General features: G+C 45.4%; 15 protein-coding genes and 1 long non-coding RNA gene across 45 annotated transcripts; 5 read left to right on the plus strand and 11 right to left on the minus strand.

Moving 5' to 3' along the window:
- Positions 1–269: 269 nt before the first annotated feature.
- On the minus strand, positions 270–17345 carry TMEM253 (transmembrane protein 253). Of its 7 annotated transcripts, none has more exons than XM_082385080.1 (11): positions 16989–17345; positions 15294–15387; positions 15031–15174; positions 14587–14697; positions 14438–14494; positions 14046–14156; positions 13784–13930; positions 13359–13435; positions 12662–12804; positions 4211–4319; positions 270–3529 (listed from the first exon to the last, which is right to left on the minus strand). In XM_082385080.1, exons 3-9 carry the CDS (start codon positions 15136–15138, stop codon positions 12750–12752), a joined length of 666 nt encoding a protein of 221 aa, XP_082241206.1. In that variant the 5' UTR covers positions 15139–15174; positions 15294–15387; positions 16989–17345; the 3' UTR covers positions 270–3529; positions 4211–4319; positions 12662–12749. The 7 variants fall into 7 exon arrangements, with proteins under 7 accessions (XP_082241206.1, XP_082241207.1, XP_082241208.1 ...); XM_082385081.1 differs by adding an exon at positions 4931–5151 and having other exon boundaries at positions 15294–17345; XM_082385082.1 differs by adding an exon at positions 4931–5151 and having other exon boundaries at positions 12645–12804; positions 15294–17345.
- A 130-nt stretch (positions 17346–17475) lies between these two features.
- On the plus strand, positions 17476–26153 carry ZNF219 (zinc finger protein 219). 3 transcript variants are annotated; one of them, XM_082384956.1, is made up of 5 exons: positions 17476–17902; positions 22959–24111; positions 24181–24366; positions 24680–24811; positions 25075–26153. In XM_082384956.1, the coding sequence occupies exons 1-5, from the start codon at positions 17684–17686 to the stop codon at positions 25677–25679; spliced, it is 2295 nt and encodes a 764-aa protein (XP_082241082.1). In that variant the 5' UTR covers positions 17476–17683; the 3' UTR covers positions 25680–26153. The 3 variants fall into 3 exon arrangements, with proteins under 3 accessions (XP_082241082.1, XP_082241081.1, XP_082241083.1); XM_082384957.1 differs by adding an exon at positions 22569–22660 and having other exon boundaries at positions 17870–17902; positions 22959–24366; XM_082384955.1 differs by having other exon boundaries at positions 17477–17902; positions 22959–24366.
- Positions 25993–47626, minus strand: ARHGEF40 (Rho guanine nucleotide exchange factor 40). Of its 4 annotated transcripts, none has more exons than XM_082384932.1 (24): positions 47356–47626; positions 44577–44774; positions 42704–43955; positions 42390–42506; positions 42136–42256; positions 41464–41560; positions 41273–41353; positions 41024–41140; positions 36981–37076; positions 36760–36875; positions 36258–36384; positions 34480–34602; positions 34235–34378; positions 33124–33734; positions 32763–32997; positions 32315–32401; positions 31497–31712; positions 30606–30776; positions 29619–29796; positions 28780–28884; positions 28405–28548; positions 27767–27897; positions 27305–27350; positions 25993–27184 (listed from the first exon to the last, which is right to left on the minus strand). In XM_082384932.1, exons 1-23 carry the CDS (start codon positions 47356–47358, stop codon positions 27309–27311), a joined length of 4512 nt encoding a protein of 1503 aa, XP_082241058.1. In that variant the 5' UTR covers positions 47359–47626; the 3' UTR covers positions 25993–27184; positions 27305–27308. The 4 variants fall into 4 exon arrangements, with proteins under 4 accessions (XP_082241058.1, XP_082241057.1, XP_082241056.1 ...); XM_082384931.1 differs by having other exon boundaries at positions 25993–27066; positions 42390–42557; positions 47356–47625; XM_082384930.1 differs by having other exon boundaries at positions 42390–42557; positions 47356–47624.
- A 16269-nt stretch (positions 47627–63895) lies between these two features.
- On the minus strand, positions 63896–86227 carry LOC309625488 (ribonuclease 8-like). The gene is made up of 2 exons (XM_082385098.1): positions 86142–86227; positions 63896–76284 (listed from the first exon to the last, which is right to left on the minus strand). Exon 2 carries the CDS (start codon positions 72096–72098, stop codon positions 71628–71630), a length of 471 nt encoding a protein of 156 aa, XP_082241224.1. The 5' UTR covers positions 72099–76284; positions 86142–86227; the 3' UTR covers positions 63896–71627.
- On the plus strand, positions 76292–84393 carry RNASE13 (ribonuclease A family member 13 (inactive)). Its single transcript, XM_082385099.1, has 2 exons — positions 76292–77139; positions 82216–84393. The coding sequence occupies exon 2, from the start codon at positions 82928–82930 to the stop codon at positions 83387–83389; it is 462 nt and encodes a 153-aa protein (XP_082241225.1). The 5' UTR covers positions 76292–77139; positions 82216–82927; the 3' UTR covers positions 83390–84393.
- TPPP2 (tubulin polymerization promoting protein family member 2) lies at positions 85064–92202 on the minus strand. 2 transcript variants are annotated; one of them, XM_082385096.1, is made up of 4 exons: positions 92185–92202; positions 86546–86724; positions 86142–86295; positions 85064–85342 (listed from the first exon to the last, which is right to left on the minus strand). In XM_082385096.1, exons 2-4 carry the CDS (start codon positions 86716–86718, stop codon positions 85154–85156), a joined length of 516 nt encoding a protein of 171 aa, XP_082241222.1. In that variant the 5' UTR covers positions 86719–86724; positions 92185–92202; the 3' UTR covers positions 85064–85153. The 2 variants fall into 2 exon arrangements, with proteins under 2 accessions (XP_082241222.1, XP_082241221.1); XM_082385095.1 differs by lacking the exon at positions 92185–92202 and adding an exon at positions 92047–92168 and having other exon boundaries at positions 86546–86786.
- NDRG2 (NDRG family member 2) lies at positions 91824–100643 on the plus strand (the record flags this gene model as incomplete). 7 transcript variants are annotated; one of them, XM_082385026.1, is made up of 17 exons in its annotated part: positions 91824–91954; positions 93616–93682; positions 94406–94486; positions 94826–94867; positions 95258–95363; positions 95595–95715; positions 95898–95960; positions 96892–96952; positions 97155–97241; positions 97435–97491; positions 97667–97770; positions 98241–98285; positions 98585–98636; positions 98877–98924; positions 99178–99213; positions 99367–99418; positions 99649–100643. In XM_082385026.1, 15 exons carry the CDS (start codon positions 94412–94414, stop codon positions 99813–99815), a joined length of 1116 nt encoding a protein of 371 aa, XP_082241152.1. In that variant the 3' UTR covers positions 99816–100643. The 7 variants fall into 7 exon arrangements, with proteins under 7 accessions (XP_082241152.1, XP_082241155.1, XP_082241157.1 ...); XM_082385028.1 differs by lacking the exon at positions 91824–91954 and adding an exon at positions 92065–92203; XM_082385027.1 differs by lacking the exon at positions 91824–91954 and adding an exon at positions 92505–92595.
- Positions 100644–106625: 5982 nt separating this feature from the next.
- SLC39A2 (solute carrier family 39 member 2) lies at positions 106626–109851 on the minus strand. 2 transcript variants are annotated; one of them, XM_082385043.1, is made up of 5 exons: positions 108630–109851; positions 108311–108441; positions 108017–108064; positions 107442–107568; positions 106626–107327 (listed from the first exon to the last, which is right to left on the minus strand). In XM_082385043.1, exons 1-5 carry the CDS (start codon positions 108742–108744, stop codon positions 106936–106938), a joined length of 813 nt encoding a protein of 270 aa, XP_082241169.1. In that variant the 5' UTR covers positions 108745–109851; the 3' UTR covers positions 106626–106935. The 2 variants fall into 2 exon arrangements, with proteins under 2 accessions (XP_082241169.1, XP_082241168.1); XM_082385042.1 differs by having other exon boundaries at positions 106626–107568.
- A 123-nt stretch (positions 109852–109974) lies between these two features.
- METTL17 (methyltransferase like 17) lies at positions 109975–116291 on the minus strand. The gene is given in 15 exon segments (XM_082385008.1): positions 109975–110672; positions 110674–110764; positions 110840–111024; positions 111249–111341; positions 111598–111648; positions 112349–112417; positions 112689–112796; positions 112987–113057; positions 113426–113520; positions 113983–114056; positions 114356–114437; positions 114674–114752; positions 115638–115772; positions 115861–116014; positions 116166–116291. Coding segments are annotated over 15 exon segments (1395 nt in total). The 5' UTR covers positions 116247–116291; the 3' UTR covers positions 109975–110645.
- A 126-nt stretch (positions 116292–116417) lies between these two features.
- LOC309625504 lies at positions 116418–192956 on the plus strand. Of its 7 annotated transcripts, none has more exons than XR_014242536.1 (7): positions 116418–116515; positions 116617–116728; positions 121043–121218; positions 148213–148311; positions 149579–149679; positions 149777–150458; positions 166684–171700. It is a non-coding gene; the product is annotated as an uncharacterized lncRNA (long non-coding RNA). The 7 variants fall into 7 exon arrangements; XR_014242537.1 differs by having other exon boundaries at positions 150306–150458; XR_014242532.1 differs by adding an exon at positions 176558–192956 and having other exon boundaries at positions 148213–150458; positions 166684–167883.
- On the minus strand, positions 160398–166686 carry LOC309625487 (non-secretory ribonuclease-like). Its single transcript, XM_082385097.1, has 2 exons — positions 161291–166686; positions 160398–161070 (listed from the first exon to the last, which is right to left on the minus strand). Exon 2 carries the CDS (start codon positions 161063–161065, stop codon positions 160565–160567), a length of 501 nt encoding a protein of 166 aa, XP_082241223.1. The 5' UTR covers positions 161066–161070; positions 161291–166686; the 3' UTR covers positions 160398–160564.
- A 29771-nt stretch (positions 192957–222727) lies between the features above and the next one.
- On the plus strand, positions 222728–224416 carry RNASE1 (ribonuclease A family member 1, pancreatic). The gene is made up of 2 exons (XM_082386904.1): positions 222728–222846; positions 223579–224416. The coding sequence occupies exon 2, from the start codon at positions 223604–223606 to the stop codon at positions 224057–224059; it is 456 nt and encodes a 151-aa protein (XP_082243030.1). The 5' UTR covers positions 222728–222846; positions 223579–223603; the 3' UTR covers positions 224060–224416.
- Positions 224417–236572: 12156 nt separating this feature from the next.
- RNASE6 (ribonuclease A family member 6) lies at positions 236573–240786 on the minus strand. Of its 2 annotated transcripts, XM_082386903.1 has the most exons (3): positions 238002–240786; positions 237742–237872; positions 236573–237356 (listed from the first exon to the last, which is right to left on the minus strand). In XM_082386903.1, the coding sequence occupies exon 3, from the start codon at positions 237349–237351 to the stop codon at positions 236887–236889; it is 465 nt and encodes a 154-aa protein (XP_082243029.1). In that variant the 5' UTR covers positions 237352–237356; positions 237742–237872; positions 238002–240786; the 3' UTR covers positions 236573–236886. The 2 variants fall into 2 exon arrangements, with proteins under 2 accessions (XP_082243029.1, XP_082243028.1); XM_082386902.1 differs by having other exon boundaries at positions 237742–240786.
- Positions 240787–240790: 4 nt separating this feature from the next.
- On the minus strand, positions 240791–247026 carry EDDM3B (epididymal protein 3B). The gene has a single exon (XM_082386907.1). The coding sequence runs from the start codon at positions 246856–246858 to the stop codon at positions 246418–246420; it is 441 nt and encodes a 146-aa protein (XP_082243033.1). The 5' UTR covers positions 246859–247026; the 3' UTR covers positions 240791–246417.
- A 5009-nt stretch (positions 247027–252035) lies between these two features.
- RNASE4 (ribonuclease A family member 4) lies at positions 252036–267980 on the minus strand. Of its 3 annotated transcripts, none has more exons than XM_082386901.1 (2): positions 267899–267980; positions 252036–253329 (listed from the first exon to the last, which is right to left on the minus strand). In XM_082386901.1, exon 2 carries the CDS (start codon positions 253310–253312, stop codon positions 252869–252871), a length of 444 nt encoding a protein of 147 aa, XP_082243027.1. In that variant the 5' UTR covers positions 253313–253329; positions 267899–267980; the 3' UTR covers positions 252036–252868. The 3 variants fall into 3 exon arrangements, with proteins under 3 accessions (XP_082243027.1, XP_082243026.1, XP_082243025.1); XM_082386900.1 differs by having other exon boundaries at positions 267834–267972; XM_082386899.1 differs by lacking the exon at positions 267899–267980 and adding an exon at positions 262122–262234.
- ANG (angiogenin) lies at positions 256784–267981 on the minus strand. 2 transcript variants are annotated; one of them, XM_082386906.1, is made up of 2 exons: positions 267899–267981; positions 256784–257393 (listed from the first exon to the last, which is right to left on the minus strand). In XM_082386906.1, exon 2 carries the CDS (start codon positions 257367–257369, stop codon positions 256929–256931), a length of 441 nt encoding a protein of 146 aa, XP_082243032.1. In that variant the 5' UTR covers positions 257370–257393; positions 267899–267981; the 3' UTR covers positions 256784–256928. The 2 variants fall into 2 exon arrangements, with proteins under 2 accessions (XP_082243032.1, XP_082243031.1); XM_082386905.1 differs by having other exon boundaries at positions 267834–267949.
- Positions 267982–282177: the final 14196 nt, after the last annotated feature.

Consider the following 282177-nt stretch of genomic DNA (forward strand, 5'->3'; position numbering starts at 1 on the left):
TATTTATTTGTTTTCTTGGCCACACCACCCGGCATGTGGGATCTTAGTTCTGTGACCAGGGATCGAACCCATGTCCCCTGCATTGGAAGGTGGAGTCTTAACCATTGGACCACCAGGGAAGCCCCTGTTCATTGATTTTATTCCTGAGCTCATTGAGCTGCCTTTTTGTGTTTTCTTGCTGAATTTCTTCATGACAGCTATTTTTGAATTCTCTAATAGTTAGATTAAAATCTTCTGTGACTTTAAGTTTGATTTCTGTAGACTTGTCATTTTCTTTTTTTTTTTTTGATACTGTGTTAGCATGTTTTCTTTTATGGTGCTTGAAGAATTGGTCCTCTGCCAGCATATCTGAAGTAGTGAACACCTTTCTTCTTTAGGTAGTTTTGTTTACTTTGATTTTAACAATTTAACAGATTGGTCACTAAAAGGCCTTTCTTTTGTTTTTCAGTAGGTGGCGCTATAGCACAAGTTTTTGGTTTCTCTTACCTGAGCTGTTCTGTCTATATTTGAGAATCGGCACTTTCCATCTTCCACTGCCTCTGCCAGAGGTGTCACTGGTGCCCTTGTCATAGCTGCTTGTGCCTCTGGCGTTGCTGGCGTCACCACCAGGGACACTGGGATGGCGGGTACCTTTGCCTTGTCCAGGGTTGACTGGGTTGCAGGCATTGCCACCACAGTGAGGGGAGAGGATTGGTGAGGGATCCAGGGTCATGGGCACCTCCACCATGTCTGGGGTTGTTTGGTTTGCAGGTGTCGCTGCAGTGGGCGAGGGCGGGGGAGTGGGGGGAGAGTTGTGGGCGTCACCACGGTTGGAGGGACTGAGTCTTGGCCTCACCAGTGCTGCTGCCCAGTTTCCTGTGCCCATAGGCACTGGTGCAGCCAGGAGGCTGAAGTTGTGTCTGCTGCCCCTCCTCCTGCCACAGGGTTCTCTGGGGCTCCGGGTTCAGCTGCTGTGGCCAGGGGGCTGGGATCATGGGCACTGCCTCCGCTGTTCCCCCAGCTTCTACCTCCTCTATGTGTTCCAATGCACCCACCTTCACATGCACAGATGTGTGGATCTCTCTAGCATTCTGCTGTGTTGGGTAGGGAAATTTTCTTGAGTTAGGGATGTTTTACTAGTTGTAAATTGAAGGGGTGAGAAAAAGGGAGCTTCTCACACTACCACGATGCTCATGTATCCTCCAGGAAAACTTTAAAATAATATTTAAAACCCAGATTGTGGAGGTAATATATATACATATTCACTGGAAGAATTTTGAAAATGTATTTTTGAAAAGTAAATAAAATTCACCTATAATCACCCCCTGAAATATAACCATTAATATATTGGCATATATACTTCCAGTAGGTTTTTGTTCTATGCAATATGTGTGTTTTTACAATAAAGTTGGTTTCGTTCAAATATACTGGTTTGGATGCACCCCAATGCAGCATTATTCACAGTTGCCAAGAGGTGGAAGCAACCTAAGTGTCTATCAACAGATGAACAAATAAGAAGAAATGGTATAAATATTCAGTGGAATACTACTCAGCCTTAAAAAAAGAATGAAATTTTGCATTTGCAGCAACATGAATGGACTTGGAGGGCATTATATGATGAACGCTCCTCTCTTTCCTTAAATATTATTCTACAGCATGTTTTAAAACGGAGTCAAGTAATCGAGGATTATTGTAGAAAAGTTAGAACATTAGTCCTAAATGACAACCATGGATGACCATAGTAGTTTGATATTTATCCTTCTACACTTTTTTTTTCCTATGCATATACTTCTAGAAAAACAAAACCAACTATACCTACTGTTTTGTAATGCACTTTTTGTATTGTGGTGAAATTCACATAATATAAATTTCACCATTTTAACGATTTTAAAATATACAATCTGGTGGCATTTCGTACATTTACAGTGCTGTGCAATCATTACCACTATCTAGTTCCAGAACACTTTTAGCATCACAAAAGGAAACCTCATAGCCATTAAGCAGTCATGCCCCATTCTCTCCTTCTCCCAGCCCCTGGCAACCACTAAAATGCTTTTTGTTTCTATGGATTTGCCTATTCTGGATATTTCAAAACTTTTTTTTTTTAAAATAAATTTATTTATTTATTTATTTATTTTTGGCTGTGTTGGGTCTTCGTTTCTGTGTGAGGGCTTTCTCCAGTTGCGGCGAGCGGGGGCCACTCTTCATCGCGGTGTGCAGGCCTCTCACTGTCGCGGCCTCTCCCGTTGCGGAGCACAGTCTCCAGACGCGCAGGCTCAGTAGTTGTGGCTCACGGAATTAGTTGCTCCACAGCATGTGGGATCTTCCCAGACCAGGGCCCGAACCCGTGTCCCCTGCATTGGCAGGCAGACTTTCAACCACTGCGCCACCAGGGAAGCCCTATTCTGGATATTTCAGATAAATGGAATCACACAATATGTGACATTTTGTGTCTGGCTTCTTTCACTTAGCATAGTTGGTAGGTTCATCCATGTTGTACATAGTGGAATAAGAAGTGTTCCATTATATGGATATATACCACATTTTGTTTATCCATTTATCAGGTGATGGACATTTGAGTTGTTTCCATCTTTTCGCTATGAACATTTATGTGTAACTTTTTGTTTAAACACCTATTTAGTATATACCTAGGAGCGGAATTGCTGACTCATATGGCAATTCTATGTTTCACCTATTGAGGAATCGCCAAGTTGTTTTCCACAGCAGCATTTACGTTCCTACCAGCAATACATGAGAGTTCTAATTTCTCCACATCCTTGCCAACACCTGTCATTTTCCATTTGTTGCCGTTGTTTTTATAGCTCTCCTAGTAGCTGTGAAGTGGTAAAGTAGTATCTTGTTGTGGTTTTGAATTGTATTTCCCTAATGACTAATGATGCGCAACATCATTTTCATGTGTTTTTTGGTCATTTGCAAATTTTTTGGAGAAATGTCTATTCAAGACTTTTGCCATTTTTTAACTGGATGCAATGATGCAATGTTTTTTTTGTTTTTGTTTTTCCACTTAGGAATATACCATGCACATCTTTTAGTCTTTTTTATGCCAGTATAATATAGTATAATATTTCAATCTCTACATTTATTATACTTTAAAAATCAACTACCTTATTGTTAGACATTTAGAACTGCTTGCACTTGAAAAATTAATGCTGTACTGAACATTTCAATAGGTAACTCCTTATACACGTCCAAAAGTATTCCTGCAGAAAATTCCTAGATGCAGAATTGCTGGGCCAAGGGTAGGTAATTTTTAACCTGTATATACAAGATGTTAAATTGCTTTCCATTACTGTTGTACCAATTTACAGTCCTATCAGAGGTATAAGAAAGTGCCTATTTCCTTGCACACTCACCAGTGATGGGTTTTACGCATTTAAAAATAACAATGTGATTGGCACAAAATGGCATCGTACTGTTTTAAATTGCATTTATTTAGGTACTTCCCTGGTGGTCCAGTAGTTAAGATTCTGCGCTTCCACTGCAGGGGGCACAGGTTCGATCTCTGGTTGGGGAACTAAGATCCCTCATGCTGCAAGGTGCAGCCAAAAAAAATAAATAAATTGTATTTATTTAACTACTATGAATACAAATCATCTTTCATAGATTTACTGGCCATTTAAATTTCTTTATTTGGTAAATTGGCTGTTTTGCCTTTATCAGTTTTTCTATAAGAAAAGATTCAATATTAATACTAACAATCTTTTAGCTATATGTTACTCTCAGTCATCCTTTCTTAACTTTACATTTGAACTTTATCTTTATTGTGATTTTTTTGATAGAAAGCCTAAAATTTTTAATGTAAAATCAATCTTTTTTTTTAGTTTCTGCTATTAGTGTTATATCTAAAAGCTCTCATCTGCCCCAGGTTATATAAATAATTACTATATTCCTTCTCACATTTTTATGGTTTTGATTTTTTCCATTTAAGTCTAGAATTTATTTTGGTGCATGGAGTATGATAGAAGTGTAACTTAGTGCAAATAGTTATGCAGTTATTCCAACATCACTTATTGAAAAAAATTAGTTTATGATTAACTGACTGATAAGAAATAGTCCTACTAAAATATGTTAAATCTTTGTATATACTTGAGCTCTTTTTTTGACTCTATTCTATTCCATTCATCTATCTGTCTATTCTGATGTCAATACCATAATGTTTTAATTTTTCATCTTTATAATATACATTAATAGCTGATAGACCAAGTCTCACCTTATTACTCTTCTTGTTAGAAGCCCTTTCTTCGTTCTTTCTCCCTTCCTTCCTTCCCTTTCTTTCATTTTCATTTGTTTATTCTTCCAGATGCACTTTAGAATAACTACTGAAAACAAAACAAAACAAAACAATACAAAAAACTTGAAGCAGAAGCTGTGGACATTTAGAACTGCCAATAGTAGTATTATGGGGTTGCCTTTAGGATCTAGTTGCAGTTTGAGATCATGAATTTTTTGTGGCACCAGCTGCCATTTTTGAGTGATTTTCTCTAGTAGCACCATTACTGTTAATGTTTTAGCAGAGAATGAATGACTATCAGAATGTTGCACAGGAGTTTCTGTGTTGAGTAGAATGCCTTCTAAGACTCCTTCTGATTTAATTTATTCATTCATTCAGTAAACATGTATTGAATGTCTCCTTATGCCATTCACTTAGCTAGGTTCTGGGGTTATAAAGATGAATAAAACGCGGTTCTCTCTTCAAAGGTGGGCACATAAATGATAATTTCAATTGTAGGGGAAGGAAAAACTTTTCTCTACCCTACCCTCTTTGGTTTAGTAGCTGGAGCTTGCAAATTAAATTGACAAAAGGCAAATTAACAGGAGAAAAGGCATACACATTTCACTTGATGTTAATAGTTCAATTTTTATGTATACAGAGGATCTTTACAGAAAAGAAATGAAGGCTCAGGGCGATTAGACACAGGGTATTATATACCTTTTTTTTTTTTGCATTGGGTCTTCATTGCTGAGCGGGGGCTACTCTTCATTGCAGTGTGTGGGCTTCTCATTGCAGTGGCTTCTCTTGTTGAAGAGCACGGGCTCTAGGTGCATGAGCTTCAGTAGTTGTGGCACGCAGGCTCAGTAGTTGTGGCTCACGGGCTTAGTTGCTCCACGGCATGTGGTATCTTCCTGGACCAGGGCTCAAACCCATGTCCCCTGCATTGGCAGGCGGAGTCTTAACCACTGTGCTACTAGCAAAGTCCTATATACCATTTTAACAAAGGGTGAGGAATTGTGGAGAAGTGACAAGACAAAGGAAAAGCATTTTGGGCTTCTAGGGGTCGTAGATTGCAGGAAAGTAAGTATATAGGGAAAACTGATGGAAGATAAGTGTGATTTTAGTAAGGTTTGTTTGTATGGACCCATTCATGGTGCTGACTCTCTGTCTGCAGTGTAATGGTTGTTTTTCTTCCTCCTGAGAAGGAGGAGAGAGGGTGGGGAAGACCCTCACAAAGGGAAATTTACAGCCCATTTTTATTGAGATAGGGGGAGGGCAGAGAGCATTTTCTGAGTTTGCTGCTTCTTATTTGTCTTCCAATAAAAACAATCCCCATGCCAATGTGGCACATTTTGGGGTGGTGCATTCTGATCCTCTTCACAATACATATAGAACTATGTGTAGAGCACTGTAAGAGTATAGTCTTGGTGGTGATGGGAGAGGTCAGGGAAGCTTCCCAAAGTAGGTGAAGACTAAGCTGGGTCTTAAAGAAACAGTACCAGTTAGCAATATGGGGTTGGACTAGTTACAACAGCTTGAATAAGGCATGGAAGTAAGAAACATATGTGCCATTGACCCAAGAATTCTACTTCTAGGAATTTAACCTGCTGATAATATTATGAATGTGTGAAAAGATGCATGTATAGGAATGTTCAATGCAACATTATTTGTAATTGCAATAATAAAAATTACTAAAGGTCCAAAAAAAAAAAAAGAAAGAAACATATGTGCCAAAGTGAGATGTTTTGACTTAGCTATTTTGACATGACATGGCTTTGACTTATCACTGATGTTTTAATTGTTCTGACTTCCTATTAATGTGCGCAACAAACAGCCCTGACCCCCACCCCGCCCATCACTGAGTCATTGCTGTCATCATCATCATCCTTGGGCTAATCAAAAAGAAAAAAAAAGAGGGAGAGGGTAAAGCTCAAAGATGGGGTGGAAGTGTTTCTCATACATATTAATTAATAATTAAAACAAAATTTTAAGGCTGCACGCCAATGCCACCTTCTTCAGACTGCTGTCACTGAAGAGTGTAGTGCAAGGGAGGGGATGTGAGAGACGGCACTGCAAAGGCGGGGGCCAGATCACAGGGATCATTGCATCATTTAAAAAAGCTTGGAGCTGATCTTATAGGACGGAGATGACTGAAGAGCTTTTAAGCAGGGAAGCTATGTGGTCACGTTTATGTGGCTATGTGAAAGATAGAAACTATTTAGGAAGCTTTTTCTGTAGTAGGTGAGAAGTGGTGGGGGCCTGAACTAGGGCAGGGGTGGTGGTGATGAGGAGAAGACTGATTCAAGAGCAGGAAGAAAATCTATAGAGTGTGGTGAGCATTTGGCTACAGGAAGTGAGGGAGAGGAGTTTAGCATTCAGCTTATGTGACCAAGTGATCACACCAGTTAAGATGGAAAATTCAGGGGCTTCCCTGGTAGCGCAGCGGTTAAGAATCCGCCTACCAATGCAGGAGACAGGGGTTTGATCCCTGGTCCAGGAAGATCCCACATGCTGTGGGGAAACTAAGCCCGTGCACCACAACTACCGAGCCTGCGCTCTAGAGCCCGCGCTCTGCAACAAGAGAAGCCACCTCCATAAGGAGCCCGCGCACCGCAACAAAGAGTAGCCCCCTGCTCTCAGCAACTAGAGAAAGCCCGTGCGCAGCAATGAAGACCCAGCGCAGCCAAAAATAAATAAACAAAAAATAAATAAATTTATTTAAAAAAAAAAAGAAAAAAAAATGACGGAAAATTCAGAAGGGAGAATGGGGGCACAAAGAGAAGATTTAAGGTTTTGAGTGTGCAGTATGGTTCTTGCAGGTCTTTGTAGGTTCTTTTTAAATATAAGAATCTTGGAGAAGTTAAACACTAAGTTCTTGAAATCTTTCTGATCATATCTCTCTAGGGCATTGGTTTTCATGCCCTATGAGGGGGCAATTTTGCTCCCCAAGGGATACTTGGCAATGTCTGGAGAGATTTTTAGTTGTCACATTTAGGGGGAGGAGTGCTACTGGTATTTAGTGGTTAGAAGCCAGGGATGCTGCTAAACATCCTACAATGCAAGGGACAGCCTTCCACAACAAAGAATTATCTGGCCCAAATGTCAGTAGTGCCACAGTTGATAAACTCTGTTCTAGGGACTAGAGGAATACTTTACACTTTCGCCCAGCGCCGGTCATTCAGATGAGAGAGTATGGATGGGTCTACTAAAAAAACACCACCACTGCTGAGAAACCAAATCTTAGTGTCGGAGGAGAAATTAAAGGTTATGTATTCCAACCATTCAGTTGATATTTGAAAACTTGCTTCAACAACCTATCTGTGCAGAAGTGCATTGCACAAAACACCTCAAACATACCCAGAGGTTGACAGCCTAACTTCAAAGCAGCGCATCTTTTGAAAGGTGTTCAGTTTCTCTTTTTTGGTCTAAAACTGGCCTCTCTATAATACGTAACCATTGGACCCAGCTTCACTTCTTAGGTTCACAAAGAACAGTTTCTCTTCCTCATAATTATCTTTGAGATTCACAAAGACATCCATCCCGTTTCTCTTATGCCATGACTTTGAGTCCTCTCACTTTACCTAAAGCTTAAGAGTGGGTGCAAAGCATTTTCCTTATAAAGCGAGCATCTTCCTTATAAAGTGAGCACATAATTATAAAGAAGCAAAACAAATTAAATCATATCTGGGGAGCTTGGACTTGTGGAAAAATATTATAAACAAGAAAACTTTACAAAGGCAACGAAAAACAAACAAGAATCAACAAAGATGACTCATTCCCTCTGGACAGAACACAGGAAAAGTTTCTAATAAGAAAAATAAACCAAAGATTCAGATGATAAGTAGAATCAAGAATAACGTGCAACACAAAATATAAATATGGCTGAAAAAAATGTAGGCAAAGAAGGAAAAACAAGAGAAACAGAAGACAACTCTCATTAAGTAAGCGGCACCTGAATTTTAAAGAGCGGCAGTGCACACCAGTTTTAGTAGCCTAGGAAATGGCGGAGGCCATACAAGGAGGCCTTTCCCCCCTGAATTTTTATACAGGGAAAAGCAGATTAAAACAAACACTAAAGGCAGCGGTTTCTCCTCCCCACCTCCTCCTCCTTTTGCTCCTCCTCCTCTCTTCCTTCCTCTTCCTCTTCCTCCTCCAATTCTGGGGTTAGGGATAAGGGGGGCCTGGTAGAGTCAGGGCTCTCCAGAAGAAGCCGAACATGTGTAAAGCATACAGGTGGGGCTAACAACTAAGGGACAGTTCTACACATTTACTTTAACAACTGGAAGGTTTTAAACACATTATTATAATGAAAAAAAATTAGCACCAAATAAGATTTTCCTGCCTTTCCTCCTGCATGAGTCACTCACTGCTCAGTCACCAGTAACCCAGCTACTAGGGCAGTCTAGTCTCCTAGATTCCCTGTGCCCTGGAGATGGACCTCTGATCACTACAGTGCTCAGATCCTGTCATATTTATAGGAGACACTGCCTAACAGTGACACACTGCCACTGTCCTGCTCAATCCAGCAATCAAACATCGAAATTGAGGCAGCACCGCTGGGCAAGTCAAGAATGAAGCGCGTGTACACAAAGCAACCCAAAATGGGCCTAGACAAGAAAACGAAATCCAGAAACCTGACGGGGTAATCATCTCTTTTCACTAAGATAAAGAATATCCCAGCCCCGGCTGGCGAGTGGCGAGAGGCCGCGGGGCATTCATCAGGCCAAGCAGGCGAGGTCAGCTCCGATTACTCCTGGGTAGTTGAGTTTACTGATTTCGTGGCTCGAGTCCAGGATTGCATAACACATAGAGGCCCAAGGGGCTGAGAATGACCCGGAAGGGCCCTGCGCCTCCAGCCTACTCGCGACGCACCAAGCGGCATGTGTGTCTGCCCAGGTGGACTCACAGCAGGGGAGGGATTTGGGAGCACGCCCCACAGTGAGCAGAGACTCCTTCTCCAACTAAGCCGCTGACACACGCCATTACCTTGCGGGAAGGCCCTTTGTGAGACCTCGACCGGGGCAGCAAAGAGGCCACGAGATGGCAGCAGAGGACGCAGCCCAGGACACAAAACCTGAACCATCTGCAAAAGCAGATATTTCACTGGGGAAAGGTCACTTGTCTATAATCATGTATTCGAGGCCAGAATACATTACTGAATTTCAAAGAAATGAGGGTAAAATTCATCAACATGGAGAATTTCCCAACCACCACAGAATTCAGCTGCATATGAAGCCACATATTTCTCCAATGCTTAAAGCACGGATAGGGGTCAAGGCCTTTAAAAACTGACGTCAGCAGGAACCTTGTCACAGTCACTTCTTTTTGTGAAGTTCCAATGGGCAGCAATTCAAGTAAAATACGAGTGACTTTCACAGAGGCTGCCAAACTGATGAAGGGGCAGATACAGAAGTTGCTGGGCAGCATTGCAGCAAAGCAGAATGCTTTCATGGAGCAGCTGGGGACTCTGGCAATAGGCAGCGCTGGGTGGGAGGGGGGGGGTGGGCATAATGAGGCCCACAGGCCAAGTCTCACACAGTCTTCACTTGCAGTTGGCAGAGGATAATGCACAGGAAAGGGGGATCAGTAGCACTGGGAGTAAATCTCTGATCTTCCAACTTATCACCTAATGCCCCTTTGGTTATATATGCCTCCTCCCCCCAAAGCTGTCACTACCAAAAACTGCCAAATAACCCCTGGGGGCAAAATGCCCCCTCCCTGAGAACCAATATGAGAGGGATATGATAAAAAAAGGTTTTAAGAACCTAATGTTAAATCTCTCCAAGACTCTCGAATTTCAGAACAGGCCTCAAGGGCCTACAAGAACCATACTGCATATCTAAAACCTGAATTTCTACCGTATGTTTGTATAATGGAGAGACAATAACTGAAGGACTATGGGCCAAATCTGGTCCTCAGTTTTTAAAAAATCAGTTATCAACATTTTAAAAGCAGAAGGTTTCACATTTAAAAAGTCAGAATTTCTGACTTTTATAGGAAAACTGGAACAATGGCAATACCAAGCCCACAGTCCCACATGGCAATTGGGTAGAGATGAGTGCGGTTAGTCTTTAAACAGAATGTGGGCTCTCTAGTTTGCCATAGTTCCCACCACTCCCTATTAACTCATACCTAATCTGCTTCACTCATTTACACCACTCCTCGTCCCTATAGGCAATTTATTTTCAACCTCTGAAGTGCTTTTTAGTTTTAAAGTATTTTTTCATGTGTGATTTTATTTGAGCCTTGGTACTCCAGTAAGGTAGAGAGGGTAAATATTATAATCTCCATTTAAGCAAAATGTAGTTCAGAGAGGTCTGACTTGCCCAAACTTACACATCAAAACCAGAGTCTAGATTTCCTGACTCCCAGTATTATTCTGGGAGGAAAATTTCTATTAAGAACTTCATTTTAGGGGCTTCCCTGGTGGCGCAGTGGTTAAGAATGTGCCTGCCAATGCAGGGGACACGGGTTCGAGCCCTGGTCCGGGAAGATCCCACATGCTGTGGAGCAACTAAGCCCGTGCGCCACAACTACTGAGCCTGCGCTCTAGAGCCCACGTGCCACAACTACTGAAGCCCGTGCGCCTAGAGCCCATGCACTGCAACGAGAAGCCACTGCAATGAGAAGCCCATGCACCACAACAGAGTAGCCCCCGCTCACCCCAGCTAGAGAAAGCCCCCCGCATAGCAACGAAGACCCAACGCAAACAAAAATAAATAAATAAAATAAATAAATTTTTAAAAAAGAACTTCATTTTAGTGGTTCATGGAACAAAACCAAAGAAGTAGATATGGGCATAACTGCTAGAATGGATGAATTCCAACTGCTAAGCTGTTCAAGAATCATTGCAAATTACTACCTCCCCTTCTTTTAATGAAGTATTTCTACTCCCCTTCCAGGCATATGAAGAGATTGCCCTTCTAACCATCCTGAAATTGGGTGTGGCTATATGACTTGCTTTGGCCCATGAAATGTGTGTGGAAGTGATATGTAACCCTTTGAGGCAGAAGCATTTAAGAGCCCATGAACAATTCTTCATGCTTACTTCACAACTGGGGAAGGGGGTGGAGATAGGCGGGATTAGTCTCATGGTTACAAGATAGGATCTCAAAATGGTGGCGCTCCATGGGCTTGGTTACCTGAATCACTTACAAGGAGCAGAGCACCCTGCCAGACTACCCTAGACATGTAGTGTGAGAGATAAACCTTTGCAGTTTTAGGCCACTGAGATTTTGGCATTGTTACCACAGCATAACCTAGCCTAACCTGATACAAGGTTCATCTGCGTGGGGACTGAACTTCTCCAAGAACTAAAATGCAATTTCTAGACATCTGATCATATCACTAAAAGCTGTTGCTCCTAAGTGGAAGACAGTGAGAATGAATTGATTTTTACCCCCAGCTTCCTCAGCTACCACCACCTTCTGATTTTGAAGAAAGCATTTTGAGTCCTTCACAGATGAGCTCTCCATTATTCTGGCATTTAGACTTGGAGGAGGAGAAGGGGGAGGCCCAGATCTTGTTTTCACCATTCCAGAGCCTAATCCCAGAACTGTCCCCACCCACTAAGAGTCACACAATCTTGTCATAGGGCGACTATTACCACTCCCAAGGTGTCACAAACAGAAAGGAGCTGCCGCTGGCGCCACTGCAATGTCAGGGCAACGCAGCCAGGCTGCGCTCTTTCCTCACTGGTGCCTGGGCTTGGCTAAGCCCGGAGAAGCAGCATTCTCTAGGGAAAGAAGCCTTCTCAAGTGGGAACAAAAATGAGTGTGAGGCGCACACCCATCCTGGGCACTATGTGAATTTGGGGTGAGTTCTCTTAGTACTGCAGCTCTGGTCAACTTCGTTTTTCTAGCCGCTAGTAAGCTGTGGGGCTGGTGCTACAGGGTGCCCCCGTTTTCCTGGGCTTTTCTCAAGCCCACCTGAGCCTGCCATCCTTGCACACTTGCAAAGATCATAAACGGTGGGGATTGAGCAAAACCAGAACTTCAGCAACCGCCCCGCAGCTGGGATCAAAGGTCGGCTGGGCTGCCGAGAGGCTGAGCCTGCGCAGTCCCGCTCCCACCTTGGAGAGAAAGGGTGGCGGCAACGCGGGCTCCTTACACCGGCGTGCTCGCAAGAGGCGGGAAACCTTAGGTCGGGTCGCCGTGTCCCTCCCTCTTCCTGCCCGGTCCACCCGTCTGCCCAGCCAGTCCGTCCTCCTCAGGCGCGTAGGCCCCGGGGGAGGGGGATGAGAAGTGCCCTGGCCTTCTGACTCATCATCTCCAACCCCTTTCTCGCGCGCGCTCCAAGTCTCAGGACTTTGCACCTGGGCACTGTGGGAGGGGGCACGGCGACAGCATCTGGGAAACCCTAGCTCTGCCGACGGCCAGCCCTCAGCCCCTGCCCGTCTCCGAAGCTGCCGGATGTAGGAATGTAGACCCACAATCAGCTCTCCGTTACCGAGGTTGGGGTGGTGGCGCCCCCGCGCAGAATAGCCCGTCCGGCTCCTCCCTGCACGCTGGGCCAGTGGTCGCGTCCGAAGAAACTCTCAGCCAAGCCCCGACTTCCAGGGTTTCGCGTCACTTAGCAGATGCACAGCGCCCCTACCGCGGAGGGAAGGTTCTTTATTTCCCAGCGGGCCACAGGGTAGCGGGGCATCCTGGGATTTGTAGTCTCCGCTAGAGTAGAAAGGAACCGGATCGAAGCGAGAGAACGAAAGCACCCGTTGTGAATTGATTTCAGAGAGTGGGCGTGTACGGGTTTTTAGTGGATGGGATTGTGAAAGGTGGAAATCTTGGAAATAGTGAGATGAGGCACATGTGAAGCAGGATGGGGAGGCAGTGGGGAAGGAGGGTGAGGATAGAAGGGAGAAAAATGGGTCTAGCTGAAAGTTGGTTTAAGGATATCCTGCAGGCGGGCAGATTTTCAGGGCGGTGAGGTGGTTTAAGACTCGGTCTAGGTATTGCTTTCCGCAGCAGGGAAGGAAACAGAAAGGGGCCTAGTCTGAGTGAAGATTGAAGGCACTCCACCAGACTTCAAGTAGGTCTCAGGGGACTCCATCTAGTTTGAGTTCGGTGGGATGGGGTGCAGGAGGGTCTGGAGAACGCTCCCGCCGGGTAGGAAAGCAACACCTGTCTGCTTCCCCTTGCCAGCTCACTCATTTGTTCTGTTTGCTCTGCTAGCCACCGTGGGACCAGTCTCCAAATCAGGAACTTCCTCTAATTCTGAGAGACCCTGAAAACCAGACAGGTGTGAGGCAAGCAAACTGTAAGGGTGAGAAATGAGGAATCCCAGACAGATGCAGCTTCCTCCTCTCCCATTTTTTTTCTCGTGTTCCCATAGCCCTTCCAATATTTACGCAGATTTCTAATGCTCTCCCACATTTTTAGCCCCATTTAGATACTCAATTCACTCTTACCCACCACTAGGGGAGAAATGTCCAAAGCCAGAAAACCAGTCAGTTTCAGTTTAGGACCCCTTCCTTTCCCTGCTGCCCCATTGTTTTCCCTTAAGTACCATCGACCAGGATAGCCAGTGAAAAAATGAAGTGCTAGCTAGCTGCTTCCTCCCTGCCCTCAATACCTCCTGCAGCTCCTGGTAGTGCAGACTCTGGCTCTGGCAGCATCCTGGCTTCCTCTGGCTCAGCAGGAACAGGGAGTATGCTGAGACCAGCACTCCCCCTAGGGTGAAGGCCTCAGCACTGAGCTCCAGCACCAGCAAGCCGGCTAGCTGTAGGTAGATAGGGCTGAGGGTGTGCTGCAGGGGACCCTGCACCTATTTGCCCCTGCCCTTTCCCCTCCTCTTGCCTCCTCATCCTCCCCCATTCTCCTTTATTCACTTGTACCTGGGAGGGGACAGTTGGGGCAGACATCAAGGCTGTCTTCACCACTTCGACCACGAACGCAATGAAGCCCAAGATCAGATTGAAGGTGTTGAATAGCATCATGGCGTGCACCTGCCAGTGAGTTAGTTCAGCCCTGCCCAGCCTAGGGGACTCACTGCAACCCCAAGCCCCACCTGTAGCCTAGCTGAAAACAAAACTCAGCTCCTATTCTTCCACCTCCAAACGGGACCATCAGCCCTCCAACTTCCTTGTTTCCCTCCTCAGTCTTTTAGACCAGTCACGGGCAGATAACTAACACAATTAGTCAACAGTTAGAAATCCACTTCCTGGGCTGAGGTGTGTGTGTGTTTTAGGGGGTGGGAAAATAGTACTGCATTCTCTTCCCCTCTCACCTTCCAGAGACGGGGTGCTCTGCGCAGCTCAAGGGTTACAATCCCAGTGAGGAGACCCTGAATGATGAGAAAGGCAAGTGGTGAGCTCTGGCCCATTAGGGAGGGGCCCCCAGGACCTTCCTTCCACCCTCCCGTATGGTAGTTCTTACCAGTACGCCAGGCCCAAGTGGCAGTGCTGTGGCCATGTGACAAGCAGAGTTCAGGCAGGCAACTGAGATAGCAAAGGGCACCACAGCCACTGCCAGCCATAGCTGGCTCACCTGGAGGCCGGATGCAGGGTAGTTGAAGGAGAACTGTTAGGGATTCCCTTCCTTCCTCCCAAGTGGTGGAGAGTAGTCAACCAAGAGCCATAAAAGAAGGGGATATCATTTAATTTTTTCTGCCTCATGTCATAGTTCAGTTACTTAACTATGTGTTTTCCCCACATGATGGAAGCTACTTGGAGATGTAGGGTCTTGCATTGTTTATTCTATGTTTCCTCCACCCTCCTCCCACTCAGAGCCTAGCACAGTTTCAGGCAGATGATAGGTGCTCACTAAACATGGGTGGAATTGAATTGGGGTACAAGTTGGGGTGGGGCAGCCTGGCCTCACCGCCAGCACCAAGAGGTGCCCACTCTGCCTGTGCCTGGCCCAGTGCTGTAGCTTTTCCAGACGAAGGCTGGGTCTGTCTTGCTCTCGCTGACCGGCTCTCTCCTCCATGGCTCCCTTGACCACTAGAGCTCAGTGCTTCCTAGCCTGGGAAAAATTCATTATGGCACCTATCAGGAGACAGGACATGCAGCAACATCTCTTTCAGCTGCCCCTCTGCCTGCTTCCAATATCCAGGGACTTGAGGCTCGGGGCCTCACACTTACCTAGTCTGAAGCGGCTGCTCCAAAGGGATGGGTCCCAGCTGGCCCTGGAGCTCCTGGTAGGGCCCGGTAGCTCAGAGCAGAAGACAAACTTGTCCTGGCAGAGACAGGCTATCAGGGCTGGGGTGTGGTGGGGCAAAGGTCCCTATGAGGGCCTCAGGATCCAGGGAGTGGTGCTGGGTAGACACCAGCCTCAGTTCACTCCACAAGACACCCAGCCCTAACTCATTCTGTTCCTGTTTCCTACTGACCCCATCTCTGCCCATTCTGGGTTCCTCTTCTGATCACTCACCTTATCCACTCACCTTATACATGGACACTACCACCCTGGGCCCCAATTTCCCCCCATTTCCATCTAATCTTTCTCCTTTTTTTAGGGGGCTTCCTCCTCAAATTACTTGCTGTTCCCTAGGGAAATCCCACATTACTCTCTGAATTAGTCCCGTCATTACTGCTTGAAGATTTGTCCCAAGACCAGCCAAGACCTGGCTTCCTGTCTCTCACTTTCTGGACAGTTTCTCCTCTCTCATTCCTTTCTTGAAGGATTTACTCTGGATCGGACACTGACTAAGTGGATGGAGAGCTCTATTTATAGTAGGGATTGCTTTTGACTCAGTGATAACCTGCAGCTAGACATGTATAGAAGATGGTCCTTAAATGGTCAGTCTCGGGAAGGACACTATTGCAACAATTAATATTTTTGAGGGACAGAAGTTGCCTTGCAGCCGGGCAAACTCTGCACTTTCCGAGCTGTGTGGCCTTGGATACATTATTCTACCAATTGAACCTCAGTTTGTTGAAACTGAGTGATTAAAAGGGGGATAATAATATGACTGTGAAGGGTTGCTGACTCAGGGTAGGTGCATAATAACCATTAATGGTGCTGATGAGGTCATACTGATGTACCTCATATACTACAGGGCTTATTCAGAAGCTAAGCTAGGGTCATTTATTCATACAATAAGAAGCAGAATCACATGGGCCCAAATATATATTCTGTACATCAAAAATAGGAAAAGTCCATCTTGGTGCAGAGTCTGAGGTCTGGGGGCAATCAGACCTATGTTCAAAGCCCAGATCTACGTGGGTGACCTTGGGCAAGGTACTTAATCTCGCTGTTTCCTTATCAATAAAGGGAATACCAATCTCAAGAGATTGCCTTAAGTATTAAAAGAGAAAATGCATATGAACCAACTCAGTCCAGCACCTGGCACATACATGCTCAGTAAATGTTAGTGGCTATTATTATTATTATTGATTACAGAAGACGACTGAGCCAGAAGACCCCCAGGAGTTAGTACCAGGAGGCAGGGTCCTGGGAGGCAAGTGGCCTTTGTAAGCCACTTCTGCCCTGCTCAGTGCTGGGCCAACACTCACTGGAACACTGTGCCCACTCTTCTTTCCTGGGGAGTGGAAATCACATTTAAAGGGATCCTGAGAACTGTTGTGTGTCTACCCCCTCCTCGATCCTTATGTACATTAATTTTATTTTGTGGCAATGGCCTGATAGAATGTGAGATGTTGGGCTGAGCATCCCTGAGCTGGTAGGCCAGTGGAAAGCGACTCTTTTAGCCTCATTTCCCTTACCTGTAAATGCAGACCAATTATATTTCACAGTGTTATTGGAAGGATTATATACTATTAAATATGTGAACAGGCATTCGGTAAATATTGATTAAATCTAAGTATCCTACTTACAAATTTGCAGTCCCTGTCTGGATTACAATCTCCTCCAGGGAGGGTACTACATTCCCCTCATGTGTTCATCCCCCACGGCGCTGAGCATAGGTGCCTGGTACTTAGTAAACACTCAGTAAATATTTGTTGTGTTGAAGAGCCATTAAAGTGACTTAAGGAATGGAAAAACAGAATTCGAGAGGAAGGAGCAGGAATTGTTTATCAAGAAGGGTAAAGGACCGGAGAGTAACTTTAATAATGTTTCTTATACGGCAGACATTAACTATCTCTATAATCGCCCCTCCTCCTCCCCCAAAAGAGAGGCAGAAATTGTAAGGGAGAGGCTTTGAGATAAAACCCCAGGAAGAACTTCCCGAGTCTGTGCATGTTGGGGCAGAAAGAGCGGCAGAGCCAGCTCCTTCCCTGGTATGTCCGGGTTTAGGGTGGGAGGGGCAGTCCGCTTGGAGGCTGGGGGAAGGACGAGATGACCTTTCAAAATCTCTTCCAGTCTCCTGTTGGAATCATCCGTGCGCCCCACCCCCGCTCCCTCCCTCCTTCCCTCCGACAGCGCCCCCAGTCTCCAAACGGCCCGCACCCCGCCCCTGGCGGCCGCCTCTCGCGGCTCCCGGGGTCCCCAGCTCCCTGTCCCCGGAGCCAGAGCCCCGCTCCCGCTCTCGCTCCCGCGCGGCTCCCAGCCCCGCCGCGCCGCCCCCCGCATGCTAATGGCCGGGCCGCCTCCCGCCGCACACAATGCGGGCCAGGGCCGGGGGCGGGGGACCGGGGAGGGGGCGGGGGCCGGGCCGGGGGCGGGGGGGCCGGGGCCCGGCGCATCTCCCCCGGCCCCACGTAACGCTGACGCCCGCGCCGCCGGCCCGCCGCCCGCCGCCGCCGCCGCCGCCGCCGCCGCCCGCTCCGCCGCCGCCCGCCCGGGGCTCGTGAGTAGCCGCTCCCCCCACTCCCGGCCCCCCCTCCGCCACCCGGCCCCCGCCCCCGGCCCCCGCCCCCCCTCCCGGAGCGGGGGGCCGTTACGCGCTCCCGGCTCGGAGCAGGTGCAGGGGGCGGGGGCGGGGGAGGGGCGCCGGCTCGGCCCCAAGCAAACTTCGCCCAGAGCTCCTGGGGGGGCGGGGTGGGGGCGGCGGCCACGGAAGCCTGGAGAGCTAGGGGGGCCTCGAGGGGGGGGGGGCAGGTGGGGGAGCCGGGAAAGCGGACACCAAAGGGGAAAGGCCAGCGGGGGTGGGGGGGCGGGCGTCTTTGTAGGGGCCCGAATGCAGGGCGCGAGGGGCCTGGGGTGCGGGGCGGCAAAGCTGGGAGCCAGAGTGGATGAGTGCCCCCCGGCCCAGGTAGGGATGATGGAGGAGGGGGAAGGGACCCAAACTCTCCGGGAGCGGGGGGTGGGGGAGGGGAGAGGATGGGGGGTGCTTCCCTCTCTGCGTCCCAAACAAAGTGTCACAAAGAGCTCGGCCGGCGGCAGCGGCGGAGGCGGCTGCAACTCAGCTTTTGTTCTCCCGGCCCGGGTAGCTGAGCCCTGGCCTCCCAGTCTCCCAGCCCTGTCCCCCATCATCCTTCTGGTTTATCTTCCCCGGGAGGGGTCTGGGGTGCTGCTGGAAGAACCTCTTGTGCAGGATGAAAGGTCTTGCCCTACTTGCCAATCTACTTCTGGGAGGGAGATTTTCCCAGAGGCTCTCCTACCCACTCCCCACCCCCTAATCTGAGAACTGAGGTTCCTATGGGTGCCAAGACTCTGACCTTTCTAGGGTCAGCTCCAGCTAAAGGGGCTTAGGGCTGGCTACATGCCCCCTCCCCCAAATCCAGGTGTTCCAGAACTTTCAGAAGAGGGGTCAAGTTGGGACATGCCCCTGGGATAAGATTCTCCATGGTGGGGTGGCAGTAGGTGAGCAGGTGTACCTTCCTCTCACCTCAGGCTGTACATTTGAAACCCATGACTGAGGTCTGTAACCCCAACTCAGGGCAGTGAGGATGGAGGGAAGGAGGCTTTCCCAAGAACTGGATCTAAAAGGTGGGCAAGCTATGCTGTGGGGTCAGTTTGGGGGAGCCACCTGAGCAATGAGGTTCAGAGGGCCATGGAGAGGAGACCATAAAAGTGAACTACTGACATGTCTGTGTGATAAAAGTGGTCTTGACTCTAGACCACCTAAGGAGTTCCCTTTCCTTTTAACTCCATCTAGTGCAGCGTTAATCAATTGTTAGGGGACTTGGAAGGTATAAGGATTTTCAGAGGGAAAAACATCAAGTACAATATTAGAAATGACCAGAGGCAGAGACCTAGTCACAAATATACTTCAAGTCCTGAACACTTGCCCCTTACACTTTGACCCTAAAAACTTTTGAATCACAAAGCTTGAGGGACAATCTTCATGGTCCTCCAGTCAGCAGATGCTTCTATGTACTTGTCCCAGTTGTTTCTAAGAGTCTTCTCACCAACCCTTCCATCCTTCCCTACTCAGTAAGGTATGATGGTCCACACCAGCTCTCCTAGCACATAAAAGGAATTGGCCTGTTGCTTTGGAAAGATTTTAGATCCCTATCCCTGGCCCTGCATCCCTATAGAACCCAAATAAGGGTAAGGTAACCCTTGATTCCCAGTGGGGGTGGAAAGTAGGTCAGTGCTACTGTCTGGCTAAGTCTCATGGCTGGTGTTTAGGGCCTGACTATAGAAAACTCTGACTATTGCCCACAGGCAGTACATGCATGATCTAGGTCCCAGGTCAGTTCATAAAATCTGGGGCTCTGTCAGTGCTTTTTCCTATTGAGAAAAACTCATGGGATCAGGTTCTTGGGACCCCATTTGGTGAGGAGATGATTCAGGAGATCTTGACTGGGCCTAGGAGGGTCTCTCAGTGGTTTTGTTGATTTGAGGCCACCCTCTGGGGAAACTTTCCCTTCTTGGGAATTCAGCTTCAATTTGGGCCTTCTTGTATATCACTGGATTTCCATCCTGGAAACTGCTATGTGCAAAGCAGGTTTTTTGTTTTTGTTTTGTTTGGGGGAGGAAGCTTTTGCCCAATTCCTACTCTACTTGCCTTGGATATGAGGTCAGCCTCCCGTGAGGTATTTTGTTTACTATCCTATAGGCAGTTTTAGGGGCTCTAGAATCTTCTCAGAATCAGAGTATGTGCCCATAGGTTAGTCAGCTATGACCATGCAGTATTCCCAGCCTCCCCCCTCCTCCCCCACCATCTGCTTCCTCTGAATATACCAGATTGGCTGTACACCAGGATGTTCCGGGAATCCCCAGGAGAGCAACAGAATGTGATGGACCCACATACGATGCCTCAGTAACTCATTCCAGGATGTACAAACTGTAACTGTCAGAACACTCCTTATAGCTAATTAAAATTCTTCTAGTTACATCTATTTTCTATTATATCTGTCTATTTTCAGTGACATCCAAAAGGCCAAAATAATCCCTCTGGTACCACTATTTTTTTTCCCCCTCTATGGTTTCCAGATAGGAATTTTTACAAATCCTCTGGCTTTTCTCAGTGCCTTATCTGTGGTGCTAAAATGGCAAATGTGGCCCCTCTAGTACTTCATTGCTCTATGGTACGGAGGTGGCCAAAGTGGCTCCTCTGGTAGCCCACTGCACTCTCCATGGTACTGAAGGAATGACCATTTGTTTCAGCATCTTTCTGGGGTCCAGAAGAGTCCTGTGACTCAGAACCACAAAACTTCTGAACTGGAAGGGACCATCAGTATAAATCAGTCCAACCCTCTTATTTTACAGATGAGTAAACCAGGAGGTTAAGTGATTTACTGAGGACTGCAGGGCTATTAATGGTCTGACTGGGCCCACAATAGTCTTGCACCCCTCAGTTGTACTCTAATTCACCTTTCATTATACTACTCAGCGAACTTGGCTAGGCTCTTGGTCTCAGGAAAGGGGCTTATTTCGAGGATCCAGAAAATGAGGGTGGATGCCTTAATTTGGAGCTACAGAAATACAGATATTAAAAGTGGTGCTGGAGGTTGTTTACTGATCCTTGGACAAAGACATTTTGTTAATTAATCTCCTCTTAATAAAATTCCCATAACACAGATTCCACATGTAACAGGTACCTGCCCCTTCATAGAGTCTTATCCTATCTACTAAATGTCAAAAATTAAAGAAGCCTTGGATCTCCAGAGCCTTTTCTCGTTGCAGGGCTGACTCCTGGCTCAGTTCTCTTCTATTAAAGATCCTTAAGCAAAGTAATGCTGAGTCCTTTTCTTTCTCAGTAACCGATTTCAGTTTCACAATGCCTATTATAAGGAAGTTCTTTATATCTCAAATATTCTTTCTATCTCAGGCAAAAAAAAAAAAAAAAAAAAAAAGGTTAGGCCCACATTTGTCTAGCCTTGACCAGATACAATTCTATATGTAAGTAAGAAAGATAGACTGGATGAGTTCTGGTCCATTCTCCTAGGCCTATCTCCATGAATCTTAATTCTGGGGTTGCTTCTAAGTCCTAATGCTAACCTCCTCTGCAGCTTAGAATCAGGAGGTTCCACCCCCGACCCCCCCCCCCCCCTTCTCCAGCCACCAAGTCCTCTTCCTCTCACTGCTCTTCATCCTCAGAACTGGAGCTCTGCACATCCCAGGCCCAGAGAATTTTAGCCTGGAGAACTTTAACCCTTTCCAGCTCACAGTATGTGCTGAGCCCCTATCTGTGCAGATGGCCCAGCCCCGCCCCCCGTCCCTCACTCCAGCCTCTTGAGCTCAGAGCCTGTGTAATCCTCCTCTTGTGTGAGGGAGCCTCTCCCCTGCAGAGAGGAGGAAAGCCTGCTTTGGAACAGCCCTGGACAAAGGGGCTGAGATGCCCCATCAAACTGCAGGCTCCAAGGTTTGAAACAAGGGGATGAATCCAATCCGGTATTTGCAGTTTTTAACCCCTTCCCAAAGCCAGCAGCGCCCCTTAACTTCCACTCCTCCCCCAACTCTCTCTTCATTCCCTCTCCCTCTGGCTCTCTCCCCCTTCATGCCCCTCCCCCTCTGTCTGTCTCCAGACTCTCTGCTGCTGGGAGGTGTTTCTCTCCCATGCATGAATGAGTCTCTGTAATGAATGGAAATGAATGGATCAGGAATCCAGGCGGAGGGAGGAAGAAAGAGGGGGAAAGACAGAAAGACAGGGTAAAGGCAGAAGGAAGAACTATGGAGCCTGGAAGAATGTTTGGCTGGCTGGTCAGTTAGCGGTCTGAGAGCAACTGGTCCCACTTGGATAACTGGGGAGCATGGCAAGCCCACCCCATTTGCTCTTCAAGCTGCACAGCCCAACCTAAATGAGAGAAGGGTATACTGTGATGGTCTCCTCCACCACGAGGGTTGAGAGGAAGTGGGCGGGGGGGCTTGGTGGTGGTAGTGGTTGTTCTGGACAAGGCATTTCATACGAATAATTTGGGGGAAGAAATCTGGGTTATCAGGGAGACTTGTGGGCAAATAAAGGAGTACAAGTTTTGAAGACAGCAGCCCCCTCCTGTCTCAGGATGTAAGGAAGGAGAAGGGATAGGTTTCAGGGTGCTAAGAGTCTGGGGTTTGGGGTGACTCTTCCCACTGCTGAAAACCAGGGCTCACCTCTTCCTCCAAATCTGTCTCTCTTGCTTTAGCTCTTCAGCACCTGTTGCCTTCACTAGCAGCTTTTCCTCCTCCTCTTCCCTGCACTCCTCAGAACCAAAGAATGTGAAGGGGGTCCATGGAGGTGAGTGAAGCTCTGGCCTGAACCTATGAGTACCTGCAACTATACTTCCTCCCCTCCCTACCTCTCTCTCTTTCTCTCTCTGTTTGGCCTCCCATTACCAGAAGTTGTTTTCGTGGCCCTAACAGCTCAATTCCCATTCATCCCCGAGCCTCCCCAAGGTGAGTGGGAGGGGCACCCAGTGTTCGTGGTTCAGGCCCTGACCCACCCTCCCTCGGGTTCCTCTGGCTCTCCATGCCCTTGCTTTCCCCACAGCTCTCCCTTCTCCACCTTTTTGCTCTACTCACATCTTTCTCCACAGGGCTCACGTCCCCGCGCCCCGGGCGGCCACCTAGCGCCGTCGCCACCGGCCTTCGACGGCGAACTGGATCTGCAGCGCTACTCCAACGGGCCAGGCGTAAGCGCCGGGTCTCCGGGGATGGGAGCAGTGGGCTGGTCTGAGAGTCGCACAGGCGAACGGCGCTTCCCCTGCCCTGTATGCGGGAAGCGCTTCCGCTTCAACTCTATCCTGGCTTTGCACCTACGGGCGCACCCAGGCGCCCAGGCCTTCCAGTGCCCGCACTGCGGCCACCGTGCTGCGCAGCGGGCGCTGCTGCGCTCGCACCTGCGCACGCACCAGCCTGAGCGCCCGCGAAGCCCCGCCGCGCGCCTGTTGCTGGAGTTGGAGGAGCGCGCGCTACTGCGGGAAGCGCGGCTGGGGAGACCCCGAAGCTCAGCGGGCCTGCAGGCCACCCCTGCCACTGAGGGCCTGGCGCGGTCCCAGGCTCCTTCGTCGTCCGCCTTCCGTTGCCCTTTCTGCAAAGGCAAGTTTCGCACCGCGGCGGAGCGCGAACGCCACCTGCACATTCTGCACAGGCCCTGGAAGTGCGGCCTGTGCAGTTTCGGCTCCAGCCAGGAGGAGGAGCTGCTGCACCACAGCCTGACGGCCCACGGAGCTCCTGAGCGCCCCCTGGCGGCCACCTCGGCTGCACCCCAGCCTCAGCCTCCACCCCAGCCTGAACCCAGATCCGTCCCTGAGCCCGAGCCGGAGCCTGAACGTGAGGCAACCCCCGTCTCCGCTCCTGCTGCTCCCGAGGAGACCCCCGCGCCTCCGGAGTTCCGCTGTCAAGTGTGTGGCCAGAGCTTTACGCAGTCCTGGTTTCTCAAGGGCCACATGCGCAAGCACAAGGCCTCCTTCGATCATGCATGTCCTGTTTGTGGCCGCTGCTTCAAGGAGCCCTGGTTCCTTAAGAACCACATGAAGGTGCACGCCAGCAAGCTGGGCCCGCTGCGTGCCCCGGGGCCTGGTTCTGGGCCTGCCCGGGCACCCCAGCCTCCTGACCTGGGCCTGCTGGCCTATGAGCCTCTGGGTCCCGCGCTCCTCTTGGCCCCGGCGCCCACCCCGGCTGAGCGCCGTGAGCCTCCGAGCCTCCTGGGATACCTGAGCCTGCGAGCCGGCGAGGCCCGGCCCAATGGTGAGGGCGCTGAGCCTGGGGCTGGCCGCAGCTTTGGAGGCTTCCGCCCACTGCCCTCTGCTCTCCCAGGCCGGGCTCGCCGGCACCGCGCGGAGGAGCCAGACGAGGAAGAGGAGGTGGTGGAGGCAGAGGAAGAAACCTGGGCCCGCAGCAGGGCGGTGGGCCCTCTGGCTTCACTGCCCCCGCGCTCAGGCGAGGGCCCAGGGCACTCTGCGACTGCTGCGGGGGCCCCGGCGAGGTCCACCGCCACGCAGGGTACGTAAGGGTCTCCTTTCTCTGAGGATTTCGGCATCCTGGGCGCACTCTGACGCCACCACTGCCCTCCTGTCCCCTCCTTTTTAAAAAGGACCTGTTTCTTATTTCCCAATTTTCCTCCTCTGGAGGCTTTACAACCTTTTGAGGGTACATTTCCACTCACAGCAAATCAGACCCCTCAGGTTCCCGCAAACATGCTGTTTCCTTCTGGGCTGGGAGGGGAAGCAATACTGTGGGTGGGTATGGGGACACAAGGCCCTAATAGGGTTAGGGCACAGGGTCCCTCTGACTTCTTTTAATGTGTGTATTGCAGAAGAGAATGGGCTCCTAGTTGGAGGGACCCGGCCTGAAGGGGGCCGGGGGGCCACCGGCAAGGATTGCCCCTTTTGTGGAAAATCCTTCCGCTCAGCGCATCACCTCAAAGTGCACCTGCGAGTGCACACAGGTGAGGGGGGCAGCCTCCGGGGTGGGGAGGGGACTGGAGGGCAGGAAGGGGGGTGAGAGGTTCTATGGGAAACGCCGGGAGATGACATTCGGCTGCCTTCGGATTGTCCAGATGAGATCGTTAGGAAACGCCTCTTAATTAAATCGGAGGGGTGGGAGAGGCGCGGTTTTCTTCCTGGCCCGGAGGTCTGTACGTGGAGTGAATTGCGGGTTAGGGCTGGCAGTGATGGTGACTCGGGCCCTATCGCACCCCCCTCCCTCCAGGAGAGCGCCCCTACAAGTGTCCGCACTGCGACTACGCGGGCACCCAGTCCGGGTCGCTCAAGTATCACCTGCAGCGCCACCACCGGGAGCAGAAGAGCGGGGCAGGCCCCGGGCCTCCTCCAGAGCCGCCACCCCCTTCCCAGCGGGGTGCAACCCAGTCGTCGGGAGCCAAGCCGGCTGCGCAGCCTGCGACCTGGGTGGAGGGCACAGCGAGCTCTCGGCCTCCCTCGAGCGGCGCCGCGTCGGGGTCCCGTCGGAAGCCCGCCAGCCCCGGGAGGACCCTGCGCAACGGGCGAGGCGGTGAGGCCGAACCCCTCGACCTGTCCCTGCGGGCAGGGCCGGGAGGCGAGGCTGGGCCGGGGGGTGCCCTCCACCGATGCCTCTTCTGTCCCTTCGCCACTGGAGCCCCCGAGCTCATGGCCTTGCACCTGCAAGTGCACCACAGCCGCAGGGCTCGGGGCCGCAGGCCGCCCCAGGCCGATGCATCCCCGCCCTATGCCCGGGCACCGTCCGGAGAGACCCCTCCCAGTCCTCCGCAGGAAGGGGAGGAGGGCCCCGGGCTGTTGCGTTCAGGAGAGGCTGGGCTGGGGGGGCAAGAAAGGTAGGGAGCCCTCTTACGGGCTGTTAGCTTAGTGAGTTTACCCCGCAGGAGCGGGGCCGCGCTAGAGGTAGTTGGGTAGAGCAGCCAGCAGGGGGCAGCGTGGGACCCATATCCCAGCCCCGGGCGGACCAGAGGTGGAGGGGGCAGAGGGCGTTAGGAGGGTGGGTGGGCGATACCCACCCAGCCCAAGAGAGAGTCACAGTGCCTTAGAAGTGGCAGGGGTGAGGATCAAAGAACGGGGTCCCAGGGCTGGCAGAGAGGAGTGTTCCTGGTGAGGGGCAGCTTTGCCAGTCTTTGCTGGTCCATAGGCGTGAGAGTTTATTTTTGTACAATGGGTGGGGGTGGGGGCACTGTACCCTTCTAGCCCCTCCAGGGGCCCTGTAGACGTTGCTATTTTTGGTACGATTCCTGTCATCCCTGTCGCAGAGTTGTGTCCCCAATAAACAGGTGTCTTGAGGCACAGGGCACTGTGTCTGCCTGCCTATGTCCTGTCCTCCTTGGGCCACTGTGTCCAGAAAATAGTCATCTCTTCAGGCACTTTTTATCACCCAAAGAGCTTGGTAAGAAACTTGGGCTTTACCCTCAGGCTTTGGCTTAAGTAGCTCAGGGGTGGGGCCCAGGAACGAGCATTTAACAAGTAGCCTAGGGGGTTCTCATGTACTGTGATCTGAGGACCTCATTTTGAGAACTGCTGAATGGTGCTGGACCCCAGCTTGACTGTAACCAGCTCAGCCTCAAGAAGTGGGTGCAGCATGAGAGCAGGAACTTCAAAGGGTGCATTGAGCCTCTGGGGGCCACTCCTCTGGGAGGGCGCACATTCACCCAGGCACGGGCCCAGCTTTGGCCCAGTAAAGGGTACAGGGTACCTTGCAGCCTTGGTTTTATCTTCTGTGTTCTAGTTAATGGTTGGGTGAGCGGAAGTGCTCAAGTTAGTGGTATCACCCCAACCCTGAGGTCTGCTCTAGCTCTTCGGAGACAAAGTGTGAGTAAATATATTTAATATAACAATAGTATTAAAATAACAGTTATTACATATATAAAGTTTGCAGTTCCCTAGCCCACCCTTCTATAATGGTTTGCATAGCTCCGTTTCCTATGACACCCCAGAATGGAGTCACCAGGAACTGGCAGAGATGAGTCTTCTCAAGGAGAGTCAGGGGGCAGGACGAAGGGGCGAACACAGGCTGTCGGGGAAGGGCTGACACGGAGCGGTGTCTTGGGAGTATGCAGTGGCCCCGGATGGGGAAGGACTGGACGAGGGATAATTTCCCCACCTCCAGGGTATGAAGGCAAGCAAGTGTGGACACTTTGGTTCCTGCAGGAAGGCACCTGGCTGGGGAGAGCTAGAGACAGCAGTAGCAGGGAAACACACTGGTCCTTTGACCTTCTTTCTGTCCAAGAAGCAGAGGGAAGGAATTCAATGCTCTTCCAGTCCTCCACTATGTCCCCCCAGCATCCCAGCCCAAAGCGTGCTGAGAGGAGGGGCTGTAGCCAAGTTCTGGATCTTCTCTAGATGCCAGGAAAGAAGAGGGAAGATGGGTTGGGAGAGAGAAGAAGCTGACTCCCAAGCAGCTGGGGAAGGGAAGAGGAAAGGCTGTAGGATGTGGTAGAAAGCGGGTACCAACTCACCCAGTCACAGAGGTGTGGTGGGGTCACTCAGAGCTCGGGCATGACTCTGAGGGAAGAGAAACTGCGGTGAATTTAAAGGATAAGAAACGACCTCTTATACAGAGAGGTTATATAACCTTTCTCTCTCTCCCAAGCCTGTCAATTAGTTCACCCCTCTTTCCTCCCCAGCGTTCCTGAATTTTGCTGATATAATCCAAGTCCAGGCTGTTGGAATTCTCCCCTTTCTATCACTCCTGCCCTCCACTCCTTATTAAAGATTCACTTCTGACCTTGAGCCCTTTCAACCAGGCCTGGGGAAGAGGAGAAAGGCAGACTGGACAATACATCCATCCAACCTGTAGCCTTGCTGGGAGCACAGGCTCACTGGTCCCCCTGCCCCTCATGGGTTGAATGATCAGAAGAGCCCACCCAGAAAGTGTGCGAAGAGACTACCCCGTTCTCAGCCCTATTGCAAGGACCTACCTGTCGGGATAGCCCTAAGATCCCTCCACTGGCCAAGATGGGAGTGCTGCTCCCAGGGTGTGGGCGTTGCAGGCTGGGGCTGTTTCTTGGTCCTGGGGACACATCTCCAGAAGAGGCAAGTGTTTCTGGGGCTGGAGGGGAAGCTAGGGTGAGAGCAGTGTATAGAACCCCTCTAGATTACCTTAAGTAACCAAGCTGCTCCATCAGGGAAGAAAAAGCTCCAGAGCAACAGGAAGCTGTAAGTCACCATAGCAATCCAGTTGCAAGAGAACCCCCCTACCAAGAGGCAGGAAACTGTCAGCAGCATCATTAGAGCAACCAGAGAGGAAGCGACAGGAAACTATAAGGATTGCCGTGGTGCACCAGGAGGGTACAACAGGAAGCTGAAGCAGTTTCCATAGAAACCCAAGGAGAGCTAGAGAGAGAGAGGTACAGAGGAAGTGCTTCTTAGCAACAGGCTGCTGTAAGCATTACCCTAGCAACCAGATGGAAGGCTCTTTTAGCAATGGGGAAGCTGTACATAGTTGTCATGGCAGCTGGGCCCCTCGGCTAGAGAAAGGAATTGCTCCGCAGCAAGCAGCCTGAACTTCACCATGATGACCCAGCTGTTGGGAGCCACCCCTTGAGAGGTGCCTCACCCAGGGAAATTTGCTTGACGTCCAGATCCCAGGCCTCCTCCTCGACGCGGGCAGGCAGGGAACAGGCTCCCGGGGAAAGACCGGGAAGGGAGGGGCCGGCATGCTCAAAAGATGACACGGCCACCGAGGCCCGGGTGCGGGCGGCTGCAGAGAGTGGGGGGTGGAGGGGTGGGGTGCTGGCGTGGGAAAGCCCTCCTGGCTCCCTGAAATGGCCCTCAGCTCATAGAGGGCCTCCCAGTCAGTCCCACAGTTTCTGGGAAGACATATCCACTCATGACCTTTCCTCATTTTCCACCATGCCTCCTCACTGTGCTTTCGCTCTCAAGGTCTTGACTGCTGGAGGCCACCCCCGCCCCCCAGCACTCTGGCCCTCACCTCTTCCAGTGAGCAGGGCACTCAGCGTCCGCTCCCCAAGGGCCTTGATGTCCAGGAAGGGTTTATTCCCAATGCCCATGGAGACCATCTGCTGCACTCGGAGCTCTAGGGAACAGAGACCCTGTTACCAACCTCTTTGCTCCTTCCCAACTCTCGTTCCTCCCTCTTATTCCTCTGGTATCTCTTGTCACTCTTCCTGTTGACTGTTATGACATGGATGGTGATCGTGGTCCTCGACTTCCCCCTCAGACATCTGTCTCTTCTCTCCTATATGCTGCATCCTGCCCACTTGTCATTCCGGCTTCCCAGCTTCTCTTCTAATACCTTCTTCCCTTTATCTTGGGCATTAAGGGCAAAACTCACGTTTTTACATACCTTTACAGTTTATCAAGTGCTTCCATATATATCACCTTATTTAATCCTTCCTATCATACCGAGATGTAGAAGTTACTTTCCATTTTTCAGATGAGTGGAATGAGGTTCAGAGAATCAAAAACCAAAAACAAAAACTAGCAAAAGACCCCCCAAAACAAAACAAACAAACTAGTCCTGGTAACACCGCAATTAAGTTCTGGAAGGCAGGTCCGGTGAGCAAGCTCTCACTCTCTTTTGCCCAGCCATTTGCGCTTGCCTCCCTGAAATTTGCTAGCTTCCTCTTTCCTTTTGGTGCACCTTAGATTAAGTTCTATGTCAGCAATCTCTCTCATGTCAGATCTTCAATCTTCTCATACGTCATTCTCCATCCTACATCCTCTTTCCCCTGGGCACTCTCCACACTCTCCAGCTAACCTGCCATAACCTTGATCCCAAGCACACCCTCTCCCGGCTCTGCCTGGTACCCTTGTTGTGGGCCGCCTGTCTCCACAGCAGCTGGGCAATAGAACTTGTCCACTTGAGTTTGATCTCTGGTGAGGCTGCTTGCAGAGTGTACGCCTCTCGTGCACGCCGCCGCCGAAACCACAGCTCAAAGCAGAGCCCACTGTCCCCGATGTTTTCTGTTAGCCCCATGTCAGCAGTCTGAGAAAAAGCGGAGGAGAGTGGGTGAAGACGGAGTGCATTCTGGCTAGATGGTACCACGTGGAAAAGCACTATACTTAGCCTGGCATCTGGTAGATGCTTAGTAAATGTTTGCTCAACACCTACCATGCGCCAAGTGCTCTGCATTTAGTCTTCATAACAAGCACGATTTACAGAAGGGGGTGTGCCCAGACACACAAAGCAACTTGTCCAAGGGCTTATCATAGCTTATTGGAGAAAGAGTTCAAACTCATGGCTATGTTATTCCAAACTGAGGCTTTTTTCTCTATACGGGACTCTGCTGGAACTAGTGTAGGGGGACAAAGTCAGAAACTATTAGGAGTCATGCCATAACGCCTGATCTGGGACTAGGCCGCTATTGATGTTTATCTGGATATCAAGGCTGTTTCCCTAAAGCAAGGCCTCCCTCCTCTTGGGTTCTTCAGTTCCGTCAAGTTAAGCGATATTTATAGTGTCCTTTCTCTTCCTCCCCCAGGGACCATCCCTAACTCAGAAAGCATGTGTGTTCTTAATGGGAAAGGTCCTCCCCGCTTCTGGTTTGGAATGCCTCATGAATCTCCTGCATGAATAAGGAGAACCCCATGGAGTAGACCAATGACAGGGACTTCTGTCACCTCGACACCCTAACCTGATGTTTGATTACAGGCCAAAGCCTTTTCTAGATGATACAGATTCTGAACCTGGGTTGGGATTGAATTTCCAGAACATCCTGCGTTCCCAAGAAGAGCATGACTTCCTGTCCCATCCCCATGGTTTCCCACCCCCACCCCACCCCCCAGGCATTGTACCTTAAAGGCCTGCTTATAAACAAAGGTCTCTGACCCCCCCTCAGGGCCCTTGAGCTTGCTGAACAGGAGGAGATGCTCAAAGAGAAAGACGTGGCGAAGGCACTTTTTCCGGCCACAGATGACTGTGAAAGGGTCCCGGTGCAGGAGTTGTCCCTGCTCCTTCAGATCTATCTGGGGAAAGCAAAAGGAAAGGTCATTGGCCCTGGAGCCCTTTGTATATATTATACAGGGAGTAAAAATGGGATTTATAGGGCCAGGGGCCGAATGCACTGGTTCTCAGGCAGAGTCAGGAAATCAGGGAAGCCCTTGGCCTAGAATCCATCCACTGGTCACCATGCACAGCACACCTGGCCCAGCAGCACAGCCCTGCCTCTGAAGATAGAAGGTACATCACACAGTAGGGTTTATAGCCTCCAATGGGTAAGCCTTTGCATGTTGGGGACCAAAGCACCATTTTGCCCCAGGAAGAGAATCAAATCAGCAAAGAACTGAAGGGAAAAGAGGTCTATCCTAGAGGAGGTAGGTTTCCAACCTGTTCTGGAACCTCAGGACTGGAAAGAGACTAAGGAGAGGAGAATAAGGTATATGCTGAATGTTGAGATACAGGATGAAGTGCAGGGTAGACAGAGATAAGAATTAGGAAAGGAATAGGAAAGCACAGGCACATATAGGGTCACAGGATGTCGGGCAGGACATAGCTTCTTTATTTATAGACGAGGAAATGGAGCCCCAGTGAAGTTCAGTGACTAGACCAAAGCTATCCAGCTGGTTAGAAATTACAGCCTGGAGCCCTCTGACCTCGAGTCTAGTTTTCTGGTCACCAGCCCACACTGCTTCTGAGGCTACGAGGCTAGGCAGCCCGAGCTGGAGCGTCTGGAGCCATGGCCTCACCTCGCAGCCACGCACCGCCTCCACAGCCAGCAGGTCTTTGCCGCGGGTCTCTTGTTCCCGGAGCAGCTGCATGGCAGCCCCAAGGGCCTGGCGCTCAGAACTTGGTTCAGGCCCAGCTTCCCTTAGGAGCTCCTCCAGGAGCCGCCCATACCTGGCCAGCTGCTTCAGGGGCTGCTGCAGGGCCCGGGGCAGATGAGGGCCCCCCTCCATTGTGCCCTAGTTTGGGGCGGAAACAGATAGGAATGAGGGGAGGGGCTGGAGCTGTTCGGGTCTGAGCCCTTCGGGGAAGATGCGTGGTACTCCGGGTTTTTAGGGGTAGGTCAAGCCCAGATACACCCAAAGGTAAGGCAAAAAACCTTCCCCCCAGAAAGAAAGGAGGCAGGAGGGCTGCAGGAGATTCAGCTGTCCTCTATATCTTGAAGGAGAGTGGAAGAGGAATACAAGTAATCCCTTATATTCTCTGGCTTTTAACTTTTGAAATCACTTTCACATCTTTTGATGTGAGGCCTTTTGACCCTCAGAGCACTCTCTTAGTTAGCTATAGTGAATACTGCCACCATTTACTGGATGAAGAAACAGCGGCCCAGAGGAATCAAGACTGTTGCCCAAAGTCCTCAGGTGGGCTGGATAAGAACCCGGGTTCACCTGGCTCCCAGTCCAGTGCTCGTCCCACCCTCAGCAATTCTGGGAGATTATTGGTAGGTGACGTTCCTGGGCACATCCAGGAAAGCTTTTCTTCCCTGAGAGATTTTGAGGTTGGGTGGATTTTAGGTCTTCCTGGCCCCTCCCCTTCTCATGAGGGTTGGAGAAAAAGTTACCTTGGTTGGGGGACTGAGGGCAGCCAGACCATTCTCCAGTTTGTGCCGGTGCTTCACGTACTGGGCGTAAAGGCTGAACTGGTCCCCCTGTGCCGGTAGGGAAGCGGTAAGTCATCTCCAGCGAGGCCCTGCAGACAAGCCTCTCCCTTTCCTCCTCCGCATCCTGTAGAGCCCGAAGGAGGGACAGGCCACCAGGGGACGCTCAGTCTGCCTGGGGAGTGACAGGCTCCCGTGGAGAGAGCGAAGGCCAGGCGGCACTGGACGTCAGGGACACATGAGCTGAGTGGATCCAGGAGCCCAGCAAACAGCAGTAGGCGCCGGCGTTTGGGGCCACACGTTCTGGTGGTGGGTGGGGTCGGGGGGCCGATACTGAGAAGGAGGGACAAGCAGATGGGGCTGGGACGTGTGAAGGGAGAAGCCCTGGAAGGAGTTTCAGAGGCTGACTCACATGGCGAAGGAAGCAGGCCCCAATGCGCAGGGGGTGGGTGGTGCAGCCCTGAAGCTCCCGCAGAAAGTGTGTCCGGTGGAAACTGCGGAGCCTCTCCCGGGCACTCAGGGCCGCGGCCCAGGTGCCCCGCAATTCAGGGGTCAGCTCAGGCCCGGCGGGTGGCACTGGCTCACTCAAGGTGGCCACGTACTCCTGCTCACAGGCAATCAGCTCAGACACCAGACGCTGCTGGGCGCTGCAGGTACAACGAGGAGTGACAGGGGAGGTTGTGGCATGGGAGGAGCATGCCAACAGTATCATGTTCTTTTCCTGCGGGCCAGCTGGGCCTGCCTCTCGGGCACCAGCTGGGCTGGGCTCTCACCTGATGCTTCGCTTGCGCTCCATCCGGGGGGTGCCTACTCCCCAGGGCCCTTCTGGGCCCCCGGCCCGGCCCAGCAGCACGTGTTCCCGGGGTGAGCACGTCCTGTCTACCACCTCCGTACTGGTGACCTCCAGGCCTCGGATCAGCACGGTCCTCGGCGGTCTGCCCTCTGCTTCCGGAGCCAGCTCGGGGCCCTCCTCCTCACAGTCCTCCCCACAGGGGGCCAGGGAGCAGTGGGACGGGGCTGCCCGCGGCCCGGGACTGCTGGGGAGCAGCAGGGAACGGAGGCTGGGTGAGGGGCTGTGGGAGCCCCGCTGGGCCCCTCCGCTGCCGGCACTGTCTGCCCGTCGTCGCCGGTGGCCCCGTGGACTCGCCTCCGCTCCCAGCTGTTGCTGAACCCTCTTCTCCAGCTCTTGGCAGCGGGCCCGGCAGCGGCCCCACTCTCGCAGGGCCGCCGGGCTGCCCAGGTCCAGGGCCAGGGCCCGCATCTCCTGGAAGGTGCCGGCGCTGGGCTCCGGGGTGCGCCGCAGGGCCAGGGCTGCCAGCACTGCTTCCCGCCCCGGCCCAGCTCCTGCTAGCCTCGTGGAACCTTCGTCCACCCATTCATGTGCCTACAAGGCCAAAGGGGTGGGGAGTGGCGAGGGGAAGGAGTGAGGTCCTGTGCCCCTCCCACACGCTGCCCGGTGACAGCTCCTGTCCTCCTTCGCTGGTGGCTTCCCAAGGCCCACCACACCCCAGTCCTCTTAGAACACCTCCCCTCACTGTCCCAGCATCACGGCCTAGCGTGTCACTCTGAGCTGGTATGGAGACAGCGGGGCCTAGATGAAAGGATGGCCGATACTTACACAGAATTTACAAGTGGCAGACTCTGTGCTAAGTACCTGTTACATACTGCTTACGTAATCCTCACTCAGCCCTGTAAGGGAGGTGCCACGAGGCACACTCAGGTTTAGTATCCTGTCCCAGGTCATTCATCAAGTAGGCGGCAGAGCCAAGAGTCAAAGCCCAGGAGACGGCCTCCTAAGTCCCTGCTTCTAACAACTGCCCGATCAGCTTCTCCAGGCAGAAGAAAGGCAGTGGTGGGCATAGAAGGAAGAGGCTCAGCACATACCTGCTGGAAGAAGCGCTGTAGCCGCAGAGCCCGGTGGAGGCCACTCTCAACCTGCTCCAGGCGCTGTTCAAAGATATCCAGAACCTTCTGGGAGGCAGGGTCCTCCTCCAGGGCCAGGGCCTCCCTCGCCTGAGCCAAGCGCTCCTGGAGAAGGGAGGCTGCTCTCAGACCTGGCCCTCAGTCCAGTCAGTCTCCCCTTCCCTCCCCGCGTGTTTCCCCTCACCTGCCCCTCTCCCGCTTCTCACCTGAACCTCAGCACTGAAAGCCCGGAATCGTAGCTCTGTCTCCTGCAGGGCAGACAGGGAGTCCCCGGGCACAGCAAAGCTCACCAGCTGCTCCTCCCCCGGGCCCGAGAGCCACTGCAGCACCTGGGGCAGACAGGGTGGGAGAGCGGGGCCGTGAGGGAGAAGGGGCCGTGCAGTGGAAAGGAAAGCTGAGATCCAGCTCTGACCCCACCGCCCCACCCTGTAGAACCTTGGGGGAAACCATTTCATCTCAGCTGTAAAGTGGAAATGATAACAGGGAATGGTGCTAGTTTCCACAAGGGTCAAGTAAAGTGAGTAAGCCATCTTTGTAAAGCACCAGTTGAAGGGGAGGCTGGGCTGGAGGAAGCACTGAGAGACGCATGCTAGGGTTCCAGGGCTATGCCTCCGGGTGAAATAGATAAAATTGGTGTGAGCCAGAGGCACGAGGGCCAGGAGAAATTTCACATTCATAGAGCCTAGTGACAGGGACCAGGCTTGGAGATACAACCCAGGCGTGTGTGTGTGTGTGTGTGTGTGTGTGTGTGTGTGTGTGTGTGTGTGTGTGTGTGTGTGTAGCTCCAGTTGCCTATTATGGGGCTCTAGGTACTCTCGTGTTGGTTCTGGGATATCTGACCAAAAAGGGATGGTAATTCTTCCCTCTGAAGAAAGGTTGGAATCTGGGGCGAGACAGCCTGAGGACGGGAAGTTTGAGAATGTTCCCAATAACCTGTGCCAACAATAAACACTTTTACAGTCCTTTGCTGAAATCATTTAATCACCCGAACACCCTTGTGAGGTAAGCCTTACTATCACCCCCATTCTGCATATGAGGACTTGGGAACTCAGGGATGCTTCCAGACTTGTCCAATATCTCACTCCTAGCAGAGAAGAACTCAAGCTGAACACTTTAGACTCCAAATCCTGTGCGCTAATAGTTTTTACACAGGAGGAAAACAGCTAATAAGCAAACAAACAAACAGTAGGAGATACAAACCTTTGGATGCTGGGATGGAGGAAGCTAAATAATATGCAGAAATCTCAGGAACAGAGAGCCCTGCCCCCCCACCCCCTTTACCACTGACCCTGAGAAGACCTTTCCCCTAAGGCCACATGCAGGTCCATGAGGTGTTCACTCACCACACTTAGGAGCTATGGAGGAGCAATCAGATTTCAGTGCCCCTGCTACCCCACAAGGTAGGGTGGAGAGCAAATCCCTATGGAGTTCTTAACCCCAGGAGAAAAGAATCAGGGCTCAGAGAAGCCAGCTTTATTCCTGAATCTTTCCCACAAAGAGGCCTTGGTTTCCAAGGTCTTTAGCAGTTTCCATTGTCCTCTCCTTCCAAGGTGGAGGGAGGTGGGACCTTTCCATCCTCAGGTTTGGGGATGACATTGCATAACAGGTGGAGGGAGCTGGTATCAATAGACATTTGTTGCTTTTAAGCTAAGGAAGTAGGCACTCAGAGTCAATCGGCCCTTCCCAGAATCCCCTAGGGCACCTAAGCATCTCTCACAATCTCTAAGGATCCTTGATCAAACATCAACAGTGGGAGGGCGAGATCTGGCTTCTCTTCTTTGCGGGTGCTGAGATGCTATCTCCCTCTTGTTGAATCTCACACTGACCATGATCAACTTCCAGGGGAGATGAGGAGAGAGGGAGGGCCGTTCGACCAAGCCAGGTTAGGAGAACACCATCAACTGTAAGTATCAGTGGGAAAGGGTGCTGGAGGCCAGGCCCCCAGGTGGAGTTAAGAAGCATGGGGGAGGAGGTCCTGGCTCACCTGCTGAAGTCGGTGCAAGCGTTGCCGCTGCTCCTGCTGTTGCACATGTAGGTTGGAAAGGCGCACGAGCTGGTGAATGGCTTCGTCCACCTCCTGATACAGTGTAGCTGGGCCTGGGCCCTCCAGCCTGGGTAGGGAGGGGGGCAGAATGAACCACTGCCTTTGTCAAGCCTCCCCCGCAACCCCATCCCATCCTTGCATCCCAGCGTGAGGGGTGGCACAGCATCCTGGGTCAGAGTATGGGCCTGGATCTGAATCCTTACTCTTCCATTTACTGACCAACCTTGGCCAAGACATTAAACATTTCTAATCCTCCAAATCCCCATTGATAATCATAACTAGCACCTAGGGATGTTGTGAGAGTTATGAGATAAGTGGTGAAGCATATCTTGTCCAGATACATGCTTAGTAAGAATTATCTGGCAGCTAAGGTGAATTGGCAGCCCTCTGCTGTGTCTCCATCCTCCATGTCCACCTGCACCCACACACCCATCCCTCGTACTTGCTGCTGTGGGTGGAGCGCAGCCTCATCAGGATGGCTCCCCCATCCCTCTGCAGCTCCGTCAGCCGGGGATCTGCCAGTACCTTCTGTAGGGGCTCAGGCATTCCTGCCGCCTCCTGAGGGGCGGGGAGAAGTTGACAGTTGGGGTTCCACCAGGAGGTCCTCAGCTCAGCCCAGACCCATCCCCACCTCATCCCCTTTTGTCCCATCTCATTTCCTACCTCTCCCTCTGGCTCTGCTGCTCTCTCTAGCTCCTCAATGGCTCGCCGTACAGAGCCCAGCACACCTCGGCACAGGCGGCACAACCTTTCCACTTCCTGAGACAAACACACAGGAATGGAGTCCAGGGACAGAGTTCAGGATAAGGGGCCTAAGCCCTAGGGTGGAGGAGGGGCAACCCCAGAGACTTTTATGGGGGCAATGCTGGGTTCAGTTCCTGACTTTGTCGCTTACTAATTGTATGACCTTAGGCAGGTCCAGAAACCTTCCTGAACATCAGTTTCCTCAACTGTAAAGTCATGATAAGACACACTGGATTTAAAGGTTTAAAGAGATGATGCTAGGTAAGCAGCTCTCATGGGCCTGGCACATTTTACAGCTTAGTAAACATGAATCTCCTTTCCCTCATCTGCACTGGCCCTTGACCCTATAAAACCCTCTTCTCTGCCTCTTCAGATGCACTTCCCCTTTGATCCACAGCTTAGAGACCATGTTACAGACCCCCTTTAATACTTGGCTCAGATCATGCTCATACCTCTTTTCTTGAATACTCACAGAATTTAGATTCATAGAATCAGAGATTATGTCACAGTTGCTGGACTGTGAGGGCAATGATCTTGAGGCTGGAATGCTGGTGCAGGGAGCAGGTACAGAAAGGCACCATCTCCGGAAGTAAGGTACATTAGCTTGCTCAAGGTCACATGGAACCAGAACCAGCCTCTCTGACTCTCCGCTCTTTCTAGAACCCCAGTGATACTATTTTGCACTCTTCTCCAGTTGTTTCTGACTTATCATCCACCAAAAATGATATGCTGTTTAATGTCATATTAAGAATCGCAAAAAGAGAAAATTACAGGCCAATATCACTGATAAACATAGATGCAAAAACACTCAACAAAATACCAGCAAACCAAATCCAACAGTATATTAAAAGAATCATACAGCATGATCAAATGGAATTTATTCCAGATATGCAAGGATGGTTCAACATCTGCAAACTGATCAACGTGATACACCATGTTAACAAAATGTAGGATAAAAATCACGTGATCATCTTGATAGATGTGGAGAAAACTTTTCACAATATTCAGCATCCACTTATGATAAAAACTCTCAACAAGGTGGGTAAAGAGGGAACATACCTCAACATAATAAAGGTCACTTACGACAAACCCACAGCTAACATTATACTCAATGATGAAAAGCTGAAAGCATTTCCTTTAAGATCAGGAATAAGACAAGGATGCCCACTCTCGCCACTTTGATTCAACATAGTTTTGGAAGGCCTAGCCACAGCAATCAGAGAAGAAAAAGAAATAAAAGGCATCCAAATTGAAAAGGAAGAAGTAAAATGGTTACTGTTTGCAGATGATATGATACTATACATAAAAAATCCTAGAGACACCACCAAAAAACTACTAGATCTCACCAATGAATTCAGTAAAGTTGCAGGATACAAAATCAATATATAGAAATCTGTTGCATTTTTATACACTAATACTGGACTATCAGAAAGAGAAATTAAGAAAACAATTCCATTTACAATTGCATCAAAAAGAATAAAATACCTAGGAATAAACGTTAACTAAGGAGGTAAAAGACCTGTACTTGGAAAACTATAACACAGTGATGAAAGAAATTGAAGATGACACAAACAGATGGAAAGATATACCGTGCTCATGGATTGGAAGAATTATTATTGTTAAAATGTCCATACTACCCAAGACAATTACAGATTCAAGGCAATCCCTATCAAAATATCAATGGCATTTTTCACAGAACTAGAACAAATAATTCTAAAATTTGTATGGAAATACAAAAGACCCTGAATAGCCAAAACAATCTTGACAAAGAACAAAGTCAAGGGAGGTATCATGCTCCCTGATTTCAAACTATACTACAAAGCTACAGTAATCAAAACAGTATGATACTGGCACAAAAACAGACACATAGATCAGTGGAACAGAATAGGGAACCCAGAAATGAATCCACACACATATGGTCAATTAATCTATGACAAAGGAGGCAAGAATATACAATGGGAAAAGACCACCTCGGCAATAAATGGTATTGGGAATACTGGACAGCTACATGCAAAAGAATCAAACTGGACTACTCTTTCACACCATGCACAAAGATAAATTCTAAATGGATTAAAGACTTGAATGTAAGACCTGAAAGCATAAAACTTCTAGAAGAAAACATAGGCAATACACTGTTTGACATCTGTCTTAGTAATATGTTTTTTGATACTTCTCTTTATGCGAGGGAAACAAAAGCAAAAATAAGCAAATGGGACTACGTATAACTAAAATGCTTTTGCACACCGAAGGAACCATCAACAAAATGAAAAGACTGCCTACTGAATGGGAAAAGATATTTGCAAATGATATATCTTATCAGGGGTTAATATCCAAAATATACAAAGAACTCACACAACTCAACATCGAAAAAACAAACAACCCAATTAAAAAATGGGCCAAGGATCTGAATATACATTTTTCCAAAGAAGACATACAGATGGCCAACAGGCACATGAAAAGATGCTCAGCATTACTAATCATCAGGAAAATGCAAATGAAAACCGCAATGAGATATCACCTCACACCTGTCAGAATAACAAGTGTAGGTGAGGATGTGCAGAAAAGGGAACCCTCATGCACTGTTGGTGGGAATGTAAATTGGTGCAGCCACTATGGACAACAGTATGGATATTCCTCAAAAAATTAAAAATAGAACTACCATACAATCCAGCAATTCCACTCCTGGGTATTTATCCCAAGAAAGTGAAAACACTAATTAGAAAAGATATATGCATCTCTGTGTTAATTGCAGCATTATCTACAATAGCCAAGATACGGAAGCAACTTAAGTTCCCATCAATAGATGAATGGCTAAAGAATATGTGGTATATACATACAATGGAATATTACTCAGCCATAAAAAAAGAATGAAATCTTGTCATTTGTGACAACATGGATGGACTAGAGGGTATTATGCTAAGTGAAATAAGTCAGACAGAGAAAGACAAATACTGTATGATTTCACTTATATGTGGAATCTTAAAAACAAGTGAACAAACATAACAAAACAGAAGTAGAGTTATAGATACGGAGAGCAAACGGATGGTTGCCAGAGGGGAGGGGGGTGAGGAGAGGAGAGAAATAGGTAAGGGAGATCAAGGCATACAAACTTCCAGTTGCAAAATAAATGAGCGACGGCTATAAAATGTACAATGTGGGGAATAGAGTCAATAATTACGTGATATCTTTGTATGGTGACAGATGACAACTAGACATTATGGAGAAATGCATAGAAATATTGAATCACTATGTTGTGTACCAAGAACTAACATAGTGTGGTAGGTCAATTATACCTCAAAAACAAATAAACAAAACAAACTCATAGAAAAAGAGATCAGATTTGTGGTTACCAGAGGCAGGAGATGAGAGGGAGGGGGAATTGGATGAAGACAGTCAAATTTCCAGTTATAAGACAGGTAAGCACTAGGGATGTGATGTACAACATGATAAATACTAATATAATTAACTCTGCTGTATGTTATATATGAAAGTTGTTAAGAGTAAATCCTAAGAGTTCCCATCACAAGGAAAAAAATTTTTTTCCTATTTCTTTAATTTTGTATCTATAGGAGATGATGGCTGTTCACTAAACTAGTGGTAACCACTTCATGGTTGTATGTAAGTCAAATCATTATGTTGTACACCTCAAACTTGTTCAGTGCTTGTTCAATTATATCTCAAAACTAGAAGGAAAAAGAGAATTTATTTAACATACTCGTCCCATCTCTCCAGTAGCCCAGGGCACATGCACAGTCTTTTGCTCATAAATACTTGTTGAATTGAATTTGCTCATAAACACTTGTTGAATTGTGAACCATAAATATTTATTGAACTAAATGGAAGGGAAACCACTTTTCCTCAACCCCTTGGTCATATCTCAGATCTGTCCTCTCTCTCCTAGAATGTCCTCTGCTGGGTCACTCCTGGCTCCCAGTGTCCTGAGTGGGGGAGGTGAAGCTTACCTTGTGTGTCTCTACCCAGTGGCTGGGAGAGGGGTCCCTGTGACCTCCCAAGTCCCACTGCAGCTCCTCTGGCTTGGCCACTCTTTTCAGATCACTCTCTGACAGCAACTCAGCACCCTGTAGACATGTGAAGGCAGGGGGTTTCTGGCCTAGGCACCTAGGGACTCAGGGACTGGCCTGGGGCTCCAGCCAGCCTCTTCTTTTCTCTCCACTACTGATGGGGACTAGGTGGGAGTGAGGGGCTCAAACCTGAAATCCATGGAGTTCAGTTGGAGGGTCATCATGAGTGAGAAGCAGCAGCCGCTGAATGAGGGGAGGGTCTCCTGAGTCCTGAAGGCAGAGAAGAATAACCCTAAATTGTGAGCAACGGGGTGGCCTGGAATGACCACTAGGGAAGAGTCAGGACCCAGAAGAAGTACTTGTCTCAAGGGGTTGCTTACCTGAAGTTGACTCAGGACAGGAATGAGTGCTGGAGGCAGTGCGGGTGCCTTGCGAAGGTCCAGCAGGACTGACAGCCCCAGTACCTGTAAGTCAGGCCTGTGGGGGCAGAAGATCCAAGTAGGCTGTGTGTGTGTGTGTGTGTGTATGTGTGTGTGTGTGTGTGTGTGTGTGTGTGTGTGTGTGTGTTAATGTTACTCATCCTCAGGAAAAGTTAGTTCCTGGCGATGGGCAAAGTGTCAAAGTCTCGGACATGTGTCCAAGAGGTAGTGACCTAGCAATTAGGATTCTATATTCGCGTGGCTACTGGGTCATGGGATCAGGGATTAAAAAGTTAGGAATTCTGTGCTCTGGAAGGGTATGACTTCAATGCCAGCACCTAGCATACTGCCTAATAGGCTCTGGTGCTCAAGAAAGAGTTGTTGAATGAGTTAATCAAGGTTCTGATAAACTAGGTTTTGTCTCAGGATACTGAAAGTCAGCAGTGTTGATTTTGAGGATTGATGAAGATATGCTGCAAGTCAGGGGTCGGTAAGGTCAGAGAGCAATGACTTGAAAATCTGAGGGTTGAAGAAGTAGGTATCCTAGAGGTCAATGTCTTGAGGAGAGAGGAGAGCAGGGTCCTCACAACCCAGGAGGTTAGTGTGCAAGCTGCCAGCCTGGGCCTCAGTTACCTGAGCAGTGAGTGGAGGTAATGAAGAGCAGCGCTCAGCACGTCTTGGGAGGGTGGAGGCTCCTCAGTAGGGCACGGTGGGGTAATGGTCAGCAGAGCTCGCCCACTCTGATCCACCCCTCCTGAAGACACAAAATGGTCCTGGCTGGGGGCAGGCCTTGCCTACCTCCCATCCACCCTGCCTCCCTCCCCAGCCCACCCAGGAGGCTTCTCCTTCCTCGACCCCTTTCCCTTCAGCCACTGCTGCCCACTGACCAGTCAGGACGAGACATCCAGACGACATTAAGTCCCAAGCTACACCAGGGTCATCAGAGCTGGAGACTGGAGTGGCCTCTTCCGGGATGCTGTCCCCTTTCACTTCCTGCACAGTCTCTGGGGATGGTGCCAGGGGGTCAGACAGGAGCCCTTCTGGATTGCTGGGCCCTGCAGGCACAGGCAGAGCTATGGGCCTGAAGTGAGGACAGGTCTGGCTACTCTGCTCCCACCCTCACCTCCGCTCTTCCTGCAGCCCCGTTCCCTAGGCCGCACCTACCCTGGCCATTGTCCCACTGGCCTCGGTGTCATCTCACCTGCCACGCGCACCAGCCTCGGCCCCTCCTGCTCTCTTTCTCTGGCCCTCTCTTCTACAGGCCCACAGGCTTCTGGGGGCCGAGGCTCTTTTTCGTCTGCTGGTTTGAGCTCCTCTCTCAGCTCAGGGTCTGGCTTCCCCGAGCCTTCATGCTCCTCCTTAACTGGGCCGCATCCTGGAAGCTCGTGTTCACTTGTGGGGGGCAGACTGACAAGGGCTTCCTGGTGGCTGGTCTCTTCCTTGTCCCCAGGGCTCAGTGGGGCACTGTCTCCTCCTCGGTTAAGAGCCCCTCTGCCTGCAGCTCGCTTCTTTCTCCTGTTTCCTTTGCCTGCTCTCCGAGGGGTACCGGGCGGCCCTTCAGCCCCCTGGCCTGCTCCTCCTCCGACCTCCCCTGGCCTCAGGGGGCAAAACTCAGAGGCTTCCCCCAGCGCCTCTGCTGGGGGCTCAGATACTTCCAGGGCTGCTGCCTCAGGGAGAGCCTCAGCCTCGGCTCCCGGGGGAGACCCAGGGGAGGCTCCAGCGCTGCTCCCCTCACCGGGCGGGCGGGCTCCATCCTGGTCCCGAGGCCCCAGGCCCTTCTGGTGCATCCACGCCCGGTGTCTCCGATGCCGGCCCTTCCCCCCAGCACCCTTGCGGGTGGGTACCGTCCGGGTCCTGGAGAGGCCCGAGGAGCCGTCAGCATCCGTGGGGCTCCCCCTCACAGGCAGCGTCACCTCCAGCAGCTCCACGTACTCGCCCTCAGGTCCTTCAGCAGGGGCATTGTGCCCATCGCCGGGACTCCGAGTGCCCAGGGCCTCCTCGGGGAGTGGAGGGCTGGGGAGCCCTTGGGGTCCGGAGGGCACTTCTGGGGGTAGTGTGCTTGGCTGATGTCCAACCATGAGGGCCCCTTTGTGTACAAATCGAGGGCAGATGAGCTCGGCCCAGGGCAGTCGCTGAATCCCAGAGGGTGCGGACAGAAGGCAGGTGCTGAGGCGACCTGTTGGCCTGTCCTTATTGACGCCTTGTAGCCACTCAGGTGTGAACAGGTAAGCACAAGCCTCATTGGGCACAGGCAGTTCCTGCACTCGCCCACCCCCTGGGGCCAGGCACTTGAGTGCCAGGCGGGGCGCTTGGGCTGCTGAGGGCACCACTTGCAGGTAGAAGTCTCCTGGGCGCAGCAGCTGCCAGGGGAGTGCTGCTAGCTGCACCACTACCTGCTCGTGCAGGCAGAGGGGCCAGCCCTCGTGGAAGAAGAGGAAACCGCTGTACTGGGCCTGGGGAGAGAGGTGGCAGGCTGTGCTCAGGCGTCTGCTGATGAAACCAGCAGGAGGGGGCAGTTAGAATGGGGCTACCCTAGGCAGGAGTGGCCTTATGCCTGGTGGGTTATAACCCCAGGGGAGCCGGAGGAGATATCTTGGGGTGTGCATGTGACAGAGGAAAGGATTGGGACTGATCAGTTTTCTGGTGGTAGGAAGCTTCTCTAGGAAGCTAGTTCCATGAGTGGGAGGGTAAGAACTGAGTCATTATAAAGACATGGTCAGCAGATGCCATTGTCTTGGAGGAGCCAGAGACTCCTAGGAGTTCTTTATATCTGTAGAAGTGACTCTGTTGAGTCATTTCTGGGGGAGTTGGTATCTTGAAAAATTGATATGAGGAGGGAAATGTCTGGAATTGGGTCTGGAGGGTCAGGGTCTTTGGGAGCTGATGTTTCTTAGGGGTCAGTATTTGGGGAAGATGAATGTCTATGTGTTAGCATGAGAATGGCAAGTGCCTCTGGGGGGATCAGTATCAGGGGAGGCGATGTCTCTGGGTGAGGGGAAATTAGTCAGTCTGACTGGTGTCTCGGGTGAGGCAGTGGCTCTTAGGGGAGATAGAACAGGGGTGCATTCACTCACACAGGCTTCCTGCTGGACCTTGGCAAGCAGGTGCTTGGCGGGCACCAGGAAGTCCAGCGTGTACCTCAGCGCATCCTCCCGATAAGTCCTCTCCACCACCTGGAACACTTGGCCCAACAGTGTAGGGGCTGTTGCCTCGAAAGGTGGGTACAGGGCGGCCAAAGTACTCTGCACACAGTCCTCTACTGGTTCAGGCTCCTGGGAGAGACAAGACCAGGCTGCAGATCCCTAGAGATCACCCGAGCATGGCTCCTTGGAGGCTGGCTGTGTCCCCCAGGGGCCCCATCATGTACAGAGTGTGTGCAGAGAGACGACAGGAAATGCTGGCTGAATGAGATGGGAGTGGGGCTGGCCCAGTCAGAGTGCACAGTGTACTCTGAGACCTTGGCTTTGGAGATCTGAGGAGACTTTTTTGTGAAGGACTTTGATTAGGGCTGCGCCTAGTTCTTGTAAATTGCAAGGATTGCATAGGCCCTCCTCAGGAAGAGATGGGCCCCTGGGCCATCAGGGAAGTCACTGATGGCTGAGAGCTCTGGAGGGTGGAGCCCTTTTACACAGCCCTCCTGCCAGTCCCTCTTCTCAGGGCCTCCCACAGAGACCCCCATCTTAAGTAGAGGTGCCACCAGCCATGAACAATCATATGCTAGAGATGATCGTTGGGTGGGAAGAAGGAGGACTGAAGGGCTATCTGTCTTGAGTCTTTCGAGCACCCCTCATCCTCTCCCAGAGTGGCTCTAAAGCAATCACCCATTCCCGGAGCATGTGGGATTGGGTTACAAAGACTTGGGTGGGGACAGTTGAAAGAGGAAAAAGTCACAAAAGGAACTTGTAGGGAAGGGAGGAGGAGGCCTTGCTGGTATGTATTGGAGCTGAAATATTTTCTGATTCCTGTAGGGCCTCTCCACCAACCTCCACCGGGAGCCACTATCTCAAAAGTCTCAGCCCTGCTTCCTCCAGACTCGTGTCCCTAAGTGAATCAGCTGGATATCTTTCTCCATCTCATACCCTAAACAGCCACCCCTCAGGCTATTCCTCTGCAAACCTATTTGTCTTTCAAGGTGGCTGTGAAATTCCTTTTATCAGATTTCTTTGTTGTAACGGGGCAAGGGGGATGCTCGCTGAAGTGTTTATCTAGTTCTCTACTCCCCATTGCAACCCGCCCCCACCCCATCCCCCGCCTTCGCCCTGAGGACAATACTGCATATTTCACTTTAAGTCCTCTCAGCCTGAGCGTTGCCTGCCTGTCCGGACCGTCTGAGAAGCGAGGCAGCCACTCCGGAGGCCGACAGTCAGTGCGTCAGCATAGAGACCCGGCCCCAAGGTGTGTGGGCGAGCAGACAGACCCCCCAGTGTTCCGGGGACCCGGCCAGCGCCGGGAGCGTGGGTGGGGGGAGGGTGGAGATGGGCGGGCGGGAGGCAGAGTGAGCCGTCCGCTCCGAGGCCTGCAAGGGGGAGCTAGAGTTGGAGCTGCGAGGCAGCTGCAACCCATTAGGGGCGGTGAGCTCATGGCTGAGTGAGAGTCCCAGCCACAGGAAACGGCAGCGGCAGGAGGGGAGGAGGGGTCTGGGGTGGGAGGGGGCGGGCAGGAGCTCAGAGACCGGCCTCCAGCCGGCCCGGACCAAAGAGGAGACCAGAGAGACTGAGTCAGCTCTCCCTGGCCCAGTTCCTCTTTCTTCTTGTTCCAGCCTCCCTGCCAGGGGGTGCCCTTCCTTCTGTAGAGGAGCAGCCCCGGTGGTGCTCCTCCCCCTCCTCCCCCCTGCGGTGAGCGCCCCCTGGCAGGGCCTCTCCCCCTCCTCCGTTCCCTGCGGTGAGCGCCCCCTTGGCCGTGCCCCCCCCACCCATCCCTCCCGCAGTGGGCGCTCTCCCTGGCAGTGCGCACACCTGCAATTACTCTTCAGAGAGTACTTTTGGAGCGAGAGTTCACAGGATAGTGTCCACTCCTGTTGGCATGGACGTCCCTTAATAGCGCCCTCCTGCTTCCTGTGCCCTGAGTTGCTGCTGCCAGGGTCCCCAACCCGCGGCAGGGAGCTTGTGCCAGTGTCCCCTCCCCTCTGCAGCGGGAATGCTCTGGGACAGTGTTTCTGTTCCCTGCAGCGTGAGCTCGGGGGCACTCCTCTCCCCCCGCACCGCATCTCGTGTCGCCTCTGGCAGCGTCACGCCCCCGGGCACTGTGAGCCCCCTCCCCACTCTGTCCACCACTCTGAGGCAGCCTCTCTTTCTCCGCGGGAATTTCCCTTTTTGGCCAGGTCCCTGGCCCCAGCCCAGCCACAGCTGTGGCCGGTCCCCCAGGGCCGGATGGGTGGGCCCGGCTCACCGGGCTGGGGACTGGGGTGGAAAATGGTGGTGCCAGGCAGGTCAGTTCTCATGACCCGAGCCCGGGCCCCTGCCAGGGCCGCTGCAGCCCAATCCCGCAGGGGTCTCCTGCGGGTAAGGAGCTGGGACCGGGAGGGGGAGGGAGGATCCTGCAAAGGAAGGCACAGGTCGGGACAGAGGAGGGCGACGGGAGGTGTGTGGATTAGAGGGAGAGAGCTAAGGGAGGTTGGGGGAAGGGGCGGAGAAGAGGATGAAGAAAGGAGTGAGGGCAATACCCAGTGGGGACAGAGCCAGACAGCGGGGCAGACAGACAGATCAAAGAAAAGAAGGGGGGATGGGAGGGAGGAGAGTCCCAGGAGCGCTCAAGAGTTCCAAGCAGGAGCAAGAGACACCCAGCTAGGGGCTGGCGATCCACAGCGGGCTGCGGGAAGGCGGAGGGGACACCGGGTTGCGACGCGGGACTCACCATGGCTCGGCTCGGGGCCGCGTCCGACGCTCGGGCGGGCGGGCGGGGCCGGGCGCGCCGCCGCCTCCCTCCCGCCGCTCGCGTCTCGCCGGGTCTGGCTAGGGGACAGCTCCGGCCGCGGTGGCGGCTCGGCCAGCTCGGGCTCCCAGGCCGCGGGGCCCCACCAGGGAGGGTCGAGACGGCCGCCCCTCCCCGCCCCGCCCTTCAGTGCCCGCCTCCGCCTCCGCGTCTGACCCCCAGCCGGGACTCCCTCTCCCGCGCCTTGCCTCTGGCCGCTCCCCCTACGCCCCCACCCGATCTGCCCAGCTCTCCCGCAACCCTCTTCTTCCTTCTCCCCGCCCTCCAGCCGGTAGCCCCGACCCTGACCCTCGGAGGCCCGTCCCGCCGAGGACGCCCCTCTTTTCCCGCCACCGCCTAGCTCCCTACGGGATCAGTTTAGTCTCCGCAAGGGACAGTTCAGAGGCTGGGGCGTGCGTGAAATCCGTGGGGTCCCCAGCCTAGGACTGGAGTCGTCTGATGGCCGGAAGCCTCCTGACTCTAACTCGCCTGGGAACCTCTTCACCCCTCCATTGCCAGACTTCGGCAGCACCTGGGGCTCAGAAGAGACCTCCCCCCAAAACCCCTGCCCGCTTCCCGTGGAGCCGAGGGCAGGAAAATCGGGGGATTCCTCCCACTCTCCAGGGCCTTGCCCGCCTTCCTCCTTCCCCTCCCATCTCCTCGGGCCTCGAGCCTTCGGGCTCCGACAATGGGCTCCTCTGTGCGGCCTGGGGAGGGCGGAGGCGTGGGGGAATTAGGGAGCGGTGAAGGCCTGGGGAGGGGGGTGGGTGTCGAGGCTGAATGCGCGCAGGGTCCCGGGATCAGGATCCTCCTGCAGGGGCGTGCGCTTCGGCGGACGTTTTCTGAGTTCTTTCCTCGCTGCCCCTTCCCCTCCGCATCCCCTATCTCTCCCTGAGCTAGCGGAGGGAAGGCACCAGACCCCCGTTCAGCCCCACGATCCGGTACTGGATACCAGACCCTTCCTTCTTATGGGGTGGCGAAAGAGAGTCTCCCAGGGCCGCTAGGGCTCTTGGCAGCGGGGATGGCTCTGACGCAGTAGACAAAGGGGGTAGGCTAGTTAAGAAAGTTCTATTCTCACCCATCCTCCACCGCGTCTGGATGGGAAATGAAGCCCTGGCGAGGGTCCCCCAGGAGGGCTGGGGGAGGCTTAGGCATAGCAGGGAGATGTCTTGCCCCTCCTCTGAGCAGGCACCGGGAAGCCCTGCAGGGGTGGCGGGCGTGGGGAGGGGCGCTTCTAAAGGGTGGGCATTTGAGAAGATAGGAAAGCCAAATAGACTCCAGAGACGGACGTGAAGGCAAGTACCACTGCGACTGGGGGGTGGCGTTTGGAAAACGTCCTGCCCGTGGATGCAGCTTCTACGAAGCCAGGAGGCCGGAGCCTCAGGGAAGTCTTTGGCACAGAGGCGGGCGGAGGGGGAAGGGCGGGGGGGCGCGGCGTCGCCTAGGTGATGGGCTCTTCTCTCACCTCCTCAGAACGCTAATCTCCGTCCTTTCTCCACTCCTCCGGGTCTGGAAAAGAGGAGAGAGAAAATGTTCATCTTTCTTGGAGGCAAGAAGATCCCTCTGCCCATAGCATCAAAAAACAAACAAACAAACAAACAAAAAAAACACCCAAACATAATCTAGGGCATCAAACCTCAGTGACCATCTTCCCAGCAGAGTTAGAGGCAGGGAGCTGGAGCTCTTTTCCATCAATGGGTTATGGGCCCATCCAGACTCTCCAGCTTCCTTATAATTAGTGCCGAGAACTGGGAGAGTGAGATTTTGCTACCCCCTGGTGTCCACTCTGTAAATGCTGCCCAGTGGTTGGTTACAGAGACCAGAATTTAGGAAACTTTCTTAGGGGGTGTATTATGAACCTTATTCACTTGTTTCAAACCCAACTCGCCCATTCCTAGTGTTGACAGAGTCTGAACCTTCCCTTACCAGGTCTTACATTCTTTATACTCAAGCAAATTGGGGAAGAGTTGGTAGAATCCAAGGTTCCCACAATTAGGCAGTGGCATACAAATTAAACTGGCTCTTGGAGTCTGTGGACTCCTGGGGAAAAAATGAGTGGATCATTTTTTTCCCCTTGGAAAAAAGGGAGTTATTGAAAGTTTTTGAGCCTATGGGGTGAGGGATTTTGGATGCAGCGTCTGGGATCCAGTTATTCCTTTCCAGGAGTTTTAATCTGTGCTAAATTAGAAAGGTTTATTTTATTAAATAAGGTGACAGACATGCTTACAGTGGTTAAATATCACTTTCTCCAAGAATGCAGGCTCTTACCTAATAGTGAGTGTATGTGTGTGGTGCCTGTGTGTCTGTGCAACAGAGTGTGTGTTGATGTGTATGTTTTGGGGGAGATGTGAAGTGGAAAGATTAAAATGAAGGAAATAGAGGCTGGGAATAGACCAGATTTAGAAGCTCTCTCCAGTGTTCACAAACAGTTCTCACTATATTTCACCAATTTCAGAGTCTTTGGAGCTTATCAAACTCCCATTTTACAGATGAAATTCTGGCTTATTGAAATTAAAAAACTAGCTGTAAGCTACACAGTAAGTGGAGAAGCCAGGATTTGAACCCCAGCAGTCTGACACCAGAGGCTTCATTCTCAACCACTAAGTTATAGGGTTTCATCTAAGCTGTCAAGAGTCCATAAAAGAAGCATTTTGAACACTATATCACTTTTTCCACCACCTAACCATCATGTTAAAAAGTGTTAACTTTATAGCTGATTCACTTTGTTATAAAGCAGAAACTAACACACCATTGTAAAGCAATTATACTCCAATAAAGCTGTTTAAAAAAAAAAAGTGTTTATTTTTGTAGTAGCCAGTGCTGAAAGAGTTTCTAAAAGTGATAAATATGTCACTGTGGGTCAGAAATTGAAACCATTTCCCCCCTAGTCTTGTTCTAGAGTAAGTAATACTTAAAATAATCCCCAAGAAATTTCCAATATGGTTCTTATGGGGAAGTGGTGTTATGCAAACATGAGAGATGGTGAAAGAAACATTTGTGTTTTTAATGTTTATTACCTGGCTTATGTGCACCAAGAGATGTAATGGCCATTCTACCTAGGGTTGGGACTTTAGGCTGCTCACCGCTTGTCCACTTGGAGAGTAGCAGTGACTAGGGCTCTGCTTGAGCTGCATGCCTCAAGTTAAGGGAGAATTAATGAAGGACCACAAAGGGGAATTTGGGGGACAGGAAGGGACAGACTTGAGGGAACATGTTCTTGTTACTCATGCCTTCCAAGGAAACTAGGGGCCAAACCTTAGCTATTGCAGGATAAGAGATCTGTGTAGTATACATACGTTGATTCTATTTTTTGTTTAATTTCCCCTTAGTTTTGGTTTTATTTTAGAGCTAATATTCCTTTAAATATTTATATTTAACTTGTCTGCTCTGAACTGGGTGTCGCCAAAGCCCACACCACCACCGTCTTGCCTGCACTAGCGCATTAGTTTCCATACTGGTCTACATGCTCCACTCTCGCCGCCTGAGAAGGCGTTCCCTGCACCCTCACTAGAGTGATCTTCTGAAAACCTCAATCATATCACATCAACCCTTTCTAACGGCCTCCCATTTGCATCATGACTCCTTTTGTCCTCTCTCTCCAGCCTCATCTCTTACCACGACCCTGTTGTGGGAAGCCACTAGTGACCCTGCAGCCGTGGTGGCCTTCCAGTTCTTCACACAGGTCTTGCTTATTCCTAATTTGCGGCCTTCTTACTCTCTTTTCCTTCTGTTTGGAGGCTTCTTTTCACAATTCTAAGGGCTGGCTCTCATCCTTCAGGTCCTAACTGAAGTTTTACATCCTCAAATGTCTTCCCTGACCTAAAGTGGACTAAACTGGTCTCTCACCTGTTGTCCCTCCCAATAATGTATGTTTTTGTTTTGTTTTCCTCACAGCATTTATCTCAATTTGATTATGTATTCATTTCTTTGGATATTTCTTGTCTCTCATAATAGGCCCACCTCTGCCACCACATGTCATTTGAAAACAAGCTTTGTGAAGTCAAGGACCTTGTCTGTTTTGTCACTGCTGTATACTAGATAGTGTCTGACAAGTTTCCAAAAGATGTCACCAATCCAGGTGAGGACTGTAAGGGGAGCAGAAATCCCCATATAATAAGAATTGTGGTGGGAACAGGTGAGAGATAGAAACCAGGAGCAAGTGGGGAGGCCAAGGCATGGAGTCTGCTGCTTAGGCTTTCCTTTCTTCCTGGCCTTAGCTCTCACAAGTTCTCTGTCTGTTGGTTGATATTTGCAAGTGGAAAATACACAGGACAGAATTAAAAAGAAATGTGGGGTGCAGCCCTTATGGAAAACAGTATGGAGTTTCTTCAAAAAATTCAAACTAGAACTACCATATGATCTAGCAATTCCACTTCTGGGTATTTGTCCAAAGAAAATGAAAACACTAGCTTGAGGAATTCCCTGGCGGTCCAATGGTTGGGACGTGTTGCTTTCACTGCCGAGGGCCCTGGTTCAATCCCTGGTCAGGGAACTAGGATTCCCACAAGCTGCTCAGTGTGGCCAAAAAAAAAAAAGAAATGAAAACACGAACTTGAAAAGATATATGCACCTCCATGTTCATTGCAGCATTATTTATAATAGCCAAGATATGGAATCAGCCCAAGTGTCCACTGGTAGATGAATGGACAACGAAAATATGGTATGTATATACAATGGAATATTATTCAACTGTAAAAAAAGAATTAAATCTTGCCGTTTGCAACAGTTTGGATGGACCTGGAGGGCATTATGCTAGGTAAAATAAGTCAGAGAAAGACAAATACTATGTGATCTCATTTACATGTGAAATTTTTAAAAAAAACTCATAGATACAGGGAACAGATTGCTGGTTGCCTTGCCAGAGACATGAGTGGGGGGGGGGGGTGAAATGGGTGAAAGGGATCAAAAGATACAAACTTCCACGTATAAAATAAGTCATGAGATGCAAAGTACAGCATAGTGACGATAATTAATAATACTGTATTGTGTATTTGAAAGTTGCCAAGAGATTAGATCTTAAAAGTTCTCATCGTAAGAAAAAAAGTTTTTGTAACTATGTATGGTGATGGATGTTAAGTAGACTTATTGCAGTGATCATTTTGCAGTATATACAAATATTGAATCATTATGTTGTATACCTGAAACTGGTATAATGTTATATGTCAATTATACTTTAATTAAAAGAAAAACAAAGCACATGTGGAATGTCTTCTGGGTCAGATGTAGGTTCACTGGGCTAGATGAATCTGGAGGAAGCATTGGTTTGGAGATGGAATTCTGGAAAGGTTCCAAATTCACTTATGGACTTTATTGGTGTACAAAACCAGGGATTCTTTTACATAGTTGTAATCCATTTGAAAATATGGGTTTTTTTTGTTTTGTTTTGGCCACGAAGCATGCAGGATCTTAATTCCCTGACCAGGCATTGAACCCGTGCCCCCTGTAGTGGTAGGGCGGAGTATTAACCACTGGACTGCCAGGGAAGTCCCCTGGAAATACAGTTCTTTTTTTTTTTTTAATTAATTTATTTATTTATTTTTGGCTGCATTGGGTCTTAGTTTCTGTGCGAGGGCTTTCTCCAGTTGCGGCCAGCGGGGGCCACTCTTCATCACGGTGCGCGGGCCTCTCACTGTCGCGTCCTCTCTTGTTACGGAGCACAGGCTCAGTAGTTGTGGCTCACGGGCCTAGTTGCTCCGCGGCATGCGGGATCTTCCCAGACCAGGGCTCGAACCTGTGTCCCCTGCATTGGCAGGTGGATTCTCAACCACTGCACCACCAGGGAAGCCCGAAATACAGTTTTATGTTCTCTTTTCTTCATGTAGCATTGCCCACACACATTTCCATGCATCAATGTAATTTCTGTGTATTTGTCTTCAGTTAAAGTGATGACTTGACACTTCAGTTAAAGCACTATAAGTAGTTGCCCCATCATTTGTTTAGTCACTCTCAATTTTGGGGAATTTGTATTATTTCTAAGCTTTTTTTTGGTTACAAAAAGAAAAGTATAAACGGGTTGCACAAGTTTACTCCTCCTCACTTTGAGTTAGTTCCATTTAGCATATTTTACCAGGTAGAATTATTGGATAAAACGTTAGAGGCCATTTTATAGCTTGTGTTGTTGTCTGATGAGGCAATTTTGGAGGGCAAGGAGCATGAAACACTCTTGAAAATATTTAAAAAGCTGAGTGTGGGGCTTCCCTGGTGGCGCAGTGGTTGAGAATCTGCCTGCTAATGCAGGGGACACGGGTTCGAGCCCTGGTCTGGGAAGATCCCACATGCCGCGGAGCAACTAGGCCCGTGAGCCACAACTACTGAGCCTGCGCGTCTGGAGCCTATGCTCCGCAATAAGAGAGCCCGTGATAGTGAGAGGCCCGCGCACCGCGATGAAGAGTGGCCCCCGCTTGCCACAACTAGAGGAAGCCCTCTCACAGAAACGAAGACCCAACACAGCCAAAAAAAAAAAAAAAAAAAAAAAACTGAGTGTGATGAGGAATTGGATTTATTCTGAATGGCTCAAAGTGATAGGGCATCAGTAAATTGCTGTAGTGACGGAGATATAGATTAGGTTCTCTATAGGATAATTTTTAATATTTAGAGCTGCCAAAAAATGGCACAGGCTGTCTCCATAGGTAGTAAATTCCCCCCCTCTGGAAATTTTAAAGCATAATGAGAGAATTTTAAAATAAATTGTTTTATAAACTTTCCAGAGTTGTGATTTGTATATTTTCCTAGCCCCATTCCTTTGCTCTGAAAACAAATTGTGTTCAATGAACATTTATTAAGATCTAAATGTGCTAGGTATATCCAGTGGCAGCTGAAGCTCTCATTGGCAGACTCCCAGCTGAGCCTCCAGGGGCCGGCAACCTGGGAATTACAACAGCATGAAGTCATACCTCCATCCCCACTCCCAACCCCCCAGTCTTCAGAACTGCTAAGCAGGTGGGTGCAAATTTGTCTCCAGTTCCTTGACATCTCGTTTTCTGTGCTCATTTTCTACTTCCATGTCTCTGCCCATATTCCACCTATTTTTAAGACATTTGTTACAAAACTTTCAATACACTATGCAATGCATCCAAATGCTCCCAAGCCAAATGCACCAGTACCTAAGTGATTGATTCCAAGTAATTGTTACAGTATCTTGTTTTTTATTTCTGCCAAAAGATATTTGTACTTCAAATGAGGAGTTTTGGTCCCCAAAGAATCTGTAATTTGTGGAATATAGCACTCCTAATTCCACTAACATAACTTCTCCCCACCATGAACACGTGTGTTTACACACACACACACACACACACACACACACCCTTCCAGGCAAGCAGCCTGATTTATTGAAGGAACCAGTTGCTTAACAATCTGTTGTTTTTTTGTTTTTGTTTCTTTAAAGCCACCTTACTTGGAAATATGTAGTCTCAAACCTCCAATTTTGGCCAGGGAGGAGAAGTCCCTATTGAGGATGGAGACTCAATTATATAGTCTCTGAGTTTTACTTTTTCTTAGAGTATATTTAGCTGAACTCCTCTGCAACGACCACACCGGCCTCAGGGGGAGCCCTGCTCCCCTTTCTCAGTTCCTCCACAATGCAGTGGGAGACCCTCTTCAAGTCAGCAGAATGATCCACCTGGAGGCGGCACAATGCAGAGAAAGGAGGGCGCTGGGGAGAGACAGTTCCGGGTTCAGTTCCAGTGCCACCACTGCCAGCACTGTGCCCGAGCCTGGCTTCAGCTATTGCATCATCAGAGGCCACTCTCTCTTCTGAAGGCTTAATAAAACCAGCAAACATGGGAACACCAGGAAATACAATCAATGAAACTACTCTGCACTGTGTAGATGAAAACAGTCCAGAAAATGAACTGGTCTCGCAGTGTCAATACGAATTTTTAAAATGTTCTTTTGTGCCCAGGAAAGAACATTTAGGGGGCTACTTTGGCTTTTTCAAATGTATGTTCCCTATGTTAAAGATGCAAATCAGAAGCTCAGTTCTTCCTTAAGCTTTTATGTTTAACTTACAAACAAGTATATTTTAATAATCACTTTAAATGGTTGTATTTGAGGACTATTTGGTACCATTTATAAATGTAGTTTAAAAGACTCCTTTAAACATTTAAAAATATACTTTATAAGTTTAACATATTCCATGTCCTTACAAAGTAATTCAGTTATCTGAGCTAACCAACTACACATTCCTGAATACCTAAAAAAATTCTTAGAAATCTGACAATTTATGAATATGGTGATTAAACTCCTGTTTTCTTAAATGTTCCAAAACTAATTTTAAAGGAAAATTCTGTTTCAAACCACACATCTAAACTAATTAAACGTTTAAAATTAGAATGGCGGACTTCCCTGGTGGTGCAGTGGTTAAGAATCCACCTGCCAGTGCAGGGGACACGGGTTCGAGCCCTGGTCCGGGAAGATTCCACATGCCGTGGAGCAACTAAGCCCGTGCGCCACAACTACTGAGCCTGCACTGTAGAGCCCGCGAGCCACAACTACTGAAGCCCGCGCGCCTAGAGCCCCTGCTCTGCAACAAGAGAAGCCACTGCAACGAGAAGCCACTGCAACGAGAAGCCACGCACCGCAACGAACAGTAGCCCCCGCTCGCCGCAACTAGAGAAAGCCCATGTGCAGCAACGAAGACCCATGCAGCCAAAAATAAATAAATAAATAAATAAATAAATGTATTAAAAAAAAAAGTTAAAAAAATTAGAATGGCAAGACCAATTTCTTACTGTAACAGGCTAAATTCTCTTACACACTGCAAATACCTAAAATACCAAATATGCACAAAGTCCTTAATACAGACACATTAATGCCATGTATTTGATTCACGTAAATATTTTTATCCTTAATTTAAAAATTTCTGGATATTAAAAAAAACTTACCCACTAGGTAATAATTATGTCATCCTAAATATCTGGGAAGTTCCTTCCTGAGTGACTTTTTTGGAAACACATTCTCAGTGGCTCAGAGAGTATAACCAGCAGAGATTTAGTCCCAAGGCTTTTGGGTAGCTCTTCTCAGGCCCCAGCTTCCCCACTGGGCCCTGCTTTATGGATGCTGTGTCATTAGTCTCCGAATGGGCCAGTTTCACAGTCCATGGCCCCTAGATTCAAGTTACACTCCATCTAATTCTTCAACCTACACACGGAAGTCAGAAACTCCTACCCAGGCTGCTACACCATTTGTTTGGATATAATTAATCTATTTAAGGATCCATTCTATTCTGGATTCTTTCCACACTCCTGCCAGCTTCTGGAGCCACAACTCTTACAGATATTGAGTGGTTTAATTTCTCTGGTGTTGCCTGACTCTGGTTACAGACCTAACGTTATGTCAGAGACATGTATCAGGAATATTAACATTTAACAGGGAACAAACTTTAGGTTAGGATGAATGAAACCCTGGGAGAGGTGGGAGAAAAATGTTACAGAATCCATTTGATTCATTTTACTCTTCTGTTATTGTTTGATAGTGTTTTAAAGGTATTATTTTTTCTTGCCTCCTAAGCTAGACGGTAAATCCTTGATTGCAACCACCTAGGTGTCTTTGCTTAGCTTCAATTCACAGCCCCCTCCAAAATCATAATGTGTGTTGGACCCATGTTAGGAACCCAGTGATATATGGAAAAAAGAAAATCCAAGAACTTTTGTGCCCTCCGAAGGTAGTATCTGGGATAGATGGGGAATTACTGGAAAAGGAAGCAAACAAAAAAGAATGAGTAGACACAGGTGCCTCTTAGATTAGGGTCTTGAATGATTGGCTCTGCTGTTTCCCCTAACCAAGACTGAGAGATGGCAGGAGGAGGGGCGAGTTTGGCAGCCAGGCAGATTTGAGCCCAGTTCTGAGTGTTTTTGTTGAGATGTCTGCAGGATGCTGAGGCAGGTAGTAACAGTAGGGAGATGGATATATGTGCCTGGAACTTGGGAGACTGGAGCTGGGGAGGTGCTTTTGGGAGCAGGTAAGTGGCACTTGAAGCCATGGAACTTTATCAAGTCACTCAAGAGAGTACAGTGTGAGAAGAAAAGAGAGCTAAGAATAGGACCCTAAGAAACACCATCATTTAAGGTGCAGACAGAGAAAGTGGAGTCTGCCCACGACACTGGGGCGAAGCCAGAGGAGTAGAAGAATGTTGTTTTCCTCTCATCTGCAGTACGTCTTCCTTGGTCAGAAGCACAGGGTGGGCGCAATAGTGATAGTGATGGGCAGAGTGTGGTATGGCAGGGCCACCTAGATGCTGTTGGGGAAGCTATATTTGGGATAGGATAGTGTGGGTGTGGTAGGTAGCAAGGAGCTCTACCTTAGATCTCTTTCTAGAAAGCAGGGAAGCGGGCTGGGAGTCAGAATTTTTGGATTCTCTGCTTTTCCTGCCATTTCCCGTTTCACCAATCATCCTTTCCTTATTCTGAGCCCTAGTCTGTGTAGGAAAATCGCTTTCTAAATATGGGAAGGGAAGTGTATGGGGGAGGCAGAGTCAGAAGAAGGAAGGACAGTGGGTGCCTTATGGTTGAGTGTGTGTACTTGTATACGTGTGTTTGTATTGTGTACACACGTGCACGTATGTGAGTATGTGCCCCTGTGTATGTATGTGTATGGGCGTGTATGTCTTATGTTGGTGTTTAATTTATATGTGTACATGTATATATTTTTCGCTGTGTATCTATCATGGTAAGTCTAGAAATTGAGAGGAAGCACTGAGAAACTTTTATGCCAATCTGTTACGCTGATTTTATGTTAATTGAATCTAATAATAAAAAAATTGGCCTTGTGTTTTCTATATCTGTATGTTCTGTTTCATTTTTCCAGCAATTCATTTTATTGTATTTTATGAAAGTGCTGGTCTGTGGCAGATTGCATATAAAACTGCTCCTTCACCACAGTTAGTTGGAGAAGCACTAATTAGAACCAGATCAAGATTTTTAGAAGGTCCTGATTCTGAAATTTCCAAGGGGGGGAGATTCACTTCAGAAGTCTGAGGTTCCTGCTCTGGGTCATACCAATGAGGCATGAGGTCAGGTCTTGAGCATAAACAAGGGGGTCCAGCCTCAGGTCTGACTGGCATCCCAGGGCTCCGCCTGCCCTTCCTCGCCTTCCTCCCCTTCATATGACGTGGGACCACCAGGCAATTTTCAAGGGGGTGGAAGGCAGAGCCCAGGCTGTTCCTCCAAGCCCAAGCCTGCTCAGGGAGCTGCCCTCCCTTCTGCCTGCAGGGCATGTGATACTGAAGCTTCACAGAGATAAGGAGGGGTTTCCAAACCTCCATACTTTCACTTGGATAGTAATACACACAATCAGGAAAAGCAGGGTCTTATATTGCAGCAAAATCAGACACATTCCTTTGCCCAACACAGGGAACCCGGCACAGATTCTCTGGCCCTCCTTCCTTAGATAATCTCCCCCTCCCCCAACGGGGTTCCCTCTGAACTGTCCAACCACAGCTCTTCTAAGGTCCTGACTGTATTCTTCTTCTTTAAGATGGTCTCCAAAACTGCATATGCCATAAGCCCCACAAAACCTGGATCCACCTCTGCTAAGAGCCTTAGTGCTTGAAGGGCCACATGGTATCCACACTCAGACAACAATGTAAGCAACAGTGAAGGGCTAAGAAGAATCACCTCTCTTCCCTCACCATTTGGAGCATCCACAAAACCCTGTAAGTAATTAAGACTATGTGAAGTTGGCTGCGTGGGAGAGAAGTGGTCTTTGCAAAAAGGGTAAGGATTAGTGAAGAACTCAAGGGAGGAAATGCAGCTGTAGCATCGGGAGTCTGTAGAGCTTGGGGTGAGGGAACACCTGGCCTTAGACAACATTATCCAAAAGCACAGGACCAGCTGGTACCTTAGGCCATCCTTCTGTTGTGGAGGATCCCAGGCCATGATGAAGAATGCATCCAGTTGCTTCTCCTTGTACCTGCAGTCTGAGCACCCCCCTGAGATGAGCTTATACGTGGTCAGGCGTACAGGCTTCTGGCTCCGGTGGCAGTTTTTACAGCCATTCTTGCAGGTTATGATGGGAGTCTCCATGCTGGAGAAGGATTCATGCAGGAAGGTGTTGAGGCCTTTGCAGCTTTTGGAGTACTTGCTGATGTTGCCATTGCAGCATTGCATCCCTGAGGCCTGGGCTGCACGTGCTGAGTTTCAAACCACCGAGCTGAGGTCATGTTTCTGGGCTTGGCACCGACTGGGTCCTCGGCCATCCACAGTCCCAGCAGCAGAAGCAGCAGCAGAGGGCCGAATCCTGCTCTGGCTGGTGCCATCTCTCCCAAGGGGCACAGTGGCACCGAAGAAGTGGGAGGTATGTGACCGGGTCACCATGGGTGGTGCCCTGCTAGCCCTTCTAAGAATTCCATACTGTAAGTCAATTATTGCAGGGCTCCTATAGCCTCAGATATTTAAGAACACTACTGGCTGTTTATCGTTCAGTCCCAGCAGATAATGTACATTTTTATGCCCCCAATAAACACTTAGACTGTTTTTCCCTCATAAGAGTTTTATGAGGTATGATTTCTTTCTTTCTTTCTTTCTTTTTTTTTAATATATGAGCAAACTGAGACTCAGAAAAGTTAAGGAAATTGCCCATCATCACACAGCTAGGGAGTGTCAAACACAGGATTTGAATCAATGCTTCTTGGCTTCCAAAACCCCTGTTCTTTCCATATTCCCATGTTTCTTGTTTGAAACTCTGAGAAGTCAGACCACAAAAGGAAACTAATCTTGGAAGAAAAGTAGGCCAAGCGTCCGTACCTCACTCTCCCAGGCTAGCTCAGTCATTCCTGAAAGTCAGTATTAAGATTGTGGAGTCAGGCTAATTCCTCTCTGCTCTGTGGTCCAATTTCTCTCTGAAGCTAGAAAAAGTCATTCTCACTGCTCTAGCCAGCAAAGCAGTACGGTGAGTTGGGTTCTTCCCATGGCTGACATATTGCTCTATTGGAGAAAGTCGTGGAATGATAGAGAATCAGAGCAGAAGAGTTTTTCAAGATCATCTCAATCAACTCTATTTTACAGATGAAAGGGCTGGAGGGCCTGAAAGAGCAACTGCCCTTCCGAAGGCCACCAGGTGAGTGGCAGAGCTGGGACCGGAGCTTCTTGACTTTCAGCCCATCCCTTTGGTCTAGTGCCAGGCTGAAAAGGGAAGGAGAAAAGTCTTTCCCATAGAAACAGAGCACAGTGAGTGTGTCTGTTTGTGGTTTAAATGAAACATGAACATTGCCTTCGATAATTCTCTTCTAATCCTTCTGATGACATTTAGAAGAAGGTCTCCTATTACAGCAAGAAGGTAAGCCTTTGTTTCTCCCCACTTTTCAGTACAGATGACAGACCCCAGGCTGAGCCTGCAGCTGAAAGCAATATCTGGAGAGAATTTTTAAAAATTGGATGGCATTCATTATATTTATTTTTACTTCTATTTATTAAGTGACCCTAGTATTCTTTGAAATATGATGTTACACAGTTTCATTTTCAAATAACTATTTGAGCTAAATGCATACATACATATTTAGTAAATATTATACTGGCAGTATTGAAGCAATTATCAAGGGAGGAAGCAAATGACTGAAGTGAGGGATCTCGCTTTGGCTATAGCCTCTCAGGTTTTTGCTGGTGTGTTGAGCCCTACCCAGCATCTTGACCTCCATGTGACTTCACTGCCTTTGAGATAAAATGCTTTGCAAAGTGACAAAAATCACTTAGGCTCCTATGATCTGCATTGCCAGATGGGAAACTTCTGAGATGTTTGCCTTTCTGTCTCCAAGGTGGAGCTAGGTTCATCAACAGAGCTCACCGTTTTCATAGTGGGGAATCCCTTCCTGCATTCCTCCCCACAAAGCTAACAAAACATTGATTTTTCACCCCAGGAGAACATTATCCAGCAAGTAGTTGACTTGGGCCTCAGAGAGCAAATATATATATATATTTATTCAGGAAGTCATTTCTCTTTTGCAGGCCCTCAGCTGAGCCTTTCCCATGGGGATGGAAGGATTACCATGTGATTATTCATTTACAGTTGGAGACCCAAGCCTCTGGGCTTTTGTGCAAGAGGGTAGGGATGGCAGCAGGAGCCAAGGGTTGGCACGAACATTTCGTGCCGACCAAGATGACTGACCACAGACTTTGCAAGCTCTGAATCCAGTTAAGTTGCAAGCATGCTTTTCCTCAAGTAGGTGCTGACCCTGCAGCTGGCCAGCCCCACTCAGGGAGGCCTGAAGAAGGGGTTCCTTTGATTGTGTATTTGATCCTAGTTATTCATCACATGTCTTCCCAACTGCTACAGTCTCAGGGCTGTTTTATCCATTAAGCACTGGAGGCCCAGTGACTAGGGTCTGGGAGGTTTTCAAGGGCCTACAATATTTGAGACTAGGGAAAAAAAAAAGATTGGCTCCAATATAGGAAAAGTCAACTATAAAATCAAATTTAAAATATTTACTTATGTGCTACTGCAGTAACATGGTGGTAGCAGGTAAGTTGATTTCACTTATTTTGGAATTTGGCACCCATAAGAAGTTTATTATGTTGGAAAACAATCTTAGGTTAGATTTTTTTTCTCCTTTTATGGGAATTCTTAATACCACAATTGCAGAAGGAGCAGTGCCAATCCCAAATTACTTGGAGTCAAACAATTTCAGAAGTAAAACTTTAAAAATAATTTCAGGTACACATCTGCAAGAATGATACTGAATGAGGAACATACATTTTATATATTCTATATGGCGTGATAAAATGTTAAAATGCCTAGTGTGGTACGGGCGTATTAAACATAGCCCTTGACATTCTAGGGCCAGTTGCCTTGAGTGTATCACTTACTACTCTCCTAAAGTCGGCCAGGAGAATACACGCCACCTTACTTTAGGGTCAGGTCAGCACAGGGCTGTACCACAGCTGCAGGAAGAAAGGAATACTGCTGACCATCATTTAGTGAACATGTGATGTGCGCTTGGCACGGTGCTAGGTACTTGGTTACGGAAAATAGCTTTCATTTAAAAAGTGCCTTCTGTGTGCCAAGGCCTTGTGCTTTATGTGTAATGCTATATGCAAAACAATATTGTGTGTTCCATGTTATTATCTCCATTTTAGAGAAAAGGAAACTGAGGCTTGGAGAGGCTAAGGTCACAGATGTGTTAAGTGGCAGGCCCAGGATTGAAAATGAGGGAGGTCTGCCTCCAAAGCTGTTGTTCTCTTCCTGCCACACTGCTTCCCTGTTTACTGATAGTTACCTTATGGGCTGACAGTCACTCTGTGACTATTCTAATAGATAGGGCTCCTTTTTGTCTCCTGGACAGGTTTTGCTCTCTTCAACTTTACTTCTGTTTTTCTTTCTCTTCCCTAAGGGCTCTCCCTCAACTATTACCATCCTTCAGATCTCCGCTTGGTCCTATGAGCTTGTGCATAGCCGCCTGCATGAATCTTCCTGTACAACTCTACCTCGGGTGAATCCTTCCTGAACGTAACCTCCTTCGGCATTAACTCCTGGTACCACTCATTTGGGTGCTCCATCATGTACTACCTTGTCTTGTTATTTGACTCTTACGTGTGTATCAGGTCTTCCCAACTAGACGGTAAACTCGTGGGAAAGAAATCAGGCCCTTTCACGCTTCTGTATCTCCATAGTGCCAGGCATATGGATAGCTCAGAGGGCTACTCAGTAAGTGTGTGTTGAACTGAATCGCCACTCTGGTCCTCTTAGTCTCCTCATCATTTGTAACCCAAAGAGTTTCAGCTGAATAATTTCTAAAAAGCTCCCCCGCCCTGCCCGCTTCTAAGATTCTATGAGACAAGATGAAACATCAAAATGCTAGTAGCCAGACTAGAATGTGAAGAGAGGCCCTTCAGGAAGACCCCAAAGGTAGCTTAGAAGAGGGGGAGTAGAGAGTACGCAATGATCCTGTAGAGACTAGTTTTTTCAGGATAGCCTAGAGGCATGGGTGAGGGGGCCAGAAAAGTCTGTCTGGGTTGCTGGCCTGAGGTAGTCTTTGAACTCCAAATGCCACCTCCAGGATGGTTGTCAGGCTTCACCCTGGAGGTGAGAGGTAGCTTCTTCAGGAAGAAGGGCGTTCTGGAAGAGCGGGGCTGGTATAGGAGGAGCCGGGGCCACTACAAATGACCAGCAGTGGCTAAGGGGAGAATGGGCTGTGCATTTTCTGATCCTCTGCTTGGGTCCTGTGTGAGATTGTCCAGAACTGATTCCTGGCCCCTCAGTAGAGGACACTGGTGGGATCTTTTCATAGAGGTTGTGTCCGAGGACAGGGTCAACTGTGAGTAACCAGCTGGAAGCTTCGCTGCTCCGCTAAGTCACTCCTGACAGCCTGTGAAAAGAGCTGTCGCTGACGCCGTTTTCCGCTTTCCGTAGGTGCCAAGGCTGAGCCGGGCTGGGGTGCAGATACCCTGAAGTGAAATCCACCGGAGAGACAAGCTGAATGAAGGTGTAACTTTAGCTTCAGGAGGCAGGTGGCTGCTGATAGTCTTCTGTTTCTCTGAGCACTATGAGGCTGAATGTCCTCCTTGCTCTGCTTGCTGAGACCTGTGCTCTTGGCAATGAGTCAACAGCCAGGCCAGAGGAGTTGGGTTGGTCTCAGATTGCCAGAAGCTTTCACAGGGTATCTCTCCAAGAAGGAGTCTCCTCCAAGAGGGGTCCCTGACTCTGAAGGCCCATGGCCATGAGATGTCCTGCATCCTGGTTTCTAAACTCCGAGCCTCAGCACAGGAAATCTGGTTGCTGCACTCCTACTGGGAAGCCTCCTTCCGTACCCAGTGGCTGACCCTCTCTCTTACCAGGTCCATTTTTCTTTACTGTGTCGCTCTTTGGGGCCTGCTCAGGGAGCCCAGTGCCACCATGATCTTGCTTCAGTGAGTGGAATGCCCCCCTTAGTTCCTGACTGTAGGATCTGTCCTCAAGAAGGAGAGGATGTAGTCTTCAGTCCAGCCAGAGTGGAGGCATGTGGCTCCCCTCGCGTGTGTTTTGTTGCCTTTGACTTATTTCAAGCCCGTGTTCAGTGTTTGGACCTCCCAGGGATGATGATGACGATGATAAAAACAGAGCAAACACTTACTGAGGGGTTTCCAGGTCCCAGTCACTGTTGCAAGTGCTCGATGTCTATTTTCTCATTTTTGTAGCATATGAGGAACCTTCCTATTGCCCTGGCTCCATGGCTACCTTATCTTCCTCATTCAGTTCCTAAAGAGAAATACTGGTCAGAGGCATAGCCCATAGCGAGCAAGTTAAGGAAAACCTCATTAAGGCCAGTATACTCCTATCCTAGGTTGAATGCAGATATGCACAAAGTACACACAAAGCCACAGGATAAATGTCTTCTATCCCAATTTTACCAAAACTATTTTTTTGGGGAAAGGAAGTAATTTAAAACATTGTTTTTATATAAAATAAAACTTTGATGGAGTATATTGAAAAATTCAAATCAACTACTTTAAAAAAATAATTTTAAATGGTTCTGATTTGAAATAATTTCAAATTTATATATGTTTCAGAAATAGTACACAGAGCTCCCCTATCTACTTCACCCAAATTCCCTAATTATTAACATTTCTGAGCTATATGAGACTAAGTTACAGACAAAATGCTCCATTACCCCTTTATACAGCAATGAATATTTCCTAATTACAAGTACTCTTGCCTACATAACCACAGTACAGCCATCAAAACCAGGAAATTAATGTTGATCCATTATTACCACAAATGATGTTTGAAGATAACATATAAAACATCTTTGGGGGAATTCCCTGGTGGTCCAGTTGTTAGGACTCTGCACTCTCCCTACCGAGGGCCCGGGTTTGATCCCTGGCTGGGGAACTAAAAATCCCACAAGCCTCGCAGTACGGGGGGAAAAAAAAATCTGTGCACTTGGTTATTTTATAAATATTAGTTAAGTAAAAGAAAGAGGCTTCAGAGAAAGCTCATTCCTGCTGGGCATGACTTTAGGTGCTTAATTCCCCTCGGCCATTACTAGCACTTTGGGGAAAAGTGTGAGAAACATTGCTCTGTGGGCTCTAGTTGACCATGAAGACCCAGCCCTGGATGTGCCAACTTTGAGGGTAAAGAATATTGATCCTACCTAGAAAAATGGTACAGATGAACCGGTTTGCAGGGCAGAAATAGAGACACAGATGTAGAGAACAAACGTATGGACACCAAGGGGGGAAAGTGGCCGGGGGTTGGTGGTGGTGGTGTGATGAATTGGGAGATTGGGGTTGACATATATACACTAATATGTATTAAATGGATAACTAATAAGAACCTGCTGTATAAAAAATTAATAAAATAAAATTCAAAAAAAAAAAAAGAATGATGATACTTACCAAAGAGAAAATATTTCGGATGTTTCAGGCCCATCTGGAGGTCCACCAAATGGGAACTCTGCAATGTTTTCACCCTGGCCCCAAATAGCAGATGGGAAGTGAAGACTTTTGTTCTTGCTGCATGCCCTTATTTATGTCTCCAACAGCCAATGTCATGGTCCAGGGACATGCTTGACTAGTTTACCATCAAGTTTTTGGGTGCTACTTTTTTTCCATCTCACTGATACAATGTGAGCATTCAGGTGAAGGGGATGTGGTCCACAAGTGAGAGGCAGAAATGTAAACACCTCAGGATCATGGGCACTGAACACTCTCTTTTGAATGAACATGCTTTTGTCTCAATCTGGGAACCTGCCCATTTGCTGATTGATTTGCCAGTCCAGGTATGGTGAGTTTGACCTTGGAAGATGTCTGAGATCCATTCGGGACCATTAACTAGAATGACACTTTGGGAACATCACTGGACTGGTTCAAGAAACCTGAATTCTCACTTAAACTAATCATGTGATCTTGGGTCCCCTCGGTCTTATTTTTCTCATTTGCAAAATGCGGAGGGGAGGACTAGATGATCTCTGAGGTCACTGGATACAATCTCTTAAGACATGATTTTACGAATATCTACTGAAAGAGCCTAAAGCTATGCAGATGTGAAGTTCTGTCTTGTGCTAAATGCCATGGCCCAAGCAGGAATTTGTATTGATTCTCACCAGGTCAGTTTGTTTGCTTGTTTGTTGGTTTTGTTTGTTTGTTTATAATGGAAATATAGTTGATTTACAATGTTGTATTAATTTCAGGTGTACAGTTTATGTTTTAAATGTGTAACTTCAACTAAGTTTCTATGTGAAGACCATAGAAAGTAACAAGTGTGATGTTTTCCCATTGTAACCAATCCATTGGAAAGCAGTGGACCACCATTGGTGGTAGTCTTGTGTAATGGAAGACAAACTAGGAAATGGAGCTGAATCAGAGGGTGGGAAAAATACAGGTGATCTTCCACAAGGGAGGTGAAGGGACAGTAAGCTTACCTAAGGACTAGTTTAAATGACTCAGGAGGGGAAGTTGGAAATGTCACTAGAGCCTTCTCTCCATCAACTGCCGTGATAATTGAACCCTTTGGAGAGGAGCTGGTAAGGAGGACACCCTCAAAAGTTAGTGGCCCTAAATCTTCTGCCTTCTTTCCATATCTTTGGATTCATGGAAGGTAGAGATGAGAAAAAACCCCTTAAGTAGTCTTAATATAAATACTCAATAGCCTTTTTTTTCCCCTCTAATTGAAAGCATTGCCCCCACCCTCCCCACTCCAAATTATCTTACCTAGAGAAATTAATACATATTTTCCTTTTTGTCTAACCTTGAACCCTACCTTATATGCTCTTGGCTAGGAAGTTTTTTTTGGCAAGAGGAGGCTGAGGAGGAGTTTGGCCTCCTTTGTTTAAGTCCTTTGTTCTTCTGTCATGGAAGTCAGGCCTGCTCCATCCATCACAGGTTTGGCCTCTCAACATTTGACATCACAGTAATAAATATAAATGATTACATCTCTCAAACTTTTCCTACACACCAGCCACTGTACTAAGCCCTTTATATATGTTGTCACATTAATCTGCATAATACTCTATGAAGTAGGTGACCTTTGCATAGATGAGGAAATTCCAATCTCTCTAAATCAAGAGGACTTTTCATCATGGGTGTATTTCCATTATGGGTAGACATCTTTCCTTATCTCACCGCTTGTGAACTTCCTACAAGGCCTCACTAGCAATGTTTTCCCATGCCCCCATGGCTTCATAGATTCTCCCAAGCTTACTGGCCTTGGAGTCCTGCACAGGAACACATCCTGGTAAGAGCTGTGACTGCGCTTTCTATCTCTCCATGGTAGAATGCGGGGATGGGATTGGGCGGGTGGTGTAGGAGGAGGACTTTAAAATGAAGATCTGAAGTCTTCGAAGCCCTTTTGGAGGCCCAGTTGTGCAGGAGCGTAGGAGGAATGTGGTGAAATGGGCCAGGGTTCTCACAGAGAAGTCTCCCTGGACGCTGTTGCTGTGTTGGTCTGTTTTCTGCTGCTGTAGCTCTAAGGTCATCCCCTAGGGCCAGAGACACTATGAAGAGGGCTGTCTGAATCAATGTGAGCAAAAGGGTCCCAGTCTCAAGGGCATTTCCTCTTCCTACACCCTGCCCTTGAGATCAGGACCCTTCTCTCTCTGTTGACTCAGCTGGCCCTCTTCATAGTGTCTATGGGTCATTTTCTTCAGAGTGTGGAGACTTTGGGGAACTAGGGTCACGTAGAAAAGTATCCTACCTAGGCTATCTCAGATGGTCTCACTCCTAGAAAGCTAGTTCACACTAGCTCCAGTTCTTGGCTTACATTCTTTACAGGACTCTGTTTCTGCTCCTTAGATCCAGGTCAAAACAATTTTCTTTAGAGCCATCTACACAAGGCTGGGCAATACTCCCCTAGACACCCTCCTCCCCCCTCCAAGCTCCCATCCCCAGCAACAGAAATCTCATAACCAATCAGTCTCCTTTTCCCATTTTTCAGTCTTTAAGTAGGAATGTATCAAGATGCAGCCTTGGTAACTGGCGCAAACCTGTTATTCGTTTTGGACCTCAGCTTCAGCCTTTGAAAGGCTGAATAGCCAAATGCTTATTTCAACATAATTCCTGGCATCCCTGAACTTGGCTGTGATCAGGATCATGTGAAGGAAAGGGTGACTGTCAAATCTAATCTGTTAAAGCATCGGTATGAAAACAAGGCAGGTCATTTGGGTTCATTGTTAATATCTGAATAATCTCTTTCAGATACTGGTGAGTACACTGAATGTGACCGGAAGTGAAATTTTCCTTATGAACTTTAAAAATGTTGAAAGGTCATTACCTCTATCAGTCAGGGGAAATATAAATGCATATTTATTATTTTAAGAAAAATGTTGTAATAATGAATGGTTGTAAAAGCTTGTACTACATATAAATTTTATTAAGAATTTTCACATAGTTAAATAGGAAAATTAGCTGACAGTTATATAAGTAATAGAAGAGCATGGATTAGCTGGATAACTTTAGGAAAAAACCTCATATACTTTTTGAACCAAAAATATTTACAACAATTTAATAATTAGCACAACTACTATTTAATTTAACAAATAGTACAAAGCAGAACAATAGAAATTAGATTAGATCATGAGTCTATGATTTCATTATATTATAATCTTTGTGAATTGATATATTAGCATTTGTCATGTTAAATAAACTAATCCTTAAAAACTATACTTTTTAGGAAGATTTTTAAATTGAGGTATAATTTGCTTACAGTAAAGTACACAAATCTTAAGTGTACAGCTCAATGAGTTTTCACAAAGTAAGCATAACCAGAGCAAGAATAGAACATTTCCAGCCTACCTCCTACACCTTCCCATTTAGCACTCCCCAAGGTTACCACTATTCTGACCACTATCACCACACTATAGATTGCTTTAGAATTATGTTTAATGTTTAGTTATTTAATACTATTTAGATCATGAGTATTTCAAGAAAAAGCCATATTTGGAAATTCTTCTTATTTCAAGAGGATACATTAAAAGCATAATTTTAGCCACTTAAAAAGTTTGTGAGGAGGATGTCTCCAAAACCATAACACCCATAAGAAAAATCATCAATAAAGAGTAAAAAAAAGAGTCGTGAAGAAAGAATAAAGTGAAAAGAAAAATCAGCTACCCCTAAAGAGACTTGGTTTTCTATGCACCTCAGTTGAAAATCATGTATTTAGAATGATAAATGTCTAGTACAGTGACCACAGTATATATAGATTTTACATTCAGTCATTTGGCATTTGGCTATAAAGTGTATTTATTGCCCCTCTGCTTTCAAGACTCATCAACGTATTGGCCCCTCACTCTACTTGAATTGAATTGTTCAATGTTCTGCTCCCCTTTCGTTTCATCATCCCTTCCCTACCTTCTCTCCTCACCATCTCAAACCACCCAGCCCACCTAGCAGGACTCTGCCTGCAGACTTATTCTCTAGCCTACTCATAAACATCATTCTAGCAGAAGAAAGACCTCAAGGAGAATTGAATGGGGTATTTGCCAAAGGGGTATCTGCGTGTTTGCCAAAGGTGAATATGACTGGACAGGGCTATTGCTACCATTACCTACAGCTAGCTATCATTACTGAATGCTTACCAGTGCCTGGGGTTGACTAAGGCCTCATAAATGTCATTTCTAAATCTTCCTGAAATCCTGTTGGGTAGGTAGTATTACTCCCATATATGGAAACATAGTTGCAAAGAGGTGCAGTTTTCTTGAGGTCATGTAGCCACAAAGGACTGAGCCAAGATTTACACCCAATTGTGTCTGGCTCCAAAGCTTACTCTGACTCTGGCAAGGCATAAGGGAGCACTGGAGCGTGGGAGAGGGATAGGTAGAGAGTAGACTCCACAGCTGGGAAGGCAAGGTCGAACAAGGTAGTATTTGGGTGCTCAAGTAGGGTGGGTGTGGGGCGGGCATGGGGCTTAGTGCAGTTTGTCTGGGACTGAGATTAAGGAAGAGAGAAGGGGCTGGTGATGGTCAAGGCTGCAGGCAATGCTGGCTGTGGGCTAGGAGTGGGAAGCTATCAGGACCGAGCCTACGTAAAGCCATAGCTTCTCCAGTTCTGCTCACCAGGAAGGGAGAAGCGGTGTCTGCAGCCGGGGTTTGGAGGGGTGGGGGGAGGATGGGGAGATGGCATTTCCACATCTCAACCCCTCTGGCCTGGGCGGACTGCCAGAGCAGAGAGCCAGGGAAGCACCAAGGCAGGAGAGATCATTATCGGGAGGAAGGAAGCTCTGGCAGCTCCCACCAGCTTGTTTGTGACAAGCAGGCACTGGGCCACGGAAGTCCCTTGAGGTCAAGGGAAATGTGATCCCGGAGCAGGGGGATGAAGCTGGGACACTCCCCTGACACTGTGCCGTCAGGGCCATAGGCGATCAAGCTAGAGCCAGGCCCAGGGCCCAGGAAGAAAGAGCAGTGGACAAGAGAAGGGGGAGGGCAGAGAGGTGTGGTGGGGCAGAGAGAGAGAGAGAGAATTAAGATCCTTGGAGCACCTCGTAAACAGTCCCTTGGCTAGAGAGGTAATGACCTTTACTGCAGCCAACATGGGGTAACTGGCTCTTCAGAGCTCTCGGGACATTGTTTCACAGGTGAAATCTTAGCTGGTTCCCCTGTGGTCCCTGCAGAGGTCTCTCCTTTTCGGCCCAGTGGTAAAGTAGAAAGTGCGCTGTATTTAGAGTCAGGAGACCTAGTTTCAAGTCCAGCTTCTGCTACTAACCAACCTGACAAGCTCTTTAATTAACAAATCTTTCTGAAATCTCAACGTCCTCATCCCTAAAGAAGGTCAGTTATCCTAGTCAGGTCTATCTCACAAGGGACTCACGTGGATACACTGTGAAAAGCATGAAATGCTATGTAACTATGAAGTGGTGCTGCTTTGTCTTCTTCCCTTCAGGCCACCTCCCTGCCCACAAGCCACCTCACTATCACATCAGAGCTGGGGAAGTGGCCTCGTTTAGGAATAGGAGTGGCTCTCGCCATAAATCCCCTACACTCCTTTTCCATTTCTTTCCTCCTCTCGTCATGCTGCCGTGAGAAGATGGGGTAGGGGAAAGATGTAGGAGGCACAGACCAAGGAACCCACACCCCTAAGCTTCTCCGGGATAAGCTTCTGGAAAAACAGCAACGAAAAGCTGAGAGATCACCATCTCTTCTGGAGCTTAGCCTACTAATGTATCACCTCAACTCCCCACAGCCCCACCCGCTCAGAGGAGCCTGAGCTAGGAAGGGCCCCAAGAGATGTGAGAAGAGAAGCTTCTGGGCTGAGGAGGAGTGGTCCAGAGGCCTGCAGAGGGATTGAAGGCGCGGCCCAAGCACGCAGCTGGCTGGAAACCTACAGGACATCGTCCAGGTGGACAGGAACCAGCTTGAATTTCCTGGGGTCCCCTTTCTGGGGAGGGTCACAGGCCACTATGTAAGCAGCGTGCAGTTGCTCCTCCTTGTACCTGCAGTCTGGGTACCTCCCTGAGGTGAGGTTACACACGGTCAGGGATACAGGCTTCTGGCTCCGGTGGCAGTTTTTACGGCCTCTCTTGCAGGTTATGCTGGGAGTCTGACAAGTGGCGGCCACACCAGAGAAGGATTCATGCACGAAGGTGTTGAGGCCTTTGCAGCGACTGGAGTACTTGTTGATGTTTTGCATCGCCGTGTTGCATCTCTGAGGCCTGGGCTGCACGTGCTGAGTTTCAAACCACTGAGCTGAGGTCATGTTTCTGGGCTTGGCACCGACTGGGTCCTCGGCCAGCCACAGCCCCAGCAGCAGGAGCAGCGGCAGAGGGCACAATCCTGCTCTGGCTGGCGCCATCTCTCTTAGGGGGAACAGTCAGAAGCGGGGGCTGGGGTCTCTGGGGACAGAGGAGGTGGAAATTAGCCTTCCTAAACCTGCTCCTTCTAGCTAATTGCCATCTCCCTCCCCTACTGTCTCCTTCCTGCCTCACCCTGTGTCTTTCCCCTCCCTTCCCCTCTGTGTGCCCCAAACCACTAAGACCCCACCCCCTAACCCTAGGGCTCCATCCCCCTCACCTTGAATCCCTATCCTCCTTCATTCTGTCCCTCATGCCTCCCACTCCTTGCTCTATCTCCTCTCCCTCAGGTCCATCCCTCTGTGTCCCCATGTCCCTACGTCCTTATTCCTTTCTCTGTGTCTCACGCCCTCCATGACCCCATCCCCATCTCCTCCATAGCCCCATTTTGTGCCTCCATCCCTCAGCATCTCTCTCCTCTCTCCCCTGTGTGTGTCCTCATCCCCTCCACATTGGGTCCCTCCTTTGTCCACTTTGTCACTCACCTGAGTATACCGCTCTCTGGCCAGAACCCATCCCTTCCCTGTCCTCTCTCCTCACTCATGTCCCGCCACAGGCCTTACCTCCTCACCAAATCCTCGTGTTGTGGCCCCTGCTCACTGGGAAGCACCTGCCTTCCGCTGGGCCTCAGATCTCTGAGGGCCTCTTCTCACCACCGAACTCCTTAAGAGCTGGCCTGGCTTGTGGTGCTTCTGTTTGAGGGCAGGCTGGGGAGTAGCCGTGGATCAGGAAATGAATCAGGTTCATGCCTCTTCACTTACGTGTCCCAGGTAAGTGGATACCTGTGGAGCTAGTACACCTGCTTAAACACCTTCAGCAGTGAGGAAGCCTGAATCCTCACGCTCAAAGACTAGCCTGGCCCCTAGCCACATGGTTCTAATGACTCTAATAATGCACCTGACTCAGGTGTCAACCCCAAGTGAGAGCTGTCATTTATCATCTCCTATATACACCTCTGGCTCTGATTCTGGGAAGAGCCAATCACTGTGGTGGTAAGGATTGCTTTTTCTGATCCGAGATAAAGATGGAATAGCCTAGAAAGTTACTTCCTGTCATCAGGACTTACTGCTTATCTTTTGGAGGAGATGGAGGAGACAGGGAAGTGGACCAATCAATCACCAGAGTCACAAGTCGCAGCACCATCCCACCTCAGCTATTCTACAATGATTCATCCCTCTGGGTCCCTCCCATTCCAGGGTCAAGCAAGGTCATCTGGCTTTACCTAGAGATGGCACCCAACACCTCTCACCCTTCACTCTTTCCCTTACTACTTTATTAAAATTTGCAACGCTTAGTGTCCTAATTTGAAAATACTATTGGTGGTGGTGCTGCTCCACAGCCAGCCTAGACCTTCCTCTACCGTGTATTCCCTGTTCCTTGCGGCAGTTACACTTGTGTGGAGAGCTTGGGTCCGTGCTGTTCCAGCGGCTCCAGTGAGCTTGGCATGGGAGACTCAGAAGAACTGAGAAACTGAGGAAGAGAAGCATCACTATCTGTGGATGGGAAGGCCTGGAAAACTGAGATGAACAGTGTTCTTGTTTTCAGGTTTCACCTGTAAGTAGTAGGTGGTCTCAGAATAGTGGGTTCAGGTTCATTCACGTAGTCAATATTTATTGAGCATCTACTATGTGCCAAGGTGCTTGGGATATATTAGTGAATAAAAGAGACAAAAATCCCTACATTTGGAATCCTTACATTTCATTGGGGGAATAGAATCCTTACATTCCATTGGAGGAAAGGCAGTAAAAAATACACCATTGCTAAGGAAAAAAGAACAAATGGAGATTGGTAGGCAGTGATTTTGATTTTTATTTATTTTTTATTGGAGTATAGTTGCTTTACAATATTGTGTTAGTTTCTACTGTACAGCAAAGTGAACCAGCTATACTTATACATATAACCCCTCTTTTTTGGATTTCCTTCCCATTTAGGTCACCACAGAGCACTGAGTAGAGTTCCCTGTGCTATACAGTCGGTTCTCATTAGTTCTCTATTTTATACATAGTAGTGTATATATGTCAATCCCAGTCTCCCAATTCATCCCACCCCTCCCTTCCTCCCTTGGTATCCATATGTTTGTTCTCTACAACTGTGTCTCTATTTCTGCTTTGCAAATAGGTTCATCTATACCATTTTTCTAGATTCCACATATATGCATTAATATACAATATTTGTTTTTCTCTTTCTGACTTACTTCGTTGTGTATGACAGTCTCTAGATCCATCCATGTCTTTGCAAATGGCACAGTTTTGCTCCTTTTTATGGCTGAGTAATATTCTATTGTACATGTGTACCACATCATCTTTATCCATTCCTCTGTTGATGGATGTTTAGGTTGCTTCCATGTCCTGGCTATTGTAAACAGTGCTGCAATGAACATTAGGGTGCATGTATCTTTTTGAATTATGGTCTTCTCCAGGTATATGCCCAGGAGTTGGACTGTTGGATCATATGGTAATGCTATTTTTAGTTTTTTAAGGAACCTCCATACTGTTCTCCACAGTGGCTATATCAATCTACAGTCCCACCAACAGTGTAAGAGGGTTCCCTTTTCTCCACACCTTCTCCAGCATTTACTGTTTGTGATTTTTTGATGATGGCCATTCTGACCAGTGTGAGGTGATACCTCATTGTAGTTTTGATTTGCATTTCTCTAATAATTAGTGATGTTGAGCATATTTTCATGTGTTTGTTGGCCATCTGTATGTCTTCTTTGGAGAAATGTCTATTTAGGTCTTCCTCCCAGTTTTTGATTGGGTTGTTTGTTTTTTTGATATTGAGCTGCATGAGCTGTTTGTATATTTTGGAGATTAGTCCCTGGTCAGTTGCTTCATTTGCAAATATTTTCTCCCATTCTGAGGATTTTTTCGTCTTGTTTATGGTTTCCTTTGCTGTGCAAAAGCTTTTAAGTTTCATTAGGTCCCATTTGTTTATTTTTGTTTTTATTTTCATTACTCTAGGAGTTGGGTAAAAAAGATCTTGCTGCGATTTATGTCAAAGAGTGTTCAGGCAGTGATTTTTAAATAGGGTCATTGAAGTAGGTGACTCTGGGACAAAGATTTCAAGGTGAGAGTGAACTTATGCTTGTCTGGGGAAGAATGCTCCAAGCATAGAGGACAGCACTGTAAAGGCCCTAAAGCAGATGGATGCCTGGGGAGTTGGAGGAACAGTGAGGAGTCCAGTGTGGCTGGAGCGGATGAGTGATGGGGTCAGAGAGGGACCAGAGGCCAGATCACGGGACGCCTCAGAGACCATTAGGAGTTTTGCTGTGCACACAGTGGGGAGCCCTAGGAGGGTTCTAAGCAGAGGAATAAAGGGAGTTCCCTGGTGGTCTAGTGGTTAGGATTCCAGGCTTTCACTGCCATGGCCCGGGTTCAATCCCTGGTTGGGGAACTGGGATCCTGCAAGATCCCACAAGCCGTGCGGCATGGCCAAAAGAAAAAAAAAAAAAAAGTAGCAGAGGAGTAAAAGCCCTATCTGTTTAAAAATCCCCTGGCTGTTGTGTGGATGTGACTGCAGAAAGGCCCACGCAAACCATGTGGGTCATACAGTTTGTGTTCTGGTCCAGAAGTTAGGATTTTGAGTCAGGAAGATGGGTGTTTGTTTTGAGGTCAGGGGACATCATTTTAGCAGATAGAGAGCATAGCTGTGGGTCAGGATGAAGTATCTTTGGAATAAAAAATGGTGCTGGAGGGAGAAACACCACTAGGTGGCAGCAGAGAAGCGGGAGCCAGTTCCCCCAGGCCTCTTGCTCCTCCGGTTCCCCCTCTGTGAGGCCTTGGCTGGGCAGCAGCATTCACTGCTTTGTTCAGGTGCCTGAATCTTTGTAGTTGGAACTTCTGGGTAGAGAATTATGCTTCTGCTGCTGTAGAAATGCAAATGTTTGGAGATAAAATCCATGGTTTAAAGCAGACTGTGGACAGAATGTGGATCAGGCCAGCCCTGGACCGGAGGCTGGGGTCAGAGGAGGGGGTGGGAGGCCAGGAGCTCATTTGGATTCCTCGCCTGCCCGGACTCCTCCTCACTTCTCATTATTCTAGGGTGAGATGTTTCCAAACCATGGCTTGCACTGCTCTCTGCTCTTGTATTTTCCTGTCATTATAATTATCCCAGTTTGCCCTTTAACTTCATCACGTGGGGTTCTCCAGAAGGCTTCCTTAGCGCTCTGTGAAAGTAAACACAGCCGTGCTGTCCCAGTTCAAAGGGAAGAGGGAGTAAAGGGTTAGGTTTGCGTGTGAAAACTGAAAAGTCGAACCTACTATTTGCACAGTTCAAGCTGAAACCCTTATTTCACCTCCATTATTTGGATAAGGCAGGTGATTTTGTTTACTTTTTTCGTCGGAACTATCCAGCTTCCAAGATCCGTTTCACTTTGCACTCGGTAGGATAATTTTGCCATGTTTCCTTCACTACATTCATAGGGTGAGAGGAAAGGATGGAGGAAGGGGAACAGGGTTAGGGAGAACAAAAGGAGTCAGGCATCAGGCCAAGGACTGGGCAGGGAGTCTGGCAGAAGAGAGAAGAGAAAAATTAAAGAAGGGAGAGCAGAAGACAAAATGGTGGGAGAGAAGATGGGAGGGAAGAAGGCCCCTCACGTGGCAGCCTCTATCCAGGGATGTGAGGTAGCTCCCCCGCCTCCTTCTCCTTCTAGCGGCATAGTCACTGCTCTTGGCCTAACCTCTCCCCAGGCTGCTGCTGTGTGTGTGTGTGTGTGTGTGTGTGTGTGTGTGTGTGTGTGTGTGTGTGTGTGTGTGTGTTTAAAGTTGTTCGGGTGGGTGTTGTGAAAATGCCAATAGTGCCAGGTGCACCTCTGCCTGTCTTCCCCACAGGACCACAGCTGCTACTTCCTCTAGCCTGCACTGGGAGGGGGTGTGGGGGGCTGGGAGAGAGGAGGGCCAAGCCTGGATTGGTGCCCACCCTTCAGAGGCCAGCCTCTCTCTCTTCCGGAGTTCCACACAGCCTCTGGATACCGATGGAAAGCCCGTGAGAGTTTCCCTCCAAGCAGGAGCAGATCCAAGTTCTGTTATCCCAGGATAAATAAAGGTAGTGGACTCATTTTTGTAGACGGGGAAAGTGAAAAAAACAGCAAGTCGGGGTCAGATGTGGGATTCACTTTAGGTCTTTGAATTCTCATGACCTTTCCTGGAACAGCTGTGGATCTGGAGGAGGCAGCAGGGACAGAAGGTTGGAATCTTTGGCTCCCAGACCAATGCCTTTAGACAAGCCAGGATGTAGGAGTGGAGGACCCGGTCTGGGGTTGAGAGGCCTCACCAGGTCACTCTGTCTCATAAGCCATTGCCAGTTCCTCATTTATCTATAGAATAAAATATAAATTCCTTAGCCTGATATTCAAGGTCTGCCGTAATCTGGCAAACCCGTCTTTCTAACTTTATCTCTGACTTTTCTCCCACTGATTGCCTCAACCCAGCCAGGCCGGTTTTCTCTCTTTCCTCAAACATACCTTTCATAATTCTCTTTATCTCCACTTAACTCAACTGTTCCTTGAGACTCACCCCGAGGTCCCAGGTGACTCCCTCTCTCCCCAGAAAACTTTCTCTGACCCTCCTAATTCAGAGGGATCTCTCTCACCTCTAAATTCCTACAACATTTACTATCTTCAAGATGTATAATTTTCTGCCTTGAGTCATTGGTTATTTCTTCATATATATTTATTGCTTTCCTCCAGTTTAGACTGTCAATTCCCAGAAGACAAGGACCATCTGTTATACTACTTCTGTACCTCCCACAGGATGTAGCATAGTGCCTTGCAAATAAGGGACCCTAAATGATTCAAATTCTACATTAGAAGGCATTCATTCAGCCCTTGAATGATCCCAGTCCCAGGTGGTATCACCTGAATCATCCCAGTCCCAGCTGAGGAACTGACAAGGCAGCTCCTGAACTTTCACCCTGGGGTGGAGGTGAACCTATGACAAGAAGGTTGAAATGGCTGAAGCAATCCTTTGGGTTCAAGGACAACCCAGGACACGGTTTGCTATTTGAACAATATGAGTTGGACAGGGCAAAAGTGATGCCACTGAGATTGTAGTGAGCTCACTTGGGGCAAAATCTTGGGGCTCCCCCTCAATCATAGGGAATCACCCCTGCACTTGTCACTCTAGCCAGTGGTTCTAGAAATCCTACCATTGGGGAGGGGAGGAGGGAAAGAATGTGTAGATGGCTCTATGCAGAAAGTCACTTTTACGGGAAAAATAACGAAAAGTTGTTTCAATGATGAACTATCAATAATCCTTTTGCTGGTAGAAGAACCAGCAGCATCACAAGCAAAGTCTAACAAAAATATTTCTAAGTCTTGGATATTTACCAATCCTTTTCAATATATAAAGTATAAATAAGTCTGCTTTTGTTAGGAAATCTGATTCTCTCATTAGACCAGAATTTCTCAACCTCAGCACAATCTACATTTTTGTCTAGATACTTCTTTGCTGTGGGAGCTGTCTTGTGCAATGTAGGATGTTTAGTAGCATCTCTGGCCTCTACCCACTAGATGCCAGTAGCACCTCCCAGTTGTGACAACCAAAAAAGGTCTCCAGATGTGATCCAATTGCTCCCCATTGAGAACTACTGAATTAGACATATGACCTCAAGCAAGCTACTATCCCTCTCTAAAACTTAGTTTCTTCATCTCTAGGATGATTCTTGCATATATAAAGTCCAGTGTAATGGGGTAACAATTCCACAAATCTCAGGCTTTGTCAGAATGGATGAAGCAATCTTATGGATCAGCTCCTCTGGGATAGGATTTTAAAGACCAGACCAGTAGGACTGTAGGTTGGAACGTGAAGGCCCATCGCACACTCAGCACTTTTCCTGGTCCCGTGTTCATGCCTTTTTAACATATGTTCATACGTGTGTTGTTCCTACTGAATTGTAAATTTAATCTGGACTGGAACTGTCTTATTTACCTTTCTATTTTCTTAGTATTCAACAATTTAAAGTATTTAAAAGTAATCAACGTGGGGCATGACTAATAGAAATCTTGGTGAAGATGAATTTAAGTCAGGTGTTAAATAGGGCTCTAGATTGGCAGAGTGGAGATGTGGGGAGGTCACTTGGCTCATTTGGGGAATATAAGACTTTGCAGGGCTTCCCTGGTGGCACAGTGGTTAAGAATCCACCTGCCAACGCAGGGGACACTGGTTTGAGCCCTGGTCCGGGAAGATCCCACATGCCGCGGAGCAACTAAGCCCATGAACCACAACTACTGAGCCTGCACTCTAGAGCCCACGAGCCACAACTACTGAGCCCACGTGCCACAACTACTGAAGCCCATGCGCCTAGAGCCCGTGCTCTGCAATAAGAGAAGCCACCGCAACGAGAAGCCTGCACACCGCAAGGAAGGATATTCCCCGCTCGCCACAACCAGAGAAAGCCCGCGCACAGCAACAAAGACCCAACGCAGCCAAAAATAAATAAATAAAATAAATACATTAAAAAAAAAAAAAAAGGCAGAAGGCTTTGCAGATGTTAAGTGAGTTGGGGAAAAAAGTGAGTTGGTATAAGACCTAGGAGACCGTATCCAGTTATCCATTTATATATTGTTTAATGGCTAAAAGTCACCTCCATATTGACCATCTCATTTTATTCTTGCAGCCTCATGAGGTAAGGAAGACTTTCATTTTATAGAAGAGGAAACAGAAGCTCAGTAGGTTATCTGAGATCAAGGCCTAAACTCTTTCCTCTACTATGTGCTGTTCCATCTCTGTAACACTGTGTGCAGAGGTGAGCGGTGGTGGGTGGGTAGGAATGAAGAAAGAAGAAGACCAAGAGGCATGAAAAGCCCCTTTCTCTTCCAAGGGAAGCTGCAGCCTTGAGCAAATAAGGAAGAGGTGGCACACGCTGAGGCTGGGGCCTTGTACAAAGTGCTAGTTTCCTCAAAACAAAGACCTGAGTCAGCCAGGCTCTGGCCCCACCCTGCATGGATTCCCACTGGGTGTTGGCTGATACACCAGCCTGAAGGATACAGATGAGCCACCTGCCTATGTGGGCTTTATCCTCACTCACTTGGCTGTGCACACTTCCCTGGGGAGGTGCTCCAAGCAGACGCTTCTTAAACAGGACATCCGGGCTGATCTTCACATGAGCTGGCTCAGCGGAACCGACGGGGGTGAGAGCGGGAGGAGAGAGCAGCATGCTGGGTAGAGGAGATAACGTGAGCGAGAGGCGGGGTGGGCACCAATGGGGGAAGCAGGCAGAGATGGAGATGCAGTTGGAGACACGGTGGCGGCCAGATCATGGAGGTCTTCTGTCCTGTGAGGTGTAGAGTCCTCCTGGAGTTGGAGAGCGTGTGGCGTCCTGGAGAGGGGAAAGCCTGAGCAGGGGAAGAAATAGGAATGGAAGAGACTGGTCCGGGAAAAGTTTTAGTTAAGACTGTCAGGGCTGGGACCTCGCTGGTGGTCCAGTGGTTAAGACTCCACGCTCCCAATGCAGCGGGCATAGGTTCAATCCCTGGTCAGGGAACTAGATCCTGCAAGCCACAACTAAGAGCCGCATGCCACAACGAAGATCGCATACACCGCAACTAAGACCTGGTGCAGCCAAACAAACAAATAAATAAATAAATAATTTTAAAGAATTAATTAGGGCTTCCCTGGTGGCACAGTGGTTAAGAATCCGCCTGCCAATGAAGGGGACACGGGTTCAGGCCCTGGTCCGGGAAGATCCCACATGCCACGGAGCAACTAAGCCTGTGCGCCACAACTAATGAGCCTGTGCTCTAGAGCCCGTGAGCCACAACTACTGAGCCGTGTGCCACAACTACTGAAGCCCGCGTGCCTAGAGCCTGTGCTCTGCAACAAGTGAAGCCACCACAATGAGAAGCCCGTGCACTGCAATGAAGAGTAGCCCCTGCTCGCCACAACTAGAGAAAGTCCGTGCGCAGCAACGAAGACCCAATGCAGCCAAAAATAAATAAATTAATTTAAAAAAAAAAAGAATTAATAAAAAAAAAAGATTGTCGGAGCTGCGTGACTGATGGACTCATGCTCGGATTGAGTACTCACCATGTGCCAGGCCCTGGGCTAAGAGCTCTTGATATAAATCTTAACGAATCCTAAGACTGCCATGAGGTACAGAATGTTATCCTCATTAACTGATGAAGAAACTGAAGCTTACACTGGTTTAGTGAACTTAGACTGATGGTGTACAGCCTGGAAGCAGTAGAGCCAGGATGCAATTCCTGGTCTGTTTTACTCAAAAGCTTTGCTCTTAACCACCATGCTGTACCGCCTCCTAACAGGTGGGATTAAGGAGAGGGCGGGGTCGAGGACCACTCTCAGACTTCTTGCATAAGTAACTGAGGAAAGGGACTAGGCAGGAGGGAAAGCGAGTTGGCGAAGGATGGGTTCAGTTCTGGACTCTGCTTTGTGCTGCCAGAAAGAGCAAGTTCAAGGGGGCTGTGAACGAGGAACACCCATGCGTCTCTCTCATGCGCCCCCCACCCTTCCTGAACTACACACTGGCCTCGGGACACTCAGGCTTCTCTGTTCTGACTCCCTTCTCCCGCTCTCCAGGGAGACAATGGTAAGCTGTCCTAAGCCCACAACCTGGACAACAGGTGCGTGGAGGCAGGGCTGAGAGGCCTGTGGGCATCAAGGACGGTGGCTGGCAGGCTCTAGGGAGCTAGCTCTTTGGTTCTGATGAAGGGGCAGGTGTTGATGAAAAAGAGTTAGGAGACTGGCCCTTTTTTCCAACATGACAAACTACAGCAAGAATCTGATCTGCTGGACACAGGCGGTCCACACCCCCTCAAGTCCAGGCTATGCTGTCTAATCCCACCTGACAAATTTGAGGCTTCGGGGTCAGCATGCATAGATTTCCAGGAGTGCTGTGACTCTGAGAGGGCCTGAGGTTACAGGTGAGAGTGTCCGTGTGATCACGATTGGAGTGAAGTTGATGGTGGGGATGGTGGGGGGGTCCACACCGAGGTCTTTGATTCTCAGGCCAGCACTCGGGCGGGAGGCCCTTGCGTACGTGGCCTCCGGGGATCCAGTGAGTGGGATGAGAGAGCGGAAAACCCTCTGTTCTCTGAGGGTCAGGAATAAGCAGCACCTTGTTCCTCAAGAACATGACGGTGCTTTCCTTGTCACCTTTCCACAGGAGCATGGCCTATGAACCAGAGACAGACATCAAAGGAAACCCAAGAACTTCGGGACTTCTCGCAAGGAGGCTGGAACTAAGTGTTCTGATGACACCAGAGAGGAGGAGACCAGAAAGCAATGTCTCTTTCCTCCCCCTCATCCACCCCCCTCAGCACAGGGGCTCCTCAAACCCAGGGGACACTCCTTCCTCCCAGACTGGTCTTCATCCAGAAACCTTTCTAGCCTCTTCTTACCTTTGGGCTGTCCTTGGCCTCAGGAAGGAAGAATCCCACCCCTGCCCTGCTGCCCTCCAGCTCCTGTCCTTCCACTTCAGTCAGAGAAGTGTAGCTGAGCCTGTCCCTTCTGGACCCTCTGCATTTTTACCAGAAGGATTAACTGGGCCAGGGATAGAGGGGAAGCATCTCTCACCCAAGGACCAGTTGGACCTCGTATTTCGTAAGTGTTACAGCTCCCGGACTGGGTGAGGCTGAGACCCTAAGGTAGACCAAGCTAGAGGTGGCTGACCAGATGGGTGACCTTGGGCAAACGTCTCCTCTCTCTGAGGCATGAGGACTTGGGCCGGATGATCTCTGAAGGACAGTCCGGCTTTGAGGGCATAGGGGAAGGCACATGGGGAAGGCTGGGGGCACACTGGAAGCTCTGGGAAGGGGCGGACAGCCACTCGAGACCCACCTCTGCTTCCAACCACCTTAACTCTGCCAGCAGGAAGAATGGCACCACCTGTGGTCCAGCTCCTGTTCCTCCAGCTTGTTCTAGGGCCAGCTTTGGTCGAAAACATCCAGCTACAGCTTGCCATCAAGAACTTCCGTACCTTACATATCGACTATCCCAAGGTTAACTACGCAAAGGGTTTCCGGGGCTACTGTAATGGTCTGATGTCCTATGTACGGGGCAGACAACAAAGCTGGTATTGCCCAAAGATCCATTATGTCTTACATGCCCCGTGGACAGCCATCAAGAAGTTCTGCAAGTACAGTGAGAGCTTCTGTGAGAATTACAATGAATATTGTACAGTCACCCAGGACTCCTTCCCCCTCACAATCTGCTCCCTGAGCTCCAAGCAGCCACCCACCAGCTGCCACTACACCAGCACCCTAACCAACCAAAGGCTCTATCTGCTCTGCTCCCAAAAGTATGATGCTGAACCGATAGATATCATTGGCCTCTACTAGGGATGGGAGGTGTTAAGTCTGAACCAGCCCCCCTACTGCTGCTACGGACCAGCCTGTCCCCACTCCTGAAGCTCTGATCCCTGGTACAAGGCTTCCTTCCTGGCTTCAAAGGTAGGCAGGATCCCCTCCCAAGAGACCAGGGAGATAGGAAATATGTCCAGAGCTTTGGTCACCATGCAAAGTTGTACTGTCTTCTAGGCTCTTTCTAACTTGTTTATCTCCCCCCATCACTCCTGCCACATCCTCCCTCTCCCACAGACAGTTTCGCCCACCCAAGAAGCTGACTGTGTCCAGTTGGCAGTGACTGTTCATCTACTGGGCCAGATCCTGTATCGTGGCTGGAGGCCCAGAGCCTCAGCTCACACCATGGTACCAGTTCCGAGTCTCAAATCCCCATCCCTGCCACCCTTCCCTTCTCAGTCTTCCCCATTTCCCTTATGATTCCCTCTACTCACTCACCCACATGGTAGGTATCTCTAGCTATAGGGACCTCCCTGAGAGTCTTAGACTCATAGTAGCTTCATTTCTCCAGGCCACGCCCCCTCTCCCAAGCTCTCAGTCTGCTCCTCTCTATGGAATCACTGATTTCCTCTTCATGTAACCTGTCCTTTCCATCCTCCTTCCACCATGGAGCCCAGTGCAGTTTCTCCCCTACACACCCAACCTCTTTAGTCACCCTTTATTCTTCTCTGACCTCTTTTCCTTCCATCCGTCTCAGCTTGGCTCACTGGAGTTCCAAGTTATCTTCTCTGACCTATTCCCCCCAGATTCCTGCATCCTTTTACTTCCCAACCTCCTCCTAACATCCCCCAAACTCCAGAATCTGCCTCTGACAAGGCAGGGGTGAAGTGGGCTCAGCTGTAGTCACAGAAGGTTTTAAAACCATATCTGAATTATGTAAGATATAACCATTGGATGAAACTGGGTGAAGGGTACATGGGACCTCTCTGTACTTTTTGCATCTGCCTGTGAATCACTGCAAAATAAAAAGATAAAAAAACACATCTGAATTAGTTCTGATTTCATTCCTTTTTCCTCAGTGCACCAGAACTCCTATTCTCAGAGTCCTGGAGGCCACCCACCTCTGGCCATCTTACTGGGCTACCCTTGGCAGTCAGTAGGATCTTCCATTCCATGTCTACCATGATGGAGGTGGGGTGGGGTAAAACTCAGTTCCAGGCTGGGTGTTGAAAATGGATTCTCCCTCCCCGTCAGCTCTAGAATAAACTCATTAACAGCAGTTAGGCTAAGTAGATCTTTGGCCCACCCTCTCTGGTTTCTATTTCTCCTCAACAAAACATGGATTGCAACAGATGAGGAAGGTGGAGGGACCGGGAAGGGTCTAGTTGCTAATATCTGGGTCCTACTAGCTCAAATCAGGAATTTCTACTCCCCTTTGGCAGGTCGAAAGGGATGGATATCAGTATTATGTGAACACAAGTAGCAAATACTTTTGCCTCCACATCTAGCTTCTCTCTTATCTCCAAATATATTCCTCAGCCGTGTTCTTAGAAGCAGCTGTTGAAGGCGTTGCTACCTAATGGCGGGGAGGCCAAGTAGAGTAAAGGGTGTGGTGCTGAGAACCCCCATCCTTGGGTTTCTCGGCTCCTCTCTCCGTCTCTGCACCAAGGGGTCCCTCTTCCCTCACCCTGGTGGAAGACAGAGCCCATGAGCTGCTGCACACACAGATGTTTATTGGCCCCCAAGCTCCCCGGTGTTAAAGATGCAGGGTCGAGGGCCGGCAGGCTAAGTTGAGGCTACCCCCTAGTTGCTGCCCTTCTTATCATAGGTGCCAGCACCCTTGTAGCCACTCACGTAGCCTGAGTTGTCAGTCATGTCCTCCCGTCCCGCGATGCCTTTACCCTTGCCACTCTGGTCAAAGCGCTCCTTGTGGGTGCCCGTGTACTTGCTGGTGTCCGTCAGCCGGCTCACCCCTCCCACCGTCATTGCTTTCTGCAAGCCAGAGGATGAGGCGTCTGAGCCCTCTCCCTTCCCCTCCACCATCACGCCCCTTCTCTAGAGATGGCCTTCTAGTAGTTCGACTAGTTCTCAGAGCTCTTGTTCAACCCTTGGCATGGTGCTGCTTGCTTAGGGCCCAGGTGCAGCTGTAGGCAGGAACTATAATAAGAACCATCCACTTGTGAGGAAGAAATCTGGTGTATGGGAATGAGTGGGGGGGTGTGTGTGCGTGTGTATTTTTCTGCTTCCAGAGGAGCTATTTTGACTAGGCTGCAGCCAGAGGACTTCAACCCCAGACCTAAAACACAAAGTCTGTCCTGTTGGGAAGGTCCTATTTGAAACCTAGAATAGGAAGAGCTTTTAGTAGAGAGGGGACAAGTAGGGAACAGAGGGCGGGTGAGAGGGAGGAAGTCAGATATTTCACCTTACATAAGAGCGGGAAGAGGAGAGAGGCCCAGGTACCAAGTCGTCCGCGCTCAGTGTCCCCCAAAAGCCAGCAGGCCCTAGTTGCCTGGCCCAGATCCTGGACGCTTGGGAATGAGTCTAAGTTTTACTATTAACATAGCTGTGGACCTTGGGTAAGTCATTTCCTCTCACAGTTTCCTCACCTCTGAAATGACTGGATGATCTCTAAAGTCTGTTTCAATACCAACAGTGCCCAGAGGCCTCCGCCCTGTCTCCCTGCAGTGCTGCTATTGGCAGGGGTTAGGGACATCGGCATGGAGGAAGGGACACAGGAGCAGCAGGGACTCAGGGAAGTAGGGTCAGGGGTCAGGAATGAAGACTCACTCACAGTAACACCGGTGGTAGCTGGGTCTTTGCCTTCCATGAGTCTATAAATGTTCTCCAGGGCTTCATCTGGGCTTTTCCCCTTGAACTGCTTCTGGCCCAGTTCTTTCATTGCTTCCTGGAACTGTTGGAAAGTGATGGTTCGGGCATTCTTGGCCCTGATCAGTCAGACAGAAATCCAGGAACTCAGGAACATGAACTCATCACCTTCCCAGGTCCAACCCTCCCCTTACTCAGACAGGGCCTCTACACACTGAGCGCCTTGACGACAGGGACTAGCACAGTGCCAGGCACCCAGCAGGTGCTCAGGAGACACATTACAAATGTTCCACCACAGAAACCCTCCCACATCCCACCACCTTGTTAGTTCTACTCACCAGCCCCCCCCTCCCGCCTCTGGTCTCTTACTTGACTTTGCTGAACACGATGTCCACGTCAGTGGAGGTGACCGTCTTGTCATCCATTATGCCACAGTCTTTGCACAGCTTGGAGAAGTTCTTGTTGTTCATTTCAGTGCCACTGCTTGACGATTCTCCAAAGACAGCAAACCGCTGGAATGTTCTTTCTGCTTCTGATGCCATGGTCAACTGGAGATGGGGGAGGACAGTATGGGGGAGACTTGCGGGTGAGGGAGGAGGGGAAGGGAGGGCTGAGGAGTAATAATGATGAAGGTTAAAGTAAAATCAGAATCAGCAACAGGAACAAACCCCCTTTTCCCTCTCCCTCTCTCCCCCCTTCCCTCTGATTCCCATCTGACCTACTGTTCCCAGTACGAGGGATACTAGTGTGGATCCTACATACTGAATAATCACCACCACCACCCACTGCCCCATCACTTCTGTGTACCTGAGAGTACCCAGATGGTGTCTGACCCTTCCCAGCCTTTGTAAGTAAGTGTGTGCAGATCTGTGGGAGCCAGCTGGCTGGTGAGACTGTGTGGCAGTGGGAAGACTGGGGAGAAGAGGGAAGCTTCTATGACCTCAGCAGTGTTTATGTGACATCATTTTCAGCCCTTGTTACAGCCTTAATCTTTGGGGGTGGGGTCCTTAGGTCCCTACCTTGCACGCTGCTTTGAGCATGTTGCCAACCTCCTGATCTCTGCAGGTGATCAAGCTTCCCTCATGGTTTCAGCCCTGCTTGACCCAGTCTTCTGGGTCTTTATCAAATTGCCTTATGCTCTGTCCCTCAACAAAAGCTGAGGAGAGGGCTTCCCTGGTGGCGCAGTGGTTGAGAATCTGCCTGCCAATGCAGGGGACACGGGTTCTAGCCCTGGTCTGGGAGGATCCCACATGCCGCGGAGCAACTAGGCCCGTGAGCCACAATTACTGAGCCTGTGCGTCTGGAGCCTGTGCTCCGCAACAAGAGGGGCCGCGATAGTGAGAGGCCCACGCACCGTGATGAAGAGTGGCCCCCACTTGCCGCAACTAGAGAAAGCCCTCGCACAGAAACGAAGACTTAACACAGCCACAAATAAATAAATAAATAAATAAAATTAAAAAAAAAAAAGGTGAGGAGAGCTCAGGGAAGGAGTTAATGGAAACAGGTTGACATCAGTCCAACATTGTCCTTTTTTCTAGTCTCCAGGCCCAGGTTCATAACCAACATGGAAAATCCCACTGGCTTTGGCAGACCAGGTGTAATAGGAGCTTTAAATGGCTTCCAAAGTTGGGCCCCATGTGGAAAGAGCATGGGCCTTGGAGGGTCGCACATCTGGGTGGGTCAGGGTGAGGTTGAGCCTCAGACTCTAGATAATTTTCTGTGCAGGTCAAGGATTTTCTTTGTTTGTTTGTTTGTTTGTTGTTTGGGGCTGCACCGTGTGGCTTGTGGGAACTTAGTTCCCGGACCAGGGATTGAACCTGGCCCCGGCAGTGAAGGCACTGAGTAACCACTGGACCGCCAGTGAATTCCACCCCCCCGCCCCTTTTTTTTAAAAGTAAAGCTATAATTTTATTCAGTTTTTTCTAAATGTGTTGTTTCTTCTTTCAGAAGGGGTTTCTCTTTGGCCTTTTCTCTGGCTAGAAACCATACAGATGAATGAACTTCAGGGCCCCTAAAAGAGAGCAACTAGGTTGGTGACTTTCCTCTCCTTCCCATCTAATCAGTCACCAATTCCTATAATTTCCCTTGTCTTACAAATCCACTCCTTTCTTTCCATTGCTATTACTCCCACACTTTATTCAAGTCCCTGTCATCTCATATCCAGTTGATTATCCTGACTTCTAAACGACCTCTTTCCTAAGTCAAATGCTTCACCCCTATCCACCCCATAATCCATCTCTTTTAAACCCCCCATCAGATTAATTTTCACAGAACAATTATTTATCCATTGCTGCTACTCAAGAACACTCTATGGATCTTCAAACCTTTCTGAAATGCCAAACCTTTTTGCCTGTCATTCAAGGACCTTCACACTTGGCTCCAATCTACCTTACCAAACATCACCTACCTTTCATCAACATTACTCTTCATCCGGGGCCATAATGGCCTAATCATTATATGCTTCAGAAGCTACCTGAAGCCTAGTGGAGAGAGAATAACCTTGGAGTGGAATGAATCTGGGGATTTCAGTCTTAGATAAGTCATCTACTAGCTGAGTGGCCTTGGGCAAGTCACTGAACATCTCTGAGCTTTAATTTCTTCATCTGTATAGTGAGGACAATAGTACTTACCTTACATAGTATTAGGGGATAATATATGGGAATTACCTTGCACATAGTAGCTACTATTCAATTCATCAAAGTAACTTGTGTATTTCTGTCCCAAAACTTTCCTTCATGATCTCTCTCTGCCTGGATAGAATGCCCCTCCTTACCACTCAAGTACTCCATTGTTGTACTCTTCATAGGGTTTACCCTAGGAACAAAACCCTTTTCCTGGGACTTCCCTGGTGGCACAGCGGTTAAGAATCTGCTTGCCATCGCAGGGGACACAGGTTCGAGCCCTGGTCTGGGAAACAAAACCCTTTTCCTGGGACTTCCCTGGTGGCACAGCGGTTAAGAATCTGCTTGCCATTGCAGGGGACACAGGTTCGAGCCCTGGTCTGGGAAAATCCCACATGCCGCAGAACAGCTAAGCCCTCGCGCCACAACTACTAAGCCTGTGCTCTGGTGCCCGTGAGCCACAACTATTGAGTTCGCGAGCCACAACTACTGAAGCCCGCACGCCTAGAGCCCGTGCTCTGCAACAAGAGAAGCCACCACAATGATAAGCCCGTGCACGGCAAGAAAGAGTAGCCCCCACTCGCCACAACTAGAGAAAGCCCGTGCGCAGCAACAAAGACCCAACGCAACCAAAAATAAATAAGTAAAAAATAAATTCATAAAAAAAGCCCAAAATGAAACAGCTTGAGCACTAGTTGCTTTAAAAGAAAACCAACCCTTTTCCTCCTCTGAATTATACTAAGATAATGGTTCCTAGCCTGTGGGCTGCAGCCTCCTGGGGCAAGGGTTTCTGAGTTATTGCAAGGGCCTCTGCAATCTGTATGTACACAGAAGACTGGTCGTTGAGTAAATAATAAGCTTTGCACATGTAGGTGCATAGATGCATAGATGTTGCGATTATCAGAAGACTGAACAAATTTATTTGAAAGTATTGCTGAATTCACGGTTTGTCCCCATCAGGGGATTCTAAAACCATCATTTGGAAATGGAAATCTCTGATCTCCCATTTGAAAAGGGTGGGAAACTATTGCTATAGGACTTATTGTCTAAACAATTAATTTATATATACATCACTTCTTAATTTTTTCTATCTTTATACCTTCACTCAACTACTGGATCCTACGCTCTAGAGAGGGTATGACTAGACATCACACTTCTTTGAATTCCATCTATACAGTGGCTTGTATGGAGCAGGTACTTAAAACTGTGGCTTAGGGGCTTCCCTGGTGGCGCAGTGGTTAAGAATCTGCCTGCCAATGCAGGGAACACGGGTTCGAGCCCTGGTCTGGGAAGATCCCACATGCTGCGGAGCGACTAAGCCCGTGAGCCACAACTACTGAGCCTGCGCGTCTGGAGCCTGTGCTCCGCAACGGGAGAGGCCGCGACGGGGAGAGGCCCGCGCACTGCGATGAAGAGTGGCCCCCGTTCGCCGCAACTGGAGAAAGCCCTCGCACAGAAACGAAGACCCAACACAGCCAAAAATAAATATAAATTTAAAAAAAAAACCAAAAAAAACACAAAAAACAAAAAAGTGTGGCTTACTGGAAGGTATAGTTTGAAGCTGCTTCTGGCCCAAGAGAAGAAAATTAGAGACAGAAAGTATTCTTGTTGGGCCACTGACACTGGGCCAGGCTGAGACCTGCCCTGACAAGGAGGAACCCCATCTTAGATCAGAAGCAGCCTCATTACTGCCTGCGGCAGGCTGAGACCCCAAGCCTAGGAAGCAAACAGATCCCAGTGGAAATTTCCCAACTCCTGTCTGCCCTACGCCCCTGCGTCGGCCCCTTATCAGGTTCCCCCTGAGTCATCCTGACCCAGAGACGAATTTAGATGCTGGAACCTCCAGGTCCTTCCCTCCCCCACTCCAAGTAAGACTACTTTAGACACATCAGAGGAGGCTGCCGGCAGAAGCTCTCACCCTAGGCTCTCTTTCTCCCCCAGTTGCAGTCAGGCTGGGGAAATCTCTCTTCTGTCTTATGCATCTTTATCTACAGTCCCAATTCCAGCAGGCTTTCCCTTGTCCGGGAGAGTGTTAAAATGACATCAGAGGGGAGAGGGGACTAGGAGAGGAGCCAGGGTGCCCACCTGCTGTGCCAGTTTCTGGGTAAATAGTTATGAAGGGAGTGGGGGAAGGGAATGGAGGAAAACTTGGGTGCTCCAAATTGGGGGATCTAGGGAGATCCTTTAGATGTGGGGCTGCTGAAAGCTGGGCTTGATCCTGACCGGTTCTACTGTGGGTCACCTCCTCCCTCTTGGGCCCTCCTTTCCAATAGACCCTGCCAAGTGGGGATGAAAGGGGCATTGATGTTCCTTGGATGGGATTGGGTTGTGAGTGGTGAGGGTGGTGGTGGTGGGCAGTTCCCAGGCAGGAGGGGGCAGGCACTTTGGGGGTCTTGGGGGGGCAGTCTGAGCTGGTGTTGCAGTTGGCAGCTCCAGTTCCATTGGCCATTGTTCCCAACTGGCCTGGTGCCCAGCCCCCGAAATGGCAACTCGGGAGCCAGGCTGAAGGAGGATAGGGTGGGGACCTCAGCGGGGGAGGGGGCCTGGAAGGGGTGCAGGTGGGGAGAAATTCAGTCTGGTGTCCTTTTGTCTAAGACAGCTTTGAATCCCTTTAGCCACATAACGATCCCCTTCTGGGTGGCATTCCTCTTAGGGGCACAGGGAGGGTGCATGTAAGTGGGGGGAGGGCAGGGCGAGTGAGGGGTCCAGGACATCAAACCCAGCCAGGCCCTGAGAGACGCAGCAGTGCCTGAGAAACCAGCGTCTGGGCAATGCGATTTTGCCGGGCCGAGCTGGCCTCACCGTCCTTCTCTGGGCCAGACTAGAAGGGGTTAGCACTGAAGCCACAGGGTCTCTTGGGTCCCAGCCCAGGACACTGCGTCCTCCCCAAGCCCCCACTCCACCTCCACAGAGTTAACTCCACCCCTGCGCCTGTTTACCCAAGAGTCAGAACCCCTGGGGGTCCCTGGCCCCTCCTCCGCCCCCCCTTGGGGCCTTGACCCGGGAGTCCCCGTTGGCCATCCTCTCCCCCCCCTCCCGCGATCTCCCTCTATTTATAGCGGCCCCCGCAATCCCCGTCCCCCCTCCCCGCCTTGTTTTCCAACTCCTCAGGGAGCGGCCGGAGAGCAGGCGTCGGGACACTGCGGAGAGAGAGGAGGTACCAAGGACCCTGGGAGCCCCGGAGCTGGAACTCCTGCGCCCTCGACGCTCCCACCTCCAGCCCCCACCGCCCAGTCCGCGCAGGCACACCTTCCCCTCCCAGCGGGCGAGACCCCCGCCTCCTCAGCAGCGATCCTCCCTTAACCTAGTACTCTGTTTCCGGGCGGGTGGAGTCAAATTCGTGGGATGCCAGCGCCCTGGATTCGCCTCCCTTTTATCCGTCCCCACCTCGGAGTCTGGGGGTGAAGTAAGGAGCCTGAGTGCGACAGGCAGAGCCAGGTCACGGGTGGCGGCAGTGCTGCGGCCGGGCGTGGGGATCCCCCGCGGGACTAAGGGATCCCCGCGTACCCCACAGCCGCCCCGTTGCGGGTAGCCGGGGCCGGAGCCTGGAAGCACCCAGCAGTTTGTTTTCCTTAGAGCTCCCTTCGGGCCCCCAGCACAGCCCCTCCCAGAGCGGCAGGCAGCCTGGGGCGGGGGGAAGGGGGGCGTGTTTACAGGGGGTCTGGGGCGGATCTGCGGGGATCCGGCGGCCCGTGGGCGGGCGGGGGCGGGCCGGGGGCGGGTCTGTGGGGAGCCTGAGCCGGGGCGGGCCGGGGAGTCAAAGGCAAGTGAAGGTGGAAGTGGCCGCGGCGGCAGCAGGTAGGGGGAAGGGCGGGCGAGGGGCCGCGGGGTCTGGCTGGCGCCGGCGGGGCCGGGGTGGGGGCGGGGCCGGTTTGATCCCGATCCCTCGGAGTTGACGGCTCGCGGGAAGGGGCCCGCCGGGAGGGCCGCTGGGCCGCCGCGCACAAAGGCGGAGGCTCCGCGGGCTGCAGGGCGTGTTTGGGGCGTGCGCGAGGTTGTGCCCGGGGTCCAGGGCGCTCCGCGCCAGCCGCGCGAGCGTGTCAGTCCCCACGCGGACGCGCAGCGAAGGGACTCGTAGGGACAGGTCCCGGGGGCTGGGCCCAGTCAGTCCCTTCTGTCCTACTCATCCCTTCCCAGCCGGCGCTCGGCCTTTGCAGGTCGTCGGGGCAGGCTGGGAAGAGATTGTGGGACCGCCCCTCACTCCCCGCTCCACCCCGCCCCCTTCTCCACTCGCGGGACCCACACCGAGACTGGGTGGAGGAGAGAAGAGATGGCACGAGGCTTAAAAAAAAATTTTTTTTTAATAGTGGAGAGAAACAGTCGTGCTCTGCTACCCCGTCTCACTCGAGAGCTGTCAAAAATCTTGGGGATCCCCTAGTCCCCACTTGTAGTTTGCAAATGAGAAATTGAGGGCAAGAGTAGTGACAGGCTGAGCCAAGGTCGCACTGGTAGCAGCAGAACCCCGGACGAGAATCCAGAGGTTCTGATACAAGCCACGCTCTCTCCTCCACATCAGCACTTCCTTCTCTCCTCTCCCCGCCCCGCCACCCCCGCCCGCCCCCCCCACCCCCCCCACCCCCCCGCCTGGACTGATACCTGCTCTCTGTGTTGCCCCGCAGACCCCTCCAGCCTGTACTGATTCTAGTTGAGGCCTAGAGAAGACTTGTTCACTGGACTCGGGGGTACAAATTGGGGAGAGTTAGTGACCTGGCAAGGGTTGGTGACCCAGGTAGTCCAGGTCTTGGCTTAGGCTTTCTGTCCCTAAAAGACCCAGGGTCTGTCTCCCATGTCATTCACCTCATTGCCTTGTTTTCTCAGACCCCAGAGCCAGGAGGAGTGAGAACCCTGACCCTTAACCCCACTGCATCCAGCCAATAGGAGCCCAGTAAGTGACCCCACCCCCGGGCTGGGGGCCCTTTACTGCGCTGGTCTGCACAGGTGCTCTGCTCCTCGCCCCCGTTTCAAAGATTGAATATATGCTAATTTATTCACAGTCAGGAGGAAGAGTCTTGAGAGGAAGGGAGGCACTGAGTCAGTTGGACACAGATGTCCCTTGTGCTTCTTTTTCTTGTTTCCCCCTCCCCCTCTTGGTCATGTTACTCAGGTCATTTTTAGCCCCTTTCCCTTTGGCTGCTGACCTTGGGGCTTTAGTTGAAGGTCACAGTCCACGGTGAACTCTCATTACCCATCCTTAGTATCCTTAGAGTACCCAGTCACTGAGCCACGAGTTTCACCCCCTACCTAACTAGGAGTGTGGGGTGGCCCATAAGTATAGCCTGGGACACCCGAGCTGCACTGCTGCCCCACCCTGGTATTTCCATCCAGGACAGGGGAGAGGGGTCCGGAGGTGTGGGTGTTGAGGGGTGCTGGGGATGGCCAGGCTAAAAGGAAGTGGTGTCCTGAGCCCTCCTCCACAAGCCCTCCTCCCCCGCTGCCTGGATCTGGAGCTGGGGGCAGGAAAGGCCCTCTCTGTGTCCCGGAGTAGTCCTCAGCTCCTGGGGCCCTCTGCGCCCTATTGTCCAGGGCTGAGGGAGGAAGCCAGCTGTTCGAGGAGGTGCGGGGGTATGGAACCAGCCTCCCCAGTCTCCGTGTTTCCTCACCCTGCCAGGCCACCATGGCGGAGCTGCAGGAGGTGCAGATCACGGAGGAGAAGCCGCTGTTGCCAGGGCAGACACCTGAGGTGGCCAAGGTTATCAGACCCTCTGACTCCCAGGCCCGAATTCCAGACCTTCAGGCAACCCCCTCACTCCTTACCTTCCCAAATTCATGATCTCCGTCTAACCACACCCCTGCTTTCTCCATGTCTACCCGCGTTTCTCTCCCCATACACCACAACTGAGAGTCCAGGCTTCTGTCCTGTAACTACGCTAACCTTCATCCTCTCCGTGTCTCTTTTTGTCAATCTCTTTCTGTCTTTGGTCTCTGTTGGTCTCTTTACCTACCTTTCTTTATCTGTATCTGTCTCTCCATCTGACTCTGCGTGGCTGTGTGTTTCCGTGTGTATCTGTCCGTGTGTGTCTTTCTCCAGGAGGCTGAGTTAGCTGCCCGAATCCTCCTGGACCAGGGACAGGTAACAGCTTGGGGCAGCCGCAGGTGGGAGGAGGGGCTGTCCTCTCCCCAGGAAGGAAAGGGCTGCTACCTGGCTCTCTCTCCTCTCTGCTTCCTCTCCTTCTATTCCAGTCCTTTCCTGTCCCCATTTCTCCTCTTTCGTTCCTTCTCCTCCCTTCTCAGAGTTCCCTGATGCTCTGCGACCTTTCATTATTCTTTTCCACCCTCAAAATCATCTTGCAGTGTCATTTTTACATAAACTGAATTCTTGCCGATCCCGTTTCTATTTTTTGGTTCCCGTCTCCTCTCTTTGCCCCTCTCCCCTCAACTCCTTGACTTTTGTGGAGATTCCTCTCCTGCCTCTTTTCCTCTTAGCCTAACTCCTACCTGATGGTGACCTGTTTTCCTGCAGACTCACTCTGTGGAGACACCTTATGGCTCCGTCACTTTTACTGTCTATGGCACCCCCAAACCCAAACGCCCAGCGATACTCACCTACCACGATGTGGGACTCAACTGTAAGGACCTTCACTTCCCCTCCCGTTTCTTTCTGGGAAGAGGCTGCGGGGGAAGGGTAAAACCCCGGTCAGTGTGAGGGGAGGGGTCAGTATGGGAAGGGAGCCATGTGGCATGTCAAGGAAAAGTTCTCTCCTAGCCTGACTGTGGCATGAAAGAAAGAGGGTGGGTTGTGACTTGGGGACATTTTCCCTGTCTAATTCTACTATTGGGGTGATGGGGATTCTCTTTAGATAAATCCTGCTTCAAGCCGCTGTTTCAATTTGCGGATATGCAGGAAATCATTCAGAACTTCGTGCGGGTTCATGTGGATGCCCCTGGAATGGAAGAGGGGGCTCCCGTGTTCCCTTTGGGGTGAGAATTAGCTCCTTCCCTCCTCATCAGACTGTGAGGCACGTGGCAGGTATGGAGAAGATTGGACCGGGGAAGAAGGAAGGGAGGGCGAGTGGTGATTCTGGGAGAGGAAGAGTAGGACACTTGAGGTGGGGGCCATAAGGGCAGGTTGCTGTTTTCCTCAACATTCCTTTCTTCCCCAGATATCAGTACCCATCTCTGGACCAGCTTGCGGACATGATCCCTTGCATCCTGCAGTACTTAAAGTGAGAGGCCTGGGGACCCCTACAAGCCAGAGTTCTCTTTCCAGCATAAGGTGGCCCTTAGAACGCCTGTGTCCACGGCTTCTGGGCGAGTTCTGTCTGGACTAGAAGTATCCTCCCTTCTCCATGCTCCAATCTGATTGCCGAGAGGAAGCGGGTGGGTGTGGAAAACTGGCTTGAGTCAGCAGAGTAGCCCTAAGGGATAGAGGAGAAGAAAAGGAAACTGTGTGCCTGGCCCTGCCTCAGGCTGAGGAGGGGCTTCTCTGATCTGGAAGCTAGAGAAGAAAGAGGAGGGGGTGACACAGTCCCCGAGGAACCAGACAGACCTGTCTTTCCCTCCCACCCCCTCTGCCTCCTCCAGACACACACCTGGTGCCCTGGGCACCGTGTGTGTGAGGGGAGTGGGAGAAGGAAAAGAAAGCCGGGCAAGGCCTCCTTGATGCTCTGTCCTTGGCTTGGCTTTTCCTGGGCACCAGGGCCCTGGGCAGCTCTGGTTCACCCTTTGGCTCTCTTTCTCCCCATTCTTCCTGTTGTTCACTAAAGTTGTATCTTTTTTTTTAACATCTTGCTTCAAGTTCCCTTCTTCCCAGTTCCTCTAGAGGAACCAGGAACTAAAACAGAACAAGTTGAACTAGCTCCTGAAAGTTGAGAATGGACAAACAGCTACATAGGAAACAGTGTCTGGTTGGTTGGCGAACAGGTGTTTCTTTTCAAGACACTCACTCTCCCAGAGGGAGCTGGGGGAGGACTTCAGGGACTGACGCTGACCACCAGTGTCCATTTTTAGCTCCTTGGCACCTTCTTTTTCAGCATCCCCCAAAGGAAGGTCCCTTTCTGTCCTTTGCGCCCGTGGCCTTGGGAAGGAGGGTGAGGAGTTTGGAGAGTCAAAGTTTTGGACACCAGGACCCATTAGACCTACATTTCCCTTTCACAGTTTCTCCACGATAATTGGAGTCGGTGTTGGAGCTGGGGCCTACGTCCTGTCGCGATATGCCGTAAGAAATAAAAAACCCCAGACGAGGGAAAGGCAGGTCCAAGGCTCAGGCAGAGTATTGTTTATTAGTGTGTGCTTAGGGGGAGGACGTGGGTAAGAGGGTGGGGAGACAGGCCCTGTGGAGCCTGGGGTGGATGGAGCTCACTGGGGAGGGGGTAAGGCCATGTATGCCTCTGATTTCCGTTCCTTCTACTGCCCCTCAGCTTACCCACCCGGATACTGTCGAGGGTCTTGTCCTCATCAACATCGATCCCAATGCCAAGGGCTGGATGGATTGGGCAGCCCACAAGGTTTGGAGGGGCCTGTGCGCTGAGATCTAGGGCGGGCTTCCCCCGTATGGGTCCATTCAGGCTCTAACAACATAACTGATTGGCCTGTGAGCTTCAAGGAGGGAGGATGGAGCAGGAAAGAAGCCATGTCACTTTGCCTAGGTCTCTTCTCCACCTAATGTCCTGAGCTTTCTTACCTGCCCTTTCCACGTAGCTAACAGGCCTCACCTCTTCCATTCCGGAGATGATCCTTGGACATCTTTTCAGCCAGGTAAGCGGTTGTGGAAGTTGGAAGAAGTAGAGGGGACCAGCAGGGACTGGAATGCTTGGGGTGACTTCCTTACTTGGAATAGGATCTGGGGAGGGAAGAGGGCTTGCCTCTTCGCATCCAGTAACTGTTGACTTCCCTTCCCACCCCTAATTATTCTCCCTCTTCTTTCCTTCAGGAAGAGCTGTCTGGAAATTCTGAGTTGATACAAAAGTATAGAAATATCATTACACATGCCCCCAACCTGGAGAACATTGAACTGTACTGGAACAGCTACAACAAGTGAGTGGGCATGTAAGAGAAATGTAGAAGCAGTAACAGGGGTCATGGGAGGCACAGAGAAGGGGAGGGGAGACTGGGAAGTAGGCCATGCAAGGCGGGCAGGGTTTGGTGGTCAGCTGGGGGCAGCTGGGGCAGCTGCAGGACAGACCCAAGGGGGAGAATTATGAGAGCCGGCCCCCTCTCTCCTGTTACTTCCTTAGATTTTTGGATTCCCAGAAGTTAGATGATCTCGTATCCTTGTGCCCTTCATCCCCCTCACTGCCCTCTGACCAGGGACCTTGGGCACAAATGACCACAGGGCTCATGCTTGAGGCCTGTCTGCCACCTTCTCCTTCAGTTCCCACCTGTAATCACCAATATTTGACTCTAATCTTGGGGAGGAAGATAACTTCCTCACGGGGCAGCTGGCTTATCTGGATGGATAGCACTACTTGCCTAAAATTCCTACTCTTCTTTTGCACCCTCTTCAGTCGCCGAGACCTGAACTTTGAGCGTGGAAGCGATATCACCCTCAAGTAAGACTTTAAGGGATAAAGCTTTGCCTCTCTCCCGGGATCTTCCCTAGGTGCCTCCATCCTTTAGAAGGAGAGTCTTCTGCCAGGGAATTTTCTTGTCACCTGCCCCCCCAACCCCATCCTGTTTAGCAAATCACGTCCCTCTAGGTCTTACCACTTTGAACCCTGTTAGTGGGGTCAGCAAGGTTCAGAAGGATGTTTCCTCTTTGGAGCCAACATCTTCCAGCTGCTCTTCTGGGAAAAGACGGGGGAAGGAGTGCCAGGGGCTCACTGCCTACTCCCCGACACTATGCCTCTAGGTGCCCTGTGATGCTGGTGGTAGGAGACCAAGCACCCCATGAAGATGCAGTGGTCAGTAGGGAATCTTGGTGTGGGTGAGGGAGGGTGGCAGTCAGAGGGCTGTCTTGCCAAGAGGCAAGCTCTGTTTGGGACAGGGAGAGCAACTTTGGGGCGTAAGAATTTGATTCCTGGTAAGAAGGAAATGGGTAGGGGGCTGATAAGAAAGAAACTGGGTCTGGGTCCCTGGGTCCCTTGGTTGGGAGGGGCCACAGGGAGTGTGACCTCATTCATTCAGCCTCTTCCTTACTCCAGGTGGAATGTAACTCGAAACTGGACCCCACCCAGACTTCTTTCCTCAAGGTCAGTAACCGTACCCCGCGCCCAGCCTGACTCCTGGCCCCCTGTCCAGAGCCATAGCTCCTCTCTAGATTCAGCTGCTAGGCTCCCAGGGTCCTCCATGGGAGCAAGTGGGTGGGTGGAGTAAAAAAAAAATAAAAAACACCCTAAAGGCTTGGAGCGGGGAACCTGGGGAAGAGAGACCCTCTTCTACCTCTCGGCATGGCTTTTTATTTATGTGTGTATCACTTTTTCTGGATGGCTCTCTCCTGAACAGATGGCTGACTCCGGAGGTCAGCCCCAGCTGACTCAGGTGAGTACCCCTGCCATCTGTGGGGTGGGATATTAGTGGCCCTGAACTATACCCTTCGCCACACACCCCATCTCTAACGTGCCACGGCCGTGAGCTCTAGCTCAGCTTCTAACCTCCTCTCCCTGTCTCCCTCTCCTCGTTTTACCTTTACAGCCAGGCAAGCTGACCGAGGCCTTCAAGTACTTCCTGCAAGGCATGGGCTATAGTGAGTATGTGGGTCAGAGGCTGTCATGAGGACAGGGGGTGTTGGCACAGGAGGAGGGAGGGGCACTGAGGGGAGCAACCCTTTCAGGCTAATTCCTGGATTTACCACCATCTGCCAAATCAAGCTCATTGACCCCCCGGCCCCATCTGTAACTCTCGTCTCCAGCCAAGCATCCCAGCCTCTCTTCCCCTCTCCTCTCTGACTGCCTGCTTCTCCTTCTGTCTCCACAGTGGCCTCGTCCTGCATGACTCGCCTGTCCCGGTCTCGCACAGCCTCCCTGACCAGTGCCGCATCCCTGGATGGCAACCGATCCCGCTCTCGCACCGTGTCCCAGAGCAGCGAGTCTGGGCATCTCCCTTCAGGGCCCCCAGGGCACACCATGGAGGTCTCCTGTTGAATGACCCCTGTTGCCCTGGTGTGGGACCCAGCCCTCATCTCCCCCAGCACTAACCTGGGAGGTGCGTAGGGCACTGGGCCAGAGTGAGCAAGGGAAGCGGGGCAGATCGTGTGCGGAGAGGAACTTGATCTTTGATTGCTACCCTAACCTTGACCTCTAACCTGTGATTCCCCTCAGCTCCTGGGAGAGATGTCCTAATATCTCTTAGGGACCCAGACCCCTAAATGACCCCCCTCCTTCATCATGGTGTTAAGGCAGAGAAGGCACGTATCCCCCCCTCCCCACTCTGGGTGTCTGTAGCTAAGGGATAAGAGGTTGTTGTAGTTGTCCGTGGTGCCTCCTCCGGATTCTGCCTCCTTATGCCATATTGCAAGAGTCGGGGGCTCGGGGCTGGGGCACCACACTCACCAAAGCTGATATGGCTTCTCATGAACCCTTCAGACTGCTGAAGGGTATGGGCCTAAATGAATGTGTGTCGGGAGAACTGCTGGTAGGTTAGTGGTCCTCAGGATGTGACAGAAACATTCAGTGTGGAAATGGAAGCTGGAATGGGAAGTGGTGGGCAGTGAACAAGTGTGACAGAAGGATTGGAGCTGGGCAATAGGAAGGGGGCTGGGGCCATTGGCTGCTCTAACTTTGGTAGCTGTCTAGACAGTGTGTGTCTAGAGTGGGAGGGGGGAGGGAGCCAAGCTGGGCAGGGCTGCTTGGGGCTTGGCATTGCGGTGGGAAGGGTTGCCTTGGGGCTCTGACCACGGTGCGTTATGTGTGGGGGGCACCCTCCTGTCTCCCACAACTTCTGCTGTAACAATAAACTGTAGAGGAATCCGAGTTCCATTATTCTTCCTTGTCTGAGTATGCCTGCCTCATGCCCCTTTCCTGCCCTCTCCCTGCCCAGCTCTCACATTCTCTTCTCAAAGTGACAAAAACCATGGGAGAGGGCTTATATAGCATAGACATGCCACAAAATGTGACCTCATAGTTACTGGTCCCTATTCCAATAGAATGGTATTGTCCTCAATATTGATAGTATTTTCAAGTTTGGGGTGGGAGGAGCTACTCAGATCTTAGGATACTTCATATCTGTGGAATGGACCATTGAGAAATGCCACAGGATTTCAGAGACGTCACCAACATCGTGATCTTAAAGAAGGAAGCGTAGAAAGCTGACTGAAGTGTTCAAGGACATCTTGTGACTCATTTTCCAGCAGGATCGGATCCTCCCTAGGGTCACGTAGATTCTATTTTAGATGGTTCGATACAATCAGTAGACCAGGCCTCATGTCATGCAGTTGCTAGAGGGGTTGGGTTGCTCATAGTTGATCCCAATAGGAAGACTCCTTCAGGAGAGTCACAGCAAAAAAGACTTCCTCTCAGAAATCTCTCCTTTGAATCAGGGAGCTAATTAGACTATGTTTGTGATTCTCTGAGAAGCTTTTCAAGTATGAACAATCATCAAGAGGACTTCAGATATTCTGTGGCTGATGCAAGCTGATTCTTGGGCTCTTGGGGCACAAGAAGTAAAAATGAGGGCTTCCCTTGTGGTGCAGTGGTTAAGAATCCACCTGCCAATGCAGGGGACACGGGTTCGAGCCTTGGTCCGGGAAGATCCCACATGCCGCGGAGCAACTAAGCCCGTGAACCACAACTACTGAGCCCACGTGCCACAACTACTGAAGCCCGCGTGCCTAGAGCCCGTGCTCCACAACAAGAGAAGCCACCGCAATGAGAAGCCTGTGCACTACAACGAAGAGTAGCCCCCGCTCGCCACAACTAGAGAAAGCCCGTGCACAGCAACGAACACCCAACACAGCCAAAAATAAATAAAAATGAAGATAAACTTAAAAAAATAATGAAGTAAAAATGAGAAGGAACCATATAGCATTATTGGCAAGAGGATTGTGGATAGACTATTACAAGGTCATTTGCCAGATTACCTTATAGAAACTCCACAGGCAATTACAGTTTCCTCAGCGGAACCAAGCTGAGGACTAATGCAGCTTGGTGTCTGGTGCCAACACACTGGCATAAAAGTGGAGCATGGAATATGTTCTTGAATCTTGAGCTTTTCCTCACTCTCTCTCACAGGACCAAGTCTATTTTAAATACAGTAGGCCAGGACTAGAAGGGGGCAGTATTAGGTGACCAGCAGAGTTATACAAGTTATAGAGCTAGTTATTGATGGTGAGGGTGTTGGCTAACCACGCAGAGGGCAGGCAGCAAGCAGTGCTTAAATGCCACACTAAAGAAAAGAAACAGCATAATTGGAGTCAGTGGACCAACCAGCTCCTAGATAAACATGAGGAAAAGGCAAAGAACTCACAGCCTTGACTGGCAATAGCTGCTGTTGCTTGTTATGGAAGGGAAGGCAGGTCTTCTCAGTACATTTGCCTAAAAAGATAACACTGTTAGCAGGGTAATCTTCGGAAGAGGGAGTAAATTACAGTTGTGTGTACATAGGAGAGAGCGTGTGTGTGTATGTATTTGTCATGGAGGTGGTGTGTGAAATGGGTGGTGACTCTGTGTGTCTCTCTCCTACAGATGCCTCTGCATCTGTAAGGAACCCAAGAGTTAGGTAGAGGGAGAGATGCTGTCTGCTGGGAGCAAGGGAGAAGGGCTTTGCTGTCCTTGACTGACCTCTCTGCTTTGTGGGCCCTGCACACTCCAGGCTAGCCCATGGGGATTCAGTGCCCCCCTGTGGTTGGCATGGTTCTTCCTAACTTTCCCCAGCTCCCAGGTCCCTTCCTGAGTCCCCCACTGTTCTTTGTGATTCTAGCAGTAGCTATGGTGGGAGGGCCTGATACCGTGGTCAGCAGTGGTCTGTGGCTCCTGCCCATTCTCAAGATCGGCGCTCAGAGGCTCAGAGGAGAGGTGGGGCGACTTCACAGATGTTGAACCGCAAACTACCGCCCTTTTGTCTCGGCTTCAGGCTTAGGACTCTGTTTCTCCCTTCCTCTCATTTTCAAGGAATGTTTCCCTGACTTTAGGAACAGAAGCCCAAGATAGCTAAGCAAGGGTGCTATGGGAAGGAGATTAAAACTAGAAGAACACGGTCATGAGAGCCTTGGGTTGTCAGCTTGAAAATTCTGGAACTCATAAAGAGATATTAAAGGGTGATTCTCTAAAGGAACACACAAAGCAGTGAAACTACAGCAGGAGGGATAGATGTTAAGCTTTAAAGAGTACTCCTCTAATAGGGAAAAGCCAGAGAGGGAGACGTGACCTTTCTAGAGAGATTTTAGGACTAACTGGAAAGTGAGAGTCTATTCTGACCAGAGGCCAGGGGTGTGGTCAGGGTAAACCATGCCCAGAACAAAGTAGTCGTTTGCACACTCTCTCCTCACCAACATCAGAATTTTTGGCCAGTTGGATAAATATACAGTAAAAGTAGAATGCTTTCTGTTTTTGACATTCAATGAGTCTAAAGACAGTAACTCAGAATAAAACTGAAATAAAAAGGAAAGCATTGACAACTGGTGTCTTTAGATTTAGTCCTTAAGCATCCCCACAGACTGGGGGTGGGCATAACCCCTGTCTGCACCCCTTTGGCTTCACCTTTGCTAGTAACCATGGGCTCTTCCTCAGGTCAGCGGGGGGAATGTGAGGGTATCTGGCCAGTCGGCACACTCACATGTACCAACCCACTCCAAATCTGGCAGCTGTTTCTTGTACTCTGTCACCCAGAGCCAGGAGCAAGGGACCGTTTCCTCTGGTGAGGGAGGCAAGACACTGGAAAGCTGTCCTTCAGGGGAGGGCGAAGTGGCATGAATTGTCTCCTAAGAATTAGTCTGGAGCTCTTTGGTTTTTGTTCCTGGGTGTATCTTGTTGACGTGTGTTCTCTAACTGGCCTCCCTCCTGGCTCTGGGGTATTCACAAAACTCTGGTTTCCCTTTGATGCTGTTCCCCGGCTCCCTTTCTTCACAAATTCTTATCTTACAACAGCAATATCCAAGCCCGATTCTCAACTTGTAAGCAAGGGAAAGGTGGAAAGCTCCAGGGGGTTGCTTCAGAAAATCATTTATTGGTGCAAAAATGGAAAGCTGGCTCAAAGCGGGAGGGCAATTGGAGGTCTCATTCTTTTGTTTTTGTTTCTGTTTAAATATATAAAAATAGATGGGGTGGAGAACGAGGGGTGGGGAAGGGACACAGGAGTTGAGAAGACTTGAAAACTGATTCACATAAACTCTCTTGTGACTATTCCAACTAGCTTCTCCTCTTATCTACTTTCCTAACCTGTATATCTTCACTCCTATTTTTATCTTTCAACTCTCATGATTCTAATTTTCTTCAGTTACAACCTATCTCTCAAGGCTGAGAGAATCAAGGTTCACTCCTGAATCTGGCTTCTAGTCACCATGCCCCAGCTAACTCAGTTGTCCCTCCTGTCCTATGGTTCTCATGCCTGTTCTTATTCCATTCTTCCTCATTTCCAGCTCATTCAGAAATCACGTTCATCTTCTGCTCCCTTAGAGCCCTCTCTGGCTCCTTGCTGGGGATTCAGAGCTTTTGAAAATGATCACGATTGTTCCTTTTCCTGATCCCAATGTTCTCTCTCTGCAGCATTCCCTAGCTCTATTCTAGCTCTTGATACAATAGGGTTCAAACTAAAGATGATTCCAGTCCTGGTTGGTAAGGATCTTGGGAAAGGAAAAGGAAATGGTCATTGGAAGGATGGCTGAAAGCAGAGGAGGCTAAAGGGGAATCTAAAGTCTCCTGGGATGGGAGGAGGCAAGAAAATGCATGACCCACCCATGCTTGAAATCTCCAGCCTCTGTTCATTGACCTCAAATGCTGAGAGCATCAGTGACACAGAAACATGTGAAGAGCCTCGGAATCTAATGTGCTTCTCCTCAAGCCTCCTTTCTATAGCCATACAAATCCTCTGTACCAGAAATAGCTCTCTAACTTCCATATAATCATGTCCTTTCCAATTTCTCCTTCCAAAGTCTGGGCAAGATCACTGGAGCTGAAAGCAGCAGAGAATCAATGGTGTGTGGGACGTCTTCTGTTTGCCTCTCCAGACTTCTTTAGGACCTGTACCTCACAAGGCTGACCTATCTGCAGTGCATCAACAGACATTTTCGTCCTTGGCTTCTTTGGTTTGGCTTCTTTCGTTCTTCGTTTGGGTATGGCCAACAGGAGACATTGGCAGTAGGTCAAAGAGTAGAAGGAGAGTGAGGGTATTCCTCTGGTTTCCTCCTGGTCGAGTCCCTGCAGGTTGGTTGCATCCCTGCACCGAGGCCACACCTCTTATTGGATGGCCCTCTAGTTTTTGGTAACTGCTCCCTCTGTTCAGCCTAGGTAACAGCATTGTTATTATTCAGCCCCAGGGAATTACACCATCCCTTGTTGCTCTGTCTAAACCCTGCCCACACCTTTCTATATACTCCCTTTATTAAACTTGCCTCACTTATCCAATGTGTTCTCTGCTTTCTTATGAGACCCTAACAAAGAAGATGGGGAGGGAAAGGTAAGGAAGAAGAGAATCTACATCTTGAGCTTTTCTTAGAATCACAGAAACACGGGTTTGAACCCCAGCTAGCTATCAAGTTATTTCACTTTTCTAAATGCACTTCCCTAGACTTAACATAGGGATAAGATCTACCTGGCAGGGTTGGGAAGGGGAGATAATGTATGTGAAAGCAATAGCACAGTGCCAGGTGCTCAATGTAGAAATTCTATTATTACTACCTGTGAGTGTATTCCACGTGAGAACATTTAATACTGAAGGGAAAACGGAATAGGATGGTGCTTCAGGGAGATTATTTCCCATGTCAGACATTTTAATTTAGCTTTGCCTGAAGCTTGCCTTCTCGCTGACCCCTGTGTGTGTAAGCTGGGCTGCTGAGGAGGTGTGTGTATCTTAATTTATGGGGAGGGGGATGGGACGGACAGAGGACAGACTGAGACAAGAATGAAACTCGGGAGACCTGGTCCATGTTAAAGCCACTTGGGCTTCCACACCGAAAATATGAGAAGGGGCAAAGTGGTAAGCTGTTGAGCTCAAAGGGCACACCTTCTCTTTCCCAGTTTCTCCACTAAGTCTGATATATTCCTCCATCTCGTGGGTCAGGGGCTGGGCAACAGCCATCCTGCTCCTCCTCAGTTGCACATAATGTACATGTCCTTAGCAGCTTCTAAGAGAAGCAACACATTGTGGGAGTCGCTCAAACTGAAGGGCAAATTGTCCAGCAGGGAGGGGCTGGAGCCCTAGCGGCAGGTCAGGCATGCAGAAGGAAAACCGCTAAGTCGTGGCAGAGCCAAGTAATCACCCCAGGCATTTCTCTGGTGCCTTTCTCCCTCTCCAAACACACTGCTTCTTAATCCCTCAGCACAAGGCAGCTGGAGGGAGACGGAGACTCAAAGAAGAGCAAGAGTGGCCCTGAAGCCACACAGGGCTCAGCGTGAAACATAGCAACCAGAAGGAAATAGGCTCCATTTAGCCTTATCTCAAGAGTCTGTTGGACACTTTGTGGGAGACTGATAATAGGCACTGGGAGTGGGGTGGGTGTGGTTAGCATAGGAAAAAAATCTAGATCCCTGTGGTTTCTGTTTTTAAACCTCTTCTCTCTAAATTCTGGGAACTCTGGCTCAGTTTCTCAACACCTGTGCATAAGGTGGTAGTAGGTCGTTGGAATTTCAGCAATGCTCCCATGTCTCGAGAGGCATGGCCTGCAACTGACAGAATGGCTGGGGGCCCAAATCCAGAAAATAAGACTGCATCCCACACTCACCCTTCCCGCTCTCCACTCCACCACACCTCCTGTACCAGGTGCCTCCTAGGCAACCCGGAGAAATGAAGTATAGCATGGCTGAAGGGGAAGGATAAAATGGACATTTTATTACACAACAGTAGGATAAACGGGACAAGAGTCAGATCTGGAGTGATGGTCTTTATATCAATCCTCCAGTTTATAGGCACTCAACTGAAACATCCTTTTCTCAGTTCTGCATAAGAAATGGCATCTCGCGTAGCGAAAAGCTGGGGTCCAGGTTACGGAATGATGCCTAGTGAATGTCACTTTGTCTCAGTGAAGAAATGTCAGAGGGCTAAGGTCATTTGGGAGGCATCTCTTGGGGGTAGGGAGGTCATCTTAGATCCATCAGAAAAGTCAGGTATCTCTCAGGCCCACAAGGCAATAAAGGCCATGAAAGCAAAACCGGCGGCTACACAGCCCCACTTGGCCAGAGGGGCTTCAGGACCTGCGAGCTCCCGGGGCAGAATTTCCAGGAAGGTGACATACAGGAAGGTGCCAGCTGCCATGCCTTCTAACACAGCCTGGGCCAAGCCTTGTCGCCCTTCAGAGACTCCCTGAGGCACAGCCAGCCCTAGGGCTAGGCCCACGGGGGACATGAGAGCTAACGACAGTATGGAGAGCATGGCCCAACGTGATCCAGTGCCTACCTGCACCAGCCGCAGTCCTACACCAAACACTACGAGCCCCTTGTGAGCCAGGATGGCAAGACAGAGCTGCACGGTAGCTGCGACTGTTGGCTGCAGTCCCACAGCTAGACCTTCAAACACGGAGTGAAAGGAGAGAGAGAGCAAGAGGACGAGGGCTCGCAGGGGACCTCGTGATGGTGAGGGTAGAGGTCCATGGCTATGGGGTTCAAGGACATTAGCCATACCCCATTCTTGCTCCTGCACTTTTGATCTTCCAGCAGCCCCAGGACAGCACTGCAATGCCAGCGACTCCAAAAGGAAGACAAAGAAGAAGCCCAGGGAGATGATGAGCTCTCCATAGGGATACTCCATCTAGGAACAGAAAGAAGGGTTGTGAGATGGGAAAGGAAGGCAAGAAATTGCATTGGATGGACATGGGATTGGGAGACTGAAGAGAATGGGAAGTGTGGTAATAGAATGAAAATAAGGGAAATGAAGCCAAGAGTAGACACGGACGTTCGACAACAAGAATACCAGAGGAACTAAGGGAAACGGTATCAACAGGTTTAAAAAATGGGAAAATGATATGAAGCATGTCAAAGGGTCCAGAGAAAGAATGGAAGGCTAAACAAGAGTTCTTTCTGGGGTTTCATAAGCCCAAAAGGATTGGGGGGCTCCTCTTTTCCTCCGCAATGCCAGAGCTGAGGAGCAGAAGGAATTCTTGGAATTCCACACATAAATCCTCTCCAAAAGGTCTGGGCATGAAAGGCATCTCTGGTTCTCCTCACTCTCCAGGTAGGGGCTGGTGGGAGATACTTACATAAGCTGAATCAGCATCATCAGAATTCCCCTCACTGTTTGTGCTGTTCTAGGGAGAAAAAAAGCACAAATTAGACGAGGGAAAGAGCAGCTCAGCTTCCTGTCCTGTGCCTTCGGCTCCATCACTTTCCTTAAAGGCCAGTCTGACCTGTTTCCATCATTCCGCGCAAGAGCTGTCATCTTCCCTGCTGTTCCTCCTGTGTCCTTGGCTTCATTACTTTCCCCCCTTTCTACTCCTGGTTCTGTTCATCATTCTGGCCTCACAGCCCTGCAGCTCAGCAACTCTGCTGCTCACCTGTATCACCAACTTCTGGATCTCTGATTCAATTCCCTCCAAGGCTTCAGCAGTCATGTGCATGAAACCCGCTCCCAGGAAAATGCCAGCAGAAGTGCAACTCAGGAGGCTGAGGACCCGGCGATGACGACCTAATAAAAAGCAGGAGTTACAATCCAGCTGGCAAAGAGGAGATAGACAACGATGACTGAAGAGCCACAGGCAGCACCCCATGTCCCAAGCTTGGGGATGATGAGAGAATCAGAGCAAGATATCAGGATAGGGTGACAAGGCTGAGTCAGACTTAGGTTATGGGGACAAAGACGTGGTCGGGCTGTACCTGTGGCTGTAGCAGTCTGGAACCATTTGAAGTGGACGGGGAAAAGGCCACAGACCAGAGTGAGAACCAGCAGGGAAAACAGGCAGCCAATTTTTACTCCTAGTAGTGGCTCCATCCTTGTGGTACAGGGTAAGTAGAGGCCTCAGAATAACAAATGGAGTTACAATCTTGGCAGCAGGAGTGGTGTCTCAGGTGGTCAAAGCTGGAGCGTCCACTCTTCTGAGTTTCAGAAGGCTATTGGGTCTTCTTTCTGGTCTGTGCGGCCTCTTCTTGCGCAGCCTTGCATAGAAAACTTGCCCAGCCCCAGCTTCCCGCCCTTCCCCTACATGGAGGCCCCTCCCCTGGCTGACGCCTTCCTGAATTTAGAAATCAGAAACTCCAGACTCCCTGCCAGGCACAGCCTGGTGCTGTGTCTTCTCCTCCTCTTCAATGCTCCAACTAACCCAAGGGCTGTGCAGTCTTAGTTCTAGCCTGGGACTGTTCTAATCCAAAATGGGAGTCTATGGTAGCTCTCCCCAGCTGTTTTGTGTTGGGGACAATCTGGTCCTGCCTCACTCAGGACATTTGATCTAAGCCTTCTATACCCTCTCTACCCCACCTCAAGTCTTATAGGTTGCTATGCTGATACCTGAACTGCACCCTTTCAGAGGGGATTTGGGGCCACTTGGGGTAAGGAGGAGGGCCTGGGAAGTGGAGCTGCCACCACTCTGTGGGAACTAGCAGAGGAGGGGGACTCCCCTATCTTGTAACCCCAGAAAAACAGCTCCAGGCATGGAAATGTCTAGAAGGAAGATTTCTAGTACTACAACATCAATACTGCTATAACTTTTGACTATGCTTGTTTCCTGATATAAATTATAGGAGAGGGACTGAGAGTTTTAAGACAAAGAAAGTTGCTCTAGCTCTGAAACAGCAAGGCCTAAGGGAAAACTGAAGGCTCCTGCCTGGATATATGAGGGTGGAGATAGATTCAGGCCTGAGGGGAATCAACTCTTGAGAGAACTGTATGAAGTGAACTCTGAGGGGGCTGAGAAAGTTGAAAGGGAAGGAGGAAGAAAAAAATAGAAGCCAAGCAGCTGCTGATTCCCCTATTCAGGTGGCCTGCCTAACAACCCTGAGACCTGTTGAGCCAGTTCTCAGGGAGTTGGGGGTGGCTTTCCCCACTACTCCAGATTATCTCAGGACTCCCTGGGAAGTCCTGGAATCTGGTGGAAGCAGCAGGGTTCTTCCAGGACAGGGTGAGCTGGAGATTTGTGTGGGAAGCATTGAAAATCTGAGGATTCTCTTCATTATAGGACAGGCCATGACAACAGACTTCTACACCTTTTAAGAATCACAAGATCCATTTCCATTCTTTGAAAACTTTTAATTATTATTAAAACCTAAGCGAACACAGCTATATAGGGGTACTGTTGCTGAAACTCAGCCTCTGTTCACCGGTGCTGAACAGAGACGCAGAGATAGTTTTCGGTGAAGTATAAAAGAGTAGCTTTTATTGCTTTGCCAGGCAAAGGAGGCCACAGCAGGCTAATGCCCTAAAGACTGTGCCCTCCCTTAAGAGAGAATAGCAAGGGGTCTTATAGTTTGGAAGTGGAAAATAGGGCCATAGATAAGGATCAGGGTAGATGCAAGCTTGCATTCTTCACTTCTGGAAAATTTCAAAGCTCGTGTTAGCTGCTCTCCAGACTGGTTCTGGTGGTCCTTGAGATTACTGCACGGTGACCTTCTTTCTGGAATGAACAATGCTCACAAGGGAAGGGAGTGTTAGGGAGTGTTTCCTTGGAGGAGTAAACACCAGGTGCATAGTACAATTCTAGCTAGAAGGCAATCATCTGCAAAGTGCAATTAAACAAGAAAGAAAAGCATCTGTGAGAGGATGGCCGAGTGAGCTAAAAGAATAAGGCCTACTATAATGGAGGCTATTTTAACTAGTTTTTTGCTGTAAAAGTACCAGCACTCCCATCCTGGATACCAGGTAGCTTCAGCCTTGGCAGTCATGATAGAAGAAAACACTCGTTACACATCCTTGTCAAGTCTCAGGGGGATCTTGAGCAGGTGATGGAGGAAGCTCAGATGGCGTGATCACAGGTAAACGATCTCCCCAGGAGCTGACACGGGCACAGCGATACAAATCCCTATATAAAACAGAGGGTCAATGTGGGCTGCAGGTTCTTGCTACCTTCCACTAATTTTGGTCACACCCTCTATACCTGCCATGTCTGCGGGCTGTGATCACAGCATGCTGCATATGCCCATCTGGACAGCACAGGTGACAATGCACATGGCGCGGCCGTTTAAGAACAGGCTGAGTGATTCGGGGCCAGCGATTAGCCTCCTCCAGAGACCCTCGGGCAAGGATTACCATCGAGAACTTTTCCTCCTTTGGCTTCTTGTTCTAAGTTAAGGATATAGAGATGGCTTAGAGGTAAAAGACAAGGGAAAAAAAAATTTTGAACCCCATTCCTGCAGCCCTTTTCATATTCTATAAGTCATGCACATTCAGGGCCTAAAATCTCCAAGCTATTCTCTGAATTTTCCAAATCCTCCCGCCTCTGAGTCTTTTTCACTGTACTCTCCCAGGCTATTTTCTCCCTACCACAGCATTCCCAGAGTACATACCCAGCTGAAGGGGATGGCATGGTAGGCCTGGGAAAAGCTACAGGCCAGGGGCTTAGAGGCTGTCAACTGGGGACACGGAAGTTCATGGGGACACTGTGAACACAAACAAAAGACATGAGGTAAGACAAAAGAACAGATCATAAAACTGAAAACCTAAGAGTGAGAGTCAAGAAGGGCTAGGGATAGGGGAGCACAGGAGCAGAGGGTAGGAAAGCCAGAGGAATCACTAAGAAAGAAACTGGATAGGGACACAAAGTAGTGGAGGTGGCTTAGCTTTACTCTCTTACTTTTCCTGGCCACAGCTGAGTTCAGATCTTTGCGCGCTGGGAAAGGGAGAAGTAATACTCACCGGGGCAAAGACAAAACCAGGTCGAGGGTCCAAAGGTGACTTCTCTTTTCCCTGAAATCAAAGGAAATCAAAAAAATTAGGTTGGGCCTGAGGGGTCTATTCTCATAACTCAATCTCTGCACTCAGTAAATTGAGGACTCCTCTAACATTCAATTCTGGTAATTATTAACTATGTTCTTTGAATTAAGCTGGCTGCTTCTTTAATCCTCCAAACAAAGAACTTTCTCTTTGCAGCAGGAGAAAGGCAGAAACTTGGCACATAGTATGGTGCTCTCCCTTGTCAGCAACCTCCACTCTCAAAAAGATCCCACTCTAAGACAATTAAATTTATGATTATACACTGGCTCATACTGTCCCAAAGAGATAAGGTTCTTGGCTCAGAAATGCCCTGGATCAGGGGTCGGCAAACATGTTTTTTATAAAAGGCCCAGAGAGTAGGCAAAATCTGTTTCTTTCCTAACTATTCAACTGCTGTTTGTACTGTGAAAACAGCCACAGACAACAGACATACAGCCACAGACACACAAACAAGCACGGCTCTTATAAAAACAGGTGGCAGGCCGGATCTGACCCACAGGCCCAAGTTTGCCAACCACTACCCCATATCATAATGACTTCATATGCCTACTATCTTGAGAGTCATCCTCACCATTGTATGACAGCGTCCCTTCAGTTTTCACAGGCGTGCCAGTAACTGGTGAGAATAGGTGGGGTATGGAGGGTAAGGTGAAAAAAGGAGAAAGAACCTTACGTTAAGGACCAGGTCCCTGGCGTCCATGAGAAGGGAGTGTCCAGCTTTTGTTCCATTCTCCACCAATACCTGATTACAAAAGGGGAAAATAAGAAGCCCCAAATTACACGAAAACATAAATGTCAGTAGCTCTGTAAGAACATTCCCAGATGGAATAGGGATCCTAAAAGAAATGGGCATTATATATAAGATGTGGATGGAGACCCTAAAAGAAGGACAAAGGGATCTATGTAAGAGAAAAATGGTCAAGAATGAAGACAAGCTCCAACGGGGAGAAGGAAAGGCATGAAACCCATGAAGCTGCTTTAAAACTTGAAGGGAAAAAGGGGTTTCTACTCACCAGAAAATGACCTGTCTTGCGCCACAAGGTTTGGACTACATCAGTCCGGTGGGCCTTGCTGGGCAGTTCACTGAGAGAAAAGGCTGATACCACCACATCGAATTGTACCTGGTGCACAGGACAAGGAACATGACAGACCTGACATCTCCCTCTTCTAAGAGTACAACAAACGTCTATCCCACTAAATTTCTTCTGCTTTCTTTTATTTTCTAACACTTAATGCTAGGTTGCAAAGCCAAGGCCACAGTTTTCCATGTGCACACTCCACATTTAGCATACTTTAAACATCGCCACTTGCCTTGGGTGATACAGGTAGAAACTGTCTGAAAAAGACACCTGGCACATAAGGCATCCCAGATCCTGAACCACCTGTACAGGAAAGTAGAGATGTGGCAACTATGAGTGTACAGGTGTAAACTGAAGTGACATTCCGATAAGAAACATGGCCCCGAGAACAAAGAAAAACGCTAGCTGAGGGTGAGATGCAATAGAGTAAGCAACTATAAAAAAGGGCAGAGAGAATACTGGGTCACCTGTCCTGTTATTCTTACCCTACCCATTCACAGTCCAACAAAGGTCTCCAGCATCTTCTGCTGGACTATTGTATTGGAAGATGAGACTCATTTTTAACTTTTAGCCCTCTCCTCTACTCCCCAATAAAAGACCCTCTCTTGTACTCCTTTGCTTTTTTAACTCCTTCAACTTTGGAAAAGCCCTTCCTTATACTTTGTCCTCACCTTTCAGTAGCTTTTCTGCCAATTCCAACATGGCTGCTGAGCTGTCCACGCACATATATTCACGTAGGCTCTGGCCCCAAGTACTATGAGCAGCCCTAAAATGGCAAAAAGTAAATCGCCAGTTCTCATGACAGAGTCATCCCTACAAGAGACCCCTCTGTTCCCGACCCACCCTTGGAGGAACAGAGTGCTATGTTAAAATAGTTGGAAAAACTAATAGTGTTATTTTCTTATTTCATTTACAACTCCTTAAAAAAAGGCAGACTCAAAAACTATTTGTGCACAAAACAATCCTGATAATATGTAACACCTCTACCCTAGACTAAATTCCTTTCCTTTTTTATCCTTCTAATCATGGATCTTTTTTTCACTTGACATTTCTTTATGTTCTGGCCCTAATCCATATACCTTCTCATGCCTTGTCTAACCTGAGGGAAGAAACATTCCAGTCCCCAACTTTCCTATTCTCCCTCTGGTTCTGCAGTCTCTTGATATTGACGTGGTGTAAGCATGGCTCTCTAGAGCTAGAATTGACAGAGAAAGAGAAAGATACTCACCAGGTGACAGAGCCAGTACCTGTGCCAAAGTCCATCAAGGTTTGTGGCTGGAACTCTGGAAGTCGAGCTTGGATCTAAAGAAATATACAACACCCCACAGTGGGGAAAGTAGACGCTTGGTCAACATGAATTAGGGGACCACAACAGAGAAAATGAGATATGAATGCCTTTTAAGATTCAATGTAAATGCTTTATAGAATAGAAAGCTCTTAAAACAGTGCTTCTAAACCTTTCTTGGGTCAAAAATTCCTTTCAGAGAATAGAGAACCTCCTAAAAAAAAAAAATATGCACATGCAACGTCCCAAGTATCCTACCCCAGAAGACTACTTTATGAATAAGGGAACTGACGGTAGGAAACTGAGCGAATTTCACCTCATGGAATGCCCTGGAGACTGCTGCAAAGCCACCATCCAGTCTTGCTGCCATATACACCAGGCTCAGTCCCTCATTGTAGCTGCCAGAAAAACCAGAGAGTCATACCACTGGGAAATAACCTCTATCCCGTAGCTACCCTCTAGACTTTTAGGAAATGAAATCTTTGGAAAGGGCTCTTCCAGCTCAACACTTTCACTTCTCAACACAGAAGAGTCCTAGGGAGGCTTACAAGCCAGGTCGCTTTTTCAAACACAAAATTGTGTAACTGTACTTCCCCAAGTCTCCTTCTTCTGCAGCCCTTCTAGTCTCCCTTACCTCAACTCTTGCCAATGATAGGTAGTTCTACGCAGAGCATGCAGCACTTCTCCACAAAGTTTTTCCATCTGACATGAGTCTGGGGTGAGAACAAGGACTGGAAGTGAGGACCTAGGAAGAACAGGGCTCAGATCCAATATCTGAATAGACTGCCTGCCCATTCATCCCCAATTCCCACCTGGGAAAAGCCTCAAAGCTTAAGAGAGAAGTCAAACCTAGAGAAAAGTTTCAGGTAAGAATAACAATGACCACCACCACCACCAAAGTGTAACAGATAGTATATTTCCTCTAACAGCAGTTCATTCAACTCAACCAACTCTATCCCACAGGTGTGTTCTATATTAAAAGGAGGTGTAACAAAAATTTAAAGGCTAGGATAAACACAGTATTTTGTGGATTTCTTCACTTCCCCAAAACTTAATATTGTGACGTCTCCAATGCTCCTATAGAGAGGAAAGGGGCTTGAAAAACTAAAGTCTCATGATTGTGTTTTGTTCAGTACTATCTTATCTACCGAGCACCTACTATGAACCAGATGCTATAAGAAGTTCGGGGAATACAAGATGAATAAAAGACAGGTTTCTTAATAAGAGACAACTCATAACCATAAAAATAACCCGATAAATTATTCTCCTTTCCCTGTAGTGGGTTTTAGTACTGGAGACGAACTTTATTTTACTTGAACAAAAACTTAGATGGTCTTAATCCAGTGGACTTGGAGGACAAAACCAAAGATCTAAGTTTTGACAGGATACTGAAGCACTCACTGACCTTTACTCAAGCCCCAAGCGCAATCTCTGAAATAATCTGTCTTCTCTTAGTAAGGCATCATTGTAATAACTGCTCTCGTGAGAAAGTCAAATAAGAAATTGCAGTATCTATTTAAGAGACTGCGAAATTATTTCTTGCTCTTCATTTCCCTCTGTTTTTTCAATTTGGCCTACTCTTTATTCTTAAGCCCTACCTGCGTTTTCCAGGAATTTTTTCTCAAGATGGACAGCCCGTCTTTGCAACTCCTCTGGCTCTACAGGTAAATGCCGGCTCCAGAGATAATTGGTCAGTGCTTGCACCTTCTTCTCCATATTGGGCATCGAGCTCTCTAAGGACCAAAAATGAAAAGTGGCATCACTTGCACGCAGGCCCAGTTTCCGCTTCTTCTCGAGCCTCCATTTCTCACCGTTACTCACCCAGCAGCAGTAACTGCGCGGCGTCAACCAATACTTGCGGCAGCCGCACGCGCGACAGCTGCAGGATGCCGGGGTGCCGGCGATGGGGCCTCTTCCCCAGGAAATCAGACTTGTTATCCACCTGGGATACGCCGGGCACGAGGGCAGCGAGAGCCTGCAGACCGGGAAAGAAAAGCTGATTGGGGGGCAGAAAGCATGGCTGCGGACGGTGGCTAAGGAAGGGGCGGCCGAGAGCGCTCCTCCTCGGAGCGGAGCTGTTTCTGAGATCCACAGCCTCTTCGACAGCAGGGAAAGTAAGCACTCACTCGGGACTGGGGAGCTATTCCAAGGCCGCGGCGCCATCTGCCTAATGTCAGCAGATACCCTGGTCCTCTAGCGGTCGCCATGGAGCCAGAGGTGAACCGGAACCGGAAATTTAGGTGCAGTGACCCTCTCACTCGCCGCGGCGAACATCCTCCGCGGAACGTCGGCGCGGGGCAGAATCAGCCAATGAGGAGAAGGAGTGCTTGCTAGTAGCCAATAAGCAATCGATATGTAAGTCTCCTTGAAGACCGTACGTGCGCCTCAGTTCCGACGGAGCGAGCCGGAAGCGAGGTGGCCTCGACTCTGTGTTGGGATTTGTCTCCGCCTCCAGAAATCGAGAGGGCGGGAGGAGGTAGGAGCGGGCCCTGTGCTGCGGTCTCTAGAAACGCGTCAGAGACAGGCAGCGTTTCTGTTTGTATTAACTACCCGTGTTCTTTTTTTTCTCTTCTGGAGAACGCTGAAGTCTTGGGATTTTTACCTCCTGTGTGAAACGGAGAGAATGCAGTATCGGAAAGGTGAAATAAGGAAAGCCAGATTTAGGCGTCCGAATTTAACAGAATAATAGGTAATACTAGGTTTAATGGTTTTTTTTTTAAACATCTTTATTGAAGAACAATTGCTTTACAATGGTTTGCTAGCTTCTGACCCATAACAAAGTGAATCAGTTATACATATGTTCCCATATCTCTTCCCTCTTGCATCTCCCTCCCTCCCACCCCTCTAGGTGGTCACAAAGCACCGAGCTGATCTCCCTGTGCCATGCGGCTGCTTCCCACTAGCTATCCATTTTACATTTGGTAGTGTATATATGTCCATGACACTCTCTCACCCTGTCACATCTCACCCCTCCCCCTCCCCATATCCTCAAGTCCATTCTCCAGTAGGTCTGTGTCTTTATTCCCGTCTTGCCACTAGGTTCTTCATGGCCTTTTTTTTTTTTTCCCTTAGATTCCATATATATGTGTTAGCATACGGTATTTGTTTTTCTCTTTCTGACTTACTTCACTCTGTATGACAGACTCTAACTCCATCCACCTCATTACAAATACTTCCATTTCATTTCTTTTTATGAGATTTAATGTTTTTTGCATGTTAGTTTCTCTTAATATTAAACCAGTACTCTTAGGTAAATAGCCACCATGAGAACATTATGTGCCAGATAGTGTGGCAAGCACTTTTATATGGTACTACCTCATTTAGTCCCCACAATTCTATATGGTAGGTTACTTTAACCCCATTTTGCACCCAAGGAAAGTGAGTGTTCAGGTGGCTATTACGCCCAAGATCACAGAGCTTGTTAGGTGAAAACAAGATTTAAACCTTGGCAGTCTAAGTCTGATCGTCACCTTTAAACATATGCTCTACTGCATAATGTTGGCACTTAGAATGCAAGTTACCAAGTGCCAACTACAAATTAGCACTTGCCATCTACCTCTACAAGGATTAAATCATGAGCTGCTGCAGGTGCTGAACTTTAACACTCTCTGAAAGGAGTTAAGGGTGGAGATCAAGAATGAGGCACTCTGTGCTCTGGGAGGAACTGGCGGAGAAGACCTTCAGAGAGTTAGATATTTTCAGGAGATGATTTTTATGAGCCCAATTCTTGCATCTCCGCATATCTAGAAAAGCACTAAAATCTTTCATGGTGAAGTCTGCTCCTCATGACTAGAAGTAACCTTCACGAGAGTAGCAGCAACCTTCTGCAAAACTGTGTGCTTGGGACCTCCCTGGCGGTCCAGTGGTTAAGACTCTGCACTTCCACTGTAGGTGACACAGGTTCGATCCCTGGTTGGGGAACTAAGATCCCACATGCCATGTGGCTTGGCCAAAAAAATGAATAAATAAAAAAAAATTTTTAAATGTGTGCTTGATTGCAGGTATCCCCCACACCCCTCACCAAAATCACATATATACTGACCTAACCCCCTGCCTCTTTGGAGCAGAGCTATCTGAAATGCTGTCTCCCGGGCTATAGTCCTCATTTTGCCCCTAAATAAAACTTAATTCACAACACTCACATTGTGCGTTTTTTTTCAGTTGACACAAGTTAACTAAGAACAATAAGCTAAATGTTCTGAAGTATTAAATTAACATGTAGCATTAAAAAGAACTTACCCACTCTAACCTCTTGATTCCTATAGCAAACACATTAGTTAGCTATGGTGTATTTTAACCTTTTGGGATAGAAATCTGGTGGCTGGATGGGTAGCAGTATTGTCTTTGGTGTAACTGCAAGCGTCCAAATATGAAAATTATGTGATAAAGTATGGGGAACTATATCAGTTGGAGAGTTAAATGTCTGGTTTGCATTTGGGTTATTAAACTTTGCTTCTAATAAAGGAGGCCTTTTCATAATCTGAATGCTACGGAAGGAGACTTAGGGGCGCTTAAGACCGCTGTTGTAAATGCCCCACTCACTGCTCTTCTCCCTTTCAGGTTCACCTTCTCTCCTCACCTCCCCACCACTTTGATTCATGCTGCCACACTTAGTCTCATTTCTTGTGACACTTTGTTTTACTTTATATTGCTGGCTCAAGTGTTAGCAAGATAAACTATATAACTGTAGGTTAGCTATAGCATAAGATTGGCTATGTTATTTTTTGACGTAAGGAGGTAGCAGAACATAGGGATAAAGTGCTTGGCATCTGGAGTCTGGCAGTCTGAATTTGAATTCTAGAGCAGCAAGACAATAATAGTTGCTACCTCACAGGGTTATTGGAGTGAGGATTTAATAAGATAATGTCTAGCCCAAAGTAAATGCTCAATGTGTTTATGCTATTATTATCATATGTATTTTGGGAACTTAAAGGGACATGATCACATTTTAATTTTTATTATGAATTCATGTCTTATTTCCAAGACAGACTTGAAAATGGGGATATTTGGGACCAAGTAAGACAAAGCACTGGAGACTGAGAAGTAATGAGCAGGAGAGCTTGGTGGTGCCTCTGAATGTCCCTCCTGCTTTTCCTTTAGAACTACCAACATAGATGTGGCTTCATGTATTTTGACACTGGCCTAATTAGGATTGTTCCCTTCCTTCGATAATACAACATCTCAAAAGCTGACATAGTTCTGAATTTATGTGTCTTTGTTCTTAAGCCAAAGTGTTGTTCATAAAAACAAAACAAAACAGAAACCTCCACATGAGCCTCCTCAGGGATCAAGGATGTCCTTAACACATCTAAAACAGTGCACATAATTTTTTGTACATTGATAATGCTTAATCAATATTTGTTGATGATGTTAATAAAGTGACATATTTGTTTCCATGCTTGGAAAATCTCAGCAGGATAGACTAGGTTGAGGAGCTGAGTCTAGTCATTTAACCAGGTCACAATCCCATAAAGCATAGATGAGCCCATTTCATACCTAATCCATGAATTCTACCAACTTAACACTGATCATACTTTGACCTGGGTAATATTTCCAATTAGTGGCTCTACATTTAAAAAGCAGATAAAAGTGTGGAGAAACTAGACAATATTAAAGAGAAATACCACCCCCCCCCCCCAATTAAGTAAAGGAAAATAAGAAAGATTCTTTGAGGAAGGTTTGGATAAGTTGGTTAGAGATGGATAATGACCAATGGAAAGAGCTAATAATTAGATCTAGAGAAAGTCTCAGTAATGAAGATGTGAAGCAACTGGAATAATATCTTGGGAAGTTAAAGAAATTCTACCATCAAAGATCCCAAGTAGTACCCTTTTTATCACTTTCTTCATTTCTTTTTGTTGTTTTCCTTTTTAAAATCTTCTCTTAAGGCATTATTTGTTGAGTTTATTTGCATTTGTGTGTCTTCTAGATTAGTCTTTATCTTTTAAACAATTTTCACTTTTATTTGTAACTTTCCTGAATATGTCACCCTTTTTTCTGAATTTTTTCTAATTTTGATACATGTTCTTTCATGTCTTGTATTATTTTCTTAGCTTGTTTTGAAATCATGGATTACAGTTTTAATCTGTTTTGTGGGCAGGTCTATGTTGGTTTACGTTCTTAAAGAAGCAGACATTAAGATGGAATTAGATTTATGTGAGATTTATTGGGAGAATGCCTGTGAGGGAAAGAGAGAGGAAGCCAGAAGAGGCAGGAGGAGCTGTCAGACTGTGATGCAGGTCTGACCTCTGTGAAAGAGGGAGGGAAGGAAAACAGGTTGGATAGGCACAGTTCTAAAAGTTTCAGCTAGGTTACTGGATGTTAAGGTGGCCATCAGAGGAGTCTTGCATCCTGAGAAATGGATCTGACTTAGTATCCCTGCTACACTCAGTCATTGTCTGAGACAGCCCACGGGAAGCGTAGCAGATTCAGAGGGTGGCAGTTGGGGCCATCGGTTAATTATGATCCCCACAGCAGGAGATCTGAGTAGTTCATTTCCACAGCTGCCCTACAGCCACACAGATCTAGTCCTCCAGATAGGTTCAAGAGACAATTCCTTCAAGCTTTGTATGGGACTCTGTTTTGGAAGAGAAACTTGGAAGATGGAGGTTAGTGGGGAAAATTATAGTCACTGTTACTGCAGTTGATCTCAGGGCTGCAACTGGCACCCATCCTCTCCCTCCTTTACTATCCATTCTCATTTCCCTTCGCCTTCAGCTATTATGTCTTATTGGCTTGTCTGGTGTTATGACCCAAACCCTTGTTCCTGAGTGGTCCAAACTCTTGATAGTCATATCTTTCTCTGGCTGACGTTGCTGCACATATACACTCACAGCTACAGTGGAGCATGGGAATGCTGGGAAGCACCCAAGTAGAACACTTGGGTTCCATATGAATTCTTCTCTACTCCCATTGTGTAAAAACAGCCCTACCTCTTCCTGCTAATTAGGGTTATTTAGTCCTGATAGTATGGTAACTCCTCTTCTCATCTGCTGCTCCCTAGACCCAAGAAATCCAAAGTGTCGTGGCAGCAGCTGTAGCTTGCAGTTCAGTTAGACTCTTGATATATCCCCTGGCAAGAGTGCATCCTCTTTGGGGACCTAGACCTTCGACCCTGCAGAGCCCAGAGTTACAGAGATGAAAGCAGCATGAAATTTCTGTGGGTCAGTAGGAGTGATGGTAAGTGAAGCCATTCCTGCTTCTACTTCTTGATTACCAGATCTGTGTATTCTTCCTTTTAGGGACACAGTATCATTTAGAGGTTTCTGGTTCAATAAATACAATGCATCCTGAAGGACCGTACCCCATCCTTTCAGAATGTTGCCTCCAAACTGTTGCTTCAGCTGTGCCTTTAGAAAGCCAGCCTGTTACCCTCCCCTCTCCTCCCCTTCCTTTCCCTTCCTTCCCCTTTTCTTCCTCTCCCTTCCTCCCTCCTTTCCTCCTTTTTTCTTATCTATCTATCTATCTTTTTTGGACCTGGAGTGACCTTCACTTTCTCTTTTGTTTTGAAGTAAATACCAATTAACTCTTCCCATTAGTCCCTTACTTTCCTCTAGAGGTAAGTGATATTGTTGAAGTAACTTCAACAGAAGTTAGGGGAGCTCTTATGAACTGTGATTAAATAGAATGTGGTAGTTTAGCTAATTCTCCTTGGTTATAGCCCTCTGTATCTTTGATTTTACTTATCAAGCCAGCAGAGCCACCTGGTGATGACTGCACTACCTTTTCCTCTTATGATATTTGACTTCTATCTTTCCCAGATTGGATAAATAATTTATCCTCACCCGATTCACTGATGCAGGCCACATAGGAGGTCCCAAGCAATAGTCTTGATGCCAAAGGCAGGGTCATTCTTCCCCTTGCAGTGTCTGTGGTTATGATGGTAATGAAAGTGGGCTCTCACTGCGGGTATTTAATTGCTGCAACAGAAGGACTTTCTCTTCTTAGTTCAAATATACCCCACTGAACTAGTTTGAGAAATATCCAAGGTATGTGGGTGAAACCAAGCGATGCCCTGTGGGGCTCCTGGGCACTGAGGCCTTTTTTTTTTTTTTTTTTTTTAAATTTATTTTTGGCTGTGTTGGGTCTTCGTTGCTGCGCGTGGGCTTTCTCTAGTTGTGGCGAGTGGGGGCTACTTTTTGTTGCAGTGTGAGGGCTTCTCATTGCGGTGGCTTCTCTTGTTGTGGAGTACGGGCCCTAGGCTTGCGGGCTCAGTAGTCGTGGCACACGGGCTTAGTTACTCTGCGGCATGTGGGATCTTCCCGGACCAGGGCTTGAACCCGTGTCCCCTGCATTGGCAGGCGGATTCTTAACCGCTGCGCCACCAGAGAAGTCCCATGGAGGCCTTTTTTGTCCCCTATTTCTTGTAGGCAAGACTCCAGCCTCCAGTTCTGAGTTCCCTCAGTTCCAAAGGGCAGATTCGAACAGTTGCTAATCAAGGGAGGAGCAGCCAAGAAACCACCTGAAGCCAGATTAAAGGGACCAGAGGAGCTCATCCAGATTAGGGGACCGACCACCTGAGACGAGATGAAGGGAGCACAGGCCCTGCTCACCCCTGACCTTGTCAGAGACCCCGCCCTTGAACCGTTGCTATAAAACTTCTCCTCCAATCCTCCCGGGTTGGGACACATAGTTTTCAAGGACAGGAGCCCACTGTGTCCCCCTTTGCCTGGCAAAGTGATAAAGCTATCCTTTTCTACTTCACCCAAAACTCTGTCTCCAAGATTTGATTCGGCACCAGCGTACAGAGCCGTTGAGCTTTTGGCATCATGGGGACAAAATTTCTAAAATGCAGGCACCTATCTGTTTTGCTCACTATACGCACAGCACTTAGAATAGTGTTTGTCACATCAAAGACCCTCAGAAAGAAATGTCAGGGGCTTCCCTGGTGGTGCAGTGGTTAAGAATCCGCCTGCCAATGCAGCGGACAAGGGTTCAAGCCCTGGTTTGGGAAGATCCCGCATGCCGCGGAGCAACTAAGCCCGTGTGCCACAACTACTGAGCCTGTGCTCTAGAGCCTGCAAACCTAGAGCCCATGCTCCGCAACAAGAAAAGCCACCGCAGTGAGAAGCCCATGCATCGCAACGAAGAGCAGCCCCTGCTCACCGCAACTAGAGAAAGCCCGCATGCAGCAAGGAAGATCCAACGCAGCCAAAAATAGATAAATTAAAAAAAAAAAAGAAATGTCAGTTAAATAAATGTTAGTAATCTAAGAATGACTCTCTGTTGTCTTCACATAAGAATACATAGTTAACTAAAGTATCCTTTGTTTCTTGGTGTCCACATGGTAGTTTTTATTTTTTCAGTGGAATGCCATGGATTATTATTATCTGTATTGCTCTGTTAGTGGTCTGCTTTTCCTACTTAGCAACTTTCAGAGAGTCTTTCTTTTGTTATGTTTTAGACATTCTTTTTAAAGGCAATGGTATTGTGTTGCTTCTGCCTGTGGTGGGAATCTATGAGGTCTACCTATTTCTAAAACCAGATCCCTACCTCCCGCCAAAGAATATTTCTTCTATCTTTGATTATTGATTCTGTGTCTTGTGTTTTATGTTCATTTTTGGAATCTCAGTATATTTTAAGTTAGCTCTCTGGGAATCAAGTGAGATGCATTATCATTTTTCTCCCCCCCTGTGGTTAAGGACAGTATCAATATCAACTGAATTAGCACCTCATTCTAATGTTTAGATGTTTAGGTTTCTGGCATTTGACTGAGATTTGTAAACTGTACTTTCTACAGCATGGGAAGGGGGAGTTATAGAAAAAAATTAAAATACATATTTTAAAGTAGAGATTTGGGACCCTTTCAGGTTAGTAGGTCCTGTTAATAGATTTGGGACGCAAGTTAGGTATTCAACAAGTAGGCATGGTACATTTCTACTGGTTCGACTTCTGTGTTGCTGGAATGCAATTTAAACATGACTCTGTGCTCAGAGTGACAGTTGTCCCGGGGAGGGAAGGTAAGGCCAGGAAAATTCTCTTGCAGTGATAAAGTCTCACTGGATCGACCAAGTTGAGTCAGAATGGGTGGCTATACATCTCTCTTATGGCTTTCAAGAATTCAGCAGGCCAAGAACTACAAGAAGAAAGGATATGTGTTTTATTTTGAGTAATAAGGTTAAATGTGAAGCCCCTAGGTTCAGGATTTCAAAGTATAGGCAATCCTGAGAGAAAATATTTATGACACATACACACTCACTTGATTAATGCAGCATTTACATTTATTTCTGTCAATTAGCTAAGCAAGCAAATGTGTAGTGTAGGAAAATAGGGACAGACACACATACCAACTTGGAAACCATTAGTGTCTCCATGCCAAGCTGCTGCTGCTGCCTAGTGACTGCTGCCCATCAGTGACCTCCATCTGCAAGATTTTCTCCACAAGGAGACTGGAGTCCCTTCAAAGACTGGTGGTAACGGTCTGCAGGAAACCTGATTCAACCTTCTCCATTAGAAGTGCAGGGATATTGGTGCTCGGTGCTCAATGTTCAGAGATGGTGTGGCTGCCCAAGCTTTTGTGCTAAAACTCACACCAGGGATTGAGGGTTACTGCAGGCAGCCAGGAACCTGACCCCAGGTCCTCACCAGTTCTTCCACAAAAACAAACAAGATGGTTACATTACTTATTTCAGACACAAACACATTTTCTGCTTTAAAAAATTTCTCTCGAAAACAGGTTTAAAAGTAAGATTTACACAAACATGTTTATGAAATTTTAAAATAACAATATGTTTATAATTTGACAAAGTGAAGTGAAAACCCTTTGTCAAAACAATTCACTTCAGTGGGAAGTGAGGCATCCTTTTAAAAATACCTAAACAAATCGCACAAATCACCATCTGTGTCCAGTATTAGTTGGCTGGCTTCTGTCTGATTTGTCCCATGTGCTGTAGAGCTATAAGCAGTCTCCTATTGCTACTCAATCTTTCCACCAACTTAGGACCACAGCCGGGGCTGGCCGGATTCATTCAAGGGAACTGAGTGACCATCCCCTGCTCCCTGTCATCAACCTAAAGGAAAACTTTTTTTTGTTTGTTTTGTTTCTAAATACTGTATTTTTAAAAAAATTTCTTTAAAATTATTATGACAGTAAAGATCGTACTATGTGAAAGGGGACAGGTGTGAGTGGCTTAGAGCAGAGCCTCACCAATAGGAGAAAAATAGTGCAAGGAGTGTTTCCTTCCTATGTGGGGGGATGGGGGAGAGCTGCAACATCTCTACACTGGGGGACACCACTCACTGAGTCAAGCTGTGCTGTCATCTCTGAAATCTGGCAGAAAGTGGAAAAAAATGACCGTTTTTATAAAATAGGTAAAGAAAAATTCTGGAACAGTACATTCATTTTGGTTTTTGCTCACCTCGAGAAAAGTTTTAGTAGAATGAAACTGTAAGTAGGTGAAGTCAAGCAAGCACATGGTAAGTCTGGGGTTGCTTTGGTCCATCCATCCTGAATTTTCAGTGTTTCATCTGTGAAATACCAACAGCCATTGAGGCTGGCCCAGATATCCCTTTTGTTTCACCAGCACTGAGGTATGTTGTTAACACTCTAAACTGAAACAAAAACCAAGGACTTTAAGGAGAACAAGTCCCCACCCTGGTGATCATGAGCACTTGAAAGAGCTCATGAGGAAAGGCCACCACCACTGAGGGCCACATTTCAGTTATCAGCTCTCAGGCTGCTGTCCTGAGTAGGGAAAATAACTGAAATACTCAGCAATAGGAGAAAGGTTAAACAAGTGATGGCACCAACGTAGGATGGCGAACTAAGCTGCCATAAATTCCTCCCTAGGAGAAAGTTTATGGGAGTGGAAAAACATTCCTTTTATATTGCTGAGCAAAAAAGCAGAACATGACACGTGCCGCAACTACTGAAGCCCGTAAGCCTAGAGCCTGTGCTCCGCAACAGAAGAAGCCTGCGCCCTGCAACGAAGAGTAACCCCCGCTCACTGCAGCTAGAGAAAGTCCGCGAGCAGCAACGAAGACCCAAAGCAGCCAAAAAAAAATTAAAAATAAAATAAAAAAGCAGAACATGAAATAATATGTATCATATCACACATTTTAGTTTTGAATATAATCAGAAAAAAATACTGGTTGGAAATTTGCAAATACAGAGAGTGTTTGGTTGGTGAGATTACAGCTGACTAGGTTTTTTTTTTTTTTTTTAAGATTTGTAACTTTTCCAAATTTCCTAACAATTCTTTATTGAATACGTGTTACTTCTCTAATTAGAAACATTTTTAAAAATGTTATTTAAAATATTTGCCCCTTAAATCAGACATTCTGAGGTCTTTTCCAGCCTCACAAGATCCTCTTCTTGCTGCAGTGGGGACTGCACATTTGTCTAGAATTTTGTACTCTTCCTCCCAGTAAGTGATATTGATAGAGGGATGTTTAAAATCCCAGGGCTGCTCAGAGAATTTCTGACTACTTTTGAGGGGGTCAGTCCACTTCTTTTCCTGAGGCGCCCCTCAGAATAAATGCTTTAGTCTCTTCATAATTGAAATTTTCTCTTTGTTGTCTTTCAGAAGGCTGATTGGGAACACATGCCATCCAAAGACCCTCTCCTCTTTTTTTTTTTTTTTCTGTGATGAGGACTTTTAAGATCTACTCTCTTAGAAACTTTCAATTATGCAATACAGCATTAACTATAGTCACCATGCTGTCATTACTTATTCATTTCATTGAATACGTAATGAAGTTTGTACCTTTTGACCCCCTGCACCCATTTTGCCCACCCCACCCCCTGAAACCTCTACTTTTGATCCAAGAATATTTTTTCCAAGATGAATCATCATTCACTTCTCCCTTGGTCTCCTGCCATTCTATCTTATGAGGCAAAGCTTGGTGTCAGGAAGAACATACAAGCTTAGTATGAGCACAGACAGAGTACCATTAAAAGCCCTGATATTTTTAAGCTGTGGTAGAACATGAAGAAAAGGCAAAGAACTCCAACCAGCAGCAGCCTTGACTGGCAACAGCTGTTATTGGGGTAATCTTCCGAAGAGGGAGTAAATTACAGCTATGTGTATATATGTGAGGGTGTTATCAGGCCCTTTCCATATTTTTGGACAGCAATACCACAGAAATGAATAATTGCTTCCACAAGACTCTTAGGCAACCAACAAGGACCTACTGTATAGCACAGGGAACTATACTCAATACTCTGTAATAACTATAAGGGAAACGAATCTGAACCTAACATGATATTATAAATCAACTATGCTTCAATTAAAAACATAGGACTTCCCTGGTGGCGCAGTGGTTAAGAATCCGCCTGACAATGCAGGGGACACAGGCTTGAGCCCTGGTCTGGGAAGATCCCACATTCCGCAGAGCAACGAAACCCGTGCGCCACAACTACTGAGCCTGCGCTTCAGAGCCGGTGAGCCACAACTACTGAGCCCGCGTGCCGCAACTACCGAAGCCAGTGTGCCTAGAGCCCGTGCTCCACAACAAAAGAAGCCACCGCAATGAGAAGCCCGCACACCGCAACAAAGAGTAGCCCCTGCTCGCCACAACTAGAGAAAGCCCGAGTGCAGCAACGAAGACCCCACGCAGCCAAAAATAAATAAAATAAATAAATTTATATATATATAAAAATAGATAGCTTGTGCACAAGGGAGAAGATGGGGGAAAAAGTGCTAGCTCCCTGAGTAGAAGGGGCAAGTTGCTTTTATAACAAAAAGGAGGGTTTGTCTCATGATTACCAATAATTTCCAGAAATCATCAAACTTCTTTGATCAACAGCAGGTGGCTCCATGATGGCCAGGAATGGGGAGGCTAACGACGCACAGGGCAGGCAGCAAGCAGTGCTTAAATGCCACACTAAAGAAAAGAAACAGCATAATTGGAGTCAGTGGACCAACCAGCTCCTAGATAAACATGAGGAAAAGGCAAAGAACTCACAGCCTTGACTGGCAATAGCTGCTGTTGCTCGTTATGGAAGGGAAGGCAGGTCTTCTCAGTACATTTGCCTAAAAAGATAACACTGTTAGCAGGGTAATCTTCGGAAGAGGGAGTAAATTACAGTTGTGTGTACATAGGAGAGAGCGTGTGTGTGTATGTATCTGTCATGGAGGTGGTGTGTGAAATGGGTGGTGACTCTGTGTGTCTCTCTCCTACAGATGCCTCTGCATCTGTAAGGAACCCAAGAGTTAGGTAGAGGGAGAGATGCTGCCTGCTGGGAGCAAGGGAGAAGGGCTTTGCTGTCCTTGACTGACCTCTCTGCTTTGTGGGTCCTGCACACTCCAGGCTAGCCCATGGGGATTCAGTGCCCCCCTGTGGTTGGCATGGTTCTTCCTAACTTTCCCCAGCTCCCAGGTCCCTTCCTAAGTCAATCCTGAATTTGGTTTCTAGTTACCACGCCCCAACTAACTCAGCTCTCCCTCCTGTCCTATGGTTCTTATTCCATTCTTCCTCATTTCCAGCTCATTCAGAAATCACTTCTGTTCATCTTCTGTTTCCTTAGAGCCCTCTCTGGCTCCTTCCTGGGGATTCAGAGCTTTCGAAAATGATCAAGATTGTTCCTTTTTCTGATCCTGATGTTCTTTCTATGAAGCATTCTCTAGCTCTGCTCCAGCTCTTGATACAATATGGTTCAAACTAAAGATGATTCCAGTCCTGGTTGGTAAGGATCTTGGGAAAGGAAAAGGAAATGGTCATTGAAAGTATGGCTGAAAGCAGAGGAGGCTAAAGGGGAATCTACAGGCCGCTGGGATGGGAGGGGGCAAAAAATGCATGACCCACCCATGCTTGAAATCTCCAGCCTCTGCTCACTGACCTCAAATGCTGAGAGCATCAGTGACCCAGAAACATGTGAAGAGCCTCGGAATCTAACGTGCTTCTCCTCAAGCCTCCTTTCTATAGTCACACAAATCCTCTGTACCAGAAATAGCTCTCTAACTTCCATATAATCATGTCCCTTCCAATTTCTCCTTCCAAAGTCTGGGCAAGATCACTGGAGTTGAAAGCAGCAGAGAATTGATGGTGTGTGGGACGTCTTCTGTTTAAAGGAAGCAGGGCAGACAGATCGACCTTCTAAAGGCACAGCTGAAAAATTTTTTTGGCCCTCATTTCAGCAAAATCACTGTGTTGTTCCAGTCCAGATTTCTACATAATTTATGTTCTTTGGACAGCAATTGATGTCAAATTAGCCAGTCTTTCTTGAATCATTGTAGTTATTAGTTTTTAAAAATTAATGTAATTTGAAAATATTTTGTTCTGTTAAGTCCATAGCAACTGGTATTGTTAATACAGTTCTTAAAGCAATACTTAGATTTGGAAATGAATTGGTAGTTTTATATACCGTGTTCTCACACTGTAATGGGGTTGCATATGTTAAATTAACATGATCACATTAAATGTTAAGGACTATTTTATTATATAAAGTACTATAACTTACATTGTGATTTTTACCATTTCTTAAAGCATTATCTAGATACATAGATAGTTGCAAAGAATTTGTATCAAGTTCACACATATTGTCCAAGCCTACATATACAAATTTAAGAGTAAAGACATTGTTGTCTATTGCAAACTGTGCCTCAGCTGCTAAGTACAACTATTGGGGATATTGTGCTAATTTTTGAGTACCTTCAGAACTGTGCATTGGAACATGAAGGGAAAAAAGAAATAGGTGCTTTGTACCATGTTACATCATAACATAAAAATGCACTACAGTCATGCTCTCTGAGAGGAAGAATTTGACAAATTTGTCTTTTTTTTTGCTATATGCTTCTGCTGCCTAGTCCTTCCTGTATTTGGAAGCAGTGCCTGTCTCCTATCCTGGAAGAGGCACAATCTATAAGGAGTCTTGTCACTCGACATAGTCACCTTTAAGGATTTGGGCAAGAGATGTGGAAAAGTGTTTCCCCTGGATTAGAGCCATGTCAGTCCGAAAGCAGAAGTTTAGGATGATAGGTTGCACTGGATCCCAAGTAATAGAGGCACATCTGTTGGTTAGTAAATTTATTATTTATATGTCTACATTAGTTACTTGTGGGGCTTCCTCAAATGTGAGGCCCAGGGAAGGGGGCTCTCCTTTCTTGGGCCTAAGGGTAGTTCTGGCTATATCTTCAGCACTTAGGCAAAGTCAGGCATATAGTCAGAGCAGATTCCTAATAAGCATCTGATCAAAAAAATTTTTGAGTGAGTTGGATGAGTTCCTGAAAGAGATGGTTGCTGGCTCTCTGGATGCTCTATAGTTGGTGAACTTTTAAACAAGAAGAGAATGTTTTCAGGGCAGGAAAAGGTTAGAATTGTCGGCCAGGAAGAGACTAGTTTAGAAATGTTCTCTAAACAGAATACAGATGAGCTCTCAAGTTGACTTTGTATGGACCTAAGGAGGGTAGTTTCTACTTGAGCCGTGAAGGCTGGACCCAGAGTTCAGACTGAAAGAACCCTGCTTCTTCAGAGAGCAAGGGATAAAGAGCTCTGGCCTAAAATGGGGACTAGCTGTACATGTGAACTTTGAAGTGCACTGCAGCAGGCTTCACAGCCTGAATGGTGGCTGAGAGTGTGGCAAGCACGTTGTGTGGCTTGAGACAGTACCCAGAAATTTTCCCTAATGCTCTCTAGTTAGCATGTACTGTGAAAAGCCATTGTCACCATGGTGACAACGCGCTTTACGTAACTATCTATCAGAGGAAACGGGAGAGGCCTCCCTCATGCCGGAGAGGTATAGGGATAGAATAGGATCTCTCAGGCCACACTTTTTGGAGAAAAAGACTTTGTCTTTCAAATTTATATCGCAACAACTTAACCAGCTGACTGCAAAGCTGGCTAAGAAGTTTTCAGTGTGGGCATGTCCTTGACCTGTGCTCTGGCAAAACCACATGCTGCCTACTCCTGCTTTCCCTCTCCATCGAGAGGTTTAAGGGAAGAAGTTCTAGAGAACAGACTTGACAAATTTCAAGGGATAGATGGGATAGATCTTTTTTTCTGCAGACTTGCACGTTTCCATAAATTTTAGGCATCTGCTGAAAACTGTCAGACTGTATTTCTTATCTGTAGCTCCCACCAAGAAAATAAAGTCTGTAACGTGGAGAATCTTACCTGTGTTGGGCCTTGTAGCAAACTTAGGTTGTACGCTGCCCTTATGGGGCATGTTGATATGGATCTACAGAGCTTAGGAAACAAGTCCTTCATTCAACTGCAAGGTTGGGCCTGTGGCTCCTTGCTTAAGGGGAGAAAGAAATTTGGCTGTAGCCTTGGCAAGCTGTCAGAAAATGATTACTAAGATATAAAGAGACAGTTCACAGTAGAGGATTATGATTAGTGAAATAAAAATTGGGGAAACTATTTAACCTCACTAGTAAAGAAATACATGTTAAAACATTAGGATAGGGACTTCCCTGGTGGGCCAGTGGTTAAGACTCCACACTTCCACTGCAGGGGGCACGGGTCTGATCCCTGGTCAGGGAGCTAAGATCCCCGCACGCCGCGTGGCACAGCCAAAAATACACCCCCCCCACCCCCAAAAAAAGCATTAGGACACAGTTTCTCCCATTAAAATAGCAAGGTTGCAGTGAAACTTATATTCCACAGCAGATGGCATTATAAATAGGTGTTAACGTTTTGGAGGGCAGTTTTGCAATATATCAAGAGCCGAAAGGATTGTTTGTGTTCTTTGATCCATTGATCCCAATTTTGTTATTCTGTGAACATTTATAGGGTCCCTTCCAAATGACAGATAACATTCTAGGCAGAGACATCAGAGACTGGTGTTGCATACTGTGCCCTTCAGGAACTGATGGACGGCTGGGGGAAAACATACCAATAATCAGATAATAATAATACAGACGTGAATGGGGAAGATGGGGGCCTACCTGCAGGTCTGGTGAGGGTGCGGCAGGGGACAGGGAAGGTTTCCTGCAGGAGATGACACCACACTGAATCTGGGAGGATAAATAATTACCCTGGAAAACCACGTGGGGAAGGATGTTCCAGGCAGAGCCAGAATAAGACCTGGAGGTGGCTGTCCATGGTTCAGCTTGGCTGGAGGAGAGGCCTGGAAGTGATTTCAGCAAGTTAGTCAACCATTCTCAAGGCTGACATTAGAAAAACTTTTTACACGTTTAGTTTCTTTCCCTTGACTCTGGTTTTTTTTTTTTTTAATTTATTTTAATTTATTTATTTTTGGCTGTGTTGGGTCTTCGTTTCTGTGCGAGGGCTTTCTGTAGTTGCGGCGAGCGGGGGCCACTCTTCATCGCGGTGCGCGGGCCTCTCACTATCGCAGACTCTCTCGTTGCGGAGCACAGGCTCCAGACGCGCAGGCTCAGTAATTGCGGCTCACGGGCCTAGTTGCTCCGCGGCACGTGGGATCCTCCCAGACCAGGGCTCGAACCCGTGTTCCCTGCATTAGCAGGCAGATTCTCAACCACTGCGCCACCAGGGAAGCCCGACTCTGGTTTTTATTTTCTGCCTAGAGGTACATATTCATCCCTTCACTTCCCTGGGACAGACATAGGCAAATCATGCCACCTTGGCTACAAACTCCCGTGTAGTAGCAGCTGGCAAGCATGAGCTGCATTCCCTGGGTCTCTTTAACACAATGCAGGACTTCAGTGATCCCTGAGCCCCTAATAAGAAGCAGAGATGACTTCTTGGGTAGGAGAGACTGGCAGCTGGAGCCACAGGGCACAAGACAGGCAAGACCTACATGATCCTTTCCCTTTCCCATGGCAGCTCCATCTGGCATGGGGCCCCTGGTGCCTTGGCAGAGCAGAGAGTCAGGCTACAGTATAGGAGAAAGTGATGGGAACATACACTAACTGTCTCCAGAGAAGAATGGACTTAATCCTGCTCACCAGCATTGCCAAGAGTGAGATGGGAAGATTGAAAGCCTGAGAATTATAACCTAAAGGAAAAGTTAAAGGAGAGGGCCTGGGGAAGAAAAAGTTTTGCAACACTAAGAAGGGTCAACATGTAGTTTGTTTTTATATTCCATCTCCTCCAAAACAAGAACAAGCTGAATGGGGTCACAATTGCAGTACATTGGTCCCAAAGGCATTTAGACATATGAGAAAGCACTCTCTAGCAGTGATCATGTAGATGCCAGCATAGGGATCTGGGAGACCCTGGAGAGCTCTATGGATAGGAGAAGCCCTGTTATCACCCCACCATGCTGTGAATGGCTAGATGGCTGAGATGCCGGGTTCAGGGACTCAGGCACTCTCCTTTTGCCTAGGGGGTGGCTCCCTTTCATTCGGTAAAGATCTGCTTAGCAAGTGCTATGGACCATGCATCATAAGTGAACGTGTATCTATCTTTTACTTCAATTTTCCAGATGAGGGGTAATGATTCTTGTCTAAGGGCCTGTGGCAGATCAGAATAGGGTCTGAAGCACAGGGCAAGCCCTGAATCCAGGAGGAAGAAGGCCAATCAGGGCTGAGTGGTCAGGCTGAAAGAACCAACTAATAGAAAAGCAAAGACTTGGCTGAGCAAGAGGGTGACCCAGTCTGCAGTGCATGAAGTTGATGAGGCATTTAGAGAGCTGTCCCCAAGTGTGGACTGTGACCAAAAAAGTCTTGAGACCAAAGTTCTGGCTCTCATGATGGAAGGAGGAGAGGACTAGGGGGTTAGGATTTTTCTTCATGGAACCTGGGAGGGCATTAGAGGAGCAGCGTTACTTACACAGTCAGCACCAATTCTTTTCCTCAGATCTCAGCTCCTGTTCTTCCTGCCTTCCGTCCTCAGGTCCTCTTCCCTTCCTTCCAGCTGACTCTGAGGGACCCTTCTTCACTGGGAACCTATGAATATTCTCTTCCCCAGGCCCTTTGATTTCCTGGCTTCAAATGAGAGAGCCCCAGGGCTACTTAGGGGAGAGGACAGTCAGGGTGGAGGCTGGCTTGTTGCTCAGACTGGGTTGCATTTGGTGAAAGGATTTACGCTTTCTAGTTAGACTCTCTTCTTCCTTACCACTGCTCTTCCAGATGAAATGGAACAATTGGATTCCTTCCCCTTACAACCTGTGGCAAAAAAAGAGGCTCAAGGAGAGGAGACAATTATCTGGGGAGTCCGGGAGTTGGGGCTGCCTTCTATTTGCTTCTTTTCACCCTCCAGGCCATGCCGGGGTCTGATTTCCCCAAGGACCACTGGGCTCCTGCTATGCAGTCTCGTCACACATTGCTTGAGGTCCTATTTGAGTGTCAAGACTGAAAGTCTCAACTTTCATCCCTGGAAGATAATGGGACAGTACTCCTTACTCAGCCCCACCACATGCAGTCCCTCCCTCCCTGGGCAATAGAACAATACACCTTGGGAGGGAAAGACCCTCAACACTTCTCCAGCCACAGAATCCTCAACTCTAACTCTGCGAGATCCTCAGCCCCAGGGCCTATTAAAGGGGGCTGGGCACATGAGATCAAGACTGTGGGAGTGAGGATTCTCACTGGAGGGGTAGCAATAGCTGTGGCGACCCTTCTGTGGTCCTGGGCAGAAGAGTGGGTAAGGGGCTGAGTGAGGTAGTTATAAATAAGGCAAAGTGAGCATGAGAGGAAGAGGAGGCTGGGGAGGCTTTCTTAGTTTGCAGCATGAGGCAGGTTTCTAATGGTGGAGAACTTTGTTTTTATTGAATTTGAAGGGCTCACCATTATTCTAGCCTCCCTCTCACTTTTTAGCTGTCTGACTTCGGGCAGGTCGCTGAAACTTTCTGAGAGTCAGTTATCTCTTTATAAAATGGGATTGTAAAAATGCTTGCCTTAACTCATAAGGTTGTGGTGAGGATCAGATGGGAAGAAAAAAGAAAAAAAAAAAAAAAGCTCTGTAATCCCTAAACCACTTCACAAATGTAAGTTATGGCAATTACTGAGGAGCGATTAGGTGAGGATCATAGATCCTTTGGGATAAGATGGGATCTCTGCACCACGTTTAGAAGGAGGTGAGATGTGGCCTCTTCTTGTGTGACAGCTCCCTCTACCTCAGTTCCTTGAAGAAATCTAGACCCCAGCACTGTGATTAGGAATGTGCTGGGCCAGTGCAGAGGGATGGGGAATAAAGGAAGGGGAAGCCCTAGAGAAGAAAAAGAAGGAGATGCGTCAAGTAGAAGAGGGTGTGGCCAAGTGAGTGTCCGAAACTGGTGCAGAAGAGGGAGTGTCAGAAAATTCCAACAGAGTGGCGAGAACTTGCAGTACTACATTTCCTGACTAGGAGGGGGGAAGATACTGCGTCTCGGGGAAGAGACATTCTCACTGCGTGCCTTTCACAGAAAACACGGTTATGACGTGGACCCTCCTCCAGTTTCTGCTGCTAGATCAGACTGTTTTTCTCCCAGGCCCAGGACTGCCACAGCGTCATCATGACTACCCCAGGTCCAGGATCCCGCGTGGGTCCAGTCAGTACCACCACGTGATGACGCAGCACAGGGGAAGGGTCTCTAGGGTCTGCAAGTCCCTCAATACCTTCCTTCGCCAGAGCTTGCAAAGGGTAAATGACGTGCAGCGCCATACCTACCAGGTGCCGGAATGAATGAGTTTTCCGCCTCTGAAAACTCACCACCAAGTGGTATCTCTGGGGTCCTAGCCCTCTGACTGTCCTTACAGGTCGAGGATCTGGTCCTGGCACATCCGAGTGGCCTGTGTGCGGAATCAGCAGGTTGATCTGGAGGGCTGGACTCCCAGGTCACCGGGTCCTCCGTGGGCCGTCTGAGGATCTCAGCGCCCCAGCGCCTTAATTGGACCGCCTTTTGTGGTGCTTCCCCCTCGTTAGACTTCTTCCCCGAATCTGCACAGCTCACTGACCCCAGCCCACCATCTCTCTCAGGGCGCCTCAAGTGACAGGGAGTGGGGTGAGGAGACATGGGTGTACGACGGGAGAATGGCTATGCTGTCTCCTCCGCGTGTGATTGCCCTTCCTGCCAGATGAGTGCAGGGCCCCCGTGACATCCTAGGCTGAGACTTGCCACTTGGCCGGCTTTTCCCTGGTCACCCTTTCGCCTGGGGAATCTTCGCAGGGTTCGCAGTGCGTGGGGTGGGAGCGGGGCAGCATCTACTTCGGGAAGCCTTGATCCCGCCCTAGGGTTATGCTCTCTGAGTCATGGAGGCAATTTGCTCACGAGCTGTTCTCATAAAACTGATTCTGGCTGACAGCGTTTCCTCTGGCGGCTCTACCCTCTTCTCTGGCGGAGGCGCCGCGCACCGCACCGGCAGGCAGGGGGCGCTATGCTGCTGGCTCCCCACGAGCCGAGAGCAACAGGTCGAAATTTCCCTCTTGGCTCTGCTTAGCAAGGCTGAGACCGGCTTTATCTTTTAAAAGCCTTTTTGAGCCGTGAGAGAAATAGACACATAGGTTTAAATATCCTAAAACAGATCAGCTGCCAAAGTACAAGATTTTTACCCTTCCGCGGCGAACTGGCCCCCTGCCTTATTCTACCTGCTGCCTTGGGATAGTCACACTTTTTCAAAGACAGAAGAGCAGCAGCAGACACATCTACTGAGCATCCATTGTGTACCATGAGCCGCCAACAGTAGAGTGAAGATGGAGGAGGACCAGGGGAGGAGGGAGAGAGTATCAGCAGAGCGCTTCTCTTTTCTGCTCCAAGAGCAGGCGCTCTCTGTGAGCGTGTCTCTCTCTCTCTGTCTCTCTCACTATCATCATTTGTATCTCTGTCTCTGATAGTACGGGCATATGGTAAAAATATAACCTCAAACATTAGCGATGTGTATCCAGTGAAAAGAATATCTTCCTTTAATATTTGTCTTTTAGGCCCCAGTTTCTTTTCTAAAAGCAACAGATATTTAGTTTCTTTGTATCTTTTCACAGTCGATACATAATATATATGCCTATACACCTATATATATTTATTGGTACGTATAGAGGTTTGTGTGTGTTTGTGTGTATCTCTTCCATTTACCCCACGCATAGTAGTGTCATATACAGTGTTCCACACCTTATTTTGTAACTACTATGTTTTGGCGAAGGATGTACCTCACTCTAGTTAATGGCTGCATGGTATTCTCATCTGTGGCTATTTAATCATAGATACAATCATACAGTTTGTTCCAGTCTTTTACTGCTAGAAACAAGATAGAATGTATATCCTGGAACAAAATAGCAACATCAAACCCTTTGTATTCAGCTGTTGACCAGCTCACTCCCATACATGATTAACGTTCCCAAGACCCCAGCACTGAAGCTCCTGCAAGCTGTGAGGTGGAGGGGAGTTGTGAGTTGGCAGCACCAAGTCTTCCAGATGCACCCAGTATCGTTGACCCCAAGGAAGCCTGGGAGACTATTATTTTTCAGAACATAACAACACGACCAGGGGACGTTTCCTTGTTGTGAGAGCCCAGTGACATATCTGCACATGGAAGTCAGCATTATAGTTTCAAAGTTCTGGTCTTTTAATACGAGAGAAAGCAAATACCTATTTATATGTGTTAGATAAACTAGATACAGGTAAGAACAGCTAATTTAGTTTCATATAGAGAGAATTTTAGAGCAAATTGCAAGCTCTCATTTTCAAGCAACTTCTGTGGGGTAAGCACTTTACATAAATTGACTCATTTAACCCTCATGACAACCCATGAGGTAGATACCATTAGTCTCATTTCTTTTTTTAAATTTATTTATTTTTATTTTTGGCTGCCTTGGGTCTTTGTTGCTGCGCACGGGCTTTCTCTAGTTGCGGTGAGCGGGGGCTACTCTTCATTGCGGTTCGCAGGCTTCTCATTGGGTGGCTTCTCTTGTTGCGGAGCACGGGCTCTAGGCTCACGGGCTCAGTAGTTGTGGCTCGCGGGCTCTAGAGCGCAGGATCAGCAGTTGTGGCGCACGGGCTTAGTTGCTCCGCGGCATGTGGGATCTTCCCGGACCAGGGCTCGAACCCTTGTCCCCTGCACTGGCAGGCGGATTCTCAACCACTGTGCCACCAGGGAAGTCCCCATTAGTCTCATTTTAAAGGTGATCAAACAGAGGCCCACACAGTTAACAGACAATAGCGCAGAACCAGGAGTGTCTCCCTCAAAAGCCAAGTGTTCCCATTTATTCCGGGCTGCCTCTGAAGAGGGAGCTGGGGTGCACCGTATGTTTAGGGTATCTCCTTTGGCAAAAACCTATGTTGAAGAGAGCAAGCTGGTTCCAGAGGGCTCATACATTTAAAAAAAACTGGTTGGGTAGACCCTGCCAGGGCTCCCTACAGATATAGGACAGGGGAGTAGGGGAACTCCAGTCCACATAGTGTCACAGAGCAGTGCTCCCCTCTGCATGGGATGGCATGAATGGATCCCTGACATCCTCAGAACATGAGTCTTGCTCATATAGGAGCTTCTCTAGAGGTACAAAAGATTGGACACCCACTGGGAATCTCCCGTATCTCTCCTAAGGACCTGGGACTTCGACATGGGCACCAGAGTGGCCATGGCAGTGAGAGGATGTAGAAGTCTTCCTGCTCTCAGTTCATGACTCTCTGAAGGAAACCTTAAAATTATCCCAAATGTAGTCATCTGGGCCAGGGGCCTCCACTGTTCAACAACTTACTTATTTAGCAGTTTCTATTCCAGTCTCCAGAGAGGAATCCCAAGGAAACTTGGGTTCCTCATTAACTTCTCCATGCCTTCTAGAAATACCATTTCTAATATACTGCCCTGCAGCAGGAACTAATTCAAGAGAGAATTCTGGAAGGATCTGTCAGTGTTTTTGAGAACCAACATGGGCAACCTAGCTACTCAGCCCAGGAGGTTGTCTAGAAAATGAAGAAGAAATGTGAGAAGAAAGGGGTGGAAAAAGAGAGAGAAAAGAGAGAGGAGAGAAAGGTATATAATGAGAAAATATATTTATTTATGATATGGAAATTATTTTTCATTTCTGAATTAGTGGAATCCTTTACTGACTGCATTATATGTGCCAAGTCTTGTTTTAAGGGCTAAAACCAGGAGAGGAGTGGAATGTGTTATGGGAGGTGCTACCTTCTTTTTCTTGTACAAACCTTGCTCCAAATTTACATTTTTATTTTTTAAAAAGGGACATTTATTTATTTATTTATTGGCTGCATTGGGTCTTCGTTGCTGTGCGCTGGCTTTCTCTAGTTGCAGTGAGCGGGGGCTACTCTTCGTTGCGGTGCGCGGGCTTCTCATTGCGGTGGCTTCTCTTGTTGTGGAGCACGGGCTCTAGGCGCGCGGGCTTCAGTAGTTGTGGCACGTGGGCTCAGTGGTTGTGGCTCACAGGCTCTAGAGTGCAGGGTCAGTAGTTAGTTGCTCCGTGGCATGTGGAATCTGCCTGGACCCGGGCTCGAACCCGCGTGCCCTGCATTGGCAGGCGGATTCTTAACCATTGCGCCACCAGGGAAGCCCCCAAATTTCCATTTGGAACTCAGTAGGGTGCCTTTATCCAAGCTCTGAAAGTACTATGGCATCAGATATCAATAAAATCTCCTAAGATTCTACAGGCCAGTTCAGTCTTCCCCCAACCCCCTTCAACTCTTTAATCCTACTCCAGCCCACTAAAGAGCCATGTTATGTAAAAAGAGGCCCGGAATTCCCTGGTGGTCCAGTGGTTAGGACTCCGTGTTTTCACTGCTGAAGCCCCGGATTCAATCCCTGGTTGGGGAACTAAGATCCCGCAAGCCCCACGGCACGGCCAACAAAAAAAGAGTCCTAATAGTTGGAACAAATAGAGCCAGGGAAGGCTGTTTGCAAAGGAGAAACCCAGGTTCCTTTTTGTTTTTAGCATTGCCCCTTGTTTTCTCTTCACACAAACATTCTGCATCTCATCACCTCCTGATGCTGCAAACTGAGTCTTTGATTTTTTTGCTGTTCAGTTTTGCAAAGTGTTAGAACAGTTTGTTAAGTACTTCTTGAGTTTTCTTCCTCTGTTTCACTTGCATTGGATTTACTTTCTCTAATTTTCAGTCTGGACCTGATCATTGCTTCTACTCTATGTCAACTAACAACCTGAAAAAACACAAAAGTCTTTCTGTAAAATCTGTACAAGAATGAACATCTGGTGTTGTATAAAGGACTGCAGTCTAGGTTTCTAGAATCTTGGATTTATTCACATATGTGCTGTTTTCTACACAATTGTCATGTACATTCTTAGTGCTTGTATTTCACTATGTAAATTGGGAATTTTATCTTTTTTTGTAAACCACCCATTTATGGACAGTGTACTCTATTCCTGAAACTGTGTTACCCACAAGGTATATCAAGATACATGAAGTGTAGTCTAGATCCCCAAGTGGCCTGTGGAAAGTAGAGAAACTGATTTTGTGATAGAAGTAATATCACTTATATAAACATGCCTTAGTGGGAGTTCAAGGGGTGGAGGAAGTTACTTCCCCTGATGGGTCCAGGAAGGCTTCCAGGAGTAGACTCCATCAGAGCAGGGCCGTGAGGATAAGCAGGGGTTTGCTCAGCATTAGGGAAAGGCTGGGCATTCTAGGTGAAGGAATTGGTGTGGAACAATGCACAAAGGTGGAGAAGGACTGAGTCCTAAGAGATAGAGGTTAAATCACTGGTCCAGCTTCTAGGTGAGAAAAATTGGAATTAGACTCTTGAACTGGCATACTATAATCCTTCAACAAAATTAATCCACATAATTTTTACTACCTTTCTATATTCTCATCTGAAAATGTGATCCTGTTACCACTGTTGTCCTTATATAAATATGGACACAAATGTTGACCTAGACAGGACTGAAGGCCAAGCTAACAGCACTCTATTTTGTCATATTGTTTTGTGGAATTCCTTAATTCCTTTGACTATTAAGCACGTTTTTTTTTCATATATATTGTGTGTGAAGCGTTTTTATAGGTGATGAGGGTATAAAAGTGAATTAGGTATATTGTACCCCTTCTGTGATGCTTTAGTGTCTCAGTGGGCAGCAAGGCTGTACTCAAGTGTTTATAATATGAGGCAAAACCCGTATACTCCAGTCATAGTCTACCTGGCTCAAGAGCTGATCTGATTGGCCTAGTCAGTGGGTTTTGTTGTTGTTGTTAACAATTTAAAATAATTTAAAAATAATTTTTGGAGTTGATGATAACCTTTCCAAACAGGGATTTTCACATAGAAAATATGGATCCCTGGTTTGCCTTAAAATAGCCTGCCAAAATGTGGCCATGTAACCATCAGCTAGAGCAGAGTAGCAACTGCCACTTCTAAAAAGCTCAAGAACTCTTCCCTGATTCCACTCCTCCCTCCTGACTCCCATCCTGTCTGTTCACTCAATGATGATACCTATCTGGCTCCTGTAGACATTTGTGTTTATGAGCCATCAGACTTGTTAAGTGTCCTGAGAGAAGTCTAGATGATACTCTACCCTATCCTTGACCATTCTCCTTTAGACTGTATTCAGAGAACATCCCCAAACACATTTTCTGATAGTTTTTTCTATAGATTCCCTCTGCACATTTTTAATTGCCCTCCATTGCCTTCAAATTAAATCCAAATGACCTAGTTGACAGGAAAGACCTTGGGCTGAGGATCTGTTTATTTGAAAAGAAATTAATACAAACCCATACTGAAAGTATACTGGATTCTCAGCATGATATTGTCTTTAGTATCAAAACGCTGCTAAATGTGAGCTTGTTCTGTTATTTCATTAGTTTAATCACCACATCAGCAGCCACTGAATTATCAGCCAATGTCATTATGCCATTATTTGTAATCCAGGGACATTGTAAGATATAGTCTTGGGAAACAGTCTTCTGCATTGTAGTAAAAACAACTGTTGAGGACATTGGCCACAGGGTTTCTCAAAGTCATCTGATGTCTAGCGCTTGCAATTTCTTCAGCCCCAGGGTACTCTTGCGATGTGTGCCCTTAACCTGCTGAAAGGGAGATGCCAACTGTCAATACCTTTCTGCACACGGCTTTCCTAATGCAGTGATAATAACATTTTATAATTATAAACACTGCTTGTTTAACACTGCTTGGTTTAGCCTCTCTTTTGAACAGAGTTGAGTGAATATGACCAAATCTTTGATTTGGGGCTTCATTTTTTCTAGTGTCCTTGGGTTTTTTATTCTTCTGTGAAAGCATTTTTCCAGGTAGAATTTTTCAACTTAAAACTCGAGATACAGCTGTTTATGAAAGTATGAAACGTGTATAACTGCTGAGAAGTGAGCTGACTGATGTTAAGGAGTACACAGAGAAATATTTAAGGTATTAATTGTTATGGGTTTATTTTAACGTGATGAATAATCAGTGTGTCAAATCTGTTGTTTCATATATATTATTGCTTAGAACAAAACTGTGTGAAAAACTGAGCTGCTAAAAAGGAAATATTAATAATACAGATGGAATGGAGCTATGGTGCAGGATATCTGATGTCTGGGAAATCCTGAGATGAACAGTCAGGCTTACCTGGGTCTATGCCCTAATTGTCTTGTTTCTCAGTTTGAGCTATTCCACTTGTTTCTCAACAATCGTCATTACTGCTGATAATTTTTAGTAGTTAAGGCTTTCCTTTTGATGCCATTCAGGCTAATTTTGGGCCTCTTAATTGTTAAGGTATGTTCTTTCTCCAAAGCCAGGATATTTTCCTGTGTGGAACGTTATCTCCTACTTCACCTCAGTCTCACGTGAGAGGAACAAGCTTGTTTGTCTGTTAAAGTGCATGGGCTTTAAAAAAAAAAGATCAGAGTTTGACTCACAGCTCTGCTATTCACCAACCATGTGACCTCACTCAAGGAGTCTGCCTTCCCTTTTCTACCAGGGAAACAGTAAAATTCTTTCTGGACACACAGACATCCTAAGTCTGATGGTGGGTCATGCTGGATGTTGAGCACAGGTGAAAACACTAGAAAGTGTAGGGAGTGTTACCAACTGGACAGCATTATTGTGAGGCTTAATCCCAATTGCCTTGTATGAAATAGGTGCATCAAAGAGGTGGTGGCTTTCTTGTTATTTTCAACCCTTTTTGCATTTATTTTCAACACTCCATGAGGTATAAATATCGTGAATGATGCTGAGATATTTTAGGCTGTATAGCACCCATCAAAGCTTTCTCTTAGGTTTAATAAGTTTTAGGCCTTCTGTTTTCCTATTAGACCAGAGGTTGGTGAGCCTCACTGGAGAGTGCCAAGAACGGAACTACTCCATGAATGTTTGCTGACTGACAGGTTTCCCCAAGTGCATTAGCCAGTTAGCCAGTCTTCACATCTAGACAGCCTCAGAGGCCTAAGATCACCCTGTAGTCTTCTGTGATGATCTTTTATCTTGCTCAATTAAACAACAGTTCTGAGGGGTAGGGATTTGCATGCTGCCTGCAATATAATAGTTAAATGTTTTTCTTGATAAGAGTAAAGCAACAATAACAATAATAAATATACATGCTCCATTAGTCAGGTTTCTCCAGAGAAACAGAACCAATGTTATTAAATATATATAAAGAGATTTGTAGTAAGGAATTGGTTCATGCAATTATGGAGGCTGGCAAGTTCTAAGCTCTCCAGGGTGAGTCAGCAAGCTAGAGACCCAGGAGAGCTGTTGGTGGAGTTCTAATCCAAACGCAGGCAGGCAGGCTGTAGACCCATGAAGAGCTGATGTTTCAGTTTGAGTCAAAAGGCAGGAAAAAGCCGATGTCCCAGTTTGAAGGCCATCAGGCAGGAGAATTCTGTCTTATTTGGGGGAAGGGTCAGCCTTTTTGTTCTATTCAGGCCTTCAACTGACCGGATGAGGCCCACCCACATTAGGGAGACAATCTGTTTTACTCAGTCTACCAATTTCAATATTAATGTCATCTAAAACCACCCTCACAGAAATACCCAAGATAGTGTTTGACTGAACATCTGGGCACCCCATGGCCCAGTCAAGATGACACAAAATTAACCATCACATATACATACATATATTTTATTTCAGGTAATCGAGCTATTTCTTCTGGATTTAGGTATAATCTTTAAAAAAAAATAAGATTTACATAGTAGAAAAATTCAGAAATGAGGATTGCATTTTCTGTAGACATTCTACTACACACACACACACACACACACACACACACACACCCCTACTCCTTTATCAGGAATTCAGAGAATTACAAGAGTCTGAGTTGGAAGGAACTTGGACATTTGTTCCAAGTCCTTCATTTAACATCTGAGGACCAGAATGGTGGAGTGATTTATCTAGCTGACACAGAAAAGTAGAGATAGAACTGGGAAAGAAACACATGGCTCCTTGAAACAAGGATTCCATAAGTACTACGTGGCTATTTAAAAAACAAGGTGGGTCTATGTACAACCTGCAGAGATCTCCAGGAGAACGTGCAGAGTCAAGGTAGTGGGACAGAGAGAAGTAAGGAGGGAGGAGCTGGAACTCGATACAGAAGAGGAAGGAAAGTATGACAAAGTGAGCTTCTCAAATGAGTACTTAGACGAGTGAGGAAGAGGAGAAAGGGAGAGTCCTGAGGGCCTGGAGTCTGGAGGAGGAGGGACTGGTAACTAAGGGAAGTGAGACAGAGATGCCCTACTCTCTATCTCTCCATTCCCTCTTCTAGGACAGAGAACATGACTCAGATGCGTATCCTCTTCCTACTCACTCCTGGACAAGACAGTCTTCTTCTAGGCCAAGAACTTTGTAAATTTCCTCAATTAACTCCTCAGCATCATTAGTAAGGGTTAGGGGGCACTCCTTGCATTTGAAGTAAGACCTCCCCACCGCAATCGGGTTGATTCTCCAGGCTCAGCAGCATCAGGCATGGTTGATAACTCCCTCCTCCTTGATGAGGCTGACCTGGCAATGGGGCTTCTTGTGACACAAACAAGGGTGAAAAGCATTGTGAGATCAGTCCCAATGCCCTCAAGACAGATAGTTGTGTCAATCTGCATGTTGGGTGTGGGACACCACTGTCTCCTGGCTCTTTCATGACCCCTAATTTAAAATGCTGCAGGTAGAGAATTCCCTGGTGGTCCAGTGGTTAGGACTCTGCACTCTGGCTGCCGAGGGCGGCTGGGTTCAATCCCTGGTAGGGGAACTAAAATCCCACAAGCTGCCCTGGCAAATAAAAATAAATGAAATGCTACCCGTAGTTTCCCCACCCCTCCATTCTCCTTCCTGCTCTATTTCCCCCATAGAGCTCATCACCCTGTCTATATAACTTACATATTTATTATTTTTATTGTCTCCTTTTTGTCTGCTGTATTCTCTGAAGAATCCCACATACCTCTAACGGTGTCTCACACATAGGTACTCAAGAAATGTTTGCTGAATAAGCCTCCTCAAATCAGTTGCCATGACACAATATTCCTGAGATGTCAAGGTCCCTGACTGATTTAGGCTCCATGCCAGCCCTTACCAGCTGCTTTTGCAACTGAAGCTCCACACTGATCACCCACGAGGCCTAATAGGGGTCTGGTGTAGACACCTCCTTTCCTAGTAGGACAAGTGCTGGTGATCCAATCCCCTTTTGTTTGGTGAACCTCAGTCTTTCCTTCTAACGCTTCCGGTCCGGAATCCGCACCCCTCGCTGAACCCAGCCGGCTGCCTCTCTCACAGCCTCTCCGGTGGCTGAGGGCCTTTGACCGCAACGCGGAGCCATCTGTAAATGCGCCTTCCCGCCAGCAGAGGGCAGGTGCTGCTGCGAAATTCCGTGCTGGGCTCGCGCCTTGCTCCAGCCTTGCCGGTTTTCTTGGCTAGTTCTCCCCTCTTCCCTCCTCGCCCTCTTCTTGGGCAGGATTGAAGGAAACCGGGCCCGGAGAGTCAGCAAGTTCTTGCGTGCGCGCGACTGTGGTGATGGGACGGTGGGCATCTGCTCGGGAAAGCCATGCTCCCACCATGGGATGATGCTCTCCAGGCTCACTGACCGATCTGCGCACGGCCGCTCTAATAAAACTCCGATGGTGCTGACCCTGAGCCCCGAGTGACCGGGTCCACAGCGTTTTCCTTCGAGTCTCTTCACCCCCAAAGCCTCTGCCACCGCGCGGGCAGATCACAGGCTTCTGAGAGGGGTCTGGAGGCTCTACCCCGAGGGTCTCCGCTTCCTTCATAGAAACAAACCCCAGACTTGCAAGCACAGCCCGAGGACAAGGCGCTGCCAGGAGAGGAGGGGCCGCGGAGTAGGGGCGACCCCACCTCTCCCCTCGCCTTTGCTCTAGCAGGCGGGTTCCCACGGCCGCCACCTTGGCCGGCAGGGGGCGCTGCGCCGCCTGGACCCCGCGGGCCGAGAGGGACCAGAACTTTTACCTCCGGGTTCTTAGAGATGGCTTCGAACTTTCAAAAGCCTCCTTCAATCACTGAGGAAAACCGCAGGATAATAAGTAAGTAGGCTTCAGATAATGAGCGCCTACTGTGTACCACGAACTCTCCATCACGAAGGTGGTGATGTGCGGAAGGAGGGCCGGGCGAGGAAGGAGGGATATCTGCGGCGCTCTGCTTCTCCGCCTCGAGGGGAGAGGTGGGAGTTTCGAGGTCAGCTCTATGCTGCATCACCAAGGCAATTTACGTTTTATTTCATCACTTCATTGTTTGAACTTTCTATGACCAGGGACCTTTCCTTACTCGACTGAGAAAGGGCTACACTGAGGTAGCCTATTTGACTTTTTCCGTTCAAAATACAGATGCGTTGTACCTGCAAATGGCAGACGTAAATTCAAACGTTGAGAGCAAATCTAGTAAAAAGGATGTCTTCCTCTGGTCCTTGTCTAATAGGCCCAAATTTTATTTTCCAGACGCAATAATTTTTCAGTTTTTTTTTTTTTTGGTATACTTTTACAGTCTTTATATAATCTACACATGTTAAACACATTTATAAGTTTGTTGACATGAGTATAGATGCGAGTGTTTCTCTCCTCTTCCCCCCCGCCCCCCACAAATAGTAACACTTTATATTCAGTGTTCTACACCATTACCTCTTTCCCAGCAACAATATATTTTGGACATATTCCATGCCCGCAGCAAGAGTGTACCTTATACTATTTAGTGGCTGTATAGTATTCTTCTGTAAGGATATACCATTGTTTTTTATCCAGTCCCATATTCAGGATATTCTGTTTGTTTCCAAACTTTTACTAGTATAAACAAGTTGGAATGATTATAGTGGAACAAAGCAGCAACATTAAGCACCATGTGTTTACGTCAGTGCATGTGCTATTGGCAAGTCACCCCATGTACTTGTCATGGGCTTCCTAGGGCCTTTGCTGAAGCTCCTGCATGGGTGGACGGTGGGGAATGCTGTGGTCTGACAACAGAAAAGCCTTCCAGATGCACATGGTGTCACTGGATCTAATGAAGCCTAGGGAAAGTGAACATTTTCAGCACAACTCAGTTATTTTTTCTTGTAACGGGAATCTGAGGAGTCAGTATCAATTGGATCAAACTTTGGTCTTTTAATACCGGAGAGGGTTAAAATAATAAACATGTTTATATATGGAGGACAAACTAAGATGCCAAGAGAGATAACTAACTTATTTTTATATTCACACTGAACATATTCTAGAGCAAATTCAAAGTTCTCATTTGTAAAACAATTTCTTTATTTAAACTGACCCTCACAATAGCCCATAAGGCAGGTATTACTATCCCCATTTTAGAGGTTATACTGAGGCCCAAAGAGTGACGTAATAGCAGGTAGAAGCAGAGCCACAAGCGACTCCTTCAAAGCGTGATGTTATCCTTCATTGTGGGCTGCTTCTTAGAAGGAGGCAGGATGCATAGTAGGTTTAAGGTAAGTTTCATCCATTCAGGTGGCCTCTGAGTCTCTTGTCTAAGATGGGCATATCATCCAGGCTGAAATACCTGCTTCATCAGGTATGTCAGGGTTTTGTTTCCTAGGTAATAATGTTTCCTTAATAAAATGTATTTATAGAATGTGAGTCTCCATTCTAATGGTTCTCTCACCTTTCATACCCCCAAGGACCCTTGTTATTTTCCCTTCATGCAGAAGCTATGTTTATATACACAAGTAATAAAATTATTTTTTGCCATTTTAATTGATCACATATAATATATATATATATATTATATGTATAATTGTTATGTGATACTTTTGAGTACCTGAGTTAAATGGTTTTACCATGGCATAGGTACTTTCTGTTCAGTTGTTTCATTAGCCTCTGCTATTCCTCCTTAATATAGGTAAACGTGTGTTTCTTTTTGGATATTTGCAATAACATATAGTATAATACTTGCACTCTAGTAAAGCAGTAGTCAAAATGTGGTCCAAGGACCCTGATGGCTGCAAGGAAATAAATTCTTCCAATAATCTGAATGAATTTGGGAATAGATTCTCCATTAATCAACCCTTTAGATGAGAATGCGGCCTGGCCAACGCTTTGATTGCAGCCTTGTGAGACCCTGAGTGGAGGACCCAGAAAAACTGTGCCTGGATTCCTGATCCACAAAAACCGTGAGATAATAATTATATGTTGTTTTTAAGCTGCTAAGTTTTCATTAATTTATTATGCAAAAATGAAAAATTGATACAATCTATGTGTCTTCATTCATTCAAAAACTTTACTTAACATCTGATTGGTACCAGGTACTGTTCTAGGCACAAGGGATGTAGCAATGTACTGAGGCCTTTTATTCCATGTAATGGGTCTCAGCCAAAACCTTTGATCATTTCTCCCTTCATTCAACGGGAAAATGTCACAATGACAGGTAGGTCAGTTGTGTGCACTCAGGTGATGATTGGGTCAAGTTAACACAGGTTTTTCCTAGGATATAGGTGCATGATTAGAAGTATTTGTAGCTGGAGTTGTCTTGGGCTCCCAAGGCAAATGGTACCTCCACTTCCTCTCACCTTGGAATAGCCCCAATATCGAGACACTATCAATTTCCATCATAGGCTTCTGAAGTCAGGATCAGTTAAAGTGAGTCCCAAATGCCAGGCTGGGGACAGGTTACAACAGAAACATCTGAAGAAAGATTTGGAAGTGCTCACTCCTGAGCTCCCAAACTCTGCAGTTTTCTAAATGAACAAGGGCATAGGCAAGATTCACTTTGTGACCGAGTGGAACACAAAGATGAGGTATCGGTGATCACCACAGTGCCTTAGTTTCTTCTAAGGCGTCTTAATAAAGACCATGGAAAGTGCCCACTGAATTCAACCTCATTTGACCTCTCAGTAAAACAACCCCCATTCTGAGACTCTGCGGAGGTCATGATGAGTGACCAAATACGATGTTGTATATGTTGGTTGACTACGACCAATATCCGCTGCCTAGAATAATAGCTTGATACCAGAAAAACCATGGTTGGATTTCTGGCCTCACAGAATGTCAAAGGAGAGCAGCAGGGTGGGTATGAACCCAGGTTTCAGTATGGGACAACCTCACCTCGACCACACACCCCGACCTCTGCCCAATATTCCGTAGCAGCAAGACTAAAAGTTTTTGCTCTCAGTATCACTTTACACTCTAAAAGTTACTGAGAACAGCAAAGAGCTTTTGTTTATGTTGATTATACCTATTTATATTTACCTTATTAGAAATTTGAACCAAGAAATTTTAGAATGCTTAGTAATTAATTCAAAAATCATTTAATAACAATATCGAATCATTAAATGTTGATATAATATTTTTTTTAAAAACTTATTTTCTAAAACAAAAAATAGTAATAAGAAGAATGCCGTTGTTTCACATTTTCTTTAATGGCTGACTCTATATTGACAGCTGGATTCTCACATCTGCTTTTGCATTCATCCATTGTGCTATGTTGTTTTGCTAAACTATGTAAAGAGAACCTGGCCTCACATAGATATGTGGTTTGAAAGGTAAGAACCTAATAGATACTGTGAAAGGGTTTGTGGGACCACCAGTTTCCTTGAACCATACTTGACCTGATCAGTGCATGCATCTCTCATTTCTCAGGTCACAGTGGTTGATTCTGAGATCAACCCTAAACACAATCAGATACGTTTGATGGGAATGTTGGCGTATGAAGACATGGCCCTCCTCTGCTGGACTTATTCCTGAGAGGGTATATGGTTTGGCGTTGTTGCAGTCACCTTACAAAAATGTGAGAGAAATTTGCCTGAAATGAGCACCAAGGTCTAGGAGAGATGGAAATGGAGAAAGAGAGAGAAACTTTGGTTCTCTTTTCATCATCTGAGTTCTGATAAGCTGCACATTAAGCCATAACAGCCCGTTATTTCTCAGGGCAGTTTAACTGTTCTTGCAGATTGTTAGGACATCATCAGCAAGGCCAAGTACTTGTGGAGGGAAGGGGTTTCGGCACACCGTTGTGGCCGGAGGAGCTCCTGAAACAATCAGAGCTGTGGAGGACCCAGTGGGTCACAAGCTGGTCAAAATCCACGGGAAAGTGTAGAGGATATTAAAATAGATGAATAAATGAATTAATTTAATCCTCCACTTGGTTTTGAATCTCTTTGTTTTTTAGATAACTGCTCATGATGAAAGGATTGTGGCAAATGGCTCTCGCATTTTGTTAGAAAGCAAATGAAGAATTTGTTGTTTCTCATTATTAGCTGTGTCCTAGGTTCCTGACTCCCCTCCAGACAAATTTCACCTCATAGGCGAGACTGAATTTCTGGTAAGTTCAGAAGTGCACTGACCTAATATAGGTGGGTCCTGATGTCTTTTGCCAGATTTGGTAATGTCCAGATGGTGCACCATGGGTCGTATTTTCTAACTCAGTGGGTATGTGTGAACGATTTGATCTACTTGGTGTTCCTGTTAGCCACTGTAATCACCCTGCTACTCCCATTCACTAATGTCTCTCATGTCACCAATTCTGAATCCAACATACCTTTGAAATACTGAGAATTTTGAAGTAGGCATTGTTCTCTTTTTTTTTTAATTTTTAAATTTAATTTAATTTATTTTTTTATACAGCAGGTTCTTATTAGTCATCAATTTTATACACATCAGTGTATACATGTCAATCCCAATCGCCCAATTCATCCCACCCCCACCCCCCCGCTGCTTTCCCCCCCTTGGTGTCCATACGTTTGTTCTCTACATCTGTGTCTCTATTTCTGCCCTGCAAGCCGATTCATCTGTACCATTTTGCTGGGTTCCACATATATGCGTTAATATACAATGTTTGTTTTTCTCTTTCTGACTTACTTCACTCTGTATGACAGTCTCTAGATCCATCCATGTCTCAACAAATGACCCAATTTCGTTCCTTTTTATGGCTGAGTAATATTCCATTGTGTATATGTACCACATCTTCTTCATCCATTCGTCTGTCGATGGGCATTTAGGCTGCTTCCATGACATGGCTATTGTAAATAGTGCTGCAATGAACATTGGGGTGCATGTGTCTTTTTGAAATATGGTTTCCTCTGGGTATATGCCCAGTATATACCCAGATTGTATATACCCAATGCCCAGGGATTGCTGGATCATATGGTAATTCTATTTTTAGTTTTCTAAGGAACCTCCATACTGTCCTCCATAGTGGCTATATCAATTTACATTCCCACCAACAGTGCAGGAGGGTTCCCTTTTCACCACACCCTCTCCAGCATTTGTTGTTTGTAGATTTTCTGATGATGCCCATTCTTACTGGTGTGAGGTGATACCTCATTGTAGTTTTGATTTACATTTCCCTAATAATTAGTGATGTGGAGCAGCTTTTCATGTGCTTCTTGGCCATCTATATGTCTTCTTTGGAGAAATGTCTATTTAGGTCTTCTGCCCATTTTAGGATTGGGTTGTTTGTTTTTTTTAATATTGAGCTGCATGAGCTGTTTATATATTTTGGAGATTAATCTGTTGTCCGTTGATTCGTTTGCAAATATTTTCTCCCATTCTGAGGGTTGTCTTTTCATTTTGTTTATGGTTTCCTTTGCTGTGCAAAAGCTTTGAAGTTTCATTAGGTCCCATTTGTTTATTTTTGTTTTTATTTCCATTACTCTAGCAGGTGGATCAAAAAAGATCTTGCTGTGATTTATGTCAAAGAGTGTTCTTCCTATGTTTTCCTCTAAGAGTTTTATAGTGTCCGGTCTTACATTTAGGTCTCGAATCCATTTTGAGTTTATTTTTGTGTATGATGTTAAGGAGTGTCTAATTTCATTCTTTTACATGTAGCTGTCCAGTTTTCCCAGCACCACTTATTGAAGAGGCTGTCTTTTCTCCATTGTATATCCTTGCCTCCTTTGTCATAGATTAGTTGACCATAGGTGCGTGGGTTTATCTCTGGGCTTTCTATCCTGTTCCATTGATCTATGTTTCTGTTTTTGTGCCAGTACCATATTGTCTTGATTACTGTAGCTTTATAGTATAGTCTGAAATCACGGAGTCTGATTCCTCCAGCTCCGTTTTTCTCCCTCAAGACTGCTTTGGCTATTCGGGGTCTTTTGTGTCTCCATACAAATTTTAAGATTTTTTGTTCTAGTTCCGTAAAAAATGCCATTGGTAATTTGATAGGGATTGCATTGAATCTGTAGATTGCTTTGGGTAGTATACTCATTTTCACAATGTTGATTCTTCCAATCCAAGAACATGGTATATCTCTCCATCTGTTGGTATCATCTTTAATTTCTTTCATCAGTGTCTTATAGTTTTCTGCATACAGGTCTTTTGTCTCCCTAGGTAGGTTTATTCCTAGGTATTTTATTCTTTTTGTTGCAATGGTAAATGGGAGTGTTTCCTTAATTTCTCTTTCAGATTTTTCATCATTAGTGTGTAGGAATGCAAGAGATTTCTGTGCATTAATTTTGTATCCTGCAACTTTACCAAATTCATTGATTAGCTCTTGCAGTTTTCTGGTGGCATCTTTAGGATTCTCTATGTATAGTATCATGTCATCTGCAAACAGTGACAGTTTTACTTCTTCTTTTCCAATTTGTATTCCTTTTCTTTTTCTTCTCTGATTGCAGTGGCTAGGACTTCCAAAACTATGTTGAATAATAGTGGCGAGAGTGGACAACCTTGTCTTGTTCCCGATCTTAAGGAAATGTTTTCAGTCTTTCACCATTGAGAATGATGTTTGCTGTGGGTTTGTCATATATGGCCTTTATTATGTTGAGGTAGGTTCCCTCTATGCCCACTTTCTGGGGAGTTTTTATCATAAAAGGGTGTTGAATTTTGTCAAAAGTTTTTCTGCATCTATTGAGATGATCATATGGTTTTTATTCTTCAATTTGTTAATATGGTGTATCACATTGATTGATTTGCGTATATTGAAGAATCCTTGCATCCCTGGGATAAATCCCACTTGATCATGGTGTATGATCCTTTTAATGTGTTGTTGGATTCTGTTTTCTAGTATTTTGTTGAGGATTTTTGCATCTATATTCATCAGTGATATTGGTCTGTAATTTTCTTTTTTTGTAGTATCTTTGTCTGGTTTTGGTATCAGGGTGATGGTGGCCTCATAGAATGAGTTTGGGAGTGTTCCTTCCTCCGCAATTTTTGGGAAGAGTTTCAGAAGGATGGGTGTTAGATCTTCTCTAAATGTTTGAGAAGAATTCACCTGTGAAGCCATCTGATAGAATTCACCTGTGAAGCCATCTGGTCCTGGACTTTTGTTTGTTGGAAGATTTTAAATCACAGTTTCAATTTCATTACTTGTGATTGGTCTGTTCATATTTTCTATTTCTTCCTGGTTCAGTCTTGGAAGGTTATACCTTTCTAAGAGTTTGTCCATTTCTTCCAAGTTATCCATTTTATTGGCAGAGAGTTGCTTGTAGTAGTCTCTTAGGATGGTTTGTATTTCTGCGGTGTCTGTTGTAACTTCTCCTTTTTCATTTCTAATTTTATTGATTTGAGTCCTCTCCGTCTTTTTCTTGATGAGTCTGGCTAATGGTTTATCAATTTTGTTTATCTTCTCAAAGAACCAGCTTTTAGTTTTATTGATCTTTGCTATTGTTTTCTTTATTTCTATTTCATTTATTTCTTCTCTGATCTTTGTGATTTCCTTCCTTCTGCTAACTTTGGGTTTTGTTTGTTCTTCTTTCTCTAGTTCCTTTAGGTGTAAGGTTAGATTGTTTATTTGAGATTTTTCTTGTTTCTTGAGGTAGGCTTGTATAGCTATAAACTTCCCTCTTAGAACTGCTTTTGCTGTATCCCATAGGTTTTGGATCGTCATGTTTTCATTCATTTGTCTCTAGGTATTTTTTGATTTTCTCTTTGATTTCTTCAGTGATCTCTTGGTTATTTAGTAACATATTGTTTAGCCTCCATGTGTCTGTGTTTTTTTTTTATGTTTTTTCCCCTGTAATTCATTTCTAATCTCACAGTTTTGTTATCGGAAAAGACGCTTGACATGATTTCAATTTTCTTAAATTTACTGAGGATTGATTTGTGACCCAAGGTGTGATCTATCCTGGAGAATGTTCCGTGCGCACTTGGGAAGAAAGTGTAATTTGCTGTTTTTGGATGAAATGCCCTATAAATATCCATTAAATCTATCTGGTCTATTGTGTCATTTAAAGCTTGTTTTTCCTTATTTATTTTCATTTTGGATGATCTGTCCATTGGTGTAAGTGAGGTGTTAAAGTCCCCCACTATGATTGTGTTACTGTCGATTTCCTCTTTTATAGCTGTTAGCAGATGCCTTATGTATTGAGGTGCTCCTATGTTGGGTGCATATATATTTATAATTGCTATATCTCCTTCTTGGATTGATCCCTTGATCATTATGTAGTGTCCTTCCTTGTCTCTTGTAACATTCTCTATTTTAAAGTTTATTTTATCTGATATGAGTATTGCTACTCCAGCTTTCTTATGATTTCCATTTGCATGGAATATCTTTTTCCATCCCCTCACTTTCAGTCTGAATGTGTCCCTAGGTCTGAAGTGGGTCTCTTGTAGACAGCATATATATGGGTCTTGTTTTTGTATCCATTCAGCAAGCCTGTGTCTTTTGGTTGGAGCATTTAATCCATTCACGTTTAAGGTAATTATCTATATGTATGTTCCTATGACCGTTTTCTTCATTGTTTTGGGTTTGTTTTTGTAGGTCCTTTTCTTCTCTTGTGCTTCCCACTTAGAGAAGTCCCTTTAGCATTTGGTGGTGGTTTGGTGGTGCTGAATTCTCTTAGCTTTTTCTTGTTTGTAAAGCTTTTGATTTCTCCATCGAATCTGAATGAGATCCTTGCTGGGTAGAGTAATCTTGGTTGCAGGTTCTTCCCTTTCATCACTTTAAGTATATCATGCCACTCCCTTCTGGCTTGTAGAGTTTCTGCTGAGAAATCCACTGTTAACCTTATGGGAGTTCCCTTGTATGTTATTTGTCGTTTTTCCCTTGCTGCTTTCAATAATTTTTCTTAGTCTTTAATTTTTGCCAGTTTGATTACTATGTGTCTCGGCATGTTTCTCCTTGGGTTTATCCTGTATGGGACTCGCTGCTCTTCCTGGACTTGGGTGGCTATTTCGTTTCCCATGTTAGGGAAATTTTAGACTATAATCTCTTCAAAGATTTTCTCGGGTCCTTTCTCTCTGTCTTCTCCTTCTGGGACCCCTATAATGCGAATGTTGTTGCGGTTAATGTTGTCCCAGAGGTCTCTTAGGCTGTCTTCATTTCTTTTCATTCTTTTTTCTTTGTTCTGTTCTGCAGCAGTGAATTCCACCCTTCTGTCTTCCAGGTCACTTATCCGTTCTTCTGCCTCAGTTATTCTGCTATTGATTCCTTCTCGTGTAGTTTTCATTTCAGTTATTGTATTCTTCATCTCTGTTTGTTTGTTCTTTAATTCTTCTAGGTCTTTGTTAAACATTTCTTGTATCTTCTCGATCTTTGCCTCCATTTTTTAAAAAAAATAAATGTATTTATTTATTCGTTTGTTCTTATTTTCGGCTGCGTTGGGTCTTCCTTGCTGTGCGCGGGCTTTCTCTAGTTGTGAGCGGGGCCTACTCTTCGTTGTGGTGCGTGGGCTCCTCATTGTTGTGGCTTCTCTTGTTGCGGAGCACAGGCTCTAGGCACGCAGGCTTCAGTAGTTGTGGTGCGTGGGCTCAGTAGTTGTGGCTTGCGGGCTCTTGCGGCACATGGGCTTAGTTGCTCCGCGGCATGTGGGATCTTCCCAGACCAGGGCCTGAACCCGTGTCCCTTGCATTGGCAGGCGGATTCTTAACCACTGCGCTGGCAGGGAAGCCCTGCCTCCATGCCTTTCCCGAGGTCCTGGATCATCTTCACTATCGTTATTCTGAATTGTTTTTCTGGAAGGTTGCCTATCTCCACTTCATTTAGTTGTTTTTCTGGGGTTTTATCTTGTTCCTTCATCTGGTACATAGCCCCCTGCCTTTTCATCTTGTCTATCTTTTTTGTGAATGTGGTTTTTGTTCCATAGACTGCAGGATTGTAGTTCTTCTTGCTTCTGCTGTCTGCCCTCTGGTGAGGCTATCTAAGAGGCTTATGCAAGTTTCCTGATGGGAGCTACCTAGGCATTGTTCTTATGTTATTATTATAACTCATACTTGAGACATGAATAACAGTTAACAGTGCCACTTTTCTATGTGCGTTTTAGGAAGCAAATTTAATAACATAAGTAAAGTTTTAGTTTCAAAAAAAGGCTATTTTTCATAGGTAATTTGAATTGGGGATGGGAACAGAATTTCTGTGCTCCCTTCCCTACTCATTGCCTCACTCTCTTTTTTTTCTTCCAGTTTTACTGAGATATAATTGACATACAGCACTGTATAAGTTTAAGGTGTACAGCATAACGATTTGACTTACAAACATAATGAAGTAATTAGCACCATAAATTTAGTGAACCTTCATCATCTCATATAGATACAAAATTAAAGAATTGGAAAATATTTTTTTTCCTTGTGATGAGAGCTCTTTGGATTTATTCTCTTAACAACTTTCATATATAACATACAGCAATGTTAATTGCATTTATCATGTTGTATATCACATCCCTAGTGCTTATTTATCTTATAACTGGAAGTTTGACTCTCTTTATCCAAATCCCCCTCCCTCTCATCCCCCACCTCTGGTAACCACAAATCTGATCTCTTTTTCTATGAGTTTGTTTTGTTTGTTTGTTTGTTTGTTTTTGAAGTATAATTGACCTACAGCACTATGTTAGTTCCTGGTACGTAGCAGAGTGATTCAGTATTTCTATACATTTCAAAATGAACACCATGACATCTGCTTATCATCTGTTACCAAAGATATGACATAATTATTGACTATATTCCCCCACACTGTAAATGTATACCTGTGACTCATTTGTTTTATAACTGGAAGTTTTTACATCTTAATCTCCCTCACCTATTTCTTTCATTCCCTTATCCTGCTCCCCTCTGGCAAACACCTGTTTGTTATCTGTACCAATGACTCTGTTTCTGTTTTGTTATGCTTGTTCATTTGTTTTGTTCTGTAGGTTCCACATATAAGTGAAATCATACAGTATTTGTCTTTCTCTGTCTGACTTATTTCACCAAGCATGATCCCCTCTAGGTCCGTCCATGTTGTCACAGTCTCACTCCCTTATGTGATTCAAATGGAAACAGTGCCTAAAATCTCAATATCAGACAAAAACAAATCAGAAGATTTAGATCAGATTGCTCTCCTCTCACATCTCCTGGCCTGACCCTGGGGCCTTCTCTCCCTGATCTGAGGGTCACTTGAGACAATCTGCTTCGTACCCACACAGAGGAATCTGCTCCTGATGTTAAAACATAAACTAGAAACAATAACAATGTGAACGGCCCTTTCACTTCATGCTGTACCTTACAAAGTGTGTTACAACCACTAACTGCTTTCACTCTTCCAAGACTTCCTTGAGATTTGGTACTATTACGAGCATTTTACAAAGTTAGAAATGGAGGCTTAGGGAAGAGAAGTGGACTCCAAGGAACGTGTCCTTGGAACATGCTGACGTGAACAATTAACTTCTCTAATAGTGGCCACTGTAGTGCTGGCCTCAGGTTCAGTGCAGTCAGATCTTGAGTGTCTATCACAGAGGGCGGTGGGAGCCAAGCCACGGCTTTGTCGTCACAGAGCACAGAATCCTCCTTGCTCTGCTTTGAATCCTCCTGCCTCCCGGGAGGGAGAAGCTACTTCTAAGCTTCAGGGCCACCAGCTCCCTCTGACCCCAGCCCAATCTTCAGCACAGGGACCGGGGAAGATGAGGAACAGAGGAAAAGCAGGAAGAGAGTGGGGAAGCATGGCCTCAGGGAGGGGGAACAGCATGGTGCTGCGGAGTGAGAGGATGAAGGTGCATTTTACTGACATGAGGAAATCTCTTCTGTTCCCCTCTCCCTCCGCTTCCAATCCTTCACTAAAGCCTGATAATTCGAACTTGGAAACATAATCCTAAACCTGCACTTTTTCTTCTGCCCTATTGCTATTACCTTATCCCATGCCTCTGGGATTTGGCCTGGATACCACGAGTTTCTGACTGTCCCCGCAGTCCCTGCACAGCTGCCAGACTGATCTTCAGGTCACAGTATTATCTAACATGCTCCATTTGTACCCCATAGGAAATTTACTCTTTATTTTCATCTCCATAGGTATGAAGCATCTGAGCCTCAATAACCTCTATCACTAATGCTCATGGTTAAAATGCTCTTGTCCTGCTAGACTAACTTTTATTTTTCTAACATGACTAATCTACATTCATGTTGGGCCCTTTGAATGCTCTCTCTCTGTCTCTCTGTCTCTGTCTCTGTCTCTCTCAGGAAGACTATCCCCTTAGTTTCTGCATGACCAGCTGCTTCTGATATTGTTCAGAATTCATTCCTTCATTGGGCCCCTACCAACCACACTGCAGATTCACTTCTATGGACTCATTGAGACCCACTACAGATGGCCCTCTGTGTGGATGTGAAAGCCACGGATGTGGAGGGCCAACGGTATGACCCCCTTTTATATAAGGGACTTGAGCATCTGTGGATTTTGATATCTGCAGAGTCTCCTGGAACCAATCCCCTGAAGATACTGAGAGATGACTGTACATTGTTTTCCTCAGTGCAGTTTTCCTCCTGACACTTATCACCTGGAAAAATAATTTTGTAAGTTCATTTTCTTCCCAGTAGAATAGGCACCCTAGGACAGAAATGTGTCTTTGTTTACATTGCATCCTCACGAGCTTAGAAATCTGCCTAGAGCACATCTGCACATGGGTTAACTACTGCATTAATGAATGATGAGTGAATGATGGGAGAGGGGATGACGACACAAGGCAGAGAGAGATGGGGCAGCTGAGTTGGCTGATCCCTCTACCATACGGTGTTAGAGAGGCTGTGTCCATGGCTGGGAAGTGACATATGATCTGCTGAGACAAGGAAGGTTCACTGCATCATGGCAAATGTGACTCCAGCCTTGCGGTATCCCACCTTCTCCTTCTGTTACTCCAAGCCTGTTGGAAGGGTAAGCTCATTTCATGCCACTCTGTATTAACCTAAAGTCAGTGGATTCTGTTGAGCCCTGGAATTGTCCAAACCTAGTATCTCCACGCAATAGCTTGAGTCAACAGACCCGCCTGGAGGAACAAATCCTCCAGTGGCTTCTCCAGAGAAGATGCTCAAGTGCAGATGCCGTATGTAGTACTACCAAGAGCAAGAATGACTGCCCATATGGAGGGTGGGAGGAATGGAAATTGCTGTATATCTGGGCCTGAAAGAGGAGCTGAAAAATAGGAGGTCAGGAATCCCAGACTCAAGGACGGAGGTACAGATTTAATGACATGCTACCTGCGTTCTATTCTGAGTCAGGTGCTGCAAAAGACCCAACATGTCCCCCGAACAGTCACTTGAATGCTGCATCTGACCACAGTTTGCAAAGAGCTTTCCCTTCCTGTTCCTCATTGATTCCTGAGTGCAGCCTTGTGATGGAGGCAGAGTAGGGGCTTTCATTATCTGCTCCCTTTTCTGTCTGTCTACATTTCTGTAATCCTGGAGCCTGTGCCCCTACCTGACCTGAATGTGAACAAGCCACTGATCCTCTCCTTGGGAGAGAGCCCAATTCCATGTCTCCTTCTTTACCTTCTGCTACCAGATGACCAGCTGTTCCCTTCTCCAGGACACAGAAATCGCCAGGAAAGAGTTTCACCTCTTCTCCAGGTAGTACTGGAATCTGTCCATATACTACCTGAACAATTTGTCTCATTCCACATTAGACTCAAACTCTGGATCCACCCCTAGGATAACCATTAATATCTGAAGATTTGATACACTTATTTAAAAACAAATCTCTGGGGCTAAAATTTGCTTTTTTCTTTTGGTCTTATCACAATTATGGCATTTCCCCCTTTCTTTTTGTTTTTACACCGTATCGTTCTCTTTTATCATAAAATGTATGGTTCTTAAATCAGAATCAAATACATTTGTTTCTACTTACTGGGGGCTCTTTGCCTCCTGGTATTGAAATAGGCAGCTATGAGAGGAAGCCTCAGCTTCCTGGCCTAAAGCAGAGAGAAGGAAAAGTCTGCACAACTTCATGACACAAGGAGCCTCTTATCCTCACATCTATTTATTTCCCACAAATCTCAGATTAGAAGAAGGGGAAAAGCCTCTAGACCAGAATGTAACTACATGATAGAAGAGCACAGACAGACACACGGAGCCTTGTAGGTAATTCTGTAAAGTTTATTGTGCGTGCACAAGGAGCTTCAGCTGAGCAAAGCTTAAAGGGACCTGGAGGCTGGTGAGATGAGGACTGATGCTGATATCTGGGGTGGATGGTGGGACAGGACTGTGGCGCTTGGCAGATGAGCACGGCCCAAAGTGCTGGCCCAGAGTTTAGATGATCACATCCAAGTGAACTGGAACCACGGGGTATGTGGCATTGTCCTGTGGTGATCTGTTGTCACACGCAATGATGAAGCTCTTCTGTGCCTGTGTCGGTGTATAACGGCAGTCCATATAATGTCGTGCATTTCTTGTGAGGTTGCAGTGGGTTACAGGCACTTGAACTGAGCTAATATGACAATTCTTCCTGCATGATGAAGGGCAGCATACATTTCTGGTGGTACAAACACGAGCTACTTCAGCAAACGTTGTGTGGAGAAAAGTATTTTGATTTTTGCATACCATTCTGGGACGGTTAGGCATCTCCATTCTGTAACGGTTAACCACCCGCATTGCATCATTGCATTGAGGGTGGGCCATATTTATGTGCTGAATCTCAAACCACTGAGCCCGGGTTAAATTAGGAGGTTGGACATGGAGTGAGATCACCATTCCCAAGAGCCCCAGCAGCAAAAAGAGAGGAAGCCGGGCATTCTGCTGTATTGGAACCATGTTTCCTGTGAAAAGAAGGGTATCTTCTGCATCCCGGCCCACAAATAACGCACTCCCTCCTCACTCACCCTGCAGACACCCTGCTGTCACTGTGGTTCTAGCTCCTCTCCCCTCTGCTCCCCGAAGTCTGTCATGTGTCCTGGGCACTAACTTCAGCTCACCGCTCCCCCTGTTGCTGCTTCATTGCTGTCTCTCCTGTTCCAGGTCTGGGGCTCATTGTCTTACCCAGTATCTCTACTGTGGCTCCTGTGAGAACAGATCCAGCTGGTGGTCCTGGCGCTCAGGGGCAGCTGGTTTCCCCCCAGTTCTTGGGACTGGAGATATAGAGCAGCCCCTGTGGGTGGGGCGAGCAGAACAAGGAGGGCTCTGAATCTAGGACATGAAGAAACGCACAGATTAGGACATGGTCCACTTATGCAATGAGCCCTTTGTTTTATCATTTGCTGATCAATGCGTACCCAGGGATGAACCACTGCTGCTTCTGTTGTAACAAATCTAATTCCAGGCATCCTGTGCAGGGCAGAGCTCTGCCACTGGGTCTGGATTTCCTAAATGAAAAATATCACTGGCTGCAGAATGGCCATAGATTTTTTATTTTTATTTATTTATTTGGCTGCGTTGGGTCATTGTTGCTGCGCATGGGCTTTCTCTAGTTGCAGCGAGTGGGGGCTACTCTTCGTTGCGGTGCACGGGCTTCTCATTGCGGTGGCTTCTTTTGTTGCGGAGCATGGGCTCTAGGCACGTGGGCTTCAGTCGTTGTGGCACAAGGGCTCAAGAGTTGTGGCTCACGGGCTCTAGAGCTCAGGCTTAGTAGTTGTGGCACATGGGCTTAGTTGCTCTGCAGCATGTGGGATCTTCCCGGACCAGGGCTCCAACCGGTGTCCCCTGCATTGGCAGGCGGATTCTTAACCACTGCGCCACTAGGGAAGTCCCAGAATGGCTATAGATTTTATAACTCAACTTGGGGGCAACACATTGAAAGACTGAAGTACATGAAGGCAGGCCTGGTACTCAGAACAAATAGAGCCAGGAGGCTTGTTTGCACCAGAGGAACCCAGGCACCCCTTTCATTTTAGTAATCACCCTGGTTCCTTCTCACCCAAATGTTCTTTATCTCCTCACTTCCCTGTGGTGGAAACTTGAGCTCTGAATTTCTCACTGCTCAAAATCCTATAAGTAATTAGTTTGTGACAAATCTATGACTTTTTGTTATTGTTGTTGTCATTTTTTTTTTTCTGCTTCCTATGCATTGAATTCACTTTCTCTTGTTTTTACCCTGGCGCAGTTTTTGCCTTCACTTCCTGTGAAGTAGCATGACCTAAAAACACCCAGAAGAAAGTCTGTAAAATCTGCCAGAGAATGAACATTTGGTGTCATGTAAGGGATTCCAAGCTAGAGCTTGAATTCCTGTGTTCTTTTCAATCTGTGCTATTTTCTAAAAAACAGTCTGTCCTAGAGTTGTCATTTATCTTACTAGTACATTTCATTTCTTGATGTTAACAGGAAAAAAATTTTTTAATTTATAAAATGAGCATCAATGGATAGGACACTGTATTCCTGAAATTATGGAAGTCATAGTATGTAACTTGATGCATGAAACATACTCTTGGTTCTCAGAGAAGCAGAGGAAAATAATTGTAGACCTATAATAATTTTATTACTATGTGATAGAGGTAATAACACTGTGTGAAGATGGTTTTATGGGGACCCTGAGAATGAAGGGTCTTACTTGGCCTCATGGGATAAGAAAGGCTTCCAGAAGAAATGTCCATTTGAGCTGGCCCATAAAGGATAAGCAGAGTTTAGGGACTTTAGGGAATAAATGAGCATTCTAGGCTAAGAAGATGGTGTGGGACATTGTACAGACAGGGAAAGTGCATCAAGGTAGGAAAGGCCTCCAGATAAGAGATATTAAATCCCTGGTCTAACCTCTTAGTTAGAAAACTGGGGCTTCCCTGATGGCGCAGTGGCGCACTCTGGCTGCAACTAGAGAAAGCCCGTGCACAGCAACGAAGACCTGACGCAGCCAATAAACAAACAAACAAACAAATAAATAAATAAAATTTAAAAAAAGGAAACTGGATTAGGTCCTCAAATGGCACTGTACAACCTTCCAAGAAAATTAATCCACATTTTTTTAAACTACCTTTTTATATTTCTGTCATGTGGAAATGCAATTATTTTACCACTGATGTCGTTATGTAAACATGGACATAATGGTGACCTGGATAGGACTCAGTGCAGTGCTAATAGGATTCTGCCTGAAATCTTGTTCTGCCTAAAAGGCATTAATATCTTTTACCATGAAGTAAGTTTTTTTTTTTTCATGTATATTTTGTGGAAAGCATTTTCATGAGAGATGAGGATGTAAAAATGAATTAGGTGTAGTTTAGCCCTTCTGTGATACCGACAACCACCCTGGGTAGAAGGACCTGTACTGAAGTGTCTATAATATGAACTAAAAATCATACACTGCAGTCACAGGGAGTGCATCTGGCTCAAAACCTGTTCTTGATCAGCATATAGTTTTAATAGTGGGTTTTGGAATATTAACACTTCAAGTTGGGATAGTTCACATAAAAATTTGCATTCCTGTCTTACCTTTAAAAATCGGGAGATGTTGTCGGTGCACTGAGTCTCCATTACCACAAGGGATCAACTAGAGCTGAGTAGTTCCCACCTCTGTTGAAGGTGGCAATAGTTCAGGGGTTTTCACTCACTCTACTCCTACCTACTGATCACATCCTGTCTGTTCACTCAGATACTGCCCATCACGCTTATCACAAGCGTCCTGAGAAGAGACTCACCCAATATCATGCCCAATCTGCAACCACGGTCCACCTTTAAAATTGTATTCGGAGCACACCTTCTATGCTTTTCCTGATTGGTTCGTCCATAGCTTTCCTCTATGCATATTTACCTTACACTAAATCTCTTCATAGAAATTTTTGTTGGCTAATCTACATATCATTCAGTAACTGCCACTAATCACAACTAATAATTTTAGGTAATGCGCTTTTTCCTCTTGGTTGTTTTCAGACGACTAGGTTAGTCTCTCACTACAAAGGTAATTTTTCCCTCAATATAAAGACAAGTTTTTTTTCATGTTGAATGAATTTCTAAATCTTTGCTTGTCCTGCGGCCTGCCACATACCCTCTTCAAAAAGTTAAGGTCAGGTAAAAACCTTGATTTGAATCCGAGCTCTACTAATTCTGAGAAATGAGACCCTATATGTACCACTTGGCCAAAGGGTTGGATTCTTTAAGCCCAATGGCCAGTTATGCAGAGCCATGAACACACGAAATTGTGAAACCTGTAAATAATAACACATACTTGTTAGAACTATGGTGTGAATTAAACAAGAATAGCTAAGCATAGTGAAGTTCCAAAAAAGGCAGTTCCTCTTTTCTTGGCCAATTATAAAGGATATTGAGATCTAGTTATTAGATCTCAACTCAGTTTCCTGCCAGCTGTCAGTCAGCTTTTGCTCTGTTGCCTAATCAGACAAAAGGCTTCTGAGGCCTATCTGCCAGGGAGACCTATCAAGATAAGACCTATGAAATCTACTTATATTACAACTTGTTGATTGACTGTATGTGCCCCTGCCACCACCTTCATTAGCAGGTCCCCTAACATAACTGATTTTGGAGCTCTGGACAGGCGTATGTACTATTTCTTCCCTTACCTTACTGAAATGCAGACCTACGTCTCAGGCAGCTTCTCCCATAATAAGAACATTCACAGTTTAAATTGTGAAGACAAAAAGAATGTAATCTTTACATAAAAGAGATGGATTTTTTTTTTTTGCCTAAATTCATTAACAACTGTTTTTAAGAAAAATTAGATTTAATTGGATTCACAGTTCTCAAATGGAAACCCAACTTGCAAACAAAATATTTCTGCTTACCTGAACATGTACAAAACAATATGTACACACAGAAAATCACACATGGACTCATACACACAAGTAATGCTTAGTTAGGGAGTGAAAGACAGAGAATGATTGAGGTGAAAAAGATCTTTAGTCTATAACCTTCACTTTAGAGTATAAGGATGAGGTGATTTGCCCACCTCCAATAATAGCAAGCTAGCGACAGTCACCAAACTGCAGGTATTTTTCTTCATATGTGCGGTGGTGTCATAGGTACTCTGTGTGATGCTGGTAAAGACTGTGGGTGTGAAATAGTAAACATGAAATTAGTCCTACTAGGCAATCTGTTTAAGATCATTGACAGGGGCTTCCCTGGTGGCGCAGTGGTTGAGAATCTGCCTGCCAATGCTGGGGACATAGGTTCGAGCCCTGGTCTGGGAAGATCCCACATGCCACGGAGCAACTGGGCCCATGAGCCACAACTACTGAGCCTGTGCATCTGGAGCTGGTGCTCCGCTACAAGAGGGGCCGTGACAGTGAGAGGCCCGCGCACCGCGATGAAGAGTGGCCCCCGCTCTCAGCAACTAGAGAAAGCCCCCGCACAGAAACGAAGACCCAACACAGCCAAAAATAAATAAATAAATAAAATAATTAAAAAAAAAAAAAAAGATCATTGACAGACCTGAGAGTTTTCCATATGGCCTTCCCTTTAAGGTCTGGGAAGAAAATATCCACAATGTAATTCCTATAGGATTAGAGGAAGGAGGGAAGGCAACGGAGGTTCCATTTCTGCTAGGAGTATCCACCACTGACAGGGACATATCTATCTCTGTGGTTGTCATCTGCTCTGCAAAAACCCTGCCCTGGGACTCCCAGGTATTCAGTAAAAGAGTCAGAATATACACTCAGTCTTTACTCAGACTCCCTGGGCACTCGTTGGGAAGTTTCATGATGACAGGCCCTATACATAGAAGAGCCAGGAATTTTTTAAAGAATATTTATTTATAAGTAAGATGCTGGGTCTTACTGCAGCATGCAGGCTCCTTAGTTGTGGCATGTGGGATCTAGTTCCCTGACCAGGGATCGAACCTGGGCCCCCTGCTTTGGGAGCACAGTGTCTTCACCACTGCGCCAGCAGGGAAGCCCTGAGGAGCCAGGAATTTTTATTCTGAGGCAGAGGAATCTGTGGGGAAAACATAAGTCTACTCTCTTAGAACTGAAATGCTTCCATTTTCTTTTTAACAGCATTTAAAACAGGCATATGTATTTAAGGAAGTGGAAATATTTTCTAAGATGCGAGGCATATGGATTAGTAGTGAGCTCACCTACTGTAGAAAAGGTTTGGCAGGGACACCTGCTTCATTCATAGGCTGGGGAATCAGGTGGCTGATAGATGCAAACACTTTTTTAGGTTAACTACTCAAGTGAGGAGCAAAAATCACTTCGGAGTTTGAAAATACCTTTGTATGTCAGGCCTATAAAGGGGTGAGTGGGTGGTAGGCACCTCCTTTCTTCACAAGTCCTTCTCTTCTCTTCTCACTTCTTACCCAGAGAAAAGAAGGGGTGTGAGGTGGAAGGAGAATGTGAGAACAGTAGTTGCTGTGAGTACAAGAAGAGGTGTAGATAGGGGCCAGCGGGGACATGAAGTGTTTGGGCTGAGAGTTCTTAGAAATACAATAGGTATCTTGGGGGCAAGGGACCACAGCCTGCTCCCTGACCCCACTCTTCCTCGACCTGCTTTCACAGGGAACATGAATCTGATGTGGACCCTTCTTCTCCTCCTCCTCCTGGGGCCAATTGTCTTCACTCCAGGCCTGCCCTTCTCAAGAAGGTGTACAGACAACCCCAGGTCATGAGTCCCTGGAGGACACCACCGGTACTGTGACGTGATGATGAGGCGAGGGTGGCTGATCTGGAGGGGTAGGTGCAAGCAGATCAACACCCTCATTCACGAGGATTTGGCCACCAGAGCAGATTTCTGAGAACTCCATCTGTGCCCTGTACCAGCAGAGCAGCTCCTTGCAAAGCTGCCACAACGGTGCTCACGATGTCAGCGTCACCGACTGCTTTGCCAAAGCAGGCAGCCGGCCCCCGCACTGCCACTGCTGTAAGAAGGACTCCACCAGGCCCATCCGCGTGGGCTGTGAGGAGGGGGGCCCTGTTCACCTGGACGGCCAGTCTGCCCCCAGCCCTGACGTGGGAAGCCCAGTGACTTGCACCCTACACCTCCAGATCTTTGAAGCCCTGCCAAAGTCTTCCCTGTAAACGCTTCTTCTCTCGCATCTGGATCCCTCATTGTTCCCAGTCACGAGCATCCCTCTCACAGCCTCTCCCCCGACCCTGACTCCACGCTCCACCCCACACTCCTGCCACGGAGTCGGTGTTTTGGGTGTAGGACAAGATGCGGCTGGGGAGCTGGGGAGAAAGCCCTGCTACCTCGCAAAGGGAATCTACCTCTGGAAAAGCCTTGCTCCCCTGGAGCGGCTACACAAGCCGGGCTGGCTGGGCTGATTTGCCCACGAGCTGCTCTAATAAGAACTCCCGATGGCGCTGGCCCTGGGCAGCCCCGAGTGGCCCGCCTCGCAGGGTCCTCCTGCGGGTCCTTCGGCTCCCTTCTCCCCTGCGGGCTCCTGCGGAGGGGATTTGGGACGACTCCCGTGAGGGAAACCCGCTTCCTTTATAGAAACAGACCCCTGATGCGGGGGACACAGCACGGGAAGGAGCCGCTACCTGGAGGAGAGGTGGCACGGAGCCGGGCGACTCCCACACCAAGCGGTCCCTTCGGCGTCTCTCGCCGGCGCCGCCTCAACTGGTCCGCAGGGGGCGCTGCGCCACCTGAGACCCCGGGCCAAACAGAGACCAGAGCTGCTTTCCGGGTTCCTCTCAAGACAGGGAGAGATGGGTTGGAAGCTTCTTGGTTACCGACACGGCAATGGAGGATAACAGGTGATTAAACAGAACATTCAGCCAGCATAAATACAGCCTAACTTTCAAAAAAACAGATTTCTGAGTTTACCATAACTTTCACGCTCTCGTACTCTTTAGTATTTAACTTGCCTACAGATTTACATTCTAGCACCGCAGATATAGAGGAAGTAAGATCTGTACAGAGCACCTACTTGTGTTATAAGCTTTGCAGTTTGGCTGCACTGGAAAAAAAAGAGCCTATTTCTTTCTTGGAATCCATTATATACATATATATACATATATATGTGTGTGTGTATATATATATATACATATATATATATATGTATGTATATATATATATATATATACAATCCTCTTCTGAAGGAAGTTTTTCTACCCACAAGAAGGAGCAGCCATAGATGACCATGTTCTCTGAGACTCCATCAAAATGGTGACAGGGCTTTGAATCAAAGGAGGGCACCTGACTCTAGGGCAGCCATCCATGGACTGATTGGCTAGGTGCTCATGGAGTAGACTGGGGATTTTACCCTCCTGGAATAATGGTGACAAAACTGGATACTCTTATTTTCATCTTCTCCCCTGAAGCCAGGAGCTGTAGTTGTGTTACAGTCGTTTGTGACCTTCCACACTTAATGCTTGCTATAAAAATGTTTTCAATAAAATGTTAAAGGGCCATTGTGGTAGATGCTTTTGGTGCTGTGGATATCCGTAGACTTTCACTTTCAGGTTGGGAAAGTTTCCTTCCCTTCTACTCCTAGTTTCCACTCTTGAATGCATTGTGAATTTTATTGAAGATTTGTCTTCATCTAATGATAAAATCGTATAGTATTTCTCTCCTAATCAGTGAATGGGGTGAATTGCATTAATTGATTTTAGAATATTAAACCAACTTTGGGATAAACTCATATTGGTTATGCTAAATTTTCTTTTTTTAATCACTGTATTTAGCTTGCTAATATTTAAGGGGTTTTTTTGTCTTTTTTTGTTCTTGTTTTTTGCATTTATGTTCATGAATGAAATTGGTCTGAAAATTTTTTTTGGAACTATCTTGTTTGATTTTGGTATCCAGATTCTATGTTAGCCTTCAGAAATGAGTTGAGGAATATTCCCTCTTTCTCTATTTTCTGTAATTGGAATTATATGTTATTTTATTATTTACAGAACTCATCTGTAAGGCTGTTTGGCCCTGATACTTTCTTTGAGACTATTTTTAACTTCTATTTCAATTTCTTTAATGGTTATAGACATGCTGAGTTTTCTAGTCCTTTTTTTTTTTTTTTAAACTGGAGTTCCTTTATTTATTCTTTTTTTTTTTTTTAGCAGATATTCATTTTTAATTATTATGTATTTATTTATTTATTTTTGGCTGTGTTGGGTCTTCGTTTCTGTGCGAGGGCTTTCTCCAGTTGCAGCAAGCGGGGGCCACTCTTCATCGCGGTGCGCGGCCCTCTTACTATCGTGGCTTCTCTTGTTGCGGAGCACAGGCTCCAGACGCGCAGGCTCAGTAGCTGTGGCTCACGGGCCTAGTTGCTCCGCGGCATGTGGGATCTTCCCAGACCAGGGCTCGAACCCGTGTCCCCTGCATTGGCAGGCAGATTCTCAACCACTGCGCCACCACGGAAGCCCTAGTCCTTTTTTTAAAAATTGAAGTATAGTTGATTTACAATATTATATTAGTTTCAGGTGTACAACATAGTGATTCAGTATTTTTGCAGATTATACTCCATTATAGGTTATTACAAGATAATGGCTATAATTCCCTGTGCTATTGCTTACCTATTTTATACATAGTAGTTGGTATCTGTTAATCCCATACCCCTAATTTGTCCTTACTCCCTTCCCTTTCACCTTTAGTAACCACAAATTGTTTTCTATATCTGTGAGTCTGTTTCTATTTTGCATATACATTCATTCATATTATTTTTTTGGATTCCACATATAAGTGATATCCCTAGTTCTTCCGGAGATCATTTTGGCAAGTTTTTTTTTCCCCCTAGGAATTTATCCATTTCATCTAAAGTGCTTAAATATATTGGCACAAAGTTGTTCATATTCTTTTGTTAATATTTACAGCATCTCTTTTTACATCTTATTTCTGACATTTTATTTATACCTTTTAAAATTGATAAAGCTTATGAGAGCTGTCGTTTTATTAGACTTATTAAACAAAGACTTTTTCAGACATACAAGAGCTAAAAGAGTTCATTGCCTGAAGGAAGTCCTTAAGGCAGAGGAAAAATGACACCAAGTAGAAATAGAAACCTACACAGAAATGAAGGACATTGGAAACTGTAATTACATGACAGTATGTGAAACTCCTGGGAATAGTGCATGGAAATAGCTTTGGAAGTTTTGAGTTATAACTCGAAAATACTGGGTTTTGTTCTCCATGAAGTAGTATGTTTATTTTCTAAAGCAGAAGCTTTAGAAAGCAGATATCCCTGAACCAAGGAAATACAAAGGGTGCGGCTCCTACTTGGAACTAGGGGAATGAGGAACGTACAGAAAAAGAAAGAAAAATTCACGTCTCAGCAAAATATCCTGTTTGCGTATATTCTTTAATTTTCTAACTGGAAAATTTCTGTGCTCTTCCCACCCCAGGAACCAGAATAGGGAGAACAGGAAGTTATTATTATATCCTGAAGGCTGTAATATTAGATTCACCTTGAATCCCAATGTTAGATCCTGCAGTTTCTGCAAAGATAGAGGGGTCCATGCATTGGGACCCTCAGCTGTTTTCTCCTGGTCTAAATTAAAGGAGGTCTTTAGTGTGTGTGTGTGTGTGTGTGTGTGTGTGTGTGTGTGTGTGTGTTACGGGGAGCAGGGGAAGGTGAACTGAGAAAAAGGGCTGGTTTGTATGATGACTGAGCATCTTTTCCTCAGTCTCAAAGAAGTGGGAATGGGGAAGTTTCTACCAAGTGGCAACACTCCTGAGAGCCATTCTGTTGACAAAAATTAGAAGTGACTGTGCTACAGATCTTTGTTAGCAGTTGGAAAGTAAGCTAATTATATAAAATTACAGAATATTTCTATGAAAGTTGGGAATCATTTTGAAAGTAAGCACCCTTAGGATGCATCTCTTTGCTCTCACTAATTGTGGGTGATGATGAATTCAGATGCTCCTGCATTTCTCTAAAAGAGAGGTCTAGAAACTCTAATAAAAATCTGGATCTCCAGGATTAACATTCTCTAATAGTCTGGAAGTCTATTAAGCAAAAGCACAAACATGTGTGAAGGTCCACTAACAATACCCAATTACGGGGACTTCCCTGGTGGTGCAGTGGTTAAGAATCCACCTGCCAATGCAGGGTACACGGGTTCGAGCCCTGGTCCGGGAAGATTCCCACATGCCACGGAGCAACTGAGCCCGTGCGCCACAACTACTGAGCCTGCGTGCCACAACTACTGAAGCCCATGTGCCTAGAGCCCATGCTCCACAACAAAGAGTAGTCCCCGCTCACCACAACTGGAGATAGCCCACATGCAGCAACGAAGACCCAATGCAGCCAAAAAGAAAAAAGAAAAAACCAATACCCAATTACCCCCAGGTAATTGTCTCTAGGATGTTCTAGGTCAGCATGTATTGTTGCAGACGGACACACGTGCTGTAATAAAGTGTGCTAAAATAGACCAGCAGGTATGGAACATCTGAAAGGAAGAAAAGAAGAAAGAGAAGGAGGAGGGAAGGGAGGGTATAAGGGAACGCGAATGAAGACTTCATGAGAAGGTGAATCTTCCAGAAGCTTCCTCATGCCTCGCCAGGCATGGAGGCAGATGAGTGGCCACATCTAGTGAGTTAAGTCCACAGGACTGGGGGCTCCCTGGGACTGGGTGTGTCTTTGAATCCCTTTTACCTGGCACAGAGTCCATGCTCAGAAATGTTTGATTGATGAATGGAGGGACATACTGTACATCTGACACAGCACATCGAGTCCGCTAAAAGTCATTAAATGTATAAATCAGAATATTCTACCAATTATATGTTATCCTACTTTCTGTTCTATGTCTCAGTGATCATCTGTCTGTTTTCTGCTTTGAACTCTAGTTGTCCTCTAGGACTGGAGCCATGACTGGAACCCCAGAGATTCAAATGTCTCACCAGCGCTCTCCCATTGAGAGCTGGCTCCTGTTGCCCAGACCCTCCAGCTGTGGAGAGGATCCTTCTCTCCACTGTTCACTGCACACATTACCATGGCTCCCACCTCACTTATAAAGCCAGTAGTACCAGCCTTCCCACTGGCTTGGTTCTTCTGGAATTTTGACATCAGCCTGAGTCAACCGGGCATCTTATTCTGGACTCCTGGCCCCTCTCCTTGGGAACTAGCTCTTTAGCCAGCCCAGCATATCCTGACAAAAACTGGTTTCTTCTTTTACTCAGTGGCCTGTCTCAGGGGTTTCTCTGTGACCAACAGTCAAATAGGGGCATGACAGAGCAAAAGCTGGCAAATGAGTTTGTATTTTAGGTATCCTAACAAATCCTCTGAAAACTGGGGCTGGGATGGAACGTTTGATTCTAACCCACATTGGAGCTCGGCTCCTATGGTTAACAAGGCTTTATAGAGGGCTATCTAAAAAGTCAGTAGAACCAACCAGGGGAGTTAAAACGGAACCATCACATCCATTTGGTTTGCATTTCTTTTCTTCCCCTGAATAGTGCATCTCAAAGGTCTTTAATTCCCCATTATCTTAGATGATCAGTATTGTAGGAACGAAGTTTCCACAAGGTGCCTTAAGGGACCAAACATGTTTACTGATTCACATTAGTCAGTGGTTACAGGTTAAGGCTTTGAAAAGAATAATTAAAACCATTGTTAAGGCCATTCAGAGGAGGTAAAAGTAAATAAAGCCATTTCTCCCTTTGACCTTCATTTCTTTTCCTTTTTGTTCTTCTGATAGTGACTTTTAAGGATCTCTAATCTCCTTGGATCTTAGAAGACCAGTACTGCAGAAACGCTAGCCTTACTGGATGCTTTGCTGGGGAGAAAGAGTAGTTCCTGTGGGTTGAGGAGAGTTTAAGCAATCTGCTTATCGTAGTTGGTTCTAAGATATTTACAATGCATGTTAGAAATATGAAAAGTTCTGTTATAATTCTATTTAACTTTATTTTGTTCTTTATCCCCAAATGTTTGGGCCCTGGAACCCCTTTTCCCCATGACTCCTGATACATTTTGGAGAATGCTCTTGAAATATTTTATGATCTCCTTTGGGTGCTGGGAATCTTTACCTTCTCATGTTTACTCTTGTCACTGTAATTTTCATGTCCCACTAGGCAGTGAACCTGAAAAGAGGGAGGACACACAGTTCTGAACAGAACTGATGGTGCCCATAGGTCACAGAGCCTTGCCAGATAGAAGCTTTCAAATACTGATGGAAATGTCACGCCATTTACCTTGAGGACACAAGGACCTACAAAGAAAAAAAAAAAAAAACATGAAACTTCCTGTAGCCTTCCTTCTCCAGGGTAAACATGAAAGCTGATTCCCACTCTTTTCCTGATAAAACTCTCATGTTTCTTCTGGGATGCAGATTGTTGGAACGATGGGAAGAGTCTGAACTGAGGGGGCTTGTGAATGAAGATGCAGAAGGAAGAAGTTAGCCCATGTGAAAATTTGTGAAAACCTTCTTCTGTGATGTGCATCTGTTCCCTGATGCCAGTGAGCATTCCGAGTCCAGAAAGCCTCTCCTTAAGGTTCCATAGCCATAAGGGCCTCTATATGCAGACACCAGCAATCCAGGGGAGGACAGTCAAAGGGATGGCTTTCTGTAAATAGTGGTGCTTGATGCATACAAATTGTAAAACAGTGGAACCTAAAATATGATACAAATGAACTTATTTACAAAACAGATACAGACTCACAGACATAGAAAACAAACTTATGGTTACCAAAGGTGAAAGGGGGCAGGGGAGGGATAAATTAGGAGTTTGGGATTAGCAGATACAAACTACAATAAATAAAATAAACTACAAGGTCCTACTGTATAGCACAGGAAACTACATTCAATATCCTGTAATAAACCGTAATGGAAAAGAATATGAAAACGAATATATATATACATATATATATTATATATATATGAATCACTTTGCTGTACACCAGAAACTAGCACAACATTGTAAATCAACTGTACTTCAATTAAAAAAATCGTAAAACAAATATGATTTTTAAAGTTTGGTCGTTACTTAGAAACCAACTATTTAAAATATAATTCTAATCTAATAACATTTTAAGCATATTTATTATTAGAGGTATAAAAGAATCACTTCTCTGAAAAAATTCTTCCAGGTTTAATCAAATCAAGCTTGAGACCCATGAACTCTGCTGCAGGTTTTCATTAACTTCTGTCTCATTTTCTCTCTCCCACGTTAACGCCCACAGACCCCAGTGTGGATGGAAAATCCATTTGGCATTTTGGGAATTATCTTTACTAACAAAAGGGAAACAAAGACCTAAATTAAATGTAGCAAACACAAAGGTACATGCCAAACGCACATGTTACATGCCATGCAGCATAGCGCCGGTGTCCTGAGCTCACTGCCCCTGAGATATCTGGTGCGAGAAGCAACTTCTCAGGCATTGAACCCAGGCATCCTTCCTTTCTTTTTTTGTTTTGGCCATGCCACGCGGCATGCAGTATCTTAATTCCCCCGACAAGGTATGGAACCCCATGCCCTCTGCAGTGGAAGCACAGAGACCTAACCACTGGACTGCCAGGGAAGTCCAGGGGCCCTTTCTTTTCATCAAACTCTCTTATGGGAACCCCCAACAGATATCCACTCATTCTTCCCTTTAGCATTTCCCTTCCAAGGAAACTTCTAGAATAAGACACTTGCCCCAGATCCAGTCTTAGGTAAAGAGTGAGTGTATAATCTTCACTTCTCTGGTCAGAATTTCTGTGTCTTCCTCTTCTTCTGAACAAAAAAAGATAAGAATATTTTCCCCCTAGAAAACTAACTTCTTTTAGGGTAAGGAATGAATCAGCACATTAAAGTATGTGTGTGGCAGGGATGGGGTAGCAGAGGGAGATCATAAGAATATAAGGAAAACTCAGAAAGGCTTCTGAGGTCACCATGCCTAGTGAAGCCTACTAATAATTAAAAAAAACTCTGTTAGTTCCACCTATTAGTGAATGGTTTGAATCATTATAATTGTGGGATTCATGTATGCTATTATGATTATGTGAATTAGATATGATTCCTGACTTTCAGGCACCTGCCTCTAGTTTCGCAAGAGAATATCGTAAGTAGTTATTCTTGTCCTATATAATCGGAAACCTTGATGGAGTTATAATAAAGGATTACACTGATTCTATAAGACTGATAAAAAATTAACTGCAAAATAGCTTGCCAGAGAGTGAGTGGAGGGTAATTTTCACTATTTATTAGTTTATTCATTCATCAACTATTAGTTAAATGCCTATTATTTGCCAAGAAATGTGGGAAATGTGCTAAGCACTGGAACTCAGTTGTGAAAGAGACAGACAAGGGCCCTACTCTTTTGAACATACATTGGAGTGGAGGCAGAGAAATGTTAAATAAGTAACAAATAAATAATTGAAGATTATAATAAGAGCTATGAAGGGAAAAGTAAGGTGATATGATAGAAGAACTGGTGGGTGAAAAGAAGAGAATTGCTATAGACTGAATGTTTTCATCCTCCCCAATTTCCTACGTTGAAATCCTAACCCCAAATGGGATGATGTTAGGAGGTGGGGTCTTGAGAGTGGAGCCCTCATGGATGAGATTAGTGTCCTTTTAAAAGAGATTCCAGGGACTTCCCTGGAGACGCAGTGGTTAAGGGGACACAGGTTCGAGCCCTGGTCTGGGAAGATTCCCACATGCCGTGGAGCAGCTAAGCCTGTGCACCACAACTACTGAGCCTGCGCTCTAGAGCCCGGGAGCCACAACTACTGAGCCCAAGTGCCACAACTACTGAAGCCCACGTGCCGCTACTACTGAAGCTCGTGTGCCTAGAGCCCGTGCTCCGCAACAAGAGAAGCCACCGCAATGAGACGCCTGCACACCACAATGAAGAGTAGCCCCTGCTCGCCACAACTAGAGAAAGCCTGCGTGCAGCAACAAAGACCCAACGCAGCCAAAAAATTAACTAATTAATTAATAATTAAAAATAAATAAATAAAAGAGATTTCAGAGAGCTCCCTGGCCCTTTCTACTATGTGAGGACAAAGAGAGACATCTATGAACCAGGAAGTGGCTCTCACCAGACACCAAATGTGCTGGTGCCTTGATCTCGGACTTCCCAACCTTCAGAACTGTGAGAAATGAATTTCTGTTGTTTGTAAGCCACTCAGTCTTTGGAAGTTTGTTGTAGCAACCTGAAGGGACTAAGACAAGGACTATAGACAGGGTGGTCAGGAAAGAATCACTGATGAAGGGAAATTTAAACTGAAACCTGATGTCATATAAAAGAACATTTCAGGCAGAAAGAACAGAACGTGCAAAAGTCCAGAGGCAGGCAAAGGCTTGGCATCTTTTAGGTGCCTACAGAGGCCAGTGCGGCTGAGGTGAAGTGAGTGTGTGTGAGATGCTGATGAAGAGATAGAAAGAGAAGACATACATAATAGAAGAGTCAGCCGAAGGGTCAACAGGGGATTCTCCAGGGAATAGATCTCCCGTCCTAGAATTGGCGTGGCCTCAGGAAAATGCTAAAGAGAAACCCCCAATTTCTTACAGAAAGAGACATCACTGACTGCAGACCATCACTGGAATGAAATGTGGATCAGCTCACCACAAGGAGTTGTGCAAGATCTAACCCAAGCAGGGGCAGCAGCAGCAAAATCTCAGGTGACAAACTCTCTCTCCACAGCAAATCTTTAAGTGAGGAGGGTGTCTCTGAGGTTCTGAGGTCCTCCTGCAGAGGAAAGAGTGATGTAATGAGCCTCATCACTAGACAAAGAGAAGTTGCATGATGCTCTCCCTGGAGGAGACATGCTAACAGTTCTAACATCAGCAGCCACGCAACAAACTGTGTTAAGTAATGACAAATTCTGAACAGATGTTAATTTAGCATAAGTAGTAAGAATAGAGGGAACTCCCTGGCAGTCCAGTGGTTAGGACTCTGTGCTTTCATTGCTGAGGGTGTGTGGGATCGATTCCTGGGTGGGGAGCTAAGGTCTCACAAGCCATGAGGTGCAGCCAAAAAAAAAACAAACAAAAAGAAAACAATAGAGAAGAACTGAATGCATTCAAAATGCAAACACAGAGATTCAGAGTCATTATTATAGAGCTGCAGAGAAGGGCTGTGAGCTGATCTACTGGATTACTAAGGATAAATGTTGACTCTCCCTTCATTAGTTCTCTACGTATAGTTTCCTTTTGCCAAAAAAGAGGAAGAGATGGACTAATCTCTAAATTAATCAATTATCCCATGCGTTAATGGTAATGAAAGATCACTGATAGAATAAAGAACTTCTGTTTGATTTCTCCCTTCTTTCTCAGTGGCCTAATTTCCTCCTTTATTGGCATCATCTATCGTGGTCTAATCAACCTGTCCCTGCAGAAATCACCCAGCGCCTCCTCTCTGAGTGCATAGCCATTGTGTACAGGCTGCCCAAGTGCCTGACGGCTTGTTCTCAGGCTGGGTTCATTGAACCCCATCAATCTCACAGACCTCTACATGTTCCTGATTAATATCAAGGCTTCCTTCTCATTTCTCTGTCTGTGGCAATCCCCAAAACTGTCCCTGTCCCACTGTAGCTCCTCCAGTCTCCAGCAATGGCTTCAGTCTCCTGAGGTCACCCATCTGCTCCTCCCTTTCATGAGCATTTCAGCCGTAGGGATGGTATAGCCTGAGGCTTGTGGCAATCATGCAAAAGGCTAGGGGCACAGACCTGGAGGTTATGCAGATGCCTTTCCCGGGTCATCTACCCTCTCTCAGCCGTGTACCATATTGGGACCTGTCCACCTGTGAACGCCTACACCCATTTCAAGTCTCAATTTAAGTGTCAACTACTCCGTGGAGCCTTCCTTGGAACAATTCCTATTCCTTTCTTTATGTTCCTTGCACATTTAAAACTTTTTTTTAAATAGTTTGGCTCCCCCTATAGAACTCTTAAGTCCCTTGAGGGCAGGCACTGTGTCTCATCTATCTGCGTGTTAATAAGGATTAGTGCATAGTAGATGCTTGATAAATAATTGTCAAATAAGTTAATGATAGTGAACATCTATCATAAGAGAGGTCAGTGAGGTAAAAGGAAGCATAATGAAACCAAGCGATGCCCTGTGGGGCTCCTGGGCACGGAGGTCTTTTTGTCCCCCGTCTCTTGTAGGCAAGACTCCAGCCTCCAGGACCTTCCCTGAGTTCCGAAGGGCAGATTTGAACGGTTGCTAATCAAGGGAGGAGCAGCCAAGAAACCACCTGAGGCCAGATTAAAGGGGCCAGAGGAGCTCATCCAGATTAGGGGACCGACCACCTGAGACGAGATGAAGGGAGCGCAGGCCCTGCTCACCCCTGACCTTGTCAGAGACCCCACCCTTGAACCGTTGCTATAAAACTTCTCCTCCAATCCTCCCGGGTTGGGACACATAGTTTTTTGAGGCAGGAGCCTGCTGTGCCCCGCTTTGCCTGGCAAAGTGATAAAGCTATCCTTTTCTACTTCACCCAGAACTCTGTCTCCAAGATTCGATTCGGCACCAGTGTAGAGAGAGGCCGAGCTTTCAGTAACAATAACTCAACATCCCTATATATGTTTGCTTCCCGTTTAGATGGAAACTAAATTTATATAGGGAGACAACCAAAACTTCAAGGCCACAAAGCACAGTATAAGCAGTGCAGAAAAAGGTTCTGTGAGTTCACAGGAAGATTAGATCACTCAGGGCTGAAATAGTAAGACAAGTCTATCAAGGGTCATGGGGTAGTTAGTTGGAGTTTGGAGCTGAATAGTATGCGAATGGATGGGCAAAAGCACCCTAGGCAGCAGGAATGGCAAATGATTCAAAAGGAAAATTCAGAAAATGGTAAATAAACAACTTCACCTGGAGCAGTAAATTTAACCCTGATGGAATAGTTTTTTTCAAATCTGTTTTGTATACAAATTTGTCAGTTGGCCCAATAATATCCTCGATAACATATTTCCACTACTACAGATTCCAGCCTGGTGTGACGTGTCACATTTATTTGTATGACTCTTTAGCCATTTTTAATCTGTCATATTTCCAGTCTTTCTTTGTCATTTAGGTCTTCGAAATTTTTGAAGAAATCAACATCCCCCTTTAAAATTTTTCCTTTTAAATAGACTTCATATTTTAGAGCAGTTTTAGATTCATAGCAAAATTTAGCAGAAAGTACTGAGAGTACCCATGTACCCCCTACTCCCACCCCTGCCACATGCCTAGCGTGCCCCACTATCAACATCCCCCAACAGAGGGGGACATTTGTTACAACTGATGAATCTTCATTGACCCATCATAATCACTCAAAGTCCATTACGGTTCACTCTTGGTGTTGTACATATGTCTGCAATTAAATTTGCTTTGTTTTCTTGTAGTCTATCTTTTGTTTGTTTTGTAGGTCCTCAGTCACTGAACCTTAATGGACAGAGGAAAATGTTTCTTTCTCCCCTGCATTACCTTCCCCCCATTAGGTACTCACATGTCCCTTCTTCCAACACACAACATTAACCCTTGTACTCATCTGCGCACTCTTGTAATACATCTAAAATAGTCTGAGAATTATTTGCCCTACCACTATAATAAACAAGACTACTAAAAAGGTTTAGGATATGTTTGCAACTTTCCCCCCACCCCTACTATACCTTGCTTAATACGTAAGGGTTACAATTAAACCATAAAATCAGAAGAGAGAATTAAAATATTGTTGTTTAGTAAGTGTGATGTGCAGCAACAGGTAACCAAGACAATGTTATTAGCCTTAGGTGGCATTGGGCTCAAATTCATGTCTTTGTACCCCCCAGAGCCCATGCTTTTCTTCACTACATTATGTTCCACGAAGTCACAGATGAAGAGTTAAGTGGGCCTGGAATCAGGAAGAGGAAGTGGTTCAGAGGCAGATGATAACAGACAGATAAGCAGGCCGACATGGGAAGAGCGCCCCCTTTCTTTCCTCAAGCTTAACCACTAGACAGGATGGACAGGATACAAGGAGCACGCCCTTTCAATGAAAGGTCAGTGATAGTTCAGAGCAAACTTTCCCAAGCTCCCCCCACCACCCCCCACTCTCCACTCCCAATCTAATTTTAAATGCTTTTCTCTGGAAGAGGACACTCTCTGGAACTTGAGCAATCAGCAGCATCTCAGAAATGTTAAACAAACATTCCATTGTCCCCTGAGAACTTAATAATGATTTCATTATTCCGGTGAATAAGGGCTGCAACTCCAGTCATCAGAGCTGGCTGACCAGCTTTCAGCTCTGAAATGCTATTTGCAACTGTCTGAGTTGAAGCTGCTACAAGGCAGCTTCCCCCCAGGAGCTTAACAGGGATTAAGGGCTCTGGAGAGGGAGTTCAGGAGAAAGGGCAGGACAGGGGACGCAGGCATGCTACTGCTCTGGGTCTGCTCCCTGCCTCTTCCTGGCTACTCTTCTGTCTACCACACAGAACGGAGTGTCCAAAGGCACCTTCAGGTGCATTGTTTAGACACCTCTTGCTCCAGCCTTCATCCACTTCCTTCGTTTCCTTTTTTCTTTCCATCCCATTCCCCCACCCCCCAGACTCAGGCATTGCCATGGCTCCCACCATCACGCCTCTAGAATTATGCTCGGTTGATACACAGTGTACCAATTTTCTCTCAGAGACATTGCTTTGAACGTCTCACTACCTGCTGCATGTTCCTCTGACATTAATCTCAGTGTGTCTACAATGACTCATGACCTTCACAGGTGCCCCAAGCCTGGATCTGCCTGCCCTGCATTCCCCGACATGTGCCCTCCATTTGTGCTGCTCCCCAATTCTATATAAAGATAAAATTTAGAGAACTGTCAGACCATCCCTCCCTCCCAATCAAAAACTTTAATCACTGTCACTCCTATTTTTTTTTAATTTATTTTATTTTATTTTTTTGGCCGCGTTTTGGTCTTCTTTGCTGCGCACAGGCTTTCTCTAGTTGTGGCGAGCAGGGGCTACTCTTTGTTGAGGTGCGCAGGTTTCTCATTGAGGTGGCTTCTCTTGTTGCAGAGCACAGGCTCAGTAGTTGTGGTGCACGGACTTAGTTGCTCCGCGGCATGTGGGATCTTCCTGGACCAGGGCTCGAACCCGTGTCCCCTGCATTGGCAGGCGGATTCTTAACCACTGTGCCACCAGGGAAGCCTTAGGGTAAGGCTTTAATATATGAATTTTGAGGGGACACAAACATTCAGTAAGGTACTTTAATTATCCCCAATTTACAGATAAGAAAACAAACTATAGAAGCTGAAAAATGACTGATCTTTAAAATAGTAAATCAGGACTTTTGTGCATAAGTCTGCACTCACCCAGAAAAATGCCAATCAGTTTTGCAGGAATCATTAAAAAGGTGAACTGACTCCACACCCCAAATCCACCCCAATACACACACACACACACACACACACACACACACACACACACACACACACATACATTTAAATTATCTTTTATTATTGCTTGCCAATTATCCAGCCTATCTGTTTTACAGATGATGAAACTGAGATCCAGAGAGGTGAAATAATTTTCCCTGAACACAGCAAACCAGTCATGTAGCTGCAACAAATATATTTGGTCTCTTCATTCTACTAGCTCTATTCAAATTCTCCAGAGTAATTTGTGGAGATAAGTATCACATTTTATGAATATAAAGAAACTGAAATGGACCAGGACCCTATGGTCCTTCCCCCACATGTCCTCAGCCTGCCTTTTGTCTGTGGAAAAACTTTAGCCAAAGATTAAGTTTCATCAGAGAAATGAGAAAATGCAGAAGCGAAGAAAAACAGTCCAACAAGACTAAATAATAATAGTTTAGTCATTAAGCATAGTGAAGGACCTTTAGTTCCTTCTCAAGGGCTAGAGATAATATGCTGAGCCATGTCCTGTGAACTGTCTTGTAGAGACTGAAACGCCCACCAGGTGGAAGAAGTTAGCTACATGATGACCAGATTGTAGCCATGACATAAGCTGCCACAATTCTGAGAATTTGCCTCAAGGAAATGGGAACAAACTGACTCTGGAACTGAAGATTAACTGTACTTAAAACAATCAAGATGACTCTGGTCAGATCACCGATGACCAATTTCAAGATGACTGTCAGAGCTGACTGTGCTGTTTCTACATGTAGCCCCTCCCTCCTATAAAAGCTCTTGCCCTCTGATTGTCAGTTGGCGGAGGAGTCAGCCTTTGGACAGAAGTCCACCGCCCACCCCCATCCCCCATTACTGGCATCCAAAATAAAACAAACTTTCCTTTCCACCAACCTTGCCTCTCTGGGCTTTTGAGCGGTGAGCAGCCAGACCCCACTTTCAGTTACAAAACTAAAGTTGTGATATATGTCAAATTACTTGAGAAAAATACCTAGAGATTAATATTGTCTTTTAATACGTGTGATGGCAGTAAAACCTGTAGCTATGATTTAATGCAGTGGAAATGAACCCCTTCAGTAATGCATCACAGACTCAGACCGTACTAGATAACTTGCCCCATGACCTAGAGGACAACAGAGGTGATGCAGACTTTCTCAGAACCCTGTTTCAAAACAGAGGTTTGAGCCACAGGGGAGAAGGGACTCAAGTTCCACTTGTAGAAGCAGTTTCCATTGCTGAAAAGGACATTTCTGTTTTGCTCGTATTCTAGGTCAACTTCACTGTTTCTCAGTTGCATCCCTTTCCTTATCTGGTACGCACCTCACCCCTGTGCACCATTCTCACATACAGGACAGCTGTTCCTTTACCTGCAAGCTGGATCCTGTCTCTGCCCAATTCTTGGGGCAATGCTCTATCTCTGTGCTGTATTTTCAGTGTCTTCTCCTGTACGGACTCTTTCCTCAGGATATGCACACCTCTCCCCAGCCTACCCTCATCAAGCTAGTGCACTAATAGCACCTTCCTGTCATTGTCAGGTTCTTTGTTAACTCCATTCTTCATCTCTGACTTTCTTTTCAACTTTCTGGAATAAGGATGCTCTGAAACTACTCCAGCAAATAATCCATCAAACTCCTAATTTTCATATCTAATTGCCTAATAAACGATTTCCTTCTAAAGCAGTTTTTAAAATTGTAAGCTACATCATATATATATCAGAGATATCATCAGATATATATCAGATAAATGTGTACATATATATGTGTATGTGTGTGTATATATACATATATATATATATATATATATATATATATATATATATATATATATCAGAGTGCCAAAAACATTCATGTTTGGAAAGTTTAAAAAATATCTATGAGGCAAACACTCTTATAACTTCAGCCAAGGTCAGAAATAGAACACTGCCAGCACTTCAAAGGCCCCAACCATGTGCTTTTCCCTAACCACAGCTCCCTCTTTCCCTCTAGAAGAAACCATTATATTTATGTTTGAAATAGCAATTTCCTTCCTTCTTCTGCTACTTTTATTTCCTATATACGTATCTCTAAACAGTACAGTTTAATTTTGCCTGTTCTTGAATTTTATCTAAATAGAATCACATTGAGGGCTTCCCTGGTGGCGCAGTGGTTAAGAATCCGCTTGCCAATGCAGGGGACGTGGGTTTGAGCCCTGGTCCTGGAAGATCCCACATGCCACGGCAACTAAGTCTGTGTGCCACAACTACTGAACCTGCGCTCTAGAGGCCGTGAGCCACAACTACTGAGCCTGCGCGCCTAGAGCCCGTGTTCCACAGCAAGTAGCCACTGCAATGAGAAGCCTGCGCACCGCAAGAAGAGTAGCCCCAGCTCGCCACAACTAGAGAAAAAAAAAAGCCCGTGCGCAGCAACGAAGACCCAACGCAGCCAAAAATAAATAAATAAAATAAATAAGTTTTTTTAAAAAGAGTCACATTGAACATATTTTTTATAACTTAACTAACATCACGTTTACGAAATCCATTCATGTTGCTACAAGTAGATATGCATATTTTTCATTTTCATTCCTCTTTAGGATTCTAATGCACAAATGTGCCACAATTTGTATAGCATACTTTTTTATTTTTTATTCTCAAGCTTTATGAATTCCTATGTTTTTGAAGCGTCTCTTGTGAATAGCATAGAGTTAGATTTTTTCCCCATCTCTCAATCTTGTCTTTTAACTGAACCATTTAGCCCATTTTTATTTGTTGTAATTATTCATCTTCATCTTCTTTAGTGTATATCTACCATCTTATTTTGTCTTTTCTATTTGTCTCATTTGTCTGGTATTTCTATTACCTCTCCTTTCTTTCCTTCTTTTGGATTAGTTGTGTACCTGTCAGTCATTCTATGAGAACCATTAAGGCTATTCACAAATGTTTAGTTCTCTTGTTCCAGGTACCTAAAAGGATTCTACCTCTCTGTCCCTTGTACTTAGATGTGACCATGTGACTTTCTCTGGTCAACGAAGTGTAAGTAGAGTGACAAGTGTCCTTTCTGCCAGAAGGGTTAAGAGCTGACCTGCGGGTTACCATGTTCTCTTTCCTCTCCCTCTGTGATTGTGAAAGTGTATGTCAAGTTGAAGCCTGTGTCAACCTGTGTTCCCAAGTGACTACAGTGGGCAGAACCCCTTGGCTGGACCAGGATGAACATATAGCAGGAATGAAAAATAAACTTTAAACTACTTAATTTTTGAGGTTGTTTGTTACTGCAGCACAACCTAGCCTATCCTAACTGGTCCACATTCCACTTGTTCTCTCTGCTAGTTTGGAATTCATACACTGTGTTTCTGTTCTTTTCCTTATTTACATTAGAAGTTCCAAAATGCATGCTAAACATATAAAAGTCTAAACTTAATCAATACCTTTTAGTCATCTGTTGAACACCTGACAATTTATAACACTTCCAAATTATGTTATTGATGTTGTGCATTTTAATTCTATCTTCTTAATTGGACAAGACATTGTTTTATATGGTGATTTTTAAATATTTGCATACATATTTATCATGCTCTTTGTTTTTTATTCCTTCCTGAATTTCAGAATTCTACTTAGTAGCTTTTTTCTTCAATCTAAAATACATGCTTTGAAATTTCCTTTAGTGAAGGGTTGCTAGTTATAAACTCTATGAAGTTTTATTTTTTTGTCTGAAAATGCTTTATTTTACTTTCTTTTTAAAGTGACAGGTAAATAATTCTAGATTGGCATGATTTTCTTTCAGTACTTTCAACATTATAATCCTCTGTTTTCTGGCTTCCATAGTCTCTACTAAGTCAGCTAACAGCCTGTCATTCCTCTGAAGACAATCTTAGAAAACTCATAGTCTATCTTTCTCATAATACTGGGTATTCCATCTGTGTTCTTTGTCTCGTAAATGAGTAATCTAAGCCAGAATTCCTAGAGTCATCACTTCCGAGGAGTTCTGCACTCCTCTGCTGTTGGACATTCCATTAGTAACAAAGGAGGACCTAGAAGATGTTTTATTTTATGATCCTTGTTGCTATGATCGGACATTCAAATGTCAACACTTTTGGACATCTATGAACATCTATGGACAAAAAGTTGAAACTCAGAAAATAGAGTAGAGTCATAAACTTTTAAGGTTAAATAGAAATTGACATTAAATTTTCTTTTATTTCTTATTTATGTCTTATACCTGATATGTGAAAAATAAATGCCCAGTCTGTTGTGTTTTCGTTAATCTGAGTTTGAATATATCAAATCTATTACTTTCTAACCTTAACTCTGGCAAGTTATTTAACTTCAAGTTTGCTCATCTGTAGATATAATAATAATAGCATCTATCTTGTAAGATCAGGCCACCCAAGATGGCTATTCTCTTGCCCTCTGTACATCCTCTGCTCAACCAGTCCCTGCCTCACCTACACCCCTACTCACCTGACTGACCTTCCCTCTTCATCACAGAGCTTACATACTTCCCCCTGGCCCCAACTAGTCATATTCTAATCTTTAGATCAGAACTATCTCCACTCTGATAGTTTGTCAAAGTGGTGTGCTCCTCTGTTGGTTTCCCTGGTAACTGATGAGCAAACCTGACATCAATTCCCCCTACAAGTGGTAACTTTCCTCCTCCGAGACTGCTGCCCTGTCCTCCCCATTGTCTGCTGCACACGGTGGGGTGTCGCTCCAGGGCCTTGCTTCAGAGATGTAAGATCCCCCTATCCATTAAACCATTGATGTCTCTGTTATCAGCTCTTTCTTGGATCTTGAGGCTGGGCAAGTACAGGGCTTGCAGGTCTGTGGGGTGTAGCCCAACAATCTCTTAGTGTTATTGAAAGTATTAAACGAAAAATTAAATTGCTACACAGGACAGTATAATCCTGGCGTTCTACTTGATGCCTTCCTTTCTCTCATTGCCCTAAACCAATCAATCACCAAGTTCTGCATATTTCATCTCTTTCATATCTTTAACTGTTTACTTACTGCTTTTTGTTCCCACGGCTTATTTCAGGCCATCATCATTTCCTTTAGACTCTTTACTATAATTGCCTCTGGTCCTTCCCTGATGTCTTCTCCAGCTCCTCTAGCCTCCAACTGCAGCCACAGAGGCACCTCCAGGGTTTTCAAGGTGCAGTGAGCCATGCCCTCCCTCATCTGCAGATCTTTGACTTGCTGCTGCATTTGCCTGGAAAATTCTTTCCCTCAAAATTACTTTGTTTCTACTCATCTTTTGGGTCTCCACTCAGCTGTGATTTACTCCGGGAAATATTTCCAAATTCCACAAGAGCTGAATTTCACTGCTTTGCCTCCTCTGTGCTCTTTAGCACTAATAGTCATTGTCATGTAGCATTTTTTAAAAAAATAAATTTATTTATTTATTCTTGGCTGTGCTGGGTCTTCGTTGCTGCACGCAGGCTTTCTCTAGTTGCGGCGAGCGGGGGCTACTCTTCTTGCGGTGCGCAGGCTTCTCATTGCGGTGGCTACTCATCGTGGAACACGGGCTCTAGGCGCGCAGGCTTCAGTAGTTGTGGCTCACGGGCTCTAGAGCGCAGGTTCAGTAGTTGTGGCACACAGGCTTAGTTGCTCTCTGGCATGTGGGATCTTCCCGGACCAGGGCTCAAACCCGTGTCCCCTGCATTGGCAGGCGGATTCTTTTTTTTTATAAATTTTATTTATTTATTTATTTATGGCTGTGTTGGGTCTTCGCCTCTGTGCAAGGGCTTTCTCTTGTTGCGGCAAGTGGGGGCCACTCTTCATCGCGGTACGCGGGCCTCTCACTATCGCGGCCTCTCTTGTTGCGGAGCACATGCTCCAGACGCGCAGGCTCAGTAGTTGTGGCTCACGGGCCTAGTTGCTCCGCGGCATGTGGGATCTTCCCAGACCAGGGCTCGAACCCGTGTCCCCTGCATTGGCAGGCAGATTCTCAACCACTGCACCACCAGGGAAGCCCCCAGCAGGCGGATTCTTAACCACTGTGCCACCAGGGAAGTCCGTCATGTAGTGTTTTAATTTCCTGTTTACTTGTTTACATCTCCCACTAGACTGCAAGGTCGCTGAGGGCAGGATCTCTGTCTAATTCACTCTTGGGCAAGCACTCAATGAATGTAGCATGAACAAAGGTAATGCCGATAAGCTGCTCATCACCACCCCACCTCCATCCTGTATTTAAGCAATTGGTGTTCTGTTCCCCAAAGCAAAAAATTCATACCTGTGAAATTTCATCCTTTTTCTTATTGGATATAATCCACTGCTTCAGCCTGGCAAGAGCTTTTCTATCATCCATATTATTTTCTCTCTCTGTCTGTCATCTGTCCGTCATGCCATCTACTGTGATGAGATTTTGCATCTTCATCTAAGTCGTTTGTAACAGTGAACAAGACAGGCCTGAGGAGACAGCTCTGTCACAGCATCACCAGATCTGCTTTAACCAGTTGGGAAGGCAGCCATTGTATTGAGAGACTTTATCAAATGCTTTGCTGAAGTAAAGATGCAAAATATTCCCTGCATTTCCTAATTCTACCTTGTCGAGGCAGGAGATGAGATTAGACTCGTGATTTTCATATGACTCCATGCTGAGTGCTATTTATCATCCCTTTACTTTCAAGTCAAAACAGTAAATCAGAGCTTTAACAGACCTGCTTGGAATGCTTCTTAGAATTAGTGTGTTGTTTCTGGACTACATCTACCCCTCTCTTCTGTTTTCACTTCCTCTGGCCCTTTAACAGCCAGATCACCCAGGTATCATAGCCTAGCCTGTCCTCACAAGTATCTTAAGTGATTACTCGAGACCATCTCACTCATACCCTTTTGTCCCAGACTTTCTTGTGTTCATTCTCATGTCTGGTGTTTTTTTTTTTAACATCTTTATTGGAGTATAATTGCTTTACAATATTGTGTTAGTTTCTGCTGTATAACAAAGTGAATCAGCTAAAAGTATACATATATACCCATATCCCCTCCCTCTTGCCTCTCCCTCCCACCCTCCCTATCCCACCCCTCTAGGTGGTCACAAAGCACCGAGCTGATCTCCCTGTGCTATGCGGCTGCTTCCCACTAGCTATATATTTTACATTTGGTAGTGTATATATGTCCATGCTACTCTCTCACTTCGTCCCAGCTTACCCTTCCCCCTCCCCGTGTCCTCAAGTCCATTCTCTACATCTGCGCCTTTCTTCCTGTCCTGCCCCTAGGTTCATTAGAACCTTTTTTTTTTTTTTAGATTCCATATATGTGTGTTAGCATACGGTATTTGTTTTTCTCTTTCTGACTTACTTCACTCTGTATGACAGACTCTAGGTCCATCCACCTCACTACAAATAACTCAATTTCGTTTCTTTTTATGGCTGAGTAATATTCCATTGTATATATGTGCCACATCTTCTTTATCCATTCGTCTGTCTGGTTTTGAATATTTTGCAGCATGCTTGCATTAGAAATTTTGACTCAGGTCCTCTTAGATTTAGAAGTCCTCTGTCTGGACTTTCCCACTGTGACATATTTATTATTATTATTTTTTTAATTTTGAAAACAATTTTCAAATTTACATAAAAGTTGCAAGTAGTTCCAAGAGCTTTCTTTTTCTTGAACCAATTGAGACATAAACCAAATTGAAGACATGATGCCCATCACTTCTGCCACCCTCCCACACTTGCCAATACACCACTGTGTATTTCATACAAAGGAGGACAGTCTCCTACTTAATCATGATCATCAATAGCCACCCAAATCAGGAAATGAATATTGGTACATGATTACCATCTGCTGCTTTTAGTTGTCATGTCTCTTTTTCTTCAAGTCGGAATAATTCCTCAGCATTTTCTTGACTTTCATGACTTTTACAGTTACTTTGTAGCATACCTCTCTATTTGGGTTTGCCTGGTGTTTCCTCATGATTAAATTCAAGTTTTGTGCATCTTTGATAGGAATATCAGGGAAGTGGTGCTGTTTTCTTCTTGTTGTACCTTATTAGGTGGCACGTCACATTTAGACTATTGCCCTATTAACTTATGTTATTCACTTTGACCGCTTATTAAGGTAGTGTCTGCCAGGCTTCTCTGGTACAGTTACTGTTTTCTCCTTTGTGATTAATAAATGTTGGGGGAGATTGTACTTTGAAATTGTGTCAATATCTTGTTCCTCATCAAACTTCCAATTTATTCATTTATTTATTGTATCAGTGTAGCCTCATGGTTTCTCATTTTTTAGTAGGTTATATAATCTGTTATTTTCATTGTTTATCTTCATGCTCAAATTGTCACAGATTTGGCCATTGGGAGCCCCTTAAAGTGACTTCTGTGGCCTTTTGACATGTCCCTATCATTCTTTGGGTACTTCCTTGCTTTCTGGCACAAGATATTCTAGTCTCATCTCCTATGCTCCCCGTCTTAGCCCTGGGATCAGTCAGTTCTTCAAGGAGCTATTTCTCCAAGGTTCTTTTTAAGGGTAGTACATGATATTTAAAAGCCATGTTCTGGCTAAAATCTACGTGTGCTTGTCACTGTTGGGGTGTTGCTATTCTCAGCCTCTTTGAGTGAACAGATCGAGGAACTATATGAATGTAAATTCACGCACACAGATTTACATCTCCATTTTATATCAATATCAAAACCCATGACTAGGCACTGTTCCCTCAAGTTTCACTCCAACATCACAAGGTTCCTTCTAGTTTCTTGTCTTCCACGTTTGGAACTCTCATCTCCTAAATGGCAAACGTGGATCTGATCTTTCTTAAAATAATTATGTATTTGATAAATCCCTAAAGAGTTCTAGAATGTGTTACAATGGCATGAGGATTATTTTGAGCTGAAGACATTTGGGAATTGACAAACACAGGATGATGCTTTCTCTGAACTTCACTTATCTGTGAATATACTGGAGACATTTAATTTTTTCATAGGAAGATAGGAATTTGTGTATTGTGTGAAAATATTCAAAACCCGTTTCTTGCTGGTCTTTGACAGGGATTCAGTTGGGGGAGGATGGCGGGTATAGGTGAGAACTTTCTTCTCCCTTTCTGTGTATCTGTGTTTCTGGACTAAGGTGTGTGAATGAGTTGTTCTTCAGTTAGACCGAAGGCAATTGGTGAATAGATCCATAAAAGCAACTTCGGCTCTGTGAAAAACATAAAAGTTTTAAGAAAATAGATCTGATATTGAGATCTTACATTGCCTTTCTTCCTGGGAAATATTGAGCAGAAGATCTTTAGAAGAAGAAAATACTTTTAAAGAAACAAAACAATGTTTTAACTCAGGGTGATCTTAGAGATCATCTTTCTTCACTCTTTCGTTTCTCAGAAAACAATACTAAGGCCCAGAGAGATCACATGACTTGGCCACAGTCACTGCACAGTACAGTGACAGAAGTCCACTGACCCAGCTGGTGGAGGGGGATGGACTCTCTGGCACCCACACTTTTCCTCACACACGTGTGTACTGAGTGTGGGATACCCTCTCCTGCTCATAGAAAATAACCATAGCCCTGCTGAGGTCTGCTTTGCTAGCTTCTTTATGAGAGATAAAATGACTTAAAAAGAAAAAATAAAAAAGTTGAGTTTGGGGCAGAACCAGGAAAGCAGAGAGGGATTAAGGATTAACCTTTCTGGAGAAACGAAACCCATATTCAGGGAGTGGGAACTCAGGCCAGATCAGTTCGCAATGAGGGAAGGCATCAGGACTGTTTAATTCAAAGCTCAAAGCAGATCAGCCAGTAGGTCAAGAGGCTGAACTTAGTGACCCCATAAAAGACTCCACTTATGTAGATGTGAGACTTTTCCCCTAAACTCGATAAAGCTGACTCTTTTCACTTGATATTCCGGAATCGACTTCCCCATCCACGTGGTTTGTCTTTAACATCCCCCGCCTGTGGGTAAAGAAGCACCATTGTGCTGGTTGTAACCGTCCAGATGATTAATACCAGGAGGAAAGCAGGAGACGGAAGATGTGTGACCCAAGAAATTTCTAAGCAAATGACTTTTCTCAAGACCTTGCCTCCTTGGTGGAACCAGCATGCGCTGCCTCTTAAAGAAAGGGAGGGGTACTGTTTGGAGTAGCTGTTTTCCTGGGGGGGCCTCTTCCCCCTAAACAGGCTCCCCTGCCTCCTGTCCCCTTACTCCAGCTGCTCCAGTGGAAGTGCCCCTGATTGTACCCCAGTATGAGTCCCCAGGCCCCTAACTCCACAGGTAGGGGGAGCAGCAAAGCTACCTCTGTCTTCTCCCACCACAGGATGCAGCAGGAAGAGCTAGAAGGGGGAAATCCAAGGCTAGAAGAAGAAGGGGATTATTTCACAATGAGAAATTGCAGCCCTTTGGGTGTCCAGCCCGAGGGCGGGTTCCCTGCCCCACGGCACACCAGACAGCCCAGTTTAGTGAGAATGCTGCCCTGGAAGTTGGGGACCTGACACTGGTTTCTGCTTCTGCTGCCAAGACGCAGCTCTCTGACCTTGGGTCCACTTGGGCCCTCAGTCTCCTCGGGTGTATAATGGGACGCCTGGAGGAAGGCCTCTTGCATTGCTTGTGTCCGGTCCATCCTTGAGTTCAAGGGAACTGTATCTTTTACAAATTGAAGTGTTCTGCATGACATTCAAGATACTTCTCCCCTGAAAACAAATATCGTATACTAATGCATATATGTGGAACCTAGAAAAATGGTACAGATGAACCGGTTTGCAGGGCAGAAATAGAGACACAGATGTAGAGAACAAACGTATGGACACCAAGGTGGAAAGCTGAGGGGGGGGGGTGGGATGAACTGGGAGATTGGGATTGACATGTATACACTAATATGTATAAAATGGATAACTAATTAGAACCCGCCGTATAAAAAATAAATAAAATTAAATTTAAAAAAAGGATATTAAACTTTGATTTTATCATGAAAAAAAAAAAAAAGATACTCCTCCCCTGGTCTAAATTTTATTTCTGTGCCATCCCCTGCCTCCTCCCAGCCACATGGAGAAACTCGCTAGTTTCTAAACACACAGTACTCCGCCATATGTGTCTAACGTCACTTTCTGGCCTTTTTTCTGTCTGAATTACTTTTCCCCTCCCCCTAATGGGGAAAACAAAACAAAACAAAACTCTGTATCCTTAAAAGTCTTCCCTAATGTAATCTCTGCTCTGAAACCTTCCCTGATTCCCCCTCACTCCACCCCTTTCCTCTTGTTGCTTCCAAATAACTCCATCCTCATGTCTACTGGAGCTCTTCTCAAGGTCTGATTTATGTTACAACTCTAGAGGCTGCTTCTGTTGGAGAGTATTCTCAGCACTTGGATCTTAAACACAGTCCTTGATTTAGTTGTTTAGCTCTTCTCAGGAGAAGAAAAGGTATGTAGCTCTGGTAGAGGCTGCGGTTTTGAGGTCCCCACATCCCTCGGGTGCCCTGCCCTCCTCTCTTTTCAGCTGTTTTCTTTCACACAGGAGTCCTGGTCAACAATTAACGCCACTGTGATAAGCCACCAGAAGAGCTGGCACAAGCAGGCTATCCCTTATGTAAGGGATGAGGGCACTGGGGCTTACTCTAGAATGGAAGCAGGGGGTGCAGGGACTCTCCTAAAATGGTTGAAACCAAGAGACCACTGACCAACTCAGGCTAAAAGGTAATTAGGTAATTAGGTCTTCTCCAATCAGGAACCCCAGACACCCAAGTCTCTGTCTTTCCTCAGACACCCTGGGCAGTATCTGGCCTCAATTTAAGAAGACCCAGGGCTGGTAATTGGGGTGGGAAAGGACATATGGAGAAGGCGCTCTGTCCTTGGGGCTGAGGAACCCTGTGATAGTGTGGGAAGGCTGGGAGGTGGAGGTGGGAGACTGGGGCCTGTCTCTGTGTGTTCTGGAGTCCAGACTTGACTGCACCTGGCGGGCTCACACGCAAGTCAGAGCCACCCTCTGGGAAAGGGCAGCCTGTGCTCAAGATGTTGGAGCCCCTTTCTTTCCCAGTGTGTGCTGTTGGGTGTACGTGGGTGGGATGGACAGAAGGAGAAATGGGAAGTGTTATAAAATAGTGATAATCAGCAGGAACCTGTACAGCCTTGAAAGCTTTTTGCCCTTTTGTAGTTGATTTGTCATGTGAGGTGAAGTGTTGTGGTGTGGGTGTTGCCGAAATCTCGGCTTCTCTGTGCACCGATGCCGAACAGAAATTCGGAGACAGAGATTTTGGAGGAAGAGATGGCTTTATTTTTCTGCCAGGCAGAAGGGAAGACACAGCAGGCTAGCGCCTCAAGAACAGTGCCCCCCCTCCTTCGGGAATCAGAAAGGATTTTGTATGTGGGGCTCACAGGGTATATGATAAGGATCAAAATAGTGAAGTTCTTGCATTCTTCTTCCTGCATTATCTCAAAGCAGTCACAGCTGGCATCAGGCAGCCTGGTAATTGGGTCCTTTTGTCTCTGGGTTATTGGCCTGTGACTTTTTCTTCTGAGATGCAAATGCTACAAGGGGTGATTTGCTACAAGGGGGTGCAGGATGTAATCCACATAGTGTTAAAGAGTAATAGGTTAGCTTTGTGAAGTACAAATCTAGTTACAGACACTACAGGTTAGTAACAGTTAAAAAACAAACAAAAAAACTAGGAATGATTAACTCTTTCAGGCCAGTTTATGTTTCTTCTCTAGCCTGCTCCCTTTATTTTCCTTGTTCTCAGGAGAGGGAAAACTTCATTTCTATTTTTGCTGCAAACTAATTCCCCACTGCTAGTTCATTCCCTCCATATCAAGGGAGGAAGGGAAACAGGCATCGTTCTTGTCTGGCTGAGGACAAAACTTCAGTTTTGCTCCACTTGACAAACACCAGCTGTCCGGCCCAGGGGCCCATCTATCTCCTATTTTAAATTGCCCCCCCCAAGAGCCATGAACCCCAAGAAATCTTTATTGGGAGGATGAGGGATGACGGCCTGTCTTCTGTAGCTTCTTCAGGCTGGCAAGGGGCTCGTAGACCCAACCTAGTTGGGGTTATGGAGCTCTCGCCCTGTCTTATTAAGGGCCCTAGGGTGGGTGACTTCTGTTGTTGTTTTGGCAGGATCTGTTCTGAGAAATGGCTGGAATCTTTGCATCATCATTATCTTGATGTGAACCTATTGTAATCTGGTAGAGACAGAATTTAACAAGTAGTTTAAAAAAACAGAGGCCAAAGACTAGTAAAAGAATTATTGTAGCCGGGAGCCCAAGCAGGATTAAGAGCCATGTTACGTTTGGTAGTAGTTGATCCTGGTCCAGACAGAGTCAGTGCTTGGGTTACCCTGTCTAAAGGAATCGAGCCATTTGGTCATATATATAATTTTATGTCCTCTTCTATTAGCCCAGTGTGATTGATGTAGGTGTAACAGACTCTGTTAGAAGTATTTGGAGGAGTGACAACCTAAACGTTAATAGACAAAACAGATCTCATTTCTTTTTAGGAGAATAAGCCTGAAACCCAGTCTAGGCGTGGCACTTTGGGGAGACTTGTAGTCAGGTAGCTGGTTATCTAGTTTCATCAAAGTAGGTTTTAACCTTTGATGTGGTATTAACATATAAATAACGGGAGCTGTTGGTCACTACATATGTATTTTCTCTTTTTGTTAACATATGATCTAAAGCAATGTTATCATCTAAAAGTGTAATAGTTACAAGAGGAGACCTTTAAGAAGTAAGGTTGCAGGTACCAGCTGCCAGTAGACATTGTTTTGAGAATGGCTGGTGGCATCCCAAATCTAACACAGCTCAGAAAACTCAAGTTCTTAGCAATAAAAGGACTTGCCTAAAATCACACCATAGTGTCACTGTTAATGATGTCAGCGTTTCTCTAGGTATGAGAAGATGCAAGAATTGGGGCTCATAAAATCTTCTCCTGAAAGTATTTAACTATTTGAAGGCCTGTCCTGTCAGTTTTTCCCAGAGCACAGAGTGCGTCATTTAAGATCTCCACCCTGAACTCCTTGTAGGGGGTGTTGAAAGTCAACAGCTACAGTAGCTCATGGTTTAATCCTTGTAGAAGTAGATGGCAAGTGTCAGTTTTCAGTCAGCAGGGCCCCTTTATGGTCAAAATTTCAACCATGGTTTGGGACATTTCATGACCATTTTGTCCCACGGAGTTAGGAATGCTCATTCCCAGGTCTGGCGAAGATTTTGCTGATAGGCCACTCCATGTGCTATTACTGGACTAGGCCTTTACTAGTATGTGGAAGTCTCTGGACCACCTGTCTTCCTAATCTTGTATGGTCCAGGACAATATTCCCTCTTGTTGCCGCTTCTCACACCTAGAGTTAAGACTATTGCAATCATTGATCTCATATGGAACTATATATCATCATTTTATCAGAGGTTCAGTCACACATTTGGTAATGTAAGAAACAATAATTTTTTTGAAATAGGCAAAATACAAATAGCATAGCTGGCAGTATTAATAAAGTCATAAGTAAGAATTAAGCCAAGAACTTCCATTAGGTGTAGCCCAGTATATCCCAGGTCATCTGACTTAGTCTGCTCTGTACCAGTCCCTATTCTTCAGGGAAACTATATATTGGCATTGTCCATAAGGTGCTCAGCCCAGTTTCCTAGTGTTACTAGACTGATTATCTTTAGTATGATTTAATTGTTCCCAGCATAGAGGAGCCTTTAACTTTAAATTACCATAGCCTGGTGTTAACTACATAAATCCATCCCATAATTGTGGGAAGTTTTATTCCTTGGCTGAAATTTTGCTTGTTGCTCTGATTGAACTTTGAGTAATAGAGGAAAATTCATATTTATGGTCAGGGTCAGAGCAGGTATTATTAATTGGTCAGGTGAGGGGATCTCATCTAGTAATATCAATAGTGGCCTGAACATGACTATAATTTTCCTTTTAAGATAAATTTCCTAAGAGTCAACCAATTAGAGCCTTGGACTGGAGAAATCCACTCAGGTAACCCAGAAGTACTAGACATAGGTAACTGACCACAAACCCAACAATTGGACTGATTTTTAAAACTAGCATAGGATCGTGCCTATGATAGAAAAACATCTGATTCATATGTAAAGGTCCAAGAAGTCAAGAAAACATTCTAAATGAGAATATGAGTCAGGTCCAGGATCTTGGATAAGCTATTTCTGATGTTGTCTTTTTCTCATCTTGGTGTGAGTGTAGTTTCTCCCATGTTTGAGCGTTAAGGTGATTTTGAGGTCAGCTGTCCTCTCTATAGGCCAGTCCAGTGCAGGGGCCCTTTGTGAGTGGAAATCAATCCAAGAGTTAATTCCCATTAGTTTTACTGTGTATGAGCCAGTTAAGAGTACCTGATAAGAGTCCTTCCATCCAGTTTGGAGATAGTCCTTTAAATTATGTCTTTTCCAGTATGTATAATCCCCTGGTTGTAGGTCGTGGGGCATCTGATCTTCATCCAAAGACAGATTACTGAGATAAGCTTTAGAAACAAACTTAGAGTGTCCTTTAATAATTCAATTAAACTTTTTAGCAATATAACATAATAGCAAGGAACTATCTGGGAAGTGAGTCTTGGTAAACACAGACCTTAATTAACAAAACTAGAATTTAACATTCAGTAAAACATAATTTTTTTTCTTTCTTGTGAGGGCATTAACCCTGCAGCCAGGGAAGGCTTTATCCCATCAAATAAAAAATGAGGTTTGTCAGGGAACCGGAAAAAGCCAAGCAGCTGTCTTGGATTTCCCATAACCCTGTTTGATTGACAGCTGTTGTTTACCCATTTTAAATTCCCTGATTTAGGAGTAGACTGTTGTTATGTTTTAAGGACATCAGGATGGCAAAAGTCTGGCAATGAGGGTTTAATTTTTGTAGAAGCAGAATGAACTTTATCTACATGCGCCATAATCTTCATAGATCATTGTGAAATACTACTTACTTTACCAAAGTAACAAAAGATTTTAAAAGCAAATGAAAATCACTTAAAGCCAAGGAAATATACATAGTCTGTTATTAAAGCAGCATTCCAAGAAAACTTTGTTCTCTTAACAGAGAGGAGAACCAAATTTCAGTCTGGTCTCAATAAACTTGGCCTGATAATTTATATAACTATAATTGATCATATAGGCTTTTTGCTTGCTGAAACTTTTTTAAGGAGTCTCAGACTGAACTTTTAAAAGACCTCTCAGGAAAGTCACACCAAGGGCTTGTCACAGATTTCACTTACCAGATCTAGGTGAATTCCTCCCTTTTAAAGTTCCTGAAAATACCTTGAGATTTCTGTACCTGTTAGTGAGGTAGCCTTCTTAATTTATCTGTTAAAGCTGCTGGGGACCCAAGAGTTTCCAGTCTCTGGAGGGAGCAGAGAGAGAGAAAAGATAAATGTTTTAATTTTACCCATAAGGGTAAATTACCAAATTGTTGTAAACCATAAGTAGCTTGAGGAGAAGAGCTTCTTCTTTTTTTTAAAATAAATTTATTTATTTATTTATTTTTTGGCTGCATTGGGTCTTCAAGTTGCGTGCAGGCTTTCTCTAGTTGCAACGAGCAGGGGCTACTCTTCGTTGAGGTGCACGGGCTTCTCATTGTGGTGGCTTCTCTTGTTTCAGAGCACAGGCTCTAAGCACACAGCCTTCAGTAGTTGTGGCACGTGGGCTCAGTAGTTGTGGCTCGCAGGCTCTACAGCGCAGGCTCAGTAGTTGTGGTGCACAGGCTTAGTTGTGGGATCTTCCCAGACCAGGGCTCGAACCCACGTCCCCTGCCTGGGCAGGCAGATTCTTAACCACCGCACCACCCGGGCAGTCCTGAGAAGAGCTTCTTTATATCCAGTTTAGCATTATGGTCTGAAAGTCAGAAACTTGTATTTATCTAAAAGTCCTTTTTATAAAACTTCTTGAAGAGGAAGCATTTTTGCAAAGGCATCAGAGTGAAACCATGTCTATAATGACAAAAGACTTAAGGAAGTTTAAAATCTGATTACAATGTAATTAACAAGGTAACTTGGTTACTGTTGTAACATATGGCACTTAAGATAATAACTAGAATTATGACTGATAACATTTTACCAGGACATATCAGAATTTTTTTGAAACTCCATACAATTTCTAGAATATCTATATTAGTAACAATCACCATATAACCTAAGAAGATTTATTACACGTTTGACAATACTTCCCACGTGCTTTTAACATATGAAATGAACCTAATTAGTGTAATATCTCTCTTTGGGATGTTTCAGGGGCCCTTTGAAGCACCCCAAAGTTAGCTAGAGGTCAGAGAAACTTCATTACAGTTTGATTTGGGAAGTTTTATCAAAAAAATCAAAAGAGTTTAGAACACTCAGTCAGATAAGATCATATGTCACTGTGAAATAATAGTTATTCCCTTAGCAAAGTAACAAGAAAAGATTTTAAACGCAAATATTGAACTGATCACTTACAAGGTAAAGAAGCTTAAAATCTGTCATCCAAGGCAGTTCAACATCTTAAGAAAACTTGTACCATGTATAAAACTCATTTCTCAGGGTCCACTTTCCACAAACCTTTTTCATCACTTTCTGTGTCCATCACTTTATTTTCCCATTCAGAAACTGCCACCTGTTAAGTCAGACTTACTTCCTTTTCTCTTAATAAAATGCAATTCCATTCCTCATACCTTCTTTACTAAAAACACACGTCCTACTTTCCTTAAGCAACCATGAACTGTCCTTTATATCAGCACTCTGTAGACTGGTAAACATACATACAAATAATAATTTTTGAAGAACGTGCTTTCTTATAGAAAATATCTCAGTGTGGCACCAAACACATTTTTTAATAGTTCTAAACCTTTTGTTTCTCTGTAAAAGGAAGCCAATGTTCAGTAATTAATGTTTCAGTACCTTATTTTTTTTGGAAATGGCCTAGTTATTTAATAAGCTTTCATCCTTTAACTTAATTTAGCACACTCTAAATTTTCAAGTTGTCGAATATTTGGAGAGATCATTCTTAAGCAAATATTCCTAAAACATAATTATTCCTAAAAAGTTCACCCAAAGCTCTTATCTCACTTGCAATTTTTTTTCCTTAAAAGTTTCTTCACATCAAGTTATTTTCATTGCTGACAAATTTGTAACATATAATAAGATCTTATTTAGTTTATATTAAACCTAGGCACAATAAAAGCATTATACTTAATGTTGATGGCTCTAAAGACATGTCTATATTAATTAGATCAACAGACTTAAACATTAATACCAAGTATTAATTTAGTATTGAATATTTCCCAGTCCACGTGAACCTGAAATTTATTTAATTTTTCTTGTATTTAGAATCATTTGATTGTAAGTGCTTACTTTTCATTTAAGCCAATTAAATAGAGCTCATTTACAAATTAACCTCAGCAATATTATCCAAAGACAAAAACACATACTGAGACATATACATATATCCAGACAGAGATCTCATAGTCTCCACTTGGGATTTAAATGTCTCTTTGCCTCTTTTTTTTTTTTCCTCTTGGCTTGAAATTCTACTAGTTAACCCAAGGCTGAAGTCTCAGGCAAAGTGGACTGTGTTTGTAGCTCAAGGACATGATAAGAGTTAACTTCAAGCTTTGTCCTAGGCATATTTTTGCTCTCTCAGGGTCAGAATTTTGAAGAAAAGTATTTTAACAAGCAAGCTTTTTCTAACTGCACATGCAAAAAGAACTGGTTTTGCAATTTTAAGAAAAGTTTTATTTTAACCAAATTTCTCCAGAGTCTAAAGAATATTGTGACCATATTGTTAAAAATCACCTTTCTCTTTTTGTGGTCATGGTTTCATAGCTAAAATTTAAACCAGGTAGTGCTCAAATGGGCTCTGATAACAGGGGCAGACTGGCTGATAAAATGTTGTCCCAGCAGGGACTGTCCCTCTGGGGAGGTGGGGTCTTAGTTTGATCAGAAGAATCTAAAAGAGTAAGGGAACTTGCAGGAGTGGGGTTAGCTCGGTCCACCCCCGCCCCCCAAGAGCCGGGAGAAGTTAGAAGAGGATTATTTAGAATGTCAGGAGAGGCCCCCGTTTCTCGCGCTTCCGCGAGGCCCGCACTTTTCCCGCATCACCTCAGGGAGCGCTAGCCTCGTGAAGAAGCTCAGGGTAAAGTCATGGCTGCCAAAGCAGGAGTGAGAGTGACTTGACACCAGGAGGGAGACCCCAAAGAGGCCACAGCCGCAGGAGTCCAGAGTCCGGCCGCTGTCGGCCTTCCCCAAGGGCTTCGACCAGGTCCCTCAGGCTGCGCACCGGGTGAGCGCTACCTGCCTCACAGACCCCATCCTGCCTCGTGTCACTGACCCAGTCGCCCTGTTGCCAGAATGAGCTGAAGTCTGAAAATTGCTCAGCAGGACCAGGCATAGCACGGGCCTCTTCTCTTGTGGTTTCACTTGCTAATGTCCAGTATCTTGATAATTCTGTGTGGCTGACAGGGTCTTGGTGCTCCAGCCTGGTGTCAGGCCTGTGCCTCTGAGGTGGGAGAGTGGGGTGCAGGACATTGGTCCACCAGAGACCTCCCAGCCCCATGTAATCTCATTCGGCGAGAGCTCTCCCAGAGATCTCCATCTCAACGCTAAGATCCAGCTCCACCCAAAGGCCAGCAAGCTCCAGTGCTGGATGCCCCATGCCAAACAACTAGCAAGACAGGAACACAAATCCACCCATTAGCAGAGAAGCTGCCCAAAATCATACTAAGTTCACAGACACCCCAAAACACACCACCAGATGTGACCCTGCCCACCAGAAAGACAAGATCTAGCTCCACCCACCAGAACACAGACACCAGTCCCCTCCACCAGGAAGCTTACACAAGCCACAGAAGCAACCTCACCCACTGGGGGCAGACACCAAAAACAATGGGAACTATGAACCTGAAGCCTGCAAAAAGGAGACCCCAAGCACAGTAAGTTAAGCAAAATGAGAAGACAGAGAAATACACAGCAGATGAAGGAGCAATGTAAAAACCCACCAGACCAAACAAATGACGAGGAAATAGGCAGTCTACCTGAAAAAGAATTCAGAGTAATGATAATAAAGATGATCCAAAATCTTGGAAATAGAGTGGAGAAAATACAAGAAATGTTTAACAAGGACCTAGAAGAACTAAAGGGTAGACAAACAATGATGAACAACACAATAAATGAAATAAAAAATTCTCTAGAAGGAATCAATAGCAGAATAACTGAGGCAGAAGAATGGATAAGTGACCTGGAAGATAAAATAGCAGAATAAAGAAAAAAGAATGAAAATAAATGAGGACAGTCTCAAAGACCTCTGGGACAACATTAAACACACCAACATTCAAATTATAGGGGTCCCAGAAGAAGAAGAGAAAAGAAAAGGGTCTGAGAAAATATTTGAAGAGATTATAGTTGAAAACTTCCCTAAAATGGGAAAGGAAATAGCCAATCAAGTCCAAGAAGCACAAAGAGTCCCATACAGGATAAATCCAAGGAAAAACATGCTAAGATACATATTAGTCAAACTGTCAAAAATTAAATACAAAGAAAAAATATTAAAAGCATCAAGGGAGGGGCTTCCTTGGTGGCGCAGTGGTTGAGAATCTGCCTGCCAATGCAGGGGACACGGGTTCGTGCCCCGGTCTGGGAAGATCCCACATGCCGCGGAGCAACTAGGCCCGTGAGCCACAACTACTGAGCCTGCGCGTCTGGAGCCTGTGCTCCGCAACAAGAGAGGCCGCGACAGTGAGAGGCCCGTGCACCGCGATGAAGAGTGGTCCCCACTTGCCGCAACTGGAGAAAGCCCTCGCACAGAAACGAAGACCCAACACAGCCAAATAAAAAAAAAAAAAAAAAAAAAAAAAAAAAAAAAAAAGCATCAAGGGAAAAGCAACAAATAACATACAAGGGAATCCCCATAAGGTTAACAGCTGATCTTTCAGCAGAAACTCTACAAGCCAGAAAGGAGTGGCAGGACATATTTAAAGTGATGAAAGGGAAAAACCTAAAACCTACAACAATCTTATTCAGATTCAACAGAGAAATTAAAACCTTTACAGACAAGCAAAAGTTAAGAGAATTCAGCTCCACCAAACCAGCTTTACAACAAATGCTAAAGGAACTTCTCTAGGCAGGAAACACAAGAGAAGGAAAACCTACAAAAAGAAACCCAAAACAATTAAGAAAATGGTAATAGGAACATACATATCGATAATTACCTTAAATGTAAATGGATTAAATGCTCCAGCCAAAAGACATAGACTGGCTGAATGGATACAAAAACAAGACATGTATATATGCTGTCTACAAGAGACCCACTTCAGACCTAGGGACACATACAGACTGAAAGTGAGGGGATGGAAAAAGATTTTTCATACAAAAGGAAATTAAAAAAAAAAAGCTGGAGTAGCAATTCTCACATCAGACAAAATAGAGTTTAAAATAAAGACTATTACAAGAGGACACTACATAATGATCAAGGGATCAATCCAAGAAGAAGATTTAACAATTGTAAATGTTTATGCACCCAACATAGGAGCACCACAATACATAAGGCAAATGCTAACAGCCATAAAAGGGGAAATCGACAGTAACACAATAATAGTGGGGGACTTTAACACCCCACTTTCACCAATGGACAGATCATCCAAAATGAAAATAAATAAGGAAACACAAGCTTTAAATGACACATTAGACAAGATGGACTTAATTGATATCTATAGGACATTCCATCCAAAAACAACAGAATACACTTTCTTCTCAAGTGCTCATGGAACATACTCCAGGATAGATCATATCTTGGGTCACAAATCAAGCCTTGGTAAATTTAAGAAAATTGAAATCGTATCAAGTATTTTTCTGACCAGAACATTACGAGACTAGATATCAATTTCAGGAAAAAAAAAACTGGAAAAAATGCAAGCACATGGAGGCTAAACAGTACGCTACTAAATAACCAAGAGGTCACTGAAGAAATCAAAGAGGAAATTAAAAAATACCTAGAAACAAATGACAATGAAAACACGACGATGCAAAATCTGTGGGATGCAGCAAAAGCAGTTCTAAGAGGGAAGTTTATAGCAATACAATCCTACCTCAAGAAAGAAGAAACATCTCAAATAAACAACCTAAACTTACACCTAAAGCAATTAGAGAAAGAAGAACAAAACCCAAAGTTAGCATAAGGAAAGAAATCATAAAGATCAGATTAGAAATAAATGAAAAAGAAATGAAGGAAACAATAGCAAAGATCAATAAAACTAAAAGCTGGTTCTTTGAGAAGATAAACAAAATTGATAAACCATTAGCCAGACTCATCAAACAAAAAAGGGAGACGACTCAAAGCAACAGAATTAGAAATGAAAAAGGAGAAGTAACCACTGACACTGCAGAAATACAAACAATCATGAGAGATTACTACAAGCAACTCTATGCCAATAAAATGGACAACCTGGAAGAAATGGACAGATTCTTAGAAAAGCACAACCTTCCGAGACTGAACCAGAAAGAAATAGAAAATATAAAGAGACCAATCACAAGCACTGAAATTGAAACTGTGATTAAAAATCTTCTAACAAACAAAAGCCCAGGAGCAGATAGCTTCACAGGTGAATTCTATCAAACATTTAGAGAAAAGCTAACACCTATCCTTCTCAAATGCTTCCAAAATATAGCAGAGGGAGGAACACTCCCAAACTCATTCTATGAGGCCACCATCACCCTGATACCAAAACCAGACAAAGATGCCACACAAAAAGAAAACTACAGGGCAATATCACTGATGAACATAGATGCAAAAATCCTCAACAAAATACTAGCAAACACAATCCAACAGCACATTAAAAGGATCATACACTGTGATTAAGTGGGGTTTATCCCAGGAATGCAAGGCTTTTTCAATATATGCAAATCAATCAATGTGATACACCACATTAACAAATTGAAGGATAAAAACCATGTGATAATCTCAATAGATGCAGAAAAAGCTTTTGACAAAATTCAACACCGATTTATGATAAAAACTCTCCAGAAAGTAGGCATAGAGGAAACTTACCTCAACATAATAAAGGCCATATATGACAAATCCACAGCCCACATTGTTCTCAGTGGTGAAAAACTGAAACCATTTCCTCTAAGGTAAGGAACAAGGGAAGGTTGCCCACTCTCACCACTACTATTCAACATAGTTCTGGAAGTTTTAGCCACAGCAATCAAAGAAGAAAAATAAATAAAAGGAGTCCAAATCAGAAAAGAAGAAGTAAAACTGTCACTGTTTGCAGATGACATGAGAGTATACATAGAAAATCCTAAGGATGCCACCAGGAAACTATTAGAGCTAATCAATAAATTTGGTAGAGTAGCAGGATACAATTTTTTTTTTTTTTTAGGATACAAAATTAATGCACAGAAATCTCTTGCATTCCTATACACTAATGATGAAAAATCTGAAAGAGAAATTAAGGAAGCACTCCCATTACCATTGCAACAAAAAGAATAAAATACCTAGGAATAAACCTACCTAAGGAGACAAAATACCTGTATGCAGAAAACTATAAGAGGCTGATGAAAAAAATTAAAGATGATACAAACAGATGGAGAGATATACCATGTTCCTGGATTGGAAGAATCAACACTGTGTAAATGACTATACTACTCAAAGCAATCTATAGATTAAATGCAATCCCTATCAAACTACCAATGGCATTTTTCACAGAACTAGAACATAAAATTTCACAATTTGTATGGAAACACAAAAGACCCCGAATAGCCAAAGCAATCTTGAGAAAGAAAAACAGAGCTGGAGGAATCAGGCTCCCAGACTTCAGACTATACTACAAAGCTACAGTAATCAAGACAGTATGGTAATGGCACAAAAACAGAAATATAGATCAATGGAACAGGATAGAAAGCCCAGAGATAAACCCACGCACATATGGTCACCTTATTTTTGATAAAGGAGGCAACAATATACAATGGAGAAAAGACAGCCTCTTCAATAAGTGGTGCTGGGAAAACTGGACAGCTACATGTAAAAGAATGAAATTAGAACACTTCCTAACACCATACACAAAAATAACTCAAAATGGATTAGAGACCTAAATGTAAGGCCAGACACTATAAAACTCTTAGAGGAAAACATAGGAAGAACACTCTTTGACATAAATCACAGCAAGATCCTTTTTGACCCACCTCCTGGAGAAATGGAAATGAAAACCAAAAATAAACAAATGGGACCTAATGAAACTTAAAAGCTTCTGCACAGCAAAGGAAACCATAAACAAGAAGAAAAGACAACCCTCAGAATGGGAGAAAATATTTGCAAACGAAGCAACTGACAAAGGATTAATCTCCAAAGTATACAAGCAGCTCATGCAGCTCAATATCAAAAAAACAAACGACCCAATCCAAACATGGGCAGAAGACCTAAATAGACATTTTTCCAAAGAAGATATACAGATTGCCAACAAACACATGAAAGGATGCTCAACATCACTAATCATTAGAGAAATGCAAATCAAAACTATAGTGAGGTATCACCTCACACAGGTCAGAATGGCCATCATCAAAATATCAACAAACAATAAATGCTGGAGAGGGTGTGGAGAAAAGGGAACCCTCTTGCACTGTTGGTGGGAATGTAAATTGATACAGCCACTATGGAGAACAGTATGGAGGTTCCTTAAAAAACTAAAAATAGAACTACCATATGATGCAGCAGTCACACTACTGGGCATATACCCTGATAAAAATATAATTCAAAAAGAGTCATGTAGCACAATGTTCATTGCAGCACTATTTACAATAGCCAGGACATTGAAGCAACCTAAGTGTCCATTGACAGATGAATGGCTAAAGAAGATGTGGCACACATATACAATGGAATATTACTCAGCCATAAAAAGAAAAGAAATTGAGTTATTTGTAGTGAGGTGGATGGACCTAGAGTCTGTCATGCAGAGTGAAGTAAGTCAGAAAGAGAAAAACAAATACCATATGCTAACACATATATATGGAATCTAAAAAAAAAAAAAAAAAGGTTCTGATGAACCTAGGGGCAGGACAGGAATAAAGACGCAGACATAGAGAATGGACTTGAGGACATGGGGAGGGAGAAGGGTAAGCTGGGACGAAGTGAGAGAGTAACATTGACATATATACAGTACCAAATATAAAATAGCTAGTGGGAAGTAGCTGCATAGCACAGGGAGATCAGCTCGGTGCTTTGTGACCTCCTAGAGCGGTGGGATAGGGACGTTGGGAGAGAGATGCAAGAGGGAGGGGATATGGGGATATATGTATACATATAGCTGATTCACTTTGTTATACAACAGAAACTAACACAACATTGTAAAGCAATTATACTCCAGTAAAGATGTTAAATAAATTTAAAAAAAAAGAATGTCAGGAGAGTTTTTTGTTTTTGTGGGGGTTTTTTGTTTGTCTTTCTGATTCCTTAGGCTTTTTTAAATTAATTAATTAATTAATTAATTTGGCTGCATTGGGTCTTGGTTGCTGCACGTGGGCTTTCACTAGTTGCAGCGAGCGGGGGCTACTCTTCGTTGCAGTGCACGGGTTTCTCATTGCAGTGGCTTCTCTTGCTGTGGCGCACGGGCTCTAGGTGCGCAGGCTTCAGTAGCTGTGGCACGCGGGCTTAGTAGTTGTAGCTCGTGGGCTCTAGAGCGCAGGCTCAGTAGTTGTGGCGAACGGGCTTATTTGCTCCGCGGCATGTGGGATCTTTCCGGACCAACCCGGGTCCCCTGCACTGGCAGGCAGATTCTTAACCGCTGGGCCACCAGGGAAGCCCCTGATTCCTCAGGCTTTTGATTATGGAGCCACCTAGAGCCGGATTATAATAAAAGGGGCATAAAGTCCTGAACATAAGGGAACCTCAGTCCATTTTCCCCATCCTGTGGCAATAAAGATCTAATTGTAGGAGACTCATTTCAGGCCATTTTTCTCTGTCTTTGGATCATAGCTATAGGTCGACCAGTCATTTAAAATTTTCCCTAAGGGTTCCCAGGTTGGGGTGGAACCTTAGAGGAAGCGTTTCCCATTTTGGCTTGAGCAGTTGGTAACAGACGTTAAATGTTAGCCTGCTCAAGTCAAAACATAAACCTTCACCTCATCAGCTGGAAGTCACACATAAAATATAAACCGTAAAAGGAAACAGCAAAGGGATGCTCAAAAAGGAAAACGAGAAACATATGGCGGACGTGACTTCCGAGTCCCACTCGACCTGCACCGTTGCTCCAAAGCGACGCCTTACATCAGAATCTCCCTTTGCAGGGAGAATTCCACATCAGAATTTCCCTTTGTAGGGAGAATTCCACATCAGAATTTTCCCTTGTAGGGAGAATTCCACATCAGAATTTTCCCTTGTAGGGAGAATTCCACATCAGGATTTCCCTTTGCAGGGAAATCCCCAAATTGGAACCGAAGTTCCCATAAGGGGACGGTCAAAGGTCACGGAGTGCACTCCGGGAGACTTACCGTAGATGCTGACGGGTGCGTCGCGACTTCCGTATGCCCTCTTTCTGATCCTCCAATATTTAGTATTTTCTCGGAGTGGAAGTCCAGGCCGGCGCGGGCAAGAGATGTCCTCAAGGCAAAAGAAGCCTCGGCGGCTGCTGGGTCAGCTTCTCCCCCGTTCTCCACCGCAGGCTCGGAGTTCCGCAGCCAAGTCGGCGGGCCGGGTGCGATCCGGGCACAGCCCTGTGGCAGGGAGTCAGAGGCGATCTGGACTCAGAGATATCCTCCGACCCTCTGCTCTCCTGAAGGAGGCTGGCATGGAGAGAGATTCCCGAGCTTCCGATCAAGCCAAGGGGCCCTGCGGGGCCGCCTGCCCGTGAGCAGATTTCTGTTCGGCATCGGTGCACAGAGAAGCCGAGATTTCGGCAACATGGGCAGGAGGAAATTGGGAGAAGATTGTACAATAGGTTTCTCAATTAAGGCTGATAAATGCATAGCTTTGTGACAGGCTTGAGGGGCCACGCTGTTGGGCTTCTAAGGGACTCCCAAGTTACTGCCATCCACAGTAACCTCTGTCTCCGTGGAGCTGGCTCCAGACAGTCCAGAGTCCAGAGCCTCGCTCCTGAAAAGGAGCCAGGAAAACTGCGTAACCTGGGAGAGGGGCAGATGCCCCACCTGAGAAAAGTGTGCAGGAGGTGTGGGTGGGCTTTGCCGCAGTCTCTCTAAGGAGGCTCCCCAGGGCCTGGAGCCCACAGGTGAGGTATAGTTCTAAACTTCCTGGGCTGCCTTTGAATTTAAGGGGATTTCAGAGGTTAATTTCCAAGCCCCCCTCCACCCCCCGCCACCAGGCTTGGGATCAAGCCAGTCACTGATACATCTTCACGATGTGATGTAGTCTTGGGAGCCTGCCTTGAACACTCAAGTTGGTCCTCCCACCACCCCTCACGAGGATGCAGACTGGGGACCTGGATAGCCTAGCCATGCTTGGGGGCAGGAAGAGCAGGGGGACGTTGCAAAGAGTCTTATGAAGCCTGACGCTGCACAGTCCCTCCTCTAGGAGGACAAGCTCAGGATCCCAAGGGCCTGGGTATGTCAGTCGCATTCATACCTTCCAGAGCTCAGGACACCATCCCCTTGTTTCTCACTTGCCTGCACCTGGATGTCCTCTCCACACACAATTCCCCTTCACACTCGGGCTTATCACAGTCTCTTCGGTGAGATTTCGGGGTGTCAGGTACTGCATTCCCCTATTCCAAAAAAACGCATCCATATCCACCCTTGTCACATGAAGTTCTTTAATAAGAAGATAAAAATTTTATTCTATGTTTGGAAATAAGGCTTAAAGTATATATTCAATTTAACTGGGTTCTAAATGATTTTGGATTCTTAAGGAGGTAGATGAAAGGAGAGAAGAAGCAAGGAGCTTCTGCACAGATGTGTGGAGGAGATGAGCAGGGGAAGAAGCTCAGAAAGGGAGGCTGAGACCTGGAGACAGAAGACAGCTTTGTCGAAGTTGCCTCGTTGCCTCTCATGTGCCCCCAAATATTCTCAGACCCAGCATACTTCCTCAGGCATGATTGTTTGAGAATCAGCTCTGAAGTGTTTATCTCCAAACACTTTCAGTGTCTGAGGCCAAAGGGAAGGACGGGAGAGGAAGAGTCCCCAGACGAAGGGACCTGAAGATGGAGATCCCTGATTCTGCCTCCCTCCCTGCAGTTTCTTGCCCAGTTCTGCTCTAAGACCTGTCATAAGTCATTGTTAGACAGGGAGTGGCCTAAATGCAGAGAGTCGGGGAAGAGGCCCCTGTAGCCAGGATGGAGCTCTCTACAAGACAGGAAGGGCTAGAGGTGGGAGAAGTGCTGGTCATTAACTCAGCTTAGCCTCCACCGCTGTCCTTTCCATTCTCCATATAATCAGTCATTAAAAACGAATCTTAGACTAGGGGCAGGACAGGAATAAAGACACAGACTTAGAGAATGGACTTGAGGATATGGGGAGGGGGAAGGGTAAGCTGGGACAAAGTGAGAGAGTGGCATGGACATATATACACTACCAAACGTAAAATAGATAGCCAGTGGGAAGCAGCCGCATAGCACAGGGAGATCAGCTCAGTGCTTTGTGACCACCTTGGGGGGTGGGATAGGGAGGGTGGGAGGGAGACGCAAGAGGGAGGGGATATGGGGATATGTCTATATGTATCGCTGATTCACTTTGTTATACAGCAGAAACTAACACAACACTGTAAACAATTATACTCCAATAAAGATGTTAAAAAAAAAATTCTTACATCTTAGGTTTAGAATCACATGTGGGATTTCTGGATGGAAAAAGGTGAGTTGAAGGATGTCATCTTGGCGGTGACCCTATTTCCCCTCTGTGGGCAGCTGGGTTGCAGGGAACCAGGGTGGGGGCAGGGCGGAGCCAGTGCAGGGGCAGCACTGGCTTCAGATGTCTCTTTGGGTATTTCCTCCATCCTTTCTGCTCGTTGCCCTCCCCTTCCAATCACTAGTCACCTCTTTGCCTGCCTCCACTTTTCCATCTTTTTCCTTCTAATTTTTCTCTGCTTTGTTACTTGCTGAGTTTGACAAGGAACTCTGGAATATTTGTGTGTGTGTGTGTGTGTGTGTGTGTGTGTGTGTGTGTGTATTTGGGGGGCTGTGCTGAGCCTTTGGAGCCAGCCTAATGGCAAAACATCCTTGAGATTTTCTGAACCTTCCCTGTAAAAAAACATCCTCACCCTCTACGTACCCCCTTCCTTGCTCTTTTAAAGATCATGTGGAAATGAACAAAACCACTCAAATGGGAACAAGAAGAGTCTATTTATTCAGAGTTTACTGTAGAAGGAAGTCAACCACTATCACTTGTGTTTGGCAAAGACTCAAAAGCAGGGAAGTGGGAAAGATTTATGGTGGAAAAAAGGGCAGTTTTCAGATGTGCCCTAATTGGAGGCTGTTGGCATGGAGCTGGAGGTGGGCTAACTAGAAGCAGGACAACCTACAGCTAGAGGCACATATCTGGCTTTCTCCAGTTGGTCCTAATTTGGGGAAGTGGGGACAAAAATTAGGGAAATCTCAGTTATTAATCAAGTCACAGCTGTTTTCAGCAAACAGCCAACGTGTTTTGCTACTGGGGTTGTTTTTTGGTTTCCTGGACTGGTTGGCTATGTATAGTGCGTTGGCTTCCTGGATTTATTGCTACAGATTTGGGGTCAGAAGTTTATCTTTATTTATAGTCTGGCTGCTGTCTGTTTGTATATTTGGTGTCTCAGTCCCTCTTCTTGTTCATTCTCTCACTTCCAAAAGGTTGACCAACTTAAGGAAAACTAGAATTCCAGATCTTCATTGCTCAAAAACAGTTCAGTTATCTTCATGGTCAACTGTATCGCAAGATCTTCTTGATGTTTCTGTTGTATCGTCATGGTGATCATCTGATGAGAGAGAGGCTGCACAGAAGCATTTAAGGTTCTGCAACAGACCAGCATAATGCCCACTATCACTAAAACAAGAGCAATAGTCTCTCTGAGGTGCTTCGAAACCACAAAGCCCAGCTGGCCAACCCAGGCCCAGAGAACAAATCCCATAGGCCGTGAAGCTCAACCTTAGACATCCAAATAGCTTCTCCTTTAAGGCAATGGATAGCTTGTTAAACTTGCCTATTTCATTGACAAGTACAACAAGAAGTATGAGCACTGGCACAGGCATTACCGTGACTAGTCAACAAGAAATCTAAAGCAATATGATTGTCCATCACTACTCATGCTGTTGAGTTGAGACTCATCAGTATTCCATCTAGGGCAGAGGTGGTATCATTAACAACTTCTGCCAGAGTTAGTAATAGGTTTCTTTTTTAAAAAATTTATTTATTTATTTATTTTATTTTTGGCTGTGTTGGGTCTTCGTTGCTGTGTGTGGGCTTTCTCTAGTTGCGGTGAGCGGGGGCTGCTCTTCGTTGTGCTGCACAGGATTCTCATCGCGGTGGCTTCTGCTGTTGTGGAGCACAGGCTCTAGGCACGTGGGCTTCAGTAGCTGTGGCACGTGGGCTCAGCAGTTGTGGCGCATGGGCTTAGTTGCTCCACAGCATGTGGCATCTTCCTGGACCAGGGCTCGAACCCATGTCCCCTGCATTGGCAGGCAGATTCTTTTTTTTTAAATAAATAAATTTATTTATTTATGTATTTATTTTTGGCTGTGTTGGGTCTTCGTTGCTGCACGTGGGCTTTGCCTAGTTGCGGTGAGCGGGGGCTACTCTTTGTTGCAGCGCGCGGGCTTCTCACTGAGGTGGCTTCTCTTGTTGTGGAGTACAGGCTCTAGGTGCGCGGGCTTCAGTAGTTGTGGCACGTGGGCTCAGGAGTTGTGGCTCACGAGCTCTAGAGCGCAGGTTTAGTAGTTGTGGCGCACGGGCTTAGCTGCTCCGCGGCATGTGGGATCTTCCCGGACCAGGGCTTGAACCTGTGTCCCCTGCATTGGCAGACGGATTCTTAACCACTGCACCACCAGGGAATTCCCAGTTTCTTTTTTTTAAATTTTTATTTTATATTATTTTATATTAAAGTATAGTTGGTTTACAATGTTGTGTTAGTTTCAGGTGTACAGCAAAGTGATTCTGTTAATGCATATGCATACATCTATTCTTTTTCAGATTCTTTTCCCATATAGGTTATTACAGAGTATTGAGTATAGTTCCCAATGCTATGCAGTAAGTACTGGTTGATTATCTATTTTATATATGCTAGTGTGTATATGTTAATGCCAACCTCCTAATTTATCCTTCCCCCCAGTAGTAGGTTTCTTAAAGTCTTTTCTGTTTGTATGATTCCCACTGATGGGAACACTGCTCTGATTATTCAAATAAAAATTGAGCCAGTAATTCTTCCAAGCAGTGCACCTAAATAATTCAGAATGGCCTCATCTGGACTTCATATCTAAGTTGGAATTCCAGCCTTGGTGATTTATGGAATTAGAGTCAATTACAGACAAGTCTTGGAATACTATTCCTAATGTTCCTGAGGTGTTAGTCTGAGGCTAACAAGACCAGGCATCCTGATCGCAAAGGAAGTAGTATCCAGGAGAGATACACGGAGATCCAACGAAAAAAGAGTTGTTTATGACATGAGGTTGGAACCAAGGTCTTACATGTTTGGATCTCTACTAGTCTCTTTCAGGTGCTAAGAATTTGGCTCATCACCCTACAAAGATTGCTGAGTTCAAATTTAGAATTATCTAGGGTCTGAACAATAGATTTTTGTAAATTTTTTTTTTTTCCCTGGGAGAGAGGGACTCTAGCAAAATCACCAGTTGACGTCTTTGGAGTCAATTTTCCATGTAGGTACGGGTAGAAATGCCATTGGCTGTGATTGCCTGTGGTCACATTTGATGAAATCAGAATTGCCCAGAGGGTTTTATCATGGGGATCTGGTGATGGTTGGTATATTCGGCAGTCAGTAAGATTGGGAACAGTGGCTAAGATTTGGGATAACCTAAAAATGGCATTAGAATGGGTATTTTTTTTCCTTTTTAACTTCATTGAGGTATAATTGACAAATAAAATTGTAAGATATTTAACGTTTACAAAGTGACAATTTGATATACGCAGGCATTGTGAAAGAATTCCTTCCATAGAGTTAATTAACATGCATCACATCACATATTTACCTTTTTAGAATGAGTATGTTCTGACCTAACAACTGTAATAAGGAGGGAAGAAATGAGAAAAATGTTCATTATGGGTGAATGACACCAAGAGGTCTATAGAAAATAATAAGAAGAAGAATTATAAGCAAGCAGATTAAAAAAACAAACAAGAAATGGATAGGAGTTTTGGTCCAACATCTTGGATAGAAGCAGTCCACTATCTGTGATCATCTGCTTGTTCCACAGGTCTTAGGCTAGCTCTCTCCTTCTGAAGATCAGCGGTTTCTGAAGGATCTCTGAGAATCCTCAGTTTGAGATCTTGTATTGAAATAGCCTTCCAATTACATGGAATTCTGAATTGCTTCTTCAGTTGTAAACTATGAGCCCAATGATTGATTTCCTGGAGTTTTACTGCTGTATTTGTTGTTAACAGTATTTTGATAAGGTCCCTTCCAATGAGGTTCAAGAACAGTTTTTCTCTGATGTCTCTTCCAATAGATAAAATCCCCTGGTTGACAATAATGAAGAAATTGTTTAGAAAGATGTTGTGGGAAGATGGCCTTAACCTGTTGGTGATAGGGCTGGGTATAGCACATGAGTCCCTCGCAGTATTTTATCTTGTCTGTGTGTGGTCGGGACGAGTCTAGAATTGGAGGTGAAATTCCAAATGCACGTGCCTCCCAGTTATCAATTCATAGGGGGATAACCTATGTATTCCTGAGAGAGTGGCCTGTAGAGCCATAGGATGGTGGGTGGGAGCAGCTGTGACAAGAGAGCTCAAGCGTTTCTGAAAATATTGCTAATTTTTTTTGTTTTTGGCTGCACCACACTGCTTGCGGGATCTCAGTTCCCCAATCAGGGATTGAACAAGTTCCACCACAGTGAAAGCGCTGAATCCTAACCCCTAGATCGCCAGGGAATTCCCAATATTGTTGATTTTATTTATTTTTTTTAAAAAAATTTTTATTGAAGTAGAGCTGATTTACAACGTTGTGTTAGTTTCAGGTGTACAGCAAAGTGAATCAGTTATACATATCCACTCTTTTTTAGATTCTTTTCCCATATAGGCCATTACAGAATATTGAGTAGAGTTCCTTGTGTTATACAGTAGGTCCTTATTAGTTATCTATTTTGTATAGAGTAGTGTGTATATGTCATCCCAATCTTCCAATTTATCCGTCCCCCACCTTACTCCCTAATAACCATAAGTTTGTTTATTAAGTCTGTAAGTCTGTTACTGTTTTGTAAATAAGTTCTTTTTTTTTTGGCTGCATCGTGTCTTGTTGCGACATGGGGGATCTTTCGTTGTGCCGCGCGGGCTTCTCTCTAGTTGGGGCGCGCAGGCTGCAGAGAGCATGGGCTCTGTAGTTTGCCGCACACAGGCTCTCTAGTTGAGACACATGGGTGGCCCGAGGGCTTAGTTGCCCTGTGGCATGTGGGATCTTAGTTCCCTGACCAGGGATCAAACCCGTGTTCCCTGCATTGGAAGGCGAATTCTTAACCACTGGACCACCAGGGAAGTCCCTGTACCCTTTTTTAGATTCCACATATAAGCGATATCATATGATATTTGTCTTTTGCTGTCTGACTTATTTCACTCAGTATGACAATCTCTAGGTCCATCCAACAATATTGCTAATTTTAATTTAAGGATGCAATGAGTCCTTTCAGCATTTCCAGAGGATTGTGAGTGGAAAGGACAGCTTTCCTTTGTTTTTTTGAGGGTTTTTTTTTCTTTTGCTGTTGTTATTTGTTTGTTTGCTTTAATTGCCTGCAGTTTTTGAGTAAGAAGTAACGCTATAGAGAGTTCTTTTATAATGGCTACCATAAAGCTTGTGCCTCAATCACTTGATATAAAAGTTGGGATGCCCCAGGTGGAAGACACTAAATCAGCAGCTTTTTAGTGACTGTAAAGGCTGTAGCTCTTTGGCAAAGAAATGCTACAACTCATCCTGAAAGTTGATATACAATAACTAAAACATATTTAAATTCCATGGAGGGTGGAAGCTAGGTAAGTGTCTAAAGGTATCCAAGAGGTTCTTGAGGCTTTGGTTCATGGCCATGTCCCACCTTTACAATTTTTCCAGAATTGTGTTGTTGACGCATAATAGGTGACCCTGTTAGGGCTCAGGGCAGGCCGGAGCAAAATAGGCCGAAGTGGCATACTGAGTATTTTGAATTAAATTTACTTAAGAAACAGCCAGTGCAAAAAGGACACTCTGATCCTGCCCTTTGTCTCCCTGAAAGCAGTAAATAAATCTCCCTTGTGAAAGGTACCCTCTCTGTACTAGGAGGTAGAAAGAGACACCCTTATCACCAGAGTTAAGGAAATCAGGGCCAAGAAGGCTGTATAAACTAACCTTGTTATTTCTTTACTAATTTACTACCCCAACCCCAAACTCTGTTTAGGTTCTTCACCGATTAAGCACCCAAGACTAAGTTTCTTTGCTCTGACAATTCCTCAGCAATTTATCGTTTCTTTGTCTAAAAAGTATAAAAGCTACCTGCCTTGGACACTTCTTAGGTCCCACTTCTATGAGACCTCTGTATATACGAATTAAATTTGTTTTTCCCCTCCTGTTAAGGATGTCCCCATCCCTGACATCCCTAACAGTTGGCATAGTTAGCATGATGCTGCCTGGACCCCTCTTTCCCCCAAGGCTGCTGCAGCTGAGAGATCCTGGGACATCTGATAGGCTGGCAGAAGGTGAGCTTTCTTACCACATCAGCCTCCTGGATATCTGCCGGCAGGATTCAGTGGAAGGGAAATTTGTGAGTCCCTTTTCTCTCTTTCTAAATTTAAATTAGAAGGAAAAAGTATTTTCAGAATTCGTTTCCTGGACTTAGTGACTCTGGTATTGCTCCTTTTCCTCTCAGAGATGGTCACTGTATTTCTTTGTCTTTGTCATTTGTCATAAGGAGGAAAACCCATGGGGCAGAACAGAGGCATAGACCCTATAAGCCTGCTGTTCAAGCTGGCCTCACAGACTGGTGAGTTAATGGTTCTCACCAGAATGGCATCTGTTTGGGCAAACTTTGCCGTGGGTCCCCTATGTAAAGACAAGATGCGGTTTTTCCTTTTGTCTTGTTCTATATCCTGATAGCTTGGCTTTGTAACCAACGAGAATATTCACTTTGGTCTCCGCTATCCAGAGGGTGCACTTACCCAGGTGCAACTTGGTGGCCAGTCTAATAACCAGCTCTCAGGGTAATTTGTCAGAAGGAGTCTCAGTTCCTAAGAGGGGCCTTTGTCATCTCAATTTTTGTTGCTTTTTCAGTGTTCAAAAAATTCCATTCCAGTAGCACCTACCTGGTGTCACAGATTAGCGGGTCTGTAACTGGAGGCATCCCACGTTCTCCTGGGAAACTGGAGACACCATTTTCACTACACCATTCTTACCGCCTATAACAATGAAGGCTTTTACTTTCTTAGACTAACACTAGGTGTGAACTTTCTGGATCTTGTGAAGGCTGCATACTCTTTTTTGAGATGACTCATGTCTTTGGTAAGCCATGGAAAGACTTATTGGTTTGAGTCGCTATTTGAGATGAATATAAGATCCTATTCACTGATGGCCAGATGATGGATCCTTTGAATTGGCTATATTTAAGAGAAAAAATTTTTAGCAAACTCTTATTCTAAAACCAAATTTAAAAAGTAGATGAAGCAAACAAACAAAAAAATGTATACAGGCATATCTTGAAGATATTATGGCTTTGGCTCCACATTACTGCAATAAAGTGAACATCGCAATAAACCCAGTCACATGAATTTTTTTTGTTTCCCAGTGCACGTAAGAGTTATGTTTACACTATACTGTAGTCTACTAAGTGTGTGAAGCATTATTTCTAAAAAAATGTATATACATTAATAAAAATACTTTATTGCTAAAAGATGCTAACCATCATTTGAGCCTTTAGCAAGTCATAATCTTCTTGCTGGTGGAGTGCCTTGCCTTGATGTTGATAGCTGATTAGGGTGGTGGTTGCTGAAGTTGGGGTGGCTGTGGCAGTTTGTTAAAATAAGACAACAGTGAAGTCTGCTGCATCAGTTAACTCGTCCTTTTACGAACAATTTCTCTAGCATGCAATGCTGTTTGATAGCACTTTACCCACAGTAGAACTTCTTTCAAAATTGGAGTCAATCCTCTCAAACTGCTACTTTATCAACTAAGTTTATGTCATAGTCTAAATCCTTTGTTGTCATTTCAATAATCTTCACAGTACCTTCACCAGGAGTAGATTCCGTCTCAAGAAACCACTTCCTTTGCTCACCCATCAGAAGTAACTCCTCATTTGTTAAAGTTTTCTCATGAGACTGCAACAATTAAATTACATCTTCAGGCTCTACTTCTAATTCTGGTTCTGCTCTCAAGTGGCCTCAGCCGGCAGCAGCTTGAAGCAAGATCTCAGTTCCCTCACCAGAGTTGGAAGCCAGGCCACAGCAGTGAGAGCACTGAATCCTAACCATTAGACCACGAGGGTCAGTGGCTAGTGATGAGGCCCTGGCTTGTCTGCTTTGTAGAAATGAATTTCAACAAAGAGACAGAAAGTAGTGAAACAAGTAAAGTGTTTATTAGAAGGGGAAAAAGAAATTACTAGTGAATAGACACACAGGGGCGGGCTCAGAGAGAGAGTCGCGCCCTAGTGGTAGCTTGAATCACTTATATGGGGCATTTCTCCCAGGTTCTCTCTGGCCAATCATCTTGCTTTGCCTGGCTCTGAGTCTGTATTTGTTATAACTCAGAGTCTCCCCTGTGTGTGCACGCATCTCTTAGCCAAGATGGATTCCAGCGAAGAGGACTGTGGGAAGGTTGACACCACCTATTATGGGGTGGTGCCCCCTTCCTTTTTGGCCCCTGAGGAGCCTTTCTGCACATGCGTAGTTGGGAAGGTCTCCTTGACCTCAAGAATGAGAAATATGTGGTCTCTTTATCTCTTATCTGGGCAGGACTCAGCTCCTCCTTGTTCCTGCCATTATCTTTATCTTGGAGTATCTGTCCACAGGGGACAGATTTCAGCTGCTTAGCCTGGGGCCCATCTATCTCCTGCCTCAGTTATTTTGCTATTTCCACCACATCTGCAGTGACATACTCCACTGAAGTCTTGATTCCCCTAAAGTCATCCATGAAGATTGGAATCAACTTCCAAACTCCAATTAATTTGATATTTTGACCTCTTTCCATGAATCATAAATGTTCTTAATGGCACCTAGAATGGTGACTCATTTCCAGAAGGTTTTCAATTTACTTTGCCCGGATCCATCAGAGGAATCACTATCTATGGCAGTTATAGCCTTACAAAATGTATTTCTTGAATAATGAGACTTGAAATTAAAAATTACTCCTTGATCCATAGGCTGCAGAATGGATGTTGTGTTAGCAGGCATGAGAACAACATGAGTCTCATTGTACATCTCCATTAGAGCTCTTGGGTGACCAGGTACATTGTCAAAGACCAGTAATATTTTGAAAGGAATCTTCTTTTCTGAGAAGTTGATCTCAACAGTGGACTTAAAATATTTAGTAAACCATGTTGTAAGCCGATGTGCTTACAACAGGGTTTGTTGCTCCATTTATAGAGCACAGGCAAAGTAGATTTAGCATAATTCTTAGAGGCCTTAGGATTTTCAGAATGGGAATGAGCACTGGCTTCAACTTAAAGTCACCAGCTGCATTAACCTCTTAACAAGAGTCAGCCTGTCCTTTGACAGGTATTGACTTCTCCTCTCTAGCTATGAAAGTCACCAAGCAGCTGTCTTGAGAACATCAGGGATTATTTAAGTGAAGAGTACAACCAGAATTTTTTCATTCTTCTTTTTCAAAAATCAGGGGCTAAATTTTGATATTTTATTAGAACCTTGCTGAATCCTTCCAGAGATTTATTCTTTGAGGGTTTAGATAAAATCATAATCTTGGTTAAAGCAGCTTCTTTGGCATAATGATCTGCTAGAGCAATCCTTTACCTTCCATATCATCTCTTTTAATGTGGGCCTCAATCTTTAGAATAACTACTCTCTAGGAAGTAGGAATGCATCTAAAATTTCCTTAACTTGTTGTCCATTTTGGTGCTTGTTTCTAAAGCATCCCCAAATCATATACTACTCCAAAAGCATACCTGCTATCTGTATGTTTACTCGCTGGCCTTTGGCTAGTTGACAAGCTCTATTTTGAAGAGTTTAGGTTAGTGATAGTATATACTGCTTGATAACCTCCAGTTTCAGTTTTGAGGTATGATCCATCAACAAATAAAATTAGGTCAGGGCTCTCAATAGGAGTCTATAATAAATCTGAGTGAGATACAGAAAGTTCCCTACCAACGTAAGATGATCATGAGGCTCCCCTTCTTCTGGTAGCAGCAGGAGAATGGCAGGATTCAGGGTGCTTCCGTGGTGAACAGTACGTGAGACGGAGAGAGTAATAGAATCTTACAAGGAGTCAGTGGACTGGCTGGAAAGTGTTGTGTGTTCTCAGTCAGTAGTAATGTCTTACTGCATGAGGAACCATGAATCAAGCAGGGAGCCTAGAGCTAGTTTAGCAGAAGCATCAACTTTTTTTTTTTTTTTAATTAATTAATTTTTTAATTTATTTTATTTATGGCTGTGTTGGGTCTTTGTTTCTGTGCTAGGGCTTTCTCTAGTTGCGGCAAGTGGAAGCCACTCTTCATCGCGGTGCGCGGGCCTCTCACTATCGCGGCCTCTCTTGTTGCGGAGCACAGGCTCCAGACGCGCAGGCTCAGTAGTTGTGGCTCACGGGCCTAGTTGCTCCGCGGCATGTGGGATCCTCCCAGACCAGGGCTCGAACCCGTGTCCCCTGCATTGGCAGGCAGATTCTCAACCACTGTGCCACCAGGGAAGCCCAAAGCATCAACTTTTGCAACTGTAGCTCTTGCCCTAAGGCAAGAAGGCCAAGGGTAAGGCTATAGCAAGGATGGGTTTTTGATTGTTTCCATGAAGTTGAATTAAAACCCCAAGGGTGGGAATTCCCTGGCAGTTCAGTGGTTAGGACTTGACGCTTTCACTGCGGGGAGGCCCAGGTGTGAGCTTGGGGAACTGGGATCCCCCAAGCCACACGGCACAGCCCAAACAAACAAACAAAAACAACCCCATGGGTTTGTCCAGATTGCCATGCACAAACAGGCAAAATGACTTCTTATAGTTTGGGATGCTCTGGGGTAGACTATTGAGGAAACTTATTTGGGTTACAGAAAACTTATTCATATTTGAACTGTGACTCTGAAATCTTCTTGTTGGACCAACTCCCTGAAATTCTTCTGGCACTGGAAAGGTGCCAAGTAAATGACTGTTTTCATGCAGCCATGCCCAACACCTTGGTGGGACTCACCTGATGAATACAAACTATCCTATCAGGTACCTTTAGGGCAGGCCCTGTAACTTATTTCTGTATTCCCACTGTTGAATGAATAAATGAACAAATTCTAAATTTGTTACTGTGGATACCGTCTCAGATCTGCAGAGTTAATATGAAGGTTGTTTTAAACTGAAGATATTTGAAACCCAGCAGATGCAGAAAGAAGCTTTTTTGGAGCTTCCCTCATCTGAACAAAGGCAGAGTCTTCTGAGAGTAAAGCTGCTATAAATCCCCTTAGGGGAGTTTTACAGCCAGGAAGAAGACACACTACTCACACTTGCAAAGACAAACATTATCACAAATTATTTTATGTCCCATTTATTCCCCCAAAAGCTCATTTATCTTTCCTTTAAAAAAACCCATTTATTTCCTTAAGAGTCCCTATTTGCCCCCCCCCTTCCCATTAAGTTGTCGTATAAACCTTTATCCCTAGCTGTTCAGGGAACTACTTCTTTTGTGCTCCTCCATATGCAGATGAATAAACTTGGTCAATTCTTCTGTTAATCTGTCTTTTGTCAGTTAATTCACAGGCCTCCAGAGAAGAACATAAATGGGTAGAGGAAAAGTTTTCCTTCTAACAACACCACTCAAGATGGTATGAGTATGATCCAAAGACTAAGAGGCAAAGAAAACCTGGGTGGTAGGTAAACTACAAAAACATGAAACTAAAAGCTCATGCCTCACCACGTTCTCCTTGACCCCACTGCCACTTCCAAATTTATACACACTAGAAAATAATGCTGACTTTACCAGAAATTTCTTGGATTTCATGTGGCAAAACAATTTAAAAACTTCCCCTTAAAGAATTCTGTTCTTCCCGTCAAGTTCCCGTCAAGTTTCCTCTCCTCTCTCTTCCCCCCTCCCTTTCGCTCCCCAGGGCTTTGAAACTGCCTGCTATTTTCAGCTCTGGATTTTAGCAAAACAAAAGTTTTGCCAGGCAGTTACTTGACTCCGCCTCCTGTGGAAAGCAAATCCGAGATCACCCAGTATTATTTAAACAGACTCCTTGTGGGAGGTCTTAACCCCACCCCATGTGAACCATCATTGGCTTTCTAAGCACTGTTCTAAACCCTCTGTATCTTATTTTATTTTGTCTTAATAACAAATCTAAAAGGAACATGTTATTATCATCCCCATTTTAGAGATGAGGAAACTTGCCCAGGGCTTAAGGTGCTAAACCAGAATTTGGACTGAGATAGTGTAAACCTAGAGCATGGAGAGATATTTTGATAATTCTCACTCCAAAGGGATTAAAATTGTCCTCCATTTTATCTGGCTGAATCAATTTGCTGTACATCTAAAACTAACACAATACTGCAAATCAACTATATTTTAAAAATAAATAAATAAAAATAAAATTGTCTTCCAGCAAATACACGTCTCTTTCTAGGATGAAATTTTACTGCTAAGAAATATGATGTTCTCTATTTCTTCTCTAAAGGGGATTTTGCATTTTGGCTTATCCCTAGTTCCTCTCCTCCACTCTGGCCTACGGGATGAGAGGTCACTATAGATAGGAATGGCCACACACCCTCCTTCAACAGCCCAGGAGTGTTGATGTGGCCAGAACTGGGTGAGGTCACGCCGAAGCTGCTTTCTACTCCTCCGTGTTCAGGTACTCTGCCCCTTCTTCTCCAGATCCGGGAAGCCTTCCAGCTGGGGGCAGCTGGCGACCTCTCCCTGCTCCCCCAGCAGAGGAGCTGGTGGGAGATGTGGAATTCTGGCCAAAGCAGCTCCAGGACACCCAGGGCAAGAGAGGACCTCCCTTTCTCTCCCCTTCCCGTGATCACATGTTATGTGCATTTTGCTAACCTCCAAGGGCTATTTGGTGAAAATAGCTTGCAAAGAGATAACAAGGACTTGGTTGGGGTTCGAGCATCAGTGCTATAGTGGCTTTCTCTGCTGCTTATAGAAAGGTTCTTATAGACAAAGGCTCACTCTCCCCAGCAACCCCGAAAAAAGGGTGGCTTGGGCAATTCCCCACCCCTTCCTCACATGACCTTGTTTTCCTATGGACCGAGACCAAGATGCTCCTCCCACCTGTCTCCTCCTGGAAGCCAAGCCCCCTTTTAATCTGTATAAGGTCCACTCCCCTGGGATACAGTGATTGCAGAAACTGCCTTTTCTCTCTCAGAGACCAAGCTAGAGACCCAGGTAAGCAGCCCAAGAGGCACACAGGAGCTGTTTTTGCTTAAGGGTTGGAGAGGGGCGAGCCAGGGTGGGTGAGGCTAGCCTGAGAATCGGGCCAGGCAGACGTGGGCAGGGGTCAGAGCTGGAGTCAGGAATGGAGCACATAGGCTGCAGAGAGCCCATGGGGCTGGAGAAGGAGCAGCCCCCAGGTTGGGGGAGGAGAGCATCTCTCTTTGGAATACAATGGCATCTCTTTATGGTGCCAGTGTAAAACACTGGGGCTGAGTTTCCCTTGTGTTGTAGGACAACAGGGCTCTGTCCACCGTGATCCTGGATGAATACTTGGTGGTTATCTCAGGGATACAATTTGGCTTATTCAAAATTTGGTTTATTTATTTAATGGTTTATTCCAAAGCATCTTCTAATGAGCCATGTGAGCTCTGGGTACAGAGGTGTTTTATGTTTCAAAGGTATTTCGTATCAAAAATATTTCTGTATTCAAAGACAGGGCTGCTAGGATTTTAGGTCATTTCTGGGGTCACCACCAGAGGGGAGGACGGCCTCTCTGTAGGGAGTGGGAATCAAACGTTTGTGGAGAAGAATATATGTGATTGTCTCGTTACTTGGAAAAGCTCGCAGGAAGAGGGACATCTTTCTGGTTGACCTAGAGACTGTAAGCCAGGGAGGCTACAGGTGGGAGCTGGGGTTCTCTTTCTAAGGCGATGTTATTCCTCCTCTCCCCCTTTTCTCGGGCAGGCTCCTCCAGGAAAGTGAGACCACCATGGCTCCGAAGTCCCTGGTCCTGCTGCCATGGCTGGTCTTGGTGCTGCTGGTGCTGGTGTGGGTCCAGCCTTCCCTGGGCAGGGAATCGCCGGCCATGAAGTTCCAGCGGCAGCACATGGACTCCGGCAACTCCCCAGGCAACAACCCCAACTACTGCAACCAAATGATGATGCGCCGAAAAATGACCCAGGGACGGTGCAAGCCGGTGAACACCTTTGTGCACGAGTCCCTGGAAGATGTCAAGGCCGTCTGCTCCCAGAAAAACGTCCTCTGCAAGAATGGGCGGACCAACTGCTATGAGAGCAACTCCACCATGCACATCACAGACTGCCGCCAGACGGGCAGCTCCAAGTACCCCAACTGTGCCTACAAGACCAGCCAGAAGGAGAAACACATCATCGTGGCCTGTGAGGGGGACCCGTACGTGCCAGTCCACTTTGACAATTCTGTGTAGGTCTCTACCTGAAGCCAGAGATGCCCCACTTCATCGCCTCTCCCCCTCTTGCTTCCTTGCCCTGCAGGCAAGAACTCAAGTTAGTTAGGGCTCTTACCTTCCCCCCTCCTCCACGCACACACACACACAAGCACATGCTTCCCCGGCTTGAGGGCAATCACTCAAGTTAATTAGGACTCTTATCCAACACACACACACACACACACACACACACACACACACACACACACACACGTGCGCCCCTGGCCTGAGGCTTGCCCCTGCGTGGCTTGGGGGGTGAGGAGAGGGTTGTGAGATGGGGCCTATGTTAACCACTTCACTGCTTCTTTCAATAAAACACAGTTGCAACCACTTGAATTCCTGATGCTGTCCCCATCCAGGTGCTGTCTGTGTGATCGCTCTCCTGACAGGGGTGAGAACCGTGAATCTGGTTAGCTTTGGTGAGTGGCGAATGGAATCCTTAGATGCCACCTCTTCTGACTTTTGATTTTCACTGACCTGAGATAATTCCTCTCTTTGTAGGTTCCTTGATGCCCAATTAGTTTTAAAGTGTGGGCTATTTTAGATAAAAAGGAGCTACGGTCTGGGACAATGTCACGCTGGGCGAGCTGACAGAGGGCGAAGCTCAGATACAAAAATCTCTGGCACAGAAGGAAGGACAGCGTGACCCTGGGAAGACCCTCCTCGGCCTCAGGTGGGGAGGAGGAGTGTATGAACTTATGACCCTAAATTTCCATTTTCCTTTTTTTGAGGGAGCTATTGCTAAATCAGAAAGCTGGTCCTCTCTTCCTTGCAGAGTTGGAACCCTCCATTCAGGAGCTAGGAAGGACTTCAGCGATCATCAGGTGGGGGAAGGATAAGTAGATTTCAGCTTGTGGACCAACTCTAATTGGAAGTGCCTGCCTAGAACGCTGTAGAAAAATACCTAAAGAGTGAAGTGATGGAATAGTGGCCTCTACCGAAGGCTCGAGAGCGGTGAGGGTGTGTGGGCCACCCACTGGCCACCCCTGACCTAATGTAACCCCCGCCTTTTACAGGGGGGCAACCTGAATCTCAGAAAGGTTAAGTGACCTGCTCACGGCAGCTGCTAGTTGGTGTCCGACTGAGACTAGACCTTGGGTCTCCTGGCTTCCCTGTCGTTGCTCTCTCTGCTATTGGAGTCTCCTCAAGAAGGAAATTCCCCAGTCTCCCTCCTTCACTGAGTGCTGTGAAGTCATGGTTTTCTCTGCCTGAGCTTGCTGGGGGCTCCCACAGGTTCCCAGGGCACTTGGCCTATGAGTCTGCTCACTTCTTGGCAACCCTTTCTTACATCCATTGAAAAGACTAAACTTGGCTTCTGTCATCACTTAATCATTTCATATGACCCCCTGTTTACACCTGCATCAAGCTCTAGACAAGGTCATAGAACTAGAGAAAGGTCCTACTGCCAACCAGTTTGACCAGTTCTGTCATTGTCTTTGTGTACTACATTTATAAATGTTGGAAGTGATGGTGTGTTTTTTAGGTAAAGTGAATGCTTAGCTCTGGGGCCTCTGTAAGAGGAAGAAGGCCTGTGGGTCAGAGGGGTGGCCAGCTATTTTGGTTGTAGTGGGGATCTCACTCCTTACAAACAGTGAGGATGGAGGAGGGAAAAAAGGGAAACTTTAAGTTTCTAGTTCTGTTTTCTTTAGATAGAATTTTTCTTCAGTTCATCTCACTCTTGTTTCCAAACCCAAAGCTCCTCATTTTCCCTCCTGCTAGTGCTAAGAGAACACTTTAGTAGATCTTTTTTGAACACTCACTTGGAGCTTTGCTGCATCTATTCTGCACAATCACCAGCTCTGGCTACTGGTTCCATGCACCTTCCTGGCCATGGGACCACTGTGAGTCTCCACCCGGGGAATCAAGTGATAGGTGCTAGCGGATGGTCCGGGTGCAGACCTGCACAGCCAGGGAAACGGGGCTGCGGTGGGGCAGAAAGTGCTCTGAATAGGAGGACTCTGGGAGGGGGAAGGTCGAGTCTTGTCCTAGAGCCATCAGGCGGAGTCAAGGGGATAAACACCAGTCATCGGGAGACAAATCAGAGGTGTCTGTTCTGTGGGGCGACTATTGCTATCCCACAGATACAGGAGTATTAACCTCTTCTAGGAGACTGACCCAGGCAGATTAATCTTAAAATTGAGGCGCTAACATGTGAAGATGGATACCTGCTTAAAGACAGAAATGACCATATCCAGTGATTCTTCTAAGAAGGATAATGTTAATTTTCAGAAGAGTCTTCAAACCAAACAAGCTTCAGAATTCTGCAATCTCAGTGGACAGGTAAATGCATCCCAGCGTCCTCCTTACTCCTGCAATTTTACCTGTACCGACAAAATCATAGTGTCTTCTGCCTCTTCTGACATGCTGATTTTCTTCTGTCTCTCTCTCTGGTAAATTCCCCTTCAATTCCAGCAGCCAATAGTCTTCCAGCCTGAAACAGATCGGTCACCCATACCTTCAATGAACAGAGTAAAGGGCCATTGCGTCAGGTTCTTTCTTTCCAAGTGCTGCCTCATCAGTATTTGCACTTTGTGCTTTCTGTCTAACTGGAAAATGAAAGGCTGCTCCCAGTCTCCACTCTTGCCTCCTTAGACTGATTCAGCCCTCACAGAGCAAGTGGGAGCACTAAAGGGCTTTGAATCTACCTGCCCGTGGCAGAAGGCGCCTCAGTATTGGTTTGGGAAATTGATCACAAATGTGGGGCAGCCCTCCATGTGCATGATTCATGATGCATGATTCATGATGCATGATGGAGGTCCTGCATAGAAGTTTCAGAATGAAAGTGTACCTCCTGAAGACTAAACCGTGGCATACCTGGAAGCATCTCAAAACTGTCTCCCAGGAGCCACTTTCTAGGGGACTAATCTCAAACATCTCTGCAAATCATTCAGTAAATTCCCATGTACAGTAAATTCCCATGTACTTTAGGTTTCTTTGTGGCTTGCAGCAAGTGTAGGTGGGATGCTTTCACCTCAGCTTCCTCCCTCCGCGCTTATCTCCCTTCCCACTCCCTTATTGTCTTCTTACTTAACAATAGAGAAGGAGTTGTTCATCTGAATGGACAGAGTCTCACTAGGCCTGTTTTACTAGCCAGTGTGGTGACTGTACTTTAAAGCTCATCACTACTGTATGTCATCCTCTGGTTTCTTCTTGCTACAAGTCTGAGCAGGGCCTGTATTCAGGGTCAGTTTCCTTCCTTTTCCACCTTCCCTCAGTCTGCAGCTGGGTGGATAATTGGGCCAGGGCACCTAATGTAGTCCTTGCCCTACTATCAGCTCCCTGTGCTGTGCCTCTAAGACAACTCTGTAGCCCTCTCTGGACCACAGTTGTCTAATCTGTAAAACCCAGGGCTTGGGTTTGGTCATCTCAAAGTCCCCTTACGCTTAGGGCCTTCTACTCCCTATTTTTTTTTTTTTTTGGCAGTTAGTTCCCCGACCAGGGATTGAACCCGCACCCCCTGCAGTGGAAGCAGGGAGTCTTAACCACTGGACCACCAGGGAAGTACTTAGGACCTTCTAGATGAACATCCATGTCTAGCAGTGAGTGCTGAGCCCTGGCATGCAGTTTCTGGCTCTTCATGGGTAGGCATCTCTAGAAGAGTCACATCATTGAGATCTGGTTTGGTTCAGAGCTCTTCTCAATGCAAAGCCATGTTCAGAGGTCTAGGTCATCCCAGAGGACTTCAAACATGCTTCTAGGGCAGATTTTCCTCTCAGGCAACTTTAGGCAGCCTCTGAGAGTCAAGGCTGGCAGCTAGCCTCTGCTAGGCCTTGTTAGGCTTCCTGGGACCTGAGAGCCCATGGAGGTTTTTAGCTTGGCTCAGGTCCGCAGACGGGAGAGAGTAATGTGGAGGCAAGAACAAGGCAACAACAAGAGAATGTGGGAGTGGGACCAGGAATTTCCTGAGCTTCTTGGAAACGTTCCTCATAGAGGCTGAGAGCTGGCCCTGCTTCAGGCCAACATGTTTGGCAGCTTCTCTTCGCCACCTCCCTCAAGCTCCCCCTTCCTCTCCCATAAATACTGCCAGACAATTATTTAAGGGAAGGGCTCTGGGATAAGGAGAGCTTGGGCTGTTGTAACATACAGACAAAATCTGTTTGCATGGGACCATGAGTGTGTGTGCACATGCCTAATATGAATGTGATCATGTTTGTAGATCTGTGGAATTAAGGAACATCAGGGCAGGGAAGGTCTTTTGTAATCTGACTCTAAAACTTTCACCTTAAAAACAAAGAGGGACTTCCCTGGTGGTCCAGTGGGTAAGACTCTATGCTTCCAATGCAGGAGGCCGGGGTTTGATCCCTGGTCAGGGAACTAGATCCCACATGCCACAACTAAAAGCCTGCATGCTACAACTAAGACCCGGTGGAGCCAAAATAAATAATAAAATAAATAAATAAATATTTTTTTAAAAAAGAGAGGGCTTCCCTGGTGGCGCAGTGGTTGAGAATCTGCCTGCCAATGCAGGGGACACGGGTTCGAGCCCTGGTCTGGGAAGATCCCACATGCTGCAGAGCAACTAGGCCTGGGAGCCACAATTACTGAGCCTGCGCGTCTGGAGCCTGTGCTCCGCAACAAGAGAGGCCACGATAGTGAGAGGCCCGTGCACTGCGATGAAGAGTGGCTCCCACTTGCCGCAACTAGAGAAAGCCCTCGCACAGAAATGAAGACCCAACACAGCCATAAATAAATAAATAAATAAATAAATAAATAAATAAATAAATAAAATTAAAAAAAAAAAGAGAGAAACTGAGGCATGAAGCCAAGTATGGAATGATGAAAGCCAGGTCTGCTGACTCCCAGAGTGTGTGCGTTTATGCCTTGCTTCCACATTTTCTTTCTTTTTCTGTTTTTATTTTTTCTTTTTTAAAAAATGATTATATAGGAAAATTGATCTTTTTGGTATACAATTCTATGAATTTTTAACTTGTATAAATGAATTGCACACTATCAGGACACAGAACAGTTCCACCCCCCAAATACCCTTGTGCTATCTCTTTATAGTCATACACTCCCCTCACCCCAACACCTGCCAACCACTGATCTATTCTCTGTCACTATAGTTTTGTCTTTTCAAAATAACATACAGGGCTTCCCTGGTGGTGCAGTGGTTAAGAATCCGCCTGCCAATGCAGGAGACATGGGTTCAAGCCCTGGCCTGGGAAGATCCCACATGCTGCGGAGCAACTAAGCCCGTGTGCCACAACTACTGAGCATGCGCTCTAGAGCCCGTGAGCCACAACTGAGCCCGCATGCCACAACTACTGAAGCCTGTGCGCCTAGAGCCCGTGCTTTGCAACAAAAGAAGCCACAGCGATAAGCCCACGCACCACAACGAAGAGTAGCCCCCACTTGCCACAACTAGAGAAAAGCCCGCGTGCAGCAACGAAGACGCAGTGCAGCCAAAAATAAATAAATTTATTTTTTAAAAAAATCATACAAATAGGATTGCACAGTATGTAACCTTCCAAGACTGGCTTCTTTTACTCACTATAATGCCTATGAAATTTATCCAAGTTGTATGGATCAGTGGTTCGTTCCTTTTTATCGTTGAGTAGCATTTTATTGCGTGGATGGTCCATGGCTTATTTATCCATTCACCTGCTGAAGGACGCTTGCATTGTTTCCATTCCAGGTGATTATGAAGATAGCTGCTTTAAACATCTGTGTACATATTTTTGTGTGAGTTGGTGGAAGAATAGACACATAGATCAACGGAGCTGCATAGAGAGCCCAGGGCATACCCACACAAATACTATCAAATGATTTTTGACAAAAGTGCAAAGCAATTCGAGGAAGAAAGGATAATCTTTTCAACAAATTGTGATTGAACATCCACATGCAAAAACAAACAAACAAACAAACAAAAGCCCCCTAACTTCAAAACCCTAAACCTTCCTCCCTCTGCCCTCTCTTTTCCACAGAGGCAGCTCTGTATTGGTGGAGAGACCTATGATATGCTTCTAAGTCCTGGAACCACCAGCAGGATCTGCTCTCAGTCAGACCCTGGGTAGGTGGGAGCCTTGAGGTTGGGACAGAACAGGCAATGAAGAAGGCACAGGAGATTAGAAGAAGTAAGACAGAGGGATTATAAATACGGTGTCAGGAAGTAAGTATGGATGAGACTTAGAGGTAAAAAGGGATGAGAAAACAAGATCAGAAGGGATGGCATAGTTGGTTCTGTTGACTACCTGGAAGGTTATAGCTAATCAGGTCACTCAGGAGTAGGAGGAAAATCTGTTTTTCTTTTTGTTTTTTTCTCACAGGAAATGTAGCTCTGCATTTCCAGCATTCCACCTTCTTTTCTTGGGCTTTTGGGAATGGTGTGGGCCTCCTCTATGGCAAGCCTTGCTATTTTACTTAAGCTCAGTAGTGTGATGCCCAGTATTTACTGCTTTTACAGCCTCCATGTACTCTTGCAATTCCTTCAGTCAACCAAGACAATGGGAGATATAAAAAAAATCAGTTCTTTCCTCAGTACCTTTCTTTACAAGCTGCTGTCTGTGAAATCCCCACAACCACTGGTAGGCACCAAACAACAGTTGTCATAAGAGCAGGGAACAGCTCTTATCCTTACTGTATCCTCTCCTCGGAAAAGTTGCCAAACTACAATTAAAGACCTAAATGTAGGGATGCCTCACACCATCGCTTAGGTCCTTGGGGCTCTTATGAAACTTCTCTTTATAGTCACTGTTATAAGCTGAATTGTATTCTCCCAAAATTTATATGTTCAAACTTTAACTTCTCAGAAATGTAAGATGTAAATCGGAATGTATTTGAAGCTAAGGCCTTTAAAGAAGTGATTAAGTTAAAATAAGGCCTTAGGTGGGCCCTAATCCAGTCTGACTGGTGTCCTTATAAGAAGAGGAAATTTGAACACAGAGAGACACCAGGGGTGCCATCACTGTCCCAGGGGGAAAGACAGGAAGTTGGGAGCTGGCTAGAAAGGGGGCTATTTGAGGATGTCTTTTTTAGAGAGCTAAAAATACTTTCCTTGAAAGTAATCATCCAAAGGGGAGATGGAACTACTTGAATGAGGTACCAGGAATTTCATTAAGCCCCTTTTATATGTATGTTTAAATCTATATTAGGTCATTCAGGTCTTGAAACCACCCTGAGAACTAACACTAATCACTCTTCGTTAAACATTCCAGTTTTCTTGGTTGTTTTTCCCACTCAGCTGAAAGCTACTAGTGACTGGGTCTTTTTCATTTTTCTGTGGCTGGTGATTTGCAGGGTGCCAGACAAAGTAGAGTTTGGTAGATTCTATAAATGAAAGTGAGTAGGTAAAATATCTTATCTTAGTAAATGAGGCAACTGATTATCTGCAAAGATAGGTAATTTGCACAAGTAGTAAATGACCGTGCTGAAATTTTTTTAAAACTTTTTATTTTGAAATAATTTCAGCTATACAGAACAGTTGCAAAAATGATACAAAGAATTCCTGTATATCATTTGTCTATATTCTCTAAACATTAACATTTTTCCTATTTGCTTTATTAGTCACATATTTATGTACAGATACATAAATTTTTTTCTGAATGTGTGAGAGTAAGTTTTGGACATGTTGCCCCTTTTCCAAAATTCTTCACTATGCATTTCCTAAAAACAAGAACATTCTTTTTACAAGGGTTTAAAATAAGTATACTTATCAAAATCAGGAAATTTGCATTGAAACTATACAGTTATCTAATCCACAGACTGTATTCAACTTTCATCAACTGCCTCACTCTAGAGCCCGCGAGCCACAACTACTGAGCCCTTGTGCCACAACTACTGAAGCCCGTGCACCCTAGAGCCCATGCTCTGCAACAAGAGAAGCCACTGCAATGAGAAGCCCATGCACCGCAAAGAAGAGCAGTAGGGGCTCGCCGCAACTAGAGAAAGCTCACACGCAGTAACAAAGACTCAATGCAGCCAAAAATAAATAAATAAATAAATAAATAAATAAATAAATAAATAAATAAATAAATAAAACATTAAAAAAAAGAAAAAGAAACCCACTAGTGTCAGGGACTTCCCCGGTGACGCAGTGGTTAAGAATCTGCCTGCCAATTCAGGGGAACCGTGTTCAAGCCCTAGTCTGGTAAGATCCCACATGCTGCAGAGTAACTAAGCCCACAGGCCACAAGTATTGAGCCCGTGTGCCACAACTACTGAAGCCCACACGCCTAGAAGCCGTGCTCTGCAACAAAAGAAGCCACCACAATGAGAAACCCGCCCACTGCAACGAAGAGTAGCCCCCGCTCGCCACAAGAGAAAACCTGCGCGCAGGAACGAAGACCCAACACAGTCATAAATAAATAAATAAAATAAAATAAAATAAAAAGAAACCCACTGGTGTCAGGCATTGTACTAGGAACCAAGGATCTAAAGATGCAAATAACATCTTTTTTTTTTTGCCTACATGACAATGTTGTGCTATTTCATACTCATCAGGTTGCCAAAAATGCAGGAGCATGATACTCTCATGTTTTGCCAGAGACAGGACATTGAGATGCAAAAACTCACATACCATAGTTTCTGGTGAAATTATACAATCAATGCTTCAGTTAGTCTATCTGTGTAACAAATTACCCACAAACTTGGTGGCACAAAACAATAATTTATTATGCTCCCAGTGGGTCAGGAGTTCAGATAGGACACAGTGGGGGCAGCTTTTCTCTGTTCCAATGTCTGAGGCGGCAGCTGGAAGACTCAGAGGTTGGGAGCTGGTATCATCTGAAGGCTCATTCACCCACATGTTGAATGGTTGATGTTGGCTGATACCTTAGCTGGGCCTGTTGGCTGGAATATCTGTACAAGGCCTCTCCACGTGGCATCATCTTCCTCACAGCATGATGATTGGGTCCAACTGTGGGTGTCCTACAACAGAGAGGGAAAGCCAGGCAGAAGCTGTATCACCTTTTATGACTTGGCTTTGGAAGTCATACAGTGTGACTTTCACCCCATTCTATTCATTAGAAGGGAGTTTCTAAGACTAACCCATACTCAAGGAAAGGGAACATAGACCCTTCTGATAGAGAAGAGTCAATATCACACTATAAGAAGAGCATGTAGAATGGGATATGTTGATATGGACATCTCTGAAAAATACAATCTGCTACAATCAGTTTGTGAACAAAGAAGAACAAAGAACATCACTCATTACCCAGTTATACAAGGGTTAAGTCGCAACCCACTGCAGTCGACCGCTGACAGGGCACCCTGCAGGAAACTGAGGATGAAACACAGGATGAGGTACTCTGTGCTTTGGAAAAACAGATTCCTAGATAGTTAGATGTATATCTCAGGAATAATTTCAAAGACCCCTGATTCTTGCACCTTCCCAAACACAAGCTCTAGTCCTCAGTAAGACCATGAATACAACTTAAACTCGCAATTTTTATGCTGTGTGTCTTTCTTTAAGTTGACAAGTTTCTTTGTACAGAGAAATGTACAAAGATATCATTGCAGTGCTGCTTGTGAGGGTGGAAATTTGGGAACATCCCAAATATTCAACAATAGATGACTGGTAAATAAATGACGGTTTATTAATACAAAGGAACAAACAATATACCAGTAAAAATAAAAGAACAACAAAGATACATTTTAATATCGATGAGTCTTAAAAACATTGTTGAGTGAACAAAAAAAGCAAGTTGCAGAATGATTTGTACTATATGATAGTATTTATATAAATTTCTTCTTAAATTGCACATGGAAACCCTATGTTTTGTTTATGAAGATATTATACATGAAGTATAAGTACAAAAATAAGACTGGTAACACTTTAAATGTATAATTTCATTTGAGAAAAGTTAAGAGGAATGGGAATGGAGAGAGGAATAAAATGGACACCAATGTTTTTATGTCTATATATATATTTTAGATAGTAAGTAAATGAAAAACTATTTATTTTGAGTGCTATATATTGGTTTGTATTTATCTACATTGTTTAATTTTTTTAAATATTTATTTATTTATTTATTTGGTTGCACCACGTCTTAGTTGTAGTAGGTGGACTCCTTAGTTGTGGTTCCAGGGCTCCTTAGTTGCAGCTCACCAGCTCCTTAGTTGCAGCACGTGGGCTCCTTAGTTGCAGCAAGCTGGCTCCTTAGTTGTGGCATGCAAACTCTTAGTTGAGGCATGCACGTGGGATCTAGTTCCCTGACCAGGGATTGAACCCGGGCCACCTGCATTGGGACGGCAGAGTCCTAGACACTGCGCCACCAGGGAAGTCCCTACATTGTTTAATTTTTGAAAAGTAATTCATCACATTAAAAATGAAATTAGCCCATGAGAGAGGGCAAGGGAAGGACTTTATAAAATCCATCAAGGGACTTCCCTGGCAGTCCAGTGGTTAAGACTCTGTGTTTCCAATGCAGGGGGTAAGTGTTTGATCCCTGGTCAGGGAACTAAGATCCCACATGCTGTGTGGTGCGGCCAAAATAAGTGAATAAATAAAATAAAATCCATCAAGAAGTGTGAAGAGGGACTTCCCTTGTGGTGCAGTGGTTAAGAATCCGGCTGCCAATGCAGGGACATGGGTTCAAGCCCTGGTCCAGGAAGATCCCACATACTGCAGAGCAACTAAGCCAGTGTGCCACAACTACTGAGCCTGGGCTCTATAGCCTGTGAGCCACAACTACTGAAGCCCACTCGCCTAGAGCCCGTGCTCTGCAGCAAGAGAAGCCACTGAAATGAGAAGCCAGTGCACTGCAATGAAGAGTAGTCCCCATCACTGCAACTAAAAAAAAAAAAAAAAAAAAAAGTGTGAAGAGCTCCAGAAGAATTCCCCTCCTCATGAGCCTATGCTTCCCCCTTCCTGTGAGGCTGTTTGGCCTTGCTTTTGCCACCCCATATGTGGGCTTTCCTCTGTAGGCTTGCCTCATATGTGGACATCACGTTTTCTGTTTCTATTAGCCCTGTCTAGATAGTATGGCATTTTCAAACAAAAAAGCCAAACAGAAAAACACAAACGGAAAAGAAGGATAAGAATAATAAAAGAGAGAAAAAGGAAAAAAAAAAAAACAAAAACACAAACTTTTATAAATTTAAAAGGTGACTTAAAGAATATTCACAGTATTGAATTTATCAATGAAACAGTTTTTGATTGTATACTATTTTACCCCAATGGAACTAGTTAAAGTATCCATCTAAGGCAGTAAGTAAAGCAGTAAGAGGGGCATAATATTTTACTGGCTCCACATCCTCTAGTCAATATAAATTGTTTTTTTTTTTAATAAATTTATATATTTATTTATTTATTTTTGGCTGTGTTGGGTCTTCGTTTCTGTGCGAGGGCTTTCTCTAGTTGCGGCAAGCGGGGGCCACTCTTCATCGCGGTGCGCAGGCCTCTCACTATCGCGGCCTCTCTTGTTGCGGAGCACAGGCTCCAGACGCGCAGGCTCAGTAGTTGTGGCTCACGGGTCTAGTTGCTCCGCGGCATGTGGGATCTTCCCAGACCAGGGCTCGAACCCGTGTCCCCTGCATTGGCAGGCGGACTCTCAACCACTGCACCACCAGGGGAGCCCTATAAATTGTTTTAAAAGTACAGTGTCCTCTGACCTGATACTCAAATTCTATTTCCACACCCTGTGAGTAAGAGATATGTATTGAATTGTCTACTTAGCTCATTTTCCCTGGGAACTTTGGCATCTCTAAGCCAGGGCTAATCCTCCTGGCACCAGGCTTGGCCCCAGGATGCCATTATAAACATGGACCCTGAAGCTCCTCAGGGCTTCCTGTGTCTTTTGAGTCTCATATCTTTGTAGGGCTCCCATATGTACATATGTAACTAAAATTGTTTTTTTCCTGTTGATCTATCTTTTTATTACAGGGGGTGTCTCAGCCAAAAACCTAGAAGAGTTTATGAAAAATTATTTTTCCTCCCCTACACATAGGACTTAAATTCTTAATCCCAGTCCTTCGATCTCTGAATCAAATACCTGTTCCAAAGCCCCAATGTTTCCGTGATATTTCACTATTTGAGTAGGGCAAGAATGTTTTTAGTTTCCCAGTGCTTTTTTTTTAACCCCCTTGATCTATGCTTTCTCTTTGTCCATTCCAATAGATAATGGGAGAATTGACTCTAAGGCTACAGTGGATTATTATCCCTACTACTGTTTATATTTAAAACATTATCTGATTAAATATAGAGGCAAATAGTTAAGATCTAGGATGCCTCAGTTACCAGCGTTAGAATCTGTGAAAATACCATCGAGTATCAGTGCCACCTCCAAACAACCATAGACAATGGTTTCAAGGGAAATATGTAAAGCCATGAGCAGAGTTTGAAGGGATGGAGAACTTTCTTGCTCCAAAGTCCCAGAGACACAGGGGTGAGGGAAGTGGCAGAGGCCCCAGGTTGCCAAATAACCTCAAAAGTTGCCTAGGGCCAAAATCGTTCTCCTTGGAATGCTGGCAAATGCAGGCCTAGGTAGCTCCAGGCTGGCAATGATGTGAAAGGGATCACACTTCCAAACACACTTATACACACACTCATTAGAATGCAGCAGAAAATGGTTTTATTTCTGTGGACACAATACAACAAAAGTTGGCTGAAGTTCTAAGGCTGAAACTATGGAGGCCTGGACACTTCTTTGCCCTCTTCCCTACTATCTTCCTTCAAAACCTAGAGCTCCAAAGCAGAAAAGAATCCTACATATTTTTTGTCCCAACTCTGGTCTATCCTCATCACTCTAATTTTTCCAATACCCTCCTTTTTCCTTCTATGGGAACCAGGAAAATCAACAAAAGGAAAGAAAAATCAGAAGAGATCGTAAGAGAATTCGTGCCAAGTGAGAGGGAAAATGATGGAAACTTTAAACAATCTTGTCTAAGTGTACAGGAACCAAATCATAGGGAGGGTCGCTCTTCTGAGGGGGGTCGCAGGCAACAATGAAGAGCTTGTATTGGGTGTCATCTCGGTAGCGGCAGTCAGGATACTTCCCCGCAGTGAAACTGCACTGAGTCAGGTTAACAGGCTTTGGACTCTGGTGGCAGTTGTGCTGCCCATTCTTACAGACGATGTGGGGCAAATCACAGACAGCAGCCACGTCCTGGAAGGAGTTGTGCAGAAAGGTGTTTTGAGGCTTACAGTGTCGAGTATAATTATTGACGCCGCTCATTGCCTTGTTGCACTGGAGAAGCCTTGGCTGTATATGCTGAATTTCAAACCAGTGAGCCTTGGTGAGATGCTTAGGCAAAGCACAAAGTGGACACACTGACCACCATAGTCCCAGCAGCAATAGGAGGAGAGGAAAGCATCCCAGAAGACCTGGCCCCATATTTTCTGTGTAAGGAGAGAGAAAATAATGGTAGTAGTAAAAACAATAAGAGCAAAATTATCACTCATAACCGTTTAGATTTTTATCCTGCCTTTTAAGATTTCATAGCTCTTTTTTGTTTGTTTGTTTTTAACCATCTTCTTTCTCACTTGAGTCTCACAATTCTAAAGAAACTAAAGCTCAGTGAAGAGGAATTTGAGGTAAGACGATCTTTTCTCTGACTGGTAGATCTCGTTCTTCTCTCTGTCCTGCACTCATGCGTTTGATGGTCCCCATGTCAGAAACCTTGTCTCTTCCCTCCTGAAATATTTACCCTCCATCTATTTGACCTGGATCTCCCAGCCATCTTCACTGGCCACTCCCCCCAGCCCTGGGGGCTTCTGTTCTTACCAGGTCTGCACGCTGGGGCTCCCGCTGAGAACAGCAGCAGTAGTTAGTCCCAGGCTCAGAGGCTTTTGTCTGTTGTTCTTCTCCCAGATGTGCGAGGCTGCCTGCGTGTGGCAGGGGAAGGGTACTGAACCCTAGGAAAGAGAAAACTAGGGCTTGGAAGATGAACTTCTTGTTGACAGTGTGGATGAGACTCTTAGACTTTCAAACTTGCTGTTTAATTAGTATCAATAACACTGTAAATGCAGGGAGAGTAAGCTTACTTAAAGAAACAATGAGACTCAAAACACAGTTTTGAGGAACTGATCACTTCCTGATATGAGTTGGTGCTTCCTTCCTGACTTGAAGCTTCAGTTTTTTGAAGTTTTATGGTTTCATTTCCTTAGGAGAAAATATACATGAAGATCTGATATAATAACTGCCATGTACTTGGTATGTGAGCTTCAACCATAGACTTGAATGAATTATTCCTTTATGTGTATGTTTATCGGGCCAGATACTGGGCTACTCTGATTCGGGAGCTTGTGATCTAATGAAAGAGACAGTCAGGTAAATGGACCAATGCACAATATATTAACAAATATCAATAGCACTTACAGCTGTGATCAAGGAAACTACAGGTAACTGTGTGGAGACAGTAGAGAGGAGGTATTTTTGGAGGGCACAACACCGGCACAGAGTTTTGAAGATTAATTAGAAATTAAGTGAAGAAGATGGTAAGGGCAGCCCAAAGAGGAAACTGTGTGAAGAGACCCATACATATGAAGGAGAAGGGCACATTTAGGGTATTTGCCTCTTAAATCTGTTCTTGCCTTTCCATTGGTGCTGCAATATCCTTATTCAGAACCTTATTGTCTCATAGAGGACTCACATAAAAGTTTCCTACATGGACTCCCTGCCTCTAGTCTCTTTTCCTTCCAATCCATTCTACATATTAATACTTCCAGATTAGTATTTCTTGAGCATAAATATAACAGTGAAACACTCTTGCCCAATAGTTTTAATGGCTCCAATAATCTTTAGGATAAAAATTATTTCTGTTTATAGCAAAGTTGCAAGATACAAGGTTAATATACAAAAATTGCTTCCTTATATACCAGCAATGAACAATTGGAATTTGAAATAAAAAAAAAAACCAGCTAACATTTATATTAGTACCAAAGAAAAATGAAATATTAGGTATAAATCTAATAAAATATGTACAAGATCAATATGAGGAAAACTATAAAACTCTGATGAAATAAATCAAAAGAAGATCTAAATAAATGGAGAGGTATTCCATGTTCATGCTGAAGGAAATCAGAATATGTAACCCCCAAAAATGGCTCTTTGACATAAAAATTATTTTGCACTGAAGGCAATTAAGAATCATGAAGTGCAGAAAAAGCTCCCTGCTTTCTGTCCAAAGCCAGAAAATAAATTCTCTTTTTACTGGAGATAGACCCTCAACCTCCCAGAGAGGGCACCAGAGGAATCTGCAAAAGAATCTTGAAACTAACCCTTATCTTTCTAGTTACTTCTTCACCATTTACTAACCATAGACCAAACTCCTTTGTCTTGTCAATTCTTTACAAATATCTTGTTTCTTGGGCTAAAAGGTATAAAAGCTTCCTGCTCTTTTCACTTATTTGGATTTTTCATTCTCTTGTGAACGCTCCCATGTATATGTAAATATTTAATAAAATTTGTATGCTTTTCTCCTATTGACCTGTCTTTGTCAGTTGAATTTTCAGACCCAGCCAGAGACCCTAAGAGTGCTGAGGAAAACTTTCTTCCCATACAATGACATTATGCACTTGTCAAAACGTGTACGACATGAAGAACGAATCCTAGTGTAAATTGTGGACTTTATTAATACTGGTTCATCAAATATAACAAAAGTACCACAGTAAAATAAGATGTTAATAATAAGAAAATTGTGAACAGTGTGGTTAGGAGAGGAGGGAGGGAAGAGAGGCATATGGGAACTCTTTGTACTTTCTACTCAATTTTTCTGTAAATCTAAAATTGCTCTGAACAAATAAGTCCATCAATTAAAGAAAAAAAATTTTAAGATGTCTGTTCACAACATTGTAAAGCAACAATACTCCAATAAAAATTAATAAAAAAAGAGTAAAAAAAATAAGTCTGTTTGCCTAGTGCTCATGTATCTTATTCTACATCCCATGTATTAGAACAGTCCTCCTTCTCCCTGCAGTTCCACAACTTGATTGTACACCAAACCCACTACAGAGGAAAACAATACCGAGTTACCCATGTCCTTAAGTAGGGGTCTCCTAACCCTGGCCTCACATCAGAATTGCTTATGAAAAGTTTTAAAGTGCCAAGATCCTAGGCCTACTGAATCAGAATCTTGGGGATGGATGTCTTTGCATATCTATATTTGATTAACTCCACAGTGATTCCGTTACCCATTCTTTGTAGAGAACCATTTTTCTTGACTGACATTGATTTTCACCCAATGTCCAAGTTCTTAAGACTGTTCTTATGCTTGATTCCTGAGATAAAGTCCTCCTGAGTCCTACTTCCTCCTCAAGGGATATACATAACAACATATCTTTGAATTCTTCTACAGGAACTAAGGCCCCCACCCAGGTGGAGGATGGTAACTTCAAGCTGAGCACAAGTTCTGGAGCACCACCCTGTTGCCTCGCCACCAACCAATCAGAAGAAAGTCCCACACCCTGCAGCCCTCACCCCAAATTCTGCCTTTAAAAACTCCTCCCTGCAAACTGTCAGAGATTTCAGGTCTTTTGAGCATGAGCCACCCCTTTCTCCTTGCTTGGCCCTGCAATAAACCTTTCTCTGCTCCAAATTTTGATGTTTCAGGTTGTTTGACATCACAGTGTATCAGGCACAACAACTTGGGTTTGACAACATGCTGGGCTAAAGAAAGTGAGTATTTCCTGTAGGATAGGCACCTACTATGCATGGCAGATCCCCAAATTTGGAAGGCATGATGAGGATCACAAAGGTTGCTGATAGAGTTTATCCTTTAGGTTTATTTTGTTTGCAAGCAACACAAATTTGAGCTAATTTGAGAGGGAAATTTTTAAGTGGTAGTGAAACTGCACAACCCAGGTTGGGACTTCAACCCATTGCCTTTTTTTTTTTTTTTTAATATTTATTTATTTAGGCTGCCCTGGGTCTTAGTTGTGGCATGTAGGATCTTTGTCATGTCATGCGGACTCTTAGTTGCAGCATGCATGCGGAATCTAGGTCTCCGACCAGGGATTGAACCTGGGCCCCCTGCACTGGGAACATGGACAGAGTCTTCCCCACTGGACCACGAGGGAAGTCCCATGAACCAATGTCTTTTAATTGAGATCACACATTTGGTCTCAGGACTTAATGAAGCTCAGGTTCTTTATGACTCAAGGCAGAAAGAATTCAGTAAGAAAAAAAGAGATAGATAAGAAGTGGATTTATTTAGAGAAATACACATTCCATAGACAGAACGTGGTCTGTCTCAAAAGGCGAGAACAGCCTTGGGAGAAACACACGCCACAGACAGAGTGTGGGCCATCTTGGAAGAGGGCAAGAGGCCCCAAAATATAGGGTGGTTAGTTTTTATGGGCTGGGAAATTTCACAGGCTAATGAGTGGGAGGATTATGCCAACCATTTTGGGGAAGAGGTGGAGATTTCTAGGAACTGGGCCACCACCCACTTTTTGACCTTTTATGGTTAGCCTTGGAACTGTCATGGCACCTGTAGGTGTGTCATTTAGATGCTAATGTATTACAGTGAGTGTATAATGAGGCTCAAGGTCCACTGGAAGTCAAATCTTCCACTCTCTTGGACCTAGTTGGGTCTAACCAGTTTATGTCATATCCTCAAGGGCTACGTCATTCTTTTAGAGGTTGTGCCCTGTCCGCTTCCCTCCTGTTTCAGTAGTAGTAGGAATAGGGTGGAGATTTACTGGAAGAATCTGGGAGAGATTACAATATGAAAAAATATAGCAGAAGGATCAGTCTTTGGAAATAACTGGAACCCAAGAAGCTTGGGTGAGCTGCAGAGCAGTGCCAAATAGGCATGAATCCACTTCAAATTTTTAAAAAGTCCTTGCATCACTACTTGAGATTTAGACTCTGAAGACAGTGTAGAGAATGAAAAAGATATCTTTTCATTTTTTCCTTCTCAGTTCTCAGCTAGGGCCTCTATAACAAAAGACAGATTAACAAGAGAAAAACAAACAGAAGTTTATTAGCATGAATATACCACATGTACATGGGAGAAGCTCAGGGGTGAGTAACTCAAGGAGGTGGCTAGAACTTGGGTTTACTTTCCATCTTCAGCTAAAACAAAGAAAGAAGAGTGTGGAGGAGGCAAATTATGGGAAAGTGACCAGGAAAAGTACAGTAAACAAGGGTAGGGTTTGTTATACAGATTTAAGTCTGTGGCTTCTCCATTGATGAGAGTTTCTTGTGATTTAGAGTCATCTTTTTCTTCCTGTACAGAGAGGGAAACACCCTTATAAATGGAGATTTCCTTGGTAATTGTAAATTTCCCTTACATAAGGGTAATTTATACTCTGTTTTCAAAGTTTCTCCTTTATCTACTGATTCTCAAAATAATCCTATGTCAAAGAGGTACATTCTGGTCTCCTATAAGAGAGAGTCCAGTTAGCCTACCTTGGGTCTCATTACTATTGTTTGACTCAGTAGAGGAGACTGGGAACCTTAAAGGACAGCCCCACCAATGTGCACACAAAAAGGGGAAAGATAGTTCCTTAAGGGAAATGAATATGCATCTTTCCAAACAGGGGAAGTGGATGTGAGAAAGTCTAAGCAACAACACAAGGCTATTATCCTATGTGGACCTGAAACAAATAGACTGCCAGATATTTCTCTAGCAAAGATAGGTTTATTCAGGATCAGCAGAGAATTGTAATTTGGGGTCTGCAACCATGGCAAGCCATGTGCAAGTCCCTGCACAGCAAGGGAAAGAGACTGCTTTAATAGAGAGGAGAAGGAAGTTGGGAGGGCTATAGTAAACAAAGAGTGCATGGCTTTTCATTGGCTGAGTCCTTGCCAGGAAAGAAGACAACTCTTTCTTCTTCCAGCTGGGCTCAGCTATGGTCACAGGGTGTGAGAGCTCCTCCTTCTGGTCTTCCAACTCTATTTAATTAAGGTTTCTGTTTATTAATTTTTTATAACAAATTGTGCTTAAATTCATTTTCCTCCTATACTGTTTTGAACCATCATCTTATAACCTTTTAATAAAAGCAATTTTTTTTAAATTTTAATTTTAATTTATTTATTTTTGGTTGCATTGGGTCTTCGTTGCTGCGTGCGGCTTTCTCTAGTTGTAGCGAACGGGGGCTACTCTTTGTTGTGGTGCACGGGCTTCTCATTGCCATGGCTTCTCTTGTTGCGGAGCAAGAGCTCCAGGTGCACGGGCTTCAGTAGTTGTGGCACTTGGGCTCAGTAGTTGTGGCATATGGGCTTAGTTGCTCCACGGCATGTGGTATCTTCCCAGAGCAGGGCTCAAACCTGTGTCCCCTGAATTGACAGGCAGATTCTTAACCACTGTGCCACCAGGGAAGTCCCTAAAAGCAAATTTTAAAGAGTTTTTAAAATGAGGTATTTGTGAAAACTTACTGTAGGAGACCTGAAGAGACAATCCTAAAATACTACTCTAGGAGACCAGAATATGCCAGTACATTTTGAAGCAGCATTTATCAAGTGAGAAAAACAATCAGTATTTCCCACATGTAAAATGATCGTTGATGAAGAACTATTACCCAAAAACTGAGTTTGTCTCTTGGTGGATGTCGAGCCAAAAGATACAACCAAGCCAAAGATCAGGAGAAGGAAGGATTTATTATTACTTGCAGCAGGTAAGGAGAACACTGGGAATCTTTCCCAAAGCAGTCTCCCTGGAACAGCAAAACTGGGGAAGTTTTAAGCTAAGGGTATATGCATGTTCATGAAGGGGCTTGAGCAGAGGAGAATTCAGCATAGAACTGGGGAAAGGTTGACAGAGTCCAAGCTTTAGCTGACTGAAGTCAGGAAGGTCAACAGCATCATTCTGTCCTCCACCTGGGTGGGGGCCTTAGTTCCTACAGAACTCAAAGACTTTATCAGATTGTAATGTATGTCCCTTGAGGAGGAACTAAGATTCTATTTTATTGCTGAACTGTTGCTTCTTGACTGCTTTTCCTTTGTTCCTGCATTCCCTTACTTCCCTTAAGATCTTGTGGCCAGGCTTAGACCACAAAATGGCTTAGGCTAAAATGGCTTCTCTTATGTCAAGAAAACCCTTCCGGGTTCTCTTTCTCCAGGGACCCCCTACCCTATCTGCTTACAGAACTGCTGTTTAACACTAATCTATTGTGAGTTTGGTTGGTATAGGTCATCATCTCCCAGGTATCAGCTCATTCCCAAGTACACTGAAAAAATGGCAAAGCTGAGGAGCTATGCTTGGAGCACAATGACCAATCTAGATTCACTGGCTACTTGTTGAGGCCCGAGTTCCAGGAAGGTGTTGTTGAGGAGGAATTTGTTTCCTTTTTTCCCTTCTAGGATATTTGGCTCGTCTCATAATTCGATGATATAAGACAAACTGACAGGAGAAAACAAACAAAAGTTTAATACCACGTATAATACATGGCGGAGACCCAGGTAAACTGAGTAACTTGCCAAAATGGCTGAGGCCATCACCTTCAATATCATCTTCGGCTAAAGACAAAAGGAGATGTTGGGGAGGGAAATCTATGGGAGATGACCAGGAAAACACAGGAAACAAGGATAACGTTGTTTTGCAGACTTATCATTGTCTTGTCCACCATTAAGAGTTTCTAGAGAATGAGTCCGCCCCCCCACCCCCCCACACCCCCGCCTTCCTGGTACAGCAGGAAGACACCCTTACAAATGGAGATTTCTCTTTTACCTGTAAATGTCTCTTACAAAAGAGAGACTTCTATTTGGTTTTCAGAGCTCCTCTCATATCTGCTGATTCTTAAAAAAATAACCAGGCTAAAATTATCCTTATGCCAAAGAGACATATTTTAGGGTGGAAAATTCTGCTCCCTTATAGTGTGCAGCTTAATTTAAAGTGTCATCTAATTTAAAATGTTTATACCCTGGTCTTTTTTCTAATTGTTTCAAGGCTTGAGTCATTCAGTGATGCAGGAGGCTGAAGAACACAGGGTCCTTTAATGTTCAGTATTTCTCCTTCGCATACCTGCCCCAGGCAAAATTATACTAAGCAAACATTTCTCTTAAAAAAATTATACGAAGCGAACATTATCTCTATCTCTCATTTAGCAAACAGAATTTCTGTGGACCTTACTTACTTGTGTCTCAACGTTTCCTTCTCCAATCTACTTCCTCTTTCCTCCAACAAAATGCAAGTCTTAAGCCCCACTCTTTTTTTTTTTTTTTTTAAATTTTTGGCTGCGTTGGGTCTTCGTTGCTGCGCGCAGGCTTTCTCTAGTTGTGGCGGCGAGCGGGGGCTACTCTTCGTTGCGGTGCGCTGGCTTCTCATTGCGGTGGCTTCTCTTGTTGCAGAGCACGGGCTCTAGGAGCGTAGACTTAAGTAGTTGCAGCTCACGGGCTCAGTAGTTGTGGCATGCAGGCCCTAGAGGGCACGGGTTTCAGTAGTTGTGGCTCATGGGCTTAGTGGCTCCACGGCATATGGCATCTTCCCGGACCAGGAATCGAACCCATGTGCCCTGCATTGGCAGGCAGATTCTTAACCACTGTGCCCAGGGAAGTCCCTAAGCCCCACTCTTGAAGAGAGTTTCATTTTAAAGTCCTCTAGCCCTACCCTATATCTCTGCCAAGTGAAAATGGTTTTTATTAGATAAACTCATTTGTGCTCATATCTTCTACTTAATGTATTATTCATCAGGAAACATACATACTACCGTAACTCATCTAAAATGCAATAGCCTCCTTACAGACATTCTTAATGAAATCCAGGGAGAGGAGACAATTGATGGGCACTCGTCATGTTTGTTTTGTCAAAGTCAAAATTAAAATACCAAGTCAAAGGATGAGAAAGGAAGAAAATCAGTGTTGGCTGAGCACCTGCTATGTGCCAGGGACATGCTACATATTTTATACCTAATCAGCTCTGGCCACACCCACCAATCTGGGTGGGTATGGGAACTCAGCATGTCCCCACAATCAATGCCTAGGTCACAACTTTTCCCCAGCTTAGCACATAAACAGTTATACTTTCATCATACACACAAGTCTATTACACACATTAGACACACACATATAATACACTTTTAACCTACATACAGCACAAATCACATTCAAGCATAAGCTATATAACTCACAGTTATAACACCTGTGCTAATCACATGACACATAAATAAATTTCACACACATTGGAATGATAAAATTTATTTAGGGATGGGAAGATCATTCCACTTGCGAAGTTATAAGGAGAGTCAATATCAGGAAAATTCCTGGGTTAGTCAAAAAGAGATTTCATATGAGCTGAATCTTTTCAAAAATGTAGAAGTAAATCAAGTAAATAAGGACAGAAGGGTATTCCAGGCAGAGAAACAACATAGGCAAAGTTACGATAGTAAGAAAGCACGTGAAACATAACTCTCAGTAGTTGGAAAACATTGGCAAATAAATGCAAGGGCTCTTGATGCAGGGAGGGGCCACAACTTGGGAAGCACTGAACACCAAAACCTGTGGGTGTGGGTCAACTTTCTAGTTGCTGATATCCTCTAACAACTGCATGTCCTCTATGCCATCAACAAACCCGTTCATGCCACAATGGAATTCAATGTAGCTGTAGCTCTTGTAATCTTTGTAGTTGTTTTTGCTATTCTCCCGGTAGCACTTGAGTGTTTTGAAGGGATATGGGGCCCATATATATACATTTCTGTAGTGACCTCTCCAGTTCCTGATGCATATATGCTCAATTTTGTGCCATACGGTATAGACGAAGCTGTGATAGTTCTTGTCTTTTGAAACACCTCTTTCCCTCATCAGATCACTGCATTTGTACTTGCTGAATTCCCAGTTTGTGCTAGGGTGGTGCCGTTTCACGAATTCCCTCCAGGAAATGTTCTGGCTGTGTACAAGGAGCCCACATAGAGGGAACAGCAGGGCCAAGAGAGGGCCTAGGACCTTTAGAGAGGATGCCATCTCAGTCACCAGGGCCACCTGTGTGTGTACAGGGAAGAGAGAGGAAACACTGCTGAGCTCTACCTTAAAATTCCTTTCTCTGCCAACGTAGGCCCTTCAACTAAATTTTATCATTTGGTTCCCAGGCTAGAAGGTGATAACTCTCATTAGATAATAAAGTTTATAAGAACTGAAAATATGCTACAGCCTGAGTGAGATAAGCACAGAGTTGTAAAAAACTGGTGAAGTTTATTTTGAGAACTCCAAGTACCTCCTGTCTGCCCTCTCTTCCACCTGAACTGAGGAAAAAATCACCCTCTAGCTAGCTGTTTTGCAGTCCAGATCAATTCTTTTTTTTTTTTTAATATTTATTTATTTATTTTGGCTGCACCGGGTCTTAGTTGCTGCATGCGGACTTCTTAGTTGCAGCATGCATGTGGGATATATTTCCCTGACCAGGGATCAAACCCGAGCCCCCTGCATTGGGAGCTCGGAGTCCTACCCACTGGACCACCAGGGAGTCCCCAGATCAATTCTCAAAAGAGCATGTGTCCTAAAGAAAATGGTATTTTAAGCTCTATGTCTGTGAGGTGGAAAGTGTTGTTGCCTTTTAAGGGCATACAGAAGATGAATAGAGACTTGGGAAATATTTTTGAAGCAGGAAGGCTTTGGTTCCTTGAAATCTGAGGCTGCAACTACGCTGACTCTGCAAGATGGTGCTTACCAGGATCTTGACTTCGTTATAACACTTCCCCAAAGCTTGTGTGAAACATGTTATCACTTGTGACTACCCACATCCCTTCTCAGAGGCCATTTCCCTAATTATCATCATTATAAACGATCTTGATTTATTGTTAAGAATGTCATCATAAAGGAACCCCAGTTTTGAAATATTGTTCTAATCAATCAAGTACCAAAATTGAAACTGCCCTCACAAGAGCTACTCTGGTCAAAATTAGAGCAGAGATTTGCTTGAAAAAGTCTTCCCTTTAAACTAGCTCTCTGTCGTCACTTACCATGAGGAGTATACCTGGCCCTGTGGAATCTCTAACCTGATTCTCAACTCTCTGAGTGTGATGTCCTCAGATGGGCTTAATAATAACTCCCTCACAAACCTGTAAGAGGCTAATGAGATACGTGTACTGAGAGCATATCTGAGAATGTCAAGTGCTCCATCAAACAGAGCACAAGGGGTAGCCACGTTCTCATTTGTGGCACTCTACCCCTGGCTCAAAAGGCCTAAATAGGATGAAGAGAAGACCAGGATTCAAGCTGCTTCAATGTACAGTTGGCCCTCTGTATCTATTTGTTCTGCACCCTGGAATTCAACCAACCACACAGTGGATTAAAAATAGCCCCCCCCCCCCAAAAAATCCAGAAAGTTCTAAAAAGTAAAACTTGAATTTGCTGTGTGCTGGCAACTACTTACATAGCACTTACATTGTATTTACAGCTATTTACATTGTATTAGGTATTATAAGTAATGTAGAGATGATTAAAGTATATAGGAGCATGCGCATATGTTAGATGCAAATACTACGTACACCATTTTATATAAGGGACTTGAGCAAGCTTGGATTTTGGTATCCTGGGCATGGGGGCGGTCCTGGACCAATGCCCCCCATGGATACCAAGGGACAATGGTATTATGCTCAGGAAGATTGGGGAGGAAGTGGAGAGGAAGTGGGGAGGGGTGGAAGAGTGGAGAGAGGCTCCAAGAACTGTATCAGTGAGATTAACGCTGAGTTGAATCCAGGTCTTTGGTTCTTACAAGTTGGGTCACTGTCTATTCTTAATTCCACCATCTAGAAGTCCAACCAAGCCCCTTCCAGTGTTCCTGGGCCTTTCCCTCTAAGCATCCTCAGCACCAACCCTTCTAAACGTAACTCACCCTATTTAGATCCAACACGCCTGTCACCGGTTGTAGTAGGGATCAGTTTATGGATGTGAAGGGCAGAGAGTCTGTGTCTTTCCCCTTTTCTTAGAGCCAAGAAGTCTGCAGCAGTGAAGGAAGGAAGGAATAGCAGTGGGAGGTACAGTGTTCCAACTGATTGGCAGTGGGGTGGGGGTGAGGGACAGCCTCACTAAGAGAACCAGTTCCTATAGCTTCTCATCTAGAATACTTGGGTTCACTGTGAGAATAGCCTGGAGCAAAGGTGTCAAGCACCAAAGACTGACTTGTGGGCATAAAGGAATTGCAAGGCCTTGGGTAACACCAGAGAGGGGTTATCTAGAGTTATCAGGAGACAACCAGAGATCTGGCTCCTAAACTCATTTCCCAACAAACTTCTAGGGGAAATTCCCTGGATGGCTGTGTTCCATGGGAACTTCAGTGAGGAAAACCACATCAGGAGTTGTAAACTGTGGGACTTTCATTGAGAGGTGAAAAGTATCTAGTCAAAGGCACAATTTGCGGATAAAGTGAGATCCTTGAATGTGTTTTCTATCAACATATTTCTTCAAGGGCTGTTCCTAGCTAAGCCTCCTTGGTTGAATTTCTCACTGGGCCACCTTGTTATCAGAATGCCATAAAGGGTAGCAGAATATGCCACCCCAAAATATGCCTCTGAGGGGAGCAACATTTACCTCCCCAAAATGTGTCACTTTGGCATGTGGATTATTTTGAGCTGAAAACAATCATGGCATACAAGACTCAGGAAGAACCATTGACCTCCCCTCTAACTACCTAAAAGAATTATGGACAAAGAATATCACCTGCCATTTCAGGAAACAAAGGATATTGAAGCCATCAAGCCAGCAACCACTGCAGCCACCCGAAACGGTGCCCCCTGAGGGGAACTCAGGATGGAGATAAACAGGATACTGGCCCTAGATAGTCAAGTCAAGGTGCATCTCAAAGGAAAGATTTCAATGAGCCCAGACTCTTGCATCTTCTTATACATAGAAAAGTGCTAAGTTCACTAAACTTAAGATGCCTGGTTTTTCTTTAATTAACAGTAATCTTTTGATGTTCCAACTACCTGTTTGGGTTTTTTTTGAAAAACTCCTATATATCCTGGCTCCTCCCTAACCTCTTCAAAACAGCCCCTCAAAGCTATCTGAGAGGCTGTCTCCCAAGCTTAGGTCCTCAGTAAGTCCACCAAATAAAACATAATTCTCACCTTTTAGGTTGTGCATTTTTTTCAGTCGACAGAATGTAGGTAGGGGACTTGTTCCAGGAAGATAGTTACACCATGGAGAATTATAGTATAATATGAACTAGGTGTGTAGACAGGGAGGAACCTAGCAAAGTCTGTTTGTTAAAATTTCTCTCTGTCTTACTGTCTCTGCAAGGCTCAACAAATATTTGTTTACCACCATTTGCTCCTTTCAACTTCTGGTGAATTGCCTTCCTTCCTGTAATACTATCCCCAACATCCTCTTTTGTCTTTAGCTGAAAATGGTATTTGAGGTATCAGCTTGGGCCACTGGGGGGAGTTGTAGTCAGCTTTCTTGGGTGTCTCCCAAGCATACAGGAAATATACATTTTGTTAAGCTTCTGTTTGTTTTTTGTAATAATAATAATAATAATAAATAGAAATCTCAATTAAATAGAGTCAGGAGACCAGAAGGGGGAGCTCTCACGCTCTATGAGGATAGCAGAGCCAACAGGAAGAAGAAAGATTTCCTCTTCTTTCTTGGCTCAGACATTAAGAGACTGTCACAACTCAGCCAACAAAAAGCCATGCTCTCTTTGTTTACTATAGCCCTCCCAACTTCCTTTTCCCCTCTATAATATTCTCCTCTCCATTTTTGCTGGAGACTTGCATGTGGCTCACCATGGTTGTAGACCTCAAATTGCAATTCTTTGCTGATCCCAAATAAAACTATTTTTTGCTGGAGAAATAACTGGCAGTCTTTTTGTTTTAGGTCAACATTTTCTCTTGTTAATCTATCTCTTATTACAGGGGGATCTCAGCCAGGTCTCAGAACCTAGAAGGATAGAGGGAAAATTCTTTTTCCTGTCCTATAGTCAGAATGTTTAGTTTATATCCAGAACTTGTCTTCAAAGCATGTTAGTAGCAATGCCATCCTGTTTCTTCTCTTTGAATGGGAAATATGTCATCAGGATTAGACGCGGACGTGTTGGTATTTACAGTAACTCTGGTGCACTTTAAACCCTAGCTCATGTCAAGTATTCCTGGAATAACGGGGAATCATGTGCTGATAGTCTAGACAGGGATTGTCTCAGAGGACGCTGTAAATCCAACTACTCTAGTTCTTTGGGTGAAGAGGGGGGGTAAAAAGGCAGGAATTCTGGGCACCTGGGTATGGAGGACTTGAGAGATGACTCTAAGAAAAGATAAGATGGCCATCATGTGCCCATACATCTCGAGCCCTTCCCAGCAACTTAGTGTTATCTACTGAAGACCTAAATCAAGTAGTGACTCAAGGAATGTAGAGGCAGGAGGGAGACACTCCTAGGGCTCATGTGTGAAGTGGCAAGCTAAGAAAGAGATCCAACTTATGTCTGCTAATAACTCTTTTTCTGGGAAAAATCCCCAGTTCAAATTCTTCTAGGAACTTAAGTGAGGGGCAGTAGTTTCTCTTGAGTTAACAGGGTCTCCACTGCCATTAGCTCAAAATAATCCGCATGCCAAAGTAGCACATCTTGGGGAGGCCTCTTCTGAACCCCTAAGTTTTTTAACAGGTGGCAATATAGTACTGTGTACTGAAAATTTGCTAACAGGGTAAACCCTATGGATTTGCATCGTACACACACACGTAAGGGTAACCATGTGAAATGATAGATATGTTTGTTAGCTTGATTATAGTGATTATCTCAGAATGTATATGTATACCAAATGAAGTTATACATCTTAAATATAAATAATATATGTCTGCTATAATTCAAATGCTTTCAGTTCAGTCCTTTCTCTCACACACACACACACACACACACACACACACACACACTTTCCTTCTTTATCAGTTAATGTCTTTATACATCTTTGTCCCCCAATTTGCTCCTAAATATTTAAAGGGAGAAGGAAGGGGTATGAGAATTGTCTTGAGAGGAATCATTCTCTCTGGAGCAAATGAGACAAATTTTTTTGTGTCATGGTCATTGATCTGACGAGCTTTAGTCTTGAGCCAGAGTTTATGAGGATATTAAAGTGTGTGCATGTTTATAAACTAGAGAAGAATTAAAAGAGGATAGGAGGGAGAAAAAAAAAATCTCACACACAAGACCATAGTCTTCTCAAATACCTGGAATTGAAGGTATCTTATTTCCTTTATTATAAGGAAAACTTGAAAAATCTTTCAGTCAGGAAGAGTCTTAATGATCTAGTACATTTTAATACTCTGACTTACTAGAGTGACTCAAAAGTTTGGGAAGAGGAAAAGAAAATCCCTTGTATCATTTCTTGATCTTATTAGATCCAAACACAGCAAGGTTGCCACATTATACAGATAGAGCTCTCATGTTGCCAGTGTCTATTTCCAAATTTGTAATGCTTCCCCCAACAGCTGACATTTGGGAATAACAGAAACCAAATATTTTCAAAACATTCCTTGTGATGAAGTGGAAAAAGCCCTGGATTAGTAACCATGTAAACTAGACTTTTGTCTCAGTTTTTCTACTAACCTTTTGGTCTTAGCAAATCTCTTAACTTTGGGCTTTTGTATATTGCAACACTAGCAGCAGCATCCCAAGGGTGCTATGGTAACAGCATCCCAAGGGTGCTATGGTATTAGAATGAGATAACTTAGATGAAAGCACCTTGAAATTCTTGAAGTGCTAAATAATGACTAAATTCCAGAGCATAAGATTAGAGAGAGCAAAGCTGACCAATATTATAGAAGGAACCTTATTACAGAAAAGCTCAGATTCATTATAAGTTTATGTCTCATCTTTCTCTTTCATGCAATGTATTTAACAGAATTGGTTATATAATGAACAAAAAAAAAAAAGGAAAGAAAGAAGCAGTGGAGACAGAGCCTGGGACAGCTCAAATGCATTACTCATTGTTATTTAAGGAGTAAATTAAAGGCCAGCAGCTGGGCCATAACCCCTGCTGGGTGGCATCTATCTATCAAAGTGCACAGGCACCTCTGGGTTACCTTCACAGGCAATGACAACACGTCTGGTGCTGGCCTTGGCCCGGTATCTGCAGTTGGGAGCCCTGGAACTTCCTGTCTCCCTGCAGTCTGTGACCTTCACTACACCCTCATGGCAGTTCATCTGGCCATTCTTGCACTGAATATTGGCGGTTCTGCAGATACTACGAATGCTCTGAAGGTCTTCATGAATGAAAGTGTTGAAGCGCTTGCACTGATGTGAAGTCATCTTCCGTCTTTGCATCACCAAGTTGCAGTAGCCATCATTGCCTCCTGTCATATCAGGGTCCACGTGTTGCCGCAGGAATCGTTGGTACATGCGATCCTGGCCATAGGAGGGCTGTACCAGCCCCAGCCCCAGCAGGGTCAGCAGCAAGAGCAGAAGTAAGGCATGGGTCCTCTGGAGAGCCATCACTACCTTGGAGATGCCTAGAGAGAAACCAAGGGGCAGGCAAAATCATCCCTGATTCAACAGGAAGTGAGCAACCCAAAGCAGCAAGGACAATTTTTGGAGCGTCAGACAGGTCCATTTCTACACAATGCAGTCCAAGGGTTAGCCCCAGCTGAACACCTAGTTTGATATATATGGTTACTACTGTCCTTTGTTTCAAAGAGGCTGCTTCATGATGGTGGATCACACTGTGTGAGTGATTAAACGGCTGACGAGGGACCTGCACTTTATTCCACCTACAGCCTATCCTTAACGATAATGATTAGGATCAAACATAACTATCATTCTTTTAAATGCCAGCTTCTAAGTTCACAACCACCTTTTGCCTGTGCACAGAAAGATACGAAGCTCTATGTCACATTCCTGTGTCTGCTGCCGCAGATATGCTATATGGAGTTGGGAAGTGAGGGAAGTGAAGGAGTTGTGGGAAGCAGGATGGCAGGAAGAAATGATGTTCGATTTACCCCTCAACCCCAGGACCACTGGATACAACTTCTGAAGATACACTTGGCACTTGGGTAAGAGCTTCATCACAACAATGTACTTTGGGTTGCTTTTCCCAAATCCAATTTTGCACAGTTCTGTCTACTTTCTCTCATCCTGCTTCTTTGTGACCGACAACATGGTTTAGCAAGATGACTAGCTACAGAGTAGATTAAACTATTCATACAAGAGCAAACCCATGACCTCAGCCACAGTAACCAACTGATTTAACAAGACATGGAAAAATATTATGAACAGAAGTCCAATGTAGACATCAATGGGTGCATCTCAAGGTTCTACCTACAACAGAAAATGAAATGATCCCCAAATCCTCCCAACACATACTTTTTGTTTAGAGCTTGCCCCAAAGGCTTTCTCCACCACACACGTCAAATCTCAGTAAGAACTTCTTTTGATACTGTGATCCCAAAGACCTAGTTCTGCCACACTAACTGTGTGACCTTGGAGAAATTACTTAACCTTTCTCAGTATATTTCCTCACAAGTAGAATAAGCATAATAATAATACCTACTTCTTAGGAATGTTGTGAAGAATAAATGATAAAATCAATGTAAAGTGCTTACCACAATGCCTAGCCTATGGTTAAGTGTTCAGTAAATGTCAGCAATGGCCATTTTTACAATTTCCATTTTTCTTGGTTTCCTTTGTTCCCTCAATCTGATATAATAACAACTAAACTGAATTGCACATATTATTGACACCCTCCCTCTTAGTTTGTAGAGAACCTGTATTCCCAAGAGATTAGAAGGTTGTTTTTAAGCCAAAATATCTCAGCTATTAGCATTTATGCTATGTCCCTAGACAGACGCTTTCTCTCCAAAGTGCATGGAATTTTCTTTCTTTCATGTCACCATTCTTCAAAGGACTTGACATTTGGGGGTTCTTCTTCTCTTTTCCTTGCAAAGTCAACAAAACATAGTGGATTAGGATTTCAATTCTTCAAATCATTGACCTGAGATTAAATGACTTGCCTGTGACTAAACATTTCATTCTAAACAAACTTTGGTTGTGAGAGAACAAGAGATCAAGAGCAAAAACTACTAGGGTTGGCTACTCAGCTGCTAGCTCCATCAGCAGGTCAGGAAGAACCCTATCCCATTGCCACATGATTTCCTGGGAAAGTGTCATGTGTCCTAACACCAGGGCAGGGTATGCAATAATAATGCTCTAAGTAGATGTTTGGAGATGTGAGTTTTCACAACTATGATGTGATCAATGTAATAATGGTCCATGCCTTTGACTTTCCCCATCAAGACCGTGAGTGGGCAAGAGTCTGTTTGGAAGCCCCATTACCTAATATTAGGGAGATAGTCCTGGTTGGAGAACCAGAAAAAAAAATCCAAATAGTCTACCAAACACTGGAAATTTCTCGCTTCCTAAGGGATTTTTGACTTTATAGTAAGATAAATTTTCTTTCTTTCTTTTTTTTTTTTTTAACACTATACATTTCCAGAACTTTTTTTTTTTTTTCTGTGTTGAGTCTTCGCTGCTGCACGCGGGCTTTCTCTAGTTGCGGTGAGTGGGGGGCTACTCTTCGTTGTGGTGTGTGGGCTTCTTATTGCGGTGGCTTCTCTTGTTGCGGAGCACAGGCTCTAGGTGCACAGGCTTCAGTAGTTGCAGCACGCAGGCTCAGTAGTTGCACCTCGTGGGCTCTAGAGCTCAGGCTCAGTAGTTGTGGCACACGTGCATCGTTGCTCCGAGGAATGTGGGATCTTCCCAGACCAGGGATTGAATCCGTGTCCCCTGAATTGGCAGGCGCAGTCTTAACCACTGTGCCACCAGGTGAGTCCCAAGACAAATTTTCTAATAAAAGAGGTTTGGAAAACCCTTCTCCCTACTTCAGAAAGAAATGACAATGTTTTCAATTTTGAAATAGATGAATTCAAGGCAGATATATTCATGTGTTGAGTGTGTACCCATAACCTACTTTTTCATCCTTTCCTCCATAAATTGAGTACTTTCAGTGAGGGTGGGCTCTCTGTGGCACCAGGACACTGGCCTATAACCCAGGTATTGAGGAACCAGGGCTTTTGGTCCATTTCAGGGCATGTAGGCAGCAGGGGAGGCCACCATGGGGAATACTGTGACCACTATAGTCATTCATAAGATGGCAAAACTAGTGATATATAATTGTAATTTATTAACTACTTTCTAAATAAAATATCCAGGCATCTGTTGATGAAATTAGGTAACAGGAAGTTAACCACTGAACCTGTGGATTAATTAGCATATTTTACAGAAACTGTTAACCTAAGTTTGTATTTACTTGAAAACATATCAAGTTGAAGAAGAATAAAGGATAATCTTGGAATCTTTCTATGACCTCCCCAAGACCTCAGAGTTGCCAGACGTCAGTTGATAAAGTAAAAGATTAAAGAGAAAATAATGTAGTAATCAATTTTTTGATCTTTATATAAAATAACCATGAGAATATCCTGGCAGTGTTCCATTCAAAGCAATATCAAATTACTTCCTGCTTAAGGTAAGAGTGGCTACCCTGAATGGATTTTGGTATTCATGCAGGATTACAAATGTGTGTGTGTGTGTGTGTGTGTGTGTATGTGTGTGAAAGAGAGAGAGAGTGTAATTAATCTGTTGGTATTTAGTCCTAAACTCTTCTTCCTAAGGCTTAACATTTGTAAAAGTAATACTGGCTTATTAAAGGTGACAGCAAAACAATTTGCTTCTCCTAAAACTTCTGCTTAGTGGCCTTGAGCCCTGGAATTTTCCCAGCAATCTCTGTAAGATGAATTTAACATCCTTACCTTCACAGAAAGGTAAAGTCCACCTCCTTAATGCCTGATAAGGAACTGACTGATAAGGAAAAAGGCATTTCTATCCCATCCAACCCTCTCAGGGGACAGCTGAATAGAGAAAATGGGGAAAGATCAATAGACCAAGAATCAGTGAGAAGACTTTGATTCTTACTGATTTCAGAGACGTTTTTATTTATTAAGCATATTGTAAAACAGAAAACAAAAGATCAGCAGCTCATTTTCTGGATTCCTAGCAATGAATGTTGCTACAGTATGAGGGGGAAATGCAAGGAAAAAAGGGCAGAGCCAGCTCTAGGCTACTGCCTTGGAGGGATAAAGGACTCATCAAAGTGGGTGGGCAAGTCATTTTCACAGCCAATAACAATGACTCTGTACCCTCTTGTGGCTCTGTACTTGCATGGAGGCCGGGGGGACCCTCCTTTATGCTTGCAAGTGGTGACCTGGAAGGGAGAGTTGCTTATTCTGAGATTGCCTCTGTAAGGTTTTCCATTCTCATCTTCACAGATGGCCTTGATGTCATTCTTGTTGCCGTGAATAAAGGTGTTGACGTCTTTGCAGGGGTTGATCAGGTTTCGGCTCCTCATCATGCTTTCACAGTATCTGTGATCCCGGCCCTTTGGTTTGGGATCAGAGTGCTGGGATAGGAAGTGTCTGTATTTGTAGTCATCCAGAGCCAGGGTCAGTGGGGTCAGACCCAGACCCAGCATGAAGACGACAAACAGGGGGCTCAGGACCATCACCGTCTCTTCCAACTAAGGCTCCTGACAAGAGCAAAAGGAGATGCAGTAGGGGTACAGAAGCATTGCCAAATTAGGCTAAAAGGACAGGGACCTTTCCCTCTGACAGGGAGTCATGAATCAGGTATCCTCCATCACCTAAGCATATCTTTTTCTTTTCCTTTCTGTGGTGGCCCCCAAGCTGTAAGCTTATTCAGCTTTCTGCTTTCCGGAGAACTGCTTGTCTCTTTCTTGGTATGCACTCCTGACGCTGTGGTATTGAGCGTAAAAAAGGAAAATGGCTTGCGGCCAGTTTCGTTCCAGGTGCCTGCTCTGGATCTAAGAGCCCCTGGTTGTTCCCCAGAAGAAGGACGTGCTGCCCTGAGGGGGAAGTCTGTATCTCCAAAGAATGGCCCATAAGGCATGCTGACGCATAGATAGTGATGCATAGATAGTGACGCATAGATAGTGGCGCATAGATAGTGGCGCATAGATAATGGCGCATAGATAGTGGCGACAGAATTATGTGGAAATACAAGGTTTAGTGATTTGTTGCCTAGTGTTCGTTCCGTGCTGAACCTATATATACATTCATGCTCTTTGAATAAACTTGCCTTGCAACCATCAGTTGTCTTGGCCCTTCTGACCCCATACTGGTGCTTTTCAGTTCCTTACCCCTCACCGCCAGGAACTTCTAGCTTTCTGCAGCCGGTCTGCGGCACCTTTCCTCATTAGTCTCATATGTCTTGTCAATCGATTCCTTTGGAAAGTCTATTTAAAAGTTTCCTGGACACACCTTCCAGCCCCAACCTCTCTTTCCTATCCCTGAAAATTTACGTTTCTATCAGTTGTAGCATTACAAAATCCATTCACACTCTTTAATTCATATTAACCAATTTAATAACAAACACTACATAAGCCCCTACTGGGTACCAGTCACCGTGCTAGGTCCTGGAACACAAAGACCATTAAGACACACCAAGTCTTGGACTCCCCAGGTGGCGCAGTGGTTAAGAATCCACCTGCCAGCACAGGGAACACGGGTTAGATCCCACATGCCACGGAGCAACTAAGCCCGTACGCCACAACTACTGAGCCTGTGCTCTAGAGCCCGCGAGCCACAACTACTGAGCCCACGTGCCACACCTACTGAAGCCTGTGTGCCTAGAGCCCATGCTCCACAACAAGAGAAGCCACCGCCATGAGAAGCCCGTGTACCACAACGAAGAGTAGCCTCCACTCGCCGCAACTAGAGAAAAGCCTGTGCGCAGCTACAAAGACCCAACGCAGCCAAAAATAAATAAATAAATTTATGTATTTATTTATTTAAAAAATAATAATTGGTATAGTGTCATGGATATTAAATTAATTATTAATTTTTATATTGTGCTTTTCTTGTGTGTAAGTCAATAAACATATTTTCGTATTAAATATTTTTGTAGCCCTTAAAGAGGCCACAGGTTGTAGCACTGAGCCTGTAGTGCTGCTAACCAGCCCTGGGAGTACAACTGTGACTCTAGAAACACAAGAGGATCGGGGTTCTGCTGGTTACATGTGAAGGCATGTGACAGGGTGAGCGAAATGACCTCTCTTTCTTCCGTTTTTTTTTTTTTTTTTTTTTTTTTTTAGTGAAGCAAGTAAAGTGTTTATTAGGAGGAAAAAGAGTACAGTACATGTGGATAGACACATGGAAGGGCTCAGAGAGAGAGAGAGTCATGCCCTCGTGGTAGTCTGAATCACTTTTATGGGGCATTTCTCTACCTTGTCTGTTTTATCATAACTGTAGACAAATTTGGTATACTGCCAAAGAATTACCAAATTATACACTAAGAAATTCTTTGGTCATTCCTCAATTCTGAAATAAAGAAATAGTCACTGAAAAGGTTTCCATTAAGCACATAAGAGTATGATCTGTAATAGCAGCAGCAAAAGTGTGTTCTTGGGAGGTTAGCAAGAAAGTGGTACATGATTGGAAGAGTCACAGATAAAAGAATAACAAGTAGTCCTATATGGCCGCTGCTCCAACACAGCTGCTGGGCTGCCATACTCCCCATGCGCCAAGCTCTTTACATTTACATTGTGCTTTTCAGTCTCCTGGGTGTGTTTTCTCTTTCTAGTTTTTTGGAAGACAAAGTTTTCTTGAATTGTAATCAGTTAAGTCTCTTGGTCTGCGATGGACAAATATTGCCTTCTAATGTCACAGGCAATTGTAGAATGGCAGGCTGTCAAGGTTGGAAGGGTCCTTAAAGGTCACACAGGGAGCAGAGGCCGGAATCCCAGAGTCCAAAAATCTGGGAGTAGAACCTGAGCTGGTAGTACCCAAAAGAGTCATTAGGTGGCAGTGGTGGATAGGAACGCTGTCTCCCACGCTGTAGAGAAAACAGTGGGTCCTTGTAGGAGGTGCCAGTATTGTACAGGGGATATTGCTGTTCACCGAAGGGGGTGTGAGCTGGCAGGTCTGTCTACAGTTTCTGTCCAACCACTCTACGCTTTAGATATTAAGCCCAAGGACAGCTCACCAGTGTCAAAGCAAAAGTCGCAAAGCTCAGGATATGCCCACAAAATAAAGATTTACCTCTTGTCAGGTTTCATGGGTGCCATTCCCAAACCATTATTCATGGGATCTTGAGCAAACAATTACCTGTTTACTTCTCAGTGTTTCCTACTCGTGCATAATCTACAGGAGGGCAGGACTCATATTATTCGCCTTGTATCATACTGCCTGCCTCACAGTAGACCCTCAATAATATTTTTTTTTAATGACTGACTTCATTTTCTTCTCCAGGCCTAAATTTGTTCATCTATAAAATGAGAGCTGCTAGCTCTAAAAGTTTGAAATTCCCTGGTTCTCATTAAGCATAAGAGAGCCTTTCTAGTTTCACTAGCAGAAGTCCAGTGACCATGGAATTGTAAAGGTAAGTTTGTGTAAGTTTAGTTGGCGGCACAAGGCACCAGCTGGAAGAAAGAGATGATAGGATGGTCTGCAGCCCAGTCTCACCGGTATGCATCATCCCTGAAGGCTCGGTGTGTAAGTCCAGCCCATACCGCTCCTAGTTAAGGCACTGGGCTGACCCTACCTCAGGGCTTGTCACCCTAAAAAGCCACTTGTTTGTTGGGAGGTTGAAGGCCCTCATGTCCCAATCTGCGGAGGTAAAGGAATATCTTTGTTTCTGACTTACAAAATTTACACGTTCGTTCTATAACAACTCAGCTAAAGTTAGCTCAGGCTTATTGTAATCTTGACTCCCTGAGACATCCAGAAACCAAATCCCAGCAAATACACACCACTGGTGATAGTGGCCACCACTATATAACATCTGCTCCCCCCACTCACACCTTCCACAAGCATATATGCAATTCTAAATTTCCCAAAAAGAGAGGTAAAAGGGAATTGGAAGAAAACAAATAAGAGATTATTTGTGGTACAGAAGTGAATCTGCCTAGGCCAACGGTGCAGAGCCTCACATTTGGTCAAGGGTGGTCAGACTCATTTACACATATCCTTCTAGACCTAAGCACATAAGTGTCAGTGGAATTTGTTCCAAATGTTCTTTAGACTAACTTTATCCTCTCTCTCAAACCAATCCCTTGGTCTTTATAAAAATTAACATTCTCTTCCTCTCCCCACAGGCAGTATTTTGTATTCAAGGGATCCACCAAACTTTATGCACCAGGGAATTACCTTGGCCTTTAATGACGAGTAACTATGGTTAGTGTACCTTCTTTTGATCTTGGGATGTGTCCCACTTTGCTTTCAAAGAGCACCCAAAACTTTCTTTCTTTTTTTTGATCCTACTGCACGGCCTGTGGGATCTTAGTTCCCTGACCAGGGATTGAACCCACGCCCTCCGCAGTAAAAGCACAGAGTCCTAACCACTGGACCACCAGGGAATTCCCCCAAAACTTTCTTAAGGAAAGAAATTATCAGGGAAGGTTATAAGAAAACAGAGCTGGGACTTCACTGGTGGTCCAGTGGCTGACTCCGTGCTCCCAGAGCAGGGGACCTAGATTCCATCCCTGGTCAGGGAACTAGATTAGATCCCACATGCCAACTAAGTTCGAAGGCCGCAACTGAAAGATCCTACATGCTGCAACGATGATCGAAGATCTCATGTGCCGTAACTAAGACCCGGCGCAGCCAAATAAATAAATATCGAAAAAGAAAAGAAAACAGAGCTTAAAATGTACTTTCTGTTTCTTTTCTTGTTAAGCCACATACAATGCCTATATGGCGGGGGGGGGGGGGGGTTCCGGATGCCCTTCAGCAAACAGCTTTACCAAATCTTTGGGGAGTTTATCACAATTTAGGAGTCTCTCCTAAACCTCCGCTTGCTCCTAGTCGCACTAATTTCCCTTTATCTACATATAGGACAGTGGTCCCCAACCTTTTTGGCACCAGGGACCGGTTTTGAGGAAGACAATTTTTCCACGGACGGGGGCGGGGCGATGGTTCAGGCAGTAATGAGGGCGGTGGGGAGCGGCAGACGGAGCTTTGCGCGCCCGCCGCTCACCTCCTGCTGTGCGGCCCGGTTCCTAGCAGGCCGCAGACCGCTACCCGCCCACAGCCCAGGGGCTGGGGACCCCTGATACAGGATATCCCCCAAAGAAATCTGTTTTCATTTTAAACTTTGGAATCTAATTCATTTTCTTCTTAATTCATGAGCTTGGGCCCAGAGGCTTTAAAAGGGGGGAAATAGTTTCACTGAAATGGATGGACAGCTAAAAATAGTATATAAACAAACAAACAAGTAAATAAATAAAACAACAGATTACCCAGATGGAAGAATCTTACAAAAACCTGGAAGTTTCCCTCCAACTGAAGAGAGGTTCCAGCTGTTTGTTCCTGGAGATGGGTTCCAGCTGTGTGAACCTGGAGGCCCCTGTTGGTTCTGATTATATAATGATCAGATGAACAGGGTGGGGAGACTAGATCTAAAAATCCCCAGTTCTGCAGAGACAGGCAAACCAAGGACACTGCTCTTGGACAAACAATGAGAGTCATTCACCTCTTCCCTGGGCATGACCGGGCCAACTATTAATCCACCTGAATAGATTAGAGACGTGTTCCAGAGGCAAAGTTTGATAAACATGGCCTCTTGTCCCAAAGTTGCTTTTCCTGACATCGTGGTTCTTACTTTTGCCCAGGACAGGACCGAGGTTTCATTGTTCCCATGCAATGATCTGGATCCAGAAGATGTTGCTTCTTGGGCCAGCTCTAAGAACTGCCTCAGAAGAAGCCTGCAGAGTAAGATGGGGTCTCTCAGCAGGATGTTGCTCCACTGTGCTTTCTGTTTACCCACATAATTTGGTTTCATGAAAGGGTGCTAAGTAGGTTTCACAGAACCAGGAAAGCACTTCCAGAGAAGGTTATGTGGCAGCTGTTAGCACCCTGCCTTTGACCTCAGCCTCCCAGCTACTAACCCTTACTAACCCTCAGAAATATCCTTATCATATGTCCTGGGCTTCTCTTTCTTTTCTTCTTTACCTGTCCACAAATGACTAACTGTGAGCACTCAATCTTCTGTTCCTTGTAACACAGTTGTAAAATTGATTATCTCCACCATCAACGCAACACTGACATTGCATCCACTCGCAAAGTGGATTCGTTGCCTGCATAGAAAGTGGACTGAAGGTCACCAGGATCACTTATAGATCCTATGGTTTCAAATATCAGGTAGCAGCAGGAGGCCAACTATTTCACAAGCCCTCAGCACCCACCTTCACTGATGTTGGATCTAGGACACTGTTATCTTCTTAAAAATCCTTAACCTTCTATTGTCATCCAGCCACCTCCAAGTTTTCAGTCTCCCTGTATTTTAGGTGTCAACTGAAGACAGGCTGCCTACCAGTAAAACAAATGCACTTGAAATCATCATAATAATTATAATAATCAGTGTTACCTTTCACTCTATGAAGCGCTCATATACATGACTACATTTAACCGTCACCAAGACTGTGTGAGGTGGGTATTATGTAAGCCAGTTTTTCTTATGAGGAAACTCTGAAATCAAACAGCAGGAGCCCTTGACTGAAACAACCCTTTCTTTTTCTTTTGCTAATAACTTTCTTGCCTCATCCAGCTTCTGAGTGTAAAAGCCTTCCATTGGGGGGGATTCCCTGGTGGCGCAGTGGTTGAGAATCTGCCTGCCAATGCAGGGGACAGGGGTTCGAGCACCTGGTCTGGGAAGATCCCACATGCCGCGGAGCAACTAGGCAACTAGGCCCGTGAGCCACAACTACTGAGCCTGCGCGTCTGGAGCCTGTGCTCCGCAACAAGAGAGGCCACGATAATAAGAGGCCCGCGCACCGCGATGAAGAGTGGCCCCCGCTTGCCGCAACTAGAGAAAGCCCTCGCACAGAAACGAAGACCCAACACAACCAAAAATAAATAAATAAATAAAGGAGTTCCTTTATTAAAAAAAAAAAAGCCTTCCATTGAAGAGCTCCTCGGAGCACCTCTTATCTACTAGATGAGATGCTGCTCCATTCGTGAATCGTTCAAAAAAGTCAATTAGGTCTTCAAATTTACTCGGTTGAGTTTTGGTTTTTAACAGAGCAAAGAGCAGTTGCAGGATGTGGGGCTCTACGGGCTCTAACGACGTGCCCAAACACTCACTTTCCTTTTATGGGCAAACACACTGCTTGAGAGGGGCACCTACTGTAAATTAATCACACATCACCTTTTAAACACAAACTGAAGAACTGAGTTTTAAAAAGTTATCAACCGTTACAAACCACACAGCTGGGTTTTGCTTTGTGATTCAATCTGAAGATCTTTTTCTTTTAGTAGTGAGTTCAGATTTATTAATACAAATAATACCATTTAAAAAAAAGTTATCAGGACTTCCCTGACAGTCCAGTGGTTAAGACTCCTCTTTCCAATGCAGGGGGCGAGGGTTCCATCCCTGGTTGGGGAAATAAGATTTTACAATGATGCTTCATGAGGCCAAAAAAAAAAAAAAAAAAAAAGTTATCAGCAAGTTATCACTTGTTGCAGAGAAGGCTGCCAGACCCATTGCTGACACCCTGATTGCCTCAGCAGTCCTGGACCAGGAAGCAGCCAACTCCCACAGTCTGTGGGGATCAAGATGCCTTGATCAACATAACCCCACCCTAGTCTGATAAATCGCCTAAAAGCAGAGATTAGATACTCCACTCCAAAATCGTGCACATACAGTCCTATGGCCTGAAACACCAGTGCAAGCACCAGCTCACACAAACAGATCAGCCTCTGATTTTAGAGTTATGCAGTAGTGCTGGGGGGCAGCCTTCAGCCTCTGAACACAGCCGAGTCCTTTCTCTTCCTCTGGGGTTTCACCCGACAACCTTTGGAGATTTCACAACCTGTCCATAGAGCTGACAATGCCAAAAGCCAGCTGGTGAATGGTGAATGATTGCTTTCATTCTAATTGTTTTTCTTTTCACCTTGGCACAATGAGGTTATGATGAAACAGAATATAAGATTTTGAAAAACATTAAAAAAGAAAGTTTTACTATTTCATTAAAATGCATCTAAGTGCTTACTCAAAATACTTATAATGAGGAACTACAGTCAACCCTCCACATCCACAGGTTCCCCATCCTTGGATTCAACCAACTATGGATCGGAAATATTTGAAAAAAATTCTAGAAACTTCCAAAAAGCAAAATTTTTAAGTTGCTGTGCCCCAGCAACTAGTTACATAGCATTTACATTGTATTAGGTATTATAAGTAATCTAAAGATGATTTAAAGTATAGGGAGGATGTGCATAGATTATATACAAATACTATGCCATTTTATCTAAGGGACTTGAGCATCGGATTTTGGTACCCTTGGCGAGTCCTGGAATTAATCCCCCTTGGATACTGAGGGACTACCTATAATCTATGATTAATGAATGTTATATCTTTTTGTCAGTAACTTTAATAGATGTGAAGCAATTGCCAATTGAAAAAAATGCTCATATGTTCTGACAGCTTGAACTTAAAGCCATCCCCCGTTTCCTGAAATGTTTTTCTCTCTCTCCTTAAAGCCAATAGCTTTCCTGCACATGGACACAGGAAGCATGGGTTCTCCTTCTAAGGCCTTAGTGCTGGTGTACTTTTCCCTTTATGCAGAGCACATATGTTTAATTCTGTCCTTTAGGCTAATTATAAAAGTAGATGATGGAGGGAAGGGATTAATCTCTAAATTCCTTCATAACTCAAAATTTTTTAGGTCTATAAGCATGAAACTTATTTAGTAACAGAAGTAATGGTTAAAAGAGGATGAAGCCCACATGGAAATAAAGGTCACACCTCTACCTCCAGGAAGTAAAGGACACTATTGATTGAGGGAGGATGGGGACAAAGTCCCGCTGACCCACCTATATTTCCAAACAAAGACAAACATTAAACATTCCATTTTCAACAAACTCTTGTTCTGTGCCCATTCACTCTCTCCCAGGTATTTCAATGTGTTCGGAGAATAGCTGTTTACAGAGATTGTTCTTTGCTCAAATAAAAATTAAATAAAAACTAAAGAGGGGTTTCACTGGCCTGCTGTGGTCCACTTTCTTGGCCATCTACTTTAATTTATGAATCACACTGGCAAATGCTTACAACAGTAACTCAGCAAACCCCTTAGTTTTGACTGCTTATAAGCTCACATCTGCTCTTTCAACAATAGCCAGAGCCATTCCTCTTTTCCTAGAATGATTTTCCCCAGCCTCTCTGCCAAACTATAGTTCTTCTCTATATTACTGGAGTACCTTCTTTCATATAAGAGTCATGTTACCAACATCCTACAGTCGGAATTAGAAGAGGGACCTCAGAGACTATCTATCAACCCCTCATTTTACAGATGAGGAACCAGGAACGAAAAAAGAATATGTGTCGCCCAGTGAATATATGCAGTTCCAGGGACTAGACGCTTCCCACTGCACCACACAGCGTTCATAATCCACGCTAGTGATTTCTAGGAAATCAAAGATAATTTTAAAGGTGCCAATGAAAAGTTGCTGTTTAAGAGAAAACTACTTTGGTTATTTCCATATATTCCCAAAATATTTTACTCCCCCATTATCTGTTAAAAAGTTGCTTGAAATAAAGTGTCTTATCCTTCTGCACTAACTAGTTAGTAGCTGTGTAGTTAAGTGGCTCTTTGAATACCTCTGGCTGCTTCTGGGAAGTTAGCCATGTGCTATTCAGATAATTATGTCACTTGGGTCTCTAGTGATTACATTTATGACTTGATTGTGAGGTTCCCAATGACACAGGAAAGGTCTTGGCTCTGTTGGGGAAGAGGACATTTTCCTCCACCCTTCCAGGTTCTTCTGGCTGGTCTAAGAATCAAATTGACATGAGACAGATTGACAGGAGAAAATCAAACAGATGTTTAAAATCATGGACACATTAGAGAGACCCAGGAAAACTGAGTAACTCGCCAAAATGGCAGAAGTTCTCTCTTTAAATACCCTCCTCCCCTCAAGGCAAAAAAGGATGTTGACGGTGGGGAGAGTCAGTTATGTTAGGGTACCAGGAAAAGCGCAGTAAACAAAAGTAGGGTTGTGATGCAAACTTAAGTCTTGGCTTTCTCCAGCAGGCAAGAGTTTGCAGATATTTGGTCATCCTCTTCTTCCAGGGACAGCGAGGGAGACACTCTTACAAATGGAGATTTCCCTTATAAATGTAAATGTTTCTTATTACAAAAAGTTAACTCCTACTAGGCTTTCAGGATTTTCCCCTTGCCTGCTGTTTCTTAGGAAATAACCAGGTTAAAATAATATGCTACAGAGACGTTTTGGGGTGGCAAATTCTGCTCCCCTACAGCTCACTTGAGATTTCCCCAGGCCCCAGAATGCTGCTGAAACTGTTTTTACCATCCTGCCTAAATAAGCCCTGTGTTGTTATCATTTGATGTGCTGTCACAGAGTAAGAAAGCTGAGGATCCCAAGGTTCCACTAAGAAAACTTAGAGAAGAGGTTGTTGGCAATGTCTCAAAGAACTTCTCAACTCTGGTTGAAGGTGGGTTAAGGGTGAGGAGACAGAGGAGTAAACGGAAAACGAAAACACGAGTTCCCACATGTCAGTTATGGTTGCAAAAACTGGACAAGACCCGTTTCATAAATCTGGCGATCATCCTGGGTACCAAGCAAAAGAATCCTTAGTTTTGAGGAAGTGTAGGCCTCCCCGGATTTCCTTCGGTTCACCAATTCTGGGGTCCCCCTTAGAGCCTATGTTCCAGGCAACAGGCATTTCACGCTGGCATCTCCACTCAGCTGCGGAAAATAAGCATCGGAGTAGGAACGGGGAATCTCTAACTCTACAAGAACTGGACTTTTACCTTCCTTCCCATTCCTCAGCTCCTCCAGTCCGGTGCCGCAAACGCCTCCCCACCGAGCCCCACACTGCCTCTGCTAAGAGGCGACTCCCCCGACCCAAACGCCCCTGATGAAACTACTAAAAAGGAGGGGGGTGGGGAGATGGAGGAAGAGGAGCTGGAGGAGGAGGAGTGTGAACCCACCTCGGCCTCAGAACAAGTCTGCAGAAACAGGTAGAACGGTGGAAAGAGAAGTGTTTGCTTCTCACCCGCTTCTTCCTCCCTGTAAGGACGATGCGGAGCCGGTAGAAACGCAAAGACACAAAGAGGAGAGGAACGTCGGGGTGCGAGCCTTTTTGTAGTTGAGGCCCCGCCCGGTTTCTCCGAGAAGGCGCTTTCCTCCAGGACCCGCCTCCGACGCAGGCATCAGAGCAGCCCCCGCCCCAGGCGGAGGGGGTGGGTCCCCACCTGGGCTGGGAGCGAGCCTGGAGATCCGAGCCCGACGCTCAGGGGCCGTGAGGACACGGCCTGCGGGGGCTGCAGACGGCGGGACCCTGGCCCCTGCTCCCGGGAGCGAGGCTGCCCCTCCCAGGCGTCCGCTGGCGAGAGTCCAAGAAGCCAGGCAGTTTGGCTCCGCACAATCTTTTTGTAGAACAGTTCGGAACGCTGGAAAGTTTGTACAGAACTGAGCTTTTTTCAGCGGTTAGCAAAGGTAGAGGGAAAAAAGTGTTAACGGCTTGGGCTCGTCCGGGATTTGAACCCGGGACCTCTCGCACCCAAAGCGAGAATCATACCCCTAGACCAACGAGCCACAGTGACTAATGCTTATGTACTTTTTCTTTGAATCTTACTTCTCCGTCAGCAATTGGCTGCCAGGCTGCTCTGGAGTTTTTTATCTTCTGTTGCGACATTTACCTTTCGCTTTGCTTAGCTCTTCGTCTTCAAGAAGTCTCACGTCTGACTCCAGCCTCGCTAATTCTCCTCGATCCTTGTCCTGGACGCCTCCAGACGCCGGATGGGGTGAGAAGAGGCAACTTTTCAGACGTCAGGCCACCTGTCTGTGCTCCCGCAAGCCCCGCCGGGAGGAGTCTAGCCTTGAGCTCCAGCCTGGAGGGAGCCTGGAGAGAACCGAGTTGGAGCCTGAGGGCCCGAGCTGGGGTCGATTGCAACACTGTAGGGTCCTGAGCCCCAGGACAGACGCACAGGATGTGTATCTGCCGGGCTGCTACTGCTTCGCGCGAGTTAAAAATCCTAGAGGCAGGACTGATGGGCATCAACATACGGGGAGCCAGTATTTTGATCTGTTGGAGGTGAACCAGTCTGGGGCGTGTTCGTAAAGTCCAGACCCCTGCAGTTTCCCAGAATGAGAATCAAATGTTCCATCTCTCCGCCTCTGCTTAAATTGTTTCCTCAGTCTGGAATTCTCTCTCCCAGTCTCATCCCAATTCACGTCAAATCCTGTTCCTCCTTCCTGCTCCAGCTCAAAATGTTTTTTGTGGAACTATAAAAATCTATAAACAGCTGAATAAATTAAAAGGGCCTCCCCCTGAGTGGATGTATGTGTATAGAGTGAATGAAGGTCTCAGGGGTTTGTCCCGCAAATTAGAGTCCCAAGGGCCGCAGGATATATATATATATATATATATATATATATATATATATATATATATATATATATATATATATATATATATATATATATATATTCTGTACCAACGAGCAGTCTTGGATCTCCAAACTTTGGACCTCAGGCAGCAACCTAAGCTCAGCTAGAACATCAAACCCAGAACTTCCTTAGTTGGTTGGAAGAGTTAGTGCACACTCCCTTTTTTACTGAGAACCGTGCCCGACAAGTCCAACTTTTCAAGAGGTGATTCTCTAAGTTCATACAACCAGGCTGAGTTTATCTTTGGGACGGGGTAAGGTCTGGAGAAAATGACTCTAGAAGAGGGAAAACGACGTAAGAAACAGGAAAGCAACGACTCGCTCGCTGGGTGGTTGCAACCCTCAAAATTCCAACCCTTCCTTCGAGCCGGAATCGAACCAGCGACCTAAGGATAACTATATTGTCTTTTACTACAGTCCTCCGCTCTACCAGCTGAGCTATCGAAGGAAGCACGGAAAAAGGTACCTACTCTTCTATATTGAGGACATTAATAAGCAGAGGTTCGTGCATAATGGCCCACTAGTTGCTGGTGCATGGACACCACGTAGCAGCCAGCTTAGGAGAAAGTCCTACATCCGCGGTTCTGCGGACAGCCCCTCTAGAGCTGGATTCTCTTGCTTCAGGTACGGGCTTCCAAGCAGGACCAACCAGTGGGCTCTTCACCGGCGCACCTAGAGCCTGTGCATCCCGAGGCCGCCCCGGCCCGTGGCGATCTGCTCGCCCCCGGGCTGTTCTCTTCACGTAGTGCGCTGCCCGGGACCTCCCTGGCATGATGTGTGTCTAAAGTGGGAGCGGACACCCGGGCATCGGAGAACTAAGGGCCGAGGTGGTGGAACATACAATTCTGATCGCGTAACTGCGAGCCAGGGAGAAGGGCGGGCCTCGGAGCTCTGGCCTGGGCCTTTCTTTTCCACACTTCCTGCGCTCGCCTCCAAATCCAGGAGCGTTTGCACATGCGAGCTGCTTCTCTCTTCCGCTTACACGTCCACAGAGTAGGGGAGGGAGAGGCTGTGGTATATAATACATATGGCTAAACCCAATGTTGCTATGAGAATTGACTTGGAGAAACTATTTTAAGGTTTTTCAAAGAGGAAGCCACAGTTTCTTTTTTTTTTTTTTTCCACAGTTTCTTTGAGTCAATAACAAATTTAGTGACCCAAGTCCCGACGCTAATTTTCCCGCTGAGATACTTAAATGTTCGAAAATCCACTGAAACATGTAAACTTGTCGGACCCCGAAATCTGGACAGCTGACGCCGGCTCTTCCCCTGTGGGGAGGGGACCTTGCTCTGGGCTCTAAATCTGCCCAGAGCGGGTGCTGAGGGCTCGATCCCATCTCTTTCCCCACCGCCTTTAAGCCCCGCTCCGGCTCCGGTCGCCCTCAGGGCTCTTGCTGCGGGTCCGCACAGCCAAGGCGTCCGCGGAGGCTGGCAGCCCTCCCCGCAGTTTGTAATGGACTCAGCCACAATCTAGGCAGCGAAGCAGCACTTGCGCACTAGTACTGGAAACTGAGAGGAAGCGGTTCCGCTTGAGTGTTTATTTGGCACCTCTGGACACTGGCGAGAAGATACGAGCGGAATTTTCGCAGGGGTTAAAGTTACGAGAGAGAGGTGGGCGGCTGGTGAGGAAGATTTGAAAATAATAAGTACAGATGAGGCCCCAGCGAGATTTGAACTCGCGACCCCTGGTTTACAAGACCAGTGCTCTAACCCCTGAGCTATAGGGCCTTCATATGCGAGGGCTTTCTCTCCCTGCTGGGCCTTTATTAGAGTGTCTGTAGGTACCGGGCGACCAAAACCTGAACGTCGTTTCGACCTATTTCCCAACTACTGGGACTCAGTGGGTAGACTCTTGCAGGGGACAGAGCAATATGCGGGGCGGTGACAGGAACTACCACTATTTTAAATTGCAGAAATCTGCCCAACCCAACACAGTCTGATGTAGTGAAAGCTTCCTTCCCCTCTGCCCTCTGCAGATTGTGAAAATTAAGATCTCTCACATGAAACCCAGACATCCGCACTTGGTTTTCTCCTTGATTTGGATATCCACCGACAGGCAACCGCCTGCCTCAAGTTCGTTAGACTAGGGACCTCTTTACAGCTCGAGTCTCAGCGCCAGAGCAGGCATTCGTTAATTCTCTGTTTAATTCTTCCCTTCATTCAATAAACACTGAGCTCCAATTCTGTGCTAGGCTCTGCACTGAGGAACGAGGCATCCAGATATGGTCTTTACTTTGAAGTCACTGGCATAGTCTTGTGGTATTAAAGAAAGTTAGTTTTCATGAAAGAGAACAATGAAAAGTAGCTGTGCTGGGTGTGAGGGGCGGTGGACAGGGTCAAGGTTCACAAACCTGCAGAGTGAGCCATCACAGAGGCAGGCCTGCAGGAGGGGATGGGACTTGAGCTGCGCTTTGAAGAAAGGTTAAGACAAACAAGTTTGGGGGCGGAGTGATCCCTGGTAGAGAAAAATTTATGAGCAAAGTTGGAGAGAAAGACCTAGGCATTTAAAGGGCCAAGGCAGACGCTGGGGCAGATGCCGGCCCTGGTGGAAGTGAGGGAATGTAAGACAAGTTAGCAGGAGGCTGTGAAATTTCTGGAATGAAGTTACACCTTTTAAAAAATTGAACATGGAAACTCACAAGGCTTGGAGATGCAGAATGAATTGAAGGAAAGAGAAATCAGAGTCAAGGGGACACCAGAGATTGGCCAGTGTGCAGATCCTCAAACATAAAATGCAGGAGAGTAATAGTTATGGGACTGGAAAGGAAGGAATGAATGAGAGAGACACAGGCAAGGGAGATTCTGCTGAAGTTAGATATGAATGAAGAAGAAATGAGACAACAAAGAGGAAAGAGTCAGGGAGGATTCTCAAATATCATACCTTGAAGAAACAAGACGATACTGAAAAAGAATCTAAGGGAGAGATGGGTATCTCGAGAAGGCAGAGGGGTGAGAAGTGCTCAGATTTAGGTAGGCTGAATCTGAGGTGTGGTTGGAGGATATAGGAGTTTATGATAGCCAGAATACTCTTCTATCTAGAGTTCTGTAGATTGATAGGTCAAGGTTAGATCAAATTACATAAGTCATTTATTGAGTCAGAGCCTCTAAGAATTATGTGTTCTTGAAAGAAGAGAGTACAGAGAGGAAACAGCAGACATCTGAACATGAGCTTTCTGAATAGCCCTGTTGCAGGTGTTTGTCATACTAGTGAGTGTCCGACATTTTTTAAACATTTTCCTTACTTTTTGTAATTTCACATTATAAGTAAGTCTGTCCTAGAAAACTTGCTTTCCCACCTGGCAGCTGAGAGCGAGCATGTGACCTAGGTCTACCAATCAGATGCATCCAGGGAAGATTTCAGTTTAGAAGTGTAAACCAGGAGTAAATAATCCCACAGGGAAATCCCGTACTTTTCCAATGGTGAAGGTGTCAGATTCTTGGGTAGAGAGACACATACTAACACTATAGATTTCTTAAATCTATAGATTGCTGTCTTTCTTCTGTTCTGGAAAATTCTCAGCCATTATCTTTTTAAACGTTGTTTTTCTCTGTTTTTCTTTCTCCATTCATGAAACTGGAATTAAACATATATTAGACCTTCACACCCTGTCCTCCATTTCTTTTAATCTCTCTTCTGTATTTTCTGTCTTTCTTTCTCTCCAAGTTGCATTGTGGATTACATGTTCTTACTCATAATCCACTAATTTTCTCTACAGCTGTGTTTAATCAGCTGTTAAAGCTACCCACTGAGTAAACTGTAATTATAAATTGTAATTTTCAATTCTAGAAGTTCTATTTGCTTCTTTTTTAAACTACTAAGCCAAATTTTGTAATTTCCCATTCCTCGCAGATATCTGCCACTTCAAAAAAAATCTCTTTAAATGTAGTAATTATAATTTTTAATATCTATAACTGATAATTCTGTATTATGCTATCTGTTGCTTTAGTTGATTCGTACTCATGTCACATTGTTTCCGTGTGTAACTGGTCATCTTTGAATGTGTACTGCTCAATATCTTTGCAAAATTATATGCAGTGAATTTTTGAGGTCAAGTTGAAGCTGTCTTCCTGGAAAAAATATATATATATGGCTCTTGTTTCTCACATGTACCTGGACCATTATCAGCCCAAGAGGACCCTGAAAAAAGTTCATGGCCAGACATTCCCTGGGCCTCCAAGATGATGTGGGCCTCCAAGATGATGTAAGCCCAAATCAGACCTGTGATCACCAGGAAAAGACCAGGAAAAGCTGATAGCTCATCCTTTCTGTTTTCTCTTGCTAAGCTTAGCTGATTTCTGCTGAGCTCCACAACAATTAACTGGAAGTGGAAGGTTAACTTCTTGTTCATCCTTATCTTGTGAGAATATCTCTTTGGGGTCCCAACCTAATATTTGGGAGAGTGCCTTACTAGAATTTCCACTTTTGGTGGGTGCTGGATCTTGACATCTGTCCCTCTTTTTTCTCCCACCCAAAGATGCTGCCAAAACTATAGCCCAATTTTGCAGTAATTAGCAAATGTCTTAAGAGCTACAAAGGTTAATGCTCTCAGATTCCATCTTTCCTTTAAATTCTGACCTATTAGTTGCTTGTTATCATATCAGTATTTTGATGCTTTTACGAAGATTTGGTAAAATCTTATTCAATGTTTTTATCATTTTTCCTCAAGGAGGTTGGTACAAATTTATTAGCCCACAATTACTAGAAAGGAAATTAGAGTGGTAGGAGTTATAACATCAATCATATTCTACCACATGGACTGAGAAGCAGAGAAAGCATTACTACAGAAAGAGCATAAGGGAGAGAATGCCAAAGAACAAAAAAGAGATCAGTGATAGTGAGAAAGGAAGCCTGGATACCTTCTAGGTCCCTAGCTATGGCCCACTCCAGAGGTCTCACTGTATTCCCACTTGGAATCGATGAGACTTCCCTGAATTCTTACAGAAATCCTCCCTTTTTGTTTTAGCAAAAATTATTTTCAACTTAAAAGACTCCTAACTAACACTGAAGGTGTTAGTATGTGTCTCTCTACCTTACTGCTCTTATCTTCCAATATTCGGATCAACATTTATCAAATGGCAGTTATATATTGGCAACAGGTTGCCCTGTACAGATCTTTGCTCCAGTCAACTCGGTCCACTTATAATTCCCCAGATATAACTCACACCTTTTCCAGTTGTGATCATTTGCTTATTATTTCTTCAACTAGAATGATTTCCCATTTCTCCATACCTATCAAACACTACTTATCCTGGAAAGACCATCTCAATGTTCTAATTCACAATGCTTTTGCTTTTTACCAAATAGATTTCATCTCTTTTCCCCTCTGAAACCCATGAACCATTTTTTGTCCTTGCTATTCCTTCCTCTACACTCCCTCTCTCGAGATTTTGAATAGGACACATGTAATGGAAGTGCCCCCCAGCACCCAGAAGTAAGCATCCAGACTGACATTACCCATTCAACTACACTCAGTCAATCATGAAATTATCATGATTCTGTCTTCTTTCCCATATTTCTTCATCTTATATGAAATATTGTCAAAAGGATGCACATTTTAATTTTTTTAATCTTCCAGAATTACTTCTGAGTTGTGGTTTTCTGTCTATTTCTATGTCCATCTTTTGGAAAATGCTACAAAAGATACAAAGAAAGAACTGAATGGGATGGAAAAGAAAAAGAGAAGGAGACTCTACTGCACTTTGGCTTTAGATGGCTTTGTTTTGTTTTTAGAATTGTGTGTATTAGTACACCATCCACAGTTTATATATTATACGGCTCCTTGAGGGGGAAGGTTGTATGGATTATACTTCTGGGTCTCCAAAATACCTAGCAAAGTGACCACCACATATCAGGGCATTAATAAATACTAGAAATGGAGAGCAAACAAATACACAGATATGTGCAGAGAGTGAAGGAAATTATTACCCTCAGAAATCTGGAATACAATAGACTCTTTTAGTTTCCTCTTCCTAAAATTCTTGGTAAAACAAGCACTGAAAATCTCTGAGGTACTTCTAGCTGTCACCCAATTTAAGCATAAATTCCAGGAAACTAGTCTGAATTCAGGTGCCAATTCTCATATTTATGTGGTCACTGAATGGTGTACCTGACACCAGCACAGAGATGAATGTCTCACCCACCCAACACACACAGAGTATCCTTACAGAAAAAGGAGAAGCTACCTAAGAATAAACATATGGTTACCTACTGAGACTGAGAATCTCTAAGATAATGTTCATAACAAAACACTGGGTAGAAACAGTTTAACATGGCATGTGCATTTAGCCCTGCTGGGGCAGATTTCCTCTGAAAAATCTCTGACCTCCTTTTTCAGGCCAATTCATGATTTCAGACCCTCAAGCATACACACTTTCTAGTGAAAGAAGCCCCACTTAAGAAACTTATCTGCATAACAGGACAACCTTTGTTTTCTAAACATCTGTTCAGTGGAAAGTGTTCTGTGTTCACGGGTTGGAAGAATTAATAGCGTTAAAATATCCAAACTACCCAAAGTGATCTACAGATTCAGTGCAATCTTTATCAAAATCCCAATTACATTCCCTACAAAAATAGAAAAAAATCGTAAAATTCATATGGGACCACAAAAGTCCCTGATTAGCCAAAGCAATCCTTTTTTTTTTTTTTTTTTTTTTTTTTTTAGTAAATATCAGTGTTTATTTACAGCTCTTACAAGGACTGGATTTATTCTCTTTGATCTCTTTGTCTTCTTTGAACTCTTGACTAGCCAAAGCAATCTTAAGCAAGAAGAACAAAGCTGGAGACATAATTTCTGATTTCAAAATGTATTACAAAGCTACAGTAATCAAAATAGTGACATACTACCATAAAATAGACATAGATCAATGGAACATAATAGAGAGCCCAGAAATAAATTTTCATATGTATATTCAACTGATCTTTGACAAGGGTGCCAAGAACACACAATAGGGAAAGGATAGCTTCTTTAAGAAATGGTGTTGGGAAAATTGGATATCCACAAACAAAAGAATAAAATTGGACCATTGCCTCATATCTTATACAAAAATCAACTCAAAATGAATTAAAGACTTAAGTGTTAGACCTAAAACTATAAAACTACTAGAAGAAAACATAGGGGAAATACTTCTCGACATTGGTTTAAGCAATGATTTTCTGTATATGACACCAAAAGCACAGGCAACAAAAGCAAAAATAGACAAGGGGGATTGCATCAGACTAAAAATTTCTGTTCATCAAAGGAAACAATCAATAGAGTGAATATTTTCTACCAAATGGGGGAAAACATTAGCAAACCGTATATCTGATAAGGGATTAATACCTAAAATATATATTTTTAAAAATCATATAACTCAATAGCCAAACACCAAATGACCAATTAAAAAATGGGTAAAGGACCTGAGTAGACATTTCTTAAAACAAGACATACAAATGTCCAACAGATAAAGGAAAAAGTACTAACATCACTAATCATCAGGGTAATGCAAATCAAAACCACAATGAGATATCACCTCACACCTGCTATAATGGATTTTATCAAAAAGACAAAAGATAGCAACTGTTGGTGAGGATGTGGACAAAAGAAAACCATTGTGCACTTTGGTTGGAATGTTAATTGGTAGAGCTATTATGGAAAGAGTATGGAGGATACTGAAAAAAATTAAAAATATAACTACCTTATGATCCTGCAATTCCACTTCTGGATTTATATCCCAAGGAAATGAGATCAGTATCTCAAACAGACATCTGAACTCCTATGTTTATTGCGGAATTATTCACAGTAGCCAAGATATGGAAACAACCTAAATGTTGATGGATGAATGGATAGAGAAAATATGGTATACATATATACAATGAAGTATTATTCAACCTTTAAAAAGAAGGAAATTCTGCCATCTGCAATACGTTTCTTGCATTGTAAGTTTTCTGCATTGTCTGGGATAAGATTAAAATGTTAATTTCAGGTAGACTAATAAAAATGATGCATTTAGTAAATTTAAGGTTAAGAACTTAAAGAATGATAACTAAAAGTAAAACAAAATGGAGGAGATAAATGGAATGATAAAAGTACTTGTTTAATACAAAGAAAGTCAGAAAAGGACAATGATGATATATTTAAGATTATTTTAAAAATCAAAATGGAGTAACTATGTTTCAGGCATCCAAAATGGAGCCAGGTACCCATTGTGGATGTGGTTTCAGAAACGTTCCCAAATCACTGAGAACTTGAACTTTCTGAACTGTATCAAACTCAAGGACATTACTTGTCATTTTCAAAACAATATCTGGTACGATATTTGTTTTTCTCTTTCTGACTTACTTCACTCTGTATGACAGACTCTAGGTTCATCCACATCTCTACAAATGACCCAGTTTTGTTCCTTTTTATGGCTGAGTAATATTCCATTATATGTATATGTATATATTTATATATACCACATCTTCTTTATCCATTCATCTGTCGATTTAACTCATATATGTGGAATCTAGAAAAATGGTACAGATGAACATATTTGCAGGGTAGGAATAGAGATGCAGACCTAGAGAATGGATGTGTGAACACGGAGGGGAAGGGGAGAGTGGAATGAATTGGGAGATTAGGTTTGACATAAATACACTACCATGTGTAAAATAGATAGCTAGTGGGAACCTGCTGTATAGCACAAGGAGCTCAGCTGGGTGCTCTGTGATGACCTAGATGAGTGGGATGGGGGGGAGGTCCAAGCAGGAGGGGGTATATGTATACATATAGCTGATTCACTTCATTGTACAGCAGAAACTAACACAACATTGTAAAGCAATTATACTCCAATAAAAAAAAAAATATATATATATATATCTGCTAGCAGCTGCTAGCTACAACCTTGTAGTTTCAAAATGTCCCCCACCCATGTCACAACTATGTTATCATTTCAAACCCCATTCAATCCTTGCTTAATAAGCACACTTACTTCTTCTAATTCATGACAAACAATTTATGTAACCCCACAGTTTTTTGCCATTGTAAGCTTCCCTCATTTTGTAATCCAATAGAACGCAATTCAAGTGCTTCCTTGAATTTGTGCTTCCTGGGCTGCAGTCCTAACAAACCCCAAATAAAAGCATTTATTCTCTGTCTCAACCAGGTCTCTGTTCCTGGAATTCTTAGTTAACAAGGAATAAAGAAACAAAGAACAGATAAAGAGGGATCTTACTGTGATGACACAAATGTTTTAAACCTTGATTATTGTGATGGTGGTACAACTTGGTAAATTCACTAAAATAATCATTGAATTGTATACTTACAAAGATGAATTTAAGGTATGTAAATCATACCTCAATAGAGTTATTTTTTTAAAGTATTGATGGGAATAATAGAAAGCAAATAACAATTGGTAGACTCAATCTCCTCTGTATCAGAAATTACATTTAATGTAAATGTTACAAATATTGTAGTTAAAAGCAAAAATTGTTAGATTGAGTAAAAATGAGATCTAACTCTATGCTGTTTATAGAAAACACATTTTAAATGTAAAGACAAGTGTTGACAGAAATAATCAATAAACAATGAACAATAGAAAGAGAAAAGAGTTTTATTTGTTCCAAACTGAGGACTGTATCCTAGGAGACACAGATTCAAGAAGCAATTGAACTGTGTTCCACCAACCTATAAAATGGAGGCTTACATAGGCAAAAACTGCAAAGTTATGTAAGTTGCTTGTCAAGATTTAGGTTTGGAGCTGGCAAGAAGTAAGGGTGTTTGTTAAGCAAGGATTGGCTGGGGTCCAAAATGGTTGCATAGTTACAAGAGGAGACCTAAACAACAGTTATTCCATTTTGATTTTACAATACATTATTTTCTTTAATGGTTAAAGCAGATGTACAATGCATGCTTGACAGGTCATAAGACAGGCTGTTCTAGTTAGTGTAAAGTTCAAGCCAAACTGTGTAAGCCAGAATGACTTGTGATGATGCAAATGTTTTAAACATTTATATATGGAAATTTATGAAAAGTTTGAATTTATGAATTCAAATATATGAAAATTTCTTCCATCATACAGATAAGCTGGAAGTAAAAAAATGGAAAAGACATACCATTGAAAACTCTTTAAAGGAAAAGGATGATGTAGCTATATCAATATCAGACAACAGATTCTTTAAGGTGAGAAGTACTATATGAGATATTGAGGAATATTTTATTATAAAAGGGTCAATTATATACAAAAGCACAATATTCCTTGTGGTACATCCATACAATGGACTATTATTCAGCACTAAGACCTATAGCATGAGCTATCAAGCCATGAAAAGACATGTAAGAACTGTTATGGACTGAATGCCTTTGTTTCCCCCAGATTCATATGTTGAAGCCCTAACCCGCAATGTGATGGTATTTGGAGATGGGGCTTTTGGGGGTAAGTAGGGTTAGATGGGGCCATGAGGATGGGGCCCTCAAGCTGGGAGCAGTGTCCTTATAAGAAGAGACATCAGAGGGCTTGCTTTCTCTTTCTCTCTCCTTCTCTGCCATGTGAGGACAGAGTGCTTGCCTGCAAGCCAGAAGATAGCTTGCATCAGAATCCGACCATCCTAGCACCCCGATCCTGGACTTCCAGCCTCCAGAACTGTAAGTAAATAGATTTCTGTTGTTCAAGTCACCCAGTCTATGGTATTTTGTATGGCAGCCTGAGCTGACTAAGACAAAAAACTCAAATGCATTATTACTAAATGAAAGAAGCCCTTCTGAAATGCTACATATTGTATGATTCCAAATATATATATGATGTTCTGAAAAAGGCAAAACTATGAACAAAACAAAACAAAAAGATCACTGGTTGCCAGGGGTTGGGGTGAGGGAGGGATGAATAGTCAGAGCACAGAGGATTTTTAGGGCAGTGAAACTATTCTATTTGATACAGTAGATACATGTCATACATTTGTTAGAATCCATAGAATTTGTAACACCAAGAGTGATCCCTAATGTAAACTATGGTTTGGGGTGATAAGTATGTATCAGTGTGATTCATTGATTGTAACGTATGTACCATTCTGTACCACCCTAGTGTGGGATGCTGAAGATGGAGGAGTCTGTGCATGTGTGTGGGAACTCTATGCACTTTCTACTCAATTTTGCTGTGAACTTAAAACTGCCCTGAAAAGAAATTCTATTTAAACAAACCCTCCACAATATCCTTGAATTTTTATGTATCTAATAACATGTCTTCAAAGGTAAGAAACAAAAGTTGACAGAACTGAGAGAAGAAATAGAAAAATACACAATCATCATTGGATATTTGAACAATCCTCTCTCAGTAAGTATTAAACAAGAAGACAAAATATTCAGTGAGGACTTCGAAGGTTTTATGAACACAGTAACCAATATCTGGTACTGGGAGGTAACTGGATAGATTCCTAAAAAAAAGAAAATCTGAATAAAGTTTACTATGCATATGCCAACTACAAATTGGCATTTGCCATCTGCCTCTACAAGGATTAAGTCACTAGCCACTGCAGTCCCTGACCTTCAACACACCCTGAAAGGAGTTCAGGGTGGAGATCAGGAATGAGGCAATCTGTGCTCTGGGAAAAACTGGCAAAACAGGCCTTCAGATAGTTAGATATTTTCAGGAGAAGATTTTACGAGCCCAAATTCTTGCATCTTCTTACATCTAGAAAAGCACTAAAATAATTAACAGAGACATCTGCTCCTTGTGACTAGCAGCAAGCCTTGCCAAAATGTGTGCTTGACTGCATGTACCCCCTTCACTAAAATCATATACAATACTGAGTTCCTCCCTACCTCTTCAGAGCTGTTCCTCAGAGCTATCTGAGATGCTGTCTCCCAGGCTATAGTCCTCATTTTGCCCCAAATAAAACTAACTCACAACTCTCACATTGTACATGTTTTTTCAGTCGACACATACGTCAATCACTCATTTGATAGAATGAAGGACTGTAGGATGCATATCCTGGTAGACATCCTTAGGTCTCTAAGGTTCAAAGGAGAATGCAAGTATTTTGCACACTACTGACAAGGGTGTGAACTCTACCTTGTCTAAGTCCGTAAAATGGACATGATAAAAAATACACTTGGACATAGAAGATCAAGGGTAGATGAGATTCCCTGTTCTTGGGCCAAGATCTTGCAGGTGCATTGTTCATGGATCTCAGACTTCCTAGGCTTCAAGTCTCTAAAGTTCTTTCACAGATGAGAAAGATCTCTGGTATCAAGTTTCCAGGGTGACCTCAGTTGATTAATTTGGACATGTGCAAAGCTTTCCATGTGGCCTAGGAGAGGGTAAGGGTGCAAGCATTTCTCCTAGTTTCTCCTGCACACTCATCTGCCTTTATGCCATGCCCAGTAAGACAAATACATGTGACCAGAGACTTCAGAAGATAGCACCATTGGATTCCATTTTTGCGTAGTTCATCTGAGACCTCTAGTGTTTCTAGTCCTGGGCATCCTTGGGTCCACATTCTATTCATGTCTTAAGGGTCATAAAGTGACTGGTACTGTTCACCAGTATTGGAAAGACCTTTTCCTTGTCCTTAACAGTAGTCTTTACTATTTTGCCAGGCTTTTCCCTCTCATTTGTATCCAAGGCCTCTCATTTTTTCCCCACTGCCACCATATTGAGCACACATCTCTTCCCTGCACTCTGCTTTCAAGAAGTCTGCACATCTTTGACTCCTTCCGTTTGCCTTCCTCATTTCTGTTACAATTCCAAAATACAAAACTGATCTCTGCTGCAGTGGTTTTCAGAGCATGGTCCCTGAATTAGTAGCATCAGCATCACCTAACAACCTGTTAGAAATATAAATTCTTAGGCCCTTGGTCTTCTAAATCAGAAATTCCAAGAGTTGAGTCTAGCAATCTGTCTTTTTAATAATCCCTCCAGGTGATTGTGAT

The sequence above is a fragment of the Balaenoptera borealis genome, assembly GCF_965194805.1.
Source record: "Balaenoptera borealis genome assembly, chromosome: 3".
NCBI lineage: Eukaryota > Metazoa > Chordata > Mammalia > Artiodactyla > Balaenopteridae > Balaenoptera > Balaenoptera borealis.

Coding starts and splice junctions, on each gene's coding strand:
- TMEM253 (XM_082385080.1), bottom strand. CDS start 15,138: ATGGAGGAGAGAGCCGGTCAGCGAGAGCAAGACAGACCCAGCCTTCGT. Junction 14,495..14,586: donor CACTTGGGCCTGGCGTACTG/GTAAGAACTACC, acceptor CTCATCATTCAG/GGTCTCCTCACTGGGATTGT. Junction 12,805..13,358: donor AGAGCAAACAGAACAAATGA/GTGAGCTGGCAA, acceptor CCTCCGCGGTAG/GGGCGCTGTGCATCTGCTAA.
- ZNF219 (XM_082384955.1), top strand. CDS start 17,684: ATGCTAATGGCCGGGCCGCCTCCCGCCGCACACAATGCGGGCCAGGGC. Junction 17,903..22,958: donor CCGCCGCCCGCCCGGGGCTC/GTGAGTAGCCGC, acceptor CTTTCTCCACAG/GGCTCACGTCCCCGCGCCCC. Junction 24,367..24,679: donor GAGGTCCACCGCCACGCAGG/GTACGTAAGGGT, acceptor TGTGTATTGCAG/AAGAGAATGGGCTCCTAGTT.
- ARHGEF40 (XM_082384931.1), bottom strand. Junction 42,257..42,389: donor TGGATGTCTCGTCCTGACTG/GTCAGTGGGCAG, acceptor TTGTGTCTTCAG/GAGGGGTGGATCAGAGTGGG. Junction 37,077..41,023: donor ACTGGGTAGAGACACACAAG/GTAAGCTTCACC, acceptor TGTTTGTCTCAG/GAAGTGGAAAGGTTGTGCCG.
- LOC309625488 (XM_082385098.1), bottom strand. CDS start 72,098: ATGGCGCCAGCCAGAGCAGGATTGTGCCCTCTGCCGCTGCTCCTGCTG.
- RNASE13 (XM_082385099.1), top strand. CDS start 82,928: ATGGCACCACCTGTGGTCCAGCTCCTGTTCCTCCAGCTTGTTCTAGGG.
- TPPP2 (XM_082385096.1), bottom strand. CDS start 86,718: ATGGCATCAGAAGCAGAAAGAACATTCCAGCGGTTTGCTGTCTTTGGA. Junction 86,296..86,545: donor ATCGTGTTCAGCAAAGTCAA/GTAAGAGACCAG, acceptor CTGACTGATCAG/GGCCAAGAATGCCCGAACCA. Junction 85,343..86,141: donor CAGCTACCACCGGTGTTACT/GTGAGTGAGTCT, acceptor TCTGGCTTGCAG/AAAGCAATGACGGTGGGAGG.
- SLC39A2 (XM_082385042.1), bottom strand. CDS start 108,744: ATGGAGCCACTACTAGGAGTAAAAATTGGCTGCCTGTTTTCCCTGCTG. Junction 108,065..108,310: donor TCCAGAAGTTGGTGATACAG/GTGAGCAGCAGA, acceptor TTTTCTCCCTAG/AACAGCACAAACAGTGAGGG. Junction 107,569..108,016: donor ATGATGCTGATTCAGCTTAT/GTAAGTATCTCC, acceptor TTCTGTTCCTAG/ATGGAGTATCCCTATGGAGA.
- LOC309625487 (XM_082385097.1), bottom strand. CDS start 161,065: ATGGTTCCAATACAGCAGAATGCCCGGCTTCCTCTCTTTTTGCTGCTG.
- RNASE1 (XM_082386904.1), top strand. CDS start 223,604: ATGGCTCCGAAGTCCCTGGTCCTGCTGCCATGGCTGGTCTTGGTGCTG.
- RNASE6 (XM_082386903.1), bottom strand. CDS start 237,351: ATGGGGCCAGGTCTTCTGGGATGCTTTCCTCTCCTCCTATTGCTGCTG.
- EDDM3B (XM_082386907.1), bottom strand. CDS start 246,858: ATGGCATCCTCTCTAAAGGTCCTAGGCCCTCTCTTGGCCCTGCTGTTC.
- RNASE4 (XM_082386901.1), bottom strand. CDS start 253,312: ATGGCTCTCCAGAGGACCCATGCCTTACTTCTGCTCTTGCTGCTGACC.
- ANG (XM_082386906.1), bottom strand. CDS start 257,369: ATGGTCCTGAGCCCCCTGTTTGTCGTCTTCATGCTGGGTCTGGGTCTG.